This window comes from Schistocerca gregaria, chromosome 7, assembly GCF_023897955.1.
Source record: "Schistocerca gregaria isolate iqSchGreg1 chromosome 7, iqSchGreg1.2, whole genome shotgun sequence".
Lineage (NCBI taxonomy): Eukaryota > Metazoa > Arthropoda > Insecta > Orthoptera > Acrididae > Schistocerca > Schistocerca gregaria.
This window is the reverse complement of record NC_064926.1, coordinates 98838677-99127034: the sequence shown is the minus strand read 5'-3', so window position 1 is coordinate 99127034 and position 288358 is coordinate 98838677. Positions and strand designations below refer to the sequence as shown.

The 288358-nt window shown below is 43.9% G+C and overlaps 2 protein-coding genes across 4 annotated transcripts; one reads left to right on the top strand and one right to left on the bottom strand.

The window, feature by feature from the left end:
* Positions 1-51761: 51761 nt before the first annotated feature.
* On the top strand, positions 51762-115258 carry LOC126281894 (myrosinase 1-like). The gene is made up of 11 exons (XM_049981212.1): positions 51762-51902; positions 59021-59154; positions 74983-75117; positions 77190-77312; positions 77393-77576; positions 82193-82287; positions 83299-83446; positions 94386-94501; positions 104814-104948; positions 105041-105147; positions 115046-115258. The coding sequence occupies exons 1-11, from the start codon at positions 51767-51769 to the stop codon at positions 115182-115184; spliced, it is 1452 nt and encodes a 483-aa protein (XP_049837169.1). The 5' UTR covers positions 51762-51766; the 3' UTR covers positions 115185-115258.
* LOC126281893 (myrosinase 1-like) lies at positions 109003-223592 on the bottom strand. 3 transcript variants are annotated; one of them, XM_049981209.1, is made up of 12 exons: positions 223450-223592; positions 201779-201912; positions 195330-195464; positions 186479-186601; positions 186213-186393; positions 176107-176201; positions 170295-170442; positions 162537-162652; positions 155696-155848; positions 155493-155599; positions 142145-142753; positions 109003-109018 (listed from the first exon to the last, which is right to left on the bottom strand). In XM_049981209.1, exons 1-11 carry the CDS (start codon positions 223583-223585, stop codon positions 142627-142629), a joined length of 1455 nt encoding a protein of 484 aa, XP_049837166.1. In that variant the 5' UTR covers positions 223586-223592; the 3' UTR covers positions 109003-109018; positions 142145-142626. The 3 variants fall into 3 exon arrangements, with proteins under 3 accessions (XP_049837166.1, XP_049837167.1, XP_049837168.1); XM_049981210.1 differs by having other exon boundaries at positions 109003-109032; positions 142301-142753; XM_049981211.1 differs by having other exon boundaries at positions 109003-109032; positions 142553-142753.
* Between the last annotated feature and the right edge of the window lie 64766 nt (positions 223593-288358).

The following is a 288358-nucleotide window of genomic DNA, read 5'->3' as shown; positions in this document are numbered from 1 at the left end:
ATCAGTAGTTAGTGCCTTCAGTAGTTTGAATCTTTCATTTAGCTAGCCGTAGTGGCGCTCGTTGTATTGCAGTAGTTCGAGTAACGAAGATTTTTGGTGAGGTAAGTGATTTGTGAAACGTATAGGTTAATGTTAGTCAGGGCCATTTTTTTGTAGGGATTATTAAAAGTCAGATTGCGCTGCGCTAAAAAAATATTGTGTGTCAGTTTAAGCACAGTCTTGTATAATTTTTCTAAGGGGACGTTTCATAGTAAGGGGACGTTTCAACCTGTGTCCTGTATGGAGTGAGAGCTACCGAGAAAGTAAGCTGTATCCATTCCAGTACGATTGTTTTGTGATAAATTAATCACCACATACAGGAACATAAACAGGCGTTGATGATGGATGTATCTGTAATTTACTACTACAATCAATGGCAGTTTACCCGATAACTGGCAAGTGAGATGACTAATCTACCTTCGTGCGACACTTGCCTTCAGTAGCGATATTGAGGTTAAACGAAAGGAAGGTACAATATCACACAGCACATTATCAATACAGCACCAAGGAGCTTGGTTGGCAAACACGCCTATCGCACATCTAATCTGGCACCCATATGTGTTTCTTTTCTTGCCCCTTGTTATTCAAAGACCAAGACAGTCCGTTTTTTGTGGCGATTGCGCTTTATGCGTGATTTAACTCAGAATCAGCAAGTCGCTACATGCGTGGAATCGAAAAAACACGAGTGCTTTCTCTGATATTTACGATTTTTTTTCAGTAACATAATGGGAAACGCTATTAATAACACTACACTAATACAACATAATGCCATACAACGAATGGCTATCTTAATTAAACGTGAAGTCTTGTCATGCTCAAGCAGCTTTACCAGAATGCAACGTACATACGACAATATGGTTGTCAGAGTAGTTGCTAAATGAGACAGTTAGGAGCGATACGATTTCGTTAACAACTTTGTGTGTTTTCAGTGGCAGTTCCGGAGTATTTTATGTTTCTTACCTCTAGATCTGGTTGTTACTGTACGTAGCGAGATGTCTAATGATGACAAAATTTCTAAAGATGTCGTTCTGAGTTCATGGAGCAAGAGACTAACTGAAGCGTTCATCGCCTCCTCGATGTCCTTGTGATGACTGATACAGATAATTCGCAATGTAGACAACGAGACTAGTTGTAGCTACTGCATGAAAGTAATGCCCAGTCTGTAAACATATATTTGATAAGTCGATGACACGCCAAAGTGGAATTCATTAAGAACCTTTGACTGATATACCACGAATACATCAAGTGAATCTTGCAAGATAATCCTCTGTCATTCCAACAAGTAACAAAACCATCACAGCGTCATTAGACGTTCCATTATGTTGTCATGACCCTTTCATAATCGTAGCGGGACAATTATGTTTCCACAAGCAATGTCTTTCTTGAGTGAGCTAAGAGTTTAGTAGTGCGTCTTGTGCGTCAACGATTCACGGCTTAATTACCTTTCCTACGATGTCGTGAGGAGTATTCTAGCATTTATGGTCGCAGAGAAGAGTGAAAAGTTACACGGACCAGAGCAATACATACGAAAGAAAATAAACGTAGTCCACTGAGTTACACATCCATTTCATTGACATTGATATGCAGCAGGACGTGTGAACGACCACTTACTTTCAAAGTTATGAAATACCCTGAAATATATCACTTACTGACATCAAACCATCATGGATTTGGAAAGCATCACTCTTGTGAGACATGGCTAGCACTTTATTCACAAGAAGTACTGTGTAAGGGTCTCTCAAATTGATTCTGTATTTAGAGAGGTTCAAAAAGAGTTTTGATATCATTACCCATCAGCGGCTACCAACCACATTGCTTTCTTATGGACTATCGTCTCAGTTGAGAGACTGGATTCGTGATTTCCTGTCTGAAAGATCTCAGTTCGCAGTAACTGACGGGACGTCACCTAGTGAAACGGAAGCGATGAGCGCGATTCTGCAGGTAACGCGTGATGTAGACCTTCTGCTGTTTCTAATATTTCTCTTAGATTTATGGCAGGTTATGCTGCCATCTAGTTAACTCCTCAAAAGAGCTAAGCGAATTGCAAGTGGATATCGAAAATATATATTCATGGTGCAAAACGTGACAATTGACGCTAAATAATGATTGTGTGGTGTGCTCCTCAAGATTAGTAAGACGGTTTCGCCAAGCTTCGAGAAATCTATAGGTAAAGCGAATTTGAGGGTTACAGATCTAGCGAAATTCTTAGGGGCTACAAATATAAACAGCGTAACTGGGAAACTTCACATGTTGTGGTGAAGGTGAAACAAATGTTAAATTACTGACGTAACCCTTAGAAGACCCAAGAAGTATACTAAGGAAATTGAGGCGATACGGTTGTTCGATGTCTTCGAAATTGGGAATTAGCTTGACTGGAGAAATGACATGGAAGGATTAGGCCCCTGCAACTAACATCATTTATCCTTGGGCAACAACATAATTTTTATAGTTTTTTCGCAACAACAGGTCCCCTTTGAAAAACAGGCAGGAAAATTAAAGATAATTTGACGTTATAAACATGAAGGCGTTCAAAATGGTGCATGAGACAGCCGTTGAGTTACAATAATAATAATCTGAAACAAATTCAAGACATAAGACCTTCACAGTACTTGCCATTTTAAAATTTTTGAATTAAACAATTTTAAATAAACCAGCCAATTAAAACAATTAAAACAGTTCTAGATAAATTTCTTCAAGTGAATTCAAATCCAAGACATTAGGCAGACCACCAAAAGATAAATATTTACAAAAATAACAACTGGCCTTTAGGGATTATCCAAAAGGCTTACACCAAAAAATTACAATAAAAATTAAAACAAAGGTGCAATATGTATTTTCCTGTGCAGTCAGGTAATTTCGTTTACAGTGCAAGTCAGCTAACATATGTTGCTCAACTTGAGCACAGACAGCCAGGACACGTGACTGCAAACGAATAGCAAGCCGCGCTAGGAATGAAGCCGTTGACACAGAACACTCTCCAAACAACTTTGTAAGTGCTGTTAACAAACAAGAAAGATAAGTGTCTGACTGGATTATACTGCAAGTAAAAGCTGTGGTTTAACTGTGGTGGCACTTATAGAGCGTTGCCAATAAGCTGATACAACCTAAGAAACAAGTTTCGCTAACAGAGACCTACTGAAAGGGAGCTGTAATTTCTTCCAAGAAGGAATATAAATATAAACGCGCTAGGGACTTACCATTAGCTGGAGCTCACAACATGCTTAAAGAGCTGGTAATAGTGATAAGAGATACCACCAGCTTCTAAAAAATCGTCAAAAGAAATATTAAAATTCAGTTAAAAAAATGGTTCAAATGGCTCTGAGCACTATGGGACTTAACTTCAAAGGTTATCATCCCCCTAGAACTTAGAACTAATTAAACCTAACTAACCTAAGGACATCACACACATCCATGCCCGAGGCAGGATTCGAACCTGCGACCGTAGCGGTCGCGCGATTAGAGACTGTAGCGCCTAGAACTGCGAGACCACCGCGGCCAGCATGAGAATTTTAAAACAAACACAATAAAAAAACTAGATAAGGTGCAAGTCCTTGATATAGCTATGTGTGACAGTTGGTCACGTTACATAACCATAACAACATTAACCATGGCAAATTTTTTTTCAGAGAGAAGGCTGGGCACCAGATAAACACAAGTTACTTCAAAATCACACAAAGCAGACAGGGCAGTACACTAGTCCTAGAATCACAGAGCTACATAATAAGGCGACCATGACGACTCAATGAACATAAACACGAAAATCTGCTCAAACAGCTTATGGAGCGGAAATCGGAGCACAGATCTCAACAACTAGATGCGCACAACATAAGCCAACCAGACCTTTGGTACGAGGTGTTTCCAAGCGGCCATCCAAGCTCTAACCGGGTCCGATGTAGCTCAGCTTCGGTGATCCTATGAGAACCGATGTATACGACATGGTATGGCCGTTGGCACCAGTGTAACGTAAAGGCAGGCCATAAGTCGCTTACGTCCCGTCTCCAGACACATACAGTCGCAATTTTTGGAAGAAATCAGGCCATATTTGATGCAAAGCAAGTCCTTCCGCCACAGTACATGCTTTTAGAACGGGTGTACTCTGCCCATCCTATGCGAAGACGGCACGGAGCGAGCGACCGTTAAAGCGTAAACGGTTGCCTGATTAGTAGGCGCTCCCGCACACGCGGTAGGCGCAAGTTAGCTCGATGCACCGCCGGCCGTTCGCGCGTGCGGCTTCCGACATTGTTCCTGTTGTCTGTCGCAGTTACACACGGCCGAGCTAAGTGTGTACTGGACGCTGGCTGAGTGAGATGAGACTGTCATGCTGGAAAGCGCCACCGCTATCGCTATTCGCTGTGACACACGAACACACAATATAGTTGGGGGACTGATGACCTTAGCTGTTTAGTCCCCCTTAATCATCCCAACAATCACCACCACCACAATATAATTGTAGGTATCTGCGAAACCTACACACTGCATTTACATCTGTCCCCTACCGTCCCGACCTGGCGCGAATGCCGCTTGGGCGTGTGACCCATATGGCAAAGCAGAACGATGAGGGGCTGCTGAAAAGAAAGTAGCCAAAAGCGTCTTTCCTTTTTAACAAAAACATTAACTTTTACTAACAAATTTCGAAATTTACATTGGTACCAAACAATGGCATCTTTGGTATTCGATAAAATATCTGCTGTTTCATACAGCGCTGTTACTTCTAAAGTTTTTCTGAAAGTTTTCCTTCGCACGTGTATTCCTCAAATTTTCGTTAATTTAGAATCTTATGTTAATTACCGTAATTTAAACTGACAATGGAGATTTCAGTAACACATAAGTACTCTAGGATAAAAGGGGAAGAGGGTGGCAGGGAAATAGCCAGGAAAAAAATGAAGGGAGCCAACTGCACACTTCTGTTTTTTTGTTAACTTTTTTAATCTAAAAGCAGTCTGCGGAAATCAAAATAAATGCGGGCGATAACGAAACTTTCTTCTTCATTAGAATGAATTTTCCCAAACACGTGACTTCAAAACTTATTTAACAAAATGAAAAAAACTCTGTCCTGTTGCGTTCAAATCATCCATCTCCGATGGTGGGGCATGCGGGATAGCCGCGCGGCCTAGGGCGCCTTAACACGGTTCGCGCGGCTCCTCCCGTCGGAGGTTTTTTTTCTGATTAAGCGTTAAAAAGAAAGTTTGTTGTAACGAATGATCACTACCATTGCCGGCAAGGTAGCTCAGCGTGTTCGGTCAGAGAGTTAGCTGCCGTTTGTAATGAAAAACTGAGTGAGCAGAGCAACGATGAACTTTGACAAGTGTTACGGGTCGTCCGCCCTGGACAAATGAAACGAACATTAACGGAAAAATGAGATCAGAAAAAAAGAGGTCTGAGTCCTCCCTTGGGCATGGGTGTGCGTGTCGTCCATAGCGTAAGTTTTAGTTACATCAGGTAGTGTGTAAGCCTAGGGACTGATGACCTTAGCCGGCCGCTGTGGCCAAGCGGTTCTACACGCTGCTGCTACGGTAGCAGGTTCGCATCCTGCCTCGGAGATGGATGTGTGTGATGTCCTTAGGTTAGTTAGGTTTAAGTAGTTCTAAGTCTAGGGGACTGATGACCTCAGATGTTAAGTCCCATAGTGCTTAGAGCCATTTGAACCAATTTTAATGACTTTAGAAGTTTGCTCCCATAGGAACTTACCACAAATTTCAATTTTTCGATGAAGGCCGAAAAAGAAAGTTTGTTGTAACGATTGATAGCTGCCACATTGAAAGTCCGCGTTCAAAGGAAAATGCACTAAAACCATCTACTTCATCCTAGGTAGAGAAATTGAACTCAATGTCAAGGATGGAAAAGAAATTAAGAAATAGAAAATAATGAAATAAACAGAGTAAAAGTAGAGCTCATATCTACCGTTTCCACCGAGCGAGGTGGCGCAGTGGTTAGCACATTGGCCCCGCATTCGGGAGGATGACAGTTCGAACCCGCGTCCGGTCATCCTGATTCAGGTTTTCCATGATTTCCCTAAATCACTCCAGGCAAATGCCGGGATGGTTTCTTTGAAAGGGTGCTGCCGATTTCCTACACTCTTCGTGCCACAATCTACATCTACATCTACATTCATACTCCGCAAGCCACCCAACGGTGTGTGGCGGAGGGCACTTTACGTGCCACTGTCATTACCTCCCTTTTCTGTTCCAGTCGCGTATGGTTCGCGGGAAGAACGACTGTCTGAAAGCCTCCGTGCGCGCTCGAATCTCTCTAATTTTACATTCGTGATCTCCACGGGAGGTATAAGTAGGGGGAAGCAGTATATTCGATACCTCGTCCAGAAACGCACCCTCTCGAAACCTGGCGAGCAAGCTACACCGCGATGCAGAGCGCCTCTCTTGCAGAGTCTGCCACTTGAGTTTGCTGAACACCTCCGTAACGCTATCACGGTTACCAAATAACCCTGTGACGAAACGCGCCTCTCTTCTTTGGATCTTCTCTATCTCCTCCGTCAACCCGATCTGGTACGGATCCCACACTGATGAGCAATACTCAAGTATAGGTCGAACGAGTGTTTTGTAAGCCACCTCCTTTGTTGATGGACTACATTTTCTAAGGACTCTCCCAATGAATCTCAACCTGGTACCCGCCTTACCAACAATTAATTTTATATGATCATTCCATTTCAAATCGTTTCGCACGCATACTCCCAGATATTTAACAGAAGTAACTGCTACCAGTGTTTGTTCCGCTATCATATAATCATACTATAAAGGATCTTTCTTTCTATGTATTCGCAATACATTACATTTGTCTATGTCAAGGGTCAGTTGCCACTCCCTACACCAAGTGTCTATCCGCTGCAGATCTTTCTGCATTTCGCTACAATTTGCTAATGCTGCAACTTCTCTGTATACTACAGCATCATCCGCGAAAATGCGCATGGAACTTCCAACACTATCTACTAGGTCATTTATATATATTGTGAAAAGCAATGGTCTCATAACACTCCCCTGTGGCACGCCAGAGGTTACTTTAACGTCTGTAGACGTCTCTCCATTGATAACAACATGCTGTGTTCTGTTTGCTAAAAACTCTTCAATCCAGCTGGTCTGATATTCCGTAGGCTCTTACTTTGTTTATCAGGCGACAATGCGGAACTGTATCGAACGCCTTCCGGTAGTCTAGGGAAATAGCATCTACCTGGGAGCTTGTATCTAATAATTTCTGGGTCTCGTGAACAAATAAAGCGAGTTGGGTCTCACACGATCGCTGTTTCCGGAATCCATGTTCATTCCTACAAAAAAAAAAAAATGGCTCTGAACACTATGGGACTCAACTGCTGTGGTCATTAGTCCCCTAGAACTTAGAACTACTTAAACCTAACTAACCTAAGGACATCACACACATCCATGCCCGAGGCAGGATTCGAACCTGCGACCGTAGCAGTAGCACGGTTCCGGACTGCGCGCCTAGAACCTCGTGACCACCGCGGCCGGCTCATTCCTACAGAGTAGATTCTGGGTTTCCAAAAACGACATGATACTCGAGCAAAAAACATGTTCTAAAAGTCTACAACAGATCGACGTCAGAGATATAGGTCTATAGTTTTGCGCATCTGCTCGACGACCCTTTTTGAAGACTGTGCTACCTGTGCTCTTTTCCAATCATTTGGAACCTTCCATTCCTCTAGAGACTTGCGGTACACGGCTGTTAGAAGGGGGGGCAAGTTCTTTCGCGTACTCTGTGTAGAATCGAATTGGTATTCCGTCAGGTCCAGTGGACTTTCCTCTGTTGAGTGATTTCAGTTGCTTTTCTATTCCTTGGACACTTATTTCGATGTCAGCCATTTTTTCGTTTGTGCGAGGATTTAGAGAAGGAACTGCAGTGCAGTCTTCCTCTGTGAAACAGCTTTGGAAAAAGGTGTTTAGTATTTCAGCTTTACGCGTATCATCCTCTGTTTCAAAGTCATCATCATCCCGGAGTGTCTGGAATTTCTGTTTCGAGCCACTTACTGATTTAACGTAAGACCAGAACTTCCTAGGATTTTCTGTCAAGTCGGTACATAGAATTTTACTTTCGAATTCAATGAACGCTTCACGCATAGCCCTCCTTACGCTAACTTTGACATCGTTTAGGTTCTGTTTGTCTGAGAGGTTTTGGCAGCGTTTAAACTTGGAGTGAAGCTCTCTTTGCTTCCGCAGTAGTTTCCTAACTTTGTTGTTGAACCACGATGGGTTTTTCCCGTCCCTCACAGTTTTACTCGGCACGTACCTGTCTAAAACGCATTTTACAATTGCCTTAAACTTTTTCCATAAACACTCAATATTGTCAGTGCCGGAACAGAAATTTTCGTTTTCATCTGTTAGGTAGTCTGAAATCTGCCTTCTATTACTCTTGCTAAACAGATAAACCTTCCTCCCCTTTTTTTATATTCCTATTAACTTCCATATTCAAGGATGCTGCAACGACCTTATGACCACTGATTCCCTGTTCTGCACTTACAGAGTCGAAAAGTTCGGGTCTGTTTGTTATGAGTAGGTCCAAGATGTTATCTCCACGAGTCGGTTCTCTGTTTAATTGCTCGAGGTAATTTTCGGATAGTACACTCAGTATAATGTCACTCTATGCTCTGTCCCTACCACCCGTCCTAAACATCAGAGTATCCCAGTCTATATCTGGTAAATTGAAATCTCCACCTAAGACTATAATATGCTGAGAAAATTTATGTGAAATCTATTCCAAATTTTCTCGCAGCTGTTCTGCCACTAATGCTGCTGAGTCGGGAGGTTGGTAAAAGGAGAAAATTATTAACCTAGCTCGTTTGTTGAGTATAACCTCCACCCATAATATTTCGCAGGAACTATCCACTTCTACTTAACTACAGGATAAACAGCGACAAACACGCCACCACCGGTTGCATGCAATCTATCCTTTCTAAACACCGTCTGTGCCTTTGTAAAAATTTCGGCTGATTTTATCTCTGGCTTCAGCCAGCTGTCAGTACCTATAACGATTTCAGCTTCGGTGCTTTCTAACAGCGCTTGAAGTTCCGGTACTTTACCAATGCAGCTTCGACAGTTTACAATTACAATACCGATTGCTGCTTGGTCCCCGCATGCCCTGACTTTGCCCCGCACCCTTTGAAGCTGTTGCCATTTCTGTACTTGCCCGAGGCCATCTAACGCCCAGTCCACGCCACATAGCCCCTGCTACCCGTGTAGCCGCTTGCTGCGTGTAGTGGACTCCTGACCTATCCAGCGGAACCCGAAACCCCACCACCCTATGGCGCAAGTCGAGGAATCTGCACCCCACACAGTCGCAGAACCGTCTCAGCCTCTGATTCAGACCCTCCACTCGGCTCTGTACCAAAGGTCCGCAGTCAGTCCTGTCGACGATGCTGCAGATGGTGAGCTCTGCTTTCATCCCGCTAGCGGGACTGGCAGTCTTCACCAAATCAGATAGCCGTCGGAAGCCAGAGAGGATTTCCTCCGATCCATAGCGACACACATCATTGGTGCCGACATGAGCGACCACCTGCAGATGGGTGCACCCTGTACCCTTCATGGCAACCGGAAGGACCCTTTCCACATCTGGAATGACTCCCCCCGGTATGCACACGGAGTGCACATTTGTTTTCTTCCCCTCTCTTGCTGCCATATCCCTAAGGGACCCCATTACGCGCCTGACATTGGAGCTCCCAACTACCAGTAAGCCAACCCTCTGCGACTGCCCGGATCTTGCAGACTGAGGGGCAACCTCTGGAACAGGACAAGCAGACATCTCCGGCCGAACATCAGTATCAGCCGGAGACAGAGCCTGAAACCGGTTCGTCAGACAAAATGGAGAGGCCCTCCTTTCAGCCCTCTGGAATGTCTTTCGCCCCCTGCCACACCTCGAGACGACCTCCCACTCTACCACAGGTGAGGGATCAGCCTCAATGTGGGCAGTATCCCGGGTAGCCACAGTCGTAGTCCGATCGGGGGATGCGTGGGACGAGCTGGCCGTCCCCGACAAACCCCCATCTGGACCCCCTCAGTGATGCCCATTGGCAACAGCCTCAAGCTGAGTGACTGAAGCCAACACTGCCTGAAGCTGGGAGCGAAGGGATGCCAACTCAGCCTGCATCCGAACATAGCAGTTGCAGTTTCTATCCATGCTAAAAACTGTTGTGCAAAGAACGTCTGAATTAATCTACAGAGAGCACAAACAATTCGACACAAAATTTAAACGGTTATTAAAATACAAGAGTGCCTAGTAAATGCAGTAATGCTGCTACTTGCGCACTGCTGACACACTGCTTGGCGGCGGAAGGAGACTACGCGATTTTACATTATTCAGGTACTAAAAACGCGATGCTACAACTCTCAAGTATTGTAATATGCCTGAAATTTATGAATTAAACAATGCAAGTACCAAAAACACGCAAAGAAATTAAGAATTAAACTATGTAACAAATGAGTGAGCTAGGAGTATACGACTTGCTGCTGCAGCTGCTTATTCAACGGCGGCAGGGAGCACACTTCGAGGTTGATCTCCGAATCTAATGAACTCCAGATCGACGGGACGTTACACCCAATTTTCCTTCATCCTTCCTCCACGAGTTTCGTTGTCAAAACAATTGAAATCGGGTAATTTTCTAAATTACGGTCTGGAGAGCAGCCGTCATACATTCTGTCTCAGTGGGGTTGATTAGAAATCTAGCCTACCGTTCTCGATATTTTTGTGTACATTGCTTCTTTCTGTGGGCATTCCATAGGTCAAACACCGGAGTTTTTCCGTTCAGCGAGGGGAGACAATGGTGTCTGCTGTGTGGGCAGAATGCCACACGTTTGCGTCACGCCTTCGACAGAATGTAGGTTCCGACTATCATCACTTTCTCTATTCTCTGTTAACAGCACGTTCCATTTTGCATGTGATACAACGATCGCCCGAGTAAAGTGAAGCGCAGTTGTGTCAATTTAAAACCGCCATGCTATGCGCATTCTCCGTCATTAACACACGACGTGTTTTGTGCTTGTCTTTCATGATGTACCAGTCACGCCGCGCAGTCTTCGTGACGGGGGTTAAAGACAACAACACGGATTTTCTCGGACTGACAGCTGCCCCTGATGCCTTGTCCAATTGTGTGAGGTTGGAAAGAAGGACATCAACATCTTCATGTCATTCCTTAAAGACGCATAAGTCATCTGTTTCAGCTCTACAAATCAAGACTTCGTGCCAATGGAAATCCCTCAACGTTCTTTGCTGGTTTTGCGAAGCAGGTAGTCTATAGCAATAGCGAAAAGGCCCATTGAAAGGCGGCATTCTCTAACAGATCGTGTGACTGGGAACACTGCTGCTGCTGCTGGACGCCCATTAAAGACTACGTGTTATGTTGCAGCCTGGAGAATGATATCAGTCGTTTCAAATCCCATTTCCCTCATAATTCTGCGTAAATATTCATGACTGATTCTATGGAACGCATTCTCAAAATCGATGGAAAGGATAGCGGCCCTGTTTCCATTGTGTGTAGTGGCATAAGCAATGCAGTCGCGATACAAAGCACTCCGTCATAAATATTCCGTCATGGTCCGGCGCACGTTTGAGGAGCACTTACGATATTCCTGAACGAAAGTTTCAGTTCGTTGGAATTATATCGGCAATGATTTTGTCATGTTCATTCAACAGAGTTGTCAGCCGCGAGGTGGAAGTGCTGGGCATCGCCACTGCCTATGGAGTGAGGACAATTAAACCTTCAAAAAACTCTTGTGAGGCAACGATGGCTCTATGAATCTCGTTCGCACTGACAACAAAACTAGACTTTAAAAGAGCATATAACTTGACACAAAACTTCACAGGAAATCCGTCGCCGACCTCTGTGGCCGAGCGGTTCCAGGCGCTTTAGTCCGGAACCGCGCTGTTGCTACGGTTGCAGGTTCGAATCCTGCCTCGGGCATGGATGTGTATGATGTCCTTAGGTTAGTTAGGTTTAAGTAGTTCTAAGTCTAGGGGACTGATGACCTCAGATGTTAAGTCCCATAGTGAATACAACCATTTTTGAAAGCCGTCAAGGCCTGAATGTCATCCACGATAAGGTCTTCGTTTAAAAGCATTTCATCCGACCGAGTTAATACATGTGAAACTTTTTGAAATAGTAACTGAAGAGCTGTATTATCCATTGGCTTTTATTGGAAAAGACTGCACAATGTTCATAAGTTATGTTGTGATTTTAAATCTGTTGATGGTTTTTAAGCCGTCAGTAGTACCATAATCTTTTATATAGAGGTTGTCACTACGTTGTTGTCCCCGTTTTAAATGGCACACTGCAAGAGTTTCAACCATTTCAGTTTTGAAAGTCCCACTGCGACGAACAATAGCGCCCTTTGCTTTACGGCAACGACTGTTAAAGATTATAGTCTTCATCTTTTCTGAAGAGTGGAGAAATACAGGTCGGACGGCGACTTTACATACGAGGGTGAGTCAAATGAAAAATTTAAATCTGTAATAACAAATCTAAATTTCGCGCCATTATCCTGTAAGCTGGTAAGCGTGCTAAAAACAGCGTGCAGAATGGCCTGTAGGTGGCAGCACAGTGCAGATGCGCACATACCGTAGCAGTATCAGTATAAAGATGGCCACCCCATTTGTGACTTGCACCAGGGAAGATCGGAGTGTGGAATGTCAGATCCCTTAATCGGGCAGGTAGGTTAGAAAATTTAAAAAGGGAAATGGATAGGTTAAAGTTAGATATAGTGGGAATTAGTGAAGTTCGGTGGAAGGAGGAACAAGACTTTTGGTCAGGTGAACACAGGGTTATAAATACAAAAGCAAACAGGGGTACTGCAGGTGTAGGTTTAATAATGAATAAAAAAACAGGAGTGCGGGTAAGCTACTACAAACAGCATAGTGAACGCATTATTGTGGCCAAAATAGACACAAAGCCCACACCTACTACAGTAGTACAAGTTTATATGCCAACTAGCTCTGCAGATGATGAAGAAATTGATGAAATGTATGATGAGATAAAAGAAATTATTCAGGTAGTGAAGGGAGACGGAAATTTAATAGTCATGGGTGACTGGAATTCGGTAGTAGGAAAAGGGAGAGAAGGAAACATAGTAGGTGAATATGCCTTGGGGCTAAGAAATGAAAGAGGAAGCCGGCTCGTAGTATTTTGCGCAGAGCATAACTAATCGTAGCTAACACTTGGTTCAAGAATCATGAAAGAAGGTTGTATACATGGAAGAACCCTGGAGATACTAAAAGGTATCAGATAGATTATATAATGGTAAGACAGAAATTTAGGAACCAGGTTTTAAATTGTAAGACATTTCCAGGGGCAGATGTGGACTCTGACCACAATCTATTGGTTATGAACTGTAGATTAAAGCTGAAGAAACGGCAAAAAGGTGAGAATTTAAGGAGAAGGGATCTGGATAAACTGAAAGAACCAGAGGTTGTACAGAGTTTCAGGGAGAGCATACGGGAACAATTGACAGGAATGGCTGAACGAAATACAGTAGAAGAAGAATGGGTAGCATTGAGGGATGAAATAGTGAAGGCAGCAGAGGATCAAATAGGTAAAAAGACGAGAGCTAGAAGAAACCATTGGGTAACAGAAGAAATATTGAATTTAATTGATGAAAGGAGAAAACATAAAAATGCAGTAAATGAAGCAGGCAAAAAGGAATACAAACGTCTCAAAAATGAGATCGACAGGAAGTGTAAAATGGCTAAGCAGGGATGGCTAGAGGACAAATGTAAGGATGTAGAGGCTTATCTCAATAGGGGTAAAATAGATACTTCTTACAGGAAAATTAAAGAGACCTTTGGAGAAAGGAGAACCACTTTTATGAATATCATGAGCTTTGATGGAAACCCAGTTCTAAGCAAAGAAGGGAAAGCAGAAAGGTGGAAGGAGTATGCAGAGGGTCTATACAAGGGCGACGTACTTCAGGACAATATTATGGAAATGTAAGAGGATGTAGATGAAGATGAAATGGGAGATACGATACTGCGTAAAGAGTTTGATAGAGCACGGAAAGACCTGAGTCGAAACAAGGCCCCCGTAGTAGACAACATTCCATTGGAACTACTGACGGCCTTGGGAGAGCCAGTCCTGACAAAACTCTACCATCTGGTGAGCAAGATGTATGAGACAGTCGAAATACCCTCAGACTTCAAGAAGAATATAATAATTCCAATCCCAAAGAAAGCAGGTGTTGACAGATGTGAAAATTATCGAACTATCAGATCAATAAGTCACAGCTGCAAAATACTAACGCGAATTCTTTACAGACGAATGGAAAAGCTGATAGAAGCCGACCTCGGGGAAGATCAGTTTGGATTCCGTAGAAATGCTGGAACACGTGAGGCAATACTGACCCGACGACTTATCTTAGAAGAAGATTAAGGAAAGGCAAACCTACGTTTCTAGCATTTGTGGACTTAGAGAAAGCTTTTGACAATGTTGACTGGAATACTCTCTTTCAAATTCTGAAGGTGGCAGGGGTAAAATACAGGGAGCGAAAGGCTATTTACAATTTGTACAGAAACCAGATGACAGTTATAAGGGTCGAGGGACATGAAAGGGAAGCAGTGGTTGGGAAGGGAGTGAGACAGGGATGTAGCCATTCCCCGATGTTATTCAATCTGTATATTGAGCAAGCAATAAAGGAAACAAAAGAAAAGTTCGGAGTAGGTATTAAAATCCATGGAGAAGAAATAAAAACTTTGAGGTTCGCTGATGACATAGTAATTCTGTCAGAGACAGCAAAGGACTTGGAAGAGCAGCTGAACGGAATGGACAGTGTCTTGAAAGGAGGATATAAGATGAACATCAACAAAAGCAAAACGAGAATAATGGAATGTAGTCGAATTAAGTCGGGTGATGCTGAGGGAATTAGATTAGGAAATGAGACACTTAAAGTAGTAAAGGAGTTTTGTTATTTGGGGAGCAAAATAACAGACGATGGTCGAAGTAGAGAGGATATAAAATGTAGACTGGCAATGGCAAGGAAAGCGTTTCTGAAGAAGAAAAATTTGTTAACATCGAGTATAGATCTAAATGTAAGGAATTCGTTTCTGAAAGTATTTGTATGGAGTGTAGCTGTGTATGGAAGTGAAACGTGGACGATAAATAGTTTAGACAAGAAGAGAATAGAAGCTTTCGAAACGTGGTGCTACAGAAGAATGCTGAAGATTAGATGGGTAGATCACATAACTAATGAGGAGGTATTGAATAGAATTGGGGAGAAGAGGAGCTTGTGGCACAACTTGACTATAAGAAGGGATCGGTTGGTATGACATGTTCTGAGACATCGAGGGATCACCAATTTAGTATTGGAGGGCAGCGTGGAGGGTAAAAATCGTAGAGGGAGACCAAGAGATGAATACACTAAGCAGATTCAGAAGGATGTAGGCTGCAGTAGGTACTGGGAGATGAAGAAGCTTGCACAGGATAGAATAGCATGGAGAGCTGCATCAAACCAGCCGCTGTCGCGTCGCTTACACTGACGCCGCGGTCTGCGTGCTGTCCCTCTAGCACCGGCAGAGGAGTCGCTTCTTGGTGCCCCGATTGCTAACTCTCCATGAGAGCCCATACAGCAACTTCCTGAACCCACGCGAACAGCCCACTTTTCCCCTTTCCCTCTAGAGGGAGACACCGAAGCCTTCAATTGCGACAACGGTGCCACCGCCAGAAAACGGAGGGCGACCGCTTCACGCTACGCGCTGCGGTGCGCATTTCAAAGCTAACTTTACTACCGCTCAGTGTCTGCTGTAGTAGCTGCTCGCGTTTGAGCCATATTTGTGCAGTTTCCTTCTTTATTACAGTAAGTCTTGTATACCACACACAGTATACACTGTGTTGAATATTAAAACTTACTTACTTCGTCTCATTGACACCCAATGACACTTAACAAAACTCTCTTTTGCGTGACCATATGCAGGTGGAATATATTACAAGAATAAACCTATTACAAGGCGCACTGTGCCTTGACAAATTACAAATTTTACAATGTATCGAAAAAAATGCGTTTCACTAATATTCCCCTTAAACTGAGATACTAGGCTTCGCAAAACGTATCTCTGAACTCAATGTATCTTATTCTGGACATGATCACCACCTGACTACGCTTTCGTGAGAAACAAAGATTTCAGTGAGTCGCATCACAACTGCAACTGCTGGTGTTGCTCTGTACGGAATACTTCGTGCAGCCTTCTGATGTAGATGCTGCAAGGGTTAGAAGCACAACCACTTCCTGACACCAATTTTGCAAGAGGCGACTATTGGGAAGGCGTAAGTACAGTTGGTTCTGTGTGAGTAGGCACTCTCCCAGATATCTCCTTGCCGGTTTTCTTCAGAAGGATGATAATCAACTGTGGCCGCCAGTAAACACAGTGAAAAGATTCAGAATTAGTTACTTATTTCCACGTAGACAGGTTGTTTGCCCACTGACGAATCGCGTCGTAAGTGGCCTTCACCCCGTTCGTGACAGCTGAACCGCACTCTTTCTCCCAGCTGACTGCTGCTCTGGAGGTTTGCCTGTGGCAGTGGTCCTGCACTTGGCTGTGCCGTGACGCCGCGGCACTGAGTGGCGGTGGCCCTTGTACTGAACTCACACACGCCGACTTGGGAGGTGCTCTGACCCCTCCCGCTCACCACCCTTCTTCGTCATCCTTTGTATCGTGAAGACGGTTGCCGTGTAGTAGCGAAGTTCGACGATATTGGACTCTAGTCCTGGCAGGCTCCATTCAACCCTATGGAACGTCAGGAACGTTGGTGTCCTGATCCTGGTGGGAAAGAAAGACATCCAGGTCCTCCCATCTGCGACAGAAGCAGCCTGTGCTGTTGAACCCTGCAACTGACGACTATGCCGAGGTAGCCATCTCTCCCAGTAGTGGCTGTTGTTATCCGCAGCGTGCACGAAATCTGCAACAGACTTGTGCCAGACGTCCCTCTGCTGCAATCAGAGAATTGAGTGCGAATGTCATGTACGCCATGACATCTGACCGACTGCCTTATGAGCTAAACTGCTGGGGTATTTTTGGATCAAAGTAGTGGCTAACGTTTACCCGATGACATTCATCATGACCGCATATGGCTTACTATTACGAAGGTATCACTCGTTCTGCCTTCTACCGTGATTGCTTAATGAGTTTGTTTTGGCATCGAACTGGTCTGTAAAGCTCTTGGTCTCCTGCGTTGCATTCGCCTTAGCCTTTGTTTCGTCACATACGAAGGTGACGTGACCTTAACTGGCTGCTCTGACCCACATGTTCTGCTGAAATCTGCTGCATGGCTCTTCACAAGCGTCGAAAATGTGTTTTGCCCTGACCCAGTCACGGTGCCGAAATGTTTTCGTCTGTTTATGTTTATGTCTGTGTCGACATAGCCGTCATGTAGCGACATACACTATCTGATCAAAAGTATCCGGACAGCTGACTTAAAATGACTAACAAGTACGTGGCGCCCTCGAACGGTAAATCTGGAATTCAGTATGGTGTTCGCCCACCGTTAGACTTGATGACAGCTTCCACTCTCGCAGGTATACGTTCAGTCAGGTGCTGGAAAGTTTCTTGGGGAATGGCAGCTCATTCTTCACGCAGTGCTGCACAAAGGGGAGGTATCGGTGTCGGTCGGTGTGACCTGGCACGAAGTCGGCGTTCCAAAACATCCCGAAGGTGTTCTGTAGGATTTATGTAAGGACTCTATGCAGGCCAGTAGATTACAGGGATATTATTGTAGTGTAACCACTCCGCCACAGTCCGTGCATTATGAACAAGTGCTTGTTTCTGTTGAAAGATGCAATTGCCATTCACGAATTGCTCTTCAACAGTGGGAAGCAAGAAGGTGCTTAAAACATCAATGTAGGTATGTACTTTGATAGTGCCAAGCAAAACAACAAGGGATGCAATCCCCCTCCATGAAAAACACGACCACGTCATAACACTACCGCCTCCAAATTTTACTGTTGGCACAACATTCGCTGGCAGATGACATTCACTGGGCATTCGCCATACCAACACTCTGCAATCGGATCGCCACACTGTGTACCGCGATTCGTCACTCCACACAACATTTTTCCACTGTTCAATCGCCCAATGTTTACGCTCCTTACACCAAGCGAAGAGTAGTTTGGTATTTACCGGCGTGATGTGTGGCTTATGAGCAGCCGCTCGACCATGAAATCGAAGTTTTACTCACCTCCTACCTAACTGTCATAGTACTTGCAGTGGACCTTGATGAGGTTTGGAATTCCTGTGTGATGGTCTGACTATTACTCATTACAATCCTTTTCAACTGTCGGCAGTCTCTGTCAGTCAACAGACGAGGTCGGTCTCTACACGTTTGTGCTGCATGTGTCCCTTCGCGTTTCAACTTCACTATCACATCGGAAACAGAGGACCTAGGGATGTTTGGGAGTGTGGAAATCTGGAGTACGGATGTATGACACAAGTGACACCCAGTCACCTGACTAAATTTGAAGTCCATGCGTTCCGCGGAGCGCCCCATTCTGCTCTCTCACGGTGTCTAATGACTACTGAGGTCGCTGATATGGGATACCTGGCAGCAGGTGGCAGCACAATGCACCTAATCTGAAAAACGTATGTTTTTGGGGGTATCCGGTTACTTTTGATCACATCGTATTCTCATGGAAATGTGGCAGATTTATCAGAAAGAGGCCTCTGCAGTTCATCATCCTCTGTCACTGTGATGAGGCGCCCTTGGGGGTCAGCAACGCCGCATCTACTACGCCGGCTAGTCCGCCTGTGTTTGCGAGCAGGCCTGTTGCCCTTCTTGCTGCCGTCACGCGGCCAAGTGAGCAGTGCTGGCCGCCCTATTCGGTAGCCCTTGCCAGATTACACTCTCATAATCCACGTCAGATTGTGGAATGGGTCGTCCCCTGCTCTGTCGCCTGGTTGACCCGCTTATACCTCGCGACCTTCGGAATTCGTTCGTATGTGTACTGCGGCAGGCTGCTCCTTTGCACCTGCACAGTACTGAGGCATTCCTTGTTTGTCTTTGACCCCAATACTCTCACAATACAACTGTACAAATACATAACACACAAACAATATAATAAGAAAAATCCTTAAGCTTATATTACCTATCCGTAATTTAACGTGCTATAGCAAAGCGATTTATGGAACGTAGTATTTTATAGAGCCAACGGCCTTGCCGCAGTGGTTACAACGGTTCCCGTCAGATCACCAAAGTTAAGCGCTGTCGGGCTGGGCTAGCCCTTGGATGGGTGACGATCCGGTTTGCCGAGCGCTTTTGGCATGAAGGGTACACTCACCCTTGTGAGGGAAACTGAGGAGTTACTTGATTGAGAGGTAGCGACTGACATACGGCTGGGAGAGCGGTGTGCTGACCACATGCCTCTCCACATCCGCATCCAGTGACGCCTGTGGTCCGAGGATGACACGGCGGCCGGTCGGTACCGTTGTGCCTTCCAAGGCCTATTCGGACTGAGTCTGGTTTAGTTTTGTTACTTCTTTATAGAGAAACACCTAAGATAGAGGTTCAAATGGTTAAAATGGCTCTGAGCACTCTGGGACTTAACATCTGAAGTCATAAATCCCCTAGAACTTAGAAGTACTTAAACCTAACTAACCTAACAACATCACACACATCCATTCCCGAGGCAGGATTCGAACCTGCGATCGTAGCAGTCTCGTGGTTCCAGATTGAAGCGCCTAGAACCGCTTGGTCAACGCGACCGACTAAGATAAAGGAAGTACAGATTGATTGGACAGCAGTAATACAGTTTACAGAATAGATCGAGCATTCGTTGGCGATCGCTAAAATAATGCTGTTTATTTGACGGCTCACCGCACACCCAGGTGACCTCTATAAGCGGTCCTGTTAGTTTTATGGATGCTTAATCTCTGAAATCGTGCATGTCATCAGTGAAGGTACATCACTCCTTCCTTCGGGGATGGGAAAACCACACACATAAATACACTAAGCACAGAAAAATACATGGTACAGAGAAAAGCACGGGGCAGAAAAAGACTGGTATGAAAAAAAAACTGGTACACAAAAAAGGACTGGTACTATAAAATCATTGGTACCGAAAAAGTACTATTACCTAGAAAGCAGGTACCGAAAAAGCACTGGTACCGTGGATGAAGTATCCGCCGTCCGTGGATAGGAAAATCTCAGAGTGTGAGTCATAGCGTTTTATTTAAACTAAAGTCTTTCTTCAAAATTTACAAAAGAATATTCGTGAGGTAGGACTGATCCTCCAAGCCTACCAATAACTAAATCAGAGATTCTTCCAAACATAAACTGTCTGTAGTACCCATACAACACCAAACCAAGCCCCCAGGCGTCTCGTGAAGAGCGGCGTGGAGTCCACGTTGCCGTCACTAGATTCCGAGGACGAGCAGAGGCCCTGCGAGGATGGCTCCGGTACGCTGGCGGCTGTGGACGATGACGAGGCGGCGGCTATGATGACACCAGTGGGCTCGCTCGGCGTTACAGGAAATGTTGAAAATGTCCTCCGTTAGCGAGGATACATGCATCCACCCTCCGTCGCATGGAATCCCTGATGCGCTGATGCAGCCCTGGAGAATGGCGTATTGTATCACAGCCGTCAAGAATACGAACACGAAGAGTCTCTACATTTGGTACCAGGGTAGACAAGAGCTTTGAAATGCCCCCACAAATGAAAGTCAAGATGGTTGACGTCAGGAGAGCGTGGAGGCCATGGAATTGGTCCGCCTCTACCAATCCATCGGTCACCGAATCTGTTGTTGAGAACCGTACGAACACTTCGACTGAAATGTAAAGGCACATGTTCTAGCAGTACAGGTAGAGTACCCCGTATGAAATCATGGCGGTGAATCAAGGAAGTGCAGTACATACTGACGAAACTAAAATGAGCTCTAACATGGAAATTAAGCGTTTATGGACACATATCCACATAACATCTTTTCTTTATTTGTGTGTGAGGAATGTTTCCTGAATGTTTGGCCGTACCTTTTTGTAACACCCTGTATAAACGATTTGGGAGACAATTTGAGCAGCCTTCTTCGGTTGTTTGCAGTTGACGCTGACGTTTATCGACTAGTAACGTCATCAGAAGATCAAAACAAAATGCAAAACCATTACAAAAGATATACGTATGGTGCTAAAATTGGCAACTGACACTAAAGAACGAAAAGTGTGAGGTCATCCACATTAATGCTAAAACGAATCTATTAAACTTCGGCTACACGGAAAATTAGTCAAGTCTAAAGCCCGTAAATTCAACTAAATACCTAGGAATTACAATTACGAACACACAGAAAATGTTATTGGGAAGGCTAACCAAAGACTGCGATTTTTGGCAGGACACTTACGAAATGTAACAGATCTACTAAGGACAGTACGTACCTTACACTTGTCCGTCCTCCTTTCGAATACTGTTGTGCTGTGTGGGATCCTTACCAGATAGGACGGACGGAATACATCTGTAACTTCAAAGAAGGGCAGCAAGTTTTGTATTATCGCGAAATAGGGGAGAGAGTGTCACTGAAATGATGCAGGATTTGGGATGGACATAATTAAAACAAAGGCCTTTTTCGATCCAGAGGAATCTTCTCACGAAATTCCACCCACTTTCTCCTCCGAATGCTAAAATACATTTTGCTGACACCGACGTACATAGGGAGAAACGATCATCATAATAAAATAAGGGAAACCAGAGCTCGTACGGAGAGATGTAGGTGTTCGTTCTTTCCACGCGCTATGAGAGACTGGAATAATAGAGAATTATGAAGGGGGTTCGATGAACCCTCTGCCAGGGACGTAAATATGATTTGTAGAGTATGCATGTAGATGTAGATGCAGGATTATCGAGAAATAAATTGGGGGCCATTATCGATAACCACAGTATACGGAAGTCCCTCAACTGAAAAACTCTTAGATAGGGCCAGAATAGTAACAACCCCACTTGGGAAAAGTTGGAATAGGCAATGCTGATTTAGAAGGGCTCAGCAAAACCGACATGTAGACACTCCCACTCGCGCTGCGGCGTCGGCCAGGAGGAAAAAAACGCCCACAAGGCTGCCTGTTGCTGAACACAGTGAGTGCAAGCGGCGATAAGCCGCGTAATGTCCTCACCTATGCGTGGCTAATACACGTGCCATCGGGCCAAATGACGGACAAGCAGAAGCCACAGTACATTAGGGCGCAAGGAAGCGGGAATCACAACCCGGGAAGCAGCCTCCCCCGTAGTTACCAAAAGAACGCCGTCAAACACTGAAAGGCGGCCCGGGTATTTTGCCGACCATCAATGCTGCAAAAAAAAAAAAAAAAAAAAAAAGAGAGAGAGAGAGAGAGAGAGAGAGGACCTGACAAAGTACAGGATCTGCGATGACGGCCGATGCTATCGTGGCACAAGAATGTAAAAGCCATTGACCGCATTCTGGTTCTTAGTATTGAAATAGAAACAAAGAAACCCATTCTGATTGAACGCTGGGTCCGGCCCCATCGGAAGGCGAGATAAGCGTGGCGTGTTGGCCGTCAGCCAGCAATGGATGCGGTAGTGATAACAGGGGAGGGTGAGAGCCCACAGCCGCAGTCGATGCGCTGCCTCGTCCGGCACGGAAGCCGGAGGGTTTGAAAGAGACGGCTTGTGATCCGGCATTACATGGATCCTAGAACCATACAAGAAGATATGAAATTTCTTGGGGGTGAACACAACCTACGACAATGGCAGAAGCTGAAGAAATGAATTTAAATTTGTGCTTCTGCCCTTATCGTAGACGAAGTTGAGACTCAACTGTCCCAAGGAAAATTTAATTAATATAAGATCTATGAAAACAATCGCTAAAGCCTCCTTTTTCACTCTGAGAATACTGCTGCTGAGCGGAAGTTAAAGTCTTGGAAGACCCGTCCACGTACCTGTGCCCCAAAACTGCGCCGAGATAGTGCTGAGTAGCGTCTGTAGCCAACTGGAGATGCTGATCCGGTTAAAAGGTGGTCAGACAAGGAGCAGATTGAAGCTTAGATTTATGCAAAGCGAACCCCGGTCATAAGCTGGGGGTCTGAAAAAAGGCACATTTTTAGGTAAAACTAAATGTAGAGGCTAAGGAACAATGGATGCGTTCAGTAAAAACCTTAACCTAGAAACGCCAGCAGTTCCTTAACGGAGGTCGGGAGGTCGGCCGCGACAAAGCCGCAATTGTGTTAGCGTGGTGACGCAGTGGGTTGCACCCTGTGTGAGAATCCTCAAAACCTAGGTACTCAATTTTTAAAGGCACATTTTCATGCTGAGCTTTTATTAGCAGTAAACGTTATTAGAAGTAATGAAATAAGGAAATAATTTGAGTCATAGAGATAGTCCACGGCTGTTAAATATTGTATGCAGCCGTTTGAAACATTTGAAGATTTTTGATCGTCCGATGATTGGCAGAATAAGAGGTACATTTTGTTTTTCTAGGTCTTGTCCAGATCGGACGTATTTTGGTGCACAGCCATTAATGCTATATTATTCTATTAATACATTCACGAGTTGCAACCAAACGGCTCTCGTAATTGCGTAATTCAAGTCCCAAAGTAAGTGTCGTATTTTAATAGTGTTTTATTTCAGAATATACTATTACTAACCTACGTACATTTCATTTTGTATCTTTAGTCACTGTGAGATTGTTAGGTGATTTGGCATGGCAAAAGGTTCCGTACTTCTAAGCGAAAGTCGTCCAGCTCGATCCACCGTCGTCATCGACGTCTATGTAGCAAAACACAGAGAGAATATAAACGTTTAAAAATGTTGTATGATTTTTTGATGTTCATTACTATAATTCACTGTATTATCTCGGTCCAGGTACGAACGAGCTAAAATTAAAAATTGACGGCTGAAAAAATTGAGATTGGCAATATTGCACCTGAGACCCACAGAATGCAAAACAGAATATACGATCGGAGGCCGCTTAGCGGTCTTCTTCGGAAGAACCCCAAGCAACGATATGATCGGGTACAGAGGCTGTTGGCTGTTCTAAGAAACGCTGAAAAATTGCGGAAACACTAGCGACGCCAAAAAGCAAGCGTTGATACTGGTGGAGGCCGAAAGGTGTATTCGCACGAGAAGTCGCCTGCTGGCGCCAATCAAGGGCAGCTGGAGGTACGCTTCCGACAAATCAGTCTTCGAAAAGAAGTGACGCTTGACAATACTGCGAGCAACTGGCCACGGTGGGGCAAAGGGCGTGCACGTAAACGGGCTGTGCGTTAATAGTGACACAGAGGCGAAGCTTACCCGTCACCTATGGTGTAGGTCATTCACTGGAAGAAATGGGTCGAATGACACCGAGCGGCGCCAAACGGTCTAATTCAGCCTTGACACAATTGCGCAATGCAACAGGCACCTGTCGCGCCCAAAAAGAAAAGACCCTTTCTCGGTAATGTCGGGCTGAAAACAGGTAGCACAACCGTGCCCAGGGGAAAAGAGAGACGAAAGTCCAGAGCAGAGGGACTCCAATTGCTGATATAGTACTTGATTTGAATTTATCGCATCACAACTGGGAAACGAAGCGTTAAACGCGTCTCAGAACGATCCACAACAAGGAAGGTGAGAGAGCGAACAACAGACTCGTAAGAGACAGGAGCGGAGAACTGACCTACCATCGGAGTCTGTTGTTTATTGTTGCTAACCAGCTTCAGCGAGGCCTGCCTGAAGGGAGGGGAACGCAAGTTCACTTATGCTTGTCCGTTTACTAAAGTCACTGCAGTTCCTGTGTCCACCTGTGTTTTTAGTGCTTTATTTAACACAAGCAAGTCAATAAACAAATTTTTGGACAACATGGTTGTGGAGAGAAGCAGCGACTAGTATAATAATAATAATAATAATAATAATAATAATAATAATAAATGCGATTAAGACTGTTTTTGAATTATTGAATAAACAAATTGTTCGGGGAAACAGTAATTGCAGAGATGTGGTTTAAGTCCATTAGTACTATTGTGTTCGCCACGTTTGAAGAGAAGATACACACCGATGGAATGGGCATTTCTTTCGACACTTATTGCAAACTGGCCAAGGCTCAGGGCACGCAGCACGCTCGTGTTGGATGAAGCAGTAGGAGCATGATGGAAGGGGCAGGGGGTTGGGCATGCGGCCGCTTCTATAATGCGGCCTGCTGCTGCTGTGGCCGTGAAGGATGGGTGCTAGTGACCAATTTACGACGACGGCTTAGCCTGTGTAATTCTGCAGCTCAGGTAGTGTGGTTTGGGCGTTTCTGACAACGTCAGAATTCTGCATGCGTCCCAATGACGTGCGTTGTGTCACAGTAATAGGTTGAGAGAAGCTTGCATATTTCATCGAATGACAAACTGTCCGGGTCTTGCAAAGGCTCAAGTTGGCAGAACAACTGATAAACGTGCGGCGAAAGCGATTAAAGAAAGAAAGAAAGAAAGAAGGAAAGCCGTACACAGGCTTGCATCGTCCATGCGAAGAACCTGGAAATGTTGGCGTAACCGTGTCTTGTAGGAGTCCTAGTCTTCACCCGAGTCATCGTATTCGGGGAAGGACGACGGTTGCACAGACGGGAGAGTAACCTGCTACAAAGCCCGCCCGGTTGGCCTTGCGGTCTAACGCACGGCTTTCTGGGCAAGAAGAAGCGCCTGGTCCCTGGCACGAATCAGCCCGGTGGATTTGTGTGGCGCTCAGGTGAACCAGCCGTCTGTGGATGGTTTTTGGGTGGTTTTCCATCTGCCTCGGCGAATACACGCTGGTTTCCCTTATTCCGCCTCAACTACACTATGTCGGCGATTGCAGCGCAGACAGGTTCTCCACGTACGCGTACACCACCATTACTCTACCACGCAAACATACGGGTTACACTCGTCTGGTGTGAGACGTTCCCCGGGGGATCCACTGGGGGCCGAACCGCACAACAACCCTGGGTTCGGTGTGGGACGGCGGAGGGGTGAAGTGGACTGCCGTAGTGGTTGAAATGGCTCTGAGCACTATGTGACTTAACATCTATGGTCATCAGTCCCTTAGAACTTAGAACTACTTAAACCTAACTAACCTAAGGACATCACACAACACCCAGTCATCACGAGGCAGAGAAAATCCCTGACCCCGCCGGAAATCGAACCCGGGAACCCGGGCGCGGGAAGCGAGAACGCTACAGCACGACCACGAGCTGCGGACGTACTGCGGTAGTCGTCGTGGGGTTGTGGACCACTACGGCTGCGGAGAGGACGGAGCGTCTCCGTCGTTTCTAGGTCACCGGTTAACATACAATACAATACAATACAATACAAACCTGCCACAAACACACAGATGCAACTTGATTTAGAGAGGTGACGAAAGGCTGCTGTTGTTCCGAGAACGCTTGCTGCTGGGTAATGATGCGTTGGAGTATTGGTCCTATCGAGACGTTCGTCGTGTGACTTACCACTGACACTAACACGCGGACAAAACGTAACTCTCAGTCGTCGCCATGTTTGCTACAGCAGGAAGAAAGGCGACTTATGGAACGTACTACTTTACAAACACGTAAGATACAAGGAAGTGGAGGTTGTCAGTAGCAGTGACCACTTTGACTGGACAACAGTAATGCAGGTTACAGAATAGGTCGAGTACTCGTTTGCGATCGCTTAAATAATACTGTTTCTTTGGCGGCTCACCAGAGCACGGAATGGGGTCGAGTCAGGTGACCTCTGTAAGCGGCCCTGTGAACTGTTTGGACGCGTAACCTCTGAAATCGCGGGCGTAATGAGTGAAGGTACAGCATAAAGAATCCCGGAAACGCACTTATATCGGCCACCCTATATACTAACAATACTGTTGTGCAGCGTTAATATTACGGGGCCTGGGCCTGACTAAATTTACGTTATTCTTAGGCGGGTATTGGCTTATCGAAGTTACTTTATTATAGCTTCGACCACCGAAAAAGAAAAGAAAAACAAGCTTATTGAGGGAGCAAATCCTTATTGTAACGTGCTGTTAAATGGCTAAAAGGAGATCCAACTATATCTGCCACTTACTTAAACATACTGATTAACTGCACGTAACTACGAGGCTGTGAGCCACTTTCACGTCGTCACTGTCCGCAAAGATAGGCTCTCATCCTCCAGTGAACAACTGTGAACAAAACGCAATACATACAAGACACATATCAAGAAAGATTGCACGAGTAAACAAAGTCTATCAGCTCACCATAACAGCAACTAATGAAAAAATATCGGAAGTACCTACATTTAAAAACCGACCATAGTTATATCACATTGACCTCTCTCGTGCCGAGCCGAGATGACTTGAAGAGGTGTCGCCATCCGTCCTGTGACACCTTGTCTAGCTCTTTTCTCCACTCCCAATCAAGCCATAACTGACACTTAGACACTTATTTTAGGAATGAGTACAATCTGCTGATCATACACATAACTTCACATCCACTCCTACACTTTTAGCATTGCTGGACTTTGTCTAATTTACTGCCAAACTCTGGTCCGGGCATGCTTCAACGACTTAACCGACTTACAGCCATGACGTCGCCGAGGAGTTGCTGCTTACAGTGGCCTTCCCCTGATTACTCAGTGCGACTCTCTCGAGTGCACACGTCCACCGGCATGACACTGTTGCGAGAAAGTCGCTGCTCCCACGACGATGTACCCCACGCTACAGTGGTGTGAGAGGGCTCGTCGGCGGACATGGCATCACACTCCTGGCAAACTCCCTCGCAAAATGGTGCTGCGCGACCAAAAGCGTGCCCATACTCCCATGAAAAAGCTAGTTCCTCCCCGACGTTATCTACGACACAAAATCAGCTTCTCTTATTCGTGGACAGATGGTAACGATCCCACGCAAGAGAAAATCTATTGTGCTGGAAAACAACCCACTGATATCTCGTCCCACACTATATCAGATGGCATCACAATCGCGCAAGATAACATAGCACGGGTGGTCGACATTATCGGTCATCCAACCAAAATCATAATTAACGGATTTAAAAATGCAATTCTACCTATATGTTATATGCAAAATTCACTATCCTAATCGTAATACATATGAGCTCGCTAGACAAAATTATTCTACAAATCGCCTGATACGTGAAATACGGTGTATACCATCTGATTTCTTCAATTGTTTCAGTTCAAACGCATTTTGGTGAGCCGTCCTCATCACGTAGGATCCACTGTACACCAAAAAGTATTCCTGATACTTCTGTTTCTGTTTGTTCGAAATCCGACAGGATTTTACGAGTGCCTTCTGTCATATATACAATTCCCGTTCTCGTACTTTCTTGTTGGCACGGTCTTTCCTGCTTCGAGCTCCCAACTGAATTCTGTTGAATGCTTGCTCCATAATTTACCTCTGCCGCACACGAGTCCTCGATATAAAGTCCACCACTTTTCTGACGGGGTCTTGTGGTTGCCAGTTTACCAAGACAGTAACCGGCACTAACTCCGTGATCTCACGTGATGCCTCGTTGACGACATCTTGAAGGTTTTGAGGAAGACGTCTCAACTTCTTGCAGTGTACTCGACACAGGTTCCCCAGCTCTTTTATTACCCATTCGGCCGGTTTGGAACTCGGATGGTGGGATGAGGTATAGACTGGCTCAATCTTGTGTCTTCTTAATGTCTCTTTCCACCGACCTGACTTGAATTGTCGCCCATTAACAGAGATAATTCGTTCTACATGCCACACCCGTGGCAAGAAATTTTCACACAGGGCACGCAAATCTTCAGTCCTGTAGCATTTTTCAGTGGGTGTTTGTGGGAATCTAAGATGAACCGAAGTGATCCGTTTTCCTTGGCAACTCCCCTGAGTCGATTGTTATCTGTAGACCTGGCAGATTCCGTCATCCCATCGGGCAGCATTTTCGAAATCTCTTTAGCGACTTCATCTCTGTAGACCAGAGTAATTGGATAAGGTGGGACAAAGAATTTCTTGGGCGGACACAACTTGGCTTCATATTGAAAATTCTTCATCATCCCCGGTTTTGTCAGAAAAACTAGTCCTGCGCATTGGTGGCTTTTTTTGACACTTCGTCAGATGAACATACTTCCCCGTTATTGCACCTGATGTAGTGAAGAGTAACACAGTTAGTGGGGAGATGCACTTGTATCAAATGGCTCTGAGCACTATGGGACTTAACATCTGAGGTCATCAGTCCCCTAGAACTTAGAACTACTTAAACCTAACTAACCTAAGGACATCACACACATCCATGCCCAAGGCAGGATTCGAACCTGCGATCCTAACAGTCGCACAGTTCCAGACTGAAGCGCCTGGAACCGCTCGGCCACCGTGGCCGGCTGCACTTGTATCGCTAGCTCTTCAAATTTAATACAAAAGAAGTGCCATTCCTTAATATAAGTTCGCGTCTTCCGAGGTCAAGAATGGTCTTGTATTCATTCAAAAAGTTCGTCGCAATGATGAAGTATATTGCCAAATTTGGCAAGACCAGGAAGTTGGTTCCATCTTCCAAGTTCCTTGACACACGAATTCTAATCAAGTCTGCAAGTGTACCTCATTACATTTGCCCGCCAGAGACCCTTCTATTTTCGTCTTAGTCATCGACAGCGTTGGCCAACTTCTCTTTTCAGAACAAGCTGCCTCCGATGTTGCAGTAATGTAGTGACCGCTGTCCAAAATACCGTACAATCGTGTGTCTCCTATGGCACCTGCAATCATTGGATGAAGGTCTAGTCTTGTTACTTCTCTTTCTTCCAACAGTATGTCGGAAATGTCCACGTAATTTAGGACATGTACTCGGCTCGGTTCGAAAACAGTTGTAGAATTGTGATGAACCCTTTCCACACGGACGTGTCGCCATGCTCTCATCGGGTTGCAATTCTGTTATTGTGTGGTGGTGTTTGGAGTGCATATTTCCACCTCCTCAGCTTCCTGAGAAGGGATGTTCGTTTCGGGCCAGTCGCGTTCACGGTACCGCTCGCTATTTCTCCCACTAGATTGTTGCCAGTTTCCTCTTTGTCCGGAATTCTGCCCTCGATTCTCTCGCCGCCCTGACGAGCCACACCTCTCATCTCTGTTTTCATTATTTATGTGGTTCTGCTGGCAGTTCCCATTCTGATTTCTTTGCCTCAAATACACTGAAGTGCCTAAGAAAGTAGTGTAGGTATTCGTATTCAAATACAGAGATAAGTAAATAGCCACAATACGGCGATACTGTCGACAACGCCTATGTAAGACAAGTGCCTGGCGCAGTTGTTAGATCGATTACTGCTGCTACAATGGCGGGTTATCAAGATTTCAATGAGTGTGAACGTGGTGTTATAGTCGGCGCACGTCAGACAGGACACAGCATCTCCGAGATAGTTATGAAGTGCGGATATTCTCGTATGACCGTTTCAAGAGTGTATCGTGAATATCAGGAATCCGGTAGAACATCAAATTTCCGACCGCTGCGGCCGGAAAAAGATCCTGCAAGAAGTGGACCAATGACGACTGAAGAGAATCGTTCAACGTGACAGAAGTGCAACCCTTCCGCAAATTTCTGCAGATTTCAATGCACGGCCATCAACAAGTGTCAGCGTGCGAACCATTCAACAAAATATCATCGATATGGGCTTTCGAAATTGAAGGCCCTCTCGTGTACCCTTGATGGCTGCACAACAAAAAGCTTTACGCCATGCCTGGGCCCGTTAATACCGACGTTGGACTGTTGACGACTGAAAACATGTTGCCAGATCGGACGAGTCTCGTTTCAAATTGTATCGAGAGGATGGACGTGTACGGGTATGGGGACAACCTCATGAATCCACTCTGTATGGGGCGTGTGCAGTTGGAGTGATATGGGATCCCTGATACGTCTAGATAAGACTCTGACAGATAAGACCTACCTAAGAATCCTGTTTGATTACCTGCATCTATTCATGTCCATTGTGCATTGCGACGGACTTGGGCAATTTTATCAGGACAATTCGACACCCCACACGCCCAGAATTGCAATTTAACTATCAATTAATTGTTGTTGTTGAGACTGGTTTGATGCAGCTATCCATGCTACTCTATCCTATGCAAGCTTCTTCATCTCCCAATACCTACTGCAACCTACATCCTTCTGAATCTGCTTAGTGTATTCATCTCTTGGTCTCCCTCTACGATTGTTATCCTCCACGCTGACCTCCAGTACTAAGTTGGTGATCCCTTGATGCCTCAGAACATGTCCTACCAACCGATCCCTTCTTCTAGTCAAGTTGTGCCAATAACTCCTCCCCAATTCTATTCAATACCTCCTCATTAGTTATGTGATCGACCCATCTAATCTTCAGCGTTCTTCTGTAGCACCACATTTCGAAAGCTTCTATTCTCTTCTTGCCTAAACTATTTATCGTCCAAGTTTCACTTCCAAACATGGCTACACTCCATACAAATACTTTCAGAAACGACTTCCTGACACTTAAATCTATACTCGATGTTAACAAATTTCTCTTCTTCAGAAAGCCTTTCCTTGCCATTGTCAGTCGACATTTTATATCCTCTCTACTTCGACCATCATCAGTTATTGTGCTCCCCAAATAGCAAAACTACTTTACTACTTTAAGTCTCTCATTTCCTAATCTTATTCCCTCAGCATCACCCGACTTAATTCGACTACATTCCATTATCCTCGTTTTGCTTTTGTTGGTGTTTATCTTATATCCTCCCTTCAAGACAGTATCCATTCCGTTCAGATGCTCTTCCAAGTCCTTTGCTGTCTCTGACAGAATTACAATGTCATCGGCGAAACTCAAAGTTTTTATTTCTTCTTCATAGATTTTAATACCTACTCCGAATTTTTCTTTTGTTTCCTTCACGGCTTGCTCAATATAAAGATTGAATAACATTAGTTTATTAACAGTTTAATTAACTGACTGACTCTTAGCTTGAAACAGCCAAAGGCAGAGTCGAAAAAAAAGCGTGGTGTCGGGGTGGAGAAATGTGATATTCTTCTGATTTACATAAACCTGTATCTGAAAGGCAAGTGCATTTTTCGATCTATGATTCTCGAGCTGCCTCTTTTCCTGTCACACAATAGACAACAGTTAACGCTACAAGAAACTATTAAGGCTCTCTAGTGGACAGTACAAGAGTTTACTCCTGCATCGTAATTTATTTTTGTGATAATTTGATTAATTAATATCCCCCAAAAATGTGTGGTACGGGTGCAGGATGTTAAAAGCGGTACCTTAACTTCTGAAATGATAATCAGATAGGATATCTCCACGAGATTTATTATTCTAGGGCACAGCTTGAACATGGTAGGGAAACTACAAAATCTGAAAAGAGAAATGCAAAGGCTCAATCTTGATATAATAAGGATCAGTGAAGTGAAGTGGAATGAAGACAAGGATTTTTGGTCAGATGAGTGTAGAGTAATACCAACAGCAGCAGAGAATTGGTATAATGGGAATAGGATTCGTTGTGAATATGAAGGTAGGGCAGAGAGTGTGTTACTGTGAACAGTTCAGTGATAGGGTTATTCTTATCAGAATCGACAGAAAACCAACACCGTCAACGATAGTTCAGTTATACACACCGACAACGCAAGCTGTAGATGAAGAAATAGAAAAAGTGTATGAGGATATTGAAAGGGTAATACAGCATGTCAAGGGAGATGAAAAGCTAATAGTCATGGCCGGCCGGTGTGGCCGTGCGTTTGTAGGCGCTTCAGTCTAGAACCGCGAGACCGCTACGGTCACAGGTTCGAATCCTGCCTCGGGCATGGATGTGTGTGATGTCCTTAGGTAGTTAGGTTTAAGTAGTTGTAAGTTCTAGGGGACAGATGACCTCAGATGTTAAGTCCCATAGTGCTCAGAGCCATTTGAACCATTTAATAGTCCTGGGGGACTGGAATGCAGTTGTAGGGGAAGGAGTAGAAGAAAAGGTTACAGGAGAATATGGGCTTGGGACAAGGAATGAGAGAGGAGAACGATTAACTGAGTTCTGTAGTAAACTTCAGCTAGTAACAGCGAATGCTCTATTCAAGAATCACAAGAGGAGGAGGTATTCTTCGAAAGAAACAGGTGATACGGGAAGATTTCAGTTAGATTAAATCATGGTCAGACAGAGATTGCGAAATCAGATACTGGATTGTAAGCCGTACCCAGGAGCAGATACAGACTCAGATCACAATATAGTAGTGATGACGAGTAGGCTTAAGTTTAAGATCTTAGTCAGGAAGAATCAATACGCAATGAAGGGGGATACGGAAGTACAAAGAAATGACGCTTGAAATTGTCTAAGGCTACAGATAAGCAATAAGGAATAGCTCACTAGGCAGTAGAGTTGAAGAGGAATAGACATCTCTATTAAGGGCAATAATACAAGTTGGGAAGGAAAACATAGGTAAAAAAGGTAACTGCGAAGAAACCGTGGGTAACAGAAGAAATACTCCAATTGATCGATGAAAGGAAGGAGTGCAAAAATGACCCGGGAGACTCAGGAAAACAGAAATACAAGTCACTGAGGGATGAAATAAATAGGAAGTGCACGGAATGTAAGACGAAATGGCTGCATGAAAAATGTGAAGAAATTGAAAAACAGGTGATCGTCGGTAGGACTGACTCAATATACAGGAAAGTCAAAACAACCTTCGGTGATATTAAAAGCAAGAGTGATAACATTAAGAGTGCAACGGGAATTCCACTGTTAAATGCAGACAAGATAGCGGGTAGGTGAAAAGAATACATTGAAAGCCTCTATGAGGGGGAAGATTTGTCTGATGTGATAGAAGAAGAAACAGGAGTCGATTTAGAAGAGATAGGGGACCAGGTATTAGAAACAAAATTTAAGAGCCTTGGAGGACAAGATCAAATAAGGCAGAAGGGACAGACAACCTTCCATCAGCATTTCTAAATTCGTCGGGGGAAGTGGTAACAAAACAACTATTCACGCTGGTGCGTGGAATGTATGAGTCTGGCGACATACCATCTGACTTTCGGAAAAGCTTCATCCACACAACTCCGAAGACGGCAAGAGCTGACAAGTGTGAGAATTATCGCACAATCAGCTTAACAGCTCATCCACCCAAGTTGTTGACAAGAAGAAGACAGAAGAATGGAAAAGAAAATTGAGGATGCGCTAGGTGATGGTCAGTTTGGCTTTAGGAAAAGTAAAGGCACGAGAGAGGCAGTTCTGACGTTGCGGTTAATAATGGAAGCATGGCTAAAGAAAAATCAAGACACGTTCACAGGAAAAGCGTTAAACAGTGTAAAATGGTGCAAGATGTCCGAAATTCTGAGAAAAATAGGGGTAAGCTATAGGGAGGGAGAGATGGGTCATATTCAATATGTACAACAGACAAGAGGGAGTAATAAAAGTGGACGACCAAGAACGAAGTGCTCGTATTAAAAAGGGCGTAAGACAAGGATGTAGTATTTCGCCCCTACTGTTCAATCTGTACATCGAGGAAGCAATGATGGAAATAAAAGAAAGGTTCAGGAGTGGAATTAAAATGCAAGGTGAAAGGATATAAATGACACAATTCGCTGATGAGATTGCTATCCTGAGTGAAAGTGAAGAAGAATTACGTGATCTGATGAATGGGATGAACAAATGAGTACAGAGGATGGACTAAGAGTAAATCGAAGAAAGACGAAGGTAATGAGAAGTAGTAGAAATGAGAACAGCGAGAAACTTAATATCAGGATCGATGGTCACAAACTAGATGAAGGCAAGGAATTGTACTACCTAGACAGTAAAATAACGAGTGATGGACGGGGTAAGGAGGACATCAAAAGCAGACTAGCAATGGTAAAAAGGGCTAAGAGAAGTCTACTAATATCAAATATCTGCCTTAATTTGAGGAAGAAATTTCTGAAAATGTACACCTGGAGTATGGTAGCGAAACATGGACTGTGGGAAAACGGGAACAGAAGAGAATCGAAGCATTAGAGATGTGGTGCTACAGATGAATGTTGAAAATTAGGTGGACTGATAAGGGAAGGAATGAGGAGGTTCTGTGCAGAATCGTAGAGGAAAGGGATATGCGGACAACACTGACAAGGAGAAGGGACAGGATGATAGGATATCTGTTAAGACGTGAGGGAATGACTTCCATGGTACAGAGAGAGCTGTAGAGGGCAAAAACTGTAGAGGAAGACAGAATACATCCAGAAAATAATAGAGGACGTAGGTTGCAAGTGCTACTCTGAGATGAAGAGATTAGCAAAGGAAATCGTGGCGGGCTGCAACAAACCAGTCAGAAGACTGATGCCCCCTCCCCCCCCCCAAAAAAAGGACACAGAGTTAATTCAATATACAACGTAATGATTCTTAGTATAATCGACAACAAAGAGGGACTTGAGAATGAGCTGCTGGTAGAGTCAAATGTCGATGTACTATGTAATTACTGTTCCTTACAATCTGTTGTCAGCAAGATGGAATTTCACATGGGTTAAAAAACTCGACTATACTATCTGCCAGTGGTCGAGTAAGATTACTCATCTATAGTTCCACACATACAAAAATCCTTAGTGTGACCATAACGCTATGCTTCATGTAGCTGAGAGCGTCAGCATGAATAAATCAGTCTCTACTTTATCGGAGCTGCAAATACTTTACCCAACTGTGACGTTGATAGACAACTTTCAGCACTGGGTTGCTCTACAGGCTTCTCCACGATGAAACAGTCTCTCTGGCGGTTCTAGGAGAGACTCCACGACCTTTCTCTCTTTGGTGGCCCAGATGAGACTCTCCTCAGCGCAGCAACTCTGGAACATAAGCGCGTCTTAGCCCCTTCACACTCCACCACTGTACTGTACACGGCGCCCAACCCCTCCAAAAACGCCAGGCACAACCAGCAGTTACTGCTCGGATGTGGTACCGCCGACCGTTCCCCAGGGGTCGCCTCCGTCGGCACCCCGCTATTGTTACCGACCGGCCGTCTTCTGGGATCTGTCTGGCGTGACCACCGCCAATTGTCCTAAGCGTACCACGCCTCGCAGAGTTGCCGCACTTACAGACTCAGTAGAAAAGTATAGGAACGAGGCCAGCGCTAACATACAATTGAAACACAGCAAATGAAGTTAGAGTTCTCAGTAATCGATCACACGTTACTCCTTGGCCTTAGTAGGCCCGCTCCCACCGACGACATTTCGGGTGAATGATAAAAATGGAAGAAAAATGGAAGAAGACAAATCAACAAGGGCTTGGCGTCTTTCATTATTAATTTCAGTGTTAACTGTTTAGTGCGCCGTATGTTCGCAGACCATTACATAAACTACATTTGCTAATGGATTAACAGACAACTGGTAATATCGCTGAGTGTCTTCTTCACAATGGGATGCAAAATTAACGATTCTGCATATATATATATTTGCTCTGGGAACCACTGTGAAGTGCATGGCAGAAGGTACATCCCAATGTATCATTTATTAGACCTTTGACGTGTTCCACTTGTATACGGAGCACTGGAAGAATGATTACTTAAACGCCGTGTAATTAGTCTAAATTTGTCTTCGCGGCCTGTATGGAAGCGACGTGTAGTGGGTTGCGGCATATCCCTAGATTCACCACTCAGATATTAAGCTGGATCTCACGGGATTGTTTGCAGATATCTTTGAGTGTCTGCTAGCACTCCACTTGTTCGATATACCATATCAACTGATAAGTGAAAATGTCAAGTCCTTCTTTATCAAACATATGTGTGGGATAAAGTATCGAGTTGCTCTTTCCTGTGTAGATTAGAAACACTTACAGTACAGGAAGTAGATCTTGCCTCTGATTAATTGGAAGTGCCCATCGCTAATGGCATAGTGGATAATCACCTAGTATTCCAAGTACTATGACAGGTGTGAGAAACAGACGTTACATTAAGGAGAGTTTACACTCTGAAGTACAGTCCTTTCCCCTGGTGACTCCACGCGCTATATTTCAGCAACAGCGTGATCTGTTACTCGTACATGTGGCGAACACCGTGAGAGGTTTACTCGTAGAATACCCGCTAAGCATGCAATGGATCTGTTTGTTTGTTTTACTTTTTTATGTATTTATCTATCACTTTCATGGGATCTTGTGAGCCAAAGCTGCTTTTCATAGAACGAGGCAGTACATAGTTACGAGATTGCCGATCAGAAAATTTATAAGCAAAGAATTAATGGAACTAAAAAAAAACAGAATATAGGAATAAATAACAAACGACAAAGAAAAGTTCTCAACTACAGCGAAGAACTCCTGTACAGCATAGAAAAACTGTGTCACAAGAAGGGAACTTTTGAACTCGGGTTTGAATATTTGGGATTAACCACTCATTTTTTTTTCAATTCTGGAAGCGCCCTGAAAATGAAACCTGCTGAAAAGTGTACATCTTTCTCTACAATGCTTAGGGAAACGATATCGAGATGCATGTCGTTTCTGCGTTGGTATTGATGTTACAGTTTCTTCTGAATGTGTCAATATTGTCAACAATAAATCTCATGTTGGAATATATGTACGAGGACCGCAGAGTTAGAAGTGAGAAATACTTTAACAACAGACTGCACATAGTTCGTGAACTGTCGCCTCAGACCAGTGTGTGCCCGTTTCTTGATCAACAATATTCTTCGTGAGTCCACAGTCCTGCCATAGGAGATAACAGAGTTAAAGTAAGCCAGGTAAACAAGCCTTCGTCTTTCAGTGACAGAGAGAGATCATTTTTATAGTGGAGGTTGTGTGAAGTATGAGTTGAACAGTTAGCATTAAGCCCTCAGCACTGAACCCAGTGACCTATACACTGAACAGATCGCTACCCATCATATCGTGCGAGAAGTAAAAGAAAAGTCACGCAACGGATAACTAATTAAAAATCTGAATTAAACAGGGGTGACCCAATTAAACGTAAAATATGGGTAAAGCAATTCACACAGATATACCGATAGAAGTTTCCATCTAGCTAGTATAAAAAAGCAAAGGTTTCATAACAGTCAGATTTATTGCTAGATGCGTTAATGTGATCCTCTCCACTGAATAAACAATATGAATAATTTCAAATGGGTGCAAGGCTCTAAAACATTGTCGAAAGACCTTGGCGCTGGAGGGTGATTTTGAAATATAGATGATACAAAATCGGCAATGACTGCTGAATAGATCACTAAAGCCTAAAGAAAATGTCCAGAAAAATACGTACAAGTACCAGTTCTCTTGAGTAAGCGGGTACTTAGGAAAACGAAATCTTGACCTGAAACAAATAACTTTCTGTCCTCTCGTCACGACGTACGCTAAGGAGGCCCATGATGATCAATGTGAAGGTGCAGAGTATACCTGCGGCAGTGGCTGAGAATTCTAAGTTCCGCCCCAGGAAGTGTGGACAAATCTCCGTATGCATTACTAAAGTGTTCTCGGTCTGCAGTCCCAAGACAAAGTCTTCTTTCTATGGAGATCATGGCACATATTATAGTATGGAATTGGGTATCCTGTTGACAAGCCACAACATTAAATTCGCATTCACACTTCACCACAAGCATGCACACAAATTTGTGTATTGTGTGTGTGTATTGAACTGGGAACCTAGAAACGACGGAGAGGCTACGTCCCGCCGTAGCGCTCAGTGGTTCACAACCCAACAAAAGGCCACAGCAGTCCACCCACCCCACCGCCGACCCGCTCCGAACCCAGGGTTATTGTGGGGTTCGGGGTCCCCAGTGGACCCCCCCCCCCCCCCCCACCTCCACCCCCTCCCCCTGGGAACGTCTCATACCGGACTACTGAAACCCCAAATGTTTGCATGGTAGAGTAATCGTCGTGTAAAACCGGCTTGAAAACCATCCACAGGCTGGCTGGCGCACGGGACCTCAACAGTAATCTACCGAGTGGATTCGTGCCGGGAATCGGCACGCCTTCCAGCTCGGGAAGCAGGTGCGTTAGATCGCACGGCTAGCCGGGCGCGCATCCACACAAGTACTCTTATTTGCTTTTGTGAAGGTAAAATTTAATTTTTTTTTACTTATGGGACTTAACTGCTACGGTCATCAGTCCCTCAGCTTAAGCACTACTTAACCTAAATTATCCTAAGGCCAAACACACACCCATGCCCGAGGGAAGACTCGAACGTCCGCCAGGACCAGCTGCACAGTCCATGACTGCAGCGACCTAGACCACAAGGCTAATCCCGCGCGGCAAAATTTCATTAAGTTTATATATACTTAAGGGCGCACCAGCTCACAAAGTTCCACTCAGACCTACTATTTATTAGAAAACTCAAAACCCGCCTCGATTGCGAAAAAAGCACCTAGTGTTAAGTATTAACCCAGGTTTCGGAGTAGATAACTACACCTTCTTCAGAACAACAATAAAACCCACAAGTGCCTAAGAAGAGCTTTGTCAATCATTACAAGATCACCATAGCTATACATTTATAAACGAAGAAGAAAAGGAAAACACAAACAGCAGTTAAGTAGTGGTGGTGGTGGTGGTTAGTGTTTAACGTCCCGTCGACAACGGGGTCATTAGAGACTGAGCGCAAGCTCGGGTTAGGGAAGGAAATCGGCCGTGCCCTTTCAAAGGAACCATCCCGGCATTTGCCTGAAGCGATTTAGGGAAATCACGGAAAACCTAAATCAGGATGGCTGGAGACGGAATTGAACCGTCGTCTTCCCGAATGCGAGTCCAGTGTGCTAACCACTGCGCCACCTCGCTCGGTAGTTAAGTGGTGGTTTTGACTTTCTACATATGTACAGTAGTTAAGTAGTACATATGTACAGTAGTTAAATAGTGGTTTTGACTTTGTATATATGTACTGTTTGTGTTTTCCTTTTCTTTTCGTTTATAAGTGTATAGCTATGGTGTTCTTTTAATCATTGACAAAGGTCTTCTTAGGCACTTGTGGGTTTTATTGTTGTTCTGAAGAAGGTGTAATAATTTACACCGAAACCTGGGTTAACACTTAACACTAGGTGCTTTATTGCAATCTGGGCGGGTTTTTAGTTTAATATATTAACCAACGATTGCTGACGCGCTGCCATATGAAGGTTCTTACCTACTATTTACTTTTAGAACAGTCAAGAGAAAAGGCATTGCCTTAAGAATCTCATACACACATGGCTCAAGTTGCTCATACTCAAAATCACTTGAACATTTACTTATTAGACATACACACTTCCTATATTATAATCGCAAATCATTCATACTTTATATATTATCCCTAGCGTCATTATTTACGATAAAAACGCCTCGTACAAAACAGATATGAACACAATGATGCAGCATCCTTTGAACATACGAGAGGTGTTCAATAAGTAATGCAGCAAGTTTTTTTTCTGGGCTAATTTTGGTCGAAATCAAACCGAATTTGTTGCGGGACATCGTGGAATGTTCCCGCTTCAGCCCCTACAGTTTCGTGAAATTCCGACATGTGGCGGCGCTGTATGCAGCCTTCAAAATGACGTCCGCAACGGAGGTGTGTTCCAAGCAGAGAGCTGTTATTGAGTTTATCTTGCCGGGAAACCAGAGCATCACAGATATTCATTGGCTCTTGCAGAATGCCTACGAAGATGTGGCAGTGAACAAAAGCACAATGACTCGACGGGCGAGAAGTCTGTCATCATGGCAACGAGATCACGCAAACCTGTCCGATCTCCCGTGTGCCAGCCGGCCGTACTCTGCTTTGAAGTTAAAGAAACGACGTCAGTGTGATCGTCGACACAAAAATTCAAACGAACTTCTCCTTCTCCATGACAACGTAAGGCCCTACAGTAGTCTACGCATGCGAGATGAGATCACAAATCTTATTTTGACTGTTCTTTGTCGTTCACCCTACAGCCCAGATCTCGCACCTTCTGACTTCCATCTGTTTGGCCCAATGAAGGATGCACTCTGCAGGAAGCAGTACGTGGATGATGGGGAGGTTACAGCAAATTGCTGGCTCCGACATCGACCAGTAGAGTGGTACTATGCAGGCATACAAGCCATTCCAGCAAGGTGGCGTAAGGCCGTCGCATTGAAAGGAGATCGGGGAATAGTATGATGTACTGGAATCCGGAATAAAACCAACTTGATTCGTGTGGCATCTTAACTGCACAAAATGTAACACTGACGTGATCAACATAGAGTACAATTATTTTCACAAGCAACGAACACACTTAAATGTTACAAGGTAACAGAACTGTGTAACTTGCACCACCGCTGATGGTGCTCCTCTAGATTCTTTCATGAAGTAGGCAGTTCACATGAACGTGTTTTCGCATGTCTCAGAATGGGCCTGTAGGACAGCTGCTGCTAATACATTTACTCACTCACTTACACACACACACACACACACACACACACACACACACACATACACAAATTAAATATGCCCCTAAAAAGAAAAACGTTACAAAAAACACAAAAATACACTGTACTGTTAGCGAGCAAACACACACTTTTCAACACACGGATGGTCTTGACTGAAAGTTTTCAATCAGAAATGTGACGATTACATATGGGTTAATGTTTGCAGAGTTTTTACAGTACATTTTGTAAAACCGCGTCACCAATTTGCAGCTTGTATTAAGATATCGTTTGGCTGATTTGCCCTCATTTCTATTTTGGTCAAAGGGATAGATAATATATATATCAAAAAAAGTTTTGCATCACTCCAGTTCCCAGAACTCCAGAAGATAGACGTTGACTGTGGATACTGTATCACAGACACAATCCCTTTGTTCAGAGATTCACTAAACCCGCCGAAAGATGTAAACAACCATGCATGAGTAGCGTCTATTAGACGTAGGGGGTCCGATAGCCGATCAGTTACAGCCATTCCACCATGCAGGACATACAAGGCTTCTGTTGTCTGTAATTTATCCATGCCAAGAAGGTCAATACGGCGGTTCAATCGCTTCCGCATTGTTACTTTGTTCCAGGAAGGGAAGTGTCTAGCCGTCTAAGAGGGAACGAAACCTATGTTGTTAGGACGTGGAGGAGATGTATAGCGACAGGAACTGTTGATAACATGCCTCGCTCAGGCCGCCAAAGGGCTACTACTGCATTGGATGACCGTTACCTACGGATAATGGCCACTATGTTGAATAATGCTTTCCGTACGGACACAGGACGTCGTGTTACGACTCAAATTGTGCGCTATAGGCTGCATGATGCTCAACTTCTCTCCCGACGTCCATGGCGAGGCCCATCTTTGCAACCACGACAACACGCAGAGCGGTACAGATGGGCCCAACAGCATGCAGAATGAACCGCGCAGGATCGGCATCAAGTTCTCTTCACAGATGAGTCTCACATATGCCTTCAACCAGACAATCGTCGGAAACGTGTTTGGAGGCAACCCGGTCAGTCTGAACGCCTTATACACACTGTCCAGCGAGTGCAGCAAGGTGGAGGTTCCCTGCCGTTTTGGGGTGACATTATGTGGGGCCGACGTACGCAGCTGGTGTTCATAGAAGGCGCCGTAACCGCTGTACGATACGTGAATGCCATCCTCCGATCGATAGTGCAGCCATATCGGCAGCATATTTGCGAGGCATTCGTCTTCATGGACGACAATTCGCGCCCCCATCGTGCACATCTTGTGAATGACTTTCTTCAGGATAACGACATCGCTCGACTAGAGTGGCCAGCACGTTCTCCCGACATTAACCCTATCGAACATGCATGGGATAGATTAAAAAGGGATGTTTATGGACGACATGACCCACCAACCACTCTGAGGGATCTACACAGAATCGCTGTTGGGGAGTGGGACAATCTGGACCAACAGTGCCTTGATGAACCTGTGGATAGTATTCCACGACGAATACAAGCATGCATCAATGCAATAGGACGTGCTTCTTGGTATTAGAGGTTCCGGTGTGTGCAGTAATCTGGATCACCGCCTCTGAAGGTCTCGCTGTGTGGTGGTACAGCATGTAATGAATGGTTTTCATGAGCAATAAAAAGGTCGGAAATGATGTTTATGTTGATCTCTATTCCAATTTTCTATACAGGTTCCGGAACTCTCGAAACCGAAGTTATGCAAAACTTTTTTTGATGTGTGTATTACCGTTCGTGCCCATAGCCTGCTTGAAATAAACGACTGGCTTATTCTTATCTCCACTTTTCCCAATGTCTGCCTTTCTGTTCTTCGTTACCACAGGACCTGATGGATGATCAGTGATCTAGTTGCATTAGTAAGACAACGTGATGTGTCCTTCTGTTTGTCTTCAGTGAATTGCCTAGCAATGTTCATCTTCACAAGCAGATGGAGTAAAACTGTTAATGTGTATTATATGGATGTAATCGCACTTGTGTCACACATAAATTGCACACTAAGGTAAAAGTTCGAGGTGAGCGTTGAACTTGATATTTGTTATTATGATATGACTTGTATGCACAGCACAATGAAAAAGTCTATTGTAGATGTGTGCAGTCCACACGCCCAAGTTATTTCAATCGACGCAAGGGATGTCTGGTTTTACAGTTGTGGTAAGAGTTGACGTTCCAAGCATTGCCTCTTGACTTTGCCATCAGACATCAGTTTTTGATGTTCTAAGGAGGATTACTGGACAGTGATCAGTTGTGCAGGTGGATGACTGATCATCACGATCAGCAGGTACAAAGCCCTATTGTACGCAGCCAAATCACGGTTCTTTACCATCATCCATAAACATGCGTTGTGGCGCACAGTGCCGAGTGTGGCTGTCCTCGACAGGGGCTCATCGTTGGCCTCCAAGTAGAACTTGGCCCGGTCCCTTCTCATGCTCGCACCACCGACATGTGGGCCGCGATCGCTGCTTTCTTGCTGTTGGCAATGTGGTCAGCTACGCTGTCATTTCATTCGCGCTCCAAAGCCCATCTCAATTTGTCCTCAAACAGAGTTACGTAGATGCATGTTAGAAGTACAAGAAATGGTCATTACAAAGTACTCATGCCACTCAACGTGGGTTACTGATCAGGAAAAATGGTTATCCATTATGAATTAAAACTGAGAGGTGTTTCCATCATTTAAAAATAAACAATCTCAGTTTGTGTAGCGCCCATGATCAGACTGGTGCGTACTAAAGTCTAACTTCATAGTCTAATACTGGAAGTGACTGTGTACATGGATGTATACCAGTACAAATTGGTAGTCATACTATTGATGTTTAACACATGCAAACACGGGAACCTTTTCTATTACATCAGTCACGCCAAAGTTAAGGTACTTATTGTCACACTGCAAGACTAACTACTCTTCATGCAGCATGTGAGTGTACGCACTCTTCTCTAATGACAGAACCTCCTTTTTGTCGTTACATTCATCCGTTTTGTTCCTGGATCTTTGAACGTATGATGGTTTCCGTAAATGATGTATAGTTGCTCAGAAACACATAACACATACCTGAGCAACAAATGGTCGACAAAGGGAAAGAATAGAAAATACTCCATAAAGATAGTCAAACTCAATAACTATACCTATCATAAATCCATCATTGTATCTGTGAACTCGCAACTTTACCTTTCTATCTCTTCAAATTACATTATTCTTTACTTATTCGTTTCTTCTGTGGACCGTAGATGTCTTTTCCATCACATTTATATCACAAATATGGATTTCCCCCAGACGATAGTTATACTTTCTGTGAACATTATAATAAGGACTCGAAAAATCCTGCACCTTCACTTCATCCAAGTCATGTATCTGTTTGTGAAGTGGCGAGTCGGTACTCTAAGTCTCCCCCTTAATGGTCCATGGTATCCCACTACTGGCTCCCTTCCCTACTGGCACAGCACTCCATCGTGATCCGCAAATCAACAAGGCTCAATCTGTCCACGCTATCGGCAAACATGACACAGTTGATCCCATTACAGACTTCTAAAGAAAATTCCAATAGACAGACAGTTCTGATAGGGAACATTCATCCACTACCTCCTCCGATGTTTTTATCCTTGTCATCTTCCATTCTGCCACTATGGTCCAACTCTCACAGGAGGTCATCCACATGTTAATTTACCAGTCTCTGAGCTACTACAATAAAAGGACTAATGTGGCAAACTGGGCGCTCTCAGTTTCACCAACATTTAAATATCTCAGCATATTTTAATTTGTTTGTGTGTACCTTTCACTAAGTGTGATGCACCAAAATTCCTCTCCTGTTCAAACATGAATCAGATTACTCTTCCTTCTCTTCAGGTGTACCTCTGCCCATGGATGTGAGACTTACTGTAAGATAGACTACCTTTGTTCTATAACCGTTTGAAGTGGGAAATGTGTTGACATCCCTTCAGTTTGCAGCTCCTGATGGGTTCGATCACTACAACATTGTCGTGAATAATTCTCCTAACTCGTCACAGTCCAAAGTAGACACAGAAAAATACGTGACTCATGATCTTACTTTTTCGTGATATTTCCTTCATCTTTAACAGAACCTTTCCACCTTCACCAAGCTTAAGCTATCTTATCACGCCTTCCTGATTAACTATAAATACACATTTAATTGGCGCAGGCATCCACGTTGATATTACTGCCACAAACTAATTTATAGCATATATTCCCGTACTTCCAGTATTTAGTGACCATTGAGGCCTCATAACTCGACTAGCATTCCCCACCGGTCGTCCGCCTCATCACTGGTCAGTGCTCTTTTTGCTTTCCTCCCAGTCTCAGCCACCAGAACAGCTGGATTCGCACATTTGTTTTCCTGGGGTTTTATCATACCATCTTCGTTCACACTTTGCTACTGAGCTCGAATCAACATCTCCTTAAGGTACATCTAGCATTGATTTATCCATTCTTTTGCATGAAGAAGTGTGTAAAATGTGCTGGCGGCCTTTCCTTAAATAATACACTCCTGGAAATTGAAATAAGAACACCGTTAATTCATTGTCCCAGGTAGGGGAAACCTTACTGACACATTCCTGGGGTCAGATACATCACATGATCACACTGACAGAACCACAGGCACATAGACACAGGCAACAGAGCATGCACAATGTCGGCACTAGTACAGTGTATATCCACCTTTCGCAGCATTGCAGGCTGCTATTCTCCCATGGAGACGATCGTAGAGATGCTGGATGCAGTCCTGTGGAACGGCTTGCCATGCCATTTCCACCTGGCGCCTCAGATGGACCAGAGTTCGTGCTGGACGCGCAGACCGCGTGAGACGACGCTTCATCCAGTCCCAAACATGCTCAATGGGGGACAGATACGGAGATCTTGCTGGTCAGGGTAGTTGACTTACACCTTCTAGAGCACGTTGGGTGGCACGGGATACATGCGGACGTGCATTGGCCTGTTGAAACAGCAAGTTCCCTTGCCGGTCTAGGAATGGTAGAACGATGGGTTCGATGACGGTTTGGATGTACCGTGCACCATTCAGTGTCCCCTCGACGATCACCAGAGGTGTACGGCCAGTGTAGGAGATCGCTCCCCACACTATGATGCCGGGTGTTGGCCCTGTGTGCCTCGGTCGTATGCAGTCCTGATTGTGGCGCTCACCTGCACGGCGCCAAACACGCATACGACCATCATTGGCACCAAGGCAGAAGCGACTCTCATCGCTGAAGACGACACGTCTCCATTCATCCCTCCATTCACGCCTGTCGCGACACCACTGCAGGCGGGCTGCACGATGTTGGGGCGTGAGCGGAAGACGGCGTAACGGTGTGCGGGACCGTAGCCCAGCTTCATGGAGACGGTTGCGAATTGTCCTCGCCGATACCCCAGGAGCAACAGTGTCCCTAATTTGCTGGGAAGTAGCGGTGCGGTCACCTACGGCACTGCGTAGGATCCTACGGTCTTGGCGTGCATCCGTGTGTCGCTGCGGTCCGGTCCCAGGTCGACGGGCACGTGCACCTTCCGCCAACCACTGGCGACAACATCGATGTACTGTGGAGACCTCACGCCCCACGTGCTGAGCAATTCGGTGGTACGTCCACCCGGCCTCCCGCATGTCCACTATACGCCCTCGCTCAAAGTCCGTCAACTGCAGATACGGTTCACGTCCACGCTGTCGCGGCATGCTACCAGTGTTAAAGACTGCGATGGAGCTCCGTGTGCCACGGCAAACTGGCTGACACTGACGGCGGCGGTGCAGAAATGCTGCGCAGCTAGCGCTATTCGACGGCCAACACCGCGGTTCCTGGTGTGTCCGCTGTGCCGTGCGTGTGATCATTGCTTGTACAGCCCTCTCGCAGTGTCCGGAGCAAGTATGGTGGGTCTGACACACCGGTGTCAATGTGTTCTTTTTTCCATATCCAGGAGTGTAGACCATACACACTACGGCAAGAAAAAAAGAATAAAAGTGAGATAGTGTAATACTTTCATCCTTCTTTACCTCCTCTGCATTACTGCAGATGACGTGTCACTAAGCACAGTTGAGCCGGCCGCAGTGGCTATGCGGTTCTAGGCGCTACAGTCTGGAACCGCGCGACCGCTTCGGTCGCAGGTTCGAATCCTGCCTCGGGCATGGATGTATGTGATGTCCTTAGGTTTAAGTTGTTCTAAGTTGTAGGGGACTGATGACCAAAGAAGTTAAGTCCCATAGTGCTCAGAGCCATTTTTTTAGCACATTTGTACTGTGCATGCAGGCACACGTGAGGTGCATAGTTATTTCCACTGCCCTGTGTGGAATACGTAAGTTCTTGTACACTTCACTAACCTGCTGTCTTCATGATGATGATGTCCCCAGCGCAGAAAACAGCACGCAGGTCGTGGACTCTTTTTGTTGAGACTGAAATTAACTTCGCAAGGAACTGCTGCTACGAATAAACTATAACTCATTTGGGATGCCACTCGCGTTTTTATTGATATAGACACGAGAAACTATTCTTGATCACAACGTGTTGAACATATCTCTCCACAGTCATTATGTCTGGCTAAAATAACATGAAATACATCCTGCCACAGACAACATGTCTGTCTACTGGAACCGTCAGAACTGGAGAATAAAATTACATGAATGAAATACTGCTATTACAGACAACATGTTTGTACCTAGCGACGGTCGGAACTGTACTAAATAAAATTGCATGAAACAAATACTGCTATAACAGACAACATGTCTGTCTACTGGAACGGTCAGAACTGGAGAGCCGGACTGCCCGAGACACATCGCAGCGCCAAGCCAGCAAGGCGGGACCCGAACGCCACCGAAGAGCATCGGCAGTAATATCGTCAGTCTTTTGTTTTAATAATACTTTGATTTTAATAATTTTGAGATGACTGATTGGTAGCTGGCTGTTAAGAGACGTTTATTTTTAAAAAATGAAGTAATTTGTATGACAGGTTTAATTAATAATAACAACCAAAGTTTAACGTTTCGGCGCCCTACCGCCGAACACAGCAGCCAATCACAGAGCAGCAGCATCATGCAGGCGGTCTTTCTCACGGGAATGGTACCGAATCTAACATCTGTCACCGGTACCTCATCCCACATTGCGTCATCTCTATGCTTCTTGCATCTCCACTGCCCTGGGAATAGCTTCCTGGCGCCTAATATGATGTCTGAATAAGCCAGAAACATTACAGTACTCTATCTCATCGTCTTCGGAGCCGCTAGCCCAAACATCTTCCCATTTCTTATCATCATCTTCACAACATCCTCCAGTACCTAACCCTGTTCTTCTACCGCTAATTCTGTCTTAGCCTCTGTCGTCAGATCGTCTGAAGAATCTGCTTCATTACTCTCGTCTTCCTCTTACAGGGAACCTCTTGACTGCCAGGTCGCAAAAGGCCAGCGATGCGTGTGCCACATCATGTCTTCCACGCAAGCAAAATATTGGCTGCTAATAGCAACAGGGGTGGGACCGGAGATATACAATGGCAAGAACGGCATGAGCCGATGGAGCGTAGCTGAACTGTGCAGTCAACGAGTAACTCACAACAGTGCTACAGTGTTGAGACAAAGCAGAGCAATGGCAACGGTAAGCAAACAAAAATTGCATTACATCAACAACAACAGTTGCCGAACTTGACATTTATTCAGAACGGAAAGGAAATTCGCAGGGTGAGAAAGAAGTGGAAGATGGAATATTAGCATTTTGCGAGATGATTTAGTAAAATACACTCCTGGAAATTGAAATAAGAACACCGTGAATTCATTGCCCCAGGAAGGGGAAACTTTATTGACACATTCCTGGGGTCAGATACATCACATGATCACACTGACAGAACCACAGGCACATAGACACAGGCAACAGAGCATGCACTAGTACAGTGTATATCCACCTTTCGCAGCAATGCAGGCTCCTATTCTCCCATGGAGACGATCGTAGAGATGCTGGATGTAGTCCTGTGGAACGGCTTGCCATGCCATTTCCACCTGGCGCCTCAGTTGGACCAGCGTTCGTGCTGTACGTGCAGACCGCGTGAGACGACGCTTCATCCAGTCCCAAACATGCTCAATGGGGGACAGATCCGGAGATCTTGCTGGCCAGGATAGTTGACTTGCACCTTCTACAGCACGTTGGGTGGCACGGGATACATGCGGACGTGCATTGTCCTGTTGGAACAGCAAATTCCCTTGCCGGTCTAGGAATGGTAGAACGATGGGTTCGATGACGGTTTGGATGTACCGTGCACTATTCAGTGTCCCCTCGACGATCACCAGAGGTGTACGGCCAGTGTAGGAGATCGCTCCCCACACCATGATGCCGGGTGTTGGCCCTGTGTGCCTCGGTCATATGCAGTCCTGATTGTGGCGCTCACCTGCACGGCGCCAAACACGCATACGACCATCATTGGCACCAAGGCATAAGCGACTCTCATCGCTGAAGACGACACGTCTCCATTTGTCCCTCCATTCACGCCTGTCGCGACACCTCTGGAGGCGGGCTGCACGATGTTGGGGCGTGAGCGGAAGACGGCTTAACGGTGTGCGGGACCGTAGCCCAGCTTCATGGAGACGGTTGCGAATGGTCCTCGCCGATACCCCAGGAGCAACAGTGTCCCTAATTTGCTGGGAAGTGGCGGTGCGGTCCCCTACGGCACTGCGTAGGATCCTACGGTCTTGGCGTGCATCCGTGCGTCGCTGCGGTCCGGTCCCAGGTCGACGGGCACGTGCACCTTCCGCCGACCACTGGCGACAACATCGATGTACTGTGGAGACCTCACGCCCCACGTGTTGAGCAATTCGGCGGTACGTCCACCCGGCCTCCCGCATGCCCACTATACGCCCTCGCTCAAAGTCCGTCAGCTGCACATACGGTTCACGTCCACGCTGTCGCGGCATGCTACCAGTGTTAAAGACTGCGATGGAGCTCCGTATGCCGTGGCAAACTGGCTGACACTGACGGCGGCGGTGCACAAATGCTGCGCAGCTAGCGCCATTCGACGGCCAACACCGCGGTTCCTGGTGTGTCCGCTGTGCCGTGCGTGTGATCATTGCTTGTACAGCCCTCTCGCAGTGTCCGGAGCAAGTATGGTGGTTCTGACACACCGGTGTCAATGTGTTCTTTTTTCCATTTCCAGGACTGTATATGGTTTGTATACGCTCGATTCTGTGGACAATGTCCATTAGGAATACAGTAATGATGATATGTGCATAACGAGTGAAAGTGATATTGAAACATGTCGAGCAGTGTAGTTTATCGTCCTTGTCGGATAGGGAGCCTCAAATCTGGTGCGATACCATATGACAACTTCCTTTGTAATTCATAGCCGTCGATAAATAAGGTTCCGAGGAGTTGTATACCTTCTAACGGCGCGGTCACAGCCTCTCCCATTAGTCAAATGCGCTGGGTATCCTGTCTCCACCATCGTTGCATTGATCAAGGACTACGTACTTCCACGATTTCTGCACCTTCTCTGGGCTGATCTCTTCTTCCTCCTTGACTGCCTCAGTCATCTAGTTGATATGGAGACGACCAAGAGCATTGAGGAGTCTTTCTACGCCACCAATCACCGTTCTTGCAGGGTGGATGCCTCGCACACAAGTTTCAGTTGTGGAGAGTATACTGCTTCTCCTCGATGTGGGTTTGCACAGACATGATAACAAATACAAAATTAAAAATTAAATTTTTAGGTGCAATCTTCAGGTCTTTAGAGGGCTAACCTGTTGAAGACAAAGAGAAGGATTTTCCCCAAGGATGATCAGTTGTATATTAGAAAAGGTAATCATGGAATGGAGGAACAGAACAAAAGAAGGAATTAAAATTGGGTTTTGTAAAAGATTTTGCCATCTCTGCTGAGCTTAGAGACGATGAGCAATGCAGATAAATATCTTGCAAGAGAGAGCTTTAAAAGCAGACTTACATATATATTTTGGAAAACAATATATGTCAGATGGGAAGATGGTATCTAAACACACGGAAACTAGCACAGAAGAATGAAGAAAGGTTCAAAAATGGTTCAGATGGCTCTGAGCATTATGGGACAACATCTGAGGTCATCAGTCCCCTAGGACTTAGAACTACTTAAACCTAGCTAACCTAAGGACATCACACACATCCATGCCCGAGGCAGGATTAGAACCTGCGACCGTAGTAGTCACGTGGTTCCGGGCTGAAATGCCTAGAACCGCACGGCCACCGCGGCCGGCTAATGAAGAAAGTCTACAAATTTTAAATATCTAGGAAAAATAATGCAGCTGAATGCGTTGGATGAACTTTAAGCTGCATCGTGTCATTCATATTCCTGATAAAATCTTTGCCAGTGGAGAGTATATCTGACACGAATATTTGCTGTCGGAGTTTTGAGCAATCAGTACTTCTGATACGTCAACGTACTTTCCCATCTCCGTAAATGATAACTCAAACTAAAGATGCTACTTTTTTTTATGCCTACCGGAAATGGATATTACACAAGTGATTCGCTTTGGTCGAGTTATAATCAGTGAATCACTTAATCTGTTCAGTGCTGAGTAACGTTACGAAGCATTTTACAACCTGTGTGTGTATATATATCAGCTGGGTTGCCTGCTTGACGTTACGGACTTTACAAGATGCTGAAGCTGACCCTTTTGGCTGGCCTGATCGCTGTTGCCGGGGCCCAGACGGCAGTCAACCGCTTCCCGGATGGGTTCCTTTTCGGGGCCGCCACTGCTGCCTTCCAGGTCGAAGGAGCGTGGAATGAGGATGGTCAGTATAAATTAACATCTGTGTAACAATCTTCTTAATCGTCATGTGTGTTAAATATGAAAGATGCTGGCAGGGTAAAACTGTGTGCTGGACCGAGACTCGAAGTCGGGACCTTCGACTTCTGTGGACAGGTGCTCTATCGAATATTTTTTTCTTTTTGTCTGTCGAATTTTTTTTCTGTAGACCTCTTCCACTTCAGGTGTTACCCCCTTACGCCCTTACTACCCCTAAAATCTATCTAACGCACAAACAAAAACAATACCTAGTGCCACCGTCGCTTTCACCCGCAAAACTAAGTAGGGCAGACGTATGCCACCCCATCAGGCTCCGTCTACAAACGAAAAAGAAATACGTCTCGGATAGTTTTGTTAAAAAAAAGAGGAATGAAAGAAATGGTACGACGATTTATTTTATTTAATTACATTAACTATTTTAAAATCTTCTTCCATGGGTGTCCACATCGTCTTCTCGTTCATCGAGAGTGAAACACTCTACAATTACCGTTGATCTCTCTCATCACTCTATCCTGTGCTATATCTTCAATCTCACACCCTGTAGCCGGCCGTGGTGGCAGAGCAGTTCTAGGCGCTTCAGTCCGGAACCGTGCGACTGCTACGATCGCAGGTTCGAATCCTGCCTCGGGCATGGATGTGTGTGATGTCCTTAGGTTAGTTAGGTTTAAGTAGGCCTAAGTTCTAGGGGACTGATGACCTCAGATGTTAAGTCCCATAGTGCTCAGAGCCATTTGAACCATATGAACACCCTGTACATCCCAATGCTCTGAATGGCACATAAACAACGGACCCAAGTAATTAGGAAAGAGCGAATCATTCGTCGCTTTGCGCCATAAAACATATAGTTGCTATTTATATAGTGCCAAAAACCTAATACACTACTGACCGTTAAAATTGCTACACCACGAAGATGACGTGCTACGGATGCGAAATTTAACAGACAGGAAGAAGGTGCTGTGATATGCAAAAGATTTTCAGAGGATTCACACAAGGTTGGCGTCGGTGGCGAACCTACAAGGTGATGGCATGAGTAAAGTTTCCAACCGATTTCTCATACACAAACAGCAGTTGACCGGGGTTGCCTGGTGAAAAGTTGTGATGCCTCGTGTTAGGAGGAGAAATGCGTACCATCACGTTTCCGACTTTGATAAAGGTCGGATTGTAGCCTATCGCGATTGCGGTTTATCGTATCGCGACGTTGCTCCTCGCGTTGGTCGAGATCCAATGACTGTTAGCAGAATCTATGGGTTCAGGAGGGTAATACACAACGCCATGCTGGATCCTAACGGCCTCGTGTCAGTAGCAGTCGAGATGACTGGCATCTTATCCGCATGGCTGTAACGGATCGTGCAGCCACGTCTCGATCCCTGAGTCAACAGATGGGGACGTTTGAAAGACAACAACCATCTGCACGAACAGTTCGACGACGTTTGAAGCAGCACGGACTATCAGCTGCGGTTACCCTTGACGCTACATCACAGACAGGAGCGTCTGCGGTGGTGTACTCAACGACGAACCTCGATGAATGAATGGCAAAACGTAATTTTTTCGGATGAAACCAGGTTCTGTTTACAGCATCATGATGGTCGCATCCGTGTTTGGCGACATCGCTGTGAACGCACAGTGGAAGTGTGTACTTGTCATCGCCATACTGGCGTATCACCCAGCGTGATGGTATGGGGTGCCATTGGTTACACGTCTCGGTCACCTCTTGTTCATATTGACGGCACTTTGAACAGTGGACGTTACATTTAAGATGTGTTACGACCCGTGGCTCTACCCTTCATTCGATCCCTGCGACACCCTACATTTCAGCAGGATACTGCACGACCGCATGTTGCAGGTCCTGTACGGGCCTTTCTGGATACAGAAAATGTTCGACTTCTGCCCTGGCGAGCACATTCGCCAGATCTCTCACCAACTGAAAACGTCTGCTCAATGGTGGCCGAGCAACTGGCTCGTCACAATACGCCAGTCACTACTCTTGATGAACTGTGGTACCGTGTTGAAGCCGCATGGGCAGCTGTACCTGTACACGCTATCCAAGCTCTGTTTGACTCAATGCCCAGGCGTATCAAGGTCGCTATTACGGCCAGAGGTGGTTGTTCTGGGTACTGATTTCTTAGGATCTATGCACCCAAATTGCGTGAAAAGGTAATCACATGTCAGTTCTAGTATAATATATTTGTCCAATGAATACCCGTTTATCATCTGCATTTCTTCTTGGTGTAGCAGTTTTAATCGCCAGTAATGTAATTTTGCAACGCCCTCACTAGAAACGTATGACAGCGCCATTCCTTTAACGCACACCGTGGCGTCATGTAGAGTGGCACGGTAGTATGTGACGTCAGGACGGATCAGTTCTGTGGACTGCACGGACTGAGTCGTCCGTCGGAGCAACAATGACAGCATGTGACGTCTGGGGAGCCTACATTCGGCAGACGTATGACGAACGAAGCGGTGCATGTCAAGTGTCGACAGCTGAGCGTCGGGGCAGAGAGGGTCCTCGGAAGATGCGTATTGTGGGGAAGTTTCCAGTCGTTATCACATACCAGAGCCCCCCACCGTGATGGGAAGGATAGGCGCGTGTATGTTACTCCACACTCGCCTCCAGCCAACCGCCGGATGTCGGCGTTTAGGCAGCAAACAGTGCCCGCCGCCGATGAGCTACCCAAGTACGACTCACGACTCTCCTCACAGCTTTACTTCTGCCAGTACTTCGTCTCCTACTTTCCAAACTTCTCAGATTTCCTGTGAAACTTGCAAGAACTTCACTCATGGAAGAAAGGATTTTGCGGAGACATGGCTTAGCCATAGTGTGAAGGATGTTTCCGGAATGAAATTTTCACTCTGCAGCGGAGAGTGCGTGAACTTCCTGCCACGCTCCACCAACACACTGACACTCATATGAGTTTATCACTTCAGACAGCTGCCAATGTGTCTCACGCAGTTTACGCTTTCGCACATCAGTGTAGTGGACTGTATGTAAGGTATGGAAGATCACAGAAAGGCCCAAGATGGACAAGTCACGTATGTATAACATAATGACAGAACATGATTTTTTGTTCACTTTTAATGTTCCAGACTGAGCAAGATTTATGTGGTGTACGTACACTGATGAGCAAAAACTTTATGACCACCTGCTTAATTTCTTGTTTCTCCGTCTTTGTACCGAAATACGTGACTGTTTATGCGTATCACGGATCCGACAGTTCGCTGGTAGGTTTGTGCAGGTATGTGGCATTATATGTGTAAACAGAAGTCATGTAACTGGCGTAAATAACGGGTCCTCTAATTTGCTTACGCGTGACGGGGTGTGATAGAGACCAGTTGGGTTTACATCAGAGGAATTTGGTCGCCGAGGCATCAACGTGACTTCTCTATAATGCTCCCCAAAGCATTGTAGCATGTTTCTGGCTGCGAGACACGGACAATTACACTGCCTTATGGAAAACATCAAGCATGAAGGGATGAGGGTGCTTTGCAGTTGTCAGCGTTCCTTCGATTACTACCACAGGTTCCATGCTGGTACAGGAGAATGTCTCCCTTAGCACAATACTGCTGCCACCAACCTGCGTCCGTGGTGCGCTGCACTTTTCGAGCCGTCGTTCACCTCGACGACGGCGTTTGTGGAGACGATCATCGACCTAGTGTAGCAAAAATATGATTCACCCAAAGAACCGACACGTTTCCACTGATCGACGGTCGAATTCTGATCGCCCCTGCTCACTGTAACCGTAACTGACGATGTCGTGTTGACATGTGAACACGTAGGGGTGGTCCGCTGAGGAACTGCATGTTCAACGATGTAGATGAACTGTGAGCTCCAAAACACTTGTGCGTGCACCAGCATTGCTCTCTTTCTGCAGAGCTACCACAGATCACCATCTATCTTACTTTAGAAAGAACACAAGTCCCCTAATTCCGGGTTCCGTGGAGAGTCGTCCAACCATTTAGCGCCTAGTGTAGTTCACTGTCCTCCTACCTCCTTCCACGACAGCATTTGACCAGCTTCGCCATTTTCAAGATGTTCGTTCACAGGCTCTGTGCAACAATAACCTGATCTTTCAAATGTTTTTTATTCCAGCCTTTGATCACAGTATCAATTCTTCTGACGATGGCCGGTTCCAGTCAGTAAAGAGCATGCTCAGATCTTTTCTACACCATGTCTGAGGATGGTCATTACTGACTGAAACCGATAATCGTCAAAAGAATTGATATTGTGATCAAAGACTGGAATAAAAAAAACAGCATTTGACAGTATTGGATCACTGTTCAAATATGCTACTATATCGCAGCTGGTGGAACATGATCTCTGTCAAACTAGCTTATCTCAATGGATTCCCCCGTTTTCAGCCCACAACTTCGCTAGGGCTTTTCTAATAATTTCCGGGTATGCAGCCGGATCCCGTCGACATTCTGCCACGATATTTCGGCCCAGAGACGTCCGGCCATCATCAGGTGAGTACAGAACTACTGAAGAGTCCAGGTGCAGTCGCGCCACCATATACGTAATTCCGAGGATTTTGTCAGTCGCTTGAAGGAAGTTAAGCTTAGCAGCTCGGATTTATTAGTCAGCTTTGATGTGGTCTCACTATTTACCAAAGTGCCTTTAATGGAATCGTTACATCTGATTGGTAACTTATTCAGTGCAGAAATGACGGCCTTTTTTGAACATATACTCTCCTCAACGTACTTCTTATTCAATGACAAATTCTTTGAACAAACAGACGGCGTCGCCATGGGGAGCCATTTGTCCCCTGTGGTAGCTAATCTCTTTATGGAGGACTTTGAGAAGAAAGCACTTGAGTCTGCTGTCTTAAAGCCTAGGGTCTTCTGGCGGTACGTAGATGATACTTTTGTTGTGTGGCCTCATGGCAGACAGGAACTGGAGAAATCCCTTCATCATTTAAACTCTTTACATGAGAACATCAAATTCACGATGGAGATTGAAAAAGATGGCACTTTACCATTTCTAGACGTGCTAGTATGCCGTAAAAATGATGGGTCATTAGGACATTCTGTGTACAGGAAAACGACTAATACAGATTTGTATCTCTAGGCGTCAAGCTGCCACCACCCAGCACAAACAGCCGGTGTTCTCAGTACCTTAATACATCGAGCGCATGTAATATCGGACGATGAAAACCTCCACGCAGAATTAGAACACTTGGAGAAGGTTTTTAAAGAGAATGGCTACACTTCACGCCAAATAAGGAAAGCCATGCGCAACTGTCATAACAAGAAGCAGTGCACTGAGGACGCTGATGACGACTTTAAATCAACTGAGTTTCTTCCATACGCCGGGAATGTGTCGTCGAAAATAGGCCGATTACTGAAGAAGAATAAAATCAAGGTTATCTTCCCTGTGAATGTGGCTCTGCATATACTGGCCAGACGACAAGAACTGTCCATGAACGATGTACAGAACATGAAAGATACACGCGTCTGCGGCAACCGTCAAAATCGGCAGTAGCAGAGCACTGTATTTCATTGGGACATTCAATGGAATACAATGGAACAAAAATTTTAGCTCCGGTTTCCGGATTTTGGGATTCCGTAATCAAGGAATCAGTGGAAATACGTCTTGCCGATAATCTTATAAATCGTGACAACGGCTTTCAACTGGATAAAAATTGGAATCCTGTTATTAAAATTATACATTCACAGCGGAAAAGACAGCGTCATTCGATACTCAATGACTAGATGATCTTTTACTTTCACCACCGAGGGCAGCACGTACAACTCGGCTATGCCGCGCATGTCAACACGTGCGCGAGAATCGGTATAAATACCGCGACTGCACCTGGGCTCTTCAGTAGTTGTGTACTCACCTGATGATGGCCGGACGTCTCTGGGCCGAAATATTGTGGCAGAATGTCGACGGGATCCGGCTGCATACCCGGAAATTATTAGAAGAACAAATACGCCGGGAAAATTTCAGAAGTCACTTCGCTAGGGTTGTCTCCCGTCCCCGTCTGCTCCACTGACAGACTTTCGTTATAGTGCCACGTGCTCACAACTCCACCAGTGGTCATCATGTTTTCGCCTACCAGTGTATGTGATTGTGCCGTGCAGTATTGTAATTGTACCAGGGTGATTCTGTATGATTTCTGTACTGGAAATGCAATCCCTGACAGTGGGAGATACTACGAAAGCCCGTACAGGCTTTGAATTCTGCAGCCAACAGCACCGAATATGATAGCGCTAAAGGCTTACACGAAGACTGCGCTGATGTCTTGCGTAGGGTTGCGTTCTGCATAAAATCCGTGTTTTATACTTGATACCTAAAGGATCAGAGTGGCGACAGACATCGGAGGTGGGAAATTAAGCGCCGTGGACAGTTGCAAATTACTGCTAGTTGTTCTACAATATAGTATGCTGTATATAACACGACTAATAAATAGGCCATCTTCCTCGACTGCGAGCTAGTTTGCCACCTCGTTCCCCCTCTGAGACACACGCTGGCTGCAGTATTCGATTTCCATTCGACAGGGTTCGAGCCGACTATTCTCCTTTCAGAAATTTGTTTCCTCCTTTTCTTATCACTCATTTCTTGCTCTCTTTCTTACTGCTGTCTTCCGCAGAAAACTTCGCTAATCCCTCTGCTCTCAAGCAAATGTTCCTCATTTTCTTCTGCTGTGTGTCCGTCTACTTTCTCACTCAGGTGACAGGCGTGATAGCGAAATGGTGGCGACACTGGTCTCCTTCTCTAGCGAAAACAGAGTTTCCTCTGAGTGAGGCGACATTTCAACCACGTGCTAATATCCTAATGTTGCTAAGGCACCGTTCGTGAGGCGCCCGTTGGCCTGCGAAGGTATCTTGGTAGCCGTCTGATGATAAATTCCTGTACTAATGAATCGTGTGAGAGGCGTGGGATATCAATAGTTGACTGCTCGCAGATCATTGCAGTATGGACTCAGGTTCCTACACCGGAGTGGAAGAGAACAGTAGAATCATTACCAAGAGCCTCCTGTAGAAACTCTCTGTGTAAAACTGCTTTCCACTTAACTACATCTTAGAAATGACACATATTATAGCAACTGTTTTTTTCGCACGAAAATCTACTACAGTTAGTGAAATTATAATTCGTTATGTACGCAGGCAAGGGTGAGAGCATCTGGGACCGCATGCTGCACGAACACCCAGAGTACGGCACGAACGGCGACAACGGCGACGTGGCCTGCGACTCGTACCACAAATACCAGGAGGACGTGCAGATGCTGAAGGCGATCAACGTGAGTACTCGCTGTTACATAAATGTGGTATTCAGTGAATCTACATTGTCAGTGTCGCAGTAAGCCCTGGCACAATTTGTTCATCTTTTCCACACATACCAGAACGTAATTCCCTTATACAGTATTTACGCAATTTAGACTTAGCAACAACGTGTCTATCCTACTTGGTGAATGATTCCTGCTGTCATGGTTGAATTCATACAAGATGATGAATTTAAACCGATGTATCTCATTTAGGCGTAATTATGCCCTTGATTTATTTACCTACAGCAAAAGTAACTTACTGACACCGCGTAAAGATTGCGTATAGTACTTTAAATGCATTTATCTCAACAAGTACCATAAAAATGCAGATAATGCGACGGTAAACTAATCTTATCTACCATTTACGATAAATACTTGAACAGCTGATACTGTGATATTAACTCTTCCATAAAGTTTAAAGTTCACGAAATCTGATCATTTATTCTTTCTTTTGTTACTCACGAATTAAGATAACAAAGATACCTAATCGCTTATCGGGGAAAGTGTGAACAATACAACGGTCAACTTTAGAGATATCGTTGATAGATTGCAGAATTCCTGTTTTTATCTGTCTATTTATTTTGAGTTTCCTTTTTCTTTGTTTGGTAATTCTATATTTTTTCTTTCATTAAATTATTTTCTTTCTTGTTAATAACTTTTATCTACAGTCTGTGTATTAAAACCTATATATAACAAAAGAAACAAATGTTGACTCTTTTATGTAAATATGTGAAGTATCTTATCTTTCCCTTTGTTCAATGTTTTTGAACTCTGATCCTGGAAAAATAAAAAAGAAAGTTATTTTCTTTTGAAATTAAAGCTTTATCTTTCGTTAAACTATGTTCATCGTCTTCACTAATACCAGCTGGCTCCTGAATCGTTAAGACAGAATTTTCTTCTTTACGTGCTGTCTGGCAGTTTTGCTTTATTGTCACTAAAGATCGATTATATGTGCTGAAATCGAGTAGTGATGTCCTAATTTAGCTTTTCCTACTAAAAAGTTAATTAGTGCCACCGCCACTTGATCTGTAGAAGTTTAACAATCAAGAAACTCTCGACCATTCAGACGTTGAAGAATCTGTTGCATACTCGATTCTGCTGAATAGTAAATGACTGATAATGCTGTACTATTTTCTGTTTGATGGTTGCTTAAAACTTCATGAAAGAAAAATCTCATTCGAATACCCAAATCTTGTGGGGTGAAGAACAAATTAATTCACTTAAAAATTGAATTTCCCGTTTATGTGGATGCAGTAGCCGCTGCATCAACAAAATTTGCTCTTGAGCAAGTACACGCACTTGAGGTGATATCTATAGATGTTTCACACTTCGCGAGGTCACAAACGCTCTCGCTTGAAATGGTTCTGTATAGCACACCTACTTCGCACCGGAACTAATTGATGCTTACCCCGTTCACAATACTATAACGCCATACACCCTATAAAACTGCATTCGAGATGTTATCGATTAATGATGTGTTTACGACCTTTTGGGGTCCTTTATAATGCAGTACCCTTAAACTGACAAATGAATCGAATTCATTTACCAATGATAAAGGAAAAATATACACATATTACTCATTAGAACTGTATGAACTCACTATAGACAGATAGTTTTAAATTTACTTGACAACATTTCCGTAGCAACCTAAAGACAACTTCTACAGCTGACTTACGCATTCTCGGTGTGGCAACTTAGCTACCCCAGGATTCAATACTGTACTGTTATAAGAGCCATATTACAGTTCAGGGACGTTTAAAATTAGACAAACGCTGCTAGTACTCTTAAACAATGGTGTCACTGCATTCTTTGGCCATCAGTGAAGTGTGCAGTTGTTGACCACACGCTTGCAGTATTCCCTTTGCGACCACGGAGCTGTAGCATAGGTAGCTAGCTACTCTTGGCCCCAACAGTTTGCGCTATCTTTCTCCTTCTTGTTATCTACAACGCATTTGACACAAAATTTGTACATCAAGAAATTTTCAAGATTATACATCAGTTGTATGTGCATGGAGCTCATTTCCTACGGTTTATAAGCTTAGAATGGCCGTTAAACGAAGTTATTCCTTTAGTTCTAAGCTGTGTAAAGGACTTTTCTGTTGCTACGTACGCAATGTTGGGACCACCAAATTAGCAATAATGTGATCATACTTTTAAGCAGATCCAAATGAGGATGGAGGTTTATAATCAGACTTTTTGTGCCGCCTCTAATATAGTAAATATTCTTGGACTAATCACTTTCTATACGTGCTCTAACATATGGGCATTTGCCATTGGTATTTACAAAAAAAACCTAGTATCCTGTATCTATCTCAGTTATGTCCAAAATGTGCCACACATTGCATTTAAAGAAATCTGTAGCCATGTCTGTACTTCTGAAATAACTTTTTTTCCACTAGCACATCACATTCTTCTCGTGTAGCAACTATTTTCACCGAATACTCGAGTTTGTATTTTGGACTTCCATTTCCAATTTTCGTTTGGATACACGTAAGATATTAGCTAGACAGAAAGGCGTCATTTCTGTAATAGTGAACTGTTTAAGTCCTTTCAATATATTGCTCCTTTTCCTTGAAACCTGTAGAATAAGATGGTAACCAATCCTAGTATGGCAATAAATATGTTTGACAGTATAGTGTGTAACAACGTTCTAGAATGGCAATAATAAATCTCCAACTATAATAGGAAAGCTTATATTGTTGTTGTTGGAGCTTGTGTTAACAATTTTCACACAGTTTATAGGTAAATAATTAAGACTGTAAGCAATCAGAACAAAATTAATTTTTCTCGGTCTTGATTAAAAGATTTACTTGTACACCAGTCAACGTTTATGTATTCTTCTTACCTTAGCAGGTAAAGAGCAGAACACTGTTAATCACAACACAGCAACTATTCTGTAAGCTGTCCAACTGTTTGCACCACACAGAAACGATAGGCACAGAATACAGGGTAGCATAATGGAAATACTCTTTGTTGGCATTTAATATAAATAGACAGCCTTGCACAGAAGCAAGCACACCATCCATTCTATAGTTACAAATCGTGGCCTGCAATCTGGTAACAGCATATTCTTTAGCTTAGAAAAATGTAAAAGTTTCTCTTGCATACATTTAAAGGACACTTCATAAAATAAAGAGATGGTTTCTAATATCATTGTTCAGTTCTTGGCTATTGATATGACATATTAACATGATATTTATCTTTATTCAACAACTGGAACTCACCCACATTAAACTGTCAATTCAGAATGTCTTACTGTTGCTCACAATCACACTGCAGTTTCCTTGGTAGTCGTCTTGCACCCAGAAGTCATGGTTTGATGTAAGGTAATTACACATCTCCATTTTGTTAAAAATTCCAGAAAATTCTTGCGTTATATCCAGACCCATAAGGAAATAGTCATCTTGCCATAATTGCTTCAGTGTCCAAAATAGTTCATACTAGATAACTGACCGATTAGGTAACTGTTAAACGTACCACATATCTCGCTCTTTAACGTTATAGACCGTCCGTTCCCTAATGGTTCTTGGCAGTCCATTAGTGCACAGCTGCAGGCCTCTGACAGCAACATGATACATGTGAAACCCAAATCTCCTGTAAACAGAGAAAAAAGACATGTACCCAGCGAGGTGGCGCAGTGGTTAGTTGCTGGACTCGCATTCGGGAGGACGACGGTTCAATGCCGCGTCTGGCCATGCTCATTTAGGTTTTCCGTGATTTCCCTAAAATTGCTCCAGGCAAATGCCGGGATGGTTCCTTTGAAAGGGCACGACCGACTTCCTTCCCCATCCTTCCCTAATCCGATTAGACCGATGACCTCGCTGTCTGGTCTCCTTTCCCAAAACAAACTAACCCTACCCAAGACATGTGTAAGTTTGAACACAACAACAAGTCTCCACTTGTCTGAGAACTACACATCTAACCACCATCCCTTGACGTCACATACATGAGGTTGGGAGGAAGAGGTCTGTTTTGGAGTTATCTGAACTGAGTGTACGCTTGTACGAAAGTGAAATGTGGACGATGAGCCTTTCAGACAAGGAGAAAATTGCAAGTTTTGAAATGTGGTGCTGTAGAAGAGTGTTGGAAATAATATGGGCAGATTGAATAACCAATGGGTGTATCGAAAAGAGGAAGAATTCTTTGTGGCACAACTTGACTATAAGAACGGACAGGCTGATGAGACACATTCTGCGTGGTCAGAGACTCACCAAGTTGGTAATGGAAAGAAGTGCGGGAAGTACAAATTACAGAGGAGACGAAAGCTGAATACAGTAGACAGGTTCAGAAGAATATACCAGGCCGCAGTAGCTGTCCAAAGATGACCAGGCTCACTCAGAACGAAAAGAATAAATGGTTCAAATGGCTCTGAGCACTCTGGGACTTAACATTTGAGGTCATCAGTCCTCTAGAACTTAGAACTACTTAAATCTAACTAACCTAAGGACATCACACACATCCATGCCCGAAGCAGGATTCGAACCTGCGACCGTAGCGGTCGGGTGGTTCCAGACTGAAGCGCCTAGAACCGCTCGGCCACGAAGCGAAAAGGAGAGCTGCATGAAAGTTTCCTACGTTTTACTTCTCCAGAGTTACAAGAAATTTTTCTGTATGTCGCGTCAATTTTTACTGCAGTTATATCTTATTAAATAAGGTTTCTATAGTGTTTCTTCATCCAATCTGATACATTCTATTTTTACTTGCCATTAATTTCGTTTCCTGCCATCTATAGTGTTATTTTCTTACCTCATTCATAAGATTCTTGTAATTTTTTATTATAGTGTTAAGATTGGGTATTTCTGCGCCATACACAACTCTTTCGAGTTTTGTGCATGAACGATGTTCTGTTGTGCCTTAATTATTTTGCTTTACTACATTTTAATTCTTGTAACTACTTTCGTGTCGTTACATAGCTCATTGGTCGTTACGTGATATAAATTGCACTCCATTTCACACTGTCTTAATTTTGCAGCTTTCTGTTTCGTCGTATACCACTTCTCCTTTACCTTGTAGAGATTCAACGTACTGCTCATCGAAACTGCCCTATGTTTTGAGACTACTTCAGCCCCTGGGCGTGCTCTGCAGTCCAGAAACTCTCTTTTTCTAACGAAGACATACTCAACTTGATATCTTCAGTTCCCTCCTACATATCTAATATTCTAGTCGATCTATGTTTGCTTTCCAACCACATTGGACTATACTAGTTTTTCATCCCTCTTCACAGTTTTAACAATTTCTCTGCTCATACAGAATGTTTTATTAAAGTGTTCGGCATTCTTACAGCGGATAGTTCTGGTAAAAAATAAAAAAAAATCTTATTAACATACGACCAGAACAAACATTTTTGAGCTATGGGACATTTTATCGACTGACAGGCATATGCCTGTTTGCACTAGAGGAGGTGTTCCATGGATTCACTACTTGTCGTTACCAGTCCGGCAGCCTTGGTTCTCAAAGAACGACAGATTTGTGCGAGCACGTGGTTGCCTTCGGATCCGGTTACACGCGTGCCACAGACTTTCCAGTAAGGTGTGCAAGTTGTCAGTGGATCTAGAACATGACGGCGACTTTAATCGTCCTCAGCGTTAGAACTGTAAGGGATTAAGATCAGGTGGAAGGGGAGGGGACCTAGCCGAGCTCTATAGCTCTACACGTTTGCGTCGGGCACTGTCACCCAAGGCGTAGGCAGAGCAGTGGTGCTCCGTAGTACAGTAAGAGGCTTTACTGCGTGTGTTACGTCTGACAACAGTATTAGTGCTAGAAGCAGAAGTACAGAGGCACACACAAACAAGTACAAATGTGTAATGAACGTCAACAAGGGGGCACCCTACACCAATGTGCGTGGGCCGTTCTAAGCACAAGTAAAATGGCCCAATTATCTAAAAATATTTGGGCCCAACTATTTGGCCAATATTAACTCCGTGAGAATGTGAGGACCTGTTTTTAAAATTCCTTGTATATTACTTCTATTTTCTCATCGTCGGCTTCTTTCAGGCACATAAAGCCCTGTGCAGTGGTGGCTGGTGTGCGTAGTGTCGGTGCACAAAACAATCTTTCAGTAATAACGTATCAATTTTGAATTTAAATGTTTTAAGGCATCCTTTGCCATGGTGGTTATGTTAGACAGGTCACACAGATATTAAGTTAATATCTTCTCTAAACCAAAAAATAAAAAAAACACACGAGATACAGAAAACAGTATACAGGGTGTTACAAAAAGGTACGGCCAAAATTTCAGGAAACATTCCTCACACACAAATAAATAAAAGATGTTATGTGAACATGTGTCCGGAAACGCTTAATTTCCATCTTAGAGCTCATTTTAGTTTCTTCCACCTACGCTCAATGCAGCACGTTGTCATGATTTCATACCGGATACTATACCTGTGCTGCTAGAACATGTGCCTTTACAAGTACGACACAACATGTGGTTCATACACGATGGAGCTCCTGCACATTTCAGTCTAAGTGTTCGTACGCTTCTCAACAACAGATTCGGTGACCGATGCATTGGTAGAGGCGGACCAATTCCATGGCCTCCTCGCTCTCCTGACCTCAACCCTCTTAACTTTCATTTATAGGGGCATTTGAAAGCTCTTGTCTACGCAACCCCGGTACCAAATGTAGAGACTCTTCGTGCTCGTATTGTGGACGGATGTGATACAATACGTCATTCTCCAGGACTGCATCAGCGCATAAGGGATTCCATGCGACGGAGGGCGGATTCATGTATCCTCGCTAACATTTTGAACATTTGCTGTAACAAAGTGTTTGAAGTCACGCTGTTGTGTGTTTCCATTCCATGATTAATGTGATTTGAAGAGGAGTAATAAAATGAACTCTAACACGGAAAGTAAGCGTTTCCGGACACATGTCCACATAACATATTTCCTTTCTTTGTGTGTGAGAAATGTTTCCTGAAAGTTTGGCCGTACCTTTTTGTAACACCCTGTATACCGGTAACTACGTTCATGCCATATTGCTCAGTGAGACGGTTTTATTAAAAAGATGCGAAGTATCACTTACCAAAACTGGTTCACTGGGGAAGATCGTGTAGTGGTTCCTCCTTTAAACAGTCGCATGAACGTGAAAATGACAGATATCGGGAATAGTGACCAGGGGATAACCGACACCGCTCAACAGAGACAAGGACACTGAAGCTAGTGGGACAACCGTACGACATAAGAGTACGCAAAATAAGTCGCTCCTCTTCTAGCGTCTGTAGGTCGCTGGAGGAGCTAAGCGTTCCTAGCAATCGGAAGAAGAGCAGCTCATTCCAGTTTCGAAGAAGGGTCGTCGAGTAGACACACAAAACCACAGGCCTATACCTCTGACGTCGGTCTGTTGCAGAGTTTTGAAACGTGTTTTATGCTCGCGTTTTATGAAATTTCTAGTGACCAAAAGTCTGCCCCGCAGGAATCAACATGAGTACCGGAAACAACGGTCGCGTAAAAACCACACCATCTGTTGAACCAGGCGCCCGAGATAACAGTAAAGAACAGGGAATATCGGTATATATCGGCAGCGCGGCATAATGAACAAAATACGAGCGTGCGGAATGTCAGACCAGCCATGTGACTGAAGAGTTTCCAGCAAACAGAACACTGTAGGTCATTCTCAACGAAGATGAATAATCAGACGTAAGAGTAACTTCAGACGTACAGCAGCGGACTGTTATAGGACCATTTATTTTCACAATGTATATAAATGAATTAGTGTACTATGTCGGATGTTCCGTGAGGCTTTTCGCGAACGATGCTGTTGTATATAGGGAAGTCAAAACGCTTAGAAAACCCTTGTTCCACCAACGCACGAATGTTTCTCATCCGTGTGCAATGTGTACCAGATAGGGTCGATAGAGGAAACTGAGAACACCCGAAGAAGAACGGCATGTTTCATTACAGGTTGATTTAGTAACCGCGGAAGAGTCACTGAGATTCTTAGCTTGTTCAATAGGCGGATGGTGCAGCAGAAGCTTTCCGCAACACAGTACGGTTTACTACACTCCTGGAAATTGAAATAAGAACACCGTGAATTCATTGTCCCAGGAAGGGGAAACTTTATTGACACATTCCTGGGGTCAGATACATCACATGATCACACTGACAGAATCACAGGCACATAGACACAGGCAACAGAGCATGCACAATGTCGGCACTAGTACAGTGTATATCCACCTTTCGCAGCAATGCAGGCTGCTATTCTCCCATGGAAACGATCGTAAAGATGCTGGATGTAGTCCTGTGGAACGGCTTGCCATGCCATTTCCACCTGTCGCCTCAGTTGGACCAGCGTTCGTGCTGGACGTGCAGACCGCGTGAGACGACGCTTCATCCAGTCCCAAACATGCTCAATGGGGGACAGATCCGGAAATCTTGCTGGCTAGGGTAGTTGACTTACACCTTCTAGAGCACGTTGGGTGGCACGGGATACATGCGGACGTGCATTGTCCTGTTGGAACAGCAAGTTCCCTTGCCAGTCTAGGAATGGTAGAACGATGGGTTCAATGACGGTTTGGATGTACCGTGCACTATTCAGTGTCCCCTCGACTATCACCAGAGGTGTACGGCCAGTGTAGGAGATCGCTCCCCACACCATGATGCCGGGTGTTGGCCCTGTGTGCCTCGGTCGTATGCAGTCCTGATTGTGGCGCTCACCTGCACGGCGCCAAACACGCATACCACCATCATTGGCACCAAGGCAGAAGCGACTCTCATCGCTGAAGACGACACGTCTCCATTCGTCCCTCCATTCACGCCTGTCGCGACACTACTGGAGGCGGGCTGCACGATGTTGGGGCGTGAGCGGAAGACGGCCTAACGGTGTGCGGCACCGTAGCCCAGCTTCATGGAGACGGTTGCGAATGGTCCTCGCCGATACCCCAGGAGCAACAGTGTCCCTAATTTGCTGGGAAGTGGCGGTGCTTTCCCCTACGGCACTGCGTAGGATCCTACGGTCTTGGCGTGCATCCGTGCGTCGCTGCGGTCCGGTCCCAGGTCGAAGAGCACGTGCACCTTCCGCCGACCACTGGCGACAACATCGATGTACTGTGGAGACCTCACGCCCCACGTGTTGAGCAATTCGGCGGTACGTCCACCCGGCCTCCCGCATGCCCACTATACGCCCTCGCTCAAAGTCCGTAAACTGCACATACTGTTCACGTCCACGCTGTCGCGGCATGCTACCAGTGTTAAAGACTGCGATGGAGCTCCGTATGCCACGGCAAACTGGCTGACACTGACGGCGGCGGTGCACAAATGCTGCGCAGCTAGCGCTATTCGACGGCCAACACCGCGGTTCCTGGTGTGTCCGCTGTGCCGTGCGTGTGATCATTGCATGTACAGCCCTCTCGCAGTGTCCGGAGCAAGTATGGTAGGTCTGACACACCGGCGTCAATGTGTTCTTTTTTCCATTTCCAGGAGTGTATTAACGTTCCGACAGTGCACCTTCGTGGAAGAGTCAGCCAAGATTGGTTTCTCCTACATACGTCTCTCGAACTCATCGTTAAGGTAAAATTATAAAGACTCCAAATTACACGGAGGCATGCCAGCAATAGTTCTTCCCGCGAACCAATCGCGACTGGAACAGGAAAGGGGGAACTGATTGTAGTGCATAAAGTACTCTCCTCCACTCACCGTAAGGTGGCGTGCAAGCTGTAGTTTTTCCATGTAATTTTCTATCACCCATATTTACTCCGACATTTATTCTTTAGGTGGCGTCATTTGACTTTTATGCCTCACAAAATGTTACGATTCTGATCCCCTGCATTGCTTATCCCAATAATCTGTCTCACAGACTGGAAGATTTTCAAATCATTAACTGCAAACTGTTAACTTTAATGGCGCGATCTCCATGCAATCCACATAAAATGCATGGTTACTCTGCTATAGCACACAGGGGCGTGGGCACAAAAATAAAGTTTGCAGTTCTGCAGCATTTACTGTAACTCAACCATCATCACCTGTCGCATGTTCCTACTCAGAGTGACGTCTGCATGTAATGTGATACATACATAGCACATTCATATGAAGATGACAATGAATAAGTTCTGCGCTCTATAAGAGACATTACTTAAAATACATTATTCGCCTTTCCAATTGCTAGACCACGAAGATGACGTGATACAGACGCGAAATTTAACCGACAAGAAGAAGATGCTGTGATATGCAAATGATCAGCTATTCACAGCATTCACACAAGGTTGGCGCCGGTGGCGACACCTAAAACGTTTCCAACATATTTCTCATACACAAACAGCAGATGACCGGCGTTGCCCGGTGAAAGGTTGTTGTGACGGTTCGTGCAAGGAGGAGAAATGCGTACCATCACGTTTCCAACTTTGATAAAGGTCGGATTGTAGCCTATCGCGTTGGTCGTGATCCAATGACTGTTAGCAGAATATGGACTCGATGGGTTCAGGAAGGTAATACGCAACGCCGTGCTGGACCACAACGGCCTCGTATCACTAGCAGTCGAGATGGCAGGCATCTTATACGCATGGCTGTAACGGATGGTGCAGCCACGTGTCGATTCCTTAGTCAGCAGAGGGGACGTTGGCAAGACAACAACCACCTGTACGAACAGTTCGACGACATTTGCAGCAACATGGACTATCAGCTCGGTGACTATGGCTGAGGTTACCCTTGACGCTGGATCACAGATAGGTGCCCCTGCAATGGTGTACTCAACGACGAACCTGGGTGCACGAATGGCAAAACGTCATTTTTTCGGATGAATCCAGGTTCTGTTTACAGCGTCGTGATGGTCGTATCCGTGTTTGGCGACATCGTGGTGAACGCACATTCGAAGCGTGTATTCGTCATCGCCGTACTGGCGTATCACCCGGCGTGATGGTATGGGGTGCCATTGGTTACACGTCTCGGTCACCTCTTGTTCACATTGACGGCACTTTGAACAGTGGACGTTACATTTCAGATGTGTTTCGACCCGAGGCTCTATCCTTCATTCGATCCCTGCGACACCCTACATTTCAGCAGGATAATGCATGACGGCATGTTGCCGGTCCTCTACGGGCCTTTCTGGATGCTGAAAATGTTCGACTGCTGCCCTGGCGAGCACATTCTCCAGATCTCTCACCAATTGAGAACGTCTGGTCAATGGTGGCTGAGCAACTGGCTCGTCACAATACGCCAGTCAGTAGTCTTGATGAACTGTGGTATCGTGTTGAAGCTGCATGGGCAGCTGTACCTGTACACGCCATCCAAGCTCTGTTTGACTCAATGCCCAAGCGTATCAAGGCCTTTATTACGGCCAGAGGTGGTTGTTCTGGGTACTGATTTCTCAGGATCAATGCAACCAAATTGCGTGAAAATGTAATCACATGTCAGTTGTAGTATAAAATATTTGTCCAAGGAATACCCGTTTATCATCTGCATTTCTTCTTGGTGTAAGCAGTTTTAATGGCCAGTAGTGCTTCATACGAAACATCAGTTGCAATCCTGTTGCCTTAATTCCTTTATTGCCACGTGATGTAATATACATTGTAAAGCTATAACGTGAACCACGTTCTCATCTAGCGACCTAGATGCTACCTCGTCGCTACATATGAAAAATATTCGCCACCAGGAAGAAGTCATGTCGCTGCTACCAAAACAATTCTCCTCTCTCTTTAGAGTTCAAACTTGAGATTCGTTTACAGTAATATGCCATTCCTCTGTTGCCTCTTCCCTCCTCCTCACTTCCGAGTATGTTGTGCAACCCCACACCATTCATAACGTGATACACGGTTGACATCCTTGGGTGTCCCCGACGGTTCTTCCCCTCTATAGCTCCTGCTGCATAGTTCCACTAATATTATTGTGTTTCAAAATGTGCCCTACCAGGTTGTCTCTTCTTCTTCTGAGGTGTCTCCAGAGAGATCTGGTTTCCGGTACTCTTATCAGCACCTCTTCACGGGTAACTCGGTCTTTCCAGCTGATCTTCATCAGCCTTCTACAGCACCAATCTCCAGAGCTTCTAGCCGTCTTCTCTCCTATGTACATCAATATTTTTTTTTATGAGTCGCCATTGAATGTACCTACCCCCATGAACAATGGACCTTGACGTTGGTGGGGAGGCTTGCGTGCCTCAGCGATACAGATGGCTGTACCGTAGGTGCAACCACAACGGAGGGGTATCTGTTGAGAGGCCAGACAAACGTGTGGTTCCTGAAGAGGGGCAGCAGCCTTTTCAGTAGTTGCAGGGGCAACAGTCTGGATGATTGACTGATCTGGCCTTGCTGTGCTGGTACTGCGAACGGCTGAAAGCAAGGGGAAACTACAGCCGTAATTTTTCCCGAGGGCATGCAGCTTTACTGGTATGGTTAAATGATGATGACTTCTTCTTGGGTAAAATTTTCCGGAGGTAAAATAGTCCCCCATTCGGATCTCCGGGCGGGGACTACTCAAGAGGACGTCATTATCAGGAGAAAGAAAACTGGCGTTCTACGGATCGGAGCGTGGAATGCCAGATCCCTTTATCGGGCAGGTGGGTTAGAAAATTTTAAAAGGGAAATGGGTAGGTTAAAATTAGATTTAGTGGGAATTAGTGAAGTTAGGTGGCAGGAGGAACAAGACTTTTGGTCAGGTGAATACAGGGTTATAAATACAAAATCAAACAGGGGTAATGCAGGTGTAGGTTTAATAATGAATAAAAAAACAGGAGTGCGGGTAAGCTACTACAAACATCATAGTGAAGGCATTATTGTGGCCAAAATAGACACAAAGCCCACGCCTACTACAGTAGTAGAAGTTTATATGCCAACTAGCTCTGCAGATGAGCTGAAATGTATGATGAGATAAAAGAAATTATTCAGGTAGTGAAGGGAGACGAAAATTTAATAGTCATGGGTGACTGGAATTCGAGAGTATGAAAAGAGAGAGAAGGAAACATAGTAGGTGAATATGGATTGGGGGACAGAAATGAAAGAGGAAGCCGTCTGGTAGAATTTTGCACAGAGCAAGAACCATAGAAGAAGGCTGTATACATGGAAGAACCCTGGAGATACTAAAAGGTATCACATAGATTATATAATGGTAAGACAGAGATTTAGGAACCAGGTTTTAAATTGTAAGACATTTCCAGGGGCAGATGCGGACTCTGACCACAATCTATTGGTTAAGAACTGTAGCTTAAAACTGAAGAAACTGCAAGAAGGAGCGATTTTAAGGAGATGGGACCTGGATAAACTGAAAGAACCAGAGGGTGTACAGAGTTTCAGGGAGAGCATAAGGGAACAATTGACAGGAATGGGGGAAAGAAATACAGTAGAAGAAGAATGGGTAGCTCAGAGGGATGAAGTAGTGAAGGCAGCAGAGGATCAAGTAGGTAAAAAGACAAGGGCTAGTAGAAGTCCTTGTATAACAGAAGAAATGTTGACTGTAATTGATGAAAGGAGTAAATATAAAAATGCAGTAAATGAAGCAGGCAAAAAGGAATACAAACGTCTCAAAAATGTGATCGATAGGAAGTGCAAAATGGCTAAGCAGGGATGGATAGAGGACAAATGTAAGGATGTAGAGACTTATCTCACTAGGGGTAAGATAGATACTGCCTACAGGAAAATTAAAGAGACCTTTGGGGTAAAGAGAACGACTTGTATGAATATCAAGAGCTCAGATAGAAACCAAGTTCTAAGCAAAGAAGGGAAAGCAGAAAGGTGGAAGGAGTATATAGAGGGTCTATACTAGGGCGATGTACTTGAGAACAATATTATGGAAATGGAAGAGGATGTAGATGAAGATGAAATGGGAGATACGATACAGCGTGAAGAGTTTGACAGAGCACTGAAAGACCTGAGTCGAAACAAGGCCCCTGGAGTAGACAACATTCCGTTAGAACTACTGACGGCCTTGGGAGAGCCAGTCCTGACAAAACTCTACCATCTGGTGAGCAATGAGACAGGCGAAATGCCCTCAGACTTCAAGAAGAGTATAATAACTCCAATCCCAAAGAAATCGGGTATCGACAGATGTGAAAATTACCGACCTATCAGTTTAATAAGTCACGGCTGCAAAATACTAACGCGAATTCTTTACAGACGAAAGGAAAAACTGGTAGAAGCCGATCTTGGGGAAGATCAGTTTGGATTCCGCAGAAATGTTGGAACATCTCAGGCAATACTGACCCTATGACTTATCTCAGAAATAAGTTAATGAAAGGCAAACCTACGTTTCTAGCATTTGTAGACTTAGAGGAAGCTTTCGACAATGTTGACTGGACTACTCTCTTTCAAATTCTAAAGATGTCAGGGGTAAAATACAGGGAGCGAAAGGCTATTTACAATTTGTACAGAAACCAGATGGCAGTTATAAGAGTCGAGGGGCATGGTAGGGAAGCAGCGGTTGGGAAGGGTGTGAGACAGGGTTGTAGTCTGTCCCCGGTGTTATTCAATCTGTATATTGAGCAAGCAGTAAAGGAAACAAACGAAAAATTTGGAGTAGGTATTAAAATCCATGGAGAAGAAATAAAAACGTTGAGGTTCGCCGATGGCATTGTAATTCTGTCAGAGACAGCAATAGACTTGGAAGAGCAGTTGAATGGATTGGACAGTGTCTTGAAAAGAGGGTATAAAATGAACATCAACAAAAGCAAAACAAGGATGATGGAATGTAGTCGAATTAAGTCGGGTGATGCTGAGGGAATTAGATTAGGAAATGAGACACTTAAAGTAGTAAAGGAGTTTTGCTATTTGGGGAACAAAGTAACTGATGATGGTTTAAGTAGAGAGGATATAAATTGTAGACTGGCAATGGCAAGGAAAGCGTTTCTGAAGAAGAAAAATTTGTTAACATAGAGTATAGATTTAAGTGTCAGGAAGTCGTTTCTGAAAGTATTTGTATGGAGTGTAGCCATGTATTGAAGTGAAACATGGATGATAAATAGTTTGGACAAGAAGAGAATAGAAGCTTTTGAATTGTGGGGCTACAAAACAATGCTGAAGATTAGATGGGTAGATCACATAACTAATGAGGATGTATTGAACAGAATTGGGGAGAAGAGGAGTTTGTGGCACAACTTGACAATAAGAAGGGACCGGTTGTTAGGACGTGTTCTGAGGCATCAAGGGATCACAATTTTAGCATTGGAGGGCAGCGCGGAGGGTAAAAATCGTAGAGGGAGACCAAGATATGTATACAATAAGCAGATATAGGTTGCAGAAAGTACTGGATGATGAAGAAGCTTGCACAGGATAGAGTAGCATGGAGAGCTGCATCAAACCAGTCTCAGGACTGAAGACAACAACAACAACATTGAATGTATGCATAACGTAATAGACGGTCAGTCGTTGAAATTCGCATACTCTCAGGCAGACGTGCTAACAGTTCTCTGACAGAGTGTTTATAGCACCCTTTATAGCAAGACTTTTGCTGGAAATACGGTCGTCGAACGTTTTAGGTTTGTTGATGTAATAATTTTCTCTGAGAGAATGTCCGAATAAAAAAAAAGTAAAAATGCTACTTCTTTCAGGGCACTGTTCCTGTTTCGTTATAATATACTTAACCGTGGTTTTTGTTATCGTTGTCACATGCCTGCTCCACTCTCCAATCTCATGAAGTGTTTCGTCCCTTTGCTTAAAGATCAAAATGTATTCTCTACTGGACTCTCACACGTAGTGTACTACACGCTCTTGTATATTTACCTATGTCACTTAAAATTTATAGCATAACTTTTGAAAGAGACCTAGAGTATGGTTAATATATTCGTACATTCTTCCCGTACTCTTAGAATGAATTGGTCAAGAAGGACAGCGGCGCTTTTTCATAAACTTACTTACGTATTTTATTCTGTTTTGTTTACGGACAGGCGGACGTGTACCGTTTCTCCATTGCCTGGACACGCATTCTGCCCACTGGAGACCTCGACGTCATCAACCAACCGGGCATCGACTACTACAATAATCTCATCAACGAGCTGCTCGCGAACGGAATCCAGCCTCTGGTAAGAGAGAAGCATACATGTAGGTGTGACCAAAGAGTCGTTATGCAAGTATGGGTTTCCATATGTAGTCGAACGTTGTTATAAAGGGGTTTCTTTGTCTGTCTATACTGGTTCATTTGTCTTGTGCTAGTAATGCAATGGTACATTAGCGCAAATAATACTGGATCTAGTTTACTGGCCATGAGTATGTAAAAATTAGGGCAGAGGTGGAACTTTCGGGCACATTGTTGTCTTAGATTCAAATGGTTCAAATGGCTCTAAGTACTACGGGACTTAACATTTGAGGTCATCAGTCCCCTACACTTAGAGCTAAGTAAACCTAACTAACCTAAGGACATCACACACATCCATGCCCGAGGCAGGATTCAAACCTGTGACCGTAGCAGCCGTGTGGTTCCGAACTGAAGCGCCTAGAACCATTCGGCCACCGCGGCCGGCTTGTTAAGTCATCTGCTCAAAACTTGTCTATATAGGACACAACGTGCTCTTTCGCAGTCTCGGTTACGTGCTATGCTCCATTCATGGTACGAGTTGTGTGAATTACGTGCCCAGGTTTTATTAGACTCCAGTAGAAGATGACCGTTAGGAAACATGAAATTAGGTACTCAGTGTTGTTTAGACCACGACCATGCTTGGGGTTACTCTAAAACAGGGTAACGTTCCAAGTGTACGTTACATGCTGGAATCGCTGGTATAAGAACTGATCCACAAGTAATATAAGACTTTGGTTTCGTGACTTCAAATCACCTTTCGAAGAGTGAATTGAGAAAGAGTTGTCACTGCCATGACTTGAAGGCAGGAGTGACAGCTTCACGATTACAAGTAGTCTGCGTAAACCAGTTACGTTGGCCAGTGATGCGTTGTGTCTACGGATGGTATTAAGCCCTTCAGCATCACTAAGGAATGAAGATAGTGCATTGTACCGCCGAAACTGCTAGACAACAATAAATGACGTCATACAGACGGCTGTAGGTTTTGAAGAAATCAGGTTCAGCATCAAGTTGGACACTCGTTATAAGTATTGATCGTAGCAGGATTACCACGTGCAAAGACTATAATCAAGAGAAGTCTATAAAATCATAGCAGATTCTGCAGAAATATGCTCAAGTCAACAAGTAAGGTCAAGATAATGAGGTGAGCCAGCAGTTAGGCCCATTTCTGATTGTCTGGTCTAGTCCAGATGACTCTTTTTCTCTGTGAGCGTCCTGGCTCAAGCCGCTATCTACACACTGGTAGGCCATACCCCCTTGCTGCGAAATCGTAATCGCTAGTAGACAAAGTGAGAAAAATAGCTATAACGTGAACAACAACCTGTCTCGAAACGACCGACCGGTGTGGCCGCGCTTCAGTCTGGAACCGCGAGACCGCTACGGTCGCAGGTTCGAATCCTGCCTCGGGCATGGATGTGTGTGCTGTCCTTAGATTAGTTAAGTTTAAGTAGTTCTAAGTTCTAGGGGACTGATGACCTCAGATGTTAAGTCCCATAGTGCTCAGAGCCATTTGAACCATTTTTTTGTGTCGAAACATCACAATTTCGTTGAGTATGGAATGCATTTTTTCGTCCTATAATAGACGTTTACAATGTGATTTTGACAAGAAAAGATAAATTGCAAGAAATGATCCTTGATACGATATAAAGCAAAATAGAATATGTTCACTTTTGATGAAAATTCGCACGAAGAGAAGTACACCCATTTGAAGCTACAATAAAAAATATTTGACAGTGTAGGTTACAGATACTGAAAACGTACATGACAACACATCACGGAAGTGGAAATGTTCTGTTTGTTCTAGTGTTTTGGATCCACTCTCAAATACGCATTATTTGCAACTTCATGCGAGTGTCTCTCCCTTGAAACGCTCTTTTAGCCTTGTGTCCATATGACTTCTTGTCCTCTCAACCATAGTTTCCTGCAGTTTGTCTCCAATTAGCAAAACCACCCTGAACACAGAGGTAAACCTGATTTTGGAATGGACAGGAAACCACTAGATTTAAGACTGAAAAATGTAGTCGATGGACAACAAGTTATGGGATCTGGAATTTAAGTTCACGAAGCAAACTTGTTGTGCAGGTGACAATGTACCACTGGGACCTGCCACAGGCGCTGCAGTACATCGGTGGCTGGCCAAACCCAATTCTCGCTGACTACTTCGTGGAGTATGCCAGAGTGCTGTTTGAAAACTTTGGAGACAGAGTGAGTATCGATGGCTGCAGTGTTTCTCATATCGGTTCCTGCTCACTGTGATTACGCCTCTGACGGCTGTTGTCTCGCAGGTGAAGATGTGGATCACGTTCAACGAGCCGGAAGTGTTCACCACCGGCTACGCTTCCGCGGAATTTCAGGCGCCGTCACAGAACGCTCCCGGTATCGGCGACTACCTGGCTGCACACACCGTCATCAGAGCACATGGACTCGTCTACCGCCTCTATCAAGAACAGTTCAGGGCCAAGCAGAATGGTATGTTTCTCACTCTTGTTAGATCCAGCACGTATAACGCTTTCTCGAATTAATTCAGTCCGTCAACCTGATGATCACTTCTCGTGGATCATTCACGACTGTTTCCGCATACTATCAATAGCTCATCTTCAGTGACTGTTTTCATATCGCTGGATTCGACGAAGGGGGCCTACACCATCACCGAATGGTTCAATAGATTTGACTCCCGTAGTTTCTCTCTGGAAAGTTATAAAACTGTTTATTAGGAGAAATCTACTATAGTAGATGATATAAAAGGCCGTATTCCTACTGACTGAGCAGAAACTTCCGCTGAAGTGCTACCGTGCGCGCTTCAGGCTTTCAATGACAGACTGGAGCCTTGTAATGAGGCTGGTGGGTGGCGTACTGAACACCACACCCGAAGAGCAAACTTCTTTCTTCTTCTGTATTCAAAGTATTTGTTTATTCAGTTTTTTTCATAAGTTAGTGCTGACACATGGAACAGTATATACAATTTTCAAACTACAGTTGCTCGTGGACTTCTACCAGAGGAATCCATAACACAAGCACTGACATTTTGTAAATGTCGATGAGCAAGTTCCATTTGAAAATATATGTACCGTACAGGGTGAACCAGAACGCCACCAACAAAATTTTGGAAGTTGTTAGGAAATATCTTCCAAATATTTTGGTACAAGTTATCTGTGTTCTCCTTATAGGCTAACAACATTTCATTTGCTTTCTTAACCGTTATACCGGTATTATGGTGAAAATTTGCAAAGCAATGCAAATGTCGACGGTATTTCACTCACAGTACTTGCTGTTCACAACAGTAAGGTCTACTTTAATCCTGGACTTCTCTGATTATATTAGAGGCAGTGAAGTTTGTATGCCTATACCTAATGAATTTGGCTTTGGCGGTTATAAAGTTGGTGTTACCGATGTTATTCTTTTTGAGGAGTTTGATTATAATCAGTGACTCCTCTGTCCAATCTGGGATTTGTTTCTCTGGTAGTGGTAGTTGTACATTAACAGCGGTACATGGCGGCCTGGGCGGGTTTACTGAGGGAGAATAGGCCAATTTACTAATCGTCTATTGGTTCACTGAATGCAGTGGTAAAGCAGCTATGTCCAGCTGTCCCAACAGTGACAGCAAGCATATCAGAGTAGTTTTGCGTAAATATTCGCATCCTTTCATGCTACTGTGTTTTGCTGATTGTGTATTGCAGGATTTTTTCAGTGTTGTGAAAGTATTTTCACGGAAACAAACATAATACTGGTCAGAAAGCTGAATAAATCATAATTATAATATTCTGAACAAGCCATCAGAGACCACAGGTGGGATTTATGTGTGAGTGTATGTCTAGCAGAGGGGGAGGATGAGGTGGACAGAGTGGGGAGGGGGGTAGGAGATGGAAAGAGGGAAACAGGGGAGGAAATGTGTTGTGCAGGTAGTATCGGTATGCTTTGCATGGGCTACACATACAGATGAGTAAGGCAGAGCAGAGACAGTGGGGAAGGGGGGGGGGAAGAGAAGGAGAAGCTAGAAAGTGAGAGAGGGGGAGAATGAGGAGGACAGATAGACAAAGAGAGAGGGAGTGGATGAGAAGATGGAGAGACAGTGAGTGAGAGGATGAGATGAACAGAGAAGGAAGGAGGAGACGATCAGAGTGTGAGGAGAGGACAAATATACAGATGGGGAAGGGGTGATCGACAGGCAGAAGGGGAGATGCAGGAGTCAAGTGGAAGGTGTAGGGGGGTAGTGAACAGGGGACAAGGAAGACAGAGAGAAGGATGGGACAGAGTGAAGGGAGAGGGAGAGTTGGACACAATGAGAAAGGAGGGCTCAGAATGAGGAGCAGAGGAGATGGAGAGGGAGGAGGACATGTAAAGGCAGAGAAAACGAAGTTAAGGATATGGACTTACAGAGGTGGGGAAATGAGGTGAACAGAGAGGGGGAGAAAGAAGTGGACACAGTAAGGGGGGAGGAGGAGGCATGTGAACAACACTACTGGCCATTAAAATTGCTACACCACGAAGACGACGTGCTATAGACGCGCAATTTAACCGACAGGAAGAAGATGCTGTGATATATAAATGATTAGTTTTTCAGAACATTAACACATGGTTGGCGCTGGTGGCGACATCTACAACGTGCTGACATGAGGAAAGTTTCTAACCGATTTCTCATACACAAACAGCAGTTGACCGCCGTTGCCTGGTGAAACGTTGTTGTGATGCCTCGTGTAAGGAGGAGAAATGCGTACCATTACGTTTCCAACTTTGGTAAAGGTCGGATTGTAGCCTATCGCGATTACGGTTTATCGTAACGCGACATTGCTGCTCGCGTTGGTCGAGATCCAATGACTGTTAGCAGAATATGGAATTGGTGGGTTCAGGGGGTAATACGGAACGCAGTGCTGGATCCCAACAGCCTCGTATCACTATCAGTCGAGATGACAGGCATCTTATCCGCATGGCTGTAATGGATCGTGCAGCCACGTCTCGATCCCTGAGTCAACAGATGGGGACGCTTGCAAAACAACAACCATCTGCACGTACAGTTCGACGACGGTTGCAGCAGCTTGGACTATCAGCTCAGAGACCATGGCTCCGGTTACCCTTGACGCTACGTCACAGACAGGAGCGCCAGCGATGGTGTACTCAACGACGAACCTGGGTGCACGAATGGCAAAACGTCATTTTTTCGGATGATTCCAGGTTCTGTTTACAGCATCATGATGGTCGCATCCGTGTTTGGCGACATCGCGGTGAACGCACATTGGAAGCATGTATTTGTCATCGCCATACTGGCATATCACCCGGCGTGATGGTATGGGTCGCCATTGTTTACACGTCTCGGTCACCTCTTGTTCTCATTGACGGCACTTTGAACAGTGGACGTTACATTTAAGATGTGTTACGACCCGAGGCTCTACCCTTCATTCTATCCCTGCGAAACCCTGCATTTCAGCAGGATAATGCATGACGGCATGTTGCCGGTCCTCTACGGGCCTTTCTGGATGCTGAAAATGTTTGACTGCTGCCCTGGCCAGCACATTCTCCAGATCTCTCACCAGTTGAGAACGTCTGGTCAATGGTGGCTGAGCAACTGGCTCGTCACAATACGCCAGTCAGTAGTCTTGATGAACTGTGGTATCGTGTTGAAGCTGCATGGGCAGCTGTACCTGTACACGCCATCCAAGCTCTGTTTGACTCAATGCCCAAGCATATCAAGGCCTTTATTACGGCCAGAGGTCGTTGTTCTGGGTACTGATTTCTCAGGATCAATGCACCCAAATTGCGTGAAAATGTAATCACATGTCAGTTGTAGTATAATATATTTGTCCAATGAATACCCGTTTATCATCTGCATTTCTTCTTGATGTAGCAATTTTAATGGCCAGTAGTTTATATACGTCAGATGTGTATGTGGCGTGGGCAGAAGGTATACAGGGTGTCTCTCCCAAGGGTCGTCTGGTGAATTATCTCTTGTGCTTCGACAAATATTTTCAATTTCGTTTTTACTTTGTGTAGTTGGTGTGAGCCCAAGTAATTGCTGCTCGTCTCGTCTTTCATACGCTGCCCTTTGTCGACGGAAAACAGCGGTTTGTTTGCCATTACAAAAAAAATATTTTTAAACCGGAATTTTACGTGCCTGCTAGATCGTGCGCTGCCAAGTTAGTCTAGTCAGATACTCGTTTTATCGACATGTATTGAGAAGGACAGTAAAACTCTAACGGAAAACAACAATCCAGAAGCGACTCAGTAGCGTTACGTGGTTGGCGGTGGCTGCAAGCGGGGGCCAGAGTTGTGCTGTCACTGATGGAGATCTGGCTACAACATCCAGTTGGAGACATGCCTGTCAAATGCTGTTCCTTCACTTTGGCCAAAGAGGAAAACAGCAGTGAAATACTTACGAAAAATTAGCAGTCCGCAATAAGCTTACTCTTTACGTTTAACTGTACTTCTTTATAAATTACGAAAGGCTGCACATTTTGCAATATTATTTATTTTCATTCAACTGCCGTCAACTAACCAGAGAATGTAATATTTTGATACTTCAAACGTTTTTTGGAGAACCATGTATGAAACCATTTTACTGCAAGTACGCTCAAATTCAATGTATACTGAATTTTGGACTATTGAAAACAATAAAGAAAATTCCTTCACACTGCAGTCATAGTATTGCTATCAAAATAAGTAAATATGTTGGAGCGCCATTAACTTTTATTAACTTGACCGCCTAAAATACTCAGAATATCAAACTTATTACTTTCATTTATCATTATCACTTTTACGTTTGAAGAAAGCCGGTTGCTGCGACTGCAGGCCTCTGTTGTATCATCTCGACAGAGTTCCACGTTGAATCGTTGTTCGACTTAACAATAATTTTTGTTGCTGTCTTATTGATAGCTTGTAGTAGCTGCTATTTAATAAGCATACAACTGCCACATTTTTAATAATTAATGGTACGATACTTGCAAACTTGCTTCACTACACTACGATGAGCTTCATCAATACGATAATGGAATAATGCACGTTACATTCGTGCAGTTCTAAATAATGTAAAACTTCCTTCATGCTAAGTACTTGTACTGTATTTTATTAATTTACTAAGGGGAAATTTGTTTCAGGCACCGTTGGAATTACGTTAAATATGACGGGAAGAAAACCAGCCTCAAACTCCAGTGAAGACTTGGAAGCAGTTGAGAGGAAGTATCAGTTTGATGTAAGTATGGTAAATGCTACGATAACAGACCTTCTGCGATTGTTCTAGCTAGAAAATTAATTTTGCCTTGTTCCAGCGAACTTACTTCAGTACGTTATCATCAGATACCTTCTCAGCCAACAATTCCGTTAGCGCCATTCAGTGATGGCTATGCTCGAGTGAACACCAAAGGATTTGCTGTGTGATCGCTCCTGGGAAAAAAACCTTGAACCCTCATATCTAACTATAAATGCGTGATTTCTGAAAAACTGAAACTTTTTGTGAGGTCTGTATTTCTCGTGTCGTTCCGTTTCAAGAATTACATCTTTTCCAATCCGAACCAAGAAGAGTGGAAATGGAGCAGTGTAATCCCAGATGAATAATACGTTAAAGAAAATTTATAGCGACTACAAGTTGTTGTGCAATAACAATAAGTGAACCTTCAATGAAGTCCATGTGGGCGTCTCAGGTCGTGCAGACTATTTCATGTGTCGTGTACTGGTTTACTTCAATAGCTTATAAATATATCAGAAACAGTACAATTCCGAGAGGTGTCGGTATCCTTTTGCACAGTAATGGAGTAATTTTGTAGAAGGATTTTGAAAAGACTAGTCAGTATATTTCTTAATATTAAATTTTAAGTTAATTTATGATTCTTTTTAAACACTTCCAGTTGACAGTGGTAGGATCCAACCCCACGTGACAAAAACACACAAACTACGAATAAAGTCTGTACTGCACCCTTGAGAACGTTGAACATGTCAGCCGAGGAGAGGAATAACAAGTATAATGCTCCTGGCATTAATATATCTTTTCATTTTTCATACAGAACTTTTTGCTATAACTGAAATAATATGTGATGACGTGTAATAAGTTTACAAAACTTCTAGATATATTTAAAAAACAGTATAGGTACTGCGAGATTATAAGTTATTTAGTCATGCAGTCTATCTGCGTTTTATTGTGTGCATCAATGATGCGTTTGAGGAAAGTGCACTGGTAATGAAAAACGTTTGTCTTGACATTCACCAGGTTGGGCTCTACGCACACCCTATCTTCAGCCAGGAGGGGGATTACCCGGCGGTGGTTCGTCAGAGGGTAGACGCTAACAGCGCAGCAGAGGGGCGTCCCCGCTCACGGTTACCAACTTTCACTCAGGAAGAGATTGAGTACCTCAGAGGTAAATATGCACCTATTAGCAACGTCATTTCCTTTAAAGCGGAATATAGAACAACTCATGCTGCGATTTCTTCCACACAACATAAAATTTAATGAGATTACTTTTTGCCTGTAGTTGCCTTAACTTTGCAACTTTTTCTACACCTACATATATACTCCGCTAGCTACAAAGCGGTGTGTGGTGGAGGGTACTATTCGCGCCAAAGCCCTATTTCCTCCCCTCTGTTCCACTCGCAGATCGCTCGAGGGAAAAAAACGACTGTCTGAACGCGTCAGACGAGCGCTAATTTCCATTATATTTGATTGGTGATAATTGCGCGATTTGAAAGTTGGTGGTAATAATATATGTTCTATATCCTCGGCAAAGATCGGAGTTTGGAATTTAGCGCGTCGTCTATCTGCAAGTGTGTCCCACTTCAAACTTTCTATGAGATTTGACACGCTCTCGCGATGACTAAAGGTACTAGTCACGAATCTTGCCGCTCTTCTTTGGACCTTCTGAATTTCTTAAATCAGACCCAACTGGTAAGGGTCCCATACAGACGAACAATACCCTAAGACTGGACGAACTAACGTATTGTAAGCAATTTCCTTTGTTGATGGACTGCATCGCTTCAGGATTCTATCAATAAACAGCACTTATGAGTACTTGTGTAATCTGATCGTTCTATTTGAGATCATTTCGAATAGTCTCACCCGGATACGTGATGGACGTTACCGCTTTCAAAGACTGGGCATTCATTTTGTACTTTAATGGGGACTTTCGCTTTCTTATACACAGTAGGTCACACTTACTAATATTGAGAGATAACTGCGTCATTACACCATGCATTTATTTTCTGCAAATCCTCATTGATTTGTTTCTTCTTCATGTTCTTCTTGTTCAAGCTCTTCTTCTTTTCCTTCTTCTTCTTCTTCTTCTTCTTCTTCCCCTTCTTCTTCTTCATCCGCCTCTTTGGAATCAATAGCTATGCTTTCTCAGTATGAGATGTTCTCAACGACAGTGTTCGACATTAATTGACTGTAGTATGATCTAAAGTATCAAAAAATAAAATCACTTCACTGGACTGAATGTAAAACATACACTGATGAACTCGTCTAACAGCGTTTGGACCGCCTTTGGAACGTACCTCACAGCAGCAGTCCTGTGCGGTTCAAATGGTTCAAATGGCTCTGAGCACTATGGGACTTAACATCTTAGGTCATCAGTCCCATAGACTTAGAACTACTTAAACCCAACTAACCTAAGGACATCACACACATCCATGCCCGAGGCAGGATTCGAACCTGCGACCGTAGCCGTCACGCGGTTGCGGACTGTAGCGCCTAGATCCGCAAGGCCACCGCGGCCGGCGTCCTGTGCGGCATGGATTGTAAAAGTTCTCCGCAGTTTTCTGGAGGTATGTGGAAGCAGAGGTGGCATGATCCCTGCTGGCTCGTATGTACAAATCTGGCGCCCAATAGCGCCCCAGAAGTGTTCCACGAGGCTCAGACTAGGTGAATTTGTTGGTCAAGACATCTACCAGTTCACTATCACGCTCCTCAAAACCAGATGAGCATGATTCTGGCTGCTTGCCTGCAACATTTATCCTGCTGGAAGAGGCTGTGGAGACATCAGGCACGAAGCGATGAAGGTGATTCACAATAATGATCATGTAGTTCACACCTGTCATGGTCCCTTCGATTACTGCTACGAGTACTACGGAAGATCAGGTGAATATCCCCTGTAGCACTAAAGGCTATTTCCGTATATTAAAAATATGGTTCGGATTGTTGTTATTTTGTAATTAAAGGCCTAAAGTCATTAAATTCCAAGATTTGGTCACATGATCGAAAACGCACTGTTATTGCTGAAGCTCTGATGGCGTCACATGCCAGGAGTAACACGAAGCTCTATTTGTGTAACGAGAGTGTTAGCCGTAGTTACTGGTACACATGTACATGAAATGTATTCGCAGCTGCGAATACGAACAACCGTCAGCTGCATAATGGGAAGACTTCAATGAAAATTTGAGCCGATATTTCCCACTTATCGCCAAGCGGTCGACTTACCCACGGGCTACCTGAGCACGACTCACGGTCAGACTCAAACGTCGGTACGTCGTCAACCACACATTATATAATCTGTACTCGTACGTCCATTATGTGTACTCCTGTACAGGGGAGACATTTTACTTGAAAGTCACTTGCTCAGTGTCGGCAGATAAATACGATACTTTCCCGGAAATCGTCTTAACTGGTTAATTATGTCATCTTATGTTCAGAACACTTTTATGTGATGCCGCTGACGTCACTGTCTAGTACTTCCGCTGCTTATTCACCTGTGTTACTCCGAATTATGATGCAATGTTCCTCGGAACATGCATCGTATCGAAGTTTTTTTTTTTCGTACGTTTTTGCAAACGGTGTAGTTACTTAGTGATGGAAAATGCGTTTCCAACTTCTAAGTAAAATTGGAAAGGAATTTTGTGAAGACTGACTGCGGAAACCTTCGGAAAGTTGATGCGTTTATGTTCTCTTCGTTCTTCGAAACAACCCAGATAATCAAGTTCCGGAAATAAGAAACATGAAAACTGCACTGCATGGCGACTGGGAAGGAAGTACTGTGACACAGCAATAAGTTGTAGAATTATGTTAAAAGTGAGGGAATCTGGAACTGTGTTATTTGTTCGGACCATGCTAAAGGTATCCCAAGGCTGCTTGTGAAAGCCTGCTCAATAAGACACGTTGGAAACATTTTGATTCAGAGGATAGTTCTGGCAGTTAATATCTGTAGTTGTTGCCAGAACTACTACTGTTTTCCATGTACCTCTTTTTTCAGTTTTCAAATGTTCTAACAGCGTCCTAACACTCGTGGGGATCTGCAGAGCACCATCGGCTTACATACTGCCATGTTCTGTTCCTCCGTGTCATTAATTTAAATCACCGGAAAATTAGCTCTACAAAATATGCCGTCTACGCAGTAGAACCTTAAAGTATCCATTGTTTTACTGCATATGTAAGTGATGCTGAAACACTGCGATCTAAAAGTGCTTAAGCAGGATCGACTTTCACTTTCTTATTACATTTCCTCGTGGGTTCCAAGCAGTGTTCAATTTTTCTCTTTGTCAGAATCACACAGCTTTACAACAGGTTCAATGGAAACTGTTGTAAGTGACGAATTATTGTCTTCGACGACTTGTTTGGGAAGTATAATGCGGTCGGAAGATGTTAAATGGTGTTCCAGAGTCATCCGAATTAGAGATACCTCACGCACAAAATACAGTTTCTTAACTCCAACTTTGTGATGTATCTCAAACTGATCAGGTGTAAAATGTAGTAACTGGCAATTTTATTGAAATGTCATATCATATAGAATTTAAAGCTACTACATAACTGTATTACGAATAAAGTAAACTTAAAAAGACGTCAGTGAGGAGAAGAGGAGGGGAAAAGAATGAGAATCGGTCTTGAAAATATTGCATTAGATGTTCAGCATACTATCTATTACGCTACAGGCTATAATGTGTTCATACAGATGATAATGATGTTGATGATTTTTGCTTTGTAGGGCACCCAACTGCGCGGTTATCAGCGCCCGTGTTCATACAGAGTGTCTGCTTACATCAAAATGATGCTTACAGAAATAAACTCACGTATTGAGAATTTAATACACTCCTGGAAATTGAAATAAGAACACCGTGAATTCATTGTCCCAGGAAGGGGAAACTTTATTGACACATTTCTGGGGTCAGATACATCACATGATCACATTGACAGAACCACAGGCACATAGACACAGGCAACAGAGCATGCACAATGTCGGCACTAGTACAGTGTATATCCACCTTTCGCAGCAATGCAGGCTGCTATTCTCCCATGGAGACGATCGTAGTGATGCTGGATGTAGTCCTGTGGAACGGCTTGCCATGACATTTCCACCTGTCGCCTCAGTTGGACCAGCGTTCGTGCTGGACTTGCAGACCGCGTGAGACGACGCTTCATACAGTCCCAAACATGCTCAATGGGGGACAGATCCGGAGATCTTGCTGGCCAGGGTAGTTGACTTACACCTTCTAGAGCACGTTGGGTGGCACGGGATACACGCGGACATGCATTATCCTTTTGGAACAGCAAGTTCCCTTGCCGGTCTAGGAATGGTAAAACGATGGGTTCGATGACGATTTGGATGTACCGTGCACTATTCAGTGTCCCCTCGACGATCACCAGAGGTGTACGGCCAGTGTAGGAGATCGCTCCCCATACCATGATGCCGGGTGTTGGCCCTGTGTGCCTCGGTCGTATGCAGTCCTCATTGTGGCGCTCACCTGTACGGCGCCAAACACGCATACGACCATCATTGGCACCAAGGCAGAAGCGACTCTCATCGCTGAAGACGACACGTCTCCATTCGTCCCTCCATTCACGCCTGTCACGACACCACTGGAGGCGGGCTGCACGATGTTGGGGCGTGAGCGGAAGACGGCCTAACGGTGTGCGGGACCGTAGCCCAGCTTCATGGAGACGGTTGCGAATGGTCCTCGCCGATACCCCAGGAGCAACAGTGTCCGTAATTTGCTGGCAAGTGGCGGTGCGGTCCCCTACGGCACTGCGTAGGATCCTACGGTCTTGGCGTGCATCCGTGCGTCGCTGCGGTCCGGTCCCAGGTCGACGGGCACGTGCACCTTCCGCCGACCACTGGCAACAACATCGATGTACTGTGGAGACCTCACGCCCCACGTGTTGAGCAATTCGTCGGTACGTCGACCCGGCCTCCCGCATGCCCACTATACGCCCTCGCTCAAAGTCCGTCAACTGCACATACGGTACACGTCCACGCTGTCGCGGCATGCTACCAGTGTTAAAGACTGCGGCCTAACGGTGTGCGGGACCGTAGCGGAGCTTCATGGAGACGGTTGCGAATGGTCCTCGCCGATACCCCAGGAGCAACAGTGTCCCTAATTTGCTGGGAAGTAGCGGTGCGGCCCCTACGGCACTGCGTAGTATCCTACGGTCTTGGCGTGCATCCGTGCGTCGCTGCAGTCCGGTCCCAGGTCGACGGGCACGTGCACCGTCCGCCGACCACTGGCAACAACATCGATGTACTGTGGAGACCTCACGCCCCACGTGTTGAGCAATTCGGCGGTACGTCGACCCGGCCTCCCGCATGCCCACTATACGCCCTCGCTCAAAGTCCGTCAACTGCACATACGGTTCACGTCCACGCTGTCGCGGCATGCTACCAGTGTTAAAGACTGCGATGGAGCTCCGTATGCCACGGCAAACTGGCTGACACTGACGGCGGCGGTGCACAAATGCTGCGCAGCTAGCGCCATTCGACGGCCAATACCGCGGTTCCTGGTGTGTCCGCTGTGCCGTGTGTGTGATCATTGCTTGTACAGCCCTCTCGCAGTGTCCGGAGCAAGTATGGTGGGTCTGACACACCGGTGTCAATGTGTTCTTTTTTCCATTTCCAGGAGTGTATTAATGAGCGAGTTGTTACTAAATTTTACTTATCTTCTCATTCTTTGGAACGCTCAAAAACAATTTTTTTCCGGAGTTTCATACTGTAGATGTATTTGTTCAATGGGGTACTACCAGCCAATTTTCCGAAAAGTAAATTCCAAAACGAAGTACTGCGAATTAGCAGCGGAAGTACTAGACAGAGGCAAAAAACATGACTTGTGAGACCAGGTGAGACGTTTCCATTGACCCATGGTCCATTCTCGACGATCTCGTGCTCGATGAGGTTGGGTCGTCATGGTAACACCGCGCGGTCGTCTGCTGCGAACTGCTGTGTTAACAATGTGCGCCGAGCCGTGTGCTCCGAAACACTCACGCCTGTACCAGCAACACCGTACGCCGTCGTTAAATCTGCCCCCTACTGCCGCGTCCGTAGCTCGTGGTCGTGCGGTAGCGTTCTCGCTTCCCGCTTCCGGGTTCCCGGGTTCGATTCCCGGCGGGGTCAGGGATTTTCTCTGTCTCGTGATGACTGGGTGTTTTCTGATGTCCTTAGGTAAGTTAGGTTTAAGTAGTTCTAAGTTCTAGTGGGCTGATGACCATAGCTGTTAAGTCCCATAGCGCCCTACTGCCGCCTACCCTCCTATGCAGAGCGAGCGAGGCTTCGACTTCCATGTTCTGCAATGAAGAGTGGGCATCCTTTGTCTGCTCGCGGTGTCATAAACCCTTCAACACATGGATTCTCATGACAGTAACACCCCATCAGCCAACCAGGTTCGCCGTTTCCGGGATCCACGTTCCCAGATGCGGGATCACAACAATCGGTCCTAGGTCAAAGTTTGTTTTCCCCATTTGGACCCCCGTGTCGTCGCTGGAAAGATAGTACAGCGTCTTTTCGTCGCCTGTTGATTTTCCTTGGCGCGCTCGCAGCACCAGGAGGCGGCATTCGGCCCCGCAATGTGGGTTGTTTGGGGGAGGAGAGCAGCCATCGAGGTCATCGGTCTCACCTGATTAAGGAAGGGAAGTCAGCAGTGCCCTTTGACAGGAACCATCCCGGCATTTACCTGAAGCGATTTAGGGAAATCACGGAAAACCTAAATCAGGGTGTCCGGATGCGGGATTGAACCGGCGTCCTCCCGAATGAGAGTCCAGTGTGCTAACCACTGCGCCACCTCGCTCGGTGCCCCGCAGCGGGCAGTCGCCGTTACAGTCTGCACCCGTACCTGTCTTGGACTAGATATTCCACAAATTAAGTATGTTCTTGTCTTAACTGCTAATATTTAACTCTATCGTTGCTAGTTTCGATGCTGTAGTGCTATCCTCAAACATTCCTTTGTAAATGTAAGTAGAGATTCAAGACTTGAGAATGCCTTTCCGACCCTGAAATTAGTCGGAAAACTTTTTGTATATGTATTTCGTTATTATTGAGTCCGCGTAATTCATCCTTTCACATGCCTTCATTAGGAACGTTATTTGTAGTAGAAGAAAATGGATTAGCAACGACATTCAAAGTACCATGTCAAATTTGCCACAGGCCTGAATCTCTTCTCCCCCTAAGAAATGGAAAAACTAAACTGTTAAAATATACTTCATGGGAGATGAAAAACTGGAGGTAGATCGAAATTATGATTCTGTAGAGTGAGTAAAGTATGGTATAGTACTGAACCTTCAAAGAATGATTCACGAACACAACGAGCTAATCCGTTTTGGCGCACTGTTCGTGAATTGAAATGAAGGATGCTCTCAAAACTCCTCAACTTTTCATTTAAATCCACACTCTCGAGATAATCAAAATTTAAAAATAGAAGTAATGTCAGTGAACGTCAAGAAAAGAAATGAAATACTTGCAGCATCCTATTTCGAGTTTAAAAATTGGTGTTTGCTCGATTTTCACATCCAAAAGTTGAACTATTGTCCACGATTTTTGATTAAACCATATTCAGCCTACACCTCAGTTTTCCACTGCATTCGAGTAAAATTTCAGGGGAAATTCAATACAGATCAGGATGATATATGTGCATAAATATATATGTGAAATATGTATGTCTGTATGCTGCGCAGCCACAGGCAGAAAGCTGGTTTTTCACGCTCTTTTATTTGCCACTGGGTTCCACCTTCACTGCTTGTCTGATGTAGAAGAATGATTTGAGAATGTGTCTAAGATCTGGAAACTAGCAGTAAAGAGAGAAATATAAATATAGAAAATAAATACAACAAATTCTAGCAATGAAACTGTTACTTCCAGAAACATGAAACTGCATTTGTCGCCACGCATTCTGTAACTGAGAGTGTTGTGTCTTAGAACAACTTCCACACTTCGTCCCTAGCTAATCTTGTAGTAGAAGCCAAATATACTTTCCTACTTCATTTTGAAATAATAGCATACAATTTATGTAAGCTGTCGCTTTTTTCTGAAATTGCAAACCTTACCTCCTGGAGAAAAGTTTCGTCTAAATGTGAATAACGGATTCAATGTACAACTTGATCGTATGCCGAAATACAAATATGCTATTTAAATTTAAAAGAGTTGCAACCGAGAAAATCTTCCCAGTACTGTCTTGCATTATTAATCTGTTACACACCAATAATCACTTGGAGAAATCTAATTGAGGAAAATTATTATCAACCACCGGCTTTAAGTTAAAAACATTTTGAAACGGAAGCTATTGGCAGCCAGCACAGACTTCCACTTTCAAGGCAGGAAAAATTGTTAAGACATTAGAAAGACTCGTTTCATTTGCAGAAATGTTCCATGATAGTGCACCTTCTGTTTCGAGGTACAAGATGGCGCACGGTCGACGACATGCAATGTTATCCAAACAGCATTAATACATCATACAACACTTAAACTACCTATGTAAACGTTGCACGAAACACAACCTCATGTCTCACAACAACAGAAACAGTAGAAAGTGTCGGAAGCTTCTTCTATCGGTTTCAAGTGCGCATTTTTTTAACTGGTTTAAAATCAATCAGTAGATTGGAACATGGACCAGGAAACATCATGAGTTGCTAGGTACACTATCCTACAACTTCAGTTTCAGTGTCGCCTAACTGTGTAATGCGATGTGAACGTAATTATTGTATTTTAAAATATTAATAATTGACAAAACTGCACCCTTCATGACAATGCGAACCATTTCGTATATTTTATATGTGTAACAGTTCAAAATCAGGATGTCCAAATCACTGCAAGTGTTATTAAAGTATGGTATGCCCCTCGTTCGTTTTCTTCAGCGTTTACTCAGCCTACAGGAAGATGCACTAATGACGGATATTTGGGATTTCCTGCAACCGGAAATTGTTTTTGGATTACTTCTTGGGCCAGACGCCCTTCGTGGTGCCACAAACGTCAGTCACCCTAAGACAGGGACGATGTGTGTACCACTACTTTGCAAAATGTACTGATATTGTGAAGTGTGCTTTCATATAACAGCTCTTTGGGTGTTATGTTTTGGAGGTGCAGTTAATCTTCAGAGAAGTGTGGAAAGCCGTCTGCAATCGACCGTTAGGTTTTTGGGTGCATTTCTCTGCCTCGTGATGACTGGGTGTTGTGTGCTGTCCTTAGGTTAGTTAGGTTTAAGTAGTTCTAAGTTCTAGGGGACTGATGACCATAGCTGTTAAGTCCCATAGTGCTCAGAGCCATTTTTTAGGTGCACTAGAGCAACAGCCTTTCATCAAGCTCGTGGAATACCCCTGTCCCACAAGTCAACCTTCTGCACATTAAGTTCGACAAGACTGTCGAATTATTCAGATCCATCTCACAGAGTGCTGTGTGTAGCAATTTCCTGCAGTGAGGCACTACATTGGTCCAACACTTTTGTTCAGTAGTTTATTGAGTTTTAATTCCACTGTGTTTGTCAATGGAGCGTAGGAGGAAAATATTATCTTTACTATCATTAGGGAAGCTAAACGTTGGGCGTCGAAGATTCTGTTGGTAACTTCTACTCATATTCAGACTGCCCAGTAACTATTCACGAGACACTTTCATACATATGAATACGTTCAGCGCTACGTTTAGGTCCAAACTGGCGTGGGTCCATGACGACAGCACACCTTCGTAGCGTAACAGCAGCCTCCTAACGGGGACTGTGACCGTGTGGAACTCCTAGCGTGTAACCCGGAGCGCGCGGTCAAAGTGATGTTTCAGCTTATTACCTGGCGGAATTTTGGCGTGAGAGGTATTTCCAAACGATAATTCGGAAGAGGATAGAGTTGTGCAGCTGAATGGTTGCTGGTTCTGTGGATTCAAGATATTTAGAGGATACTTCTAGCAAGCGTCGAACGGAATTACTTTTCAAAATGGTGGATTGCGTTAGAGGATGTAGTGTAGGGTCTCTGTAATCAACTCTTTACATGAATTGTAAGATTTTGAGAAGCTATTTGTCTCATGTTGTTTCACACAGAATCAAGTCCAAAATGTGACTGCAATCGATAGTTTTACTTATAATTTAAGACTGTTAACTATTTCGCCTACTAAATGAATGACATGAGAGCACAGCCAGAAAAACAGCCGCGAAACGAGGTGAAAAGTTTTGCGGTAATTTTATGAGGTAACAGCTGCGTTCCTCGTAGATTTGTTAAACTTTCAGCATAGTTTCAGGACATCTTAAAACTATTATCTTACCTCGTTTTAAGAGAGCTGAAAGTGCCGTTTCAAAAGTGCTTACATGATTTGTAGGATTAAGTTAGTGTTGTGTACATAGTTCCGCGTAGTCAGCGCGTACACAACTTTCCCACTAGAGCGCATCCCGCTAAGCACAGTAGTGCAGGCTCAGCGCTCGTCCGTCTCCGCACTACGAGATGGCGCTGCCATAGAGACGGACCAAATTCTGCTTCCGCCGATCCGCGTACTAATATGTAACGCAGCCAATGAGATTGCTGCTAACGTAGGACCTTTTATCTTCGCAGATCACACTCGCGCAGTGATACATGAATGCGCGAGGTATTATAACGAGTGTACAGACCTCCGATTAGTCAGTCGGCATTAGTCTGTACCAGTCTGCGTTAGTCTGTACCAGTCTGTAGCAGTCTATAGTCAAGTTTCAGTCTGCGCCTAATAGTATTACCGTATTCCTGTACATAGCCATGAAGATAATGTATAGACACTTTTGTCAAGTATCAGAGATATATGTGAGAATAAGATTAATGTGCCAGAAACAAGTTAAGTAATTTTTATGCTTGTTATTATTTTAATAAATGTGTGTGAAAATTAATCAAGTTCTGTTTAAAGTTGGTCACCGTCAGTCTGCTACTATAAGCGTGCAAGTGGTATTTCTATCGTCTGACCTAACGGCAGATGATAAACACGCCACGATAAGAGCACAAGATATATTGCTGACACTCGCCTACTTCGTTAGAGCGACAAGTCAAATAATCTGATGGTGTGTGTACTGAAGGTCTTATAGTACGCACACCACAGTTAGTGATTTTATTATTTGTAGATATGTTTAAAAGTCCGGAAATTATGTTCATCTAGCAGAAATGAAACTCTGTTGCAGGTGCGTCTGACTTTCTTGGAGTGAATCATTATTTAACGAGCTATGTGAAAACAAGCGACTTTTGGAGTTCACCGTCCAAACGGCACGACTCTGGTGCCCTCAGTGTCAATATTGGGGTAAGTAAGCTGTAGAAGTCCGGCGCAGCGTTTCCAGCCGTGCTTTGGGCGGTTTGTAATTTTAAGCGGTGTTCGGTATTGGATCAGTTGAAATATGTTACTGAAATTTCGTCTTAACACCTGTCGTCGATATGTTATGACGTCAAAGCTGCGGAACAGTACAGACACTGAACAGACAACACATTATGACCGCGTTCTCAATAGTGCGTGGGATCTCCTTCGGAACACAAAACAATAGTGATTCTGGGTAGCATGCTTTCGCCTGGTCCTTGCACGTCTACGTAAAAATCACGGAAATATCGTGGACTAAGGTTTGTGGGCGCAAAGATGGCGTCAGAAAACTTCGCGGACGTGCTCCATTTCGATCAGATGAATTAGGCTGCGAAGATATCGACGTGTGTTGATTATCGTGCCCCTCAAAGCACTGAAACACTATTCTGGCCTCATGATATGGACAGTTATCTTACTGGAAGATGCCACCGCCGTTGGGGAAAGACATCAAACGTGAAGGGATGCAGTCTGTCCGCAGTAATGTTCACGTAGTTTGCAGCAGTGACAATGCTTTCGCATACTACGACAGGTCGATTTGAAGCCCTGGCGGGTGCCCTCCATATCATAATTCACACACCAAGAAAAGTTTTGCATCATCCTGGTTCCCAGAACTCCTGAAGATAGACGTTGACTGTGGATGTTGTATCACAGACACAGCCACCTTGACTGTTCAGAGATGTCACTAAACCCGGCCAAAGATGTAAACAACCTTGAATGAGCAGCGCCTATTAGACGGAGGGGGTCCGATAGCCGGTCGGTTCCAGTCATTCCACCAGGAAGTTGGTACACGGCTCGTGTTGTCTGTAGTTCAACCATGCCTAGACGGTCAATACTGTGGTTCGATCGCCTCCGCATTGTTACTTTGTGCCAGGAAGGGCTCTAAACAAGGGTAATGTCCAGGCATATCGGAGAGAACGAAAGCGATGTCGTTCGGACATGGAGGAGGTACAGAGAGACAGGAACTGTCATTGACATGGCTCGTGGAAGGCACAGTAACGGCTGTACATTACGTGAATGCCATCCTCCGACCGATAGCGCAACCATATCAGCAGCATATTGGCGAGGCATTCGTCTTCATGGACGGCAATTCGCGCCCTCATCGTGTACATCTTGTGAATGACTTCCTTCAGGATAACAACATCGCTCGACTAGAGTGGCCATCACGTTCTCCACACATGAACCCTATCAAACATGCCTGGAATGCATTGAAAAGGACTGTTTATGGACGACTTGATCCACCAACCACTCTGAGGGATCTACGCCGAATCGCCGTTGAGGAGTGGGACAATCTGGACCAACAGTGCATTGATGAACTACTGGATAGTATGCCACGACGAATAGAGACATGCATCAACGCAAGATGACGTGCTCCTGGGTATTAGAGGTACCGGTATGTACAGCAATCTGGACCACCACCTCTGAAGAACTCGCTGTTTGGTGGTACAACATCAATGTGTGGTTTTCATGAGCAACGAAAACGGCGGAAATGATGTTTTTGTTGATGTTGTTGTTGTTGTGGTCTTCAGTCCTGAAACTGGTTTGATGCAGCTCTCCATGCTACTCTATCCTGTGCAAGCTTCTTCATTTCCCAGTACCTACTGCAACCTACATCCTTCTGAATCTGCTTAGTGTATACATCTCTTGGTCTCCCTCTACGATTTTTACCCTCCACGCTGCCCTCCAATACTAAATTGGTGATCCCTTGATGCCTCAGAACATGTCCTACCAACCGATCCCTTCTTCTGGTCAAGTTGTGCCACAAACTTCTCTTCTCCCGAATCCGATTCAATACTTCCTCATTAGTTATGTGATCTACCCATCTAATCTTCAGCATTCTTCTGTAGCACCACATTTCGAAAGCTTCTATTCTCTTCTTGTCCAAACTATTTATCATCCATGATTCACTTCCATACATGGCTACACTCCATACAAATACTTTCAGAAATGACTTCCTGACACTTAAATCTATACTCGATGTTAACAAACTTCTGTTCTTCAGAAACGCTTTCCTTGCCATTGCCAGTCTACATTTTATATCCACTCTACTTCGACCATCATCAGTTATTTTGCTCCCCAAATATCAAAACTTGTTTACTACTTTAAGTGTCTCACTTCCTAATCTAATTCCCTCAGCATCACCCGACTTTATTCGACTACATTCCATTATCCTCGTTTTGCTTTTGTTGATGGTCATCTTATATCCTCCTTTCAAGACACTGTCCATTCCGTTCAGATGCTCTTCCAAGTCCTTTGCTGTCTCTGACAGAATTACGATGTCATCAGCGAACCTCAAAGTTTTTATTTCTTCTCCATGGACTTTAATACCTACTCCGAATTTTACTTTTCTTTCCTTCACTGCTTGCTCAATATACAGATTGAATAACATCGGGGATAGACTACAGCCCTGTCTTACTCCCTTCCCAACCACTGCTTCACTTTCATGTCCCTCAACTCTTATAACTGCCATCTGGTTTCTGTACAAATTGTAAATAGCCTTTCGTTCCCTGTATTTTACCCCTGCCACCTTCAGAATTTGAACGAGAGTATTCCAGTCAACATTGTCAAAAGCTTTCTCTAAGTCTACAAATTTTAGAAACGTAGGTTTGCCCTTCCTTAATCTAGCTTCTAAGATAAGTCGTAGGGTCAGTATTGCCTCACGTGTTCCAACATTTCTACGGAATCCAAACTGATCTTCCTCATGGTCGGCTTCTACTAGTTTTTCCATTCGTCTTTAAAGAACTCGCGTTAATATTTTGCAGCTGTGACTTATTAAACTGATAGTTCGGTAATTTTCACATCTGTCAACACCTGCTTTCTTTGGGATTGGAATTATTATGTTCTTCTGGAAGTCTGAGGGTATTTCGCCTGTCTCATACATCTTGCTCACCAGATGGTAGAGTTTTGTCAGGACTGGCTCTCACAAGGCCGTCAGTAGTTCCAATGGAATGTTGTCTACTCCAGGGGCCTTGTTTCGACTCAGGTCTTTCAGTGCTCTGTCAAACTCTTCACGCAGTATCGTATCTCCCATTTCATCTTCATCTACATCCTCTTCCATTTCCATAATATTGTCCTCAAGTACATCAACCTTGTATAGACCCTCTATATACTCCTTCCACCTTTCTGCTTTCCCTTCTTTGGTTAGATCTGGGTTTCCATCTGAGCTCTTAATATTCATACAAGTGGTCCTCTTTTCTCCAAAGGCCTCTTTAATTTTCCTGTAGGCAGTATCTATCTTACCCCTAGTGAGATAAGCCTCTACATACTTACATTTGTCCTCTAGCCATCCCTGCTTAGCCATTTTGCACTTCCTGTCGATGTCATTTTTGAGACGTTTGTATTCCTTTTTGCCTGCTTCATTTACTGCATTTTTATATTTTCTCCTTTCATCAATTAAATTCAATACTTCTTCTGTTACCCAAGGATTTCTACTAGCCCTCGTCTTTTTACCTACTTGATCCTCTGCTGCCTTCACTACTTCATCCCTTAAAGCTACCCATTCTTCTTTTATTTTATTTCTTTCCCCCATTCCTGTCAATTGCTCCCTTATGCTCTCCTTGAAACTCCGTACAACCTCTGTTTCTTTTAGTTTATCCAGGTCCCATCTCCTTACATTCCCACCTTTTTGCAGTTTCTTCAGTTTTAATCTACAGGTCCTAACCAACAGATTGTGGTCAGAGTCCACATCTGCCCCTGAAAATGTCGTTTTTGTTGATATCTATTCCAATTTTCTATACATGTTTCGGAACTCTCGGAACCGAGGTGATGCAAGACTTTCTTTGATGTGTGTACTACTGATATCGGCCTACATTATTAGGACTCTGTGTCTTTAGAATAGCAGTTCTCCTGTATGACAGTGAATCCAAATACGAGCATCATTCTGGAGTCCTTGAATCATCATTTCCATCGACCCACGCTTCTCTTCCGACGATACGGTGAACAAAATTTCAGAAAAATGGCTGTTCGAAAAGAAGTAATTAAAGCTCTCCAACCAAATAACATTACGCCAGAGAAAAACGATGAAAACCAGCGGATGAAGTTCACAATTTCTATCTGTTTTATTGAAAGAAAATAACCTATCAGACCGGTAAGATTTTACAGAAATGTAACATCAGATGTCAGGTCAAGCCATCAGATTGGTAAAGGATAAAGGTTCTTCGCTGTCGGTATGTGGGGCATGCAAAATTACTTGTAAGTCTGCATTGGAACTAAAAAGAGAAGTATAAATACGCCTCTGAAGTAAAACAAAAGTTTTTGTCTACTAGGGAAAGGAGAAAAATCTGCTGCAGCAGAACACGCTCCTCAAGCTGGAAACCATGATGGTAAATTTTCCGGGACAAAATTTTACCTACATTGAAGAACTATGATAGACAAGCTTCTAGGACTTGTAGAAGGGAGTGAGTACCTAATACGAGGGTCACTCGTAAAGAAATGTGCACTATTTTTTTTTAATCCATCTTTTATACTACATGTTTGAAAGTTTTATAGTGTGTAGATCCATCCTTTAGGAACAATATTTTCATTTCTCCACATAATTTCCATCCCTCTCAACTGCCTTACGCCATCTCGGAACCAGCGCCTGTATACCTGCACGGTAAAATTCTGGAACAACCTGTTGGAGCCACTGTTTGGCAGCGTGCACAAGGGAGTCATCATCTTCAAACCTTGTTGCATGAAGAGAGTCTTTCAGTTTCCCAAAGAGATTATAGTAACATAGAGCCAGGCCAGGACTATAAGGCTGGTGTTTCAGTGTTGTCCATCCGAGTTTTGTGATCGCTTCCATGGTTTTTTGACTGACATGTAGCCGTGCATTGTCGTGCAACAGCAAAACATACTGCTTTTGCCGATGTGGTCGAACATGACTCAGTCGAGCTTAATGTTTCTACAGTGTCATCACATATGCATCAGAATTTATGGTGGTTCCACTTGGCAGGATGTCCACGAGCAAGAGTCCTTTGGATTTGAAAAAGACCATTGCCATAACTTTTCCAGCAGAAGGTGCGGTTTTGAATTTTTTTTTCTTGGATGAATTTGCATGATGCCACTCTATTGATTGCCTCTTCGTCTCTGTTGAAGAATGATGGAGCCATGTTCCATCACTTGTCACAATTCTTCCAAGAAATTCATCTCCACCATTCTCGTACTGTTCCAAGAGTTCGCTGGATACCGTTTTTCTTGCTTCTTTGTGAGCCACTGTCAACATCCTGGGAACACATCTGGCACAAACCTTTTTTAACGCCAACACTTTCAGTATTCTGCGAACACTTCCTTTCCCTATTCCAACGTAGCGTGATAATTCGTTCACTGTGATGCGTCTGTCAGCAGTCAGCAATTCGTTAACTCTCTGCACATTGTCTGGAGTATGTGCAGTACGAGGCCTGCCGCTGCGAGGACAATCCTCAATATTGCAGCGCCTGCTTTCATCACGTAACCTGCTTGCCCACTGACTAACTGTACTGCGATCGACAGCATCATCTCCATACACCTTTTTCAACCTCTTGTGGATGTTTCCCACTGTCTCATTTTCACAGCACAGGAATTCCATGACAGCAATTTTAATGGCCAGCAGTGTATTAGAGTTTTGGTACTATTTAAATAGCAAGGGTGATTCCGTGATAACGTTAAAACTTTCAAGGATGATGTACACGAATGCATGTATCAATTGAAGTTGTGGGTCCCTGTAGCGTAAACGAATGAGTCGACAACTATAACCGTACTGATATCTCTTGTAGTGGAATATATGTACCGGTGTTGTTGTTACTAAGACTGTAGTGTAGGCAACTTCCAGAGGTGGTAGTATGGATCAAAACCGGTAAACAAGGGCCCTAAAATGCACAGCTACGAAGCCATGAGCACTTGTACATCTTCGCTAGAGCGTAACACATCTCCTCTATAGAACAAATGATCATAGCTCTCAACGTATGCATTTCAAGTTTACTGTACGTTTTATCTTGTTTTGGTCCATACTGCCGTCTCTGAAAGTTGCCTATCCTACAGTCTTGGCAACAACAACACCGGTACGTATATTCCACTGTCAGTGGTATCAGTACGGTTTTCGCTTGTGGTTGTCGACTCATTCGTTTTCGCTATAGGGACTCATAACTCAAAGTGATACACTTATCCTCCTCCCTCATACTACAAAGTTTGTAACATCATCACGGAATTACCCCTTGTACACGTACATACATTTCAGGTGCAGGCCCGCAAAACACAGACGCTCTGTAGCGTCGCTAGGTGACGTTTCCGGTCAGTGGTTCCTATAAAAAATACCATGTACTCACTTCCTTCCAAAAGTCCTAGAAGTTTGTAAGGGAAATTTCCGCACACCCTGTACACCGAAGCCCTCGAAATACAGGGCATAACGGATATACTTGTAGATATTTTTATATGTGGTACCTTAAAATGTACACACATTATTTTGCTGTTTTTTTTTCTCTGCACCGGACAGTCTTCCCACAAACACGTCACAAACTCTACGACCTGATTTTTTCTGCACTATCGAAATCTCACCACCAAATGGACTACACCCGTCAGTAGATACTAAAGACAAACAACTGTGAATCCACGCGTCCAACATCTCTTCTGCTGCCCAGGGGAAAATATGCTTCAATGGCTTCCTCTTGCACACATATACTTGGAGGTACAAACCAACTTAAAACACACTACTCCTAATAGCTATAATTATTAGTCTGCATATAAAATAAATACCGATGTAGTGTTTTTCAATACAGTGCTCTCAGTGAGCAGTAAAAAATCTGCACTTAACATCCATTACACACCGTATATAAACATGGCGACAACTCAGATTTCACAGAAAAGAAGAAGCCATGAAACTTAGTGTTGTATGGACAGCGGATCTCCAGTATTTATTGACAAGTTTTATCTTTGTCTGACCAAAGTTCGATAGTTAAGTTTTTATGTTCGACTACGATTATCTTTGCCTATCATTTGTAAATGTTTACCACAGCTCCTTCTCGTGATATTCGTATAGCTGTCCATCTGCCTACCGCCCAGTCGCAAAAAGTCAGCAGAACTAGGAGTACCTCTGATGATGGTCAACGTAGCTCTGTACAAAAAGTGTGGAGTGGAAAAGTTTCATGTCTGACGATCATACAACTCATAAGATTAAATCAACAACGAAGACAACAGCTCATGAAAACCGTCATTGTATGGTGTTGATAAATCCAACAAGTTTCACACCGAGCAGTTCACTAGTAGAGGCTCATGCACGTGGTGAAATGAAGTAGGTGTTATTAATACATGGAAAGGTCTAGAGTGTGAGTCAGATGGCCGGTGATGATGATGGAGATGGGGGTGCATGTAGTGAGGCTATGAGCACTACTTACACGAGCACCTGTCTGATATCACACCTGTGGAAAAATCTGAAGCATCCAGTGGCCTTTCCGATAAAGGCAGACGAAGAAAGTGAAGGGAGTGTAAAGCTGTAGTTCTGGAGGGGACAGATATCACCCTCTTTGGATAACACAGATGGAGAAGCAATGAGACATCCCTTCATATAAATTCCGAATGGTTCCCAGATGAACATTCTAGCATTATTATTAGAATCACGTGCCAAAACCATCAATCAGGCGTATACACACTGATGCGCCAAAGAAACTGGTATAGGCATGCGTATTCAAATACAGAGATATGTAAACGGCCAGAATACGGCGCTGCGGTCGGCAACGCCTACATAAGACGATAAGTATCTGGCGCTGTTGTTAGATCGGTTACTGCTGCTACAGTGGCCGAATATCAAGATTTAAGTGAGTTTGAAAGTGGTAGTACAGTCGGCGCTCGAGCGATGGAACACAACATCTCCGAGGTAGCGATGAAGAGGAGATTTTCCCGTGCGACCATTTCACGAGTGTACCGTGAATATCAGGGATCCGATAAAGCATCAAATCTCCGACATCGCTGCGGCAGGAAAGAGATCCTGCAAGAATGGGACCAACGGCAACTGAAGAGAATCGTTCAATGTGACAGAAGTGCAACCCTTCCGCAAATTGCTGCAGATTTCATTGTAAGGCCATCAACAAGTAACTGCGTGCGAACCATTCAACGAAACATCATCGACATGTGCTTTCGGAGCCGAAGGCCCACTCGTGTACCCTTGATGACCGCACGACACAAAGCTTTACGCCTCGCCTGGGCCCGTCAACACCGACATTGGACTGTTGATAACTGCAAGCATGTTGCCTCGTCGGACGCGTCTCGTTTCAAATTGTATCGAGTGGATGGACGTGTGGGGTATGGAGGTAACCTCGTGAATCCATGGGCCCTGAATGTCAGAAGGGGACTATTCAAGCTGGTGGAGGCTATGTAATAGTGTGGGGCGTGTGCAGTTGGAGTGATATGGGACCCCTGATACGTCTAGATACGACTCTGACAGGTGACACGTACGTAGCCATCCTGTCTGATACCTACATCCATTCATGTCCATTGTGCATTCCGACGGACTTGGGCAATTCCAGCAGGACAATCCGACACCCCAAACGTCCAGAATTGCTACAGAGTGGCTCCAGGAACACTCTTCTGAGATTAAACATTTCTGTGGACCACCAAACTCCCTAGACATGAACATTACTGAGCATATCTGGAATGGCTCGCACTCTTACGGATTTATGGACATCCGGGTAATTTCCTCCACCACTAGTTCAGGCATTAGTAGAGTCCACGCCACGTCTTGTCGCGGGGACCCTACACGATAGGTGTACCGGTTTCTTCAGCGTATAATACGCTAGTCGCTCGGCAAAACATTGGAATATTCATCAAAATCCAGGTTCGACCAATCGTAGGGCCTTTTAGTTATGGCTCTCTTTACAAAGGCTTTCGTATGCTATACCTGGTTCATCGCTACAGCCACGATCGCATTCGGTTCAAGTCTCCGTCCTGTCATCCAGATTTAAGATCTACTTGATTTCCCTGAATTGTTTCAGTCAAATACTTGAAGGGTTACTTTGAAAAGGGCATGGCAGATTTTCTTCCCCATCGTTTGGTGATGTTCTCCATCTTTTATGACGGCACTGTCGACAGGACGTTAAAATCTAATCTTGCTTCCTTCTCTCCTATCTTCTGCTAGTATTTCTTTCAACAATAGTTTTCCAAAAGTATTACTTAGTCAATGGGCCTTAAAGGACAAGAGACTCAAGTTTAAAAATTAGATACGAACTATGTAAAGAATCAGACCTCCTGACAACGAAGCTCTAACAAAAGAAAAAAGGAAAGAACTGAACATTTATAGCTCTGGTAATAAAATTTAACAAAGCAATTTAGAACATTGCATTATAATTAACTACGCTGGTGAACCGATTGGTTAGGTTAACCCTTTGACTACCACCAGGACGTATGTGTCCAACAAGAGGTTATCAGAAAACCATTTGGAATTTGTTGCATGTCATTGCTATTTATGGGTGTCCCACAGGTAGAGGAAAGCCTACCAATGGTTAGTGGAATTTCTATAATTACAGAGTGCACATGTAGCTTGTTTTGTCTTCAAGTTTCATCGTTAACCCTCATCGGCGTATTGTCACACCGAGTTAGTTTGCTCCTGCAAATAGGCAAACCAGATACCAGATTCGCAAAGCGGGCCTTTGTGCTTTCCCGGATAAATCGTCTCAACGACTCGCACCCACGATTTGACGCTTGCCATATCACAAACGACACGCATATTGAGCACCTTTAGCGTGAATACAATCTTGGAGAAATGCTCTGTCCTCTGATGTGTGTATCTTCTCGGAATGTAGTTTTTGTATAGTCTACGTCTGAAATCCTGGAGGTATTTATGAACAATGGTGTACGTTCTACCCTCTCTCCTCCCCAACCCCGCCCTCAAACCCCTAGAAAACGAAACGGTGGGAAATATTCTTTTCATATTGTTACGTCTGACTAAGAATTAATTAAAATAACGATACATCAATGTTCTTGAAATAAAATTTGTAATCAAAGAGATAAGACGATGGTGGATGCCTGATACTTGTGACACTATAAAATGAAGTGGAAAAACAGTGATGGGGATGTCTCTGATTTAGCCGTGCTTGGGCATATTATCTGGATGATTACTTTTAACGTTCCTCTGTGGATACCTGTTTTATTAAAAGGACGTATGGTGTCACGGGAGTGAGGAAGAGAAATTTCACAGTGCGCATTATGTGATGTTTTCTACATTCGAATAACTGTTTTGCAAACACGGTTTCTTGTGATGTCCAATACTTGAAAAACATTTTTCATATAAGTTATGTGCCTTCATTTTCTCGTGTTCCAGTACTATCCTTCGGGATTCCGCGACTTACTGAACTGGCTCGTTAAAGAATACCCTGGTTATCCAATCTTTGTGACAGAAAACGGCTGGTCAAATACTGGTGGTCTTAATGACACCGACAGAATCGAGTACTTTACGGTGAGTTACGCTTATTACCTTCGGAAAGAGCAAACGTTAGTAGTTTACTTCCTTGAAATGAACTCCTTAATGGATTTAAATATTCATTACAGTCGTACCTGACGGCTCTTCTACAAGCCATCCACGTTGACGGTGCTCCTGTGATTGGCTACACCTGCTGGAGTCTCATGGACGATCTCGAGTGGATCGACGGATTTACGTAAGTCCTTGTGCACGTTCAAGTTTCTTTTCGTTTCCTCTTAATCAAGACTGAAAAATCGATAAAGCCATTAATTGATCACGAAAATGTGTTCTGAAGCTTTAAGTATTGATGACACGAACATACAAATTATTAAAACCGTCGCCGAATTTATTAAGCCATTTCTTAAAGGGAACTTCAGTTTAGTTTTCGTTAGCCGTAACACTTCGTCTTGACTGGAAAGAAAACCTAATTCAACGTAAGCAGACAAATAATAACCGGAAATTCTTATCCTAATTATTAAAAGTTTTAGATCATATTACTCATGAACGTCTACTGGAATATCTTAAGATTTATCACATCTACGATAAATGTCTATCAGGCTTCTAGAAAGCTATTAGGATAGCAGATAAATTGATCAAAGTGACTCAAGAGTTTAGACATCCCACAGACTGACGGGGGAGAGTAGTTTCTCTCCTTGATTTCACTGAGGTATCTGGCACCGATGATTTTATTATCCTAATTTTGAAAACGACACAAACGAGTTTCTCAAACACTGACTTCGGAGGTACAACCAGAAGCACAGAAAGAAACATCAAAAAATCGATTGTGGATTGTCAAAGTACGAATGTGCTCTGAGGGGTCTGTTTGGGTACATTCCTCGCTTCGTTTATTTTCCCTCTTTATACAAATATTACATGGTCTTTGTTATTACCACTTGTCTCCTATCCTCGTTGGACAACCCACTCTCAGGAGTACCGTAGAGTTCAGGATTTTCTCCGTTTGTTTTGTCCTTGTGAATCAATGATCTTACCTGTTTTAATATGACTCTCCTCTTGCTGATATGCAGTATTATCGAACTGCCAATAATGAATCACCTAATAAGTCACGTTCGACTTATCACGCATGAATGGTATACTGTGTTCACCATCAATACTCCTACAACACATGGTTCTCAAATTAAACCAACTCCATGTAACAGTGAATGCTTACCACAAATATGTAACTTCCAGTCACTGTTGTCCATCTTATGAATAATTAGCGTGGATACGATCGGAAAGGTGACGTCAAATTTCACAAGCATTCTTTTCTTCATTCAAGGTTCTTAGTCACTGGACTCTCCCTCACTTGTCGCGTATCAAATACCTACCATCATTCCGTAATTCCAGCATAAGAACTGGTACTTCCAGCATCTGTCTTGAGCGTAGGTATAGCTCCAGATCTTTCTCCATGTCACTCTCTCATTACCAAAAGGATATAATATCTCCACAACATAAATGGAAATTACACTGATATGTAGTTTTATTACACCACCTATCATTAACTAGGAATAACACCCGTGTCTTTCCTTACAGATGCGCTTGTTCTGGTTAGTGGACAATCCGTGGCAGCTGTTTGCAGAGATCCACACCCCACATCATTCCATGTTCTTCTTTTCTGTGATAATGGCGTATACACTTGATCGGTTTTCTTGCCCGTGCTGGTTTCTCGGTGAAACTGGCTGCATATGACTAGACTTTAACATCATTGTGAAATACCTTCAGGCATACACTTTAGGTGCGGATGTCATACCTTTCTGCGTTACCGATGTGCATCATCTTGGTATGCTTCTAAATCGCAACTAAGAAGGCCGTTTTTCGCTCACTCACCTAATTTTACACGTATTAAATAACAAAGTAACATCGGTGCTTACATTTTGTGACACGTAGAGGTATTTGACTGAGTGGTTTATAATATCCTAATAGATAAACACTCATATCTAAAAAAAGTATGAAGTTGTATTTAATAAATCAAACAATGTAAGCAATTAGTGTGAGTGTGCAACAACGTAAGCGAAGAAATTACACGTATAATTTTTTTCCGACAACTGAGCAGTTCATCTTTAGTTGTTTGTTTGGTAACACACTGTTTCAGGAATCTTTTGCTATTGTAGCTCATTAGCATGTTTGTGAGGTGAAGCTTATTAAATTCTCTGTGTTTTGGTAATTGAAGTAAATGTTACCGTGGTAACAACAAAACTGCAGGTTCACTGCAGACTCAACGCTCACAACACTTCTGTGAAAAAAAAAGAAAAAGAAAAAAAGTTTAGTCCGGGGAAAATAAATCACGACTACTGCAGCAATTTAGACGGTATTCTGTAACCCAGTATATTTTTTAAAATGAACGATTGGGACTAAAACTTGCCAAAGGTAGCAGGCAAATTTCAGGCCTAAAGTGTCACAGTTAAAGAACTTTTACGCCAGTTATCAAGGTCACCATATTCAGCGATTACAAATCCACTATGGATTCTCATACAATCGACCCTTCCGAGTGACGACCTCACGAATAGCCTGCTAGTGCTAGCTTCTCTACGCAGATGGGTTGTTACGGAGATACCAGTGTGGGAAGCGCCAACTCTCATAGTCGTGTTTGCTTTCTCTGAGTGGATTTGTCGCGTGGAAATACAATTTGTTCAGCGCAACATAAATAGTTAATTACGTAATCATAAACTTTAAAGAAAATCTGTATATGAATAATTTATTTAAAGTTCAAAGACAATACAAATAATGAAACAGTTTACACTGTACATAACATGTAGCATGCCATTTACTGCCAACAACTTCAGTTTCGTAACAACAGTGAAGCTGTATAATGCGCGGCAAATATGAGAATGACGCGGAAATTTCCCTCAGTAAACGAACATTAACGTCTGCAGCTCCAAATTGAGGCTTTCTAGAAACATTTGTTGCCACTGACGGCGGATCCGTAGCATATACAGTAAAGAATATGGTCACTCATTCCACCTTCAGAGCAAAACGCCATGACCAGATGCCACAAGTGTTTTGGCAGTAAGGCGGTCCATGTATCCATGGGCGTTCCCAAACGGTCTCAGCTGTGACAAATCGACCAAGGCAACACAAGCAGCGAAAGGAGGCTGATTGTTTACATTATCGCGCTGTTTGTATGTATGTGACGCACGAGCGAGTAAACCGTCGTTACATTAACAGTACAGATGCAAGTGTGCTGCCGCACAGAGAGAGCGATGCTGTGCCAGTGGGTGCACCTCGCCTTACTGCAGACAGCAGGTCTTACATTGCAACATACATTAAAAGTGAAATAACAACTGACTTGGGTTTCAGTCCAAAGTTCAGATGGAGGTTTGTACTAGCAAACGTCATTGAGCCGATCTCTAGAGCGGCTTACATTCACCATCAATGACTGGAAATAAACCTCCTTAACTGTGGAATAGATCATGATGGGTTTTATGTCTGCTTGGAGTGGCAAACATAAGTTGGAATTGGTAGCAGGACATGACCGGGCTGAGACGCAAGATCTGATGGCTGAGAAAAGATTAGTCTCAAAGTAAGGCACCAGCGATCAGGAAGATTACTTATCTTTATTCTCCACACAGAAGCAGGCACCGTCTGTTGTTCTCATAGCAAGTAGCTACCTAATTAAGTTCACAATACCATTCACAAATCCACAGTGCAATCCAAATCGTCACTAAGTTCTAAGCCCGAGGTTGTCATATAAGATCTATACACTAACACTTCGATATTAACACAGGAAGCAAGCAAGAGCAAGTGGCCGAGGGGTCAGTTTGTTTTTCCTTTATTGTTATTTTTATACCTGTACAATCAGGTAGGTTGGCAGCGGCATGCTACGCCGCTCTTCAGCCTTAGAGTTGACAATGATATAACACAGAAAGAAGATCCAGAATGAACATGGTGATGGGCAAAAAATAGTGGACACAGAAATACAAAAAAACACGGATCCGTTCACACTCGATGATAACGGTACTGACAACATGTTGACACGGCGCACATAACTGACGAATTCGACAGCACAGGTGAACGTATGAGCGTGATGGCGGACACTAAAAAGCGCAAAACGACGGCACACACGCGCGAAGCTGATGACGATGATCTCCAGCGCGCGAATGTCCACATAGCGTGTACGAGTCCGGGGACCTGCCAAGAGGGGAAGAAGGGGGAGTGGGAGGGAGAGGGGCGAGCAAGGACGCCAATGGCAGAGGAGACGGTAGCAGGAACAGAGGAAGGGCTGGAGGGGAAGCCCGGGGGAGGAGTGGGGAGAAAGGGAAGAGGGAGGGAAGGGGGAGAGAAGGGAGAGAGGGTGCCCAAAGGGAGCAAATACAGGAAGAGGGAGGGAGGATCAAAGTTGGTAGGAGGGGTAGATGGAGGGGAGGAGGGCATCATCAGGGAGGGGGAGCTGGCGCAAGCCACCTTGGGAGAGGGTGTGGAGAGTGGAGAGATGGAGAGCAGGTTGGACATGGAAGTACAGGCCCAGCAGCGGACGGGGGCGGGAGAGGATGGGAGAGACCAACGGGTGAGGAGGATCGAGTTTGCGGGAGATGTAGAGGATCCATATCCGGTGGCGTCAGGTCTGTGCTCCAGTTATATCTCGTGACCACAGAGGGAGCTGCAGGCAAGAACTATTGAATGGCGCGACGTCTTTCAGTCGGAGATAACGCCATGAGCCTCTGGCGGCCTCGACGTGAAGCTAAGGCCTACCACCGCGCATGTGCAGCTGGGCTGAGGGATGGCAGGGCGCGCGTGATTCGGTTAGGTCCGTGGACATAGCAGTGGGCAATGATGTGTCTGCCTCCATAGCTGAGCATTTAGTGTGGCAGAATGCCATGCGAGGGGCCATGTTTGAGTTTCCCTTGGAGACTGGTTGTTGTGTTGTCTCCGTCATCATTTTATCCTCAGCGACATCTAAGTTTCCGAGGTGGCGTCACCTAAAAGGACTTTGCACCAGGCTACCAGTCTACCCTTTGGGATGCCCTAGCCACAATCATTTAATTTTCCATTTCAGGTGCTCACACGTAAAATAGGCAAAATACAATCGCGTCACGCCACAATTGTGTTTTACCAGAGTGCAGACAGGGAGTTATCGGTCGCTGAGCACGGTGCACCATAATATGATGACGCCTTGTCAACCAGTCTTCCAGCAGCCACGGAAATTGCCACCGACCGTTTTTCTGCGGTAAAAGCAGAATTTGAAGAAATGTTACAAACGGATAACATATGCAGAACCAACATTACTGTTGTCTGACTGTGGTTTTAATGCACGTACCATCCCAGACTGCTGCCCCATCCCTAATATATGGTATGTATTAGCCGTAGCTGTAATTTTTATCGTCATTGTCTGTAAAAAGGCTCATAACCATATTTCTGTGGCTGATGAAAGCATCCCCCATACCGCAGTAATAACACATTTCGATCTTTCTTTCTAGTCACGCCATTTGGAGTAAACGGTGCCATCCAAATATGACAGTGTTTTGTAGATGAAGTGAACAGAATTTTTGTTTCACCTATTTAGATAATCCTTTGGTATTTTTCCAGTCACCAGCATTACACAAGAAGCACTTCAATGCCGTGTTCAACGAGATACGAAAATATGCTTTGGTAGAGAATGAAACAAAATGTGTTCTGCGCAGAAAACAGGTATAATTCCTCAGCCACATGGCTTCTGTTGTCAGTATTTGTACACTCAGGGAGAAGAGAGAGCTCCTTAAAAACACCTGACGTCCAACAGATTTTCTGCAACTAAGAACATTCCTAGGAATCGTTGACTTCAGCTGATGACACCTACCACGAGTAGCAGAGACACAGGCACCTCTCACTTCATCACTGACAGATAACAGCGCTATGGGCAGACGTCGCCTGCCATGGACGCCGCATATGGAACATGCATTTGAAAAAGTAGAAGAAAACTTACAAAAAGCAGTGCTCTTGTCTCATACGGTCCATAATGCGACGTTAGCAGCAATGGCAGGTGCTAATCAGCACGAGATAGCCGCAGCACCATCAAGACGCTAACAAGTGTGGAAATCCTTACATTTATTTTTCCCAGAAATTGAAAGAACTACAAACTAACTGTAATGCATAATGTTGCTTAGACACATGTACAAATTTTACAAAATGCATAACACTGTGCTGCTTGTCGTAATGTTATTTATTCTGCTTAATTCTTAAACCATCATCAACGGCAGAAAAAGTATCACAGATGTATCACATGCCATATATCCTTTGACATACATAACTACTGAAAACGATAATTGCCAATAAAAATGAAAAATTGTAGCACGATTAAAAAAGATGCTCCACTGACAAAAGGACAACACGTGATGTATAGCAATACAAGTCAAAGAAAAATGGAGTGCATACGACTGACACACACTGGCCATCTATGAAGCTATGTGGCACTTCCGCCGTTACACAAAAGACAGACCATTTCCAGTCTATATAGACGATAAACCAATGTGTTCGCTTGTAAGGTACTCAAGGAGAGTTCTTGTCGTCGATAACTTCGCCAACTAGAGTTAATTAGTCAATTCAGGAAAGGCGTAAGTCACATAAGAGGGGCACAAAATGTGTGAGCGTGTGGGGTTGCTATTCTGTCATTCTGCGCAATGGATTAATCTGAGATGTACACTTTACCCTGTGGCTCCTGCAAGATGCAATTTCCACCCCCACACTACTACAGAAGTCAGACGGATGTTCCTCACGTTCTAAAGAGAAATGCCTGAAAAACTTTCAGCAATAAATATTTTCTGGAGTCGTCCACTGTAAGGAAATGATACAAAAATTCACAAAATTTCTTACGCAACTAGTGGGATACTTGGGTACTGGCGTAATGCTAGTTAGTGTAAGAATAACATGAAACTACCGAAAATTATTATTTATCTTGCTAAAATTCTGAGAAATCACAATGGCACCTTTAGTTGTGAACTGAACAATTTCCGGGTTATTTTCCGGGTTCTTTTCGGAATGTGAAGTTACCTCTCAAGGACAGGATTCGCTAATGAAATTTCTATACAAAGTTTAAGATTGTTATTGACTTGCCAGAATGGCTGAGAGCCGTGCCTACTCAACTTGAATAATTAGCCATTAGAATGTTGCTAGATACGGTGGAGGCTGTTGCGTGTGAAATGCAGTGAAGTGTACTGTTATGGAGGAAATATGGCGCTCGCAAGAGCTGTAGCTCACAATACCATAAGCTGCAATGACTCCTGTCTGCGCCGCCCACTGCTGAAAAATAAAATTGACTTTCACCAATCAAACTCTCCCTACACCTTGATGAAGTGTCCACCGTGATGCCACTCAAAAATTCGCTCGCAGGCGTTTAACTATAACTCTGTCTATTCACACCGCACAATAAGTGTGGCGCCAACACAATGAACAACAGTTAATCGCAAAGACTCAACATAGAGTCGCACTCTGAGTTGCTTTCGACAGAGGTGCTCTCCCAGTGAAGTACTGAGTAGAGACTTGTTCCTTGCTCTTTGAGTACACGTATGAGCGCACACGCTCTCGTTATGTGTTCTCTCTCCAAGAGCGACAACAGAACGGCCCCTGTCCACGCCAGACATGAAGCGGTATATCTTTCGGTCTCTTCCATTACTCCTTCAGCTCAAGTGATCAGAAATATCGTCTACCAATCAGCATTGCTCTTCTAAATCGGGAGAATGACGTTTCGTTTAAGGCGACCAATACAGACATCTGTAGCGTCGGCGTTTGGCGTTTGCTGTCTCCCTGTGAAAATCTCTGAAACTGCGTGCTATATTTGTAAAGAATGCGTAGGTTGGGTGCTCCCACACACTGTAGTGGAATTTGCTTTTAAGCCAAACACGGGGTCGCTCTCCCTTTCACTAGGGCATACCCTGGCCACTCCACGGGCGGTCCCCGGCTGACATAGATAGCTCCCTGTGAAAACCTCTGAAGGGACCGGCGTCCTGCCGTGTGGTGTTTTCCTCTCCCAAACTAAAACCTTTTGTGACCATCGTGTCTTGAATGTGTGTGTGTACCCCAGCTTCTAGTATTTCGACCATGGTGCGCTTATGTGTTATTTGCATACTGTCTACATGAATTCATACAACATTGATTTTATGTTATCGAGTTTGGGTTCGAACGAAGCGTCTTGATGTGCAGAATATGATTGTGAGGGCGGAATATGTAAGCAATGAAGGTCAGGAGACCACGACTTCTTGCAAATGTAGTCACTGATTTTTTCTCCGGGATTGGTGCCATTGCTTGTGCAATAAATTACAATTAGCTGAGTGCAGCGCAAGCCACAGGCAAAATGTGACCCAGCAGTAAGAAAAACGACGACCGCCAGTGGTCGAGAACGTGAGCGACATATAGAAAGTGCAAAATTGGCGGAATATACATAAGCCAGTGGTGGAATTGCCAGAACCAAGAGACTGTTTCTCCCACGTGCGTACACGAAGATTTTGTGGGCCTGCTTGCAATATCCAAAGAGTATCGGTGTACATTTACGTCTGTTGTTGACAGATACACTCTTTGAGTGGAAGCGACGCCAGGCAGTGGTATCTCAGCGGAAACAGCAACAGGAACATTTTTAATAACTGGACTAACGGTTGCGGCTGTCTAGCTCATGTCACTACGGATGAAGGGCGACAATTTGACTGGAGGCTATTTCTCGAACGCCACCAGAGCTCGGACGTATGACGTCAAAAGCCGCGCTTAGGAATGTACCAAGGTAACAGCTGGACCGCCACACAGCTTTCAGATCAGACATCGATAGCGGAAATGGTTTATGGGGGACATTGCACTTCCCGTCGGAGTTTTTCCGGTATAACAGCTGTCAGTTGAACCATGGCTACCGTTTTTATGGAAACAAGTCAAGATACAAATCTCTAAGCTGTGCTCTTCGCGAGCACCCAGCCACGGAAATCAGAAATTTTTCATCCACAACGACCTTAAAACTTGCTCCCATGTGATGCTAAGGATAGATGTAGTACGCCCACCGTTACGACCGCCATCATTTAGACCTTCCTTAAATGCGATGAACATATTCCGCAAATAATGTGCAACGACAAACTACTAACGGTATCGCTAGAAGCCAACACCAGACGGGAAACCTGGGACTCCACATCAACGGTTTCAAACCAACCCTCCAGTTGGGCTGGTCAGTCAACCCGTGTCACGCAGAAATACCCGCACAGTGTGGGCAGGAGGTGTGTGCGTGTGGGTAGGGGGGGGGGGGGGGGGAGGGGGCTAGGGCTACATGGGAAACATCGACTTTGGATAATAATTTAAAGTGCCAACGTTACATTTTCTCTTTGTACTTTTTGACAGTTCTTTGTTTACTTACGTTACGAGCGTATTACTATTACCGCATGTTTTTTACACAGGAATCTTATAAGATCTCGTTGTTCTTATACTAGTCCATATACAGGTACGTGGTGCCCAGTGCATCAGTTCTTATATCAAGGTGATCCGTATCATACTTCTTTACGAACTTTTCCCAAACTATTTGGGTTGTGTGAGTTTTTCGTTAAAATGGTTACGCTCATACTTAGTACTGTTTGGAACAGAATTTCATTTTTTCTATTCAGTGAAACCTCTTAAAATGTGGTATGGAGTCCAATTGTATCTGTTTTTATACCACAGACGCGCTGATAACACTCACATGAGGGTTCCTCAACGTCTGGCTACCACCAAGTTATTCTGTTTTTCTTTTTCTTTTTTTTTTTTCGTTGTGTTGATGGCTTGGTGGTTTTTGACCGGCTGAGTCTCCGTTGTGTGCACAGGCGCCCACACTTCACCATTCGTCCTTTCCCTCTGGCGCGTCTGCGCCTCTCTAACACAGAGCGACTTTCTCCCTGCTATCCTACATCTATTGGTACGTCACTTTAGGTATACAAGAAACCTAAGCATGGTCTCGTAATTTTCTATTCGTAATACAACCCTATCCACGTAACTTCCAGCACTTATTAAAAAAATCGCATTTACACTGTCACTTAGAAATTTCAGTATACACAAAAGCATCGAGAAAATTATCGTATATAAAAGTAATCTGTCACAATAAACTAGTGTCAAGACTGTACGTAAGTAGTGCTAGAATCAGCACACTTGTCTGTCAAAGCCTTACCAGTTTTAAATGTTTGCAGCAAGAAATTCGGGCTGTACGAGGTGGATTTCGACAGCCCGAACAGAACCAGGACGCCAAGGGCCTCTGCAGCTTTCATGTCGGAGATCTTCGAGACTAAGGAGCTGCCTCAGGAATACTTCCGCTACAGTCTCCCCTGAACTACAACTTATCTTGGTCTGCTCTTTATATGACTTTCTGTACTGCAAAATAAAGAACTTTGGCTAACTCTTAATCATTGACGTTCTCTCCTTGTGTGGTAGCGATTGCAATCCGCAGAATCACAGCAGTTCGTTATTGAGACCTTCATATAGCTTTTGCATTTCTGTTTTGAGACAATCTGAGTTCTGATCCCATGTTGCTCATCTGCACATAGTTCTTAAAATTTTACTTTATGAAATGCTTTAAGATAACGACTCCATCGGAAACGGAAAGCAGTGGATTACGCCTGTCAAGAAATTAAAGTCCAAAGTACTAAATTTTCCGTACGTTTACATTTAAAAAATTCCTTAGTAAGCTTGAAAACCAGGTAACACATGTAGTAGTAACTGTAAGGATCTGAACTCCCACATTAATCGTACATACAGTTCTATGTAATGACCTGATACAGGGACAGATGAAGCCTGACACATCATTATTCCACAAAGGAATAAAACATAAAACATATTAAACATGAATGGTACGCCACAGATCTTACGAAGAAAGTACGCTGAGAGCCTAAGATAAACTTTTACATTACATTCGTTGTACAAAAATGTTCAAATGTCTGAATTTCTAAGGGACGAAACTGCTGAGGCCATCGGCCCCTAGACCTACGCACCACTTAAACTAACTTTTACTAACTTACGCTAAGAACAACACACCCACCCATGCCCGAGGGAGGACTCGAACCTCCGGCGGCAGGGGCCGCGCAGTCAGTGACACGGTGCCTCTAACTGCGTTCGTTGTACACTGATTGCACATGCATTTCAATATAATTCCATTTGCAGAGTTTGTAAAATCCACGCAAACATAAGAAACGCCACTGAATTGTAAAATTTGAGTAAACCTAGCACTTCGGCGTAATATTAGGAACAACGCTGACGTTCAACAAACGGACAGTGCAGACAAAGACAAGTGAAACACGAGCACTGAGCAAAGCTTGATTGAGCGAGAAACACATGAAAACTCGTCACTCAGTATCTAGAAATCCGATGCAGCTTTAAGCCCGGTGTCACAGCTTTATGAAACACGGTGCGTAACGAAAGTAATACAGCAATCACATGTGCTGTGAAGTGGCATAAGCTGAAGTCGCATATATGTCTCGTCTGCAATGGAAATTCCTTCCAGACAGATTTTACAAACGACAAAACATTAAATTACAAGTAAATAGTGTGGAAGAGAGGTAGAAAAAAAAGGAAGCGACTTAGAATGTTGAAACTACATCAGTAATTGACTAATCAGGTGCTCATGGGAGATAAGACCGCTTTGAGTGTCACAGTCTACAAATCTCACCAAGTATGCTCTGCAGGCACCAGCGCCGGCCATTGTGGCCGAGTGGTTTTAGGCGCTTCCGTCCGGAAACGCGTTGCTGCTACGGTCGCAGGTTCCAATCCTGTCTCGGGCATGGATGTGTGTTTAGTCCTTAGGTTGGTTAGGTTTAAGTAGTTCTAAGTCTAGAGGACTGATGACCTTTAAGTCCCATAGTGCTTATAGCCATTTGAACCATTTGCGGGCACCAGCAGTTCAGTGCAGCTTTCAAGAAACGGCGAAATTAGAATACTTCACGCACAAAGCACGATAACAGCGACATGTGCTAGAAAGTAAGTCGTAGGAGCAACTGGGTACTAAACACAGAAACATTTGTATCTACCACTGACCCACATCCGCACCGAACTACTCGGCCTAAAATAAGTAGCAGAGTATCTCAGATGGCGGAAGTTAAAGTTTAACGGTTGCAGAAGAATTTCAGGGTCAGAGCAGGTAGAAGGCGACAGCAAACCCTTTTGTAACAGAAGCCGTTATCTGACATAATATCAGTGATGAGCAAGCGAAAGTGTGTGATATACCCTGAAATTCTCGGTATAACATATCTTGTACCTAGAATATAATTAACCCAAGCGAGCTGTTCGAAATGAACAGGAATAGCTCAAAAAACTTTAAATTCTTGTCCACACCTAATTCCATTAAACACCATTTTTCTCATACTTACTGGTTAATGTGTATTGATTGCCTTCACAGATAAATGTAAGTAAATTAAATCAACCACACCAGAAATACTGCAGTTTCATTACTATTTTAAGGCATTAAACTTCGCTGCCCCCCCCCCCCCCCCCCGAACCATCGATCCTTATCGAATTGGGAAGCCTTTTGTGTTCCAACGATACAGATAGCCGTTCCGTAAGTGCAACCACAACAGATGGGTGTCTGTGGGGAGGTCAGACTAACCCATCGTTTCTGAAGATGAGTAGCAGTCTTTTCAGTAGTTGCAGGGGACATACTCAGGATGATTGACTGATCTGGCCTTGAACTTCTGCCATCTGGCCTTGCTGTGTTGGAACTGCGAAACGCTGAAAGCAAGGCCAACTAAAACATTTCTTTTTTTACTGAAGGCATGTAGCTCTACCGTGTGGCTTAATGATGATGTCTTCCTTTAGGGTTAAATATTTCGAAGGGAAAATAACGCCTCATTTGCATCTCTGGACGGGGACTACTCAGGAGAATGTCATCACGTCAAAACAAAACTGGTATTCTAAATGTCGGAACGTGTGATGTTAGAACCCCCAACTCAATAGGTGCGTTAGAAAATTTAAAAGGGGAGGACGATAGGTTAGACCTAGTGGGAACTAGTGAAGTGCTGTGATATGGAGAACAAGACTTCTGGTCCGGTCCGTACAGAGTTGTCCAAAGAAAACTGGTGGTAATGCAGGAGTGCCCGTAATAATGTGTAAGAGAATAGGAATGCGGGAAAGCTACCATGCATAGCATAGTGAACGCATTATCGTAGTCAAAATAGATAAGAAGTCAAGAAGCGAAGAAGGAAACGGGTTAATGACAGAACTAGTTCGGCAAATGATCAAGAGACTGAAAGAACATATGATTAGATGAAGCAAATTATTAAATAGTTAAGGGAGACAAAAATTTAATCGTGATGAAGGACTGGAAAACGGTAGTAGGAAAAGAAAGAGAAGAAAATAGAGGGAGAATGTGGACTGTGTAAAAGGAATGACAGGGAACATGCCAGGTAGAATTTTGCACAGAGTATAACTTAATCATCGCTCACTTGGTTTAAGAGTCATGAAAGAACGTTGTACGCGTGGAAGAGATCTGAAGACAGTGGAAGGTTTCTGACTTATTGTTAAAATAGATTTTGAAACCAGACTTTAAACTGGAAGTTCAAGCGACAGATGTGGACTCTGACCATAAGTCACTGAACGGCGGATTAAAAGCAAAGAAATTGCAGAAAGGTATAGTGATATAGATTTTGGACTGAGATAAACTGAAGGTACTATAAATTGTTAAGAGTTTTGCAGGAAGCATCAGACAACATTGGACTGAACGGGGGAAAGGAGTACACTCCAGACGAGACAGTAGCTTTAAGAGGAATTAGGAAGGCAACAGAAGACCACACGGGTAAATAAGCACCGTGTACTAGAAATCACTGTGCAATACAGGAAATACTGAATTTAACTGACAAAAGGAGGAAATACAAAAATGCAGCAAATAAAACAGGCAAAAGGGGAATACAGCCGTCTAAAAATGAAACTGGTAAATAGCGCAAAATGGCTAAGCAAGAATGTCTGGAGGATAAATACAAGGTTGTAGAAGTATGTATAAATCGGGGAAAGGTAGATGCCACCAACATGAGACTAAAAAAGACCTTTGAAGAATGGAGAAGCGACAGCTGTACGAATATGAAAAGTTCACATAATAAGCTAGAAGTAAGCAAAGAAAGGAAAGCGAAAAGTTGGATGCAGTGCATATAGGGTATATATAAGGAAATCAAACTGGAGGAGAATGTTATAGATGGAGAAGAGGAAGTAGCTGAAGGTGAGATGGGTGGTACGACACTGCGAGGATAATTTGACAGAACACTGAAAGACCTAATTATAAGCAGGGACCAAGTAATAGACATTCCTTCATATTTAGTAAGATCCATGGAAGAGCAAGTTGTGACAACATTATTCAATCCTGTATGCAAGATATACGAGATCTGGGGAATACCTTCAGACTCCAGGAAGAATGTAATAATTTCAGTTTCAAAGAAGGCAAGTTCTCGCAAGTGTGAATGCCACCGAACCATCCGGTTAGCAAGTCATGCCTACAAACTATTAACATCAATTATTTACAGAAGAATGGAAAACTGAAAGAAGCCGGCCTCAGGGAAGATCAATTTCAGTCCCAGATAAATATAGGAACAAGTGAAGCAATACTGAACCTAAAACTAATTCTAGACGATATGTCGAAGAGAGGCAGATGTAATTAGTGAAACAAGGGAGGTTCCTGGAACAATTTGAATATAAAATTCATATCAAATTAATTATGTAATTTAATTAATTGATCAATTAATTAACAACACCACTTTATGATGTCATGATATTTCTCCAGGCGCCACGTAGGTCCCCTTCAGGAAACTTCGAGTCCCCTCCCCTCCCCTACACTCCCCTCCATCCCCTCCCCTTTCGCCTGGAAATGGCATAAATTTTGACGGTAAATTCGAATTTACTAGCGGGAATTTCAAATTTTGTGTATTCACCTTGAGGTCCACAGACTAAATGACCTATTTCACAGCATCAATGCCAGAGGACCTTGTTGATCCTGCCTCATTCCCCCCCCCCCCCCCCCCCCCCTTCATCACTTCCCCTCCGATCCCCACCCTACCCTCTCCCCCCCACTTGGAAACTGGAGGGAAAAGAACTCGGTCTGTGTTGTGCTGCCGCATTGGACTAACATAAGTCTTTATTATTTTGAACGCAGAGGACTATATTGCTTATTTAAGTAATTTGAGTTACCATTGATCGAGCACTAGGTAGTATCTCCAGCAAGTTTCATCAGTAACTGCTAGTCGTGAAGTGGATATTTTCGCTATTAGTCCAGCTCTGGATAGTTGCTCCGGCCAGCACAGCCAATAGTCCTGTGTGGGAAGATAGGTGGTGGTTGTTGTTGTTGTGGTATTCTGTCCAGAGACTGGTTTGATGCAGCTCTCCATGCTACTCTATCCTGTGCAAGCTTCTTCATCTCCCAGTACCTACTGCAACCTACATCCTTCTGAATCTGTTTAGTGTATTCATCTCTTGTTCTCCCTCTACAATTTTTACCCTCCACGCTACCCTCCAATACTAAATTGGTGATCCCTTGATGTCACAGAATATGTCCTACTAAGCGATCCCTTCTTCTAATCAAGGTGTGCCACAAATTTCTATGCTCCCCAATTCTATTCAGTACCTCCTCATTAGTTATGTGATCTACCACATTTCGAAAGCTTCTAATCTCTTCTTGTCTAAACTATTTATCGTCCACGTTTCACTTCCATACGTGGCTACACTCCATACAAATACTCTCAGAAACTACTTCCTGACACTTAAATCTATACTCGATGTTAACAAACTTCTCTTCTTCAGAAACGCTTTACTTGCCGTTGCCAGTCTACAGTTTCCTCTCTACTTCGACCATCATCAGTTATTTTGTCCCCCAAATAGCAAACCTCATTTACTACTTCAAGCATCACCCGATTTAATTTGACTACATTCCATTATCCTTGTTTTACTTTAGTTGATGTTCATCTTATATCCTCCTTTCAAGACACTGTCCATTCCTTTTAACTGCTCTTCCAGTCCTTTTCTGTCTCTGACAGAATTACAATGTCATCGGCGAACCTCAAAGTTTTTATTTCTTTTCCATGGATTTTAATACCTACTTCGAACTTTTCTTTTGTTTCCTTTACTGCTTGCTCAATATACAGATTGAATAGCATCGGGGAGAGGATACAACCCTTTCTCACTCCCTTCTCAACCACTGCTTCCCTTTCATGTCCCTCGACTCTTATAACTGTCATCTGCTTTCTGTACAAATTGTAATTAGCCTTTCGCTCCCTGTGTTTTACCCCTGCCACCTTCAGAATTTGAAAGAGGGTATTCCAATCAACATTGTCAAAAGCTTTCTCTAAGTAGACTATGCTAGAAACGTAGGTTTGCCTTTCCTTAATCTGTTTTCTAAGATTAGTCGCAGAGTCAGTATTGCCTCACGTGTTCCAACATTTCTATGGAATCCAAACTGATCTTCCCCGAGGTCGGCTTCTACCAGTTTTTCCATTCGTCTGTAAAGAATTCGTGTTACTATTTTGCAGGCGTGGCTTATTAAACTGATAGTTCGGTAATTTTCACATCTGTCAACACTCGCTTTCTTTGGCATTGGAATTATTATATTCTTCTTGAAGTGTGAGGGTATTTCTCCTGTCTCATACATCTTGCTCACCAGATGGTAGAGTTTTGTCAGGGCTGGCTCTCCCAATGCTATCAGTACTTCTAATGGAATGTTGTCTACTCCCGGGGCCTCCATTCGACTTAGGTCTTTCAGTGCTCTGTTAAACTCTTCACGCAGTATCATATCTCCCATTTCATCTTCATCTACATCCTCTTCCATTTCCATAATATTGTTCTCAAGGACATCGCTCCTGTATGGACCCTCTATATACTCCTTCTACCTTTCTGCTTTCCCTTCTTTGCTTAGAACTGGGTTTCCAGGTGAGTTCTTGATATTCATGCAAGTGGTTCTCTTTTCTCTAAAGGTCTCTTTAATTTTCCTGTAAACAGTATCTGTCTTAGCCCTAGTGATAAACGCCATTTTTCACTTCCTGTCGATCTCATTTTTGAGGCGTTTTTATTCCTTTTTGCCTGCTACATTTATTGCATTTTTGGATTTTCTCCTTTCGTCAATTAAATTCAATATCTCTTTTGTTACCCAACGATTTCTATTAGCCCCCGTCTTTTTACCTACTTGTTTCTCTGCTGCCTTCACTATTTCATGTCTCAAAGCTACCTATCCTTCTTCTATCGTTTTTCTTTCCCCCATTCTTGTCAATGGTGCCCTATTGCTCTCCCTGAAACTCTCTAAAGCCTCTGGTTCTGTCAGTTTATCGGGGACTCATTTCCTTAAATTCCCACCTTTCTGCAGTTTCTTCAGTTTTAATCTACAGTTCATAAACAATATATTGTGGTTAGAGTCCACATCTGCCCCTGGATATGTCTTACAATTTAACACCTGGTTCCTAAATCTCTATCTTACCGTTCTACAATCTGTCTGACATCTTCCAGTATCTCCAGGTTTCTTTCATGTATACAACCTTCTTTCATGATTCTTAAACCAAGTGTTAGCTATGATTAAATTGTTCTCTCTGCAAAATTCTACCAGGCAGCTTCCCCTTCCATTGCTTACCCCCATTCCATATTCACCTACCACGTTTTCTTCTCTTCCTTTTCCTACTATTGAATTCCAGTCACTCATGACTATTAAATTTTCGTCTCCCTTCACTATCTGAATAATTTCTTTTATATCATACATTTCATCAATCTCTTCGTCATCTGCGGAGCTAGTTGCATATAAACTTGCACTATTGTGGTAGGCGTGGACTTCGTATCAATAATGCATTCACTACGCTGTTTGTAGTATCTTGCCCGCATTCCTATTTTTTATTCATTATTAAACCTTCTCCTGCACTACCCCTATTTTATTTTGTATTTATAGCCCTGTATTCACCTGACCAGAAGTTTTTATCCTCCTGCCACCGAACTTCACTGACATTCCATACTCCGTTTCGTAGAATGCCAGTTTTGTTTCTCTTGATGACAATGTCAAAAAAATGGTTCAAATGGCTCTGAGCATTATGGGACTTACATCTGTGGTCATCAGCCGCCTAGAACTTAGAACTACTTAAACCTAACTAACCTAAGGACATCACACACATCCATGCCCGAGGCAGGATTGGAACCCGCGTCCGTAGCAGTCGCACGGCACCGGACTGAGTGCCTAGAACCGCGAGACCACCGCGGCCGGCATGACGATGTCCTCCTGAGTAGTCGCCATCCAGAGATCCGTATGGGGGACTATTTTACCTCCAGTCTATTTTACCCAAAAGGACGCCATCATCATGTAACCATCAGGGGCAGGGGCATGCACTCAAGGGCAAAGCTATTGTCCTCATTTGATGGGCAGGTACTTAAACTATTGTTCTGTTAAGTGGTTTTTCATGTCGCTTAACCTATTGTTCCTCCATCCTCTCCCACTCCCCTCACCTCTCAGGAAACCCTCCACCCCTTGTTGCTACGTGTACACTTTCAGGTCTGAGTTATTGGAATAGGCCCCCTCTCTTATCAGTTTGATTGACTACTTAATTACATTGATCAATTAATTAACCTCTCTGGTGGGAAAGTACCACGCCCCCGCCCCCTTGGTGGGAAGTTCAAATTCCATCAGAACAATGCAACCTCTAATAACCTAAGAAAATGGCGGGAAGATAAGTCACTTGGGCTATCTCCACTAAGCTAAGTCATCCGACCGCCACTCTTCCTACGTATTGGCGCGAAGTTGCAATATTGAAGGGAACACAGTTTAATTCGACTGTCTCCACTAACCTAAGAAAATGGTGGAAAAGAAAGAGAGCTTGTGCTACCTCTACTAAGTCACCTGACCACCAGCTCTTCCTAGGGATTGGTGGGAAAGGACTCGACCTGTGCTGGACATAAGTTTTCATTTTGCATCCTCCAGTCTTTATTTAAACAATTAGAGGCCGTACCGTCATCCAGTGTTTTCGCCAAGAGGTCCAGACTCCAACTGACCTAGTACACAGTAGCGCTATCAAAGAGCGCTGTCGTCCCTTCCATGAGGTGATCCAGGATTGCGGTCTGGAGGTAGAGAGGAGAGGAGGCGTCTCATAACAGAAAATTCAAGGGTATGTTGTTTATTTCTAAAAAAAAAATCAGTTTGTAGGGGTTGGATTTGTCTTGCTCATCATTCTCTGCTGTTTGGAAACATGTAGCTCTTGTAACAAGTAATTACACGGAGCAAACATGTTACATTACCTAATGTTTGGCACTGTACTCTGCGTGTCATATCCTAATGTTCTGTTAAGTGGTTTTCCATATCACCCCCATTTCCTTAAACTATTGTACTGCCCTTAATATCGAGTAATTATTTATGTCCTCCGACCATTTTATGGTACACTTTTCGAATTTCACCTGCTTTTGAACACAATTTCTGCCACATTCTTCTTTGTCACCCTTCCCCTTAAACTACTGTAATTGTTCTGCACTTAACCTGTTATTCTGCTCCATTTCACCCACTCACGCACCTCCCCCCCCTTAACTATTGTACCGCTAACACCACGTTAATATCAAAATTCATGAAAATTAATTAAATCGTTGCTTTTCATAGGTATGGGTTAGTTTTTCTTAATTCGCAGCATCCTATTGGTCGGTGAAATCGATGGAATACAGTTAAAATAGACGCCAAAAAAAACACATCCCACCACTCGGCGCCCGACGCCGCCACCGCCCCCACCGTAGAAGCCGCCGCCGCCGCCGCCGCCGTCGCCGCCGCCGCTGCCTCCGCCCCCGACCTCAGCCCGGCCACGTCCACAACAGCATTGCTCTGGCGTCCATGGACCACCCTCCCTCAAGCTAGCGGGTTAGGGCTGTAGCAACCAGGCTGCTCACAGTGACCCGATTCCGCAGCGTCTCCTCCTCTGCCGTCACGTCCTCGCCAAACACTTGAGGTACACCACACACCCCTGTCCACCTCGACACAGAACTTCAAGGCACGCTCACCGATCCCATATGCGAAACGCCTCCAGGCAGCACCTGTGTTTGCCGTTTCTCTCACTATACCTATGGATACTGACGTCACGGACCGCACTGTAGAAACCTGTTCCAGAATAGCACAGGTTTCTTTCTCCCTAGCGATCCTAACAGAACTTACGAGATGCCCCAGCGTGACTGACACCTCGTCGAGAAACATTCGTCTGGTGACTCACCATCTAAATGGTTCCTAATGTTATTCTGACATCACATGGTTATGAAAAAAAAAGAACTGAGCCGATCTCTCGGACATTGTATAGTGTCCCAGAAATAGTGCCGGTTTCTTGGTGTCTTGACTTGTATGCACGGAAATTCTTGCCCTAACAGAACATGTTTACGAAAATAGCGCGGAATAACGCCGAATGCATTCTTCTTCATGGTCCTACTGTGGTATCCCGTCCATCATGTGTTACTGTTCCTGCTTTCAACATACACAAACGTTCTCACTGCCAAAAGTCTGTGCACGCTCTCGAAAACACTGTTACTCATAAAAGCATTCTTGTTGCTTGGAAAGAGAGAACTTTCTAAGCACAGATGGGGCTTATTCATAACAATTACCACAAACAGAATTCGAAGCACTGTCATACAGAAAAGAAAAAAAAAATGCCGGAATTTTCGGTATCCTACAGCTACAGGTCTGGAAATGTCGTAATGCTACGGTGGCGGCTCAGTGACAGCATTCCTGCCAGGGATGGATGGTCTGCTTCAACCTGTCTTTTGAATAGAGCATTACGATTGTATTTTGTACAGATCATCATATTGCACTGCCAATTAAACCCTGCAATGTGCCCCACATATAGTCAAATACAGAAAGACTCTTACTCAATTACACTGCTCGCCCACTGAGGACAGGAGCTTGAATATTAGAGCGTGAAACCAATCTCCAACCCAGCAATGTATCACCACGTACCATCTCGATGTAGTAAACATACAAAATCGCCTCTTTTACATCATTTGTACATATACCACGAAGACAGACAGCATTGTATACACTCCTCGCAGCACTAGATATCCCCCTGCGAGGTCGGTGGTCATCCGTACCCAGCGGGTGACCAGAGAGTGCCCTCAGCGGACAGACGTCACTTTCAGAACTTTTCTACAAATTCGGGTTTGGTCCCCCCCCCCCCTCCCTCCCAGCACAAATGCGTTACTTTTTCTGGTCTGGACATGCTTCCCTGCTTGCTTGCTTTCTACAGTCATTTCCAGACTCTGGGATTACAAGAACAAATATATTTTCGTATGGTTTGCACACAGCTGCATCCTACAGATCGCTTGCGCAACATAATTCTCAAGTTATAGACTGGAAATTATTTCTCTACAAACCCGAAACTTTAGCGAGGTGGAGAGTGCTGTAGACCACTGACTAACTAGAAACTTGTCCCGCCTGTGAAGAAATTTACGCGAGGACTCGAAAGAAATAGAGGAAAGTGATATTTCCACTCACGAATACCGACGTCGGTGATTTATAATTTGTAAGGTCAGCTAAGGTGTTTCTCATGTCTAGAGAAACAGAAAAAATTATTTTTCACCCGCTAAATGCACACACCACAATCGACCTTCTCTGAAGTAAATAATGGCGCGAAATGTACAGAAGCAGTCAACTGAACAATCTACATGGGAGTGAATAACGTCCAGCACAAACGCAACTTCATATTCAATATTCTCAAATTTCCACGCGACCACGAAAGCTATCCAACATATACTAAGTATTAGTTCGCTATTCGGTCGTCTAGAGGACAACATGGTTAAGTCATCTATATTCCTACACTCCAACAGTCCTCTCCAGTCTGACAGTTCCTACCGTTAACGGGAAACGTGAATGATTCACGCACAGATCACCTACGCTGCATGTATAGGCAGAATCATCATCCCAAGAAACCACCCTTATATATATTTTAAGCCTTTACTTACAACTAAATGTTAGGATTGCAGTCTCAATTGAATGATGTTCGACAATGAGCGAAGTATCGGAAATTCACCCTACTGAGGGCAGTGGCTATGGAAATAGAAATATCTAGAACATCATTATCACTTTAGATACTCTTCCATCTGCTATCACAGTATTCCACAGTCATCTCCTTTGCATGTGTCGGAACACAAACACATACTTTATAAGTCTGATGCTTAGGGTGAACCTATCACCCATCCCCTACTACTACTAATGTGGTACTTCACCAGTAAATGATTCCAGACGATACAAAATAATACTGGGAGAGAATCAGCTATGGGTGGACAGTTTTTCTTGCGAGTTTTACCACTGTGTCTTAGAAAGAAAGTCGTAATCGGCCAGATGTTAAAAAACCCGATAGCAACAACTACTCTATGTTACTGTCACAAGCGTTCTTGGTTATACAGGTGCACAAAAGTATCCATGTTAAAAACTATACTGGCTTTATAGATCGAGGAATGGCATTACCTCCGAAAGAATTGGTTTTTCTGGAAAAATACCAAGACGGTGATCGTAGGAGCGTGTATTATAACAGCATTGTGGTTATACATAGCCCACGATGCACCCTCGTAATAAAATTATCAAATTTTGAAAGTGATTCAGCTAAGGAGCCTGGTATGGAACAGGTATTTGCAATCCCCTCACGCCGCCGTCACTAGGTATTTTTCCAGTATTTGTAACGCATTCTGTCCCTATGCAGTGTCATATTTCTGGCACTTCCATATCTCGAAACGAGTCACCTTTCTCGAACCTATCTGTTACAGTAAAATTCCAACGTGATTTTAGTCAGTCCTTACACATCCTGCACCAGCCGCGGTGGTCTAGCGGTTCTAGGCTTTCAGTCCGGAACCGCGCACCTGCTACGGTCGCAGGTTCGAATGCTGCCCCGGGCATGGATGTGTGTGATGTCCTTAGGTTAGTTGGGTTTAAGTAGTTCTAAGTTCTAGGGGACTGATGACCTCAGATGTTAAGTCCCATAGTGCTCAGAGTCATTTGAACCATTTTGAACACATCCTGCAGCTGCTCCCATTCCTGCAGCTTTGCGCACGTGATCGAGCTCTACATTTAAACTCATCTGTCAATAGTCATGGAATAGCTGATGACTCTACGTTACGTTTCGACTGATTCATCAAATTGCAGTCACGTACGCGATCACTGTCTCGGTGCTATGCACCAAAACTTTTTCTCAAACTCAAACAAGCGATGTCGGTCAGTCGTTATGTGGTAACCAACAGCGTGCCAGTGGACGAATCGGATGGAAAAGACAACATCGATGTACTCTAATAATAAGCATCACAGCAGACAGTGTGACCAATTATAGCAATTTTACGGTAATTTCAACACTGACCAATGATGGGAGAGCATGTTTCCTAATTTCAGTATCATAGCTAAACCACCCCTTCTCCGCCTTGAGAGTATCATTGCAAACGTGGATAGATGACTGTGCAGTACATCCATTCATTGTTAATTATCGAACACATACAGCATCAAAGTGTATCAGACAGTGCTCTACATATTTCTTAACACCTCTAGCATAGTGCTTAATTTACGCTCCATCTCTCTGCGCGTGGGAGTCACAAAGCATTCTCGCTATCTTAGGGTAAAATTAGAGAGTGAAAGACCCTCCTCACACTGTCATTGACCAGATCGCCCTGCAGCACCGTTAACGATTTAATTTGCAACCGACCAGAAGTAGGCCGCTACATGCCACGTCACGTGAATGAATGGAGCTAGCCCAGTCCTCATCCATCCAAGTAAACCAGATTTACCAAGATGAGCCCATGTCGAGGAGGTTAGCACCTCTTATAGGTGATTTGAAAGTGTCGTAATGTAATAGCAGACGGTTAAGAAGAACAAGAATCGGATTATTTTTATGCGCGATGGAGCTCCAGATGGATGGAGTTCTATGCAGTTTTACGTAAATCAACCAAGCTATCAACTCTAAAGTATTGTTCTAGAGTCGAGGGTCAGTACCTGGAAGGTATTGGTAAGAGAGAGCATAAACACACGCACTCCTAAGGCTACAACTTTCTGCACTTACAACGGGCTGTAATGTTACATCGGTTGCGTTTCCAACCTACCAGTTGTATGGAATGTAGAGCAGTTAATATTGCAATATAAGAAATATATTTCAAGCGGATGACATACATCCTTCTTGCAGTTTTCTCTACCATAAACTATGGTAACAAACTGTAAAACGAAAAACCTACTTCCTTATAAGAGTGGTTCGGAGTGATACGTGCACAATACAGCTTTCCAGAGATGTATAGCGTCCACTGCCCACATCCGATCACGGCTCAGAAATTACACTATGCCCACATCAGTCCTATATAAAATGATTCTTAGTAACGGAGAATACCTCTTACAAGGAAACGGATAAACCCTTAGCAGCGGAGTCCGACATGTGAAATTACAAGTAATACCACCACTAACTCTGTAAACAGCGTTATCTCTCAAGCTGATGTATACACAGGGGATTGCAGTGTCTCCTAAACACCTATCGCTAACTTATTTATGAAACTGAAGTCTCGAGTTTACACCCAAGATGTGACAGGTGCATGGAGTACATCGCATAAATTAAAGTTCGCCGGCCGAGGTGGCCGAGCGGTTCTAGGCGCTAGCCGCTACGGTCGCAGGTTCGAATCCTGCCTCGGGCATGGCTGTGTGTGATGTCCTTAGGTTAGTTAGGTTTAATTAGTTCTAAGTTCTATGGGACTGATGACCCATAGTACTCAGAGCCATTTGAACCGTAAATCAAAGTTCGTTTAGAGTAATGTGCCACGGTTCATCACACATGAGATGGAAGTCCTCTGATGACCAACAAGTTTGCCATTAACGATCGAAAATAGACAGTGCTTTAAATCACATACAGAACACGTGACTGTATACTAATCGAACGCTGACCTCCAGCAACCTCCCCCTCTCTAGAATGCATCACCAGTCTACCATTAAATCGTACCTCGTCACAGCTCCATCTCAATCGATCACCCCGTCCACTCTCTGTTATCCTTTAACGCAGATGCAAGTAAGTTTAGAGGTGAATGGTTCTCTGTCTTCCTGAAAAGCATCACATACAGTAGTCAGCTCGCGTGTATCACTGGTACCTCAATAGACATACAATGCTGCCTCAATCGACAAAAACTGACTGCTTCCCTCAATCCCTTCGCTTCCATATCGACGTTTTCTCGGATTCCTCTTGTTGCAGCATACTTGCTCCCATGTACATAGTATAGCACAGTACTCGATTGTATCCAGTCATCCACACATTTGGAGAGTGTTTGCCTGTTTTCTGTATGACTATGTATGTGCATGTGTCGTGGAAGGTCCTCAGGACCCGCAGTATAGCCGTATTAGCGTTTGAGTGTGGACCTGCTGCGTGTTGTATCCGGAACGATGTTGGGGTGCGGAATTACAATATGGGTTTGAAGGTGGATCCGAGATAATTCTATTTCCAGAGCCTTCAGCAGGGTGTATTTCGGTGTAAATTGATCGGTCGAGTCCTTCTTCGCATTTGACTTCTTTATTTAGTTGAGAGGAGATCGATTGTGGTTTGTGTAACTAGCTAGCAGGTGGAAGACACGTTTGCCGGTTGTCTAGATATGAGAAAGAGGTTATTTGACTTTGTAAATTATAGGGCGTGATTTGGAGTCTGCTAAATCACAGGAATCTGTATTCGTGAGTGGAAATACCGATTTGGAAGTAAATGTGTTCGCAGAGGTGATAAGTTTCTAAGTCGAACGTGAAAAATTGTATATACTAGACTTTGTCTATTTTCGTGAAAAATAGGAAATTTATTGTGATGGGAAATGTGAGCTTCATTATAGGAACGAAGTTGAAGTTAAATAAATAATAGTCGAACGTTGAACAGTGACTCTCGTCTGGCCCTACGTGACTTAAAAACAAAGTCTGTGAACGCGAGGCATTTTGGGGCTGTGACAGCGGTGCTTCGTGGCGATTAGGGTCTGTACACTTTTAAAGGAAGAGGTTGCATTTGGTGGGAAAGTGGGAATTTCACGGTGAGGCATCTCGTCGAAGCAGGTGCCGCGAAAATATTGGCGTAGTAGCTCGATCTCGTATTTTGTATATTGATAAGAAGGCAGTCTTTTAGGACTAGGATTTCCCCCGGCGTCGGTTAGGGGGATTGTTTAGTAGCCGTGTGTAGTGAACTCTGGCGTCAAACAGGGATACATGGTATATGCTTGGAGCTAATAGACTTTTCTGAACTCATCTCCGTCCAACAGCAGGATCTAGTGATTTGTAGGTAGAGTTTGAGTGTTTCTATCGCTGGGTTCGAGTGGTATAACTTTTTTCCGAAATAGGGTAACACGAGTTGTCAGTTTTTGCAGAGTATTGCCGTTCTTGTGTAGTGCTGTGCATATATTTGTGTAATTAAAGCAGGATAGGTGAGTTGTATAATTAGTTTTTGCGATTTTAAGCCGTCCTTATGCAACGCTATGCATACAGGGTGAAAAGTATTTAAATCGACAAACTCTGGGAGGTTGTAGGGGATATCAAAACAAATATTTTTCTCTAGTGTCATTTTTGCTATGAGGATTATTTAAACCGGCGGAGGCCACATTACGCCTTTCAGTTGTTACAGGCCGTATTACGATCTTCAATTGTAAGAGGGCGTGCAACGCTCTTCAGTTGTAGGCAACTGCTGTCCACCAGTGTAGTAGCGCATCGTCTCTGTTTGCTAATGTAGCGATACACCTGGAGTGAGAACACTGATATGGTTGGTACGTACTACGTAGCGCACCACAACGGACGAGCTGCACAGCGGGTTTATCAACAACAATATCCTAATCGCCGTATCCCGCTTCTTATGACCTTCGCTGCTGTGTACCAACGTCTGCGTGAGACCGGCTCATTTAGCAGATTACCTGGACAGGGACGCTGCAAATTGAGGAATCTGTCTTGCAGCATGTGGAGCGGGATCCTTCAATCAGCACTCGTGCAATTGCACGTAACATGGGGACGCATCAGACGAATGTAAGAACAGTCCTTCGAAAGCAATCGTTACGTCCATTTCACTTACAGCGTGTCCACAACCTGGAACCAGTTGATTATCCACCCAGAGCACAGTTTTCACAGTGGCACCTGGAACAGTGTGAAATGCATCCTACATTTCCATCCTCTGTGTTGTTTACCGACGAAGCAACGTTCGGGGGTTCAAAAATGGTTCAAACGGCTCTGAGCACTATGGTACTTAACATCGTAGGTCATCAGTCCTCTAGAACTTAGAACTACTTAAACCTAACTAACCTAAGGACATCACACACATCCATGCCCGAGGCAGGATTCGAACCTGCGACCGTAGCGGTCGCGCCGTTCTGGGGTGATGGAGTCTTAAACATGCACAATTTGCATGTTTGGTGTGAGGATAACCCACATGCCACAGTGACTAGCGCTCATCAAATGCGGTTCTTCGTTAATGTGTGGGTCGGTGTCGTTGGGGACTGTTTAATTGGGCCTTAACTGCTGCCTAGTTGTTGTCTCTTGGTCATAAAAAATGGAAAAGTGTTTGTTGGTTTAATTAATTTGCCGCCAGAGAAATCTCCCCTACCGGTTTAAATACTCCTCATAGGAAAAATGACTTTAGGGAAAAATATTTGTTTTGATGTCCCCTACAACCTCCCAGTTTGTCGATTTAAATTCTTTTCACCCTGTATTGTTGCGTAATTAGGTCCGATATTTGTGATTGATTATGTAAATAGGATGGATATTTGGGTCAGATTTCTGAGCAAAATAAATAAGGTAAACTAACCTAATCTTCCTCTCCTGCATCTGGAGAGTTTCCATGTGTCAGGGGGGTTGCACTTAGGATTTCCATCCAGTAGAAACAGGTTTGGAGTGGTTGATAAGTTGGGCTTTTTACTTGCAGCGAGTGTTTGTGCATTGAATTATTTTCAGGTGATTAAGCGTTGTGAGCGTGTTTGCATGCATTATGTCGGTGATCTACGTGTAATTTGCACATCTGCATGGTATGTACTGGATAATTTCAGTAGTCCCCGCCCGGAGATCCGAATGGGGGACTATTTTACCTCCGGAATATTTTACCCAAGAGGATGCCATCATCATTTAATCATACAGTAAAGCTGCATGTCCTCGGGAAAAATTACGGCTGTAGTTTCCCCTTGCTTTCAGCCGTGCGCAGTACCAGCACAGCAAGGCCGTTTTGGTTAATGTTGCAAGGCCAGATCAGTCAATCATCTAGACTGTTGCCCCTGCAACTACTGAAAAGGCTGCTGCCCCTCTTCAGGAACCACACGTTTGTCTGGCCTCTCAACAGATACCCCTCCGTTGTGGTTGCACCTACGGTACGGCCATCTGTATCGCTGAGGCACGCAAGCCTCCCCACCAACGGCAAGGTCCATGGTTCATGGAGGGTAAAGGAATTTATAAAAATTATATTCGAATTGAATGACAATACCATACTAACTTAGCTGCAGGAGTAAGCTCTTAGAGCAAAATTCGAAATTCGAAGTGCATGGCGAACACACTTGGTGCTGGTACTGCCTCTGTTTGCTTAAATAAAGACTTATGCCTAGTTCCTAGGAAGAGATGACTTAGGTTAGTGGAGGTAGCCTTTCTTTCCCGCCATTTTCTTAGGCTAGTAGAGGTAGTGCAGTTGAGCAATCTTCCCTCCAAAAGCTGCCATGTTGGGTAACAGTACTCGTATCATCAGCTGATGACGTCATGGCAGCCATCTTGGATAACGGTACTTGGGGCGACGCTCTCTTTGCCCTACTACTCACGTACATCTGAAGGTGCTTCGCACATTCTAGACGCATATGGCAGTGACAGTAGTGTAAATGTGGATTCTAATTCTTTTGACAGTGATGGTGGTGAGTTTTGGTGTCCATCAAGCAACAGTACTAGCTCAGAAGATGTTTTGGTAAGTATAAAAACATATTTTATACTGGTGATTATTGTTCAGCAGCCTGTGACTTTGTTTCGCGTAACATTGCTCTCATAGTTGATCGTCGCCTTTTGTGTTAATGAGACATCTCTAGAGCTTAATTTTAATTACGACTGATTGTAATAATAGTATAGATTTCGCGGCTACAAACTTGTAAGAATATTTTTATTATCAGTGCCACTTCAGCGGCATCTATGGATTTGCGTGGCTTGTGACTATATCTCACGGAAGTACGTATTACAACTTGAAACAAGTAGAGCAAATGAAGTATCACTCCATAAACCAATCTTCCAGAATAAGAAAGCGTAATATTGACGAGTGGAAAAAAATTAAGGCCAAACGTAGACGTAACGCGGGTCAGCAGTATGTGTCTTCTGAAACCAACGAGACTGTTAACGCAGCATCTTTGGGAAGTCCCTATAGTTGTTCAAATAAGCGCTATAGGAAACTAATCGGAGGAGAAAAAAATATTTTCCACTCGTTTTGGAACATAGGAAACTTTAACGCCCAGAATACTTACCCAATGTTTTCTATGAAAATGGTACCAAAAATGCGAAGGTTCTTTTCCCTTTTTGTAAACACGAATGGACCAACTGTCACAAATTTACTTTACCTTGATTTGCTTTACATTTCTTTCTTTCACAGCTATCCAAAAAAGACTGTAATGCAAATTTCATCTAGAGCTTTGACATTTTCATACGACGTGAAAGTAAATGGAATGGAATTCACGTTATGCAAGCAAGCTTTCCTCAGGGTTCATGGTTTACAGAAACACACAATAAGAGTGAGGAATTTTCAACAACAAATGAAGTTGGGTCGCGCAGTTCCAAACGAAGACGGAAGAACTTTGTATATTACATTTTACTATAAGGTCTCCATAAAGTAATCTTGAAGTATAATAATAACACGAAGTAATGTATCAACTCGTGCTCTTTTCAAGACGAAGCCGTGCAAGGTGTCAGAGACTTCCTCAGTGCTATACCAAAATATAACAGCCACTATAGCACGAAGCAGAATCCCAAAAAAGTATATTTTGGTTGTGATCTCAAAATTGCATCTTTATTCCGAATACTGCAAGGAAAAGGATGTCCCTACTGTCTTACAAAGCATATTCACTTCAATTTTTTTGTCAAAAGTTAACATAGGCTTCAAACTGCCGAAAAGCGATACATGTTCAACATGTGATGCCTTTCTAACAGCAACGAGTAACCCAGAATTTTGCGCAGAAGAATTACACAAAGGAAAAAACAACATGAGTTGCATCTAAGAAAGGCTAATAGCGGGCAAAATATGATCGTGTCTTTAACTTTTCTGGCTAACGAGAATGTGAAAGAGAATCAAGTAATAGCAATGGACATGCAACAAATGTTTCTCACGCCAAAGACTATGGACGTATAACTACCGTATCCACTATTGTAGGTCAGATAAGGGATACATGTTTCTGTGGAGTGAGAAGAACGGAGGAAGGGGTTCAGATAAAGTTGGGAGCTGTTTATTAAAATACTCGGAGATAACTAACACTCAAGCCAAAAATCTCCACATAAACACAGATAACTGTAAGGGCCAGGCAAATAATTGGTCTCTTATTGCCCTGGAAGGGACTCTCGTTGCCACCAAAAGATTTGAATCTGTGCAGCATTATTTTCCCGTAGGAACGTAGTACTCGGCTTCCTTGCTATCGTGATTTTGGTCGCATTGAAATTTATGCGAGAAACAGACGTCCAATAGTATATACGCCAGATGAATGGGCAGAAGTAGTCAAATCTGCTAGTACATAAAATTTCATTGTGACGAAAATGCACAGACAAGACTTCAGAAGCTTGGGCGATCTGAAGTCATTAATTTCGATACCAGCTCTATTCAGATCTGGATATCCCCTTCGTTTTAGTGAAGCGACTCAATTTAAGTTTGAGTATAAAGATCCCTTCACGCTAAGTGAGAAGCACTGCTACTCAGATGCAGGAACCTTCAAGTCAGTGGATCTACGTAGCAAGAAGAAAGGAAGACCTGCTGAACCAGATCCATTTCAAATGCCAATAAAATATAGAAAGCCACTTCATATTAATCAGAAAAAGACTGATGACGTACTGTCTTTTATGGCTTACATACCTGCAGCATATCAAAGATTTTTCGGGTCATGTGCTGGAAATAATGTGAACGATGATGAAGTAGAAGAACTTCCTTGCTTTCACATTTACAGTGTATAATAAAGTATTAGACTGACTTATCTCTATGTATGTGTGTATGTCAAAGTGCAAAAATTGTTTAAAATTAATAGTTGTAACATAATTTTCAAAATAAAACCTTTAAAACGTGTTTTGAGTTCTAAATTATTTTCAGGAAGACACAGTCATAAGTCATTTTCGACCACATCATAAAGTGACTCTCAAATTAATGTTACATAACAGATAGAAGGTCATGTATTTCACACAAGGTTTGCAATGTATGACAGTATAATTAAAAGCAAGAAGGAAGTGTCTATTTTGTCTTCAACATTTTTATACTTCCATGAAACTTTAAAGTCGCTATATCTCAAAACTAGTTGAATGTGGTTTAAGACTATATCTCTCCTACCCTTTCAATTAAGAAATTATGCATGAAAATTGCTTTAACTTCGAATTGTGTAAATCCTAGCGAAATATGTAAGTTTAATTAATACGATAATGGGTTACTTATTCTGAGTAATGAAAAATAACTTACCACAGCCCGCAAAAACATTGCTAAGTAGTGATGAAAGCACATTGCAGAAGTTAAATAAACTTGAATTTTCTTCCGTAATAGACTTTTAAATAAAAACTTTGATGTTCGCTAATGACATTGTAATTATTTCAGAGACAGCAAAAGGCTTGGAAGAGCAGTTGAACGGAATGGACAGTGTCTTGAAAGGAGGATATAAGATGAACATCAACAAAAACAAAACGAGGATCATGGAATGTAGTCAAATTAAGTCGGGTGATGCTGAGGGAGTTAGATTAGGAAATGAGACACTTAAAGTAGTAAAGGAGTTTTGCTATTTGGGGAGCAAAATAACTGATGATGGTCTAAGTAGACAGGATATAAAATGTAGACTGGCAATGGCAAGGAAAGCGTTTGTGAAGAAGAGAAAGTTGTTAACATCGACTATAGATTTAAGTGTCAGGAAGTCGTTTCTGAAAATATTTGTATGGAGTGTAGCCATGTATGGAAGTGAAACATGGACGATAAATAGTTTAGACAAGAAGAGAATAGAAGCTTTCGAAATGTGGTGCTACAGAAGAATTCTGTAGATTAGATGGGTAGATCACATAACTAATGAGGAGGTATTGAACAGAATTGGAGAGAAGAGGAGTTTGTGGCACAACTTGACCAGAAGAAGGGATCGGTTAGTAGGACATGTTCTAAGGCATCAGGGGACCACCAATTTAGTACTGGAGGACAGTGTGGAGGGTAAAAATCATAGAGGGAGACCGAGAGATGAATACACTAAACAGTTTCAGAAGGATGTAGGCTGACATAGGTACTGGGAGATGAAGAAACTTGCACAGGATAGAGTGGGATGGAGAGCTGCATCAAACCAGACTGAAGACCAGAACAACAACAATACACTTTTGACTCTTCAAAACATTAAAAATATTTCTTCTTCTGGAAAACATATTGACTGCAGAACAGCAAAGCCTTGAATGATGAAACTAACAACGTTTTGATACATTCCATGCAGCACAATGATGGATGAACACTGTTTTTACAGTACTGCAAGTATTACATTGACGAAGTGCGTGTAAGGATGCTTCGCGGTTTGAGCACAACTCTAAAAATGCACGGCCTCTGTTTACTGACAAAGAACAAAAAAAAAAAAAAAAAGGTTCAAATGGCTCTGAGCACTATGGGACTTAACATCTTACGTTATCAGTCCCCTAGAACTTAGAACTACTTAAACCTAACTAACCTAAGGACATCACACAACACCCAGCCAGGCAGAGAAAATCCCTGACCCCGCCGGGAATCGAACCCGGGAATCCGGGCGTGGGAAGCGAGAACGCTACCGCACGACCACGAGATGCGGGCGACAAAGGACACACCTGCAGTATGTTGTTATGTCTTTTAACGTCGCAGTACTGCAAAGGGAGCCAAAATGACGCAAATGGCAATACGCAACTGTAACATTAAATATTAAAGTGAGTATATAGATATGCTACACACTATTTCCAGAACGGTTGAAGACAGGAGTTGCACTGTGTTTGCATTCAGTTGGCTGGTTATACATGACGGCGGTGAAGCCAATATGTCAAAATTTTGTAGGTATGTCGTTATGACTATAAACCCCAGAATTGTTGGCGAATTGTCCACGAAAACAATGTAAATGGCGCCCTTTTCGTCCCAAAAAACGGTAGTCATCGTTTTTCGATGCGAAAACGGAGATTGCTTAAACATTTTGGTTTGGACGAACTTTATTGGCGCCACTGTATTAACTGTTTTTCCGATTCTGCGTTGGTGTACGATATCCACATCTTGTCGCCAGCAACAACGTGGTAAAACAACTCATCTCCATGTTGTCATTAGCACCCATTTTCTCTCTGTGCTGATCAGTCAGTATTTTTAATACATACCCGCAGATACTTTTGTGATATCCAGGCTGTTCAGTGACAATCCTGTAAAGTAAATTTCCAGCGACATTTCGAAATTCGTTAGCCAGATCACTAACCGTCAATCGTAGATCACTCCGCAGCTTTTGGTTCACTCGATCAACGATGCCGTCAGTACGAATACGGGCCTGTTACTCCGCTGCCCATCGTGAACATTTGTGTGCCATTTTCAAACTCTCGACACCATTTTAGAATTTGTTCGTTACTCATTATTTCACGTCCTTACACTAGACAAAACTCACGGTTTTTTTCAGGAGCTGAAGATTCTTTTGCCAGCAAAAATCTAATCACACCACGCAATGCACAACTGGCTGAATGTACCACTGTCTCGCCCACTACGATCAGTTCTCAACGACTGGAAAACGACCACTGAATGAAACCGACACAGGACTAGTTTCCTAAAGAGACGGGAGACTGAGTTGCATATGTGACACTTCATTAAGGCATGTCGTCACTTAGACATTGGTCTCAGGACAGGACCTCATTTTTGGAATATGTCTCGTAGGTGATAAATGTATATACTGTATGATAGACACACACACACACACACACACACACACACACACACACACACACACACACAGGAAGCGGATAGAGCCCTACGACAGCGCGTCAACGACATGAGGGATACTAATTGCAAGTACACGAAGACATTAATTGGGTATAATTATAATCTGTAGAAACTGGTTTCACTAACCTTTTAGCTTAGGTATGACTCAAATGAAATGCCCGTCTGTTTTGTTGTCTGTTTTAACAAACAGATGTACCACCTGTTTTATTAATGTATTTAATTGATAGGACAATATCTTAAACAATCAGTGTGAATGCGGTTAACTACTTCTTGATGTCATAGCAGATAATTCGCTCGCAAATTCTCGTCTCATTCATCTTTTTAAAACTGTCCTTTCCTGCATCCTGTATGTATAATTATCAAAAGTATGTTGCCTGCTTCTGATATTTACAGTATAACCACTGGAGTTGCTCGAAAAACTGAATCGCATCTGATGTATTGTATTGTATGTTAACCGGGGGCCTAGAAACGACGGAGAGGCTCCGCCCCGCCGCAGCCGCAGTGGTCCACAACCCCACCGCGACTACCGCAGTCAACTTCACCCCTCCGCCGCCCCACACCGAATCCAGGGTTATTGTGCGGTTCGGCCCCCGGTGGACACCCCAGGGAACGTCTCACATCAGACGAGTATAGCCCCTATGTTTGCGTGGTAGAGTAATGGTGGTGTACGCGTACGTGGAGAACTTGTTTGCGCAGCAATCACTGACGTAGTGTAACTAAGGACGGATAAGGGGAACCAGCCCTCATTCGCCGAGGCAGATGGAAAACCGCCTAAAAACCATCCACAGACTGGCCGGTTCACCGGACCTCGACACAAGTCCGCCGGGCGGATTGGTGGCGGGGACCAGGCGCTTCTTCCCGCCCGGGAAGCCGTGCGCTAGACCGCACGGCCAACCGGGCGGGCATCTGATGAGTAAGCTTCTCGGTTTTCTGTGTGCCTCAAGAAGAAAACAAAATTAGTTGCAATGTTGTTGATTTACGACGTTTGTAGTGGATGTTTCTAAGTATTCATAGTAACTACACTCTAGACTCTAACTCTTAATTACACCATGGGAAGCAAACTCACTGGCTTTTACTTTTGCTGTTGTGGCCCAGACGTCTTTATTTATTTAGTCATTTTACCTGGGAATAATGCGACCATCCAGCCGTCTCTTGCACCTAGCCAGGCATCCTACATATTTTACATTACATAGACTATGGTGAGCATTTTGTACCACATTTAGAAATTAAAAATTACAATAGTGCAGATACGAAAACACACACACGCACACACACACACACACACACACACACACACACACACACACACACACACACACACACACACAGAGTTTATATTTATTAACGACAAGTACTACAATAAATAGAAATTAAGAGAAGATAGGTCTTATAATAAGCGTTAGTACATTGGGCATGATAGGAGGGGGTTGAAGAGAGGGGGAAACAGGAACGAGAAACTTACAATTAAAATGTCAGCGAAAACAAAGTGGCGTGACCCTTAGCGAAGCTAAAAGAGAAATAAACATAACTGGGAGGAACATAGGCTTTATTGTTTGACAGAGAGGCAACTGGACACTTACGTTAATTCATGAGGTATCCTAATGAGGGTGAGAGAAGGAGGTGTATCAACTTCTCCTTAAAAGAAACACGGCATTGAATTGTGCGCTGAATGCAGGGTAGCCCCATCCAGAGGATGAAAGCAGCAACAACGAAGAAATGTGCGAATATTTTTGTTTTATGAACGGGCACAGTAGGACTTGTGTTTCAGTTATGATGAGACACAGCTGTTCAATCTCTTGCGTGAAGTGCGGGGCTGGGGTGTTTTTGCTCTGAGGAGCAGATGAAGTGGGAGCCACATAACTTGCCTGACCAAAAGCACCCAAAGTCGGCGTATGAAGTACTGCCGTGTCCATACAGAGGAATGTTGGAGGTGTGACACAGATGAAGCATTCACAGTTAGTTCCAACCGTCTAGCGGTTCCACTACTGATGCCACATCGTCTGAAAAGCACTTGTCGAAGTCATAGAAGCCGGCCGTTGTGTCCGTGCTGTTCTAGGCGCTACAGTCTGGAACCGAGCGACCGTTACGGTCGCATAGTGCTCAGAGTCATTTGAACCACTTTTGAGGTCATAGAACGTAGAATCGCTACTGTAGTGCGCGTTTGTGTGTATGTGTGTCTGTGTAGAACTACGTGCAGCGTGAAAATATAACTAATGTTGTGATTATCACATAATGAAGTTAACGCACTTACATAACAGACACATATACTTTAACAAAAATCCCAATTTTAAAGAGAGGCTCCAAGGAGGTAAAATTCTTTATAAATTGAATACATTCGGACGTTATTTTATACACTGATTAGCCAAAACAATATGATCACCAGCCTATTGTAGATATAAACACGTCCAGGCGGTAGCAGCGTCGTATGGCGAGGAATGACTGCTAGTCAGAAACATGCACTTTGCATGTAGTATCAGTGAGCGTGTTGTCCGCGTGTAGAATAGGGAAGGGGGGCGATCGATCTCAGTTTGGCCGAGAGTAGATTTTGGTGGCCTGGAGGTTCGGCACGAGCTTTTTGGGTGTGGGTATTGAAAGGAACTGTAATTACCGGCCGGGTTGTCCGAGGGGTTCTAGGCGCTACAGTCCGGAACCGCGCGACCGCTACGTTCGCAGGTTCGAATCCTGCCTCGGGCATGGATGTGCGTGATGTCCTTAGGTTAGTTAGGTTTAAGTGGATCTAAATTCTAGGGACTGATGACCTCAGCAGCCCATATTGCTCAGAGCCACTTGAACCATTTTTGTGAACACACACTATTCCCAACATTCCTAACAATGGGCCTCCGCAACTGACGAACCATCCCTGTGTCAATGTTGACACAACGACATCGGCAACTACGGGAGACGGAAATGGGCGTGTTACCATCGGCACTGGATGTTGGCACAGTGGCAGAGTGTTCTATGAAAGGAGGAATCATCAAGATATGACCATGCTGATGGGAGGGTACGAATCCGTCACCTTCCAGGGGACAACTCCTTGATACCTGTACTGCGGGAAAAAGACAGCTCTTTTTAAGCAAACTGAAGAGCTACTTGAGAAATAGCGGCTCCTGTCTCGTAAACTGACATACTGCCGGGAGAGCGGTGTGCTGACCACATGCCCCTCCAAATCCGCATGCACTAACGCCTGTGGGCTGAGGATGACATGGCGGCCGGTCGGTTCTGTTGGACCTTCGTGGCCTGTTCGGCCGGAAATTAGTTTCTTTTGTGTTTCAGGACTGCACTTTATTTCTGTTTCAGATCAAAAACATGTAATTGTTTTCCACTCATTAAACAGGTGTAAGTTAGTAAGCAGAAAAAGATCTTCATAAAGAAAATCATGGACACATTAATTTCATTTATCTAATTTTACCATTTACAGATGTCTTTAATCAAAACACATAGCAAGTACAGCCTAGAAAAGATATGTTAAAAACAGCGCATAAAAATGGTAAGGACAAATTGCGAATTTATCGGTAGCTATACATTGTGACACAGATATCCGAAAAGCATTAACTGATTTGTGGAGTACGTCGTAATAATAACATCAATAATGAATACCAAAAGATGGGCGATTGGTAATAAATTAGGACATTTTACACATTAAAATAAAAGTTTAGTAACTAGTATTTTATTTTTACTGAAGTACATGGAGTGACACTGTCTCAGCATCTCTAGCGAAAGAATTTTTCTGGAACTTGTTTGGTCCCATAGATTGTGGACATGAAATATGCAGACTCCTTTGGTGTTCTTGTTCGATCTGGACTATCGAAATCCACTTGGTACAAGCCATATTTCTTCCTGCAAATTATAAAATGTAGGTAAGTAAATCATACTTAAATACTGCATCTACATAAGTGAACATTAAAAGTTTATGATTGTCAGTAATGGGATAGCAATGAAATAAAGTCGTCGTACGAAATATAAAGCAAATAATGACTAATACAGACTGTAGCTGTCAAATCACTTATTAAGCATTAATCTAAAAGATTTGATAAATTCACATATGTTTGTAAGCTTTATCTGAGTATCCTGGATTTAGCTTGTGGCAGTGTTACGAACTTTCAAATTTGCTCTGTCACATTACATTGTAACAAACTTACACGAATCAGACAATTGTTTTTGTTTGGGGTCAATAACACTTTATCAGTCCGCAACTCGTGGTTTCGCGGTAGCGTTCTTGCTTCCCAAGCACGGTGTCCCAGGTTCGATTCTCGGCGGGGTCAGGGACTCACCTGCCCCGAGATGACTGGGTTTTGTGTCGTCTTCATCATCATCATCATTCATCCTCATTACGGTCGGAGGAAGGCAACGGCAAACCACCTCCACTATGACCTTGCGTAGTACGGCTGTGCAGGTCTCCAGCATCGTTCCCCTACCCTCTGTCAAGAAGCATGGGACTTCATTTCCATTACCAACACTTTATCAAATAGTGTTATTTTAATCATATGGAGCCTAGGAACTGTCATAATCTCCGTTATTGTAACTCAGAACCAAACGGTCTGATTTAAACCAACACTCATGGAATTGTGGTTACTGCGAAGAATATCGCAGTAGCGCCTTGTCTGGTCTTGTCGTGATTGCTAAGATGAATTGATCCTGTTTGTCATGTAATGGAATTTTCATACTGAATTTCGACGATATTTTTAATCGAGGAGTACAAGCAAAATGGTGCCCTGTGTGGCCACGACACGCCAAAGCTCACTGTGCAAATAGTCAGGGATGCTGCAACGGCATCAGACACGAACACAATCCAAGAGACGACCGGATTACATCTGTAATCTGAGGAAGTCTTTGGCTGAATATGGTAAAATGTCTGGTGATAGAAAGAGCAGACTGTCCACTGTCACCAGTGAATTAGAGCAGTACCACAGAGGTAGTACCTTCTTACTCGACAGCGGTGTTAATGAGCTATTGGCTACTGGTGTAGTACAAAGGAATACCAATAATTTTGTATCCCGCCTGGTAGGCGGCGCGTGGGTCTGCTCCTGTAAACTGAAGGGTAGGCCGAATGTAGGAAGCGAGTAGGAAAAGGAAAAGGTGACGTACTGCGGTATTGCGTATAAGTTAAAATTCTTTTACTGGTATATGAACATTGGCTGAGATGAGCACGTAGGTGCGAAGCCGTACAGGTATCTACGCTAAGAGCTACTAGTAGTGAGACAAACTATCATTGAAGTAACTGAAGTAACAAAGTCTGTAATGACTAGCCCCCTATGAAGTAAAAGCTAAGTTGCTTGGTCGTCTACTCGGAATCAAATGGGCTGAATCCGGAGCGGCGCTCGTAGAGCTGCACAGCGCCGGCTAGAGGGCGCTGTCGTCGGTGTCGTAGTGCCAGCAGAGTGGAAGGCTATAGTGTAGAAATTACTGGGTTGCCGACGGATGAAGTTTTCCACGGTACCCTGCACTTCCTTGTCACAGGTGAACCACCGACATTTCTGAGACTGGATTAAGCGGATGTAGATATGTGAGTCACACGTGGAGCTTTCGGGACTTTAAGGAGGACCTCCTAATGGAAATTTTGCAAGGAGCTCGAGAGTCTTTATGGCCACATGTGGCCTAGAATTCTCCTGGAGAAGCACTACTCCATTCGAGGCCTTGCCGATGCACTTGTTCTTGATGGCCTGCTTGAGTCTTCCTAACCTTTTGTACTACTCAGCGTTAACAGTTGCATCTTGGTATAGCTAGTCGATAAGTAGACGTCCTTTTTCATAGGAAAAGAAACTGAGCATCACTTTTCCGCCCTTTGGGATTGGATTTTTGTTTGCGAAACGGGAACCGGGAAGCCGCCAGTCCACGTCCATCCATTTGGGGGCAGAGTTGAAGCGTCACACCAGGTTTCATCAAATGGCACAACATGAGCAAGGAAATCCGCCTTCTGATTTTCAGAAAGATGTTTGGCCATGCACTGTCCACAAGTGTCGCCATATCCAAGCTTATCGTGGATTACGTGCTGCACATTTAATTTCCTTATCATCAATTTGACAGCAGTGTCACGTGTGGTGATCCGACGATTCGTCCATATGAGCTCCTCCACAGGCAAAACCGTGGTGACGACGTCCGCCTGCCTAGGGAGTTGGCGCGTCCTCGATGTTTAGACTCCCGTCTCATAAGGCTGACACCGCCGGAATATTGTGCACTATGCGAGGCGTAGCTCTCCGTATGCCTCTTTCACTCTACGATAAAGTTGTGAAGCACGCTACCCTTGTCTCAGAAGAAACTGGATAAAATGCAACGAATTGCGGGAACAACTCTCTAGAAATGAAAAAATTGCTGTGTGCGATTAACTCCGTTTGTTCGACTGGGAGTACCACCACGGCAAACGCAGTCACCCACTGGCATTATGTGCAACGCCGCTCCAGTGAAGGTCTGCTTTTCAATTGGGAATATCTCATACAGGGTGTTTGCGGAGGAAGGGTCAATACTTTACACACTGATGGTGTAAGTAATTATGAATCAAAAATTTTCTATGAACACAGGTCCGTAAATGCTTCGTTAGGGAGTTGTGGGTATTGAAAGGAACTGTAATTACCGGCCGGGTTGGCCGAGGGGTTCTAGGCGCTAGAGTCCGTAACCGCGCGACCGCTACGGTCGCAGGTTCGAATCCTGCCTCGGGCATGGATGTGTGTGATCTTCTTAGGTTAGTTAGGTTTAAGCAGTTCTAAGTTCTAGGGGACTGACGACCTCCGATGTTAAGTACCATAGTTCTCAGAGCCATTTGAACCATTTTTTTGGAACTGTAAATCTGCAATATTGATGTGCACAACGTGAACGTACAGGGTGTTTCAAAAATGACCGGTATATTTGAAACGGCAATAAAAACTAAACGAGCAGCGATAGAAATACACCGTTTGTTGCAATATGCTTGGGACAACAGTACATTTTCAGGCGGACAAAATTTCGAAATTACAGTAGTTACAATTTTCAACAACAGATGGCGCTGCAAGTGATGTGAAAGATATAGAAGCCAACACAGTCTGTGGGCGCGCCATTCTGTACGTCGTCTTTCTGCTGTAAGTGTGTGGTGTTCACAACGTGCAAGTGTGCTGTGGACAACATGGTTTATTCCTTAGAACAGTGTTGTTGCAACAAGACGATGTTTTCAATGGAGGTTTAATGTAACCAAAGGACCGAAAAGCGATACAATAAAGGATCTGTTTGAAAAATTTCAACGGGCTGGGAACGTGACGGATGAACGTGCTGGAAAGGTATGGCGACCACGTACAGCAACCACAGAGGGCAACGCGCAGCTAGTGCAGCAGGTGATCCAACAGCGGCCTCGGGTTTCCGTTCGCCGTGTTGCAGCTGCAGTCCAAATGACGCCAACGTCCACGTATCGTCTCATGCGCCAGAGTTTACACCTCTATCCATACAAAATTCAAACGCGGCAACCCCTCAGCGCCGCTACCATTGCTGCACGAGAGACATTCGCTAACGATATAGTGCACAGGATTGATGACGGTGATATGCATGTGGGCAGCATTTGGTTTACTGACGAAGCTTATTTTTACCTGGATGGCTTCGTCAATAAACAGAACTGGCGCATATGGGGAACCGAAAAGCCCCATGCTGCAGTCCCATCCTCCCTGCATCCTCAAAAAGTACTGGTCTAGGCCGTCATTTCTTCCAAAGGAATCAATGGCCCATTTTTCAGATCCGAAACGATTACTGCATCACTCTATCTGGACATTCTTCGTGAATTTGTGGCGGTACAAACTGTCTTAGACAACACTGCGAACACCTCGTGGTTTATGCAAAATGGTGCCCGTCCACATCGCACGGCCGACGTCTTTAATTTCCTGAATGAATATTTCGATGATCGTGTGATTGCTTTGGTCTATCCGAAACATACAGGAGGCGGCGTGGATTGGCCTCCCTATTCGCCAGACATGAACCCCTGTGACTTCTTTCTGTGGGGACACTTGAAAGACCAGGTGTACCGCCAGAATCCAGAAATAATTGAACAGCTGAAGCAGTACATCTCATCTGCATGTGAAGCCATTCCGCCAGACACGTTGTCAAAGGTTTCGGGTAATTTCATTCAGAGACTACGCCATATTATTGCTACGCATGGTGGATATGTGGAAAATATCGTACTATAGAGTTTCCCAGACCGCAGCGCCATCTGTTGTTGACAATTGTAACTACTGTAATTTCGAAAGTTTGTCTGCCTGAAAATGTAGTGTTGTCCCAAGCATATTGCAACAAACAATGTATTTCTATCGCTGCTCGTTTAGTTTGTATTGACGTTTCAAATATACCGGTCATTTTTGGAACACCCTGTATATGTGGTACAATTGGACCGAAACGTGATTTTCTTGAAAACAAAGTTACAGAGAACTACAGTTACGTTACACATTTTTACATAACGTTTATTTACTTTGCAGTTAGTACATAATGCATTACATCATGCATGTAACATGTATTCAGTTGAAAAAGACGTACCACGTCCCTTACAAACAGCTTTGACACTTATCGTACAGATGTTGTACAGTTCACAGAACAGGTTCCAATATTCCACCATGAACGTCAATGCTCGTTTGCGCTCTAGCAATAACATGTGTTGCTTGTTCAACTGCCTGTGGATGGTTGCTAATCAATTCAGCAGCGTCCACGATGCGAGGAAGCAGTTCATCTCGTGTTCACTTTGTACACCTCTGATTCCATCCAACCCCATAAACAGAAATCTAAAGGTTTAAGGTCAGGTGATCTTGGAGGCCAGTTGATAGCACCGCCATGGCCAACCCAGCCATTAGAGTAAGTACGGTTGAGATGGTCCCCGACAGGTAAGGTAACATATGGAAGAGCACCGTCATGTTGAAAGTACATTCCAGTTCGCTTGGCTAAAGGAACGTCTTCCAATAGTTCCACAAATGAATTTTCCAAAACGTGCAGATACCTCTCTTCCGTCAATCGCTGATTGATAGTAAATGGACTTTTCAAAAGATTACCGCTCATGCCGCACCAAACATTTATGGCAAAACGAACTTGGAAATTGCTATCCACTGAAGCGTATAATCCCGTGACCATCGATAATTATTCCATATCGTGAAAACGGCTTCATCAGTGAATAATATGTGTGGAAGCAAACGGCTATTGTTAGTTGCCCAGTGATAGAACTGAAGTCGTTGGGCATTGTGGCCAACGTGGAGATTTTGGACACGATGTATGTGAAAGAGATACAGGTTTTTCTTCGCATGTAATGTTTCCCATACACGTGCCTGTGGGACATTCATACGCAGCGACATTCCTCGTATGCTCGTACTGGGACTTCGCTCAACGCTTGCGATAATTTTGCCCCATTCTTGCAAAGTTTGTTGACGCGCACGCTCGGACAAAAAGTGTCTACTTGGAAGAGAGCCTGCTGCACGCCAAGTGATAAAGACTTTGGTTATCACCCTGCGATAAGGTAATCGTCGAGTCGGAAAGCGTCTGTGCCATTATTCTCTTGCAACGGTAGCACTACCGTCGCAGGAGCCATAAACATACAACAGGTCTGCGTATTCCTCATTACTGTAGAGGTGTGGCATTGTTAGCAGCGCTTGTACGAACACAGTTAACACCATACACTACATAGCTAACCGATCCGTCGCCGGTACACTACGCAATGCGGCTTACACGGCACATCTGCGCAAACAACGGGTGATTGAACTACGCACGTAACAAGATCATAATACGTGGTAGGTTGCGTAGCGTAAACATGGCATGCACCCGTGTATTGTTTGCATGAAAATCACGTTACAGTCCAGTTGTATTACGTATACGTTCACGTTGTGCACATAAATTTGCAGATTTAAAATTCCTTTCAACACCCATACCTGCCTAAAGAAGCATTTGCGGACCTACGTTCATGTAACAGTTTTTGTTCAGAATTACTTATACTGCCACTGTTTAAAATATTAACCTTTCCTCCACAAACACGCTGTATACTGTGTTTCTATCGTAAATTACGTGATAAGTCAAGTAACTATTTTCTTACATGTTCCAGAGCTACTGAAGATCGTTGTTTATTTCTGACCTCAAAAGTTTACGTGTGTGCAATTGAAAAATGGCTTAAAATACAATATATCAACTCCAATGATTCGTTGAATGATCGGACCCTGAGGTGTGACACTCAGATCGTTAGAGTGAAACAGTCTCCTTTAATCACCAGTGGTGTGAACTTTTAGCTTAAGGTTTTTTACATGTGTCTCCCATGACAATCAAATGCTCTTACTATGTGACCTGAGTGGAGGCTAGGATGACTGTACTACTGGGCCGATTTTGGATGATTTACTGTTTACTCCGAATAAAAAATTCTGATTAGGCACATTTGTTTGCAGAAGCAGGAACTCTGCTTATCTTACATCTTTACCATCTGAAGTACTCAACATCCTAAGGTTCAAATCAGAGCGGTCACATGCACCCACAACCTACCCAGTATTGCTTCGCCAACAACCCACGGCAGCGAGTTACCAGTGATTGGAACAGAATCCGAGAAGGTGCAGTGTGAACTTAGCACCCAGTGATTTCTTCACTTAAAACTTTGGACTGACACTCCGTGACTAATGTACACTCCTGGAAATGGAAAAAAGAACACATTGACATCGGTGTGTCAGACCCACCATACTTGCTCCAGACACTGCGAGAGGGCTGTACAAGCAATGATCACACGCATGGCACAGCGGACACACCAGGAACCGCGGTGTTGGCCGTCGAATGGCGCTAGCTGTGCAGCATTTGTGCACCGCCGCCGTCAGTGTCAGCCAGTTTGCCGTGGCATACGGAGCTCCATCGCAGTCTTTAACACTGGTAGCATGCCGCGACAGCGTGGACGTGAACCGTATGTGGAGTTGACGGACTTTGAGCGAGGGCGTATAGTGGGCATGCGGGAGGCCGGGTGGACGTACCACCGAATTGCTCAACACGTGGGGCGTGAGGTCTCCACAGTACATCGATGTTGTCGCCAGTGGTCGGCGGAAGGTGCACGTGCCCGTCGACCTGGGACCGGACCGCAGCGACGCACGGATGCACGCCAAGACCGTAGTATCCTACGCAGTGCCGTAGGGGACCGCACCGCCACTTCCCAGCAAATTACGGACACTGTTGCTCCTGGGGTATCGGCGAGGACCATTCGTAACCGTCTCCATGAAGCTGGGCTACGGTCCCGCACACCGTTAGGCCGTCTTCCGCTCACGCCCCAACATCTTGCAGCCCGCCTCCAGTGGTGTCGCGACAGGCGTGAATGGAGGGACGAATGGAGACGTGTCGTCTTCAGCGATGAGAGTCGCTTCTGCCTTGGTGCCAATGATGGTCGTATGCGTGTTTGGCGCCGTGCAGGTGAGCGCCACAATCAGGACTGCATACGACCGAGGCACACAGGGCCAACACCCGGCATCATGGTGTGGGGAGCGATCTCCTACACTGGCCGTACACCTCTGGTGATCGTCGAGGGGACACTGAATAGTGCACGGTACATCCAAACCGTCATCGAACCCATCGTTCTACCATTCCTAGACCGGCAAGGGAACATGCTGTTCCAACAGGACAATGCACGTCCGCATGTATCCCGTGCCACCCAACGTGCTCTAGAAGGTGTAAGTCAACTACCGTGGCCAGCAAGATCTCCGGATCTGTCCCCAATTGAGCATGTTTGGGACTGGATGAAGCGTCGTCTCACGCGGTCTGCACGTCCAGAACGAACGCTGGTCCAACTGAGGCGCCAGGTGGAAATGGCATGGCAAGCCGTCCCACAGGACTACATCCAGCATCTCTACGATCGTCTCCATGGGAGAACAGTAGCCTGCATTGCTGCGAAAGGTGGATATACACTGTACTAGTGCCGACATTGTGCATGCTCTGTTGCCTGTGTCTATGTGCCTGTGGTTCTGTCAGTGTGATCACGTGATGTATCTGACCCCAGGAATGTGTCCATAAAGTTTCCCCTTCTAGGGACAATGAATTGACGGTGTTCTTATTTCAATTTCCAGGAGTGTATATAACTATTCACTGACGTTTCATCCCCATCTGTTGGAGTATCTTCAGACTCAAACTGGGGATTGTATATAAAGCTGTAGTGCATCCTGAAGCATTATGAGCTGTATACATGGCACTTCTGCTTGTCTCGTGATGCTGATTGTGTTACCAATTCTGATTGGTCACATAGTTCTTGATTAGAAGTTATTCTCCTGGCGCATAGCTGGCGTTCATGTTTTAATCACTTCACCTCCACATTTTTTTCTCTTTTAATTATAATGGTGTTTAACAATTTCCTTACGCTGTCTATACGATCAACTGCTTTTAATTGAGAACAGTATGGCTAGCCAGAAATAATCAAGCAAGTAGCATCACGAGACGGATATTGGTGTCACTTACACAGCTCGTAATGCAGACAGATTCTTTAGAGCTTACCATGTGGCTGCGATTTATCTCCGAATATCTCTCCCGCCAATGGAGAAGAAACGTCAGTTAATAGTTTCATATACTGATGTCGCACTTCACATTACGAGACTGAATAACGTCTGGTGCCACTGCAGGTGCGCGACGGGATGAGGGAAGTACTTAAGCGGTGCCGAGGCGGGCCGCAACTGAGGAAACCCATTGATATCGCGTGGTCTGAATCAAGGGAAACATGTCAGACCACCGGCTCGTATTTTACGGGATTTGCGCTGCCTGTGAGCAGACAGCAGGTGCAACACACTTCCTGAAACCTACCGTGGACTTCTCGAATCCACGTCACGCAGAATCGCTGTTGTGTCGTGTTCCGATTCGTCGTTCATCAGGTGATCTAATTTTGTATTTATCTGTACTGAGCAAAGGACTTTCAATTAAAATGTCTCCAGTGTATGGGAATATACATTAGATAATAGATGTACGAGTGCAGGTTGTAGACACGTTATTGACACGTGGGTTGTGCCGTGAGTTGTGCTCGGATAGTCCAACGATAAGGCAACCGCTTGGGATAAGCGGCAAATACGAGTTCGAGTCTCGGTCCGGCACAGTTTCATTGTCCTTATTCCATTATATAGCTGAAGGGTTTTTCGTATACGCAACCGCGAATACATTTCGTGCATGTAACTAATTGTTACAGGAGGCACGAATATAGGCCTGAAGCTACAAATCTCACTCTACTCACAATTCCTGAGGGCTGTTCCACTCTAGCGGTATAGGTTTTATTACTCTGGACGGTATGCATCATTGGTCACAAAGTCACAATAGATATAATGGCAATGAAGAGGACAGACAAAGTCAGTAAGGTAATCTTGCACGACTCATTACAGCGCATACATTATATTTTACACAATTTTATAGCCATCCGGATGCATGTATTAACTTCAAAGGTAAATATTTCTGACCTTTAAACATTAGCTTTGGAATGTGTGAGATAATTGCAGCTTCACTTAAGATGTACTTTCCGATAGAAATAGAACAATATAAACCAACAAACTAGTAGGTAACATGATGAATGTCACTGTGCGTCATTGTATCAGTGAACATAAAACTGATTCTTCTGCAGGTATAAAGGCGAAAAAAGAGGTATAAATCGCAGGACAAAAGACAGTTGCACCATTCAAAATGCAATCAGTAAAAATGTTATACTGCCGAAGATAAAGAAATGTTTCGCCACATGAAGATGGGTAAAAGCGCACAACGTGTCAATACAAAAAGCGAATGGCTACTGCATGTCTTCAGAACTATCTTTACCAAATGATCGAGAGTACTGACAGTAATGAATTACACTATTTTTACCGCCATGATAACAGGATTTTTCACTTTGTGAGAACAAGTGAGAATGCTAATTCACACAGAGCAGTTACATTAATGTGACCACCTGTCGAAAGCCTGAATAACCACTTTTGTCAGTGTGGACGTGCAGAAAGACAGTGAGGTTCTAGAAGTTACCGACAAAGATCTGTTGCCATATCGATTCTAGCACCGTGGCAACCTAGGCTAGGTCTACATCTGCATGTAGATGATTACTTTACAATTCCCATTTTAGTGCTTGGCAGAGGGTTCATCGAACCACAAACATACTATCTCTCTACCATTCCAGTCCAGAACGGCGCGCGGGAAAAACGAACACCTAAACCTTTCTGTTCGAGCTCTGATTTCTCTTATTTTATTTTGATGATCATTCCTACCTATGTAGGTCGGCCTCAACAAAATATTTTCGCACTCGGAAGAGAAAGTTGGTGACTGAAATTTCGTGAATAGATCTCGCTGCGATGAAAAACGTCTTTTCTTTAATCTATCCCAACTCGCGTATCATATCTGCCACACTCTCTCCCCTACTAAGTAATAATACAAAACGAGCTGCCCTTTTTGCACCCTTTCGATGTCCTCCGTCAATCCCACCTGGTAAGGATCCCACACCGTGCAGCAATATTCTAACAGAGGACGAACGAGTGTAGTGTAAGCTGTCTCCTTAGTGGACTTGTTGCATCTACTAAGTGTCGTGCCAATGAAACGCAACCTTTGGCTCCCCATTCCCACAATATTATCTGTGTGGTCTTTCCAACTGAAGTTGTTCGTAATTTTTACACCCAGTTGAATTGACAGCCTTGAGAATTGTACTATTTATCGGGTAATCGAATTCCAATGGATTTCTTTTGGCGCTCATGTGCATCGCCTCACACTTTTCGTTATTTAGCATCAACTGCCACCTGCCACACCATACAGCAATCTTTTCTAAATCGCTTTGCAACTGATACTGGATGACCATACTATACGGTAAATTACAGCATCATCTGCGAACAACCAAAGAGAACTGCTCAGATTGTCACCCAGGTCATTTATATAGATCAGGAGCAGCAGAGGTCCCAGGACGCTTCCCTGGGGAACACCTGATATCACTTCAGTTTTACTCGATGATTTGCCGTCTATTACTACGAACTGCGACCTTCCTGACAGGAAATCACGAATCCAGTCGCACAACTGAGACGATACCTCATAGGCCCGCAGCTTGATTAGAAGTCGCTTATGAGGGTGTCAAAAGCTTTCCGGAAATCTAGAAATACGGAATCAACTTGAGATCCCCTGTCGATAGCGGCCATTACTTCGTGCGAATAAAGAGCTAGCTCCGTTGCACAAGAACGTTGTTTTCTGAAACCATGCTGATTAAGTATCAATAGATCGTTCCCTTCGAGGTGATTCATAATGTTTGAATACAGTATATGCTCCAAAACCCTACTGCACACCGACGTCAATGATATAGGTCTGTAGTTCTATGGATTACTCCTACTACCCTTCTTAAACACTGGTGCGACCTGCGCAATTTTCCAATCTGCAGGTACAGATCTATCGGTTGTGTATGATTGCTAAGTAGGAAGCTATTGTATCAGCGTAATCTGAAAGGAACCTAAGCGGTATACAATCTGGACCTGAAGACTTGCCCGTGTCAAGCGATTTGAGTTACTTCGCAACCCCTAAGGTATCTACTTCTAAGAAACTCATACTAGCAGCTGTTCGTGTTTCAAATTCTGGAATATTCCATTCGTCTTCTCTGGTGAAGGAATTTCGGGAAACTGCGTTCAATAACTCGCAATAACATTACACGCTTTCTTAGTTGAGGATCCATGTTCCAGACAGTGCAATTGAGGTGCTCCCATAGATTTTTGATTCGGTTTAAATTCGGGAAGATTGCTGGCCAAGGTAGTACAGTGAACTCATGCTGGTCCTCTTCGAGCCATCCGTGTACTCTGCGAATCGTGTCCTGCGTGTAGACGGCATCGTGCCAAGGAAAAAGAAACTGCATCTAGGGATCGACACGGTGCCCAAAGATAGATGCATGCTTGTGTTGATCCACTCTGCCCTCCAGAATGATGAGATCAGTCAGGAAGTGCCACGAAATCATTCCCCAGACCATAACACTCCTTCCTTCGGCCTGGAGTCTTCCAGCGATTCATGCAGGGCCGAACACTCCAACAGCCATTCGTCCGAAGGAGTATAAAACGTGATTCAGCGGGCGTCCAGTTGCGACATTGGCACGCAAATTCCAGCCTTTGTCGCCTATGAATAGCAGTCAGCCTGTCTGCATGAACCAGATACGTGCTGCCGAGGACCATGCGCACCAACGTTCGCTGACCGTCGTTAATGAGACAATGTTGGTAGTCGCTCATTCATTTGGGTGGTCAGTTGCTCAACAGTTGCACGTCTTTCACCTCTGGCATCTATGATCCACGCTGCATCGCAGTTGCCTCGGCAGTAGTTTTGTATAACTCCATTTTCCATACAAGATATACTTTAACCACGGTGGCACCCAAACAGTTTACAGCCTTAACCGTTTCGGAAATGCTTCCACCCGTGGCCCGAAGGCCGATGAGCCATGCCCTCTTGCACGTCAGATGAATCGCTCCATTTCCATAACGGCGACATTGCACGCTTTTCCGCGTCACCCTGTCTCGCTTTATATACTCTCCACCGCTAGTGCTGCCACCTACCATATGTGGCTGGTTTTTGCGCGACGACGTCGAATGGAGGTGGTGGTCAGATTAATGTGACTGGACTGTGTATTAATTTATCTCAACAATGATTAAGCTAAGTCACAGCTCGGATAACTCACGAGTATCCCAGTTGCCACTCCAGATTATCCATGAGACTCCAGCACGTGTAGCCGACCACGGGAACGTTGTCTAGGTTCACAGCTTGCAGAAGGGCAGGTAGGAAAGCCTGAAAGAGACAAAAATTTACGTAGGCTATTAGAGGCTCTATAAAGTAAGTGATACAATAATTGGACGCAGATCTCGTTAGCGAGCGTGTACTCACCGAAAAATACTCTATTCTGTCCGTGTCGTTCAGACCGACGCTACCGTCATTGCCTAGGCCATTTTCCGACACGAAAATGGGGTATCCAGGGTATTCGGCCACCACCCAGTTCAGTATCTTTCTGAACCCTGCGGCTGACTGATCGAGTGGAATCTGAAGCAAGAGAAATACGCGTTTGAGTCATGCATATGAGATATATTGACAGATTAAGTAGACTTTATATATACATCCATGTCATTCATAGTATGCTTTTGTCAGCAATAATTACGAATATTTCTGCATCTTGTTGGGCGTATCTGTCAGAAAAGAACTACGTAAGGAGAGCATACTGCACCACTCATCTATTGCGTGAGACAGTGTAAGAAACGTCATATGCAGTAAATAACAATGACGTGCGTTGGGGACTGTGGTGTGCGTACTGTAAGACCTTCGGTACACACACCATCAAATTATTTGACTTGTCGCTCTAACGAAGTACGCTATGTCTCGTGGTCTTATCGTGGCGTGTTTATCTTCTGCCGTTAGGTCAGACGATAGAAATGCCACTTGCACGCTTAGAGTAGCAGATTGACGGTGACCAACTTTAAACAGAACTTGATTAATTTTCACACACATTTATTAAAATAATAAAAATAGACATTACGTAACTTGATTCTGGATGCTGTTTACAATTGACAATCTGAAGTTCCTTTGGTCTTGGTACGTTAATCTTATTCTCACATAACTCTGATACTTTACAAAGTGTCTGTTCATTTCTCTTCATGCCTATCTACAGGAACATGATAATCTTATTAGGCGCAGACTGGAGCTTGACTACAGACTAATGCAGACTGACTAATCGGAGGTCTGTACTCTCATTATAATACCTCGAGTGCTCAGGTATCACTGCGCGAGTGTGATCCGCGAGGAGAAAAGGTTCTATGTTAGCAGCAATCTCATTGGCTGCGTTACATATTAATACGCGGATCGGCGGAAGCAGAATTTGGTCCGTCTGTAAGACAGCGCCATCTCGTAGTGCGGAGACGGATGAGCGCTGCGCCTGCGCTGTTGGCCTTAGCGGGGCGCGCTCTTTTGGGAAAGTTGTGTATACGCTGACTACGCGGAACTATGTACACAACAGGAACTTAGATGAGTTGGAGAAGACGCAGTGTTAACACCAATATTCGGCGACGTTATTTCTTTATTTTTCTTAATCATTGTGGAAGTCATAGCGTCGAGTGAAAAACTTCAGGGAACCCAACAGGCATTCGTAGTATGGCTGTGAACCTCCCCGTGCACTTTAGGAGTACTTTTCGAATTACTGCGAGGAGATGATTGAGACGAACCATAGTGAACTAGAGAACTAGTGGCAGAAGTTGAGCTGTGACAGCAGGTCGTGCATGGGCGCACGTCATGTAGTGTGATGGCTTTTTCGCTGGCTGTCGGGTTGCGAGTCGCCCGTTCAAACTCTACCGCCTGCTAGTATTCAGTATTTAGTCCACGTTTGGACGCCGTTACGAACGGTAGTACGTTGCGGTCGAGCGTAGAGCGTACTCAGCGCCGTATTGTGCCTGTTTACATATATCTGTACTTGAAAACGCATGCCTGTAGTGTAGGCGTAGAGCGTAGCGTTACTCGAAAGTAGGCGAGCAATCGGCAGCCTAGAATCAGTACAAGGTAAGGCGACCGCTTCAGGAGAACCACGTGCGTCAGCAGAGGACTGGGATCTGGATGTGGGGGAGATCCCGAAGCTGGGGAATTTGGGCGACTGTTACTCGCATGTCCTTTGTAAGAGGTTGTCCAGAAAATGGCTGAGTTCGGCCACATATAAAGACAAGTGAGACACTACATCTCCGAGGTAGCGATGAACTGGGGATTTTCCCGTACGACTATTTCACTAGTGTACCGTGAATATCAGGAATCAGGTAAAGCGTCAAATCTCCGACATCGCTGCGGCCGGAAAAATATCCTGCAAGAACGGGACCAACGATGACTGAAGAGAATCGTTGAACGTAACAAATGTGCAACCCTTCCGCTAACTGCTGCAGATTTCAATGCAGGGCCATCAACAAGTGTGAGAGTGCGAACCATTCCACGAAACATCATCGATATGTACTTTCGGAGCCGAAGGCCTGCTCGTGTACCCTTGATGACTGCACGACACAAAGCTTTACACCTCGCCTGGGCCCGCCAACACCGACATTGGATCGTTGATGACTGGATACATGGTGCGTCGATGGGCGAGTCTCGTTTCAAATTGTATCGAGTCTATGGACGTGTCAGCAGGGGACTAAAGCTGGTGGAGGCTCTGAAATGCTGTAGGGCGTGTGCAATTGTAGTGATATGGGATCCCTGATACGTCTAGATACGACTCTGACAGATGACGCATAGCATCTTGTCTGATCACCTGCATCCATTCATTTCCATTGTGATTTCCGTAGACTTGGACAATTCCAGCAGGACAATGTGACACCCTAAACGTCCAGAATTGCTAGAGAGTGGCTCCACGAACACTCTTCTGAGTTTAAACACTTCTGCAGGCCACCAAACTCCCCAGATATGAACATTATTGAGCATATCTGGAATGCCTCGAAACATGTTGTGCAGAAGAGATCTCCACCCCCTCGTACTCTTACTGATTTATGGACAGCCTTGCAGGATTCATGGTATCAGTTCCCTCTACCACTACTTCAGACATTAGTCGAGTCCATGGCAAGTCGTGTTGCGGCACTACTGCGTGATCGCCGTGGCCCTGCACGAATTAGGCGTGTGTATCAGTTTTTTTGGTTCTTCAGTGTGTGTTGCATCTAATAAAAGAGCTAGCGGACGGCTTGATTCTGCTGCGAACTGCGTATCTGTACTTCGTTTTTGTGGTCTCACACCCTTAGACTGATCCAGAGAGGCATGTTTATGTATTGATTTTTGAAAGCTGCCACAGAGCACTTCAGTGTGAGATGATGTTGAGGTAGGTCTTCGTGATCGATAATACCCATATTTCAGTGAACGCCTTCCAAAATTAGGATGACAACAGTTAGAAACCATGACCAAAGTTTGTTATTACTGTAAATTTATATTATCGTGAAATTTTGTGAAGAGTGATTATGTGATAAATGCAATTCAATATGATTTATTAGGTGTTTCACAGAACAAAGTACATAGCACAAGGGAACCACGTGAGCAAACTCCTGAAATAGAATGGAGCCAGTTTAATTAATTCATCATTGATTGTCGATGAAATCCTTTATACTGGTTTGTAGCCTAATAGAATGGGGACTGAACATCCAATTATCGATTGACCTCGAGTTTAGAAAAGACTGCAGGCTGCAGTCCGTAACTTCGGAGCGGCTAGACGTCTTCCATAAGAGTCAAATTAGGAATGTTTGGCTCCCATCTACAGTGGAGACATTTTGCACGCTAGAAATACATCTTCCAGAGCGTGTCTACGCTTCATCAGCCATAAAGATGAAGTGTAAACAGACTTCAGCTAGGAGACTCCGTGCATGTTTGAGCAGTACCTCACTTCTGTACCTCTCGGCGGAAGCAGCAATTCCACAAGTGTTGACGAGGGTCTGGTCTTCGTATGCAGATTCGGCATGATCCACACGAGGTAATTAAGCTGGGACAATGTTCCAACGGAGTCCTTATCCATGTGGTCGGGAATCCTCTAGATGCAAGCTTGTTGCGGAGGTGAAAGGCGCAAACCAGAGATTTTGCGGCTTAGGCCAACCTGGTACGAGACATAATACGTACGAGCCTTTCTAATCTTTAGTGATCCTCACTTCAACGTACTGGCACGGTAGGTCATTGGTGTAGTAGTAAAAAGTGTTGGTGCCTTTACCGTGCTCTGAGCTAAACCATCGGTCTGTCTCATCCAGCTGCTTCTTCTAGCCTTTTCTAGCCTTGTTAAACAGATCGTTTTGTGTTACAGTGTAGTCCATTTGCACATGGAGCAAAGATAATAAAGAACGAACGAATGAAGTTGTAGAGGATACGACAGACTCAAAAAGAAACCACGGTGAAAAGGTCACGAATAAAATTCTTTAGCTCATCCATAGAAAACGAAGTTCAGAGAATTTTTAGTGTACCAGCTTTAGAATTGAAATCAGTGTGTTGCGGCTGAGAGAGCCGAGATACATTGAAAGAAAAAATTAAATAAAAATGCAGCAGCTTACACACTTTTCATCTAATGGGGCATACATAAACATCAAAACAAATTCAGAAAACAAAATAATTAAGCTATCAATATCGTAGTATATTTTGCCAGCAGGTATTTCTCGGCCGTGGTATATTTGAACCGTGGCGCACTCTTCAGTAGCCAGTTGATTATGTCGCGACCTAATTCACGATCCAGATCATGAGAAACTCTTGGTGTTGCTACGTTGATATTGATAAAGGTCGGTAATTTCTATTATTGTTTTGTTACGTGGAACATTACTTTTCGATGGTGTGACTGCAATAAATATTAAATATCAAACTGTGGAATCATCAGTCATTCGGTGCAATACAGACTACCGTCCAAACCTACGGACATAAAAGTAATTCTCAGATTTGCTATAATCTATGAGACATTTCTCTAACCAGTACCGTTACCGCCGCGGTGGAGCATATAAAGCCGCGCTTGGCATCTTGTCGTCAGTCTTGTGACTCACTCTGAGGATGGCCGGACGATACGCGGCCGAAATATCAGTGGAGGAAATTTTATTTGCGCGGCTATATGCTCGAAATTTAATGAACTATTCACTACGCCGCGAGAAGTTGAAAATGTACATTTCTCTAATCAGTTTGGCTAGTTTGCAACCTCTTTGCTTGATCACTGTGACAAACTTAAACCTATGGCGTTTCTGTTTCGTTCTCAGTCAATCGTTTACCTTCTCAAGTGTGGAACATACGCTCTCTCTCGTTTGAAACTGTTTTGCCGTTACTGCTGGTCACTTCTTTTCTGGACTTTGAACGCTAGAGTCGGAAAGGCACCTTGTGCTGTGTTTCTGATATTGAGAAGAGAGCTGTTTTTGTCTGGCAGACACCTCGCTGTTGAGCAGACGTTGCTGTGCATGAGGAAGCGGATGAGACCAAATCAATTTATTTGTTGTGATGAACGATAGTTTTGTGAAGAGGTAATTTTGGATGTCTGGTTGTACCACTCTGCAAGTAGGTATGTTGTTGCTGTGGTCTTCAGTCCTGAGACTGGTTTGATGCAGCTCTCCATGCTACTCAATCCTGTCCAAGCTTCTTCATCTCCGAGTACTTACTGCAATCTACATCCTTATGAATCTGCTTAGTGTGTTCATCTCTTGGTCTCCCTCGACGATTTTTACCCTCCGCGCTGCCCCCCAATGCTAAATTTGTGATCCCTTGATGCCCCGAACATGTCCTACCAACTGGTACCTTCTTCTTGTCAAGTTGTGCTACAAACTCCTCTTCCCCCAGTTCTGTTCAACACCTCCTCATGTGATATACCCACCTAATCTTCAGCATTCTTCTGTAGCACCACATTTCGAAAGTTTCTGTTCTCTTCTTATGATTGCGTTATTTTGGTCTCAGTGCAATAGATGCTCAAAGGTTGCTATCAGTAACTGCCTGGAAGAAGGTTACTGTTTCACTGATTGCTTTATTTACTTCCATGCTATTCGAAACACAAAGATAACTTTTCCTGAGGTGTAATATTTATTTTATCAGGCATCAGTCATGTATTTAATAAATTTGTAAAGTTGAATGTAGGTTGGAAAATTCCTACGGCACGGTAAAGCTTTTCTCTTGACTGTAAAGCCAATATAGATTATTAGATGTACTCACGTCTTCTGAATTCATTTGTCAGAACCAAATCATTCTTTGTATTTGAGGTGCTTGCATGCACCGCGCTTATGTGCCGCCATCTCGTTGTCTTACGAAATTTAAGTGACAGCCACTCTGATGAACTGTCACTCAACTACGGAGCTGGCTCTGAGAATTATAAATAATAACAAATAGAATCTCTCTGCATGCCAGTTAGGTATCAGGTGGTGATAAAATTTATGTCGACGTATACTTGGTTGGTGGCTGCTCTTATGAGACACTGTGTTGTTTCGGTTAAATTATCTAATACAATGTTATGTACGTAGCGAATTAGGATTATAACTGATCAGTTGCATTACTCGCTATCTTCTGAATTTTGATTTTATGTGCACACAATAGGGCAGATAGCACTACTGCTCATCTGCAAGCTATATGTGCTTAGGTAGCACACGTTCGAAGTATACTATTACAGTCAGGAAACTATTCATTAATGTGCTAATCACACATATTAGATCGAGGGTTCTCATTTCCTTTGAATTTATGGAAGCGTGCGCTGTACGATTATTTTCTGCATATTTGCGAATCAGATCCCATTTCTAAATTTGTTGTCTTGGGCATTATAAATTTACATTCTGCATATCTTCAAACTATCAGAGTTTGTTTGTTACTAGCTACGAGTGTAGTCTATGTTCTTCATACCACCCACGCCCCCTTATCTCCCCCCCCCCCCCCCCACACACACACACCTTTCATCTGCAGTCAACGCCAGTAGACTGCAGATGAGACGCCGAGTCGTCCACTGAACAAATGTAGAGATCACCCTACTCGACGTCGGGAATGAATCATTGTTGACTTAAAAACGAGAGAAGTCACGTCTTGTGTGCGTTGTATCCAAAAGATGGGATTTCATTTCAGGCCCAATCGCAGTCGGAGAAGTATAGATCACTCCCCTTACAAAGTCGAGGACAGAGGACATTATAACTTTTGAATCGACACATAAATGTTTGACAAACATTTAATACGTCCTAAGCCAGTCCAGTATCCCTTCCCTGAAATTGGAGTCTAGTAATGAAAATTTTTGTGACATCACCTCATCATCCTTTTCGATGACGCCGGAATCGTGTCTGCGAGACGGTGCAATGGGGAACTCTCCTGCCGCTATGTACTGTGATCCGTATGTGTTGAGACCGAAGAAATCAGCAGAGCCTGAAACAAAATTAATTGTTGAAAGGTCTGAAAATATTGACCTCGAGCTGAGTGATCATAAACAAAATAACAATAAGAATCAAATGAATCGTTACTAAAAGTACCGCGTTGCGTACAAGATGAATACATAGCTCTCTCTCGGATGTCTTCCCCACAATCGACAGAATCATCCCAGTCGAAGGTAACTGCATCGAAAGGCTTTTCAAGTACACGCAGAATTACAAAGTGAACGGACGTATAATATAGGTGCATGACCAGCATCATTGGAATAAAATTCAACTGGAGCCGGTGGTTGTGGTACCACAGAAAAAGGCCATGTTTGGTTGATTTGAGGGAAGGGGACCAAACACCGAGGTCGTTGGTCCCATCGGATTAGGGAAGGATGGGGTAGGAAGTCTGTTTGCCCTATCAAAGGAACTATCCCGCTGCATTTGATTTAGGGAAATCACACAAAATCTAAATCAGAATGGCCGGACGCGCGTTTGAATTGAACCATCGTCCTCCCGAATACGAGTCCAGTGTGATAACCACTGCGCCACCTCAGTTAGTCGAGATCATGGTACTATTGGTTGTGTTGAAAGCTGCCTGTTCATTCGGCTCTCCCATTTCTTACCATTAGATATTTCTTCTAGCCCATCGCTACATTTATCTTTGCAGTAGGGCCTACGTTACTCATGTCTGCTGTAACCAGTTTCGATTACTCGATAAAAGTGCTGTAGCAAACCTCTCTGCTTGTCACCGTAACAGTTTTACTTCTTTGAGGAGTCGGTTTGTTTTCGGACGAAGGGAATTTTTCACGGGTTGCAGCCCATGAGCTCATTGTTTGAAAGAGAGCTGATAAAAGAGCTGATCATTAGATTACTTTGTATGGTCTGCTCCAGCTTCGCTTGGATGGTTATTTGTGAAGGCGTGTTTTGGAGAGAAGACTGCTTTTGTGTGGTGGAAGTCTGTGCTGTTATGATGATTCTACCACAAATGAAGTATTGGATGGGACCATTTCAGTTCACATGTCGTGGTGAAGCTTAGTTATTGAGACGAGATTATATTGGCATTGCTTGTTGCCATCACTCCGCGAGTAGTAATCTGGGTGTGTGCCTGCGCGTAGAAAACGGAAGCTCATAAGTTACTTACACTTAGTTGAATGGATGTTGATCACGACGATGTACTTTATATTTTCCCTTCGTCATGTTTGCAAATTCAATTATGTTACCCTTTCATGGCGTATAAAACTGCAGGCATGGGCGCCATCATGTTGAACATTGTAGCATAGGTTACGGTGCACGACCACTGAGTTGTTGTTGTTGTGGTCTTCAGTCCTGAGACTGGTTTGATGCAGCTCTCCATGCTACTCTATCCTGTGCAAGCTTCTTCACCTCCCAGTACCTAGTGCAGCCTACATCCTTCTGAATCTGCTTAGTGTATTCATCTCTTGGTCTCCCTCTACGATTTTTACCCTCCACGCTGCCCTCCAGTACCAAATAAGTGATCCCTTGATGCCTCAGAATATCTCCTACCAACCGATCCCTTCTTCTAGTAAAGTTGTGCCACAAACTCTTCTTCTCCCCAATTCTATTCAATACCTCCTAATTAGTTACGTTATATACCCATATAATTTTCAGCATTCTTCTATAGTACCACATTTCTAAACCTTCTATTCTCTTCTTGTCTAAACTATTTATCGTCTATTTTTCACTTCCAATAATACCTACACTCCACACAAATACTTTCAGAAACGGTTTCCTGACACTTAAATCAATACTAAATATTAACAACTTTCTCTTCTTCAGAAACGCTTTCCTTGCCATTGCCAGTGTACACTGAGGGTGCGTCGGAAATTAGTTACTGCATTCCAGTCTCACAGCACATTGATTGCAAGTGAGTTTCCTTTGCAGATGATTAGATTTCAGGTCCGGTCAAGGGAGGTGAACGGATCTATTTCGGCAGTTGCTGCTGGTTACATATCGCGCGGGCATATTTAGCACATTATTGGACTATGATAGAAATGTATTGATGAATTACATTTTGAGTCACATAATTTACAGGTTCTTTAGGCTCTCAGGAAACAATTACAGAACCGAGGAAACGTCCTAATTGCAGCGCTGGATGCTATAACCAGAAAGCTAACACATGCTCAATTTAATTCGTGGTTCTTTACGAATCAATACTCACTAGCTGAGTACGTGGCGTTGCTTGTGTATGAATTTATTCCAGTCTTGTATTAGTCAACCTCCTCCTCACCCCTCTTTCTGTTCAACTCCTGCTCCTCCCTCTCCCTGTTCTTTTCTCTATCCATCTCCTCCTCTTTCCATCCATTCGCTCTTCCTCCTCTGTTCATCTCTTCGGCAACCTGTCCCTGTCTACACGCTCTTTCCTCTCTCTGTCCAGCTCCTCCTCTCCTCTCCTCTCCTCTCCTCTCCTCTCCTCTCCTCTCCTCTCCTCTCCTCTCCTCTCCTCTCCTCTCTCTCTCTCTCTCTCTCTCTCTCTCTCTCTCTCTCTCTCTCTCTCTCTCTTTGCTCATTTCTCTCTGTCCAGCTCCTGTTTCCCCCTATCTGTGCCCATCTCCGCCTTTTCCATAGCAACCTGTAACTTCCTCCTCCTCCTTCTGTCTCCTCGTTATGACGTTCACCCTAATAGTGGTTGGTGGTTCTTATCCTAACAGTATGTCATTCCAGACTGTACATTTACCGCTGCATGGGTATCCTGCAAATCACTCTTAAGAGACTGGCAGAGGGTTCATCGAACCACCTACACAGTAATTCCCTTATTTTATTATGACTATCGTTTCTCCCTATATAGGCCGGCGTCAACAAAGTATTTTCGCATTCGGAGGACAAATTTAATGTTTGAAATTTCGTGAGTAAATTTCGCCGCAACGAAAAACGCCTTGTTTTAATGATGTACACCCCAAATCCTGTATCGTATCAGAGACACTGTCTCCCCTATTTCTCGATAATACGAAACGTGCTGCTCTTTTTTGTACTTTCTCGATGCACTCCGGTAATCCTATCTGGTAAGGACTCCACACCGCGCAGCAGTACTTCAAAAGAGGGCGGACAAGCGTAGTGTAGGCAGTCTCTTTAGTAGATCTATTGCATCCTCTAACTGTGCTTCCAATAAAATGAAGTCTTTGGTTTGCCTTCCCCACAACATTTTCTATGTATTCTTTCAATTTCAGTTGTTCGTAATTGTAATTCCCAGGTATTCACCTGAATTTACGGCCTTTATATTTGACTGATTTGTCGTGTAACCAAAGTTTAACGGTTTCCTTTTAGCACTCGTTTGGATGACCTCTCACTTTACGTTATTTAGGGTCAAATGCCAATTTCGGAATCATACAGGTATCTTTTCTAAATCGTTTTGCAATCTGTTTTGATCATCTGATGACTTTACTAGACGATAAACGACAGCCTCATCTGCAAAAACAACTTAAGACTGCTGCTGAGATTGCCTCCTAAATCGTTTTTATTGATAACGAACAGCAGAGGGCCTGTAACACTACCTTTTGTTTTACTCGAAGACTTTTCGTCAATTACTACGAACTGTGATCTCTCTCACAGGAAATCAGGAAGCCAGTTGCGTAACTAAGACGATATTCCATAAGCACGCAATTTGACCAATAATATGTGTACCAAAACACTAGATCGCGTGTTAATCGTTCCAGTGGTTTAAGATGGACTTTTTACCGATCGCTTTGCTTGCGTAGGCACATGTCAGATATATTGCACATATATTTAACATATTTCACACCTATTTATGCACATATTTCACTTGTATCTCCAGTGAATTTCACCCTGCAGTTTCAGTTTCACGCAGCTTCATTTTTGAGATGTCATGTCTCCTGAACTGTATGCTGCACAATGATGCAACGTTACAGGTACATCGTGTGGCATATGTGGCTTCTGTCTGTGAAATTTGTTGTAAATGAAGTTACTAGTAAAGAAGCAATAAACTAAAACGTCGTGCTTGATGCAGCAGATTTTCAAGCATCTCAGTGTGTATGATGTCATACCTCCTCAACTATGTCTCGTACAATGAAGTACACTACTGACCATTAAAATTGCTACACCAAGAAGAAATGCAGATGATAAACGGGTATTCATTGGACCATATATTATACTAGAACTGACATGTGATTTCATTTTCACGCAATTTGGGTGCATTGATCCTGAGAAATCAGTACCCAGAACAACCACCTCTGGCCGTAATAACGGCCTTGATACGTACTCCTGGGCACTGAGTCAAACAGAGCTCGGACGGTGTGTACAGGTGCAGCTGCCCATGCAGCTTCATCACTATACCACAGTTCACCAAGAGTAGTGACTGGCGTGTTGTGGCGAGCCAGTTGCTCGGCCACCATTGACCAGACGTTTTCAATTGGTGAGAGATCTGAGGAATGTGCTGGCCTGGGCAGCAGTCGAACATTTTCTGTATCCAAAGAGGCCCCTACAGGGCCTGCAACATGCGGTCATGCATTGTCCTGCTGAAATGTAGGATTTCGCAGGGATCGAATGAAGGGTAGAGCCACGGGTCGTAACACATCTGAAATGTAGCGTCCACTGTTCAAAGTGCCGTCAATGCGAAAAGAAGTGACTGAGGCCTGTAATCAATGGCATCCCATACCATCACGCCGGGTGATACGCCAGTTTGGCGATGACGAATACAGGTTTCCAATGTGGTTCACCGCGTTGACGCCAAACACGGATGCGACCATCATGATACTGAAAACAGAACCTGGATTCATCCGAAAAAATGACGTTTTGCCATTTGTACACCCAGGTTCGTCATTGAGAACACCATCACAGGCCCTCCGGTCTGTGATGCAGCGTCAAAGGTAACCGCAACCATGGTCTCCGAGCTGACAGTCCATGCTGCTGCAAACGTCGTCGAACTGTACGTCCATATGGTTGTCGTCTTGCAAACTTCCCCATTTGTTGACTCACGGATCGAGACGTGGCTGCACGATCCGTTACAGCCATGTGGATAAGATGTCTGTCATCTCGACTGCTAGTGATACGAGGCCGTTGGGATCCAGCACGGCGTTCCCTATTACCCTCCTGAACCCTCCGATTCCATATTCTGCTAACAGCCATTGGATCTCTACCAACGCGAGCAGAAATGTCGAGATACGGTAAACCGCAATCGCGATAGGCTACAATCCGACCTTTATGAAAGTCGGAAACGTGATGGTACGCATTTCTCCTCCTTACACGAGACATCACAACACCGTTTCACCAGGCAACGCTGGTCAACTGCTGTTTGTGTATGAGAAATTGATTGGAAAGTTTCCTCATGTCAGCACGTTGTAGGTGTCGCCACGGGGTCCAACCTTGTGTGAATGCTCTGGAAAGCTAATATTTGCATATCACAGCATCATCTTCCTGTCTGTTAAACGTCATGGTGTAGCAATTTTAATGGCCAGTAGTGTAGTTTTTTGAGCACATTTTGTGGTATATTTGAAAACTGTCGGACTACAGTTAGTCGTTCAGAAGTAAGAAATTAAAGCGTCATGCTTCCTGCGACAGTTTTACTGCATTAACTGCGAAAATGTAGTAAGCGATAAACTTTTTTTCTTTCTTCTTTCTTTGGGGATTGACAGCGAGAAAGCGTTTCGTAAACTTTTCAAATTATGTGTAAAGTGTGTCGCAACTCATTAAGAGCTTTCATTCTCAAATACTGGTATTCAGTGGTAAACAGCGGGTATTCGTGAGTTGCAGGCTACGCGGATGCAGGAGTCGTACCTCCCGAAACCAAATAGGTACACAGGTAACAGGTTCCACTCCTCTCGAAATAGACTAGTGGCCTGCAGGTAACATCCCCGAGGCGTCATAGCGGTTTCTGGGCTCGTGTCTCAGATCTTTTTAGAGTCGACATGAGCTCCGACGCGCTTGCAGTTTCATTAAGCAGAATGGGAGAGAAAATATTACTTCCGAAAGATGAGACCTTCGGGTTTCAAAACCTGCTGAAAAGTGATAGAGCGCAATGCACATGCATTTTTAAGGGTTGCAGAAGCCTTATTAAAACTGTTTCTATTAAGAAACTGGATGTCGTGGAGATTCAAGAAGACCTAGGTCGCACGGAAATTCCTTATGACGAAATTCGGAGGCAAAAAGATAATTCGTATGATGAAGACGAAAGCTCCAGACAATTTTTGTGAGAGTCCTTGAAAGCAAGAAATAACAGAAATTCCGACAGCTTTCGTAAATTTATTTACTCAGGTAGGTGAAAAATTGTGCGGAAATTGCCGACGAATGTTGAAGGGGTTCATAATGATATCAACACGCTAAATGTGGAAACTACAAAGGGGACAAATTTCTTGGTAGAAAATAATGCCAAGAAGAATGTTGTAATATTGTGTGAATCTGAAAAAGTTAAAATACTTTCTCAGTGCGACATTATACGTCGATAGAACATTCTAGTCTTCCAGAAAGTTTCTTTGTCAGCTGTTTATAGTAAACAGGCTAGTTAACGGACATTATATTCCATTGACACTAGATCGCGTGTTGAAGGACAAAGAAAACTCAGTATGCCTTTCAAACAGTTGTCGTTAAATGTAATGATCTAGGTCTGAAATTTTCACCATCAATAATGTTTTCAGACTTAGAATGCAGTAGAATGAAATCTGGAAGTGAAGACTGGACTGATTTAAGATTCGTAGGATGCAAATTGCATTTCCCCATAGCTGGTCGCGAAAAGTATGAACATTGGTACTTACACATGACTATTACACGTGAAATGAAATAGGAGCAACATATCTAACTTAGTTCTTAACAATTTTTTCTCAGCACATCCTACTCTACAACACCCTTACAAGCTTCTCAGACAGTTTCTGACCGCCCTGTGAAGGGTTATCAGTGGGTTGCAGTTATTGCAGCCGGCATGAGAGATCAGGCACTGCTCAAAGACCAGAGTGCAAGGTACAGGTTCTGTAGAAGAAAAGTCTCAATTCAAGATGTTGGAGCGGTTTAAGGGCTCACGTATTCTCGCATCCCAACCACAACCCCCCCCCCCCCCCTGCCCCCCTCCCTCCCCTCTAGCCACCCAGGCATTCAGAACGTAGTAAACCGTAATCGAACAATTCTGACGACTGAATAATATTGTTATGAAGTAGTTAAGATCGAATGCAGAGATAGTTGCTCACATAATTAATTATATTGATGACTTCAACGCACAGCTGCTTCATTTAAATGAAATAAGTATTACAAAGACGCTATCGGTAATATATCGGCGGCTCTAAGATCTTTCCCGAAATTTCCTGTACAGATATATAGGACAACACATAGGGTCAAGTAATGCAGCTTCTCTATACACCTGCAACTACTCAAAAAAATGTATCACTATGCGGTTCATATAAACACAAACGGGAATTACGGATAATTATTACAACATTTAATTATAAGCCTTATTGTTAAGAGGGATCGCAATCGCGTTTGAAGAATATATTAAGATTTTTAGATGCAAATGGCGAATAAAGGCAGACTAAATTCATTCACATGCCTTGTAGAATAATGAACGAAAACCTATTCTGCCAATTTTATGATCATGGATATACTTTTCTCATAATGCCCTTCTTAGAAATGTCTTTCAACCGCAATGCAGCTGCTGAGAAATTGACAATATCTCGAATCGCACAGTTATCACTCACCTCTAATGTATTCGATTTCCTCTTGCGTGAATTTTGGCAGCCTTGAGCGCGGTAGTCCTTCTGCTTTGCTGTTGTTGTCCACCCTTTCCCGCACTACTACAGGGTAGTCACCCTCCTGACTGTAGATAGGGTGGGCGAAAATCCCAACCTAATGAGCGAAAAATGCTACCTTTTAATTTCTTCCCACAAAAATATATCGATGTGCATACTAATTTCTGCCATACATTCTAGAAATACACATATCCTAAAAGTTTTGCCTCTCCTCGATTCCGAGATTCCCGGAACGTGTACAGAAGATTAGAACAGAGAGCAACATAAACATCATTTCCGCCCTTTTTATTGCTAATGAAAACCACACAATTCATGTTCTGCCACCATGCAGCGAGACCTTGAGAGGTGATGGTCTAGACTGCTGTACACACCGGTTCCTCTAATATACAGTGGCACGTCATGTGCATTAATGCATGCCTGCATACTATCCACAAGTTCATCAAGGCACTGTTGGTCCAGATTGTTCCACTCCTCAACAGCGATTCGGTGGAGATCCCTCAGAGTGGTTGGTGGGTCACGTCGTCCATAAACAGCCCTTTTCAAGCTATCCCAGGCATGTTCAATAATGTTCATGCCTGGAGAACATACTAGCTACTCCGGTCGAGCGATGTCGTTATCCTGATGGAAGTCGTCCAAGAAGACGAAAGTCTCGCCAATATGCTGCCGATATGGGTGCGCTATCGGTCGGAGGATGGCATTCACGTATCGTAGAGCCGTTACGACGGCTTCCATGACCACCAGCGGCATAAGTCGGCCCACATAATGCCACCCCAAAACAGCAGGGAACCTCTATCTTGCTGCACTCACTGGACAGTGTGTCTAAGGTGTTCAGCTTGACCGGGTTGGCACCAAACACTCATCGGTGATGCCAGTCCTGAGCGGTCTATTCGGCATGTTGTTATGCCCATCTGTACCGCGCTGTATGGTGTCGTGGTTGCAAAGATAGACCTCGCCATGGACGTCGGGAGTGAAGCATCATGCAGCCTACTGCACCCTTTTCAAGCTATCCCAGGCATGTTCAATAATGTTCATGCCTGGAGAACATGCTGGCTACTCCGGTCGAGCGATGTCATTATCCTGAAGGAAGTCATTCATAGGATGTTCACGATGGGTCGCCAATTGTTGTACATGAAGACGAATGTCTCGCCAATATGCTGCCAATATGGTTGCGCTAGCGGTCGTAGGATAGCATTCACGTATCGTAGAGCCGTTACGACGGCTTCCATGACCACCAGCGCCATAAGTCGGCCCACATAATGCCATCCCAAAACAGCAGGGAACCTCTATCTTGCTGCACTCACCGGACAGTGTGTCTAAGGCGTTCAGCTTGACCGGGTTGGCTCCAAACACTCATCGGTGTTGCCAGTCCTGAGCGGTCGATTCGGCATGTTGTTAGGCCCATCTGTACGGCGCTTTATGGTGTCGTGGTTGCAAAGATAGACCTCGCCATGGACGTCGGGAGTGAAGCATCATGCAGCCTACTGCGCATTGTTTGAGTCGGAACCCGGCGTCCTGTGGGTGCACGAAAATCATTATTCAACATGGTGGCGTTGCTGTCGGGGTTGCTCCGAGCCATAATCCGTAGGTAGGGGTCATTAACTGTAGTAGCAGCCCTTCGGCGGCCAGAGCGAGGCATGTCATCGACAGTTTCTGTCTCTCTGGTCTCCTCCATGTCCGAACAACATAGCTTTGGTTCACTTCGAGACGCCTGGACACTTCCCTTGTTGAGAGCCCTTCCTTGCAGAAAGTAACAATGCGGACGCGATCGAACGGCGGTATTGACCGTCTAGGCAGGTTGAACTGCAGACAATACGAGCCGCGTACCTCCTTCCTGGCGGAATGACTGGAACTGATCGGCTGTCGGACCCACCCATGTATGGTTTTTTACATCTTTGGGCGTGTTTAGTGACATCTCTGAACAGACAAGGACTGCGTCTGTGATAAAATATACAGTAAAAATCTACCTTCTGGAGTTCTAGAAACAGGGGCGAGGCAAAACTTTTTTTGATGTATGTACATTGTGAACAGTCTGTAAAATGTCGACCAGTTAGAACACAGGATTTCCAGATCAGTGGTCAATTTTGACAAAGCACCGAAAGATCTGATCATAGATAACGCACCTGGACTCCATCAGAACTCTTCAGCGTTAATAAAATGAGTTGCACGTTCTTAAACATGAAAGAGTTCGTGTCCAAAATTTATATGAAAAGGGATGTTCCAACAGACATTCTAAAGCCATTATAATCATATAGTTGACAATATTATTCGCAGATAGGTGGGAGGCTATAGCACATTTAAATAAAAGTCCCTCAGTTTAATACTGAAGAATAAACAGCAAAATGCAACTGAGCGTAGCGTGAAAGTAACCACATCGGAAGGACATCTGTGGAGACGACGAGCTAACCTGTGGTTCCTGAAGAGAGGTAGCAGCCCTTTCATAGTTGCAGGGGCAACAGTCTGGATGATTGACTGACGTGGTCTTGTGGAAGGAAAGGTACACAAGTCAGTCGAAATGCCATTAGTATTTATTATGCCTGCAAATCTAGATTTCGGCTATAAATATACATCTGCCTATACACCAGCAAGAACATATGGTGCCATGAATTGCCAAGAGTCTGTTTAATTGTAACGAAAATGCACCGAAGATGGCTATTTACAGCCGAAATCTAGATCTGAAAGCATAATAAAAACTAATGGGATTGTGACTGACTGCGGTATGCCTCTTCTTCCATATAATCTACAGTCGCTGTGCACAACGGTTCCTAATGGAATCAAAATTGATGTAGCCTTGTAACATTATCCTACATAGTCTTTCTATATTGGTGCTGCGAACAGCTGCAAAGGAGGGGAAACTAGAGCTATTATGTTTTCCGAGATTATTCAGCTCTACATTAAGGTTTTGAGATGATAACATTGCTCTTGGTTAAAATATTTCGGAGATAGGAATGTCTTTCATTCTTATTTCTAGGAGGGGTCATCTCAGGAGGATGTCATCTGGATAAAACAAGTCTGGTATTCTGAAGGTCGAAGTGTTGAATTTCTGATGCCTTGATCGTGAGGACTGGTTGGAGAAGTTGAAAATAGAAACTAATATGTTGCAGTTATGAAACTTCCTGGCATATTAAAACTGCCAAGAGTCTGTTGAATTGTAACGAAAATGCACCAAAGATGGCTATTTACAGCCGACCACTTGCCCGCGAGAGGCGAAGGTCCCGAGTTCGAATCTCGGTCCGCACACAGTTTTAATCTGCCAGGAAGTTTCATATCAGCACACACTCCGCTGCTGAGTGAAAATCTCATTCTGGATGCCGCAGTTAGATATAATGGGATCTAATGAAGTGTAGTGGTAAGAACAGGATTCGTGTCCAGGTGGGTGGAAGGTTATTAACAAGAGATCATAGGTGTAACGGAGTTGTAGGTCAGATAATCAAGAAAAAAGTTGTAATGTCGGTGAAGTGCTGTGAATGGAATAGCGAATGCATAGCCAAGATAGATAAAAGCCAAGACTCATCACATTGGTACAAGTGTTTGTGTCTACTAGCCCCATAGATATTAAAGAGACTGAACGAGAGTATGATGGGATTAAAGAAATACTTGATTTCGTTAAGTGAGACGAAAATTTAATTGTGATGGGGCGCTGGAATTTGACAACGGAAAAACAGTTGAACATAAAACGTGAAATTATGAGATCTTAGGAAGTTGCTGGTGTGTTGAACACCCCGCCATCTCAGTTTACTCTATAGAAGTTTCTAACAGGTGAAACGTGGCAACTGGACTGTTTTTGTGACTTAAGCTAACCTAGAATCTTTGTGTCCATTAGCATTCCTAATCCCAGAAAACAACGTAAATTTTAATTTGAGTTTAAGATCAATAGATGAGTCTTTAAATACGTCTGAATGAAATGCGATGTTTTCCTTGGTGGGGGAGGGGGGGGGAAGGTCGGACATACAATTAATAAATTATTATGATTAAAAATGAATCAAGTAATCTGTACATTGATTATATTCAATACAGCATATGTCATATTCAGAGGGACGATTAGAAAACCATTTAGTTTTAGCCCCCTGAAGGTAGCATCAGGAGAAGGCTTAAGAAGCGCAATGTTGGTTAGTTGGCGACACTAAGTCGGAGCGTTTCCGGAAAGAGTCCCTGTGAGAGCACTGTGCAGGGCGCCGAGAATGTTCTAGAACATGGGCGGAGATGGACTTGGGATTTTCAAAAAATATAAGAGGCAGTATGTGCGAAGACATCCAACAAGAGGAGAGAATGAACTCGTCCTTCTGAACTGAGTGGAAAGGGAAGAAAAACAGTGAAATGAAAACTAATAGTTTTTATGGAGAAACAAATCCACAGTAAATCCCAAGGGACAGTTATGTTTAAATTTTACATCTGGCAGTATTAGTGACGCCTAATTTTGTGTCAATCGCAGTGTGTGCAGTAACGTTTACATCACAAGGGCCGGCCTGATGTAACAGTTACGAGTGACGGTCGCCTGTGCGGATTCTCGCCTTGCTGAGGGCGTGGAGACAAAATCGGTGTACTTGATGAAAGGGGAGCGGGAGCTAGAGTGAGGGGGGGGGGGGGAGGGGAGAAGATTGGCGCGCAGGTGCAGCGTTAGCGTCCAGTAGTCACTGTAGAATAAACAGCCAGTTAGAATTAAGACAGTTTCGAGAAGTTTGTTTTGTATGAGTGTGAACATTAAACAGTGAAATATGAATTCAGAGGCTGATTTGCTCATCCAGGATTTTGCTTCTATCCAGACCAAGTAAATTCGCCTATGCCGCGTGCTCCACTTGCGTCGTTTCCGAGAGTGAGTTCTTGAACTACTGAGGATCATATGGTTGCGACACAATGCGGTTAGTCAATGGCTAATATTGTTTTAACCTTGTGAGGTGGGTATTTCGCATGGCAGTTGCAGTGTTCTACATCTTGGACTGTTTTTTTAAAGACCCACTTGCCACAGGAGTTTTTTTACTGTGCTCTCTCTTCATGTATGAGTATTGATGCTCGAGTCTGTAAGGATTGTGTTTACCACGGGCTCCGTAACGTCGCACAGAACTTTTAGGGAAGCCGTCTTCTGACTTCTTGGTTTTCTGTCATGAGTATTTGTGATACGGTGCTAGGCACAGACTATGTCGAAATAGTAACATTCGCTCAAGGAAGAGTACTAGAAGCTACCGCAACTCAGTCGTAGTCTATATAGCACATGTGGTTTTGTAGTTGATGGTAGATTCAGCAAATTTCTTCTCTGGCTAATTTCTCCCGAGGTTTCTTGACGTGCCGTTAATATGTCAAACAGAGAATGCTCTAAAGGGTGTTAAAGCGGACCCCATTTTTACATGAATTCGGTTCTAAAGCTAGCTTCTGGGCCCCGTAGTGTAGTGTAGCACCAAGTTCACTGGAATTTAGATCCAGTCTATAGCCATAATTTTCTGTCTTTTTTTTTCGTCAATAGAAGGCCGCGCGGGATTAGCCGGGCGGTCTATGGCGCAGCAGTCATGAACTGTGCGGCTGGTCCCGGCGGAGGTTCGAGTCCTCCCTCGGGCATGGGTGTGTGTGTTTGTCCTTACGATAATTTAAGTTAAGTAGTGTTTAAGCTTAGGGACTGATGACCTAAGCAGTTAAGTTCCATAAGATTTCACACACATTTGAACATTTGAAAGATATTGAAGAACATCGTCATAAAATGAAAACACGTCTAATTACAATTTGACTGGTAGCTAATAACTTTGTAGCCCTCTCAAACACTTTGCTGACTCACCTTAAACTGTCTTTGTCTCTCAGTTGCTTCTATGTCTTCAGTAGAGTTGGTATACGGTTCGTATTGTGAGCTGCTAAATGTCATTCCCACAGAGCCTGAAACAAATTTGAGATAAAACTGTTATTTATATTAAACTATTACATTACCTCTGAGTGAATTCCTTAAGCTGCGCATCAGAAAATAATACCAAATGTTGTACATCATATATGCTACATTAAGATGTTGAATGTGGAATTCCAACAATAGATCACACAAAGTTGATACTGTAACGATTGAGGAACTGTCTAAACGGCTTTTGTTCCTGATTTACATTTAAAGAAACACTTAATTTTCATGGTCATTTCTTCACACTTAGCGCCATTAGATTACTATTACTCTTATCACTGAAAGAGACGGAAATACTTAATATAGCCGTGATTAACTCAGTAGAATGACATTTTTTATGAAACTAGCAACATCTACTGAACAGATTTCTCAAAAATATTTACAATTTATGTATTAGTTTTAAAAGTGTCTGATTCGGGGCAGATGCCCCTATTTGAGAAGCACAACTGGTGAAATCAAAGTTGTTTTTGTTTTATGTTCATAATAACAAATCTAGCTATGCAACAATTTTTATTTGTTTAAGCATACTATGGGGCGGTAGGTAGAATAATAGAATAAATGTTTTGTATTTATGCTGTTTGCCTTTCTCAACACTGGCTCTCTAACTACAATATTGGCAACCAGAAAGTGATTAGCAAAACGTGAAGCCTGTAATTAGAATTCCTAGTGCCCACTTCATCTGAGAAATACATTTATAGCTACAGCATATAGCTCTGAGGAATTAGGAGATTGTCTGGGATCCATAATCAAACACCATTCTCTCTAAAATGTTCACTATATTCTGAAAGTCACAGACCAATATGAATCCACACAACCCAACTACCAGAGCAGTTAAGAGTCTAATGCGCTGATGTCACTGTAACTGTTCAAATTAAATGTTTAAGTGAATGCTCAGCATAATTTGATGATAATGTTCATCAAACGCCACGCTAATAATGATAGAATGTCTGTCCTGCGGCGGCACGTGAAAACGCAAACTAAAGATAGATCATTAATGTCATCCCAAAATTAGCACTTTACTCGAAAATGATTTCATGGTTACGCGTATCCCGAGTAGGTTATTACTGCACCCGAGACTGTTTATATCAACGATACCGAGGCGACGCGACTCCCGGCACAGGTGGTGCGCTATCAGCGTCTGGAGAGAACTGGAGCCTTCCTTTTTCTCGCGCCGCGTTCTTACATATAAAGCCGCGGTGCGGACGGCTAAGGGAACGCCTGATCAAATCTGCTCTCCCGACTAGCCGCTGAGCTAGTAATGCAGCATTTTAAGTTATCGAATAAATCATTGCTTCCTTTGCTGATGGCCGATGAAGCTTTCAATTTAATTGTGCAATCAGCACACAAGTAAGTAATCATAATAAAAGTCTGACATGGCTAAGTCAAATATTTTGGGCGAGAGAATTAATTTAATTACACTACACACAGTAGACGAGCTCTGAACTTGTCCTTTGGAGATACGCTATCGCTATAGTTTTATAGTTATTCAGTTGAAACTTCTCACATCTTTATGATTATAGCGGATCTCCCTTTTACTTAAATTTAAACATCCTAGCTTTATTTATTCTCCTACTTAATCTATCTTACTTACTGAATTTCAACTAAAATTTTAATTTGTGAGATCCAGAATACTGTTTCTACTAAATTATTATGCAAAAGGAATCTAAATATAAATTTTTAAGTTTCTAGCTCCATTCTGTTGTGCCAATGATTTTTACAGTAAAACATCCAAATTTCGAAAATGGTTAAAGTTATTGAACTGATATCCAGCACATATTTATTTTGTATTACTACTGACATGCTAGAAACGTTTCAGGTTATTTACTTCATTTTAAAGTATTGCGCAATATTTATGACGTCAGAGCTAGTTACAGCGGACTAGACTGGCACACAGTGCAAAGACTGATGTGAATTTTATAAGGCGTGAGTATGCTGCTTCCCTACAATACTTGTAAAATATCTGAATTAAAAACAAACTGACATAAAGCCCTTAGACTTCTTGCTTTAGAGTTTAGAGATACCTGAAGACTTCTGTGTCCAACATCCAATCTAACATCAGTGTGTATATGTGCTGGATCTGTAAAATTCACCACAAATCTAAAATATTTCCAAGGATCTCAATAAACGCTGGTACGATGGCGTTTTTGATGATCTGCTTGGAGCACGACTCCAAATTTTACTACTTATTGTTCAATTTACTTTTCCTCTCAGAACATCTGTTTCAAATTTTCACATAGTTTATTATTTAATACGTTACATATTTCGTCAAACTAAATATTTTTACATCACAAACGAGTTACAGTTTGACAGTCCGCACATTGTGTGCAATTGACCGAAAAGTTACTTAGAAGAACGAGTACTTCATTCTTTATGTATTATTGAATGATTTAAGATTCATCATTCCTCTGAACTCTGAAACGTGTCTAAAAAAAGGAAGATTAGAGTTTAAGATAGTGTTGATGATGAGACAGTTAGAGGTAGAGCCCAGGATACGATTGAGGAACGGTAGGAACGATCCTAGCATCCACCTTAAGTGCTTTATTGAAATGACAAAGGAGCTAAATCTGAATTGGTACGTAGGTAATTGAAATCCATTGTCTTACCACTGCACCACATCGCATGATGGTTTGGCTTTTTAATATCATTTTTGAAAATAAATGCGAAGAAACAATTTTTCAAGTTTACTGGTTGCTTGTGCAACTAACCTTACTTACGCCAATCTTGACTTCAATGCGTATAAACTGCTGGCATTAGTGTACCCCTAGAAAACTATTAGGAACTCCTGACAACAATTAAAGTCATAAAATGATGAAATTTATGTTCCTGGCGAATTCCTGGGCGCTATCAATTATGTACTTCCCTAGTTTGTCTTGCGATAAATTTCGAGTTCTTAGACGCCATACCGAAGCGTCGTGAAAAAACAGTGATTAAAAATGAATGACAGTTAAAATGTGGTGGCCAAAATGATGAAATCAGGAAAGCCCTTCATATGTGGTATATCTCCATCGAGACTACTTTCTAAATTACCCCTCGTACTCAAATGCTTAATATTTTCCTTTATTTTACGGTAGTTTCACTTGCTCTATTAAAAATTGCTTCATTTACCTGTTTAGTGCAGCATATTGCGCTGTACCTGTTTGCAAGATTGGACCTTTTAAGGACAAGATTACCTGGTTCAGTCATCTGCTTGGAGCACGTCTCCAAATTTTACTACACACTATTCAATTTATCTTTCCTCTCAGAACAACTATTTCAAGTTTTCGCGTAGTTAATTATTTAATAAGTTATATATTTGGTCAAACAAAATATTTTCATATCACAATTTTGTTTTAATACAAAACCAAACATTAACATTTTCCATCTATGGAAATAATCTGAGATAATCTGTAGTTGCACTATTTTAAAATCTTTATCGTCACAAAAATTTTGCTGCTCACATATTTATGTTTGTATCTGACACTGGCTTAACAGTCAAAAAGTAGTTAGGAAAATAATAAATATCGCGGAATATTACTCCAGTATCACGTGTTTTTTCATTTATAAAACTTGTAACCTTCATACAGAAAACACTATTAAACACAACATGTAGAACAAAATTAATCTTTCCTAAAGTCTTACCAGTGAAACTATTATTCATTATATACTACTTTAATCTCGAAGTTTATAAAATTTAGCTGTTCGAGCTAGAAAGGAATTCAGAGTTAAAGAAATATGAAATGCTTGTAAGAGTGTTGTAGGGTAGGTTGTGCCGAGAAATAGTAGTTAAGAAAAAATTCGATACGTTGCGCCATTTTCGAGTTTATTACCATTGAAATTAGACAATCAGGCCGTTGTGCGAGCAAAGTCACGCGGCCCGCAAGAGACGGTGCCGCCAAACGTATTCGCCGTTTGTTTCCGTAACATCGAACGACACAAGAACTGAACTTTGTACGGTGACAAGGATCGAACCCAAGGCAAAGGCTGACCATTCTTGCGCGCTATCGTCTATGCTAATTGTATATGACACTACTCGTGTCTGGCGCACCACTTGACTTTTCGTGCCCAAAACCTGATTGAATAATTTCAACTCAAAATACTGTAGCTCGGAAACAGTGCAACGTATACACTTTTTTTCTTAACAATTATTTTTAAGTAGAAGCCTACCCTGCAATACCCTTACAAGCTTTTCAGACTGTTTCTGCAACCTTCTATAGGAAACACAGGTCAAATGGGAAAGCGTCTCTATTAGAAATATTACCTAAACAATTGGCAGTGTCATAATTTAGACATTCTCGGCGGATCTTCTCGCGTTATCAGCTGAGTCAAAGCGTCATTCTGCAACAACGTTTCAAGAAATTTTCTACTTGTCATCTTCAGGCGAAGTGTCGCGTTCGTGTCATTTCCTGCCGAAAATCTGTATCTCCACGACTGAATGCAGGGCGATACGCGACCTGCGAGAAGACGAAGATACGATCGTCCTGGCGGAAGACAAAGGCAATGTGACGGTGGTGCTACTATCGGTTGAGTACTGGCAGAAGACTGAGATCCTTCTACAGAATCCAGCTTACAAACATGTGAAAAATGGTGTAAGAGGTCCATGACTAAGGAATTTATTGCTAGCGCACTCGAGCAGATGTAATTTCGAAGGATTGCTCACGCGCAGCCTGCGATATGTAAGCTATAAGAGAATCTCAGACCAGAGAGCAGTGTTGGCTGAAGTAGGAACTGTGTGTCAGTAGGAGTAAGGAGTAGCTAGCGGTCTGGTGTATGGAGTTGGCTGGGCCGGTCGTGGGGAGCGATGGCGGTGCCTGAGCAATGTAATATAAGGTAAAAGCAGCCTCGCACATGTGTACTATCTTTATATCAAGTCCCATGTAAATTTTTAAAAAATCTCTTGATAATTATCTTTCTTATAAAAATTAACTTTTGATAATCATTCATCTCAATTTAAAGAATTTACTAATTTCTCCAATCCATGGTCATCCGAATTATTGTAAAGAAAAAATCAGATGTTTCTTTTTATACATGAAAAAACTATCGGCCAGCTTTGCACTGGGCTGTGCCAGAAAAATTTGTTATAAGAGCATATACACTCCTGGAAATGGAAAAAATAACACATTGACACCGGTGTGTCAGACCCACCATACTTGCTCCGGACACTGCGAGAGGGCTGTACAAGCAATGATCACACGCACGGCACAGCGGACACACCAGGAACCGCGGTGTTGGCCGTCGAATGGCGCTAGCTGCGCAGCATTTGTGCACCGCCGCCGTCAGTGTCAGCCAGTTTGCCGTGGCATACGGAGCTCCATCGCAGTCTTTAACACTGGTAGCATGCCGCGACAGCGTGGACGTGAACCGTATGTGCAGTTGACGGACTTTGAGCGAGGGCGTATAGTGGGCATGCGGGAGGCCGGGTGGACTTACCGACGAATTGCTCAACACGTGGGGCGTGAGGTCTCCACAGTACATCGATGTTGTCGCCAGTGGTCGGCGGAAGGTACACGTGCCCGTCGACCTGGGACCGGACCGCAGCGACGCACGGATGCACGCCAAGACCGTAGGATCCTACACAGTGCCGTAGGGGACCGCACCGCCACTTCCCAGCAAATTAGGGACACTGTTGCTCCTGGGGTATCGGCGAGGACCATTCGCAACCGTCTCCATGAAGCTGGGCTACGGTCCCGCACACCGTTAGGCCGTCTTCCGCTCACGCCCCAACATCGTGCAGCCCGCCTCCAGTGGTGTCGCGACAGGCGTGAATGGAGGGACGAATGGAGACGTGTCGTCTTCAGCGATGAGAGTCGCTTCTGCCTTGGTGCCAATGATGGTCGTATGCGTGTTTGGCGCCGTGCAGGTGAGCGCGACAATCAGGACTGCATACGACCGAGGCACACAGGGCCAACACCCGGCATCATGGTGTGGGGAGCGATCTCCTACACTGGCCGTACACCTCTGGTGATCGTCGAGGGGACACTGAATAGTGCACGGTACATCCAAACCGTCATCGAACCCATCGTTCTACCATTCCTAGACCGGAAAGGGAACTTGCTGTTCCAACAGGACAATGCACGTCCGCATGTATCCCGTGCCACCCAACGTGCTCTAGAAGGTGTAAGTCAACTACCCTGGCCAGCAATATCTCCGGATCTGTCCCCCATTGAGCATGTTTGGGACTGGATGAAGCGTCGTCTCACGCAGTCTGCACGTCCAGCACGAACGCTGGTCCAACTGAGGCGCCAGGTGGAAATGGCATGGCAAGCCGTTCCACAGGACTACATCCAGCATCTCTACGATCGTCCCCATGGGAGAATAGCAGACTGCATTGCTGCGAAAGGTGGATATACACTGTACTAGTGCCGACATTGTGCATGCTCTGTTGGCTGTGTCTATGTGCCTGTGGTTCTGTCAGTGTGATCATGTGATGTATCTGACCCCAGGAATGTGTCAATAAAGTTTCCCCTTCCTGGGACAATGAATTCACGGTGTTCTTATTTCAATTTCCAGGAGTGTATATATGCGTTATCTGGCGACTTCATTGAGGTAAGAATTTTCAATTTATTCAGTATGATCTTTCAGGGCCATGACGCAGCACTGCTGAAGTCAAAAATTTACCAGTTTAAATTATTGAATAATTATTTAAAGGTTATAAGTGAGCCACAGTTTTATTGAGAGGTTAGTCACGTTATTATTGTGAGGCTATACAACAATAAAATGTTGGGAGATTACACTAAATGTGAGTGTTATACCTATTTTTTCTGTTGGGAGGTTACAAAGGGCCCTACATCAGCTGCGACGATGAAGGCCATCTCACTGCTAAACAACTCAGGAGTGGACAAGGATATGGTTAGAAGGCTGTATCCCAGAGCTATGATATCGTCACGCTTGTACGGACTTCCAGATATATACAAGAAGAGAGTTCCACTACGTCCAATAGCGGACACAATAAATTCACCAACTTATGGAATTGCCAAAGACGCGGTGCTGTTACTGAAGCCTCTCGTGGGTCATTGTCCCAATCATGACAAAAACTCGACAGATTTTCTGAAGATACTTCGAGGGACGTCTGGACAAAGATGACATAGTGGTCACAGGCAAATTCTTCCAACACTTAGACGGAGTAGCCATGGGTTCCCCCCCCCCCCCCCCCCGCCCCCCCCCCTGCCGCCATGGATCGCAAACCAATACATGGAATACTTCGAAAAAATGGCCCTCGAAACGACGCGTCTGAAACAGAAGGTGTTCTACCGCTATGTGGACGAAACGTTCGTGATTTTGCCGCATGGCGAGGAAAGTCTACAAGAATTTCTTAACTGCCTCAAAGGCATACATTACAATGTTAAACTCACCATGGAGGTGGAACACAAAGAATGTCAGTTTTTCCTCGACATTATGATAAAGAAGGAGACTGATGGCACGTTAGGCCATTCTGTTTAGAGGAAGAAGACAAACCGACCTGTACTTTAACGCGGATAGCTGCGACCGTCCCACACGACACATATCCGTGCTCACCACACTGGTGCAAAAAGCACGAGACATAGGCGACAAGGGGAATCTAGTTTCCGAAGGGCAGAACTTGACGAAAAAACGGCTATGCTGAGACGCAGACAAGACGCGCTTTCCAATTGAGCAAGAAGAACGAGAGAAGACGTAAGCGACGAAGACAGTAAGCGCTTGGCGTTCCCTCGGTATGTTGGGCCGCCCACGGCAAAGATTGCAAGGATATTAGAAAAGAGCACATTAAAACCATCTGCCGCTCATCAAAGTCAAGAATATGCTGGGCTCAGTGAAGGACAAATTAGGAATACAGACAGCTGGAGTCTACAGCATCAGCTGCGAGTGTGGCAAACAGTACTTCGGTCAGACTCAGTGACGTCAATCGCAGTGCTGCTCAGAATACGTTAGGTGCGTTCACCTAGGCCAAACGGAGAAACCTGCAGTGGCGGAATACAGTCTCAACGAAAACCATATGTTTGATCTCGAACAAACAAAGCCGGTATGCAGGGCGAGCGGGTTCTGGGATTCGGTTTTTAAAGAGGCTGTGTAGATGCGAGTCCATTATAATCTTGTCAACCGAGATAGCGGTTTCCAACTTAGCACAGCGTGGTATGAATCGATAACAGAAATACGACAAGAACGCTCGAATGCGAAACCGGCGAAGGGAGGGCCAGGACGCAGGAAGCCCCCACCATAACCCCCCCTCCCCCCCCAATCCCGCCCCGAGGACCACAACTCCCCTTCCGGAGGCGCGTGATTGCCGCTGCCGTCGAAGACGAGGCAGAGAAGCCTGCGGCCCAGCATCTATAAAACACGGAGAGGACACGAACCCTACACTCTGCCTGAAGTTGACAGTAGGAAACTATCTGGAAAACGTTGCAGCAGAACAACGGCTTGACTCAGCTGAATTCAGCAGTGCTTTAACTAAAAGTATCCATAACGAGAAATGTACCTTTTGAAAGACAAATCTGGGTCATTATACTGTGTGTGCTTCACTGTATAACGAGGTATAAGCCAGAAAGATAAGAGATATATGAAATATGGTTTAAAAATAATAAGTATAATGTAAAGAAAAAACTTATATTTAATTGAAACGTATACGGAAAAATTGTGAGAGGAAAGGTAAATGTATTTTGGATATAAATAGAAAATGGAAATGAAATGATTGTGAAAACAAACATCCATTGTTTGGTCTCCTGGATGGAGGGATCAGAGAACTTGGAATCAGAGTTCAAAAAAGAACTGCCAGGGAAGGATATTGGACAACAAAAAATTTTCTTTTGTGACCAAAAGAACAAAATTGTCAGAAACAGAAAAATAATAAAATAATGTGTGAAACAACATAGATAGTAGAAACAAAACAATAAAAAAAATAAAAAAAGGGAGGGCTGCTATGAAACCAGTTAAGTAAGATTATACGAATGTTAAATATCATAATTTTGACAAAGTTCTGTTAAAATTACATTTCCCACTATAGGTAATTCAATATAAACTAATTAAAGTGGCTAAATAAGTAAATATAGTAGTGTTCAGATAACAATTAATATTGGGACATCAGTAAGTCGTGGTTATTAAGAAGAGAAAGAAATAGTCAGTGGACGAGTAAATGTTGATAGAAGTTTGGAGAGAGCAAAGCAAACAAGAGATGAAAGAGAGAAACAAGTTAAAAAAAAGCACAGGCGAGAGAACTATTGAGAATAAGACTGAGACGTTGTTTTCCTGGATAGTGCTGGCATTTGAACAGCGATATTTCTCCAAACTGGAGAAAAGCGTCAAGTGCAGATGTGGCCAAGTTTGCTAGCATATCTGGCTATCAGGAAGATTGTCTTACGTAAATGTATCTGCAAATGGTTCAAATGCCTCTGAGCACTATGGGACTTAACATCTGTGGTCGTCAGTCCCATAGAGCTTAGAACTACTTAAACCTAACTAACTTAAGGACATCACACACATCCATGCCCGAGGCCGGATTCGAACCTGCGACCGTAGCGGTCACGCGGTTCCAGACTGAAGCGCCTAGAACCGCACGGCCACGCCGGCCGGCTGTATATGCAACGGCATTAATTATTTTGAATGAAGTAGCATATTTGAGACACCGCACAAACCCTGGCGCAAATTCGAATTGTTTGCAACAGGTGCTCACAGTGAATCGTAAATTTAATCGAATAAAACATTCAAAACTGAGAAGTGTGGTAGAGAAAATGAGTCCGAAAAATCAAGTATGATCGAGAGAAACAAGAAATGCTGATGTGGGAGTTACACGTATTTACAGTCAAGAAAGTGAGTAAAAAGAAGTGGAAGAATGCACTCACAGGAAGACACGAGGTGAGCTGACCGATCCTCCTTCCACACACTCACAAACTGACTTGCACACATATGTAGATATGTAGACGCATGTACACAGAGCATTCAGCATACCGGATTTGATCAAGAAGGAACAAACTATCAGTATCAGTTTTGTTTGCAGTCACTTCTCACACACGCACTTGGAAACAGAAGACAGGTTTAAAGCAAAGTGAACGGACCGTTCTGAGTCGCTCTGTACTGCTCGTCGTAGAGGTGCCAGACGCGCGCGTGCGCCTTGACCAGCGTGCGCGTCGCCAGGTAGTCGCCGACGCCCGTCGCCGGAAGGCCGGGCGGCATGCCGGGGATGGCGTAGCCCCAGACGATGATGACGGGCTCGTTGAACGTGATCCACCACTTCACCTGAACACCCAGAGACACTCGTGAGGTGAGGGCCCCGCAGTTGAGCTCGGCGGCCAGTTACGAGCGCTGCCTCACGGGAACTTACCCTGTCTCCGTAATTGTCGAAGAGCAGCTTGGCGTAGTCCGCGAAGTAGTCTACCATGACCTCGTTAGCCCACCCACCGAGGTACTGCAGCGCTTGCGGAAGGTCCCAGTGGTACATCGTCACCTGCAGCAAAAGTAGGTTTCTCCATGTATAAGGCACAAAGCTCCCCTCACAGTCAATTGTCAGTTTTCTAAATGTAATTTCATTTCTGAGATGTTACCACTGTCTTTGTTCTATACCAACGATCACGTCCAATTTAGGAACACAGTTAATGTAACAATTATTCTCTCTCTCTGTATTGGGATGCATCTATGCCAGAGCCTCCTGCAATGGGCAGACATGCACTTTCCATAAATGTTTCAAATACCACTTTCAACGCAAAATTACGTTTTCTTTTTAAAGGGCACAAGTATACTTCTGAGGAAATGAAAACGAGAGGTGCAGGTAGTGATGACGGACTAGTTTCCACTGTTCAAAACCTCGTACCTCCTGATATACACAGACTTTAAAGGATGGTGATGGCACATCAGTTTCTGCTGTGATACACAGACCAAGTATTGCCTACACAAGGCCCCGGGACAGTCCAGACAACAGCATTACTGCATTACAGCATCACGACAGAAACAGTGTCATCGCTTCCATTACTTAAAGTATTTCGCAAGATATAAGGTTTAGAGCACTGAAAACAAGTTTGAAATGACTACTAACTGTACCTCTGTGTTGTGTACGTAGTTCTGCATAGTCAGCGCGTACACAGCTTTCCCACTAGAGCGCGCCCCGCTAAGCACAACAGTGCAGGCGCAGCGCTCGTCTGTCTCTGCACTACGAGATGGCGCTGCCATAGAGATGGGCCAAATTCTGCTTCCGCCGATCCCCGTATTAATATGTACCGCAGCCAATGAGATTGCTGCTAACATAGAACCTTTCTCCTCGCCGATCACATTCGCGCACTGATACATGAACGAACGAGGTATTATAACGAGTGTACCGGCCTCCGATAAGTCAGTCGGCATTAGTCTGCATTTATCTGCACTTGTCTGTACCAGTCTACATTAGTCTGTACCAGTCTATAGTCAAGTTTCAGTCTGCGCCTAATAAGATTGTCATATTCCTGTACATAGCCATGAAGATAAATGTATAGACACTTTGTCAAGTATGAGAGATATGTGAGAATAAGATTAACGTACCAAGACCAAAGGAACTTCAGATTGTCAATTGTAAATAGCATCCAGAATCAAGTAATTTTATGCCTGTTATTATTTTAATAAATGTGTGTGAAAATTAATCAAGGTCTGTTTAAAGTTGGTCACCGTCTGACCTAACGGCAAAAGATAAACACGCCACGATAAGACCACGAGACATATTGCTGACACTCGCCTACTTCGTTAGAGTAATGAGTCAAATTATCTGATGGTGTGTGATGGTGTGTGTACCGAAGGACTTACAGTACGCACAGCACACTCTAATTTTCATTTTGGTAGAAAAAATGAACATGTACCATTTTAAAAAGCATAACTTTCGTTTTGAAAATGATATGTGCTTACTTGTAGAGACTGTGTTCCTGACGACTGTAAGAGTTCCTAACATGGTTGCATCCCTGGCCAACTGCATTTTTCACATTTTGTTTCATTTCAGAAATATCCTATGATGTGGCAAATTTAGGTGATGTACCCTATATATTTGATGTCTCACATAAAACTTGTACCGCAGATATTACGGATTTGGAAGTGCTATTGATATATCGTTTTCACGAATGGAAATTGGAAATTTGTGGTAAGTTCCCGTGGGAGCAAACTGCTGAAGTCATCGGTCCGTAGGGTTACACACTAGTTCATCTAACTGAATCTAGCTTACGCTAAGACAACACATACACCTATGCCCGAAGGGGGACTCGAAACTTCGAAGGAGGCCAAGGCGCCTCAGACCTCGCGGCTACCCTGCGCGGCTCACAGAATAGATTGGTAGTCAGGGGCGCTATCTGTCTGAGGTTCACCGAGGACATACCGTGATGGAAAGACCTTTCGGGTGTTCGAGGAGTACTGTGGTGAATGTCTTCAACACGTGGCGAAACCAAGGTGAAACCATGTCTAGAGGTTGGGCGGTCTCTACTCATTACAGATGAAATGAGTCAGGCGGCGAACTGTGGCGGAACTAACACTGGGCAGAGTACAAGGGTGTATGAACACACAGTGCAGCGACCACACCTGACGGTAGGGCTCCGCAGCCGACGATCGATGCACGTGCCAATGTTAACTCGACGACATCAGTAACCACGACTTAAATGTGCACGTCATCATCGAGACTGGTCTTGGCACAGTGGCAGATCGCTGCACGGTCTTCTTCATCATGCCATTTGGAGGACGCGAATCCGTCGTCTTCCAGGGGTACAGCTCCCTGACACCTATACTGCGGAACGGAGACAAGCTGATGGAGGCTCCGGTAAACACTGATGTGAGGATTCACGGGTGTAGTGGAGCTCGTGCAAGGCACCATGACGGCTAAGGAGTATCGTACAATGGTTGTAGACCACTACAGCCCTTCATGGCGATCGTGTTTCCTGACGGCAGTGACATTTTTCAACAAGATAATTCTCCATGTCACAAGACCAGGCGTTTGGTGGAGTCATTGGGGGTACACAGTGGCAGGTTCCAGTTGATGTGCTGGGCCCCCAACCCGATCGAATACATCTGGGATGTGATTGAATGTGACGTGAGGACTCCTAGCCCCTCTCCCCGGATTTTACGGGAATTGAGTGAGTTGTGTGTGCGGATGTTGTGGCAACTTCTTCCAGAGACCTGCCAAGGCTTCGTTGCTTTCATGCCGCGAGACGTCGCCGCTGTTATCCTTTCCAAAGGTAGACATACCGGCTGTTAGGTAGGTGAACATAATGTATATGGCGTCCTAAGAAAACGCCAATAAACTTTAGGGGCAGACTCCTTACACAAAAACAATAAATGTCTAGTAAACAAGGGCTCTAAACTGCTTACCTAGAGAACTAGGAGCACTTGTTCAAGAGAAGAGTCGGTTCACACTGACGACGAGGAGAAAGTGCTCATAGCTCGTAAAGTATGCGTTTTAGACCCGATGTTTACTAGAAATTTCCTGTTTTGGTCAATACATCCTGCGCCAAAAATATGGAAAGGAAAGACCTTGATGTGGAAAAAGGAATCGGTAATACGTCCTTTTTATATTTTTCATGGTACAAGTTACAGGTTCCTCTTATCCTGATCAATTTTTTTGCTTTGAACTCAAGACAGTTGTTACTGTCAGATCGCAGACCTCATCTGTTGCAGTGGACTTTATTTGAACACATACCCTTCCCATCAATGTAATTCATAATGAAGGATGTGAATAGCTGTATGTACAGGTTATACAAAAATAAAGAAAGTGTTACAAATTCAATTACGTCTGCAGTGAAATACAATACTGATAATTGAATGTATTTCTTTTAACGAGGAGCAGTCATAGGGCTTTACTTATCACCTCGAAGAAGTCAAGCTACGAGAGCGAAACTTGGTGTTACGCATTATCTAAAAACTCACCCTTCCATGTGCAACATTTTTCCCAAGGATGAAGGCGTTGTCGGTTGAAGTTTGCATTTTGATTGTTCAAGAAAATAAAAAAATCGCTTCATTATCATTTTGGATATGGCTGTCACGCAACAGTTTCTTCACCCGAGGAAAGAGGAAGAAAGTATTCTGTACCATTTCTTGGGAATACGGACAATGAGGAAAACTTTGTTACCCTCAGAAGCAGCTTGTGCAGAATGCGCCGGGGCGTTTTAGTGGATCACAAACACCCCACCGAGTGAGATGCATTGGTTAGCATACTGGACTCGCATTCGCGTCCGACCATCTTGAGTTAGGTTTTCCGTGATTTCCTTAAATAGTTTCCGGCAAATGCCAGGATGGTCCCTTTGAAAAGGCACGGCCGATTTCCTTCCCCATCCTTCCCTAATCCAATGGGACCGATGACCACACCTTTCGGTCCCCTCCCCAACCAACCAACAAACACTCTCTTAGATAGCTTAACACTTCACATACCCTCGTCAGGAGATTTAGATAGTGCGCGCCTATCGCTGTTCGGTATTTACAGGCAAAATCTGTTAGCACCAATCCACGGCAATCCCGAAAAACGCTCAACATCACCTTGCCGATGATGGTCGGGCTTTCATTGCAATGGTGATTCGACTCGATATGTTTATACTGTTTGCTTTGTTCGTTGTCCTCAGGATGACAGCAATACAAGCACGATTCATCCACGGTGCACTGTCCTGACACAACTGCTACATTTCCGGTGCTGTCTCGGGTCTTTTAGCTCTTTGGATAAGTGTCTGCATTTCCCTATTTTACGAGGGCGCGCTCGTAAGTGATGGCCCCCAATATTATATCCTGTTCTCAATACCGGCCGAGGTATTACGTTTCATGCACATTTATCGGTCCGGTCGACTTTCTCGCTTCGCTGACACAAGTTGCAACCCTCCGCCGCAAGAGGACTGCAGATTAAAGCGTGCTATATGGCGCTGTGTAATGTGTGTCACTGCATGAGAGACAACGTGCTGTAATCGAGCTTCTGAGAGCGAGAAACGTGCCTCCAATGGAAATCCGTAGAAGAATGAAAACTGTGTACGGTGACGATTGTGTCGACATCAGTAGTGTGCGACGTTGGTTGTTTCTGTTCCTAATGAAGGGAACGATCGTGCTGACCTCAACGTGTGTGACAGTGTTCAGAGTGGACGACCGGCTTACGGCAACCGACGAAACTCATCGGAATCGGGTTGATGAATACATCAGACAAAATCGTCGGATAACACAGGCACGTCTCCCAGGTAACTGGGAGTGTGTACTGGCCATCACTGCAGAACTGCGGTGTGCGCAGTGGCTGCCCCGAATACCCGATATAAAACGTGGGAGGTCTGACATGTGTAAACAAATTATTTTTCGTTTTGAGAGTGAGGATTATGGGCAGCTTTACAACATCGTGATGAAAGCTGGGTTCACCATTTTCTCTCCAAAAACAAAAGAGCAGCAGTGGAGTTCCCTCACAAAGGATCACCGACGCCAAAAAACGAAAAAGAAACAAAAAAAAATCATGACGCCATCAACAGGCAGGCATGTTCCAAGGATGTTCAAGGTGTGCCGTATTTGACATTCGTGCCTACAGCATAAACTCTGCAAGGTACTACGAGACCCCCAGGAAACAAAGCACGAAGTTCGAAGAGTTCGTCCATACACGCAGAACGCTCTCTTTCATCATGACAATGCTAGACCCCACACAAGCAGTGCGACAACTTCAACAATGCAGTGCTTTGGGTTCACTGTCATCGGTCGCCCTACATACGGTCCTGATTTGGCCGCATCCTATTTTCATGTGCTTACAAAACTTAAAAGAACACCTTCGAGGACATCACATTGATTGTGATGAAGCGGTGTAAGCAGAGTTGAGGTTCCGGCACCGTCAACTGTGTGAAAAATTCTGCAGTGACGGTATTAACAAACTGGTACCTCGTTGGGAGTAATGTGCTCCTCGCCAGGATGACTTTTCTGAGAAATAAATATGTAGAAGTGAAGAATAAAGACTTCGAACGTTAATAACATTTGTTTTACAAACAACCGTGTTGGAGGAACATCTGAAACTGAGCATTATACCAGATGTTGAAAATACCGCTACAGTTGTGAAGTTCTTTTATTATCACACGACCGGTTTCGGACTCTTATACTACCATCTTCAGCCATCGTACGCTGTGCTCGTAGGTAGCATACCGTGCCTTGTACACTTCCACCGCGGAGCTCGGGGCGTGACAGCACCAAGTTACGACACCTGAAGATGGGCTTATAAGAGCCCGAAACCGGTCGTGTGATAATAAAAGAACTTTACAACTGTAGCGGTTGAGCCGTGGCGCTCGTTACTGGCGCGCCAGTCTCTTGGATGTCCATTATCGATCCTTCGATGTTTCTTATCTTTGCTTGCCTTGTTGTTTTACGCATTCGCGGGGCGAGGAGTAGTTGAAGTTTGCTAGGGCTACCTGCTGAGACGCCACGAGGTACGAGGTGGAAGCGACCACGTATATGTGGAGTTGGCTGTGCGCGGTCTGCCGGTTCAGCGTGGAGGATATGTGTTGGCTGCCTGCCTGTCTGCTCTCCTGATTTTGCTCGCCGTGCCTTGCGACCGCCTAGCTTGGGTTGGTGCCTGATGTATCCTACACGAGCCATACCTGACGTCGAGCAGAAGCCAGAAGTTAAGCAGCCTTGTGTTTCTTTAAAGAAAAGGAGCAAATGTATAAGACCTTTTGTAACCAATTTCGGTAGCCTCTTAATGGTGCCTTCGCGTTTACACTACCTTTGTGAAGAGCTAATTTATTTTAAATTTAAATGGTTGGGGTTCCCTGTCCTTTATAATCTTTTGGGGTTTTTATTCGAATTTTCTCTTTGAGGTTCCTTCCTTGTGCTTGGTTAAAAGTTTACTTGTATAGCGGGAAGTGACTCCTGGTTAAAACTCGGAGAAGGTGTTTGATGTTACTGCCGTTTCCGCCATTTGTCCTTTCAATTAAGTGTTCTCATCCCTTCGAGTGACCTTGTGTCACTCCTCGTTAATTAATGCTGGTTTATGAGTACTTAATTTTAAATTGGCCATTTGAATTAATATTTTGGAGCGCAGTATAGCACTAAGGTAACCTCATTGTATACCACCTTGTGCCCCGGTCCAGTACCTTAATTTTCAGTGGCACGAGTTAACTCCACTACCGGTTTTACTGATGTGCTCCATTCAAAATCTGGTCTTGTATAAGTTTGCCCCATGTGTGTCTGGGAACACAGAGATAACCTTTAGTGTGACTTCAGTGCTAGTCAGTTAATGTAATCTTCGTTTTGGCTTGGCCTCCATTGAAGAGTTTGAGTGGAGCGTATTGTGTTTGATTTGTTATTCATTTAATTACTGTGCGTTTGTTTATTTAATGGGGAGCAAGACATTTAAAGACTGTTGGTATTAACTCCCCTAGTTGCGGGGTGTTGCTAATTCGTTCCAAATGGCCTATTACTTATTCAATCACAAGGCTGTTGATTAGTTGGTTACTGTGAGTTACTGTGAGTAAGAGTTTGTAACACGTATCAGCGGTTTTTTCAACATCTGGTAACGTTTGTTTTATTGAAAAAGCTTAAAGGGTTTTCGCATGAAAAATGAGGGGTCATTGCTTTTCAGCATGTCCTCGCAGCAGACGGCGACCTATTTAATGAACAAAATGTCGGGAAAGATACTGAAAACTGGTTCATAACTATTTTACGCTTTTCCCAGACTTGCCTAGACTATGGTGCACCAGTCTTCGAGCAACAGTGTGTGTGTCTTGTGATTTTCGGATTTCCACACAGACATGATTTGTCAATCCGGCATCGTCATCCACATTGACTACATACAGTCCAAACATCAGCGCCACCTTAAGATTCCAGAATGAAACTTTCACTTTGTAGCGGTGTGTGCGCTGATATGAAACTTCCGGCAGCAGCTATTCTGCGAAACTTGCAGTACTAGTTCTTATGGAAGAAAGTATATTGCCGAGAAATGGTTTAGCCACAGCCTGGGGGATGTTCCAGAACGAAATTTTCACTCTGCAGCGGAGTGTTCAAATGGCTCTGAGCACTATGGGACTTAACATCTATGGTCATCAGTCCCCTAGAACTTAGAACTACTTAAACCTAACTAACCTAAGGACATCACACAACACACAGCCATCACGAGGCAGAGAAAATCCCTGACCCCGCCGGGAGTCGAACCCGGGAACCAGCGGAGTGTGCGCTGACATGAAACTCCCTGGCAGATTAAAACGGTGTAGATGTTTCCAGAAAGAAATTTTCACTTCGCAGCGCAGTGTGCGCTGATGTAAAACTCCGTGGCAGATTAAAACTTGGTGCTGGACCGATGCTAGAAATTTGGGACCTATGCCTTACGCGGGGAAGTGCTCTACCAATTGATCTACCTAAACACGACACACGAACCGTACTGACAGCTTCACTTCCTCCAGCACCTTGTACCCTACCTTCTGATCTTCACTTGTCCACGAAAGGCAAAGGTCCCGAGTTCGAGTCTCGGTCCGGCACTTAGTTTTATTGTACCAGAAAGGTTCAACTTAACACTTGTCTGATATGATGATACACCACGTCAGCACGAATTGTTAGGGCGGCATTCCTCCATTTCAAATGCAGAAAGTGCATTAACTATTGCACAATGCTGCACTGTATCAATAGGTTGCTCAACTTTCCTTTGGCTCGTCTACCGACGTGATGCGGTACCGCGGTAAGGGGTTTTACTGTGTACCACGACTGCATACGTCTACCTGACTGCCAACAAACAAACGTATTAATCCTACATCTTTATTTACCGTGGTGATAAATACAATTTTATGAGTACTCCTCCTAGCGCCATTCAGTTTTACAAACAGAAATAAAAATGATAATTTGTGCACAATTTCCAAACGGGTTAAACTATTGAACAAGTATACTAAAAATTTTTGCTCTTAGTGACGTACTGCACTCGAATATAACTAATTTATGACAATAGGATTCGGGGCTATTCTGACGACTTTTATTATGTCTGCCAGCGAAGAATATTGTGCAGACGAATGTTGTGTGCAACATCACATAATGCTTTCGAATACTTCACGGCTTATGGTGGACCAATATCAGTTCCAAAAGCGTACTGGAAGAAAATTGTCTTTGTATATACGTGGTTATATCCATTAAAATACTCGAAGAGGGCAGAACGTACTGTGAAATAATAACTAGCAATGGTGTGGTACATTTCGGAACGTGACAGTCATTCAGGAGTGATCCATTATGAGAAAAAAGTGGCTGTTCCTTACCACAGGTTGAATTCCGTTGGCCAGCAGCTCGTTGATGAGGTTGTTGTAGTAATCAATGCCTGGCTGGTTGATGACGCTGAGGTCACCCTTGGGTAGCACGCGTGACCACGAGATGGAGAATCGGTACGCTGTAGCCTGGAGAATGAGAAATGAAAAAAAGAAAAAGAGAGATTTTAACAAACAAATAAAGTACGTTGTCTGCCTCTTTCGACGTGTTTTGCCCTAGGAGCCGGAGAGACGTCATATACTTTCTGAATATTCTGCCGTGATATAGAACAGCTAGAAAATAGTTTATTTATTTCTTCTATTTTGTATTTAAGTTAACTAGATTAGGGCCTTCACACCACCTTTTACATCGTACCAGGGACTTACTCACACAGCAGTCTTTATATTAGAGTTACAAAGAAAAAGAAAATCATTTTAATATCATAAATGGTAATAAGATGGTAGTAATAGAACTAAAAAAGTAAGTGATTTCAGGTGTGCCGCTGGGGAGTGTCGTAGGACCGTTGCTGTTCACAATATCCATAAATGATCTTGTGGATAACATCGGAAGTTCACTGAGGCTTTCTGCGGATGATGCTGTGGTATATCGAGACGTTGCAAGAATGGAAAATTGTACTGAAATGCAGGAGGATCTGCAGCGAAATGACGCATGGTGCAGGTAGTGGCAATTGAAACTCAATGTAGACAAGTGTAATGTGCTGCGAATACATAGAAAGAAAGATGCCTTACCATTTAGCTACAATATAGCAGGTCAGCAACTGGATGCAGTTAATTCCATAAATTATCTGGGAGTAGGCATTAGCAGTTATTTAAAATGGAATGATCATATAAAGTTGATCGTCGGTAAAGCAGATGCCAGACTGAGATTCATTGGAAGAATCCTAAGAAAATGCAATCCGGCATCAAAGGAAGTAGGTTACAGTACGCTTGTTCGCCCACTGCTTGAATACTGCTCAGTACTGTGGGATCCGCACCAGACAGGGTTGATAGAAGAGATAGAGAAGATCCAACGGAGAGCAGCGCGCTTCGTTACAGGATCATTTAGTAATCGCGAAAGCGTTGCGGAGATGATAGATAAACTCCAGTGGAAGACTCTGCAGTAGAGACGCTCAGTAGCCCGGTACGGGCTTTTGTTAAAGTTTCGAGAACATACCTTCACCGAAGAGTCAAGCAGTATATTGCTCCCTCCTACGTATACTTCGCGAAGAGACCATGAGGATAAAATCAGAGAGATTAGAGTCCACACAGAGGCATACCGACAATCTTTCTTTCCACGAACAATACGAGATTGGAACAGAAGGGAGAACCGATAGAGGTACTCAAAGTACCCTCCGCCACACGCCGTCGGGTGGCTTGCGGAGTGTGGATGTAGATGTAGATATCCTCTCATTTCAAGAGTTTCTCCATCTACAGTTTTCGCCGCGGTTGCCATCTAATGCACCCCTGAAAAGACGCACAAGAGGGATACAGGGTCACAATACCGTTGAGTGTACCGTGTTCAAGGCTGTGTAGGTCAATACGCCCTCCCAACATTATACCTTCCCACACCTTAACACTTGGGCCACCAAAACGATCATGTCAGACAACGTTCCTGAGTGCGTTGCGACTTCCCACCTGACGCTTTATGAGGGTACGGCCAGCATTGTCCAGCATGACCAGCTTGGTGGTCTAGATGAGATGGGATGATGAGGTGATGCATAATCTCGCGAGGGCGTACTGACCCCCCAAGTATTTGAACACGGTACCATTCACCTGTCTGCGTTATTATGACACTATTCGTTTCCCATTGGCGTCTTCGGAGAGATGTATTCGTCACCGACTTCGTTTCTAGGGACAAAAATGAGCGACCAAATCGAGTGGCACAGGTGGAGGATATTCGACGAATGGACTGTCCTGTTTGTTTCCCCAACTTGTATCCCAACGACCACGAGTGGGGTGTGCTGGGGAGACGTACTGAAGCACGCTACTTGCACGAATGGACATCCAGCAGTTTTCTACGACGCTGGTGGAGGAATGGAACACCCTATCATAAGAACTGCTCACCAACCTTGAGGCAGACGTGGGCCCTCGCTGCAGAGATTGCTTCGCCACCCCTGGCAATCACACACTCAATTAAGAATCGTATCCCACCTTTTCTAATGTCCAGGGGACCATCACTAATCACGGCGACTTCAGTGCAGTTACAGTCTTAGAATAAAACTGTCATTTCTGTTCGTCTCATTGTGTATTTCTTCCAGTTACCTTCTGAACTGTACTGTACTATACTAGTTCATTCTATATACGGTCCATGCTTTATCGAGCTATTTTACTTGCCTTAGGTTTTACACGCTTTGTAGGTTGAAAGGGGAGGCTCTGTTAAGTTTTTATAGGGCATGCACTGATGCTGGTGCCTTCTTGCACATTGTAGCTGTGTGCTCAGCGCAATTTAGATTTTCATCTGTTATTGTTCATAGAGTTTTGCTGAGTGAGAGGAATTTATTTTTATCCGATTTAAAGATAGTAGGGATTCCAGATACTTCGAGCTCATGAGCCTAGAATGAGCAAGCAGGTTTGCTAGGGTTTTGAATGGATTGAGTCTTAACCCTATATTCTATATCATTCATATTCATTATACACACAGGTCAGTTCTGACATTGTCTGTAGCTGGTTTCAATCTAATCTGCGTAGAAATTGTACATTGTTGGCAAGACGTCAGGTACGAGTGAAATCATTACAGTGATAGTAGAGAAAAATTTCGGCTCCTAAGTTTCCCAAGTGAAATATCTAAGTCGACAAGGTCAAAAGATGTTCTAAATCTAAAATAACCTGACTGTCGGTTCCTATCTATCCTTGGTTACTTTCAGATCGGCTGTTGTTTTTATTTGAGCAGATTCTGTGCTGCAGTAGTTTTGGAAATTGGTATTCGTCTGATAGTTTATCTGTACTGAAGTAGTGGTTTTCGGGTCGTGGGCCATACATTCTCCGATCATGGTTACCGCCGGAAGAACACATATGGGGAATTAGTCAGAGTTTGCTGTACCAGCGTCCATCTCGTGCATTGGCTTAACAATTCCTTGGTTCCAGGCCTCAGGGAAAACGGTTACGATCAAGGAGATGTTGAAGGTATCTCTTAATGAAGGCAGTAGTTAGTCAATAATAAACTTGATCATTTGGACTGTGATGCCAGTGTATCCAGCAGATGCTGTTTTGATGTTCATAAAGAATTTTTTGAAGCTATTGGCAGTACCGTGCTTGAGACATAGGTTTTCTAGCTACCATCATTTATCCCCACCGTATCGAAAATCGTTCCATTATCTCTCGATGCAAAGTGCCTTATTTTTACTGAAGTACGAAACATTATTGAGCTCATGGATTCACTGCAATATCACTGAACGTGGACTGAAATATGAACAGTGTGATTTACTGGTTCTTTTGGCATAGTGAATTACAAAGTGAGATAGAAAAGCCACTGGATTGCAAAAGTACGAGCTTTTAAGTTTATGTTACGCTGCCTTCTGGCGACATTGGTTTTCGACTGTGGTGGAACTTAATAAGCGGGTACCAGATACGATTGGCCGAGGGCGAAGAGATATGGAACGCAAGGCGGAGTGCAAGGTGCTCGATTATTTGGAAGGAGTGGTAAAACGTTGGACGGAGATCTATGTAACGTTTGTATAGGTGAGTACTGGACGGCTCAGGGTCTGTTAGGTGGTCGGGAAGTTTACACGCCGTATTCAGATCGTTAGTAGATTTAGTAGATCTGTTCAATGTGGGCTTTCTTTTGGATGGTTGGTACGTGGGAGTTCGAGGGTAGCTTTCGATTGGGCTTTGATGCAAGTTATTGTATTGTTTTAGTTGGCTGAACAGGACGTCTGCGGGTGGTGAGGTATAAGTCTCAAGGACTGAAAACTCGGGTGTAATTTCCTGCTTTTTACAGGCTGTATGGAAGGTACCACTGGTTGCACAAAGAGGTGAACTCACGGGATTTCAGTTGGAGTGACTGTTGGAACGCATCACCTAGTAGAGGTTTCTTTTATTTTGCCGCTATTTAAGTAAGTGATTCAGTAAGTGAATTACACATGTCGTCTCACACTAAGCCCACTGCGCAACAAGAATAAAGTACATGTTTCCAGTGGACACAGTTCTGCGCAGTATGGGTAACAGGTGCACCACAGTGTGGGAGTCAAATCAGCGGCCACCGGAAACGTATTCCAAAGTTCAACGACTCTTACGGAAAGCGTCTGAATTGCACGCAGATTCACCTTGAAGTTCTAGCAGGTTATGGATCACATGCAATGTGCCATCCAGCCGTAGTGGATTGGTGCCAACAATTCGGCTGAGGTGGCCCAGACGTGGGTGATGTTACTCTGGGAGGACGGCCATCGACGTCGACCCGAATGACCAACATCTGGGGGGAGGGAGGGGTGAAAGATTTTCCAAAGATTACGAAATTCACACATCCGCCTTCGAATAGCTCTATGACCTTGAAGCGGATTTCTGTCGTCGAAGAGCTGCAAAGTTGGCGCAATGTTCCTATTGCTATTTACAGAGGAGTTGAAAAACAAGTGTGTCTTTGTCATTTAAGTCTGGTGTAAGTTTCAATCAAATGTAGCTGGGCTACGGGAATAATGTGTAGGTTATGTACTTTTCGAAGGCTGCTCGTACATTTCCTCTATTCGCAGCGGGCTGGCAGCGGCTGAATTATCGCTCTTCAGCCATCGGAGTTCGTCTTTATAGTAGGATTTCCGGTTTTCCCAGGACGGCATTGTAATCTCGGAAAAACGGGTTTTCTGCTGGTAATCTGGGTCGTACTTGTATGATATTTCGATCGTGTAAGTTGCAATCTTCAAGTGCTATCCCAGTGATGCCCTCAAGAAGATTAACGTGTAAGTACGACATGGATTACCGGCAGAAAACCCGATGCACAATTTATGATTAAATGAGCGATGAGATTAACATTCGCTCATCGTGAGGACAGTGGAACATAGGCCCCTGGAAACTGTTGACATGGACTGGGATGTGGTAAGTATTGGCGAGGACGTTTTATGGAAAAATGACACTGGATGTCTGTTTGGTAAGAAACTGATGAGATGCAGGTGTTAGGAGAGGAAAGGGACGTCAACTTGACAAAGGAAGCGTGGGTTGGAGCCTTATATGGAATGGGATGGATAGGGTAGGCTATGGTTGGAAGAAGGTTGGATTTCGGCGATGAGAGAAAGCTCTGGAAGGCTATTTAAATATCGATGAAAAAGAATGTGAAGTGTTTAGTAATGGTGTGTATGGGCAGGGTGGTGGGAGGGGGGGGGGGGGGTGAGGGGGTGGGGGTGAGTGATCCGTGATGATAGAGGAGCGGTAGCGGACGAGGATTCTCAAGGGTAGGGACCACTGTATCATTTAGGGACAAGTTTAAGGGAGACGAGTTATTTTCTGTAGTGTGCGACGTTGTGGGGTAAGGAGAGGTGAGCTACACAGTCGTGTGGCAAATATCGTAGGAAAGCTGGACAGGAGATGTAATGATTAGCGAGCAACTTAACACAGTACACAGAAGACATACTTAACTTGCATTTCTCCAAGCGTACAGAGACTCATTCTAAGTAATGCAGCAAGAAATAGAGTCCCGCTCTCTGTCAACAGGGGTGGAATGCTCTGAACAGAAGGAGAACGATGGTGTCGGAACCATGACTGGGTGGCAACTGCATTGCTTCATGTATCAAAGAAACTCCAAGCGTTACTGAACTGTCTGGCTGCCGCTGACCACAATATATCGCAGCGGCAGAGAGCGCTCGTAGTCCAGAGCCGTTGTAGGCATGACTCAGCAGGAGAGCCCCATTGGGACCTTCAGATCCCGTGTGACTGACTGCTATCGGCGTCTGACGGAAACTTCCATCAGATTGCCACAGGGTGTAGCGAGATTCATTACTCAAAATTGCTCGTCTCCAGTCACCCACTTCCGTCCTCTTTACACCATCTCAGAAGTCACTTAACATTAACTCCTGGAATTTGCGGCTCATGAGCTGCTGGACCATGGTATCCCAATCTTTTTGTCTGTCAGGTCCGTAGCGTTTCCATCTGACAGTCACATAACCAAGAATCCACTTGGGCAGCCTTAGAAGGGTTGAGATATTCGTAATGGATTTGTCGCTTGACCAGTCGACGCTCAAGTCACTGAGCTGTCCTGATCGACCCACCTTACCGTTACTGCTTCTCTACTGAGAACACAGTGCTCCCCACCTCCTTTTAGACTGGCAGGTCCGCTTCTCTAGACCTTTAGTGTTCACATACACGTTAAATAAGGGGTGTCGAGATGCATTTGATCAGATAGCGTATTAGTTTGGCAGATCTGCAGGCTATTAGTAAAGAGAAAGCCATTTCAGGTAACTAGGCTTACTCATCTTAATCCCACACTCTAATCTAACGAGCTAGGATCGCAATGTTGGAAGTGTGCGCTGGGGCGCAGTACTCACGTTGATGGCCCTCAGCATCTGCACGTCCTCCTTATACTTGTGGTAGCTGTCGCAGGCGACGTCGCCGGTGGCGCCGTCCGTGGTGAAAATAGGTTGTTCGTGGAACATGTGGTCCCAGATGCTCTCTCCTTTTCCTTCACAGGCAGACAAACATTTAAGCTTCGTCAACGTCATTTCAATAAAAACCTAGTTTTCAAGATCTATATCAAAGTTTTTGTTTATTTTGACCAAACTCATGCATCTACATCTACATCTACATGATTACTCTGCAATTCACATTTAAGTACTTGGCTGAGGGTTCATCGAATCACAATCATACTATCTCTCTACCATTCCACTCCCGAACAGCGCTCGGGAAAAACGAACACCTAAACCTGTCTGTTCGAGCACTGAGTTATTTTATTTTGATGATCATTCCTACCTATGTAGGTTGGGCTCAACAAAATATTTTCGCATTCGGAAGAGAAAGTTGGTAACTGAAATTTCGTAAATAGATCTCGCCGCGACGAAAAACGTCTTTGCTTTAGTGACTTCCATCCCAACTCGCGTATCATACCTGCCACACTCTCTCCCCTGTTACGTGATAATACAAAACGAGCTGCCCTTTTTTGCACCCTTTCGATGTCCTCCGTCAATCCCACCTGGTAAGGATCCCACACCGCGCTGCAGTATTCTAACAGAGGACGAACGAGTGTAGTGTAAGCTGTATCTTTAGTGGAGTTGTTGCATCTTCTAAGTGTCCTAGCTATAAAACGCAACCTTTGGCTCGCCTTCCCCACAATATTATCTATGTGGTCTTTCCAATTGAAGTTGTTCGTAATTTTTACACCCACGTACTTAGTTGAATTGACAGCCTTGAGAATTGTACTATTTATCGAGTAATCGAATTCCAAAGGAATTCTTTTGGAGCTCATGTGGATCGCCTCACAGTTTTCGTTATTTAGTGTCAACTGCCACCTGCCAAACCATACATCAATCTTTTCTACATCGCTTTGCAGCTGGTACTGGTCTTCGGATGACCTTACTAGACGGTAAATTACAGCTTCATATGTGAACAACCTAAGAAAACTGCTCAGATTGTCACCCAGGTCATTTATATAGATCAGGAACAGCAGAGCGCCAAGGACGCTTCCCTAGGGAGCACCTGATATCATTTCAATTTTACTCGATGATTTGCCGTCTATTACTACCAACTGCGACCTTCCTGACAGGAAATCACGAATCCAGCCGCACAACTGAGACGATACCCCAAAGGCACGCAGCTTGATTAGAAGTCGCTTGTGAGGAATGGTGTCAAAAGCTTTCCGTAAATCTAGAAATACGGAATCAACTTGAGATCCCCTGTCGATAGCGACGATTACTTCGTGCGAATAAAGAGCTAGCTGCGTTGAACACAAGAACGATGTTTTCTGAAACCGTGCTGATTAAGTATCAATAGATCGTTCCCTTCGAGGTGATTCTTAATGTTTGAATACACCTACTGCAAACTGACGTCAATGATATAGGTCTGCAGTTCGATGGATTACTCCTACTACCCTTCTTAAATACTGGTGCGACCTGCGCAATTTTCCAATCAGTAGGTACAGATCTATCGGTGAGCGAGCGGTTGTGTATGATTGCTAAGTAGGGAGCTATTGTATCAGCGTAATCTGAAAGGAACCTAATCGGTATACAATCTGGACCTGAAGACTTGCTCGTATGAAAAGTTTGGAGTTGCTTTGCAACCCCTAAGGTATCTACTTCTAAGAAACTCATGCTAGCGGCTGTTCGTGTTTCAGATTTTGGCATATTCCATTCGTCTTCCCTGATGAAGGAATTTCGGAAAACTGCGTTCAATAACTCCGCTTTAGCGGCACAGTCGTCGGTAACAGTACCATCGGCACGGCGCAGCGGAGGTATTGACTGCGTCTTGCCGCTTGTGTACTTTACATACGACCAGAATTTCTTCGGATTTTCTACCAAATTTCGAGACAATGTTTCGTTGTGGAACCTATTAAAGGCATCTCGCATTGAAGTCCGTGCCAAATTTCGCGCGTCTGTTAATTTTAGCCAATCTTCGGGATTTCGCATTCTTCACTGAGACGAAAAGAGTTAAGGGATAGCCAAATGCACACACATGGATGTTGGTAGTATTGTGTACACAAGGTGTAAAAGGACAGTGCATTGGCTGAGCTGCGATTTCTACTCGGCTCATTCATGTGAAAAGCTTTCCGAAATCTAGCGTTAATGAGGTATTGTAGCAGACGACTGGCGTGAGTGTCTTTGCAAACAGCATGAAGCCGTCTGCAGCGCCCTTCCTGGGCTCGTGACTGGGCAGTCCTAAAGCACCGACTGGTCACCGAACAGTGCAGCACCGCGAAGCGGCACCGAGAAGTCAGTGGGAAGACGAGAGTTCAGCGCCCCCTGTCAACACGGACTTGACCAGTCGCCTGTCCCTGGTCGGGCTACGCTCCGATCACAGTCTTCGAGAGCATCTACTGAGTAACAGGAAGACGATACAAAGCCTGCGTTCTGAGAGTACTAATTGCGTGTACCAGGCGAAGGAAGCCATTTCATAATGAGAAGTTACGTTTCTTTTCTTTTTAAAAATCAAGTGTCCTATTAATTTGAAAGCGCCGTGTATTGATCATTTTGGATTCCTGCCAGCGGCCATCGCAACTTCGCTCCTCGCTCGTCTGTGTTGGTGCTGACTCCCACAGTAGCCATCACAACATCTGGTACCACGGGTTACAGAACCAGCGCAGCTTCACTGTTCATTGCTCCATCACAACCTGTCACTAATATTTCTCCCTTTTCTTTCAGAGGAGTATTGCTACTGATCGTGTTCTTTCTTGCAAACTAGCCACAAAGGTTTCAAATGGTTCAAATGGCTCTGAGCACTATGGGACTCAACTGCTGTGGTCATCAGTCCCCTAGAACTTAGAACTACTTAAACCTAACTAACCTAAGGACATCACACACATCCATGCCCGAGGCAGAATTCGAACCTGCGACCGTAGCAGTCGCACGGTTCCGGACTGCGCGCCTAGAACCGCGAGACCACCGCGGCCGGCCACAAAGGTTTCGCTATTTGTGTATTTGAATTACAATAATCTTTTGCGGCGCTCCTCTCATACTAATGACCCCTAACCTGCCTCCTACACCACCTATGACCTAAAGCAGCTTCTCCATTTTCACCACCAAATGTCGCAGTTGATGATATCAATCGGCAAGCTCATTAAGGGGATGTTTACTGTCTTTTGGTTCAAAAAATTGATTTTTTTTAAATTGCATTTTTGGGTCCATAAAAGTGTTTAGAATCCCCCCCCCCCCCCCCCCCCCCCCCCGAAACGATTTTTCCGAATACGGAACGGAAATGTTTGTTATTCGCTGCTGAACAAAAAAATGTACGCGCCTGAAATCGGCCTTTTTTTTCTTTCGGAGGACGAGTTATTGTAGCGTTGCTTGGGAGGAAACACACAAAATTCGAATGAAAGTTTGAACACGTGCGTTTGGAACTTAGCCCCCAAGCATTTGCATTCTGGTGCGAAGACTGTGGAGACTGCCACTTTTCTGGCTGTGAGCAGCTTCAGCGAAGGGTATTCAGCAATTCTGAAGACCATGATAACGATGGACGTCACCATGGGACTCATTCGAAGCAGTTCGCCAAGCATTCGGATGACCACCGGATTCAAACGGCCCGAAACCTGAGCAGTGCAGGGTGGCCCAAATTGAGCACAACGCCCTCTATGAGGAAGAGGAAGGACTATTCTGTGGACTCGGAATAGCAGAGTGAACGTAAGTTGCATAATATTGCATTTATATGTAGTCAAAACTTCAAACGCGTTTTTCTCGAAATGACTTTTTTTTTTTTTATCGCGCGGTATAGTAACTTCAAATCTACTGAACCGATTGCCATGAATATTTTTTCGGACGAAGCTAACTAAATTGTGTAGGAGTAGTAGCACTTTTATTCCGATTCATCAACTATAAATACTTTTATTAGTCCGACGAAGTCGAAAAATCGATGAAAAAACCCTTTTTTTTCAAATGACAGCTATTTTTTTCCTATGGTCCAAATAACTTAAGCGAGGTAAAACTCCTAAAGAATATTATACACTTCGCTAACGTCAACTCAGTTTTGATTTCAGACTAGCCGGCTGACCTGTGACATACCGCGCGTGGAGGTCTACATCGGAATTTTGTTTCGTTCCGATGGCACTCCCGCCTTTTCATTTCCGGTCGACAAAATTCCAGTTTGAAGAGAAAATATCAATAAGTATTTTGGCCAAATTTGACATTTATATATAACACATCCCGAGAAAAAAAATTATCAAACGACATGCTTTTTTTCGGACGAAAGATAGTAAAGCTCCCACAAGCCGCTGATGCATCACAACAGGTAACCACATGCATGTCACCGTCTCGTTTCATTCCACCGTTCCGAGGTTTCAGTGAGCTACAGAAGGAATGGTTTCGTGAACAAATTCTCAAACATTTTGATCCTACTTTTGAACAAGTGTTACAAATTATTGAACATCACAGCTCGTGTGATAGTGTCGGGGAAAATTTTGTGGTAGCTCCCATTTGAAGAAGAGGTCTGGCCTTGTGACCGATCACTTCATACAAACAGGCCAACGCACTGTGAACAGGATAAACAAGAGTCAACACGTGTGTGTCGGCAGCGAAATCATGTCCCAACTGCTTTTGCACGTATGACAGACAGAATTCCTCTTTGGGAGATGTGACTTTCTTTGGTTGTGGGAAGCGATGCTTGCAACAGAGAAAGAACTCCACCAACGTTCCCTCTCGTAGGTGCGTAGAACCTCTGACTCAGTGAAAGTAGTTTTACTAACCCAGCTACCGGTTCTAGTAGTGGCCAAATTCAGGACGTGCCTTCACCCCACCCAAGTGCTGTGCAACTACAGTCAAAGAAACTGTTTGTGAAGTTAGTCATTGCCAGACGCTGTGTGCGACTTCAGTAAAACACTGGCGCTTCCGTTCAAAAATGGCTCTGAGCACTATGCGACTTAACTTCTGAGGTCATCAGTCGCCTAGAACTTAGAACTAATTAAACCTAACTAACCTAAGGACATCACACACATCCCTGCCCGAGGCAAAATTCGAACCTGCGACCGCAGCGGTCGCTCGGTTCCAGACTGTAGCGTCCAGTACCGCACTGCCACTATGGCCGGCGGCGCTTCCGTTACATTGCTTAATCGTGCCACTTACGAAGACTTGGACTCGGCGCAGTCGACAATATCTTGCATGCAATGTACTGCTTATAACGGTCAGAACTTTCCAGTTCTAGGTACATGTAGCTTGTCTGCCACATTCCAGTTTCGCGTCAAAACAGTGACTTTTGCAATTTTGAATTCGCGAGACTGTGTTAGATTCATTTGATTTGTTTGGTTTTCGTACTTTCCGTATCTGCTCTCAGCCCAAAAGCAAGTGTTACTCAATTGATTGAGAAGGCCGGTCGTGGTGGCCGGGCGGTTCTAGGCGTTCAGTCCAGAACCGCGCGACTGCTAATGGTCGCAGGTTCGAATCCTGCCTCGGCCATGGATGTGTGTGATGTCCTTAGGTTAGTTAGGTTTAAGTAGTTCTAAGTTCTAGGGGACTGATGACCACAGTAGTTGAGTCCCATAGTGCTCAGAGCCATTTTTTTGATTGAGAAGTTTCCTGATTTGTTTTCCGAATGACTTAGCAGAGCAAACAATTTTTTGCCGCACATAACTATGAAGGACAATGTGTAGCCTACGTTTTTTTGGGTGCATCTTGTCCCTCGAAATTAAGAGACAGATTCAACTGAACTTAAAGAAAGACAAGACTGTGGCGCTATTGCTCCGGTCAAAGCTAGTCAATGGGCTTCTCCCTTAGTAATCCTACCAAAGCCTTCTGGAAGACTTCGCCTTCTTGTTGACTTTAAATCCACTGTGAATAAACAAACAGTAATTACTTAAAGTAGTAAAGGAGTTTTGCTATTTGGGGAGCAAAATCTCTGATGATGGTCGAAGTAGAGAGGATATAAAATGTAGACTGGCAATGACAAAGAAAGCGTTTCTGAAGAAGAGAAGTTTGTTAACATCCAGTATAGATTTAAGTGTCAGGAAATCGTTTCTTAAAGTGTAGCCATGTATGAAAGTGAAACATGGACGATAAATAGTTTGGACAAGAAGAGAATAGAAGCTTTCGAAATGTGGTGCTACAGAAGAATGCTGCAGATTAGATGGATAGATCACATAACTAATGAGGAGGTATTGAATAGGATTGGGGAGAAGAGGAGTTTGTGGCACAACTTGACAAGAAGAAGGGACCGGTTGGTAGGGCATGTTCTGAGGCATCAAGGGATTACAAATTTAGCATTGGAGAGCAGCGTGGAGGGTAAAAATCGTAGAGGGAGACCAAGAGATGGATACACTAAGCAGATCCAGAAGGATGTAGGTTGCAGTAAGTACTGGGAGATGAAGAAGCTTGTACAAGATAGAGTAGCATGGAGAGCTGCATAAAACCAGTCCCAGGACTGAAGACAACAACAACTCCGTTGCCTCGGCGTGAGGAATTAATGGAGAGGCTCACTGCAGGTCACAATTTGTGTATTTGCAAATTCCGCTACATGAGGAGGCTCAGAAAGTGTCTGAAGTCAACACACATGTCGAATTGTTCAAATTTTGTGCGTTTACCCGGGCAGCGCTTCCACGCCTGCCATATCCTAACGCTGCTGCAAAAGTTCCATTCTGTCCAAACTACCGGGACGTACACTGGAGAAACGTATCAGTAACCTTCGTACCATTTTTTGAGTACTGTCAGCTGCAGGTTTCAAGTGTCACCTGGACAAATGTGCCTTTTTTCAGACTGAAATCCAGTACTTCGGCCATGTTCTAAGTGGCCAAGGTGTTCATCCCCTTCAACCACATTTGCTGCCCATCTGGGACCTCCCTGCCCTGCGGAACGTGACGGAATTACAGCGAATTCACTGAAAGTTGATATAACACATCCAGTTTATTCCCAATGCAGCCCAGATCGCGGCTCCGTTGCAACATTTGTGGCGGAAGAGTGTGTCTTTTGTTTGGACCAAAGATTGTCAGAACCCATTACAGAAATTTAAAAATGCCTTACTTGAGTGAAAGGTACTTTGCTTATTTCGATCCCGCAAAGCCTTTGGTTTTGGCGGTGGACGCTTCCTCGTACAGAACCAGAGCTGTACTCTCGCACAGATTTAGTTCACAGTACAGGTAATCGCTTTCACTTCCAAGTTATTGACCGAAACTATATGTATCTATACCCAAAGCGAGAAGGAAGCGCTCGCTGTTATCTATGGCGTGAGAAAGTTTCAGCATTATTTGTTTGGTTGTAAGTTTTAACTAGTGGCGGACCTTAAGCCACTTCAGTCTTTGTCTCATGCGTAGAAACCTGTTCCACCACACACGGCTCAGGAGCCAGAACGGTGGGCTTTGTTATTGTCACAGGATCAGAACGAAATTTCCTGTCGGCCCACGTCCAAGCATGAAAATGTTGACGCCTCTTCTCGCCCTCCTGTTGTTCCTGAGTTTGAGTTCGACGCTGCTGCCGCATCTTGTTGTCAGATCGATGCAGAGGACACTGAACTTCTACAGACTCCTCCACTGCACTATAGAAAAATTGTACAGACCACAGAAGCAGACCCTGAATTGAACATTTTGTTGCACTACACATGTACTACTTGGCCCATTTCAGGGAAAAACATTCACAATTCTTTAGTGCGCCGACATTCTAATCGCCGATATAGCCTCTCAGTCCAGCACAGTGTGGTTTTATTACAAAATGACTGTACAAAGTGTGATTATGCCTAAAGTGTTGCAAAAAATGTGTTGCGATTGCTCCACCAACGACATTGGGGAAGCGTACGCACAAAACAACTAACGCGTTGCCACTGTCCTAGGCCGGGCATGGACGCACACACTGAACAAATGACGTCACAGTGTCCCGCTTGTGCTGAAACTCTATCGGGCCGTTACAAACGTTTTCAGCTTGACCGAAGCCTCACGCGACGCGGCAACGAGCACATATTGACTTTGCTAGTTCCTTTTGAAACACTTGTTGGCTTATTGTTGTGGACTCTTTCACCAAATATCCGTTTGTAGTACACGTGAACTGGACTAGATGCGTAGTGCGATTGAGACTTTGTTATGTATTTTTTTTTCCTTGGAATGTTTGCCTGATGTGTTGTTTTGCGGCCACATGTAGTTAGTTTTGCTTCATGCAGTGGAGAATGGCAAAACAGGGGCAGCCGGCGAGCGTGGCGTTGCGAAGTAAGCGCGGCACAGATAGCCTTGCTCCCAGCAGCAGTCTACCAACAGACTGACGCAAGAACGCACACAGACTGAGCGCCGAGCGAAGCCTGGAGAGTGCTGAGTAAGGGGAAGTGAGACCAGCACGCTACGTTACGCTGCAATATACTGAGGGAGTAATAACAAGAAGCTGCCACCGAGGGTAAAAAACTTCGTCCTGCCGGATATAAATAGTGGAGCGCAGGCAGCAACGGACGGAAGCCATTAGGAAGCAGTTCAGATCTGAGGACGGACGTGGTCCGTGTCCGAATGTTCAATCTTCGTAGGTGACGATTCCGGAAGTCTGTTCCAGCTCGCAGGAGTCATCCGTTCGTCGCCAGATGTCAACTTCAGCTCTGGAGGTCGGCCCGAGTTCGGTCGTCACCATGGCTGACTAACTACAGCGAGAACTTCCAGCAAGACCGGCCGCAGCGCGGTCTCGGTCGCAGGCGCCGCCGGGGACTGACGCCCGGACTTCGCGACTGACGGCTTCCCAGCCGCCGGTGCAGCAGGCGTCGCCAGCTGACCTCTCGGCAACGCGGCTCCGTGGGCGTGCCCGTACTGGGGCGCCGAGAGGCGACCAGTTCATCTCAACCACAGGGCATCCTGGCTTCAGCGGAGCACTGGTGGCCTGAGGCTCCCGAGAGCGATCAGCGGCGGCGCGTTGCGCGCATTGGCGGAGGATCTACGCAGCAGCAGCCAGGAGGAGGGGTCTGCACGGCTGGGCAGCGACGACGAGGGAGAAATTGTAAAGAAAGTTCAATAAATGATTGTAAAACTCCACGCCGTCTCAGTCTTTGGCGCAGCCACTGTGTCTGCTGCTAACAAGTACTGCAGAAGTCGCAACAAGTGGCCATCCGCTGCAACAGACCACAGTTTACGGCTCAGGACTGTTTTATACAGCATATGGCATCACTCACTTTACCAACGCGTTTCATCCTTAGTGGAACGGAAAGGCTGAGCGATATGTGCGTGTATTCAAGCAACAGGTGGACAAACTACGTGCCTCTCACACACGGGAGCAAGCGCCGCTACTCTTCCTTGCTACGTACCGCTCCCCAGCCCGCGACTGGACGCCGCCGGTGGAGCTCCTGCATAGGCGGTGCCACCGCGCGGTGCTCCAGTTGCTGCACCCACCGCAGCGCACGGCCCCTCCCACGCTTCCCAAGCATCGCTTAGCGCGTAATGATTCTATTCTTTTCAGAGCTTTTGGTCGCACCAGGCGCCTGGAGCGAGGAGCGATTCTTCGAGATTTAGCCGCTTGCATGTACGACGATTGCCCAGAAAGTAATACACAGCAATTCTTTTCTCATCTGAAAACAATGCTACGAATGCGAAACGTTACGTATCTATTATTTAAAGCCTCCTGAGTGAGCGCGAAATTTCCGGCACTTCCGACACATAGAGTAGCTTCAGGACAGTTTCAAAACGGCGTCTGTAGGTGATGTACGTTACAAGCAATGTGTCGTCATTGAATTTCTCACTGCAGAAAAACCAACTGTGGGGAATATTCATATCCGGACGGTGTGGCCGAGCGGTTCAAGGCGCTTGAGTCTGACACCGCACGACCGCTACGGTCGCAGGTTCGAATCCTGCCTCGGGCATGGATGTGAGAGGTTAGTTAGATTTAAGTAGTTTTAAGTTCTAGAGGACTGATGACCTCAGATGTTAGGTCCCATAGTGCTTAGAGCCATGTGAATCATTTTGGAATATTCACAAACGCTTGGGTAAAGCATCTGCTGTCGACAGAATTACGTTAGTCGCTGGGAATGGAGGGTGAGGTCATAAGAAGTCCGGTCGGCGGATTCAAATAGTTCAAATGCCTCTAAGCACTATGGGACTGAACATCTGAGGTCATCAGTCCCCTAGTCTTAGAACTACTTAAACCCAACTTACCTAAGGACATCACACACATCCATGCCCGAGGCAGGATTCGAACCTGCGACCGTAGCAGCAGCGCGGTTACGGACGGAAGAGCCTAGAACCGCTCGGTCACAGCGGCCGGCCGTTCGGCGGAGGTCCACGGCTTACAGCGGTCGGGGAGATCAACCACGTCTGTCACGGCTGACATGTTGCAGCGAGCTGACGTCATTGGCGAGGTCAGTCGCATTACGAGTCGGGCAGATATTTTGAGGACGATGAGGAGGTGATTCACACAGTGAAGCACTGGCTCCGCCCCCAGGACAAGCATTGGTACCGACAGGGCACACACGCCCTCGTTTCGCGCTGGAGTGAGGCCACAGAACGGGATGCAGATTACGTGGTACAATAGGATGTGTAGGTAAAACACCATCCTTTCGTGTGTATAATTGTTACAGAAATAAAGGAGGAGCATTACTTTCTTGGCAACCCTCGTATTCAATTCGAGGTCCTGCTGGGTTGCTGCGCCGCAATCAGAACGTGATTCGTCCTTGCGAGACTTTTCCGCACATTTTCTGTCCCCAGACTGACACTGCAGCGGCATATTGCCCCCTGCGCGGCCATCCCATTGGGCCTCTTCGGCACCGCCTGCGTAACTGACAGAGATGGACCAATCGCCATCGCCACAGCAGCAGCTCAACTTCGTGGCGCTCCTTCCGGCGCCCGCTATGGAATCGACAGCGCCGTCGTCGTCGTAGTCGCCCTCCCCGTTTTTCACTGGACCGGCGTAGGAAGAGGGCGGACGCAATTTTCTGATGTGTTCTCACTGAGTGACCTCCTCGGAACGCAGGACAGACGACGGGGCGCCGCTGGGGGCTCGGTGTCGGTCCGAATTGCGGCTCCCAATGGCCGAACCCTGGTTCGGTCGCAGTCTTCGAGAACGTCATTACTAAATAATACGGAGACCATACTTACCTTGCATTTTGCGACTAGCAATTGCATGTAGGAGGCACAGGAAGCCACTTCATGCTTCTTTTCGTTTTAGAAATAAAATGTCTTATTAATCTGAAAGCGTTTTGAACACATCATTTTGGAATCTTGCCATCGCAACTTCTTCCTTGTTTGTAACCGTCGCGACTTCCACTCGATGGTGCCTCCCCTAGTAGCCAGCACGAGAGTTATCATAAGGGTCGGACGCTAGACAACTGCAAAACTGTGCTCTGTTCAGAACAGTTGCGTGTTCACTTGGTAAAGCCGCGCGGTCTTGTCACGATCCGCCCGGCTGCTCTCGTCGGAGGTTCGAGTCTTCCCTCGGGCATGTGTGTGTGTGTGTGTGTGTGTGTGTCGTCCTTAGTGTAAGTTAGATTAAGTAGTGTATAAGCTTAGGGACCGATGACCTCAGCAGTTCGGTCCCATAAGACCTTACCACAAATTTCCAAAATTTCAGTTGGCAAGAGCTGATCGGAGGGATCGCGTTGGAGTAGACCTCACGAAGCCATGGACTCAGGTTGTCAACAAGGCACTGCAAAAACTGGAGGTGCCACTATATTGCGCTCCGCTGTGTTTACATGGAATGGACTGGGTTTTCTGGTGCAACACAAACTATCACTGACAGGAAATGGTTATGCTCGGCTACTTGGAGACCACTTGCAGCCACTCATGGACTTCTTACTTCCAAACTTGTCACCCGGCCACAATTCAAAAATAGCTCTGAGCATTATGGGACTTAACATCTGTGGTCATCAGTTCCCTAGAACTTAGAACTACTTAAACCTAACTAACCTGAGGACTTCACACACATCGATGGCCGAGGCAGGATTCGAACCAGCCACCGTAGCAGTCCCGCGGTTTCCGGATTGTCGGCCACAATTGTTTTCGATTGGTTTGAAGAACATTTTGAACAGTTCGAACGAGTGACTTGGCTAACCAGATCTCCCGAGTTGAATTCCATCGAACAATTATAGGACCTAATCGAGAGGTCAGTTCGTGCACAAAATCCTCGACCGATAAATCTTTCGCAATTGTGGACGTCTATAGAAGCAGCATAGCTCAATATTTCTGCAGGGGACTTCCAACGACGGATGAGTCCATGCCATGTCGAGTTGATGGTCTACGCCGGGCAAAACGAGGTTCGACAAGAAAGTAGGAGGTATTCCTTGACTTTTGTCACCTCGGTGTATAAGATAGATGTGTAGATGAATAATGCCCGTGGATAGCATCTTTCGGAAAGTCATCCGAAGAGAAAGGAGTAATTTACATTAATCATACAAACTCAGTAAATGAAATGTTCGTATGGCAATGATTACTGGGAGTTCCCAATTGGGGAAGTTCGTCCACTGAGTTGAGCTAGTCTTTGCAGCTGAAGCCACATTGGGAGACTTCCTTGCTGATGATGAGGACAACTTAACTCCGAGTCCCTGAGCAGAGAAAATCTTCGACGTGGCCGAGAATCGAACCCGTGATCGCTGCGTGGCACTCAGGCGCGCTGGCCACTCAGTTACGGCGGCGGACATAGAATAGCAAAGGCAGAAAGAAGGAACGGCACGTTCTGTGCGAGACTGGAGGCCAACAGGTTTCCGGAAGACACGTACCATTCACTGCAAAGGCGATAGTCACGTAAATCACGGGGAGAAAAAATGGCTCTGAGCACTATGGGACTTAACAGCTGAGGTCATCAGTCCCCTACAACTTAGAACTACTTAAACCTAACTAACCTAAGGACATCACACACATCCATGCCAGAGGCAGGATTCGAACCTGCGACCGTAGCAGTCGCGCGGTTCCGGACTGCGCGCCTTAAGACCACCGCGGCTGGCACGGGGAGAAGCCTTCGTTCCGCTAGCGTTACTCTATATTGTCCGCAGGGAAGACTTTCCCTAAAGTTTCGGTGCGATGAAGGGGTAAGCTGCTACGCGCAAATAAATTTCTGATCTTCGTAAATCTCGGCCACGGAATAGAAATTCCCCGCTAGAGAATAGCAAATTCGGAAATTTTTCCACCTGAAATAGCCACCACCCAGCATACGTCAGTAGTGGAGGAGGAGGAGATTAGTGTTTAACGTCCCGTCGACAACTAGGTCATTAGAGACGGAGCGCAAGGTCGGGTGAGGGAAGGATGGGGAAGGAAATCGGCCGTGCCCTTTCAAAGGAACCATCCCGGCATTTGCCTGAAGCGATTTAGGGAAATCACGGAAAACCTAAATCAGGATGGTCGGAGACGGGATTGAACCGCCGTCCTCCCGAATGCGAGTCCAGTGTGCTAACCACTGCGCCACCTCGCTCGGTAGTAGTGGAAGCAGAAATGAATACATTCCCAAGCATGTGTTTTACTGCACCCTTCATTTAGTCTACTTTTACGAGTCCTGACATTAGAGAGACAAAGCATTGTGAAGGCGTTGTTAAATTATCTCATAGGCGTATTTAGAAGTTCATGTTTACTTAGGGTCTTTTTAGCCGAATATTTCTATTGAAAGATTACAGCGAGATGAATGTGGTCCACGTACATGGCATTGACGCATTTGTTAATCCGTATGTAAGCATGTGTTTCGATTTCCAGCAGTCAAGCGATAATTGTCTCGATGTTCGTTTGTGATATCGCAGAAATGGGCCACAAGCACACGGCTTCTATTTAAAGGACGTTTTCCTGAGGTAAACCACCTGGCTTCTCCAATTTTCATCAATGTTGCTGATAAACGTACGCAGGCACCCCACAAAAGTGTTTACGAATTAGGAATGATACATATTAGGCATCACAGGTAGCGGTTTCTGCAGCCATTACTCTAAAAGTGTGACTTCTATAAACGCAACGTTGAAAAGCAGACTAGCAACCGTGAAACGCGTGTGCATCGATTTCCCATAGTCTACATATTTTGTTCTTGTTACTGAAGGAAAATCTTCCTTGCAACGATATATAACACTGCATGGAACACATCCATTGTGTCCTAAATGATGCCTGTACATTTATGATAAGATAACTGATTCTTATTACGTATTGAACATAAATCTACATAGTTTCCTTTCTGGTCACAAGAAAACACATACTAGGTTCTTCCACTTGATATAATAATAAAATGTAACAGTCGAGATCTGAAACTTATTTTATGTATAACGTTTGTAAGCGGTCTCGATCGTTATAACCATCTTCAGACCAAGGCTCTGAAACATACACGACTAATAGAGAATTCCGGCTTTGCGCGAGTCAGAATATATGCCATGGGAGAAGGCATGAGTACCGTTTTAGATATGACATGTTTACATGTTTAAGGATATTGTGAATCCAGTTATCGTGTTAGTAAGGTAGTCTGGTCGCGGTGCGTGACAATGGGTGAATGTGCTGGGCAAAATACCGAGAAATTGACTACTAAATACTCTTAGGTACAGTTAACTAATACGACTTACAAACCTTACCGTCTTTGTGAAAACGTTTTCATTCACGATGCAACAAATGAGGATTGTCTCGAATTCGTTTCTTCCATAGTGTGGTGTATGAAAGTGGATGATTAGGTTGGTAGACGTGTCAATATAATGCGCGATGTGAAACACTTAGTTCTCTCATACAAAGCTGTATTCTGTGTGCCTTTTGAACTTCACCGTATTAGTGAATATATTCTCTTATACAATGCTCACCCTGTTCCATCCATAGTGGCTTTAACATTCAACCAACATCGTGGGGTCAATTAGTTTAGTAATATTGTCTTAACATAATAGTACTGAAATGAAGCTGGACACGAATGGAAGTTACATTAGTTCAGTAGGCGTTTACTTTTCGTTAGATATACATAAGTTCAAATGGTTCAAATGGCTCTGAGCACTATGGAACTTAACATCTGAGGTCAGGCGAAATGTTTATCCTAAATCACTGACGTGTACCGTTCCAATATTCATTTGTTATTTACTAGTATTTTTGTTTGAACCTGTTTAGATTTCTTTCCTTGTGTCTCTGTTGATCGTCCGTAAAGTGCAATTGACGAAAACGCGCTAAGAGATTAAAAACTAATCTGTTTGATATTATACGTTGTTGTGTGTGTCTGTTGCTAGCGGCATAGTGCGCTCATAACGTCCGCCGTGTGTTCCAAGTGTGATCCGAGAAAAGGAACACTGAGACAGTAAGTTTTAGTTTCGACAAATCCAAGCGTTTCGTGTAGCACGGATCTTTGGAGATTCATGGCTGGCTCGTTGATACCATTCATGTAATATCTTATCAGATTGATAGTGCCTTTTTTTAATTCTGATAGCCATGGCTTTTCGCTAAGTTTTGGGATCCACTACACGTAGAGAGGTAACTTTTGCCTCATGGTTCTCAAATTCCCTTTCAGCCTCTTACAAATGCGGAACGGGATTATATCAGTGTCCGAGTATTCAGTCCCCCCTGCAAGCTGTCGACAGTTCACCTAATGAAGTATTGCTCCCTTATGGTGACGAAAGCTGGTCTACTCAGCACCGATTGCACTGTCAAGCGAAATCTACTCCTCGCCACTGAACTTAGCTTGTCGACTCATGTGTCTTGTAGTGGTGAGTCCGGTATTCTTGATGGCATTACGAAAAATTCTGCTGATGTCTCTATTGTTTCTCCTAGAACTCTTTCACCGGTTGAGGGAACTCCTCGAGAAGAACTCGAAGGCGGGGAAGTCGTTGAGCCTTCTGATGTTCGAATGATTCAACAGCAGCAAATTGAGTGCCGCTAAAATCATCTGTTCCCTTGATGTCACCCATTCAGATGACTCCGGTATTACCAACCATTCTTACTCCATTGGAGGCGATTGGTGGCCATGGAATCCTATCTGTCGACCTAGATGTTGTGATGCCTGGCGTTTCTCTTCATCAATATGAATTGCAGGTATCCAACAGTGCGGAGTGGGCCTTTGAGGCTCCTTGTTTGTCAACTGCTTTGATTGATGTTCCAGAAGCGTCTATGTCCCCAACTGCCGTTGCGGTATTGCCTCGTAGACGCTGTCAACAACGTGTCCAACCTGAGCGCCCGGTGGCTCGTAAAAAGAAGAAACATAAAGATTCTTGAGGCGGGGATGTAAGCCCCTGACCTTCTGATTCGTCAGTGGATCTTGACACATATTAATGACGTAATTAATATGGGCGGCAGATAGAAATTTGTTTCTTGTCGTTAAAGTATGCAGGCTTACTCTTTCTTTCTTTGAATGTTAATAGGATGTAATGGGAACAGTGGCTCGATTCATTGCGCCAATTTATCTACGACTCCTGTGCGTATCTTTTATTCTTAAAACAACTACAATCTATTCGCTTTCCTCTTCCTAGCTTTTACATTGAGTTTATTATTTTTTAAGGGGGAATTCCCAATGAAGGGATTGAATTCTGGATAATGGAAAAGCCTTTAAATCTCCTTTATGCACCGTCGGATACCGGATGCACTTTGGACTGTCCCCAGTTTTATAAGAAAGAGGTGGTTTATTTGTTATGCAGAAATCCACACATTATTCTGAAAGGTGGTGATTTTAAAGATTTAATTCGTTCCTTAAAACTGCAAGATGTTTGGATCTGTACAGATTCGACTCTTACCAAATTTCCCTATTTTGCTGCTACTTACAGCGATACGTATGACAGATTTCGTTTAACTGACTGCGTGATAGGATTTTGCCTGTCGATGTCATGCCCGCCACCTTGGTGGACCACTGTGCAGGGACTGTGCGTGCCAGTCGTGAAACTGTTTCGATCGCCTTGGATTTTGTATGTGGCGCACGTGGAAGCTGAATGTGGCGCAGTTGGTAGACCCCTCTGTACATAAAGTGATTCTGGAAGTATGGGACCGTAGTCTCTGTTGAAATGTGCGGTGTGCCTTCTTCTTAGAATGGTGGGTCAAGTGGCAAAGCCAAGGCACCAACAAACACTGATACTATTCTTCACTGATAGACCGCGGGAATTCGTGAAGACGCAACGCGTTAAATGATGTCTTCTGCCACAATTTTATCACTTGTTATTGAATTACACGATACACTTCGGACACTGTCGGTCAGTCACCTCTTGTAAATCGTGTTAACACATTACTGACTTCTACTCTAGAGGGAGGTGATGCGAAATGTACGAGTATGTTCCTGTTACGGGAAAGTTTGTTAGGTTTTCTATTTCACGAATCAAATGGCGGACAACATAACGAAAAACATTGAAAATAAATAATAAACTTACCGAAAAATCAAGGGACAACATTTTTAACGATTTAATGACAGCAAACATTGATTTATCCTTAATGTAACGTGATGCGTCTTTACAGAAAGGATAAACCAATCTGTGCTGGCATTAAAATGTTAAAAATGTTCTTAGCTGCTTTTCCGGTAAGTTTGTCACTGTTATCGTCTTTTCATTCGCGAAATATAAAACCTTACGTCTAACCTTCTCATAACAGGAATATATATTTCACATCACCTCTCTCAAGAGCACAAGAAAATAACACATCAAGACGATTTACACCTGAGCATGGACAGGCTCCGAAATCCACTGTGAAATTCAATAAAGCAAAATTGTGACTGAAAGCGCTATTATTCATGCTTCCTGCGTTGCATATGGTTGCTTTCATAGCTGCAAAATATGGATTAAATCAAATACTATTTCGCAGATCTTTCATATGTTAACAGTGACACTGATATGCAGAATTGTATCTACAAAACGTTTCTAAGTTACATGCAGATGACGCGCATTGTAGCCCTATGCCCGCAGAGAGAAGCTATGTAACCTATACATGTGCATGTCCCTCAGCTTTGAATTAGTGTGGTAACGTATCTTACATAAACTACAGGTAACACTTGCTCATCCACGAGTATCGACCATATTTTATTTTGAAGAATGCTTTGTCAAGAAGAAGAGGTACAGTTTTTAAATTCTGTGCTGATTTCTTTTTTATATTTTCCATTGTAATTTCTGAAGATCCAGTTATAAAAACGTTTTGTGATTGTGTCACACAGAAGATAGGATAAATTATGATCAATTCCGATTTTAAAAGCTTCCGCATTACATTTCATGTTCGGGCATCTCCAGTACTCTTCATCAGTGCCATTCACATAGGCCACGGTGGTCACAGTTTCCTGGACACTCACCAACTGTAAGTTTCGGTTGTACCCGATAGCACCCCACGTCATAGGGCCTTACGCCGGCGCTGTAAATCTTGTGCGAATGCAGGCACTCTGATGCCACTCCCCATGTCTGTGACAAACCAAAATGCTGCAATCAATTTCAAACAAGGAGATCCTGAATTCGCCCCAAAACGCTGTCTGATGCCATTCCTGTCCCTAGTGACGTCGCTCCATACAGAATTGCTGTCTAGCATGTTTCTGCACATCCGCCAAAGGCAGTCGGAGAAGTGGACATGAGCACGTAACCAATGCCGTAATAAAAAGCGACGGACTTTCGTCCCTGGTAGTGTACAATGTGTTAAACTGTTTGACTGTTGCACTAGAGCCGAGGAGGACGCAGATCTGTCCTGCAATGCCATTTATTACGAGGCGTGCGCCGGCCGCTGTGGTCGAGCGGCTCTAGGCGCTTCAGTCCGGAACCACGCTGCTGCTCCGGGCGCAGGTTCGAATCCTGCTCCGGCATGGATGTGTGTGATGTCCTTAGGTTAGTTAGGTTTATGTAGTTCTAAGTCTAGGAGACTGATGACCTCAGATGTTAAGTTCCATAGTGCTCGTAGCCATTTTTTTCGCGCGAGGTGTCAATCTTTTCGGGAGGTGGTCTGGATGATGCGACGTGACCCATCTCGTCGTGTTCTGTGGCCTTCCGTGAACAAATCTGCACACACTCGTTGCACTGTCGAAATCTTCTTCCTACACGAGTAGAGCAACTTTCCAGATAGATGCATCTCATTCCCTCATGCCAATATGCGCCCTGATTCAAACTCAATGACTTGACGGTACGATTCGCGCATACTTCTGCGAGGCATCCAGCATGTCTACTCAAATCAAACTGATCCATTACCTTCGGTTTATAGCGACAACGAGAGCCGAAGACTTCCTTTACCGGTAGATGGTGTTGCGCCGCGATATCAATGTTGAACTTGAACCCGCTGCCCAACGTGATTCAAATGTTAATCATCTTTTCAGAACATACTAATGTACATTTCCTATAAATATGAACGTCATATCTCTAGTCGTTCTAGGTATTCTGTTTGTTTGCTGAACGTTGAGTGTGTATGTTCCTTTTAGTTCTGCTTGCAACACAAACATTAAACTTACAGTGCAGTCCGTGTGACGATATAAGATTAGCTGTACGCACTGAATATCTCACACCAGGGCTTCTTTAAGTGCGCTGACGTATCCTCTGACTGTTTTCTGCCCCATACTCGAAATGCTACAGCCAAGCTACCTCCTTGTCTTCCATTTTTGTTTGTTAATTTAGGAATGTTTTGGTATTTTGATGCTTATCGTTATAAAGATTGATTGTAAAATCTGCTAAACCCATCCAGACATCTGTTAGCTGTATATTTAGAATCAACGTTCTCTATTTCTTTGTTACCAATTAACGCTATGTTCATGTCTTGCCAAATCTAGGTAATTGGGCCAAAGATAGACGAACTGTAATACAAAAAAATTCCCTTTTTGATTTAGCGTTAAATATCGTTGATAAAATAGGAAATCAGTGATAAATATTTAGGAAGAATTTGGTTTATTTTTTCGTGACAAGTAGTTCCAAGTAGACGTTCATCATTAAATGCTTTGCATTTTTATTTGCATTGCTCTTAGTAGTGTTTTAATTACACTCCTGGAAATGGAAAAAAGAACACATTGATACCGGTGTGTCAGACCCACCATACTTGCTCCGGACACTGCGAGAGGGCTGTACAAGCAATGATCACACGCACGGCACAGCGGACACACCAGGAACCGCGGTGTTGGCCGTCGAATGGCGCTAGCTGCGCAGCATTTGTGCACCGCCGCCGTCAGTGTCAGCCAGTTTGCCGTGGCATACGGAGCTCCATCGCAGTCTTTAACACTGGTAGCATGCCGCGACAGCGTGGACGTGAACCGTATGTGCAGTTGACGGACTTTGAGCGAGGGCGTATAGTAGGCATGCGGGAGGCCGGGTGGACGTACCACCGAATTGCTCAACACGTGGGGAGTGAGGTTTCCACAGTACATCGATGTTATCGCCAGTGGTCGGCGGAAGGTGCACGTGCCCGTCGACCTGGGACCGGACCGCAGCGACGCACGGATGCACGCCAAGACCGTAGGATCCTACGCAGTGCCGTAGGGGACCGCACCGCCACTTCCCAGCAAATTAGGGACACTGTTGCTCCTGGGGTATCGGCGAGGACCATTCGCAACCGTCTCCATGAAGCTGGGCTACGGTCCCGTACACCGTTAGGCCGTCTTCCGCTCACGCCCCAACATCGGGCAGCCCGCCTCCAGTGGTGTCGCGACAGGCGTGAATGGAGGGACGAATGGAGACGTGTCGTCTTCAGCGAAGAGAGTCGCTTCTGCCTTGGTGCCAATGATGGTCGTAGGCGTGTTTGGCGCCGTGCAGGTGAGCGCCACAATCAGGACTGCTTACGACCGAGGCACACAGGGCCAACACCCGGCATCATGGTGTGGGGAGCGATCTCCTACACTGGCCGTACACCTCTGGTGATCGTCAAGGGGACACTGGATAGTGCACGGTACATCCAAACCGTCATCGAACCCATCGTTCTACCATTCCTAGACCGGCAAGGGAACTTGCTGTTCCAACAGGACAATGCACGTCCGCATGTATCCCGTGCCACCCAACGTGCTCTAGAAGGTGTAAGTCAACTACCCTGGCCAGCAAGATCTCCGGATCTGTCCCCCATTGAGCATGTTTGGGACTGGATGAAGCGTCGTCTCACGCGGTCTGCACGTCCAGCACGAACGCTGGTCCAACTGAGGCGCCAGGTGGAAATGGCATGGCAAGCCGTTCCACAGGACTACATCCAGCATCTCTACGATCGTCTCCATGTGAGAATAGCAGCCTGCATTGCTGCGAAAGGTGGATATACACTGTACTAGTGTCGACATTGTGCATGCTCTGTTGCCTGTGTCTATGTGCCTGTGGTTCTGTCAGTGTGATCATGTGATGTATCTGACCCCAGGAATGCGTCAATAAAGTTTCCCCTTCCTGGGACAATGAATTCACGGTGTTCTTATTTCAATTTCCAGGAGTGTATTTCAAACCTATTCAATAAATCTAATAAATTCCAATCTGAAGTTCCTTTCCTTCTGTTAACTCATATTCTTTAAAACAAATTACACAGTGGGTCAGTTATAGGTGCAGTGTACTTACTACGTCTTCACATTTTCATGAGAAAATATTTTCTTCATTACTGAGCATTACAAAGCGAACAGTAATACCATTCTGTGGAGTACAATTCTACCATTGGCTACGCAACATTTGTCTGTGGCAAATAAGCTGGAATTGTACCATCTGCTTCTCAACACTCTAGCGAAATTCTTTTCTCGCTTTGCTTTATGTACTGAGTAATTTGCTGACCTAAGACGATGACGCGTGTTCAGATAAACTACTCTGGTGATGATAAGTGCAGTTTACTCACCACTCTCGTTCCAGGCGCCTTCTATCTGATAGGCAGAGGTGGCAGCTCCCAGGAGGAAACCATCAGGGAACTGGTTGACAGCTGTTTGCGCAAGGCTAACAGCTAACAAGGCCGCAAAAAATGCTGGTAACATCATTTTCACAGGCTGCAGAAAACACATGGAACTGCTAGTATATATACGTCTTTAATCTCGGTACTGTAAGTGTAACATCCGTTCTCTTATCAGATAAGAAAGACATGAAGAGGGTACCTTAACCGATTTTTATCGAAACAAATGCAGTGTCATTACGAGGACCGTCTTCAAGATCAGTAGATAAAGATGCTTCCATTTTTTGAGAGGTAAGTTACTGATAAGTTTATCACGTGATGCTGAGTCACTTGGTTTTTACCTTCAACCAGATCACCCTCTTCTGGAATGATCTTTACTGAGCCTCGCCTATGCCACTTGTCTGCGTTTTCAAATCAAATATAAATAAGTAATCCACTTGCCACAGTTTCCAAATACACTTCACCAGGTATAGTAAAACTGAAGACGCGCTTCAGAATAGCGAGTAGGTAACTGAATAACAACAGTCCTTTTGTAAGTAAAATTTCCTGTATTTTAATGCGGGATATTCATTTTTAATATTTGAGCTCATGTAAGATGGATAAAGAATTTTTAAAGCTTTTCACGTGGTTTGAAAATAACAATAATGCAGTGAAATTTACTTTCTGTGAGAAAAGGACTAGGTTCTTGCCGACAAAAAATGTTACTGGCACATCACTGTCGCTTCAGAAGTATTCGCCTGTCCTCGGCCTGAGGACCGCCGCTACTCCCTTTTTTTGAAAACTGAATGATTTGAAAATTGATAAACACATATTTTGTGGTGGAACGAAATGCATAAAAAATATGTTTCTTGAGCATTGCACCACCTTTTTCGTAATCCGAGTAAATGTGGTAGTTTAAAAGTGAAAGCTTAAAGGAGAAAAGATTAATAGTGTACTATTAACAATGATTTATCGGAGAATTAGGATATGTATGAGTTGATTGTTAATGCAAAGTACTAATCTGCATGTTTTGTTTGTTTCATCATGTGCTGAGGGAATGGTCTTTCTGGCACCCATAATATGACGTGCACCTGCTGAGGTGATTCTACACTGCTTACAAAAAACAAATGAGTACTCAGTAGATGTAGTCTGATGTCAGTGTGAATAAGTACATATACACATCGCCGTCATGTATAAGTGACCCGAGTTGCAATTCTCTGTGATAAAGAGAATGACAACCAGAACGCGTTAGTTTCGCTCGATAAGTGACATTGTCGGTATGGTTGGCTATATAAGGGTGACACGCCCGCTAAACTCGCTGGGCAAAACAGTGAATAGGATTGTGGAATGGGCCAAGGGTTGAGGTCAGTTTCTGCTTCTAATTGTCATTTATTTTAATTTAATAACCAAAGCGGCACGTAGCCGAACTTTTATCGAATGCAACTCTTTCACGGCTGAAGGCCTCCAACAAGAAATCTTAACAAGATAAAATCCAATTAAGATAGCAATAAATTAATTAAAGAAACAACACACACTAAATGCAATACAAATGGCTGAGGGCCACAATTAAATTCCAAAATTTTAAAATATATTACCATAATCTTTAAAGGCAGAAGGCCGCAGTGTTTAAGCTTGAAAGATAAATTTAGAAATTACTTCTGCAAAATTTTAAGAAAACAGACAGATAACCATAAGCCTAAAATTTAAAATAGCTGACAACAGATAATAAAAAACCGGTGGCACTCAGAAGGCCTCCAGGGAGGTCGATCTGCCCTCGTTCACTTAGGTGAGACAGGCGGTGATCCCAACTACACTTGATCCGTTGGAACCCAACCAGGGGACAGCTACGGACCGACCGACACAACGACTTCTTTCCCATCAATCAGTACATGAAAACTCGAACTGGCAATGTTACAAACGTCATAATCCACAATGGAGTATGTATTAGCTGTCAAAATTACACACCATGTTGGACAGCAACAACAGGTGAGGAAAGGACATTAGTGGCCAGGGCAGGTAACCGGAACACTAACGGCCACTAGGCAGAAAATTCCACTGTTCTTGTTGTTGTGGTCTTCAGTCCTGAGACTGGTTTGATGCAGCTCTCCATGGTACTCTATCTTGTGCAAGCTTCTTCATCTCCAAGTACCTACTGCAGACTACATCCTTCTGAATCTGCTTAGTGCATTCATCTCTTGGCCTGCCTCTACGATTTTTACCCTCCACGCTGCCCTCCAGTACTAAATTGGTGATCCCTTCATGCCTCAGAACATGTCCTAACAACCGATCTCTTCTTCTAGTCAAGTTGCGCCACAAACTCCTCTTCTCCCCAATTCTATTCAATATCTCCTCATTAGTTATGTGATCTACCCATCTAATCTTCAGCATTCCTCTGTAGCACAACATTTCGAAAGCTTCTATTCTCTTCTTGTCTAAACTATTTATCGTCCATGTTTTACTTCCATACAGGGCTACACTCCATACAAATACTTTCAGAGCCGGACGCGGTGGTCTCGCGGTTCTAGGCGCGCAGTCCGGAACCGTGCGACTGCTACGGTCGCAGGTTCGAATCCTGCCTCGGGCAGGATGTGTGTGATGTCCTTAGGTTAGTTAGGTTAAAGTAGTTCTAAGTTCTAGGGGACTGATGACCACAGCAGTTGAATCCTATAGTGCTCAGAGCCATTTGAACCTGAAACGTCCCCTTAAAAAAATTATTATTACAAGACTGTGCTTAAACTGAAACACAATATTTTTTAGCGCAACGCAATCTGACTTTCAAAAATCCCTACGAAAGAATGGCCCTGACTAACAATAACCTATACGTTTCACAAATCACTTACCTCACAAAAATGTTCATAAACGATTCAAACTACTGAAGACACTAACTACTGATAGGCATAGTTAGCAAATGAAAGATTTTAATAGAGAACAAACAATGTATTTACCTTAATATTCATAATATATATAGCAGTTCATGACATCCAGTCTTACAAATTTCTCTCTCCCCACGTCCACCACTGCTGGCGGCTCACCTCCAACTGCGCAACGCTACGCGCTGTTAGCATCCAGCTGCCGCTGCCCGGCACTACAATGGCAGACAACAATGCAAACTAAGCACAGACTGCGCACACCACAGCCAGCGATTTTTCATACCGAGCGCTATGTGGCGTTACCAATAAAAATACTTAAACAGCCTACTCACAAACCATTTGAAATACTTTCAGAAACGACTTCCTGACACTTAAATCAATACTCGATGTTAACAAATTTCTCTTCTTCAGAAACGCTTTCTTTGCCATTGCCAGTCTACATTTTATATTCTCTCCACTTCGACCATCATCATTTATTTTGCTCCCCAAATAGCAAAACTCCTTTACTACTTTAAGTGTCTCATTTCCTAATCTAATTCCGTCAGCATCGGCCGACTTAATTCGACTACATTCCATTATCCTCGTTTTGCTTTTGTTGATGTTCATCTTATATCCTCCTTTCAAGACACTGTACATTCCATTCAACTGCTCTTCCAAGTCCTTTGCTGTCTCTGACAGAATTACAATATCATCGGCGAACCTCAAAGTTTTTATTTCTTCTCCACGGATTGTAATACCTACTCCGAACTTTTCCTTTGTTTTCTTTACTGCTTGCTCAATATACAGATTGAATAGCATCGGGGAGAGGCTACAACCCTGTCTCACTCCCTTCCCAACCACAGCCTCCCTTTCATGTCCCTCGACTCTAATAACTGCCATCTGGTTTCTGTACAAATTGTAAATAGCCTTTCGCTCCCTGTATTTTACCCCTGTCACCTTCAGTATTTGAAAGAGAGTATTACAGTCAACATTGTCAAAAGCGTTCTCTAAGTCTACAAATGCTAGAAACGTAGGTTTGCCTTTCCTTAATCTTTCTTCTAAGATAAGTCGTAGGGTCAGTATTGCCTAACGTGTTACTGCACTCAAATCGTAGTCGACCGTAACAGTTGATTGCACCGCATGGTGGCTAAATCTCAGCAGTAGAACCACTCGGTGTTGCTCACTAGGAAACCTCCCCAACAGCAAACCACCGAAGCGAACCATCACAACATGAATACACTTGGCTTGGATAGTTGAAACCACTACTCAACTGTGACGTCCTGGGTCGGTGAACCACGAAGCTCGTAGCGATCGGACAGCTCCACACACGCTCCGACACTGCGCAGGGGCTGCCAGCGGCCCCAGCATACTGCACCACGCGGCGATAACTTCCCTCGTCCGCAACAACCGACCGACTCCCTCCTGACTCCCTTGCTGGAAACTATGTGCACCAAACCAAAAATGTTACACGGCGCAAATATCGATACACATCACTGCTGCCACACGTATAAGAAAGAAGAACCACGATGTAACCGCGACAGGGGCGGGAAACCAAACACCGGTAGACAGGGAAGTTCACGGAAACGCTTAGTTGGGAGAGAGCACGGCTCAAAGGGGGATCAACAGTTTCAGATTCTGAGCGATCATGTGAAAAACACATGAGGTGTCGTGCACTGGTGTGAGATAGCGTTAACAGCACGTGACAGTTTGAAAGGGGCCTGGTTATGGTTCTCTACTCGGCCAGCCCGACAAGTTGTGCAACATCCAGTCTTGTGGAGTATTCGGATGTGACAGCAGCCCGTTTTTGGACTGCGTGGGGGACGTAAAGGCAGACACAGTCGTTTCCAAGGTTTTGTCGCTGTATTGTGCACCACGAACGTCCTAACCCTTTCATATCCGTGCCTGCTATCGGAGAACAAAGCCCTACAACATTCTGCGTAATTCCGCATCATTGGTCGGGGACCACCGGCGGGCCTAAGGAGTTACCCTCCCACGCACATCCTGACGCAGACACCGCAGCACAGCTGGCTATGCTTGTAGCAGAGCCACGACCGGCAAGTATGGAGTGCTGATGAAAGGAGTCCGGCGACGAATCGTCTGTTCTCCCCCTATAATAATCGTCGGAGAGTATAGTGGGGATCAGGTAAGAGGTCCCATTCTCTCAGTGTTTTGGAGAGGCGCAGCGGTTTTACTCCTGGGGCCACGGTGTGTGTGTGTGTGGGGGGGGGGGGGGCTGTCAGGTATGAGATCAGAAGTAGCGCACGAGCCACCCTTCAAACGACCTTTTGGGTCGTATTAAAGATGAGTTTTCAATTGCAGTGCTCAGGCAGTGTGGTTGTCATATTTCGCCGACGTCAGCCTCAGCACTTTATTATCTTCAAGATTATTGCAGGAGATACGACATCCAGCCACGTAGCACCCCCGCAGTTCTGCAAATTTTGCATGAAGCGCCCTCATCCACCAGCTCCATGCTCCGCCCTCTACGATCCACGCTGCTGTACTTCGCACTCCGTGATTCCGCTCTTTACCCTCGCTTGCGTTATTGACTTCCAAGAGTTCGTTAAAGGACTGGCTCACCAGCCCTCACATTGGTAACTTTCACTTGAAGCTACATATAATCACCACGGGATTTTGGAACGAACAGATAGCATATTTCGTTATAAATAATTAAAATCCAACATTTCCTTATTTGTACCATTCTCACCGTTCTCACCGTTACCAACAGATGGCTCTACAGTATAAAACACATCTGATCTTGAGTCATAAACTAATTGTTTTCCACAGCTAAGGTGCTGCAATATTCTAAAATGTCTGCAAAATAGTCGGCAGGCAATAAGTGCAATATTTTGAGGTTAATGCATGGTAAACCGCTGCAAGATTCAATCAGTTAATGAGATGTCACAAAACTACAATTAGAAAACTTTATAGGGTTGTAAATTAATTATTCTCTGCGTTTAAGACGTTGCAAACGTTATAAAATGTATAACAAAATACGTCTGCAACTCGAAAAAGTGCGACGGTTACTTTCTTAGTAGAGGTTAATACATGAAAAAACGGTGTTAGATGTCACAATATTGCAAAAAAACTTCTGCAATCCAAAGAGTTAATTTCTATATATACATATTTTCGTCAGATTACTGCTTCCAAACGTCTTAAGTATATGTCCCAACATTTTACAAGGTAAGCCTAACAAGTTGATGTAAAACTACACTGAAAACACTTGTAACAGCAGAAAAAATACGCGCTACCTAAGCATGCAAATAGATTGCCTCAATTTAACTAATTAGGCCTACATACAAGACACCCTCAAAGTACATACTCCAGCAGTTAAAATTCTCAAGTACCATTTTAGGAGGAGCAAAGACAAAGCATCGTGTTATTCACTCGAAACGTTATAAACGAAGTTATTCATTGCCAATTCTTACTATAATTATGTATGACACAAACCCATCGTAAGCCATGTAAATAAGAGCAGTTTTTAGTCAGAATTTTCCCTAAAAGCTTTATAGACGGTATTTGACCAATCTTGTTGCTCACAATATTCTAAAATAAACGTCAACGACGTTGGTCATGTTGTTAAATACGTAAAATGAGTATTCCATCTGTGTATTGGCATTTCCGCAAAGTATGGCTCCCGTAAGTAAAAACCAGTGACCAACTACACCACTACAGACAGGCGCGGAACGCAATTGTGTTATTAGAAAAGAAAGGAAAGAATAAGATTTTTTTATTACTACAGTATTACATACAGAACAGAATAACGTGTGCAGCTTGCAAACACGTGACCAAAGACGGTAACAGTGAGAGGCGTGAAGTCTTACACTTTGCATGCACGAATTAAATATTGCCGAATAATTCTTTAAAATACATGTTTATCGTTATTATAAGCTAAATCACTACGAAAATTCGAATTCGTACGCCTTGCAGACACAAAGAATCATCATCATGCGCCTAAAGCCTAACCCAAGACTTTGTGTGATATCTTCCATTGCTATAAATGGTAAACAGATGCCACAAAATTTGTTAAATTGATGATATCTCCATAACGCATAGTTATATAGACGTAGATGTGGAAGTCATCGTGTTCTACAGAAAAATTAGTGGAGGACAACCGGAAAAGGCAGAGATTCTGCAACCCCATGAGACTGTCCCAGCTGGAATATACGCTTACTTTCAAGCCCTCGACCACATAGTCCATTTTAGGTCTTGCAACAAACAAGGCTGACACAAAATTGCTCTAAACATTACATGGTGTGGCACCTCAGCATTCGAGAGTCACTGCGTGACGGGGTCGGATTGCAGAAACGAAGGTACCGACTTCATAATAGACTGAAAATAACGTGATTACGGCAGCAGTAGCGGCGAGGCATTACCAAATATTGCCGAAGTGACGTTATCATATTACATAACACAGTAGCTGGAAAGAAAGACGCAAGTCATCAGGTAATAATCAGCCTTGCACAAGGAACGAACACGTGATCCATTCTGTAGAGATATCCAACCAGGTGATATCATGGTCAGTCACGTGTCTGGTCGCTTTATAAAATCTGTAAGTTGGTTACTTATACTGGTTCCCGCTCCTCGGCTTGTGATTTGAAATCCATATGCATTACGTAAGCATTACACTAAAACTGAAGGTCACACAAGTTAAATACTCAATCCCAACTGTCTTATCGTATAGTATAACCCTAGATGTCGCTGTATATATGAAATGTCACCTCCAACTCAACACCACACTCCACATAGAAAAAACTTTAGATGGATACCGAAGCAGACTGGCTTCGTAAATGTGGATTTATGGTGTAGTTTTGTGAGGTAAAATGGTATGTGAATCCCATGTGCGCTATGTATAAATTAAGGGCGTCTATCATAATCAGCAAAAAAAAAAAAAAAGTTTGATGGTAAATACCGCGACTTGTGCGACAGAGTACCAAGCAGTGACGGACAGACCGTACCACAGACGGTATGGTGGAGAAACAAACAGCACAGGGGATTGCGACCAAGTGCTAACAGAACTGACAGTGGCCCATCTTACAAGTGTAGGAGACACGAACATTGTCATCTGTCGTCCCAATCTCACTTGCTGTAAATGATTTGATTGCAGCAGGAAGGTGTTAGGGATCAACGAGAAACTGATATTGCTGACATAATGCTGTCAAACCGTGTCACTCTGTGTATAACACATCACACAGTTCGCGTACATAGCACTTCAGCAAACCTAAGAGCTTACGTAACAAAAAAAAATGGTTCAAATGGCTCTGAGCACTATGGGACTCAACTGCTGTGGTCATTAGTCCCCTATAACTTAGAACTACTTAAACCTAACCAACCTAAGACATCACACACATCCATGCCCGAGGCAGGATTCGAACCTGCGACCGTAGCGGTCGCGCGGTTCCGGACTACGCGCCTAGAACCGCGAGACCACCGCGGCTGGCCGCTTACGTAACAAGTATATGCTATTATTGTTACGTGGCGATGCAAATACTGCTTACTAATACGGATTTGCAAATAGTATCTACACATCACAATCGGAACGTTGCTGTATATGATTCAGACACTCCATATAGCACTTTTTAATAGTTATATACGGGGTGAACCACCTTAAACTTGCACCGCAAATATGTGGAAATGGAAAGAGCTATTGATGTGCAGTTTTCACAGAACGGCTTGGTTGTCAGGGGCTCGTATTGTTAGCCAATAAACAGATTGCAATAATACTTAGAAAGTGTATTATTTGCAAACATACACTTTTCGAATGGGATAATGCCTATTGATATTAAAAAACTAAAAGTAGGGTAAATCATAATGGCAGTGGTGCCTTTGGAGGATTCCAGTACGATTCGATTAAGAGATATCGTATTTTGAAAAGTTTCCAAAAAAATGGTTCAAATGGCTCTGAGCACTATGGAACTCAACTGCTGTGGTCATCTGTCCCCTAGAACTTAGAACTACTTAAACCTAACTAACCTAAGGACATCACACACATCCATGCCCGAGGCAGGATTCGAACCTGCGACTGTAGCAGTCGCACGGTTCCGGACTGCGCGCCTAGAACCGCGAGACCACCGCGGCCGGCGAAAAATTTCCACACCGACTATTGTTTGTGTCATTCAACCTGGGTATTTCCTAAATACTAAGTTGTTATTTTCGCTTACAGTTCGCTTGTGTGTAGTTTGAGCGCACTGCAAGTTGCTAGTCAGTTAGTGTGTGACAGTCCTAGCAGTAGCTCGTGAGTGGACGATTTGGTTCAGCAATGCAAAAAAAGCTGACATGCTCATGGTTTATGGAGAGCGTAGGAAGTATTCAATTGGTTCTTGTATGGGGTACGCAGCAAACCATCAAACTCTTCAGCCACTTACGTGAAAGTTGTATTTTAACACTCAGACAACGTAACAGAAGGCGACAAGTGACAACAGAAGAGAGGGACAATAATGTTCTTGCTGCTGTTGCAGTTGATTTGCACGTTAGCTCCCACGCAATGGCAAGAGGTTCTAAAATGGTTCTAATGGCTCTGAACACTGTGGGACTCAACTGCTGAAGTCATCAGTCCCCTTGAGCTTAGAACTACTTAAACGTAATTAACCTAAGGACATCACACACATCCCTGCCCGAGGCAGAATTCGAAGCTACGACCGTAGCGGTCGCGCGGTTCCAAACTGAAGCGCCTAGAACCGCTCGGAGACCACGGCCGGCAATCGCAAGAGGAAGTTTGTGCACAAGGAAGTGGCGTGAGTCAGGTTAGTCTTCTACATCCACTCCATCGTCATAGTTTTCATCCCTACCATATCAGTCTCTACCAAAAGATGCATGGAAACGATTATGAGAATCAGGTTGTCCTCCATGGTGTGGGTGCACGCAACGACTGTGGTTATATTGGGTTAGATAGAGCAGCAATGAGTCGTAGAATTAAGTTGCTTCAATATGGCTTTATAGTCACAACGCAGATCAGATTTCGACCTGTCTCAGGTCATTATCAATGCAGTGCGGAATTGTAGAAGTTGTTCGCGCTCAAGTGAATGCTTACACAGTTAATTCTACGACTGATTGCTGCTCTATCTAATCCGATTATGAGAATCGTTTTAGCTTCTGTACATGGGCATTAAGACAGGTTACTTCAGATGTATCATGTGTCTTGTTTATTGAGGAAGCCACATTTATCAATCTTGGCCAGGTAAACCGCCAAATATGTATTTTCGCTGTGTTGGTAATTCTCATTGGATTCCTCAGGTGGAACGACAGCATCCAAGGAGCGTAAAGGTGTGGTATGCGATATTGAACCATCGAGTCATAGGCCCGTATTCCATAGAGGGAACACAAAGAAAACGGGTATCGCAGCCTTCTAACAGACCACCTTTCACAGATGCTAGAAAACTGTCTTCTCCTTTGGGTCCAACAAGATGGCTGTCCACCCCATAGCGCATGAAATACTGCAGCATGTCTTCACGATTTGTTTCCCGAACTGGACGCAGAGAACCTGTAATTTGCCTGCCCCCCCCCCCCCCCCCTTCCGTTCTCCGGATTTGACACCTGTAGACTTTTTTCAGAGTGTAAAGCACAAAGACCCTGGCGACAAGGACATACCAACTACACCCGATGACATGCAACGACGTATTACTACAGCCTGCTCGGACATTCTGACTGAAATGCTTGCACGTGCACAGCAGCCGGGTTGCTTAGCAGATTCGATGCGTATATTGGCGCTACAGGTGGTCATTTTGAACACTATCTGTGATGGTCAGTTGTCTTGTTACTCGTCAGAATCTACATAAGCAGTGCATGCAGTTGCGTTGTTCTTCAGTGTGTGCTACTACAGGTATTCTACAAGTGTAGGGGTGAAAACTTCTCAAAATACGGTATCTTGTAAACGCCTCACATTATACACTCCTGGAAATTGAAATAAGAACACCGTGAATTCATTGTCCCAGGAAGGGGAAACTTTATTGACGCATTCCTGGGGTCAGATACATCACATGATCACACTGACAGAACCACAGGCACATAGACACAGGCAACAGAGCATGCACAATGTCGACACTAGTACAGTGTATATCCACCTTTCGCAGCAATGCAGGCTGCTATTCTCCCATGGAGACGATCGTAGAGATGCTGGATGTAGTCCTGTGGAATGGCTTGCCATGCCATTTCCACCTGGCGCCTCAGTTGGACCAGCGTTCTTGCTGGACGTGCAGACCGCGTGAGACGACGCTTCATCCACTCCCAAACATGCTCAATGGGGGACAGATCCGGAGATCTTGCTGGCCAGGGTAGTTGACTTACACCTTCTAGAGCACGTTGGGTGGCACGGGATACATGCGGACGTGCATTATCCTGTTGGAATAGCAAGTTCCCTTGCCGGTCTAGGAATGGTAGCACGATGGTTTCGATGACGGTTTGGATGTACCGTGCACTATTCAGTGTCCCCTCGACGATCACCAGAGGTGTACGGCCAGTGTAGGAGATCGCTCCCCACACCATGATGCCGGGTGTTGGCCCTGTGTGCCTCGGTCGTATGCAGTCCTGATTGTGGCGCTCACCTGCACGGCGCCAAACACGCATACGACCATCATTGGCACCAAGGCAGAAGCGACTCTCATCGCTGAAGACGACACGTCTCCATACGTCCCTTCATTCACGCCTGTCGCGACACCACTGGAGGCGGGCTGCACGATGTTGGGGCGTGAGCGGAAGACGGTCTAACGGTGTGCGGGACCGTAGCCCAGCTTCAAGGAGACGGTTGCGAATGGTCCTCGCTGATACCCCAGGAGCAACAGTGTCCCTAATTTGCTGGGAAGTGGCGGTGCGGTCCCCTACGGCACTGAGTAGGATCCTAGGGTCTTGGCGTGTATCCGTGCGTCGCTGCGGTCCGGTCCCAGGTCGACGGGCACGTGCACCTTCCGCCGACCACTGGCGACAACATCGATGTACTGTGGAGACCTCACTCCCCACGTGTTGAGCAATTCGGCGGTACGTCCACCCGGCCTCCCGCATGCCCACTATACGCCCTTGCTCAAAGTCCGTCAACTGCACATACGGTTCACGTCCACGCTGTCGCGGCATGCTACCAGTGTTAAAGACTGCGATGGAGCTCCGTATGCCACGGCAAACTGGCTGACACTGACGGCGGCGGTGCACAAATGCTGCGCAGCTAGCGCCATTCGACGGCCAACACCGCGGTTCCTGGTGTGTCCGCTGTGCCGTGCGTGTGATCATTGCTTGTACAGCCCTCTCGCAGTGTCCGGAGCAAGTATGGTGGGTCTGACACACCGGTGTCAATGTGTTCTTTTTTCCATTTCCAGGAGTGTAATTCTGCAACGAACATCACTGAGATTCTAATTTACTCTACTTTTCGTTTGTTAATGTCAATAGGCATTGTTCCATTTAAAAGGTGTATTTCTTCTTTTTTTACATTTTTTTTCTTTTTAAAATTCAGTCTTGATCGGGGCACGTATGCCACAAGAACATAGGTGACCGGTTTCGGTCATATCACATGACCATCATCAGACCTGTAATTGAATTTAGAAAGTGTTAGAAATCTTACTAGATTGACAATAAAATATGACAAAATGCTTATAAGGACAAAATACAATAAGGCTTGTCAATCTAGCAAGGTTTCTGTTACTTTCTAAATTAAATTACAGGTCTGATGATGGTCATGTGATATGACCGAAAACGGTCTCCTATGTTCTTGTGCGATCAAGACTGAATTTTAAAAAGAAATAAAAATAATAATTTTTTGATCGCTGTTCCAAAAATGTTTATTAAAATTGTTAAAAGGTGTATGTCTGCTCAAACAGTACACTTTCTGAGTGTTATTATACGCATTTTATTTGGGAGCAACATGAGCCCCTGATTACCAGTCCGTTCTGTGAAAACCGTACATCAGTAGTACTTTCCATTTACGCAATATCTGCGATCCAAGTTTTAAGAGATTCTCCCTGGGTATATCATTGCGTTCTTGAATAGGATTATGTACTGTGTACGTGAACTTGGTGACAAAAGAAAGACATTTCTTGTGATCTGCAACAGGTACATACTAATGTGTGAACTGCGGAGTTTAACATGTTGTAAAGTCCAAGGAATACACTGTCTGAGAATACTTCCTGCTCTACCCGCTTTCGCCTTTCTTGTAGCACCATTGGTTATAATGCGTTGTACTAGCATGCCAGGATGAGGTGCTGCCTTAATGTCTTCCTGCAACAGAACATAGGTTTGAACGGGTGTGATGCTTGCCTGATGCTTGACACCTGACACGTGGCGTCGAACGCATGACGTTCAGCGCATGAGGTCTGATATCTGACGCCTAATGCCTGACGCATGATGCATGATGCATGACGTCTGACACCTGACAGCCCTGCCAGAACCTGACACAAGCACACACACGATACTGCAATTGAGCTAGGAGTTTACAATTTGACTGCAGACACAAGCAAGTTTAGTGGGACCGTGCGGAAGAGGACGTGATCAGAAGTACTGCCGTATTTGATCTATGGAGTGTAAAAGGAGGTTTCTGTGGTAGCGGTAAGTTTTAACGTGTCTTCCCTCAGCTATTAGGGAGGAAAAAGAGACCAATCGACGAACACTTTGCTTTGTGGTTGTTACTGGAGAACATGGAAAATCTTTTTAGCGATACGGGCAGTATTACTTACATGTCAAACAATAAATACTTTTTTGTAAACAGAACTTATTATTTATTTATTCAATTGCTATTTTCCACCTCCTCATTTACAGGTTTCAGTAAAGTGTTGATCATACATCTGCGCTTCTCTGGAAGAATAGGAGAAATAATTTTGGAGACATCGTCAATACGACGATCACATGTCCAGCGGTCGATTGCTGCCGGCACCAGGTTCCATTGCGAGCCTCTCTGTGTATTGTTAAATCCACATCATTCAATAAGTCAGTCAATGTACACACAGAGTCTGGAAGGTGAACTCGCTTCCTGGCGTTTATGCAGGACAGTTGTTGCTGCTATGTGGAAGAAGCGCCTGTTCTCAAGTTGCACCAGCGGGTACCAACAGGTACGGTGCCAAATGGTCGGTTCTCAGGTTCTCAACTCCGCTGATACCATGAAGAGCTTTGCGGGCCCGACCTGTCTCTCAAGTTGCACCAGCAGATCGCACAGGCATGGTTTTGCTCTGCTGAATCGTCAGGTCTCCGATTTCACTGGAGCTGCACGTGGCGCAACAGTGTGCACTGTGATTCCAGTTCACGGCAGTTCCAGATCTACAATACATACCGGTGTAGGAGGCGGTGTAGGAGGCAGACCTGCACAGAACTGAAATACGTCCAAGTTCCTCTCTAGAACCGATGCCTCAGTTGAAATCACGCCGGGACCATTGTGGCCTAAATACGGCACGCAGGACGCACATGCTTTGTGGTTCGCCAAAAGTCTGTTTCTGATTCAGGTAAAGCGCAACGACCGTGGATAGTAATGTCGAACGAAAATTGCAATAATTGCAACAAACAGTGTGTTAAATATTAAACTTGAGGCAGATATTCTGAGCAGTACAGGGTCATCTGGTGTGTGCTTGAAGGTACTCTTCTGCATATAATTTGCTTCTATGACGAGATAGGTACAATTTTCCATCTATGTGGACACATTACTACCTCTGTTAAATGTGGATTCTGCATTGTCGCATGTGTTCATGTTGGGAGCATATAGAATCTTCAGTTAGAGAACTCATTCAACGTAATTAAAACAGTATCCCCAAATGGTGTGTTTATTGACTTTGCAACATGTTAAACTCAACGGTCACAAATTAATATGTATTTGTTGTACAGCACAATAACTATCTTTTTTGTAAGCAAGTTCCGATTCGTAATTTGTAAGCTCATCCATGAACTTTTTGACGTGATTTAATGGTTCAAATGGCTCTGAGCGCTACGCGACTTAACTTCTGAGGTCATCAGTCACCTAGAACTTAGAACTAATTAAACGTAACTAACCTAAGGACATTACACACATCCCTGCCCGAGGCAGAATTCGAAGCTACGACCGTAGCGGTCGCGCGGTTCCAAACTGAAGCGCCTAGACCCGCACGGTCACTCCGGCCGGCGACGTGATTTATATGTTAAAAAGTGTTATACGAAGTACCTGGATAACATACAGAAACACTCAGACTATGATTTAGAGGCCTTATTTGCGAATCCGCATTAGCAATCAGTATTTACATCGCCAGTAGTATATGCTATTATTGTTAAATTAGCTGGTACGTTCATATATATGTATATATATGAACTTTTTGATGCACTATACATAGAGTGCCATGGTTTGAGAACGCTACGTCAGCAGTATCGGCTTGTTGTTGATCACTCACACCGCTGCAGCTCCACCTTCCTTCTGCAGTCATATCATTTACAGCACATAGGAGCCGAATGGCAGATAAAAACTTACTACCAGTCATAGCAGGTTCCACTCATTGGGTTCGAACACACAATCCCGTAATATGTACCCTATACTTGTATGGTGTAACTCCTTCAGTTATGCTAACAATGGATCGAAATCCCCTCTACAGTTTGTCTACCGGCGTATGCATAGTCCGTTAACCACAGCTGTATATCCCATCTGCATACGACTATAGTAGGGTGCCCTGACAGGGCCAGGGGAAGCTTTGTCCTGCACAAACCATCTGCTACGCAGTCTGTCCGTCGCTGCACGATATTCTGTCAAATTTTAGCTTTATATAGCTAAATGGATGATGTGGTTCAAGGCTTGATATTGAGAGTATATTCCAGCTGGGGAAGTATCATGGGCTGGTAGAATCTCTAACGTCATTTCCGGTTGTGATCCACCAATTTTTTTGGTACACAACGACTTCCACATCTACGTCTATACAAAGATACGTTATGGGGAATAGTATGACTTTAATACGTGTTATGAGGTTTGTTTAACATTTACGGGAATTGGAGGATAGTCATATAAAGTCGAGTGTTAGGCGCATTACGATGGCTCTTTGTGTCTACAAGGCTTACGAATTCGAATTTTCGTAGCGATTTAGCTTGTATTAACGATAAACATGTATTTTAAACAATTATACTGACATGTTGGACGTGGAAATGTTTAACAAGGGCTTGTAAAGTGTGAGATGTTTAGCAATATGACAAGCTAAGTTTTTTTTTCTCAGGTATCGACTCTGAAATTCTCTTCGGAATATTGTGAGCAATCATGTGGCGCAAACACTGTCTCTAAAGCTTTTAGGGAGTCTTCTTAGTGCAAACAGCTATTATTTGCATGGCGTTCGGTAGATCTACGTCATTTATAATAGCAGCAATAACTGGCAATGGATAACATCGTTTGTAATGTTTCTAGTGAATAACACGGTGCTTTATCTTTGTCCCTCCTAGAAAGAAGGTTGTGAACTTTTTGTAATGCTGGAATATATATTTTGAGGGTGCTTGTAGGTAATGTAACACCAATATCGATCAAGAACAGATTTATTCTATGTAACTATGTATCAGTGATAATGAAGTGTTTGTTGTTTGTTAGTGAAGGTCATTGATTTGTGACAGGAAAGTTAAAGTTTGTAATATAAATATTGTAAAAGCTAAATGATGTTTAAAAATAATGAAATTTTATAATATATGTATGTTCATAAAGTTGCACGGTACACTTGGAGGGTGCCAAGGGAGGCATTTGGAAGCCGTTTTGCATGGAAATTTGCCTCGGATGTGGATTTGGCTATTGCATGATGCTCTTGGCAATAAGGAATGGCTCTAATACGATAACAATACGTCGCCAAGCAGAAATTGTAAAGAGCATTCAATATCAACAGCTGTGAGTACAGTTAGCCGCCACGTCGCTTGCCACCACTACTTCGCCACTGCTCCACCAAGTTCAGGATCACAGATATGTATTATAGCATGGACCAGTTAATTTTTGTGAGTGTTTTCAATAATAATACAAGTGCTATAAACTTGTGTTTTGAACCTTAACTTTATCCTTTTAACTTTGAACCAATGGAGGATCCCCTCCAAAGTGTGCAGAAAACCGAGTATCCTGTTCTAACAAACTAGTGATTTGATTCTGTGTATTAAATGTACAAAAATTCAGTGCCAGAGTATGTAAATGTTACTGTCTAAAATACCTTCTTCACAGATGATGAAACAGGCACACAAATTAAACTTATATGAAACGTAATTTAGCCTTGATTGCTATCATGAACTATTACTTTTTTATATTAATAGATCTCAGTGTTGGGTAATTTACTTTAAAGGATGAAAACATAAATTATTCCAAGTGGGGATAAACATTAATTTTGGTTGAATTGAACCATGCTTCTGGAATAATCATAGAGTTGCTTTTGAGACAGTATCACTTTATAGGTCCCCACCATATTCTTTTCATATTAGAGAGATATTTGAAATATTATCGCTACTAAAGAAATCTGATGCTTTTCCATAAATGGGAATGTAAACAATGTAACTGTAGTATTATTTAAATTTTATTTGTGGTATTTATATGTCAGTTAAGACAGAATTCTTTTCATGCCCTACTTTAATTCAGGGTTTTCTGCAGTAATATCTCAGTACTGAACCAAAAATGGATAGGAATGGTAACTGTTATTACTTAGTCACATGAAATTTCCATGAGAGAGATACATTCTTGCTTTCTATGATTACTGGTTTTTGCATTAATGGTAACTACTGCAACCCACAATTTAGATCGTCCTGTGCTCGAGTGTGTCCAGTGCGCTATTCAAAGGGAATCTTAATGAAAATCACTACGACAGCTCATATTCACTTTTCTTAAAGATAATGTTTCAAATTAATATGCCTAATTAGGCTGGCGGTTGTTTATTGTTTCATTGTATAAACTTTTATACTTTCATTATCCCTAAAGTAAAGCCTGGTATAGTTTTTCTATTAATTGCATTACATTCGAAATTACTGTCCGATATCCATTACAGAAACACGCGGTCAAAACTAAAAATCCTCCCAGAGAGTAACACTAGGTTGGTGTTATAGTAAGTCTAATTTTGTACATCCTGTCTGGCTATTTGCCTGCTTAGCTAACAAGTATCTTTCTGTAGTTACAAGCGTGGTCAGGGGAGTTTTATGACATCAGGTTATTAGGTCTAACTTCTAAAATGTAAACTGTTATTCGGCGTTGAAATCTACCATCGGAACACAGGTTTAAGACTTTTGGGGGTATTAATTTGACGAATACGTGTATATTGGGGATTAAGTCACCCTTTCTTTTATCGTGCAGACATACGTGATATCACTTTAATTAATTTAAACTTACAGTTTTTAACCGTGTATTAACCACAAGTGGCAATGTAAACATCGTATTTTATTTGACGGCGTGGCTAATTAGTTACGTTAGTGTCCCACATGTTAGATGCAGAAAGTAATTAATAACAAGTATTTTGCATCTTTTAATTGCAATTTTTTGACATCTCATTGATTAATTTGAGGCCGGCAACATTTATTCACGTATTAACTTCAAGCTCAGGGTAAACTTTGGACTTTTAGACTGTCTATTATTTCCAGTCATTTTAGAATATCGCAACATTTTTGCTGTGGAAAATAACTAATTTATAACTCACAATCAGTAATGTTTCTTACTGCAGAGCCATCTGTTAGTAACGGTGAGAACCACTTACTCACGGTATAGCCAAGGAAATGTTGGTTTTTAATTATTTATGGAGAAATATGCACTTTGCAAGTTCTAATATTCCATGGCAAGCTTCAAATCGAAGTCACTAATGCAAAGTCTTGTGAGGCAGTCCTTAAACGAATTTCTTGAAGTCAGTAATGCAAACATAGCTTGAGTGAATGGCAGCTCGCCTAAGTTTGAGCGCGTGGCATGGGATGAGCACATAGCACGTGGCATGTGGTGCGTGGTTTGTAGGATGCAGGGTGAGGGCAGGGTCCGGGACAGGGAGTAGTCGATGAAAAATTTGCAGAATTGGGGGGGTGTGGGTGTCGCTGATGACGTCAGCAAAATATGACACTCATGCGAACTGCGCTATAGTTTCGCTTCCACGAATGCAGAGGAGGGGGGGGGGAGGTAGTGCTTTATGCAAAAATTGCAGAGGGGCAGTGGGTTGGGGAGGTCCTTGATCATGATATGTGGCAGGATGTAGTAATTCCTGGGGTGGCCTCAGAGATAAGGGAGTGCTAATGTTGACATCAGCGAAATATAACAAGTACTCTTGCCTGAGCATAGTAGATGAAAACTCAGCTGTAATACGGCCCCAGAAGGTTGGATCGTACATGCAGTGCCCTACTACTAAGATCATGAGAGGTAGTGACTGAGGGACCTCTGATGGCAGAACATAATGTCATGGGCACCCTGTGTACTCATGTGATATCTCTGACGTAGAACTGTCAAGGTTAAATTTTACTACAGGACAGCGCCCGTCTGCTCATGACACATGGCTTTGTTAACTTTCTCCGTGGTGCTCAGGTACTCTCGAGGACAACAAGATCTCCAGATCTGTCTCCAATAGAACGTGTGTAGGACCAGCCCAAATGTCAACACCATCCCACTGACAGCATTCACGATGTCGGGTACCAGTTATGACAGTTGTGAGCCATCTTGCCTCAGGAAAGCATACAACGACTTTATAACACTCTTCCCACTTGAATCAGTGCATCCATCCAAGGCAAAGTGGCTGCAGTGCCATACTGATTAGTAGGCTCATACTGCCAAAATTGACCCTATTTGGTACTTACAGAAATCACATAGCCTCTCGGTCTATTAATTTTCATTCCGTTTTGTCCTGCCCTTTGGGTGCTTCTCTTTTTTTTTGTCGGGCAATACGGTACTTCAGTACACTGCTGTTGGCAGCTGGTCAAAGTCTGGGAGTGGGGAGCGTCGTTGAAGCGACAGTTGCTCGTAAGAAGACATTCTCAGTGTTGAAAGAACCCCCTACGCTGCGGCAGATCCATTTCCGCGCAATATCCTTTCTTCCAGGCGTACTAGCAGTGGTAGGTATGTAGGAGAACATGTAACGATTGTGCTTAGTTCAGTAAATAAAAAACCTGATTTGTTTTCGATGGAAGTGTGTTGCATAATGTTGTGTGTTATGAGCCTAGGTGAGCTCTGTCGCCTATAAAGTTAGCAAATCAGGTGTTTCAGGGAACGCACTGATTGGTGCATAGAGCGAAGAGGCAGATTTTAATGTTTAAAGTAATTTGTCTTAGATACTAAAATGGAACAAAAGTAAGGAAACTAACAAGTAAATCAGATTGATACAGTATAGATCTATAGATCATATGTACGTAACAAAGGATAGAAGTTATTAGAAAAATACCAGTGGCAAAAACGTATATGGAAGCTAGAGAAGGCAAATGGGTGAACGAACAACAAGCTTTTGGCGTTGAGAGGCAAGAGAGTAATTCGCAGTGGGGGAGAACATAGAAAAGAAACGAAAGAAAATATCGAAACAGGGATAATCGAAACTTGTCTGAAATGATGGAGCCAGCAGACAAAATAAACAAAACAAAAAATCTGCAGGTGACTATAAACCGGAAGTTCGAAGAAGCTGACAAGAAAATTATATAGCAAAGGAATCATGGGAATATCTTGAATTCCTAGAAAAACGTGCCAAGGGGCACTGCTGTCTTGTGAATACCACCAACTGATGTCACAGAATCAATGGTAATGACACAAAGTTTGATCCTTCAGGGACATACAGGCCAGTGGTGTTCATTATTGAGTGTATCTGTTGGATACTAAACATACAGAAACCGAAAAACTTTCCCTGGTGGAACAGTGTCTTGCAGGAGCTGACCATGGATAGGCAATTAAAGCATTAGAGAGGTTTTATACTTTTGAACAACCGATTAAGAGATTTAAAGCTAAATGTTGGTCAAAAGACCAAGGGAGCAGGGAATATGGTTTCAACTAATACCAGAGAATAGACAGAAATAGATATGTCCAAAAGAACAGGCACCACACATATAGAAATATATATTACCGGTAGCTTTAACGTTATTTCTGTGCAGATGCACTCTCTCTCCAAAACTCTTGAGGGAATTAGCGCGAGCAATGGGTATGGTGGACAGGGGCGCTACGTAAGTAGTGTGTGACAAATTGGGAGTTTAGGTAGGACAGAGATCATGTCTAGACAGTTGAAGTGGTTAAGTAGACTGCCTACGTAAAGAGGAAAATTTGGGTTTGAGTCCTTATCTGGCACATTTTCCACTTGGCGCCACTGCACTCATTTCGGTGCCCGATTGCAGCTAATTTCAGAATTTCTATTCTATTTCTTCGTGTAAGTGTGTGGTTGTTTATTACATTGACCCATCTATGTGGAAGGAAGATTTAATGATACTCAGTCCACTAGAGGTTACCCAGCGAAGGGCAAAATGCACGTGAGTGTAATGAATGCTGATTTTAATCAGTTTTTGAGTTGATTAAACGAAGATGATACATGGGATAGCAGCGAAGAAAATTGTTATTATCAAGGAGAAGTGAGATCCAGAGAGACAAGACTGGTTAATAATTTTGGAATGAGATTGGTTTAGATGAGTACAGGGCGTGGTGTGGGAGGCACAGAACGACGTAGAGGTTATTAATGAAGCACTTACCATCGTAGTAATAGAGAACACAACGTGTAAAACTGTTCTCCTTGTCATTAAATGGATGACCTCTGGTGGAAGATAAACAGGGGTCCAAAAATATTTAATATTTACAGACAATATGTACAGATAAATAATGGAAGGAGCGAAATGAAACAGAGCGAATAATGGTATTTGGATGAGTCAAATTATCTGGAGTCAGAGGAAAGTAGGGCTTATTCACCAACATATACTTTAGAATATTTACAAGAAGAAAGAATGAGTGTTCATAGAAATGGTGAAATGATTCACTGCTGACATTTGGAGAAGCAAGTGAAACGAATAGTCAGGAGGATAGAATGAGGAGTACTGAAGGAAACAAGAAACATTAGAAGTAACCAAAGGGTCAGTTACAAAAGGGAGAGGAACACTCCATTATTGTTAATAAAGAAAAAGTGGAGGCATAAGGGAAGTTTGTTTGATGGTTGGGAAAGAGCAGAAGAAAGAAAATCCCAAGGCTATTAGGGATATTGGAGATCAAGTCTCATGGAGAGACCAAAGCTACGGTTGATACTGCTAGTAGGTTAGAAAGTGAGTGTCCATATGAAACATCGGGAGTTTGGCAGAAGAGGCTGTGCAATAGGGCATCTGGTGTTATCTAATGTGGAATGAACAAAAGGGAAGAACGAGAGAAGACATGTGGTGAGAAGTCTGTTGGCGTATGGAGCTTGGTGGACAGGAACAAGAGAGTAATGACGACAGGGATGATGATGCAGATGAGACAGAGTCAGAAGAAGAATCAGAAGATGATTCAAATGAAGACGATAGGAAGAAATAGAAGACTGTAAGGGCACAGAAAAAGAAATAGTAACAATATCAAGCTGCAAATCAGTAAGGGGACGAAATGGAGCATCATGTACAAAACATTCGAAAACTGACGAGATTTTCAAATAGTCTAATTGTGGAAGTGTCACTTGGCACGAAAGTAAAAAATCCAAGATGGGCAATTGTCCTACTGGTTTAAAACTGAAGGGAGTCACTCGTGTTAGGTACAGAACACAAAATGGCAGACCCACGGGTACGGGTCCAGACTGCACAATTTTCAGATTTCCTCAGCCCTATGATGTCAGAATCCATGATGGTGAATCTGACGGATGAGTCCAAGCGTCAGGGTCGTTACAGTTCCCCAGCAATATGACATTGGAGTCAAAGATGACGTTTTAATATGACCATTGAGATTTCTCCCCATTCTTATGTTGGACATAAGCTTAATTTCACACATGTTACATGTTTAAGCAATAGCCATCCTGGGTTTTGTAGCTGGCTTGTGTTGTGAACTTATGTGGGCTCCAAAAGCAAGACAAATCTCCCAGGTAAACATAGATATATACAGGGTGTTACAAAAAGGTACGGCCAAACTTTCAGGAAACATTCCTCACACACAAATAAAGAAAAGATGTTATGTAGACATGTGTCCGGAAACGCTTAATTTCCATGTTAGAGCTCCTTTTAGTTTCGTCAGTATTTACTGTACTTCCTTGATTCACCGCCTTGATTTCATACGGGATACTCTACCTGTGCTGCTAGAATATGTGCCTTTACAAGTACGACACAACATGTAGTTCATGCATGATGGAGCTCCTGCACATTTCAGTCGAAGTGTTCGTACGCTCCTCAACAGCAGATTCGGTGACCGATGGATTGGTAGAAGCGGACCAATCCATGGCCTCCACGCTCTCCTGACCTAAACCCTCTTGACTTTCATTTATGGGGGCATTTGAAACCTCTGGTCTACGCAACCCCGGTACCAAATGTAGAGGCTCTTCGTGCTCGTATTGTGGACAGCTGTGATACATTACGCCATTCTCCAGGGCTGCATCAGCGCATCTGGGATTCCATGCAAAGGAGGGTGGATGCATGTATCCTCGCTAACGGGGTACATTTTCAACATTTCCTGTAACAAAGTGTTTGAAGTCACGCTGGTACGTTCTGTTGCTGTGTCTCCATTCAATGATTAAAGTGATTTGAAGAGAAGTAATAAAATGAGCTCTAACATGGAAAGTAAGCGTTTCCGGACACATGTCCACATAACACATTTTCTTTCTTTGTGTGTGGGGAATGTTTCCTGAAAGTTTGGCCGTACCTTTTTGTAACATCCTGTATATAATCCGCTGATACATTTAACTGATAATTTAGCAAATAATTCTTCATCGAATCTTTATTATGAAGAACTGTCTCTTGAGTTTATGACGAAATTACAAGACTGAAAGTAATATGACCAGCGCAGCACAAAATTACTGTTGGGTCTGAATGGAGTCTCTTGAGTTTATTGCAAAATTACAAGTCTGAAAGTATCGTGACCAGTGCAGCACACAGCCGGCCAGTGTGGCCGAGCGGTTCTGGAGCCGCGCGATCGCTACGGTCGCAGGTTCGAATCCTGCCTCGGGCATGGATGTGTGTGATGTCCTTAGGTTAGTTAGGTTTAAGTGGTTCTAAGTTCTAGGAAACTGTTGACCTCCGCAGTTAAGTCCCAGAGTGCTCAGAGCCATTTCAATCATTTTTTGCAGCACACAATCACTGTTGAGTCTGAACAGAACAATTGTAAGTCCCGTTGGACCACAAGAGGGTGGCACTTTGTAATCACAATCAGTTAACTGAATAATCCGATAGATACAAAAGCCTGGTGCCAGAGTCCACAGAGACCAGAGTTGTTGAGGTAACACTAGTTGCTGATAGCTCGCTGCTCGTTGCGACTACGAATATGTGATGTCCAGGTTAGTGTAGCATCTGGAACTCGCTTGTTGAGGCCAAGGTGCTGCCCAAATACTGCAGATGGATGTTGCATGGCCTCTCTGGTGGCATGTGACACAGCAGAAGAAAGTAATGCATTGCTCGCTGTGCCTTGAAGGCGTGATATGGCCGTTGCCTGTAGGTGAACTGAACACTACTTGCCAAGGTGGCAGCTGCAGCTGTTGCCTAAGAAACCAACCAGGTGTTGTTGTTAGAATTTGGGAATATTCCTGTGTGATTGTTAAAGATGCTGGTGCTTCTTAAATGCACTGGACGTGGATGTTATATTGGTGGACAGTGTCCCAATAAACATCCCTACCCCACCAAAGGGACAGATGGTTGACCATCTCGATGTCTCAGAGGTCAGTTGAGTTGACAGCATCTGTCAGATTCGATGCCCAGGGCTCTTGCTGTCACTGTTCATTGGGATGTAGGTGTCCATCGTGGTAGTCAGACTGTCATGGATGTCAGTGTCAGGTTGGCTACTCTGTTCCCACTGTGGAAAGCGTGGTTACTGCAGTCTGAGATAGACCTGCTGGGAAACTGTCTGTGGGCTCTAGGGAATAGACAGACTGGTGGAATCGCTGTCAGAAGCAGCTGGGTCTCTGTGAGGGCAAAAGTGATTAACAGGCGTGTGGAACTGCGTCTGGTACTGCAGCTGTACTTCCACCATAACTCTGCCCAGGAGATGGGTGGTCTGCATCACGACCTACTGACTTTGACCCCCTATGAAAACTGTTACCCACCTCCCATTGTGAAGTCGAAAGCAATGCTGATGTGACAGTGCCAGAGAGTTGTCGCGGACCACCAGTTTCACTATAGAGAGCTTGATACAACGAAGGCAGCCATGTAATCTTTGTACTGGACTCGTCCAATATCCTTAATTGCAATTGCTTTAATGGTTTTGTGCATTGTTGTAGACTGCATTTGAGAAACGTAATGGAATTTTCTATATGCATCTACTAAAATGAGCCTATGTGACCCCATGAATGAGCCAACAAATCTACATGGAACTGCTAGGACTACGTGCATTGCTTGAGGCAGCGTAAGTATTTCCATGCAGGAGCTGTTTGATTTCACTGGCATTTGCGGCAATTGGCGAGTGGGCTTCCTATGTCTTTTTTTACACCCATAGAAAAAAAGGTGTCCCTGGGCCATAAATTTTGTCAGTACTGTACCCTAATGGCCCTAATGGAGCAAGTCCAAAATATAGTGCTGTAGCACTTACATAATAATTACTCTGCTCTTCCCATTGTCGCCCTGGAGGGGTGGGGGGTCGGGGGGGGGGGGTGGGGGGGTGGGGGGAGAGCCCTTTAAACATTCAAAGTTCACAGTGGCAGTGACAGTAAGCCAACACACCTGGGTTTCAAAGGAGTGACCTACCTACAGACGCCTGTCTTCAACATATCACACTACTTCTCGTAGGATGGCGTCTTTTGGCAGCAGGTTGATATTGAGTTGGCGTGGTTGGCAACTGTGAGACAGCTGCAGCAGATTCAGTGTCTGTGTGGGAGCAAACCTCAAGCTCATTGCCGAAGTTCATACCTTGCCCAAATGGCGGTAGGGAGGGTGCCTCAGCTTCGGCATCCTCCATAGTGGATATACTGAATGTCTTAAGTATAAGCTAATGGAAATACAGCCCAACGCTGAAGATTTTTTGATGGTTGTGTAGGTATTCATACGGTAGCGCTACACAGGGACGGCAGTGTTTTATTATCAATGAGTAGGACAAACCGTTGACGTTATAAGTAGTCAAGTAGTCAAACAAAAATAGTAGTCAGTCTATCTCTTTAGTCTGGCTATAATTTTGCTATAATGGCGGTTTGGATGCAAGAGTAACAGGGCAGTCCACTCAACGTATTTTGTGCGAGACAACTGCCCTGAAACATTAATTCTATGTGTCCCTTGTCACAATGAGCAATTTGCTTGAGTCATAAGCTGTCAGACACATTGGGCGGAGCAGAGCCCGCTTAATGTCTTGGAAAGCTTTTCGCTATCTGTTGGAGCAATTACACTTGACGTTCCCACGCTGTAAATTGGGCAGAGGTTTTGTAATGCCTGTGCCGTGAGACATAAACTTGTAGTAACAATGAAGATGCCTGAGGATTGGTTTTAACTCTTAAATATCCGGTAATGCCGCTAGCTTTTGAATGGCTTGCACATATTGTACTGTGAGGGACATTCTTGAAGTTCCAAATATAATAACGTATGGCGTCGTTGTCTGTAGAAAAATTAACATTTTTGAATGGAAAAGCTGTCCGCATTGTGTACGAGATAGAATGAGATCCAGTATACCGACAAATGCAGTCGAATGATGTGGCAGTTCAAGTCAATAGTACAGTATATAACAAGTCATCAACGACTAAGATGATAGAGAGTGGAGCTCGGTATAAAGGCAGTCGGCTCTCTGCGGTGTTAGTACGTGAGTGCGTCCCTCTTCTACAGACAGAGAACAGACACCATTAGTGACGGTGCGTGTTGCGTACATAAATCACGAGTGCGACAGAGCTGCGCGGGAAACAGATACCATGCGTCGAAAAAGCAGGAATTGTTCGTACAAGAAAATGGAACTCTCTAATTGTCAAATTGCCGATACGTTGAAACTCTGAACTACAATGACTGATAATTTCGTTAGATTGGACACATGTTATGGACAGAACGGAAAATATTGGCAAAGTATAAAATTATCTGAGGCATCGAAACCGTTACTTTTGCGCGGAGCAGGGGCCACACATCATTATTGTTTGCAGTTGGTTGCTGATTTAATGTTGCCAGTAACTGTCAGACGTAGATGACGAATTTTGTCTTATGGCAAACATCTTGCATTCACGAAACGAGTGGGGAAAGCAGCTCTAACACCCAAACAAGAACGGCTTAGACTGGAGTTTTTATAAAAAACATTTGTCATGGACTTCCGAATGGAATACCTTCAGTGATAAGAAGAACTTTAATTTAAATGGGACAGGTGGATTTCTATATTATTGGTATTGTCTGAGAACGGAGCAGCAGGTAAGAATGATCAGAAATTTTGGTGGTGGAGGAGTATATCTGCGCTAAATGTAAGTAACGCAGTGTATGGCTGAACACTAGTGACGTTTAATACGTACATTGATATGATAAAGAGAGAACTGATTAGAATGTATGACCTAGGGGATGAAAGTCTAATGTCTCAACAAGGTAATGCATCTGTGCATGTTTTTGCTGCAATCAAAACGTGGTTTGAAGATAAAGATATCGATGTCCTGCTCTGGCCTACACGTAGAACGGAATTCAGTCCCGTGGAAAACCATGGTGGAATACTTGCAAGGAGAATTTACCGCAGTGAAAGGTAATCTGAGGCCATATGTGAGATGAAAAGAGCGATACGAGGGGAATGGGCGACAATTTCAAGAATACAAACCCAAACAAAATCAATACCGAAGAGAATTTTTGATGTAATTAGGAAGAACGGAGGTTGGACAAAGTTAACTCATGTTACGAAAGAAACCATGTAATTCCACCATGATTGTTTATTTTTTATATGTATCTACTACTTTCACAACAGTTTATTTTTTATATGTATCTACTACTTTCACAACAAATTCAATAACGGTGTGCTTCAGACATTATACAATCCTGCCTTTACAGAAATTCTACTACTATTTACGGACTAAGTATCCGACCTGTGGACAAAGAAGGTACGCTTGACGTTCTTGAATTTTAGATTGACTGTCTCCAAGACTCAGAAGAGAGCTTCCAAATGTGTGGAGATGTTATCGGCCTTTTTTCCGATGACGATGTTGTCATCCGAGTAACTTGCGGTTCCGTGGACCTGACAAGTCAGTCGTTCCAAGCACTATATACCCTGGCGCACTATATACCCTGAAACAGTCCGAGCGGCACGTTTATAACCACAACGATTCAGGATTCCTTATTCAACGATAGCTGTAGGTATGCCTCCTGTACGATGATTTTCTTGAACATTGTACCTCTTGACTGCTCTAACTTAATCTCCTGCACCTTTTGAATAGCGTATGTGTTAACTACTGTCTGGGCTTCGACTTCACTGTACATCCGTAAGGATCCGTCTGGTTTTTCCACTAAAAGAACCGAGGTAGCCCACAAACTGTTAGCAACTAGAGCTCCAATCTCAGCTTATCTCATAAAGCAAAAAGTTACATTCTATGATTTACACAGTTTTGGGACCAGCGAAGGCCTCAAAGCAGTATGTGCCTCATAATTAGTAACACAAGTTGATTGCCCAGTGAACACCGAAAGACATATCTTCAGTAGGTCTTCCAGTTGCGTGCTGGGTAAAGAGAACAGTGCACTTCCAAACCTAATTTGTGGCAAAGATACAATCCCAAAATGTTAATACGTGCAGCTACCAAGAAATGAGCCACAAAAGATGATCCGTGCAACTGTGTTATAGAATTCAGCCGTACCAGCACAGCAAAGTCATTATTACTGTAACTCTTCAACTATGAGGTAAATGGTTGAAGTGGCACTGACACCAGCTGCCTGTAGGTAGGCAAAATGGTCATCGTTGTGAAGAATCCTGTGTCGATCTGAAGTGTGAAGGACCGGAATGCCAACAGACAGGTCGCCATGGGCAACACTGCCTGGACTTCAAGTTCATCTAGACCTGACCTCTACACGTCAGACCCACTATCATATTCTGTGTCTGCAAGGTACGTGCAATCTACTTTCACTTGTTAGCGGAGTTTCACACTTCCGCCATGTTTCCCAACTTTTCCACAAAATGAACATTTCGTCTTCCGAAAACAGCACCACTGTCGTTGGTGAGTAATAAATCAATTGCTGCAAGTGCCCAGAATTCTGGAAACGCGACATCCCTATATCTCTGGAGAATGGTGGTTGTGTACTGAGAAATTGTGTGTCCTAAACATCGAGGATGGGCTCGGACCTGAGTGGCTGATGAGTTGAGAACACCTGAGATGGGTTGTGGAGCTGTCGAAGATTGCATCATCTGTTCAGATACTCTACTAAGTGGACGATAAGCCGACAACGAAGATCGTTGAACTACGGTTCATCGTTCCTAAAAAGTCCCTCATCCGATGAGTGGACCAGGTCATGTATCTGAGCAAGGAAACAGCATACGTTTCGTTACCCTTCCAATTAGAACACTGACAATGACAGTGCCGAGGAAATCCCTGTAACTGCACTGTCCAGTCTCGGCAAGTCTGGTCATTCATCTTGTGTCAGATAAAAATTTGTGGTGAACAGTGCCAACAACTCACTAGGAATCAAAATACTCCACTAATTTCTGGAGGCGTGATGTTCCTACCGTCATCTCCATTAACAGTTTTAGTGCTTACTGTAACTTTTGCAGTAATAATAGAAGTTGTGTGGCCACGTATGTGTTGACTGTGACAATACTTAAATGAGACCTGAATATTTGGACACCAGCTACGTGATGCGAAAACTTGTTGAAAACTTTCCTAAAATCACAATCTACTCTGGGAACCATCCTATGGAACTTGCAACTTTTGGGTCGCTTCCACATGTGCTATGGAGCGGATCCCTGATGTGTTAAATATGTGGCCTTAGTACGCGACCTGTTGGACAGAAAATGATGTTTAGAGGAGGACTGTAGAATCAGAGAGGTCTCAGTGATTAAGAACAATAGTGGGAGGGAGTAAAGTGCAAAAGACGAACAGTGAATTACAAAGATAGTAACGTTCACCTGCTCGTCCAAAGCAACAGGACAGTGGAGAACATGTGGCAAGACTCACAAAACACAAAACGGTAACTTCTGTATAACACACTTTTTTTTTCGACCCTGGATGTTCCACGAGACTGAATTTGAAGTTATATCGATCGATAAGTGATGAAGAAGGCGATGAGAGAGATAACAGTTCGAAACAGCGTATAGTTGAAGCAACAGCAGAAGAAATTCAAGAGACTGAGCAGATAAAGCTACGTCCGTTTGACTCACGTTCAAGTGAACGTGTCGAAGAAACTCATAAAATCACCATTCTCTAAAAATGGTTCAAATGGCTCTGAGCACTATGGGACTTAACATGTATGGTCATCAGTGCCATAGAACTTGGAACTACTTAAACCTAACTAACCTAAGGATATCACACAACAGCCAGTTATCACGAGGCAGAGAAAATCGCTGACCCCGGCGGGAATCGAACCCGGGAAGCTACGGACTCACCATTCTCTCTTACAATACATGGGTAGTTGACAGCAATAGAATTACCCTTTTACAATACAATTCACTAAACACCGGATGTTTATAATTAAAGTGCAGCTACTCACAGAGGTACAGTGCGGGTTATAATTGTCATGTGGCAGCGAAACTTTGTGGGTATTCTAATGCGTTGAAGCGATTTAAGCTGGAATAAACAATAGTTTAAATTTTTGTCACCATTACCAAAACGGGCGCTGTCAATACAAGAAATACGTACACAAATATTTTCATATATAATGAATTAGGAACAGGACGTGTGCAGAAAAGATCAAAGAAGCGAGAAAAGCATAATGTTGATTTTATTATTAATCGCCGTTTACGTGTTCAATACGAGCATGGGAGACGTCGGCACGATGCTGCACCCGTAAAACGATGTGATCAACAGTTCCGGTGGCATCTGAGCAACGGGTTCCTGTATACTGGCCTTCAAGTCGGGCAGAGACAGGAAGAGCCCTGGTAAACGCGTTATTTTAGATATACCCAGAGCCAAAAGCCACATGGTTTTAGATCAGGTAATTTTGCAGACCTTGGGTCTCGAAAAACTCTGGAGGGAACACGTTCGTGGAAGGTTGCATTAAGCAGTTCTTTCATTGGGCGAGCGAAATGATGCAGTGCCCCGTTTTACATGAAGACAGTGGTTCTCGTACTGCTGTGGTCTTCCAGAGCAGGAACTACGTACTGTAGAGGGAGGTTTCGATAACGTACAGACGTCACGGTACAACTGAAAGGCCCTATCAGTGTATTCTCTTCGAATAAGAACGGACCGACAATAAAAGTGCTTGTCAGTCTGCACCACGCAGTTACATACGACAAGTGCAATGGCCCTTCGTGTGCGACGCGTGGTTTAACAGTACCTCAAATTCGACAGTTCTTTGTATTCGCTGTATCCTGTAAGGTGAAATGTGCCTCTTCACACCACAGAATATGGCCCGGCCAGTTGTCATTAACTTCGATCCGTGTCAAAAACCACGAGAACGTTGCTGCGGATGACGATGTTTCAGTGGCTGTATCAGCTGAATATTTTACGGGTACCAGTGTAAAATAGACCGTAGAATTTTCAACAGCAACTTCGTCAGTAACTTCCACCGTAATATCATTCCTTCCTCTTACAGGTGCCAAACCAAGCTCACCCGTATTTTCGAATTTCGTTATCATTTTCTTTAAATCATCAATCACATTGGGCCTCTCCTCAGACCTTACAGTTATCAAGACACTCTCAATGCAGGAGACTAATTACTGCTGCTCACATAAAACAGTTTCATTAACAGTCCACAGTGTCTCTTCTCGACAGTCATATTGTTCACTCACGTTATGACTTGACAAATGACAGCGTGGATGTAATACCGTCACACAAGAAGTGTAACGCGCCAGATTTGCACTTGGTGGCCTCAACTGGAATTAATTTATTTTCCAACGTGAATTGGTTCCACATTAACGCATTAGGATACCTGTCAAGTTTGGCTGTCATAGTATTATTATAGACCACACTAGACCTTCGTGAGGAGGTGCACTATAATTATAATACCCAGCATGTACTACTAGCAAAACATGCCTGAGGTCTGCAGACAGCTTTATGAGATAGGCGAATGAGAGAAGGTATATTATAGGGCGGTGGTGTCCATTTTCAACGATATGTACCACACCTAAATTCCCACAAAAAAAATTATCGTAAACCTGTCCTTGAATGTTACGGAAGCTTAGACTGACATGTCAACCTGTCAGTGGACTATGTGATATATTAAGACACATTAAAACTCATATAGTGATGCTGATGGACTTTGGGAATATAAAGAGTTAAGAAGCCCGTTGTTTTTATTTATTGTCGTTGGAAACATTGTTTTCGCATATGTTGTTATCAGTCATCAGGGAGGTTACGTTGTGATATTGTGCTTCTGTTTTGCAGGTCAGTGTTTGTGAAGTATCTGCATGGAAAGATACAGTACGGAACAGCGAGTGTTGACTGTGAAAATTCAGTACAAAAACGGTGAAAGTTTCGTGGAAACTGTTGAGAAACTCAGTATTATTGCAGGACAGAACAATACACTACAAGCATCCACTGTCTTTAGGTTGGTCAAAAAATTTGGAAAAACCTATTCAAAAATAGACGTCAAAACTCTTGGACGCCCGTGAGTGGCCGCAGTGCCGCAAATGTTGTTGCTCTGCGTGATTCTGTTACTTTGAGCCCGGGAAAATTATGCCAACGTCGTGCTCAAGAAACGAGCAACAATGCACAGAGTCTCTACAAAAGATTTGCTATTACACAGCTTAGTAAACATGGGAAATTAAACTAGAGGATCATAGAAAATGATCATGGAAAAGGGACAAGAGAGCTACAGTTTCACAAAGCGAATCATTTATTCAACTGAAGCTCACTTCTGTTTAATAGGATTTGCGAACAAGCATATTTGCTGAATATCCTGAAATACATCAGAGAACCCAAGAGTTATTTGTGAAAAAGACATACATCCTCAGCGAGTGACGGTTTCGTGTGAAATTTGGAGTGGGGGCTTAATATTTCCCTCCTTTGCCCTCGTCTGGATCAGAAGAAGATCGAGAATTTATTGTTCCAGCAAGACGGTGCAACTTGCAACACTTCAGGAGACAGATTCGTTCTGTTGCGTGAAAAGTTCCCAGAGGGACTAATCTCTTTATGAAGAGAAAAAACCTACGCACCTCGATCTTGTGACTTGACACCTTGTGACGTTTTCCTACGGTGGCACACTGAGTCACGAGTTTACCATAAGGAAACAAACTCCATAATCTGTCTGAGTTCAAACAAAAAATTCGTGTCATCGACGAAGTTGGTGGCAAAATGTGAGTGGGTGACGGTTAATTTTATGGACTGAGCGATCGCACGTAGGACATATATGGTGTGTTTTGTTTGCTTCTTTCAAATAAATGAATTCGTTTTATGGTAGCTTCGAATCCGGCGTTCTTTTTGAAACAGTCTTTAGAAAAACGGATAACACCGGGAAAGTGATTACAGACCTGACTGACGAAAAGAACCTCGTATTTCTAAACGACTGATTTGCTTCACGCATTGGTACTCATCAGTCAAACGCCTCTGCCATGTCTCAGGGACAGGTCGACTGTAACACTGTTAATATTCCGCTCTTCAGATGGAGTCATGAAGTACGTCACTACTTTTGGTTCTATTAGAGAGAAGTACGCTACGAGACGACATCCGAAATATCACCATTTCCCTTTTCCCTTGACGTTATCAACAACACGGAAAACACTACAGGTTCGCACGGACCAATCACTGTTTCGAACATTTCCCGTGTACATTTACTGAACAGCATTCGCATTTCGTGAAGAAAAAATACAGGCGTAAGAGAGAAAAGTTAACCTTTCGAAATGCTCCGCTGCTCCTACACTTCGAGAGATCTTGCGCCACTGCCCTTATGACTTATTTGGGCGTTGCTAACAACACAAGTTGTTGACATCAATCTGTTGTAGAATTATGGAACATGTCTTATGCTCAAGAATTACTACGTTCTTGGAAAAAGAAAATCTCCTCTATAAAAATCAACAAGGATTCCGCAAACAGAGATCCTTCGATACTCAGCTCGCTGTGTTCCTCCATGAGATCCACAGTGCCACAGACAATGCCGCTCAAGTTGATCCAGTGTTCCTTGATTTCAGTAAGACATTTGATACAGTCCCGCATTGCCGTTTAATGAAAAGAGTACGAGCTTATCGAGTACCGGAGCAGGCTTGCGACTGGATTCAAGACTTCGTTGCAGACGGAATTCAACACATCGCTCTCAACGGAATTTTCGGTGTATCCCGAGAAAGTGTGACAGGACCGTTACTGTTTACAGTATATATAAATGATCTAGTAGAAAGTGTCGGTTGCTCTCTAGGGCTGTTCGCAGACGATGCGGTTATCCATAACAAAGTAGCAACGCCAGAAGACAGTAAAGATTTCCAAAATGACCTCCACAGAACTAATGACTGGTGCAGGTTTTGGCAGTTGACCATGAACGTAAATAAATGTGACGTATTGCTCATACATAGTAAAATAAATTCACTACTGTGTAGTTGCATTACTGAAGATAAACCGTTGGAAACAGTTCTGCCGTAAAACATAGAAATATCTATCCAGAGCGACCTTAACTGGAATGACCATATAAAACAAGTAGTGTGAAAAGCGGATGCCAGACTCACATCCATAGGAATAATCTTAAGAAAATGTAACTCATCAACGAAGGAAGTGGCTTATAAGGCGCGACCCATTCTTGGCTATTGTTCATCTGTCCGGGGTCCGTACCAGATAGGACTGATAGAAGAGACAGAGAAGATCCAACTAAGAACGGCACGTTTCGTCATGGGATCGTATAGTCCGCGCGAGATCATTCCGGAGATGCTAAACGAACTCCACTGGCAGTGGTTACGAGAGAGGCTTTGTGCGTTACGGAGAGACTTACTATCGAAATTTTGAGAGAGCGCTTTCCAGGAAGAGTCGGACAACGTATTAATGCCCCCCCCCCTTTCCACACACGTCTCGTGTAATGACTATGAGAAGAAAATCCGAGAAATTAAAGCCAATACAGAGGCTTACTGACAATCACTCTTCCCACGCACTATGCGAGAGTGGAACAGGGTTAGAGAGCTCAGTTAGTGGTACAAAAAGTACCCTCCGCCACACACGATTAGATGACTTGCGGAATGTAATGTAGATGTAGAAGTGGCAAACGATCTATCGTTACATTTTCTTCTCACGATTCTTTTTAACGCTGCATCGTAAAAGCACCGGTCTTTTGACAGCCTGCTACCTTTTTTCCTACTTTTCTTTCATATCATTACTGTCTCTTGTCAAAATACAGATAGCCGGACTTGTCAAAACATCTGCCTGAAAAAAAGTGGCAGAGGCTTATTTTTACGACAGCTATTTCCTGTTTTTATTATTGTTACCAGTATCTTAGTACATTTCGTATCGAAGTACATTTATCGCGAACTCAACGCGTGAAAATATTTCTAGATCACCTGCTGGTGAGTTGTTACTCATTTCTTATCTCGAGACGCTGAAGCAATCGGAAACAGCCACTTTCGATATCCGTTTTGACTACCTGTGTTTAAGTAGAATGTTTCTATGATAACACTTTTTTCTCTTTGCTTAGGGGATTCCATCAAGGGATTATCAGCCCGCAGTCTCCATGGTATGAAAGAAAAATTTGTACTTAAAGGATGAATGATATTAGATTTAAAATTTTCATACGATCCTTGTGATTTTTCATCTGCTTTCAATGTTACTGTCGTGGTCTTCAGTCCGAAGACTGGTTTGATGGAGCTCTCTGTGCTACTCTATACTGTGCAAACCTCTTCATCTCCGAATACTGCTGCAAACTACATTCTTCTGAAACTGCTTGCTGAATTCATCTTTTGGTCTCCCTCTACGATTCCATACGCCCCCCCCCCCCCCCCACAGCACACACACACACACACACACACACACACACACACACACACACACACACACACACACACATACACTTTCTTCAGTACTACGTTGGTGATACCTTGATGTCTCAATGTCAAAAGTCCCTTTTTTTACGCAGGTTGTGCCAAAGTTCCTCCACATTAGTTAGACGACCTACACATCTAATCTTCAGTATTTTTCTTAGAACCACATTGCAAAAGCCTCTGATCTATTCGTCTAAACCATTCACCGTCCGTGTTTCCCTTCCATGCATGGCTAAAACTCACAAAAATATTTTCAGTAAAGACTTCCTAATGCTTAAAAAAGTACTCGATGTTAGAAAATTTCTCTTCTTTATAAACCCTTTTGTGGCCATTGCGTCTACATTTTATATCCTCTCTACTTTGGCCATCATCTCTTATTTTGCTGTCCAAGTTGCAAAACTCATCTACAACTTTAAGTGCCTCGTTTCCTAATCTAATTCCCTCAACATCACCTGATTTAATTAGACTACATTCCATTATCCTTGTTTTGCTTTTATTGATGTTCACCTATATCGTCATTTCAAGGCAATGTCCATTACGTTCAACTGCTCTTCCAAGTCCTTTGCTGTTTCTGTTACAATTAGAATGTGATGTGAAAATCTCATAGTTTTTATTTCTTCCCCCTGAACTTCAGTTCCTACTCTTTTTTTCTTTGGTTCCCCTTACTGCATGTTCAATGTATAGACTGAAAACATCGGGGATAATCTACAACCCTACCTCGCTTTCTTATCAAGCACTACTTCCCTTTCATGGCTGTCGACTCCTGTAACTGCTGGTTTCTCTACAAGTTTTAAGCAGCCTTTCGCTCTCTGTTTTTACTCTTGCTACGTTCAGAATTTGAAAAAGAATATTTCAATCAACATTTTCAAAGGCTCCCTGTAAGTCTGCAGATGCCATGGCCGTATATTTGTCTTTCCTTAACCTATCTTCAAAGAGAAGTCGTAGAGTCAGTATTGCTTCTCGTGTTCTTACACCTCTCCGGAATCCAAACTAATCTTTCCCGAGGTCGGCTTCTAGCAGTTTTTTCATTCTTCTGCAAAGAATATGTGTTAGTCCTTTCAGGACCTGCTTTCTCTGAAACTGGAAGTATTATATTCTGCTTGACGTTTGAGGGCATTCGCCAATCTCATATGTTTTGCTTTCAGTTTAACAGAATGAAATACTTGAAAATATTTAGTGTGTACTTGAAATCATTCTCCTAATTTCTGTGACCAAAATAAATTTATCAAAATATTCATTCTCCAAGTTTACTCAACAAAAAATGATGTCTCCTTTCTTAGAAATACTCTCATTTAAATTCCCTGAGATAGTAAGACTCTCCACGATCTTTTCGTATGGCCTACAGTCACCTATTATACGATTTCAACAACACGCTTCTGAAACTGTTTGATGTTTGCTGTCAGGATACTTGATGAGGAAATCAAACTTTGACCACGGTAATAAAGTGCACGTTGAATTCTTTGCTGTTGCAGCACACATTCTAACAGATCTTCAGCAATCAATGCAGCAAAGAATTGGCTTGGTTGATGTGGAAACCCTCGCCAACCACATATTTTTTAATATAGTAATTTAGTCTTTCCTGACCTAATAATTCAAAATTCGTTAATGTATTTAAGTCTTTTCCTAACTAAATATTTCCCAAGAAGTACGTATTCGTTGTCACAGTTTCCTGATGACATTGTAATTCTCTCAGAGATGGCAATGAGCTTGCTAGAGCGATTTAACGGGATGGATAGCGTCTTGAAACGAAATTATGAGAAGATTGTAAACAAGAATGAAAAAGAATGTTGGAAAGTAGTATAATTAAACCAGGCAATGAGGAGAGAATACATGACAATAATGGCCATATTTGCAAAATATGGGTGAAAAACCTTCTGGTTGACAACAGAATTAGACTGAACAATGAATAATATGGATACTGCTGATAAACCAATCAAGGAAATTTCGAAACACGAACATCATGTAGAACACAGAGAGCTACGAAACAAGATAAAGAAATGCCTTCGGCGAGCTGAAATCAGCCACACTTGTACCTTTCTATGCAGCAAGGTGACTCCTGCGACTCTTTGAAAGAAGCTCGGTAGTTTGAGTGTTGGAAAGGCTAAATCAGAAACTGCTTTTTCTCAGCCGACGAACTTGAATAAATTTTGCTCTGTATCAATGCGGCAACGATTACCATCCACAAGTGCCTCCTAACTACATAACTAACCACAACACTTTCTACCTGAAATACATGAAAACAAATACAACAAGAAAAGATATAATAAGAATCTCTTCCGACGCAGTAGCCAACGACGGCATTAGAATCAAGAATCACACGACAGCGTTAATACCATTCTCTCGAGAATGGAATGTATCCCACTTCATGAAAAAGAAGCAAGGTCCGACCCATCCCTAACACCGAAAATTTGCTATCGCCCTGTCATTACCGACAAGCCAGCACACAATCTGCTGTTTCCAAGGTCCTGGAGTATATTGTTCACGAACAAATTACTGATCACTTTGCGAATTCAACTTATTTGACAGGCCAGGCTTCCTTTTGTAAACACAATAGCACAAATACTGCACTAATTAGGTAACGTATGACCTGTAATACGTCATGGACAACCGTGAGGCCACCATATTGACACAATCTTCAGCAAAGCTTCTGATACAGTCAAGTTTGACATGCTGCTCAAAAAAATGCGACAGCTAAATTTCTCAGATAGTGCTCTGAAGTGGCTTCAAACCTAGTTGAAGAACATGCAGCGACGTGTTGTCTGCGAAAAAATCATCCCATAAACATCTTCTGTCAGGAGTCCCACAAGGGTCAGTCTTAGGCTCATTTTTGTTTTACTTGTATGTCAATGATATTTCACCGGTTTTGCCCTCCTGTAAATATCATTTCTATGACGACGACTACCAACTCTACCTGAGTGCCAGAGTTGAAGACATAACTATTACTGTTGCCCAGATTAGTGAGCTGAGCCGGCCGCGGTGGTCTCGCGGTTCTAGGCGCGCAGTCTGGAACCGTGCGACTGCTACGGTCGCAGGTTCAAATCCTGCCTCGGCATGGATGTGTGTGATGTCCTTAGGTTAGTTAGGTTTAAGTAGTTCTAAGTTCTAGGGGACTGATGACCACAGCAGTTGAGTCCCATAGTGCTCAGAGCCATTTGAACCATTTTTTTTTTTTTTTTTTTTTTGATGAGCTGTCTTCAGTGGTAAATTGGGCAAGAATACTGTGACTGAGACTAAATACATAAGAAAGTGATCTTAGTATCCCACTAGAAATTAATAAGTTAAGAACCTGCTATCATTCGCCTCCACTTCAACATGACAGCATACCAATACAATAACAAAGAGCAGTGAAGAACTTGTGTGTAAGGCTGGGGGAGTATTTAAATTGGGCAGGGAATATTGTCACCACGTGCCAAAAGATATCCGCTTGCTTCTATACTCCCGAAAAGTTTCGGAACGTGTGCATGTAACCTCCCAACATGGCATGACAACACCACGCGATTTCTGGGTATGGTAATTTAAGATGGCTTATAGATATGATCAGTTACACTCATAATTTAATTTTGTAGAATTATAATTATTTCAATAGAGAAGCATTAATACTCCTGACAGTGGTGCGATGATATGTCACGATTATCTACGGTAGAAACTTAGCACTACTTTCGCTCGAGCGCAAAAATGTTAATTTTTCTGAAGAAGGACACAAAAACAGAATACCTGAATGTTAGTAGTTAACTATTAGCAACGTTATAAAATTATGAACGAGTGATTTAGTTTGTCTTGCTAGGCAAGTATCAAACACCATCTGAATCAATTTTGTTTCATCAGAACAAATCGAATTTACGCTAATTTAGAAAAAAAGTGTGTTATTACTTTCCATCGACCGACGAACGAACAACTGAGAGAAGAAATAGTTATTGGCAGGTGAGACCAAAACTCGATAGAATCACGGGAGGTGCCCAACCAATAACACATCCCACTCCGGTAATTTGTGTCATGGTGGCATGGTACCACTTCGCGGATTGTGCATTAGTGTTACCTCTAAATTTGAGATAATTCTTAGTTGCTCGTCATATAATTTCCAGGCTAGCAAATTAGTAACACAAATTATTTAAAAAAATAAATTAGACTGGAGAGTGACCAACAATTTCTTTACACTCACCAGACGTATCTTATTTTACTCTCCAGGGGTTAATTATGACCTAATTAGGGTCTGTTTATCTGTAGGAGGAGAGATGATGTCGTCATATCGCACATTTTCACGACTGAAGTTGTTTCAGACGTCATTTTCACAGTTGATGATTACGTCCGAGTCGAGCTTCTCTGCTAGTTGAATTCCTCGCAGCTGAAGGTGGCCATTGCAGCCACTCTGCCACCCTCAGAGGAACTCCCAGACCAGAGCACGATCTTTTCTCTGGAATGAAATAAACAGACTGGCGATACAGTTCAAATATGACACGCAAAGTCGTCGAAATGAGTGTATTAACAAAAAGTGCAAGCCATTCAGCTTAACACTTTTCATTCAATATGATAATTAATTCAGCCAAAGGGTAATAACAAGGAAGGATTAAACAACAATAGATTTGAAGAATAAATATGAGTACAGTGCGTGTGTGTCATGACTTCATGGTCACTTAATTAGAATTTTCACATTTAACCTGCTGCTGAGTCTATTCGTTGTTTTTCTGAGAGAGCTTGATAATATCGTATACAGCGGACTCAGGACAGGTGATGTAGGGTCCGGTAGAAAAAAGCGGGCCTTGTTGTGTAGTCGGGACACAGGCATTCATAGAAATAGAGCCGCACATTGCCGCATGTGGAGAGATAAGCGTTTTGAGGGTGACAACTGCATCGCTGGCCGGCAACCTGGCAGATCACAGTTATTGCTGGATTTTAGGGGACTTTACCACTCTAAACGGCTGAGGAGAGAACTTGTATCAGCAGGAGGCCGGCACAGTGAACATCATATCTTCAGCAGATAACAATCTCCAGCTTTTCAAAAACCATGAAGATGGGGCACAATTACTGGCTAGATCTTTAACATTCCCAGGAGCCGGGGATTCAGACTAGTTGCCAGGCACAAAAACGCTGATTGACAAAATTCATGTGACACCATGAGCTTGGATCACACAGAGGGAAGTTATTTAGAGAAGAGGGAAGGATAGAGAAACTGGAGTTTTTTTAACATAATGCACTTTCTTGGAGGATATTTTGCTCAAGAAGCATTTACGCCATTGTTGGACAAGGAGCATTTGTAAAATTATTGTTTATCGTGTTTTCTTGGTAGGATGAAAAGAGTAGGCTATTCGATTCAGATACACAAGGCGGTGACTTCGACACGGGTCATGACACTGAGCGCATCTCGCCAAATAGTGGTCTCCACTGGACCAGCATTTGCGGCTCCTAAGATTGAGTCTGCATAAGCTCAGTCCTTCAGAGAGCCAGAGAAGGAGGCAACTCCCTCCTTGGGAGTAGTAATAGCAGCACTAGCACATTAGCATAGATGAAAATCCAGTCTGAGCACTGCATTTGACTGTTCCGCATCCATCAGTGCTTTGGTAGTCACGTGCGTTTTTTACGATATAACATTCCGCAGAATGTTAGATAGTTTCATTGTTTCATAATAGGCAATCGCCTCCCTTCAGGATCCACAACCAGGACCTTAAGATTTTATTCCGTTAATTAATGTACCGTAATTTAGCCTGGGTCTTAAGGATGTGTCTACCTCGTAATTAATTTTTCCTGTTATTATAGTCTACATATGTGGGGGTTTTTCCCGCAACAGCAACAACTAAAACACCTTCAGAGACTGATGGGTGAGATTCCCTTTTTCTAACAGTATTTACCATTTTATACATGACTTCGATTTCAGAGGTTATCTAATTTCACATTTTACTAATCTGTCTTATCTCAAATTACGAGGCGCACTCAATAAGTAATGCAACACTTTTTACTCTGCCAGCTTTGGGAGAAAAAAATGCGGAATTTGTTGTGGAACATAGTATAATATTCCTGCCCCTATAGGTTCATGAAGTTCCGATGTGTAGCAGATCTATTACCAGCTTTCAAAATGGCGACTGTAATGGTGTTGTGTAGCAAGCAGATAACTGTCATTGAGTTTCTTTTGATGGAAAATCAGAATATCGCAGATGACCGTAGGCTCTTGCAGAATGTGTACGGAGACCTGGCAGTGAACGAAAGCACTGTGAGTCGTTGGGCGAGGCGTCTGGTGTCATCACAACTAGTTCGCGCAAACCTGTCGAATTTCCTGTGTGCCACCTGCAATGTTGGAATGTGCGGACAGTCTCATTCGAGGTGATTGACGGATCACAATCAAGCACCTCGTTGCTCAGTTGGACGCCTCTGTTGGTATTGCTCACATACCAGTTGGGGAACACAAAGGTGTATTCTTCCTCATCCGCCCTCCAACCCGGGTCACACTCCTTCCGACTTCCATCTGTTTGGCCCAGTGAAGGATGTACTTCACGGGTAGCAGAAAGTATCGATGCAGTAAGACATCGGCCCCGACATTGGCCAGTAGAGTTGGACCATGCGGGCATGCAGACGCTCTTGGTAATATGGCGTAATGCGGTTCTATTGAACAGATGTCATGTGGAGAAATAGGGTTTTGTAGCCAAAACAGTGTCAAATAATATGGTGTATTGGAATATTGAACAAAACCAACTTGCCTTCAGAATGAAAGGCGTTACATTACTTATTGAATGGCCCTTTTAAGCTCTAAATTCCGCTATAGGTTTTCCATTATTCTCTTTTTCGCTGATACTGAATTTGTGCTAATTTTTTTCAACATTTCTGTCTCATATTTTACACTTATGCTTCTAATAAATATCTCTTTTTGCATCAGAAGAATATGTGCGAAGAAGAACATGTGTGAATAAGAGGAAAATCTGATACTTAATGATGAACTGATATGTAAATATATACCCCTATCGTAGATTTTTATTCAGTTTAGTCTACACTTAAATTCTAGTAACAAATAGGACGTCGAGGCTAATTTGTTCCATGAAATATAAGGGAAATTGAGTCTCCATCAACTCTTGATATCTCGTGCCTCATCATTGTATATTCGTTTTAAATTTATTCAGTCACAAATACATATATTTTTCAGAATGAGAGATAGTCTCAAGAGAGGAGGAACACTAAGAACCAACATTGATGGTCTGCTTTAACTTTTAACCTTTACATTTGTTTTCAACTTCTTGGAATTCCCAACCTCTTGTCATAGGTCGTCAGGTAGATTGTTAAGAACATTTGTACGCTCAACTTCGTCTAGAAGGGATAACAGAGTACCTACATGTTTCAAGAGACCACTGGAAGATGTGCAGTCATTCATTTTACTTCTGCTGGGTTCATCTGCAGTGTCATATACGATAATTTCGTTTTCCAGTACAGATTTCAGTTAAGCAAGATAAGCTAGTGTTTTGTCTGGTGGTAAGAAACAATAAAAGACATTGATTTATTAGTGGAGAATATCCAAACGTAAGCTTCCAGATAACTTCTTTGTATAATATTTTCATTTTATCTTGTTATTCATACTGATATTAAGAAGAATGCAGAATTTTTTTTGTTTAAAACTGAGCAATATAATTTCATATAATATTAAGTCCAACACGTCTTAACTTGTGAAACGTCTAAATTTTTTAGTTGTGTTCTTCTATATAGAAGATGTTAATTTGCTCAGTTATCTTGTTTCCTGTGTCTGGCATAATCCAGGCTGAATCATTAATTAAAAAGTATTACAGTGCTTTATTTGCATCCCATCCCATCGATCACTCAGAAGTATTTGGGACGTAAATAAGTAACTCATACAACTCCCTAAAATCATGAAACATTATAATATCACGTGAAACTTCCTGGCACAATGAAACCGTGCGCCCGACCGAGGCTCGAACTCGGGAACTTTGCCTTTTGGGGGCAAGTGCTCTACCATCTGAGCTACCGAAGCACGACTCACGCCCGCTCTTCACAGCTTTACTTCTGCCAGTATCTCGTCTCCTACCTTCCAAACTTTACAGAAGCTCTCCGCTGCAGAGTGAAAATCTCATTCTGGATTATAATGTGACGATGATAATGTGAATTTAGTTATAAATAAATACCTCTACATCTCCATACATACATACTCCTGATACGAATTAGCCGCGCATGGTGGAGGATACCCTGCAGCACTGTTTGCTATTCTCTTTTCTTTTCCACACACAAACGGAGTGAGGGAGAAACGACTCTCTTCATACTTCCACACGAACCCTGATTTCATTTGTTTCGCATTCGCCGTTCTTAAGTGAGACGCACTTTGGTGGCAGCAGAATTGTTCCTCACTGTGTCGCCAGTGCCGGTTCTGTGAACATCTCCAGCAGTGTATCACGAGAAGAAATTCTTCACTCCGGGTATTCCTATCTGAGCTCACGGAACATCCCCGTAATCCTCGTGTGTTGACCGAAACTGCCACTACCAAATCTAGCAGCTTCCATGTATTCCATTAATTCGACCTGGTGGGCATACGAAACACTGGAGCAGTATTCAAAAATGGACTGCACAAGTATTTATTTATTCGCAGTCTTCTTTGTAAATGAACTATACTTTCCTAGAATGCTTCCCATAAATCGAAGTTGATGATTCGCCTTCCCTACAACTGACATTAATATGAACAATCTTAGTTCCATTTAGGTCGCTTGGCAACGTTATGCCTAGATATTGAATAGACGTGGCTGTGTCAAGCAAACTAAGAAGCTATTCTGTATGTACTCTAAATAAAACGTAAGCTGACATCTGAAACTTTCGCTCTACTTCTTGAACGTTCCCTCTTACAAATGTTCGAACATACAGAATAGCAATATTATTTAGTAATAGTACTGTCCCCTGAACAATCGGCTTTACCTCAGCATTATGGATAGCCGTACCGTAGGTGCAATCACAACGGAGGGGTATCTGTTGAGAGGCCACACAAACGTGTGGTTCCTGAAGAGGGGCAGATGCCGTTTCAGTAGTTGCAGGAGCAGCAGTCTGGATGATGGACTGATCTGCCCCTGCAACATTAACCAAAATGATCTTGCTGTGCTGGTACTTTGAACGGCTGAAAGTAAGGGGAACCTACAGCCGTAATTTTTCCCGAGGGCACGCAGCTTCACTGTATGGTTAAATGATGATAGCGTCCTCTTAGGTAAAATATTCCGGAGGCAAAATGTTCAACTATTAGGATCTCTGGGTTTGGACTACTCAGGATAAAGGAAACTGGCGTTCTACGGATTGGAGCTTAGAATGTCAGCTCCCTTAATCGGGCACGCAGGTTAGAAAATTAAAAAAGTGAAATGGATAAGTTAGATATAGTGGGAATTAGTGAAGTTTGGTACCAGGAGGAACAAGACTTCTGGTCAGGTGAATACAGAGTTATAAATACAAAATCAAATAGGGGTAATGCAGGAGCAGGTTTGGTTGGTTCTGAGCACTATGGGAATCAACATCTATGGTCATCAGTCCCCTAGAACTTAGAACTACTTAAACCTAACTAACCTAAGGACATCACACAACACCCAGTCATCACGACGCAGAGAAAATTCCTGACCCCCGCCAGGAGCAGGTTTAATAATGAATAAAAAAGTAGGAGCTTGAGTAAGTTACTACGAACAGCATAGAGAACGCGTTGTTGTAGTCAAGATAGAGATGAAAACCACACCTACCACAGTAGTACAAGTTTATATGCCAACTACCTTCGCAGATGATGAAGAAATTGAAGAAATGTATGATAAGATAAAAGAATTTTTTCTGATAGTGAAGGGTGATGAAAATTTAATAGTAATGGGGGACTGGAATCTAATAGTAGGAAAATGAAGTGAAGTAAAAGTAATAGATGAATATGGAATTGGGGTAAGGAATGAATGAGGGAAGCTGCCTGGTAGAATTTCCCACAGAGCATAACGTAACCATAGCTAATACTTGGTTCAAGAATCATGAAAGAAAGGCCTGGAGACACTGGAAAGTTTGAGATAGATTACATAATGATAAGACAGAGATTCAGGAATGAAGTTTTAAATTGTAAAACATTTCCTGGGGCAAATGTGGACCCTGTCCACAAACTATTGGTTATGAACTGTAGATTAAAACTGAAGAAACTGCAAGAAAGTGGAAATTTAAGGCGATGGGACTTGGACAAACTGAAAGAACCAGAGGTTGTAGAGAGTTTCAGATAGAGTATTTTGGAACGATTGACAAGAACAGGGGAAAGAAATAGAAATACTGTAGAAGAAGAATGGGTATCTTTGAGAGATGAAATAGTGACGGCAACTGAGGATCGAGTATGTAAAAAGACGACGGGTAGTAGAAATCCTTGGGTAACAGAAGAGATATTGAAATTAATTGATGAACGGAGAAAAAAGAAAAATACAGTAAATGAAGCAGGAAAAAAGGAGTACAAACGAAAAATAATGAGATCGACAGGAAATGCAAAATGGCTAAGCAGAGATAGCGACAGGACAAATGTAAGTATGTAGACGCATATATCACTAGCGGTAAGATAGGTACTGCCAACAGGAAAATTAAAGAGCTCAGATGGAAAACCAGTTCTAAGCCAAGAAGGGAAAGCAGGAAGGTGGAAGGAGTATACAGAGGGTCTATACAAGTGCGAAGTAATTGAGGGCAATATTATGGAAATGGAAGAGGACATAGATAAAGAAGAAATGAGAGATATGGGACTGCGTGAAGTGTTTGACAGAACATTGAAAGATCTAAGACGAAACAAGGCGCCGGGAGTCGACAACATTCCATTACATCTGCTAATAGCCTTGGGGCAGCCAGCCCTGGAAAAACTGTACCATCTGGTGAGCATGATGTATGGAGCAGGTGAAATACCCTCAGACTTCAAGAAGAATATAATAATTCCCATCCCAAAGAAAGCAGGCGTTGACAGGTGAGAAAATTACCGAACTAAACTCCTGGAAATTGAAATAAGAACACCGTGAATTCATTGTCCCAGGAAGGGGAAACTTTATTGACACATTGCTGGGGTCAGATACATCACATGATCACACTGACAGAACCACATAGACACAGGCAACAGAGCATGCACAATGTCGGCACTAGTACAGTGTATATCCACCTTTCGCAGCAATGCAGGCTGCAATTCTACCATGGAGACGATCGTAGAGATGCTGGATGTAGTCCTGTAGAACGGCTTGCCATGCCATTTCCACCTGGCGCCTCAGTTGGACCAGCGTTCGTGCTTATCGTTCCAAAAGCCGAATGAAAGACTGCGGGCGATTCGTAAGAATCTTCATTTGTTTGTAAAACAAGGTATGTGGCAAATTCTTAGAATATAATAATAATATCACATCCGCGTTTACGAGGATTGGTGTACCGCTCGCAGACATTTAACACGTCGTAAGCAAGCTGGTGATGCTCCACGGCTCGTGGTCTAGCGCTTAGCGTTGCTGCCTCTGGATCATCACAGTGTCCCCTGTTAGATTCCCGGGCGGGTTGGGGATTTTCTGTGCCCGCGGACTGGGTGCTTGTGCTGTCATCATTTCATCATCATCATTCGTAACATTGGACTGTGAAAAATAATTAGACTGTGTAAAAATTGGGACTGCGTACGGGTGCTAATGACCGGGCAGTTGAGCTGCCCACAAACCAAACATCATCATCACGCTGGTAATGAGAAGATACTAAGAGAAAAGGAAGGGGGCTTCAATGACACTCGGTTTCATACCAGAAAGATACTGCTGCTGTCCGTTAATGCAGGTCCGTCTGCCCATTTTCCGAGCCAATATTGCCAGGGAAACTGCATTCAATGCACTCATGCTGCCGCGCGCTTTACAAAAGGAAATTGCTCACAGCAGCTCATCAGTGTAATCTGCAGTGAGCTAAACAACACCGAAACTGGACACTAGCTGATTTTGGACCTGTAAAGTGGCCCGCGAGTCGCAATTTCGTCACTTTTAAAGTGACGCACCGGCAATCAGACGCGAGTTCAGTCCACATTTTGTGCAGATTGTAGATTTGGCCGGGTCGGGTGTATTTTGTGTTCCATGATTTGGGCAGAAATATCCAGGTAAGCGTAAACATAAACGAGGATGTTTATTTCAACATTCTCGCTGACTAACTATTTCCAGTTTTTCTACGTCTTCATTATGACTATGCTGTGGTCACTTATTTCTTGTTTGTCGAACAAACGGTATCGCAGTTACTGTGGCATCCTGAATGACCCGATATCAATGCCATACAAAATATCTGGGATTATTTGTAAGGAAACGATATGTAGCAACGAACATCGATGAAATTCTGAAGACAGCAGGGGGCAACATACAGCGAGCCAAAAATTATCTATAGCTTTTGTGGAAACCGGACTATCGTTAAAAATTTCGAAAAACACGAAAGGAAAGTAGTAGTCGAGAAGGGAGTGTTATTATAACTATACATCTAGTAAGATGTGTACTAAACCGAAGAGAGTTTCGGAAAGACATAAAGTTCGGGAGAAAAATACAAACTTTTCGGTTTGCCGGTGACATTGTAGTTCGGTCAGACAGTTGCAAGAGCAGTTAAAAGGAATGTATACTGTTTAAAAAGGAGGTTATAGCATGAACATCTTCAAAAAGAATGGAAGTAGTCACATAAAACCAAGCAATTCTGGGGAAATCTGATTAGGAGCTGGCACACTAAAAGCAGTAGAGGACTTCTGCTGTTGGTGCAATAAAATAACTGACGATGGCTACAGTGGAGAGGATATAAAACGGAGGCTGTTAATGGCAACCATTTCTGAGAAAAATAAATTTGTTAACATCTAATATAAATTTAAGGGTTAGTGTTTGCTGAAGGTATTCGTATGGAGAGTAGCCTTCTGCAGAAGACAAATGCCTTGTACGAAAATCAAACGTTGCCAATAAGCAGTTCATACCAGAAGAAAATAGAAGCTTATGAAATGCAGTGCCACGGAAAATACTGAGGATTATATTGATAGATCGAATAGCTAATACTTAACAATCATATACAACCGTTCGCTCGACGAAAGTTCCGTATCCAAAGACAGGAAAGTTGCACGGATCACACCAATATTCGAGAAAGGTAGTAGGATTAATCCCCTAAATTACTGGCCCATATCATTAACGTCGATATGCAGCAGGATTTTCGAACATATATTGTTCAAACATCATGAATTATCTCGAAGAAAACGGTCTATTGACACACAATCAACACGGATTTAGAAAACATCGTTCTTGTGTAACACTATAGGTCTTTAATCACATGAAGTGTTCAGTGGTATTGACATTGGACTTCAATTGATTACATATTTATAGATTTCCAGAAGGCTTTTGACACTGTACCACACAAGCGGCTTGTAGACAAATTGCGTGCTTATGGTTTATCAACTCAGATATGTGAATGGATTCGTGATTTCCTGTAAGAGGGGTAGTAATTGACGGAAAGTTATCAAGTAAAACAGATGTTATTTCTGGCATTCCACAAGGTAGTGTTATAAAGCCTTTGCTGTTCTTTATCTACATACACGAATTAGGAGACAATCTGAGTAGCTTTCTTAGGTTGCAGATGGTTCAATGGTTCAAATGGCTCTGATCTCTATGGAACTTGAAAGTCTCTTCCGGTTTGCTGCCGGATCCTAAAATCAACTTGACTCGATATTTCGGCGATCCAACTGTTCGCCATCTTCAGGAAAATGCGGCTCCTGCTGATGAGTCCAGCTGAGAACTGACGCCAGGCTGCAAATCGACGTCCTATATAGGACAACGTTCAGCACACGGTGCATGCGCCGCCCATCACGGTTGCTGCCCTCCAAGACAAGGAGGTGGCGCCGCCCTCAGTGGAGCAATGCTGGCAACGATATATCGCACTCAGGGCCGCACCGAAGAACGTTCAATCTTGATGCGAGATAATGCAGGATTCCAGGCCTTGCTAAGAGGAAACCCATTTTCTCTGTTGATTAAATTATCCGCCAATCTAATTCGAATCGCCTCATTATAGACTTTGTTCCAGAAACCGGAAATGTTGGCAACTACCACAGTTTCATCAAATGTCATACTGTGTCCCTCATTTAAGCAGTGTTCTGCTACTGCCGATTTTTCCGGCTGTTGTAGCCACGTATGACGGAAATGTTCCACACACCTGCCATGCACTGTGCGAATCGAACGGCCAATGTAAGCTTTTCCACATTGACACTGAATTTTGTACACCCCGGGTTTCCTAAGCCCCAAATCATCTTTCACAGAGCCGAGCAGTTCCCCAATCTTAGAAGGTGGATGGTACACACTCCTAATGTTGAAATTCCTCAAAATTCGTCCAATCTTAAACGATAAGCCTCCAGCGTAAGGAAGAAAGGCCACCGATCTATCTTCCTCTTCATACACCTCCAGAGATTGTCCAAACTCCATAGCCCGAGGAATCTTCTTCTCAGAGTATCCATTATCCTTAAAAACAGCCATCAAATGCGCAAGTTCTTGGCTTAAGCTGTCCGCGTCCGAAATGGCATGTGCTCTCCGTACCAAAGTCCTATGGACGCCACTGCGTTGGTGTAGTGGATCACAACTTTTAGGATGCAGATACCAATCTGTGTGTGTCGGCTTTCGGTGAACTCTGTGTCCCAACGTACCATCTGGTTTTTTATAAACCATAACGTATAAAAATGGAAGCATCCCATCATTTTCAACCCCCATAGTAAATTTGTTGCGGGGATGAAGACAGTTGAAGTGGTCCAAAAATCTGTTAAGAGCATCACGTCCGTGCGGCCAGACGAAAAATGTATCATCCACATATCTTCAGAAGCACGTTGGTTGCAAAGCTGAAGTCCTCTGTGCCATATCCTCGAAGTCCTCCATAAATAAATTGGCGACTATGGGTGATAAAGAACTACCCATAGGCACTCCGTCATTCTGTTAAAAAATTTTACCGTTACATAAAAAATACGTGGATGTTAGCACGTGCCGACAAAGCTTCACTAGCTCTTCATCAAGTTTTTCAATGATCAAACTAAGGGACTCTTCCAGAGGTACTCGAGTAAAAAGGGATACCACGTCGATACTCACTAGCAGATCTCAAGGAGTCAACTTCAAAGATCCCAATCGTCGAATAAAATCCACCGAACTGGAGATATAGTGTTCACACTTGCCAACAAATGGACTGACAACAGATGATAAATACTTTGCCAGGTTATAAATGGGTGCACCCAAATTGCTAACAATAGGGCGTAGAGGAACCCCTTCCTTACGCAACTTAGGCAGACCATGCAACCTAGGCGGAACGGTAGCACCAGCATGACGTTTCTTACGCAGATCTTCCGACAAAGAACTCTTTTTCAACAGTGATTGTGTCTTACACTTTATTCTTTCTGTGGGGGCACTAGATAGCCTTCTGTACGCCGGGTCACTGCGTAGTAAATCCATTTTTAGGACATAATCATCCCTCGTCATTACAACCGTGGCATTCCCCTTGTCAGCTGGTAAAACTTCTACTTCATCGTCATTCCTAAGGGAACGAATGGCTTTTCTCTGTGCGTGACATTTTATCCCGTGGTGGTCGAGCCCGACGTAATGTGTGCGACACTTCTTGCCTTATTTCCTGTGCTTGATCCTCGGGTAGGCTGCGTACTGCTTGTTCTACAGAGCATATGAACTCTGTGACAGGAAGTCTCTTTGGAGTGGGCGAAAAATTTAAACATTTCTTCAGCATCGACACTGTGGGCCCATCAAATGCCTTGTTGGAAAGATGAATCACAGTGCGCCGACGTTTATCCGTTTCTGATGCTGTAGAACGAGAAAGAAGCCGTTCAAATTTCGAGGATTGTCTGGTAACGGCGCTGCTGTGTGCCCAATCTGATAGCGCCCACGTGGAATCATCAACCCACTGCCAAACATCACTTGAAAACTGCGATGACAATTTCAAATGTAAGTAAAATAAATCTTTGGAAACAATATCCAGCTGTCTGCGGGTAAGACGAATGCGTTCTCATAATGTGTTTAGCTTGCACGTTCCTTAATCGTATTAGCTCTCTTACTATTAATAAAATGATCAAACCTGGCGAAATTAGGAATAATACCTTCATCATGGCATCTCAGCAAGAAGACGAGTGTACTCAACAGCTTTCCTTTTCTCCTCCGAAGTTTATCTAACTTCTGTACAAGTTTCACCTTCTCTTTCTCGTAGAGGTACTTGACGTGATTACGTAGGCTTTCCGGCGTAATAACTCTTGAAAGTCTCTTCGGGTTTGCTGCCGGAACCTAAAATCAACTTGATATTTCGGCGATTGGGTGTTGGAGAAAGGTTTAAAGCAGGAGAAAGTCCCAGGATCTGTAACGTGTCGATCACCTCTATCAACACTACGCTTTGTAAGTAGGCTGTTTAGGTTCTTATATTGGTAACGCCACCGCCACGTAGCGCTCTGTATGAAAATAACTGGCTGTACTTTGTGCAGTCTCTGGCTGGGTGGCATTGTTGGAATTTGCTATTGTAGTGTTGGGCAGTTGGCTGTTAACAGCACGTAGCGTTCCGTAGTTCCAGGTGAGCCGCCAGCAGTGGTGGATGTGGGGAGAGAGATGGCGGAATTTTGAGAGCGGACGATCTGGACGTGTGTCCACCAGAAAGAGTCAATTTGTAATACTGGATATCATGGACTGATATATATATAGTATGACTTTTGAACACTGTGAAGGTAAATACATTGTTTGTTCTCTATCAAAATATTTCTTTTGGTAACTATGCCTATCAGTAGTTAGTGCCTTCAATAGCTTTAATCTTTTATTTAGCTGGCAGCAGTAGCACTCGGTGTATTGCAGTAGTTCGAGTAACGAAGATTTTTTTGAGGTAAGTGATTTGTGCAACTTATAGGTTAATTTAGACAGGGCCATTCTCTTGTAGGGTTTGCTGAAAGTCAGACTGCGTTGCGCTAAAAAATATTGTGTGTCAGTCTAAGCACAGTCGTGTATAATTTTTCTAAGGGGACGTTTCATATGTCGACCCTTAGCCGAGGATACCTCACTGGAATCTTCTGATTTTTTTTCTTGTAGTTTGTGTAATAAGTGTAGACTTTGTTTATTGCTAGCGCGTAATTGTAGAAAGAATCTCCTTTGTAGTTGTAGTCTTTCATTGTTGTACAGTAAAACAGTTGTGGCATGTATGTAGATTTGCACCAAGCATTTCGCAGCTGCGCTTGCAATTAACCAGATATTATTTTCAGTGCCATGTTAATGTGTTCTCTTATTTTTGCTCTTCAAATTGTGTTTTTCTAAGGGGACGTTTCAGCTTCCCTCGTCCGGGAAAAATAGAAATATAAACTGTTAATACTGAAAGGAGCAACTGATAGGTATCAATATAAATGAAATTAAATTTATGTCAATGTATATATTATACAGAAATATGAAAATTAAGTGGATTATGTTATTATGTAGGTGACAATTATGCTACTGGCGAACGTGGAAGGGATCCTTTTAGGTCATCAGCCTGTTCGTTGCGATTCTCCAGCGACCGATGACGACTACTTTTTGATCATCTTGCAAAATAAAACTGAGGCAGTAACCTTACAAATATCTCCAGGCTCTTATTCATGTCATACCAAGACACTCAATGGCTGCCATTGTTTCACGAGAAACTCAATTCTCAACGTCACACATGATGTAGAGTTCAGCACTCATCACTTGTGTGATGTCAGGTGGCTAAACTGTAACATAAATTTGCTTTGAGCTGCATCTATGCTCCTTGGAATTCCCAATTCTTGCAACCTTGAGCGTACAAAACAATGTCGGCTCCACTATTAATGATCACATAAAAGCATGAAAAGAATAACTGGGCATAACCGTTTGCAGAATAATTATAACTGCATAATATGTTTTCCACTCTCAGCAGAATTTCCTGAAATTTCTCAATTTATTATTATCTCCATTTTCTTTAAATTTTTCACTCTGCCGCGGAATGTGCGCTGATACGAAACTTCCCGGCAAATTACGACAATGTGCCAAGACAGCGAAACGCTTAGATCCGAAGTCGAAATTTCGTAATTAAGACATAATAATTAATTGATAGTTAGTAATTCATAATTAACGTTCTTCAACATGAAATGCAGAAGTATGATGGTGGTCATGGTATGGGATCGCCAGAGAATGCTGTCATTTTAATACGTGCCTGTGGCTGACTGGGCAGTCGGTGCAAGTGTGTCAGCCACGGAACTCGCAAGGTACCGTCCGTTTATCCTACACGAAGTCCTTCCTTGCCGTGCTTACTGCGCCTTCAGTTGTTGTTGTAGTTGTTGTTGTTGTTGTGGTCTTCAGTCCAGAGACTGGTTTGATGCAGCTCACCATGCTACTCTATCCTGTTCAAGTTTCTTCATCTCCCAGTACTTACTGCAACCTACATCCTTCTGAATCTCCTTAGTGTATTCATCTCTTGGTCTCCTTCTACGATTTTGACCCTCCACGCTGCCCTCCAATACTAAATTGGTGATCTCTTGATGCCTCAAAACATGCCCTCGATCCCTTCTTCTAGTCAGGTGGTGTCTCAAATTCCTCTTCTCCCCAATACAGTTCAGTACCTCCTCGTTTGTTATGTGATCTACCCATCTAATCTACAGCATTCTTCTGTAGCACCTCATTTCGAAAGCTTCTATTTTCTCATTGTCTAACATATTTATCGTCCATGTTTCACTTCGATACATGGCGACATTCCATTCAAATACTTTCAGAAACGACTTGCAGACACTTAAATCTACACTCGATGTGAACAAATTTCTCTTCTTCAGAAAAGCTTTCCTTTTCATTGCCAGTCTACATTTTATATCCTCTCTACTTCGACCATCATCAGTTATTTTGCTACCCAAATAGCAAAACTCATCTACTACTTTAAGTGTCTCATTTCCTAACCCAATTCCCGCAGCATTACCTGATTAAATTCGACTACATTCTAAGAGCCTCGTTTTGCTTTTGTTGATGTTCATCTTATATCCTCCTTTCAAGACATTGACCATTCTGTTCGACTGCTCTTCCAGGTTCTTTGCTGTTTCTCACAGAATTACAATGCCACCGCCGAACATCAAATTTTTTTCCTTGCCCTTGGACCTTAATTCCTACTCCGAATTTTTCTTTGGTTTCCTTTACTGCTTGCTCGATATTGAGATTGAATAACATTGGGGATAGGCTACAACCATGTGTAACTCCTTTCCCAGTCACCGCATCCCTTTCATGCCCTTCTACTCTTATAACTGCCATTTGGTTTCTGTAAAAATTGCAAATAGCCTTTCCCTCCCTGTGTTTGATCCCTGTCACCCACAGTCATCATTGTCAAAAGCTTTCTCTAAGTCTACAAATGCTAGAAACGTAGGTTTGCCTTTCCCTAATCTATCTTCTAAGATTAGTCGTAAGGTCAGTATTGCCTCACGCGTTTCAACATTTCTACGGAATCCAAACTGATCTTCCCCTTTGTCAGCTTCTACCAGTTTTTCTATTCGCCTGTAAAGAATTCGTGTTAGTATTTTGCAGCCATGGCTTATTATAGTTCGGTGATTTTCTCACCTGTCAACACCTGCTTTCTTTGGGATGGGAATTATTATATTCTTCTTGAAGTCTGAGGGTATTTCACCTGCTTCATACATCTTGCTCACCAGATGGTACAGTTTTTCCAGGGCTGGCTGCCCCAAGGCTATTAGCAGATCTAATGGAATGTTGTCGACACCCGGCGCCTTGTTTCGTCTTAGATCTTTCAATGTTCTGTCAAACACTTCACGCAGTCCCATATCTCTCATTTCTTCTTTATCTATGTCCTTTTCCACTTTCATAATATTGCCCTCAATTGCTTCGCGCATGTATAGACCCTCTGTATACTCCTTCCACCTTCCTGCTTTCCCTTCTTGGCTTAGAACTGGTTTTCCATCTGAGCTCTTGATATCCATACATGTGGCTCTCTTTTCTCCAAAGGTGTCTTTAATTTTCCTGTAGGCAGTACCTATCTTCCCGCTAGTGGTATATGCGTCTACATACTTACATTTGTCCTGTTGCTATCTCTGATTAGCCGTTTTGCATTTCCTGTCGATCTCATTTTGTGACGTTTGTATTCCTTTTTGCCTGCTTCATTCACTGCATTTTTAAGTTTTCTCTGTTCATCAATTAAATTCAATGTCTCTTCGGTTACCCAAGGATTACTTCTACACCTCGCCTTTTTACCTAATTGATCCTAAGCAGTCGTCACTATTTCATCTCTCAAAGATACCCATTCTTCTTCTACAGTATTTCTATTTCTTTCCCCTGTTCTTGTCAATCGTTCCAAAATACTCTATCAGAAACTCTCTACAACCGCTGGTTCTTTCAGATTGTCCAAGTCCCATATCCTTAAATTCCTACTTTCCTGCAGTTTCGGCAGTGTTAATCTACAGTTCATAACCAATAGATTGTGGTCAGTGTCCACATTTGCCCCAGGAATTGATTTACAATTTAAAACTTGATTCCTGAATCTCTGTCACTATCTGAGTAATTTCTTTTATCTTATTATACATTTCATCAATCCCTTCATCATCTGCGGATGTAGTTGGCATATAAACATATACTGCTGTGGTAGGCGTGGGCTTCATCTCTATCTTGACTACAACAATGCGTTGACTATGCTGTTTGTAGTAACTTACTCAAGCTCCTACTTCTTTATTCATTATTAAACCTGCTCCTGCATGACCTCTATTTGATTTTGTATTTATAACCCTTTATTCACCTGACCAGTAGTCTTGTTCCTCCTGCCACCGAACTTCATTAATTCCCACTATATCTAACTTATCCATTTCCCTTTCCTGCCCGATTAAGGGACCTGACATTCTAAGCTCCAATCCGTAGAACGCCAGTTTCCTTTATCCTGAGTAGTCCAAACCCAGAGATCCTAATAGTTGAACATTTTGCCTCCGGAATATTTTACCTAAGAGGACGCTATCATCATTTAACCATACAGTGAAGCTGCGTGCCCTCGGGAAAAATTACAGCTGTAGGTTCCCCTTACTTTCAGCCGTTCAAAGTACCAGCACAGCAAGATCATTTTGGTTAATGTTGCAGGGGCAGATCAGTCCATCATCCAGACTGCTGCTCCTGCAACTACTGAAACGGCATCTGCCCCTCTTCAGGAACCACACGTTTGTCTGGCCTCTCAACAGATACCCCTCCGTTGTGGTTGCACCTACGGTACGTCTATCTGTATTGCTGAGGCAAAGTCGATTGTTCAGTGGACAGTACTATTACTAAATAATATTGCTATTCTGTATGTTCGAACATTTGTAAGAGGGAACGTTCAAGAAGTAGAGCGAAAGTTTCAATTTTCAGCTTATTTTTTATTTAGAGAACATACAGAATAGCTTCCTAGTTTTCTTGACACAGCCACGTCTATTCAATATCTAGGCATAACGTTGCCAAGCGACCTAAATGGAACTAAGATTGTTCATATTAATGTCAGTTGTAGGGAAGGCGAATCATCAACTTCGATTTATGGGAAGCATTCTAGGAAAGTATAGTTCATTTACAGAGAAGGCTGCGAATAAATAAATACTTGTGCAGTCCATTCTTGAATACTGCTCCAGTGTTTCGTATGCCCACCAGGTCGAATTAATGGAATACATGGAAGCTGCTAGATTTGGTAGTGGCAGTTTCGGTCAACACACGAGGATTACGGGGATGTTCCGTGAGCTCAGATAGGAATACCCGGAGTGAAGAATTTCTTCTCGTGATACACTGCTGGAGATGTTCACAGAACCGGCACTGGCGACACAGTGAGGAACAACTCTGCTGCCACCAAAGTGCGTCTCGCTTAAGAACGGCGAATGCGAAACAAATGAAATCAGGGTTTGTGTGGAAGTATGAAGAGAGTCGTTTCTCCCTCACTCCGTTTGTGTGTGGAAAAGAAAAGAGAACGGCAAACAGTGCTGCAGGGTATCCTCCACCATGCGCGGCATTATGGTATCAGGAGTATGTGTGTATGGAGATGTAGAGGTATTTATTTATAACTGAGTTGACATTATCATCGTAATATTATAATGTTTCATGATTTTAAGGAGTAGTTGAGTTTGGTATTTACGTCCCAAATACTTCTCTCTGAGTGATCGATGGGATGGGATGCAAATAATGCACTGTAATACTTTGTAACTAACGATTCAGCCTGGATTATGTCAGACACAGGGAGCAAGATAACTGAGCAAATTAACATCTTGTATATAGAAGAACAGAAGTAAAAATGTAGACGTTTCACATGTTAAGACGTGTTGGACTTAATATTATATGAAATTATATTGCTCAGTTTTAAACAAAAAAAAAAAAACACTTTTCAGCCATTTGGCTGTTTTGGAACACCGTGCCAGCGTCCACGAATGGGTCGACCATGTTACAGCCGTGATCTCCCATGCTGCTGAATTGTCGATCCCACGGTCCTCCAATCGTAAGAGTCGTCCTGTCCCTTGGTGGACCACTGAGTTCCGCTCAGCCATTCGAGCCCGCCGTGCAGCTGTGCGCCGCTTCAAGTGCCGTCCCTCAGCTGACAGTCTTGTGGCCTTTCGGGCGGCAAGGGCCAAGGCCCGGCGAGTGATTAAAGAGAGCCAACAACGGTCATGGCAATCGTTCTTGAACTCCATCTCCCGCTCCACTAGTTCTACGAAAGTATGGGAAGCCATCAGGAGGGTTCCCGGGAAACGCAGCCAACTACTTGTCACGGCATTGCTGCATCAGAGATGTCTCCTCACGGCGCCTAGAGACATTGCCCAGACTGGCCATGCATTTTGCGGAATCTACCGCCACTATTAACTGTAATCCATATTTCCGCACTGCCGTCGAGAGGGGTCACTTGGGCTTCCGGTCTCCAAATTCTGAACCCTATAACTGCCCCTTCACAATGTGGGAACTGGATTCGGCGCTGTAGGTGGCTCATGATACTGTGCCCGGTCATGATCAAATCCGGTACAGCATGCTGCGGCACCTGTTGCTGCCATCCAAGGAAGTTCTCCTGAACTGTTTCAATATGATATGGTTATCCGACACGTGCCCTGACTCGTGGAGGGAGGCGATTTTGATTCCCCTCCTCAAACTAGGGAAGGACCGAACGCATCCCAGTAGTTATCGGAGTATTGTTTTGGCGAGATGTGTCGGGAAGACGTTGGAACGCACGGTCAACCGTCGCCTGGTTTGGCTGCTCGGGACCAGGCAGCTCCTTATCCACTCTCATTGGGGCTTTCGTGGGCATCTCCCCATCTTCATTCGGTCCTTTCTTTCCCACCGCCTCTTTCGATACTGAGTTGGTAATGTGCTATCTGATTTGTACGGGCAGGAGAATGGTGTTCCTCAGGGAAGCGTTTTAAGTGTCACCCTCTTTGCCGTCGCCATTAACAGTATCACGTCCACTATCCGGAGTCCTATCCAGTGCTCCTTGTTTGTGGACGAATTTGCTGTTTTCTGTTCTTCCTCCGGTCTTGTCACTGCTAAAAAAAAATGGCTCTGAGCACTATGGGACTCAACTGCTGTGGTCATTAGTCCCCTAGAACTTAGAACTACTCAAACCTAACTAACCTAGGGACATCACACACATCCATGCCCAAGGCAGGATTCGAACCTGCGACCGTAGCAGTCGCACGGTTCCGGACTGCGCGCCTAGAACCGCGAGACCACCGCGGCCGGCTGTCACTGCTAGTCGGCAGTTGCAGCTTACGATAAAGCGATTAGAGGCATGTGCTGCGAAGACGGGTTTTACCTTTTCTGCAGACAAATGTATGTGTGTTCATTTTAATCGTTCTCGATGTCTTTTTACCTCCCATTAATTGCGTTTGAGGGACACCATTCTTCCTTTTCGCGTCACTGTGAGGTTCCTGGGCCTCACTTTTGAGTCCAAGTTGTCAAGGTTACCGCACCTTAAAAACCTCAAGGTGCGGGCCCTGAAGGCACTGAATATTTTAAAGTGTCTGAGCCATCGGTTCTCGGGAGCAGATCGGGCGCGTCTGCTGCAGTTTTATAGGGCTTTCGTCCTGTCGCGTCTTGACTGTGAATGCACCGTGTATGCGTCAGCGAGGCCTTCGTATCTGAAGACGCAGTACACCATGAGGGTATCAGGCTGGCCACTGGCGCCTTCCGTACCAGTCCCATCCCCAGCCTGTGTGCTGAGGCAGGGGAACCGCCGCTCGCCATCCGTCGGAAACTCCTCATGGTGCGACGGGTGTGTCAATTCCTTGCCTGTCCTACCTCCCCTGCGTACCCTACCGTTGCCTGACCGCCTATAGAACGTCTCTTTTCCAGTCGTCCCAGGGCAACGAGACCATTTGGGATTCGTGCGAACTATTTGCTTGAGTCCCTTGGTGTGGAGCGTGTGTCACCCCAACTCCAGGGTTTTACCCCTGCCTCCCTGGTTGCTCCAGCGGCCCAGCGTCCTTTTAGACTTGCCAGAGTACCGGAGGAGCTGCACTCCTGCGTTTGGTACCAGTATTTACGGATGGCTCTAAACAGGGGGACTCTGTTGGTTGTGCTGTTGTTTGTGATGACTGGGTGTTGTGTGATGTCCTTTAGTTAGGTGTAAGTAGTTCTAAGTTCTAGGGGACTGATGACCATACATGTTAAGTCCCATAGTGCTCAGAGCCATTTGAGATGTGTTCCCAGTGTTAAGTTCTTCATCTGTTCTGACTCCCTGAGTGCCCTTCAGACCATGCAACACTTGTACCCAGCGGATACGGTCGTCCAGAACATCCATGAGGCCCTACTCAACCTGCAACGGCAGGGGAAGGAGGTTTCTTTCCGCTGGGTGTCGGGGCACGTAGGTATTAGGGGAAACGAACTGGCCGATGTGGCTGCCAAAGATGCATGTTCCCTCCCTCACGTTGTTGAATGTGCCGTCCCTCTCCATGCTATTACCTCCCTTTCGGGTTTTCGTGTTATGCGTCAATGGGAAGCGTCTGGTCAAGGCCACCACGTGGCCATGGCGTACGTCCTACCAGTCACGCAGGCGGGATGAGGTTCTCCTCACCCGCCTCCGCATCGGGCACAGTCCTTAACGCATGGTTTTTTACTCCGGCGGGAGGACCCCACAATCTGCAGTTCTTGTGGCGTCCAGATTACTGTCCGCCACATTTTACTTGTCTTTTATTCTCTGACCAGTGGGCGGTGGTTTCCTTGCCACCGGATTTGCCCTCTATTTTGCAAGACGACGCAACGACTGTGGTTAGGGTCTTACGGTTTTGTGTCCTGTCCAATTCGTTGCCTCGGATTTTAGGGAGAGGACTTTAATGTGCTGCTGGGTGACTGGCTCACCCAGGTTTTAGGTAAGAGGTCCGCCAGACACGATTACCTACTTGTTTCACTTCGATTTCTGTTCTCTTTTCCTTGTGTTTCCTTTCCTTCTTTAGTGCGTTTCTTCTCTTGTGTTGCCTCTGTATGTGAGGATTCGGAACTGCGTCAGGTCTGTGTCTTTTAGCCGTTCCCCATGATCGCTGTCCGTCTTCGTCCCTTCACCGCATGTGTTCCTGTTTCTATGCGTTTGGGCACTGATGAGCACGTTGTTTGCGCCCGAAACCCTCAAAAAACACACACACACACAGGAACTCCATGAACCTATAGGGGCGGGAATATTCTACGGCGTTCCACAACAAATTCCACATTTTTTCTCCCAAAGCTGGCAGAGTAAAAAGTGTTGCGTTACTTATTGACTGCGACTCGTAATTTGAGATAAGACAGATAAGTAAAATGTGAAATCGAAGTCATGTATAAAACGGTTAAAACTGTTAGAAAAAGGTAATCTCACTCATCAGTCTCTAATTACCGAAAGTGTTTGAGTTGTTGCTGTTGCAAGTAAAACCCCCACATGTGTAGACTACAATAACAGGAAAAAATAATTTTACAAGGTAGACACATCCTTAAGACCCAGGCTAAATTACTGTACACAAGTGGATTAATTAACGGAATGAAATCTTCAGGTCCTAGTTGTGGATCCTGAAGGGAGGCGATTGCCTATTATGAAACAATGAAACTATCTAAAATTTTGCTGAATGTTATATCGGAAAAAACGCACGTGACTACCAAACCACTGATGGATGTGGAACAGTTAATTGCAATGCTCAGACTGGATTTTCATCTATGGTAATGTGCTGGTGCTGCTATTACTACTCACAAGGAGGGTGTTGCCTCCATTTCTGGCTCCGTGAAGGACGGAGCTTCTGCAGACTCGATCTTAGGACCCGCAAATACTCAAGTTTCTCTACCCTTCCCTCTTCTCTAAATAACTTCCCTCTGTGTGATCCAATCGCATGATGTCACATGAATTTTGTCAATCAGCGTTTTTGTGCCCGGAAACTAGTCTCAATTTCCAGCTCCTGGGAAAGTTAAAGAACTAGCCAGTAATTGTGCGCCATCATCATGGTTTTTGGAAAGTTGGAGATTGTTACCTGCTGAAGATACTTTTCTTAGGAGGGTTAGAGTGGTAAAGTCCCATAAAATCCAACATAAACTGTGATCTGCCAGGGAGCCGGCCAGCGATGCAGTTGTCACCCTGACAAAGCTTATCTCTCCACCTGCGGCTAGGTGCGGCTCTATTTCCATGAATTCCTGTGTCCCGACTGCACAACAAGGCCCGCTTCTTTCTACCGGACCCTACATCACCCGTACTGAGTCCGCTGTTTACGGTATTATAAAGCTCTCTCAGAAAAACAAAGAATAGACTCAGCAGCAGATTAAATGTGAAAACGCTAATTAAGTCACCATGAAGTCATGAAAATGGTTCAAATGGCTCTGAGCACTATGGGACTCAACTGCTGTCCCTTAGAACTTAGAACTACTTAAACCTAACTAACCTAAGGACATCACACACATCCATGCCCGAGGCAGGATTCGAACCTGCGACCGTAGCTGTCGCACGGTTCCGGACTACGCACCTAGAACGGCGAGACCACAGCGGCCGGCACCATGAAGTCATGACACATACTCACTGCACTCATATTTGTTCTTCAAATCTATTGTTGTTAAGTCCTTCCTCCTTATTATCCTCTAGTTGAATTAATTATCATATTGAATGAAAAGTGATAACCATATCTCCAGTTCGGTGGATTTTATTCGACGATTGGGATCTTTGAATTTGAGTCCTTCAGATTTGTTAGTGAGTTTGGATGTGGTATCCCTTTTTACACGAGTTCCTCTGGAAGAGCCCCTTAGTTTGATCAGAGAAAAACTGGATGAAGAGCTATTGAAGCTTTGTCGGCACGTGCTAACATCCACGTATTTTTATTTAACGGTAAAATGTTTTAACAGAATGACAGAGTGCCTAAGGGTAATCCTTTATCACCTATAGTCGTCAATTTATTTATGGAGGACTTCGAGCTTTGCAACCAACATGCTTCTGGAGATATGTGGATGATACATTTTTCGTCTGGCCGCACGGACGTGATGCTCTTAATAGATTTTTGGACCACTTCAACAGTTTTCATGCCCGCATCAAATTTACTAGGGAGGTTGAAAATGATGGGATGCTTCCACTTTTAGACGTTATGGTTTATAAAGAAACCAGATGGTACGTTGGGACAAAGTGTTCACCGAAAGCCGACACACACAGATTGGTATCTGCATCCTAAAAGTTGTGATCCACCACACCAACGCAGTGGCGTGCTTAGGTCTTTGGTACAGAGAGCATATGCCATTTCCGACACGGACAGCTTAAGCCAAGAATGTGCGCGTTTGATGGCTGTTTTTAAGGAAAATGGATACTCCGAGGAGCAGATTCGTCGGGCTATGGAGTTTGGACCATCTCCGGAGGTGTATGAAGAGGAAGATAGATCGGTGGCCTTTCTTCCTTATGCTGGAGGCTTATCGTTTAAGATTGGACGAATTTTGAGGAATTTCAACATTAAGAGTGTGTTCCGTCCACCTTCTAAGATTGGGGAACTGCTCGGCTCTGTGAAAGATGATTTGGGGCTTAGGAAAACTGGGGTGTACAAAATTCCGTGTCAATGTGGGAAAGCTTACATTGGCCGTTCGATTCGCACAGTGCATGACAGGTGTATGGAACATCGCCGTCATACGAGGCTACAACAGCCGGAAAATCGGCAGTAGCAGAACACTGCTTATATGAGGGACACAGTATGAAATTTGATGAAACTGTGGTAGTTGTCACCATTTCCGATTTCTGGAACAAAGTTCATAATGAGGCGATTGAAATTAGGTGCGGATAATTTAATCAACAGAGAAAATGGGTGTCCTGTTAGCAAGACGTGGAATCCTGTATTACCTCTCATCAAAATTGAACGTTCTTCGGTGCGGCCTTGAGTGCGATATATCGTTGCCAGCATTGCTCCACTAAGGGCGGCGCCACCCCACTGTGTTGGAGAGCAGCAACCATGATGGGCGGCGCATGCACCGTGTGCTGAACGTTGTCCTATATAGGACGTCGATTTGCAGCCTGGCGTCAGTTCTCAGCTGGACTCATTAGCAGGAGCCGCATTTTCCTGAAGATGGCGATTAGTGGGTCGCCGAAATATCGAGTTAATTTGATTTTAGGATCCGGCAGCAAACCAGAAAAGACTTTGAAGACTTATTATGCCGGGAAGACCTACGTAATCACACTATGAGACTCAACATCTGAGGTCATGAGTCCCCTAGACTTAAACCTAACTAACCTAAGCACATCACACACATCCATGCCCGTGGCAGGATTTGAACGTGCGATCGTAGCAGCAGCGCAGTTCGGGACTGAAGCGCCTAGAACCGCTCGGTCACAACGGCCGGCTGTTTGCACATGACGCAGTCGTTTATCGTCTAGTAAAGTCATTAGAAAATCAAAACAAATTGCAAAACAGTTTAAGAAAGATACCTGTATGGTTAGAAAATTGGCAATTGACTCTAAATAATGAAAAGTGTGAGATCATGCAGACGAGTGCTGCAAGGAATCAGTTAAACTTTGGTTACACGATAAATCAGTCGCTGGCCGCGGCGGTCTAGCGGTTCTAGGCGCTCAGTCCGGAACCGCGCGACTGCTACGGTCGCAGGTTCGAATCCTGCCTCGGGCATGGCTGTGTGTGTTGTCCTTAGGTTAGTTAGGTTTAAGTAGTTCTAAGTTCTAGGGGACTGATGACCACAGAGTTGAGTCC

Excerpts from the sequence above, each read along its gene's own strand:
- LOC126281894 (XM_049981212.1), top strand. The coding sequence starts at position 51,767 with ATGCTGAAGCTGACCCTTTTGGCTGGCCTGATCGCTGTTGCCGGGGCC. Across the intron at positions 75,118-77,189 it reads CGAACGGAATCCAGCCTCTG|GTGACAATGTACCACTGGGA; the intron begins GTAAGAGAGAAG and ends CTTGTTGTGCAG. Across the intron at positions 105,148-115,045 it reads GAGTGGATCGACGGATTTAC|CAAGAAATTCGGGCTGTACG; the intron begins GTAAGTCCTTGT and ends AAATGTTTGCAG.
- LOC126281893 (XM_049981209.1), bottom strand. The coding sequence starts at position 223,585 with ATGATGTTACCAGCATTTTTTGCGGCCTTGTTAGCTGTTAGCCTTGCG. Across the intron at positions 176,202-186,212 it reads GTACAGAGCGACTCAGAACG|GCTCTGTGGGAATGACATTT; the intron begins GTCCGTTCACTT and ends AATTTGTTTCAG. Across the intron at positions 155,849-162,536 it reads TCATCGAAAAGGATGATGAG|ATTCCACTCGATCAGTCAGC; the intron begins GTGATGTCACAA and ends CTCTTGCTTCAG.